The following is a 272,768-nucleotide window of genomic DNA, read 5'->3' as shown; positions in this document are numbered from 1 at the left end:
TGATACAACTACACTCATATAAAATATCTGTTTTTGCAGAATCGAAAGAAACGGGGCAATGACAAACGTTGATTAACTTTTTCTCAGAATGCGTAGCGAAAAACAAGAACGAAGAAACGTCGGATACCTTGACGTTTCTTTTGTTTTTAACGATATTTTAAACAAGTGTGATTAGATTGATGAAACAGAAATTTGAAACTTCTGTTTTTGTGTCGCTGAAAATGTTCTGGTCAAACAAAACTTGAAGTTCAAGTCGCCCACAGGCTTATTTTTATTTTTTATTTATTTATCACATAATTTAATTTTCATTGCGCAGTTAAGTTTTAAATCTAGATGGAAGCCAAGCTTACACAGTCGAGCAGATACCAATCGGTTAAACAGTGCACTTGGATAAGTTTTGTTTTGTTTGTTTTTGAATTTCGCGCAAAGCTACTCGAGGGCTATCAGCACTAGCCGTCCCTAATTTTGCTGTGTAAGACTAGAGAGAAGGCAGCTAGCCATCACCACCCACTGCCAACTCTTGGGCTACTCTTTTATCAAAGAATAGTGGGATTAACCGTCACATTATAACGCCTCCCCCGGCTGAAATGGCGAGCATGTTTGGTGCGACGGAGATGCAAACCCGTGACCCTCAGATTACGAGTTGCACGCCCTAACCCACCTGTCTATGCCGGGTCGTGTGAATAAGAACTACCTTTATCCCTTTCTCTCAATATGTGATCATATTTATTTAGTTTATTAGTCAATTTGTATAAAGGAGATTTTTAAGTTTAAAAATCAGGTTTTAAAAACAACAACAACATAATTAAAACTATTTTTTTTCCAGTGGTTTGACTATTAAGTTGCCCCCTCCCACGTGGTTAAGTTTCGATACCAGTAATAGGCACAGAAGAGATAGCCGATTGTATGTTTAGCTTTGCGCTTAACAAAAAACAAACAATAAGCTATTAAGCTGTCAACATTAATGGCATAAATTCCATTATTTTGTTTTGTTTTAAAGCCATATATAAGATATTATATAAGATATTAAGAGCTAAAGGCAGTGCGTTTTTCACAAACCAAAATACTGAATATTGTATGAGCTTTATCACAGAGTCTAGGCCTACCTACATTATTTTTAATTAATCCTGAAAATGATTATTGGCTCACAATAGCAAAACTGTTTACCACGTGGTACTTGTTCAATAATTAACAGTAATAACATAATTTATTGTATGTTTAACAGTAAACTGTCTGTAATATTTAAAATATTATATGTAATTTGAGAGGCTGTTTGGAGATAGTGTTAAATGTGTTGTACGTGTTAAATTATACACGCAATTTTATCCTGCAACATTACGTAACGATTAGGCTAGTTTTTGTTGTAGAATTTTCACGCAAAGGTAGGTATATGAGGTCCATTAATCTAGGACAGCCGTCTTCAACTCTGAGCTGTTAGACTAGAGTAGTAGTCGTGAAACGTTTCAAATTCGCATCCCGCTTTTTGTTTAATTTTTTTAAAATTACAAACCTAGGCCTAATTAGAAAAAAGAAAGACAAAAACCCAGTAACAAATATTCATATTTTAATTTTTATCTATTAATGCGTAGGGTGTGTTTTTTTGGCTTTTTATCTGGCACGATGAACACAGATACAAAATATGGCACCCCCGGGATGCCGAGGGGGTCCAAGAATGTAAAATCCCATTACAGATTCAGGTTTAGCGACCACGAAAACACACTCTTAGCCCCCCCCCCCTCATCATACCTTTGTGCATGTCCAGGTGCGTTTTAGTCCGTTATAGCATATATTCTGTAAGGAGGGTGTGCTATATGCTTAAAATATTTCCTTGGACTATTTCGAGTCCATATCTTAAGTTTGGACCAACTTAGTCCAGAACTTTTGGAAGAGTTATCTATAAAAATCCACAAAGTCACAGGTTGAATTAATATAGGATAAGAATATATCAACATGAAATAAGAGGGTCGCGGGACTGAATCCCCGTCATATCAAACTTGTCCTCCCTTACAGTCTGGGGGCATAATAATGTGACGGTCAATCGCACTATTCGTTGGTAAAAACGTAGCCTAAGAGTTGGCGGTTGGTGGTGATGACTAGTCCTTCCCTCTTGTTTCACGCTGCTAAATTAGGGACGGCTAACGCAGTTGGCCTCGTGTAGCTTTGCGCGAAAATTCAAAAACAAATAAACAGACCAACATTAAATTAGTTCAAATTTCGTTTCATTTGCATAATTTTGTGCAACTGTTTTTATAAAGAGCCCTGCCATGAATTAAAATAATAAGAGCCAACGTCCTAATTTTAGGACATAAGTTTAACCAATATAAATTTGAAACTTATGAGTGATTTATTTTTTAAAAAATCAGATTATGTTGATATTGTTTCTGTTAGATTTTCCTGATATTTGTGTTCAACTTTCCCGTTTAATGTTCTCAGCTTTAGAGGATTCCTACAAATCAAGAGACATTCTTTTTCAATCATATGGATGTTTATGTTTATTTAACGTTTCTAAAAATAAACACACTCTCACAAAGTAAAATCAAATGCTCAAAAATAGTTGTGGCCATTGATGGGTTAGGGTCAATGGATTAGTTTAGTAAACGGCACCATTTACAATAAGAACAAGGCTTTCAGTAGATTAGTTTAGTAAAAGGCACCATTTACAATACGAACAGGCTCATTGGTATGATTTAAATGACATCAATTTCAACCTGACTTCCACTTACATTAGGTTATTAGACTTCCAGTTTGTATTTTAAAAACTGTTTTCTATAACTCAATCTAATTGAGTTAAAAGACTTTCCCTGACTTTTTTCATCCATAATGTTTGGGCGAATATTATGAACTTTAAATATAAAAATAATGAGATTGTTACAACAAAGTCCTCCCGATGTGCCAGTGGTAACTTTACAGACTACTTTACGGGATTCGATCCTACGCAGTGTAAAAAAAGCGCAGATAACCTCTTGTGTAACTAAACATCAACAATAATTGTGACGAGACTAAGAAGGCTTATAAAAGATGAAAAGTTATTTAGTCTCCTTTTGAAGACTAATCGCGAGTTCAAATCCCCGTCGCAGTAAACATACACGCTCTTTCATCCATTGGGGACGTTATTACGTTATGTGCAATTCCATTATTCGTTAGTAAAAGAGTAGCTCAAGAGTTGGCGGTGAGTGGTGATGACTAGCTACCTTCCCTCTAGTCTTACACTGCAAAATTAGGGACGGCCAGCGCAGATAGCCCTCGTGTAGGTTTGCGCTAAATTCAAAGACAAACAAACAAACAAAGAGCAATAACAAAGTAAACCATGCTTTAGTAATGTTAGGAAGTGATACAAATGGAACGACTGATATAACTAACTTTTGTTTTTGTTAGTCCATAATTTAAATGTACGTTCTTTTGCAAAAGCATACAACAAATCGGCGGGAAGCAGAGCTGTGTGTTATTTTTTTCCGGTAGTTCAAGATTTGTATGTTTTTTTTTTATAGTAATGTGCAAAACAATAGGTGACAAACTGATGAATTAGGTCATAGCTGCTTTAAAGAAGGCAAAGCTTGCAACGCCACTCGTTTGAGGTGAGACATACGTTCATACGTCGTAGGTTTTCAGCGACATATCTGTTAGAAATCTTCACATGAAAATATTTTCTCGAACGGGTTTGTCATTCGTGCTCTTCAAGCAGTGAAGTTTTTATTTTTATTTTTTGGTACAGAGGGTGTTTGTGTGTTTTCTTTTAACAAAACCATATCGGGCTATCTGCTTAGCCCATCCAGGGGAATCGAGCCCCTAATTTTAGCGTTTTAAATCCGTAGACTTACCGCTGTACTAGAGAGGAGCATATATATATATAATATTATATATAATATAGAGAGACAGAGAAATGTCAGACTAATTACATTTAAAATACCACTTCTGAAGTCGATAAAGGTAGAACTTACAAAGACAACAATGTATTGTACAAACATATAATTATGGGTAGACGTGAGATAAGTAAAAAGTGGTCAGATTATCATTGTTGTGACTATGGTGGTGTCGGTTGTCATTTTCCTAAGATCGTGATGTTGAACCTACTTGTTAATTCGGTCTGGTTCATCATTTATATCATTTAAATTATTTGCTGTCATGTTATATACATAACTTGGATTCCATGTTGGGCGATATCATCTTTAACATAACTTGGATTCTTTGCTACCACGTTAACATGTTCATCATTTTGAGTCATTGCTGTAATTTTGGGCAAGTTTGTCATTCATAAGGTCCAGAACGGCCAGGTGGGTTAAGGTGGGTTTTTTTTTTTTTGTTATTTAGCACACTGCTGGACAGTACACTATCTGTGTTTCACCAACCGTGAGTATCAAAACCCAACATTTACCCATCAGATTTATCGTTAAGGTACTTGGGAGGACAGGCCCGGCACGGCCAAGCATCTTAAGGCGTACGACTCGTAATCTGAGGATCGCGGGTTCGCATCCCCATCGCGCCAAACATGCTCGCCCTTTCAGCCGTGGGGGCGTTATAAGTGATGGTCCATCCCACTATTCGTTGGTAAAAGAGTAGCCCAAGAGTTGGCGGTGGGTGGTGATGACTAGCTGCCTTCTCTCTGGTCTTACACTGCTAAATTAGGGACGGCGAGCACAGATAGCCCTCGAGTAGCTTTGTGCGAAATCCAAAAAACAACAACTTGGGAGGAGAGGGGCCATGAATTTCTAAAAATGTGCCAATTTAAAAACTATCCAATACAATCACGTCATTTAATTTAAACAGGCTTTTCGTATATGTGGTCGATCCTATTGTTCAAAGTAATAACTTACAATTACAATATATATGTGTTAATATATAGACACTTACACACACACACACACATATATATAATTATTTCAGGGTGCACTGTAGAAGGATTCAGTACAGAAGACGAAACGTCGTCTCGTTGTAGTTCAATAAAGTTCTTAAACCTAATATAATTATTAAAAGCATGTAACAAAACTGCCACAAGGAAACAAACAGGTTACAATATAACAATATGACATGTTCACAAAGAATAACATTTTAATATGTAGTGCGTAAAAGCGAGACAAGGAAAACTGTCCCTCGAAATCGTTAAAAATGTTGACAGAACGTTTTTCTTATTTCAGCAAATTATGCTTCGTGACTTCAGTCCATTGAATTGTTAGTAAAGAAAAAAGTAAGTTACGGCTACAAGACGAATCTGCGTAAATATCACGTTATTCACGTTAATTGCACGCGGAAGTGTTGCATACAGGGCTTCAATTTTAATAATTTGACCTGTGTTTCTTAATATAAACTCTATTTAATGTTAGCTAGTCTAAAAGAGGTTAGTAGAGCATGGATGGATGTCGTAGCCGAAATGAGTGATAAAAATAAGAAATGGTTAATTTTGTATTTAACTTTATGGTTAATATAAATCTAAGTACTTTCGGTTTTCAGAACTTCAAAATATTTCTAATTCCAAATATATAGATTTTTTTTTTTTATTAGCTCTCAGAGATGAAGTAGGATTCCTTGGGAAATGCTCTTCACGTTTCTTCTTCAAAGACAACTCACGTGTTTAAAGGGACCGCCATGGCCACGTGGTTAAGGCACTCGACTCGTAATTTTAAAATCGTGGGTTCTAATCCCCGTCATACCAAACATGCTCGCCCTTTCAGCCGTTATAATGTGACGGTCAATGCCACTACTCGTTGGTAGAAGAGTAGCCCAAGAGTTAGCGGTGGGTGCTGATGACTAGCTGCCTTCCCTCTAGTTTTACACTTCAAAATTAGGTACGGCTAGCGCAGATAGCTCTCGAGTAGTTTTGCGCGAAATTCAAAACAAACAAACACACATTACAGTGTAGCTTTGGATTTTTTTTCTGTTCATATTCTCTAAAATGCATCTGTTCAACACTAAAAATGGTATGTAACGTTAGTGTTTGAGGAAGCAGTACTAGTGGTTTATGTGATCATAAGCTATGTACCTGCGTTGGAAGTTCAACACTTGTTAGTAATAAAGTAATAGTGTGTAAAGATATATTGTACAAATCTTAATCTATAACAGCTTTAACACTCACTCCAAGTGACGCTACAAAGACAAATTTGGATAGTTTTGTTTTTTGAATTTTACGCAAAGCTACTCGAGGGCTATCTGCACTAGCTGTCCCTAATTTAGCAGTGTAAGACGAGAGGGAAGGCAGCTAGTCAACACCACCCACCGCCGACTCTTGGGCTACTCTTTTAACAACTAATAAGGGGATTGATCGTTACATTATAACGCCCCCACGACTGAAATGGCGAGCATGTCTGGTGCTACCGGGATTCGAATCCGTGACCCTCGAATTACGAGTCGAACGCCTTAACACACTAGGCCATGCCGGGTCAATTGGAATAGTATTAAAGCCTTTATTGACCGTAATATTTCTATGTAAACCATTTGATCTGAAACCGTCAGATATATGAGTGTTCGAACTTTTAATTTTAATAAATATTGGAGATCTACTTTACTTGGAATTCGTTTTATCGGGTCTCCAAGAGGTTTCTTGTTTAAGGTAACGATAATTACGTGAACACGTGGTCTTGCCTATCATACTAATATTTAAAATATGCTGTTGAATACTTGCTCTATTGCTCTGATTCAATGTTCACTTTATATTAGACTACGTTTTCCATCCAATTAAGTTTAAGTAAAATACATTATAAATGCCCTTGCTAGTCGTTAAGCTGGGTTTGTTTATGAATTTTGCTCAAAGCTACACGAGACTGTTTGCACTAGCCATCCCTAATTTAGCAGTGTAAGACTAGAGAGAAGGCAGCTAATTATCACTATCCACCGCCACCTCTTGGAACTATACTTTTACCAACAAACAGTGAGATTGACCGTCGCGTTACAATGCCCTCAAGGCTGAAAGGAGAACATAATGGGTGACACGGATTCGAATCCATGCCCATCAGATTTGAGGTAAGATGGATTTGTTTATATTATTTTGCTCAATTTGGATAGCTTATTTTATATGATATTAATTCACGAAAAGTATCATAAACCTCTGTGGGTTGGGTGTGAAACTGTTAAGATAATCATTTTAATTTACCCTAATCGAGATCTATAACAGATATCCACTGTTCGTAATTACATAATTTTTAACAACACACGTCATTGAAATCGGAAACTCTGCTTTTATGTATGTGTGTTTTTTTCTTATAGCAAAGCCATATTGAGCTATCTGCTGAGCCCACCGAGGATAATCGAACCCCTGATTTTAGCGTTGTAAATCCGTAGATTTACCTCTCTACTAGCGAGGGACTGGTTTATATGATCTCATATATTTTATTATTTAGCTTTTTTATTTTGTGGTCAAAACATAAAGAAACATAACAGGCTATCTATACTTTGTCCATGACGGGAATCCAAACCCAATTTTTAACATTATAAACATTTAGACTTACCGCGGAGTTTCTTTTTTTTTTTTTTAACAAAGTGATTTAAACTTTAAGCATGTAAATCGCTATCTTTTGCTTGATTTTCATTCAAACTAAAATATTTATAAACAAGTTTTCATGCAGTAGTTTTAAGGTGAAAGTTCGATAAATCATAGACAAGTTTTGTCCGATATTGATGGATTTATTTTTAACGTAGGAATGAATTCATAACTTAATTATCTTGAAGAGATATTTATTTTTAATTTTACCCTACTTGTTTAATGCGAAGCAGTAAGCGGTCCAACAAAGGTTTTCCAGACACCTAGAATCTTTCGGCTGACGACCCCAACATTGAAGCTGATGGACGACGCCAAATCTTATACTGAATGTCGAAGCTTCTAGTCACACGTCTTGTTTACACATACACGTTTTACTTGTTGAGTAGTCACTGGAATTTTCTTTTGCACTATAAATGTGCTTGTACTCAATACTCTTGGTACTAATCGGACTTGAGACACTGTATAAGTGAGCGAATTCAATCACTTGTTCGATTTTTATTTTAATTTGATGTTATTTTCAAAACAATAATATACCCTTTTTCTACGACCACTAACATTAAATATTTTGCTGTAGAAGGAAACATATCCTCAGTGGGAAAACGGTAGGCATGTGGACTTGCAACACTAAAATCCGGAATTCGATTCTCATTGGTGGACACAGAAAACAGCTCAATGTGGCTTTGCTATGAAACAAACATCTCCCCTTGTTAGGGCTTGGACTTTGTCTACCAGTTGGTGCAATCGGACTGTAAATTGGTGTATATTTCTCATAGCAAAGTTACATTGGACTATCCGCTGAGTACACAGAGGGGGAATCGACCCCATGATTTTAACGTCGTAAACCAGAGGACTTTTTATTGTTCCACGGGGGGAGTCAGTTTGAATTGAATGATGAGCAAATTATACTCTTCAGTTAGACTAGGGTAACTTAAAACTTGGTGTTTGGTGTTGTTCACCAGCTGCCTTTCTTAAATATGAAATTATTTTTATAAACTTATGGTAAACACTGCTTGCTGTTTGTTGGAAGGATAAACTTATAGTAAACACTGCGTGCCATCTGGTGGAACGATAAACTTACAGTAAACACTGCCTGCAAGTCCGTTGGAAGGATAAACTTCTAGTCTGCTGCTGTTAGAAGGATAAACTTGTCGTAAACACTGTCTGCTGCTGTTAGAAAGATAAACTTGTCGTAAACACACTGCCTGCCATCTGTTGAAAGGAATCTGAAGATTCTTACAAAGTTCCTGCCGGTGTTTGTTAAGAAAAAAGAACTTTCTTTACCAACAGAATACTTTGAAATACATACATATACTTGAACTTTGTTACGCGACCATACGATTAGGATATTTTTAACTGTAAACTGAACGTTTTGGAGATGTTCGAACACGCCAGACTTTCATGAGTCACTTTTTAAGTCTCTTGCTCAAATATTTCTTCCAACAATAGGGGTTTGTTTGTTTTTTATTTCGCGCAAAGCTACACGACGGTTGTCTGCGGTAGCCGATCTTAATTTAGCAGTGTAAGACTAGAGGGAAAACAGGTCACCACCACCCACTGCCAACTCTTGGGCTACTCTCTTAATAACGAATAGTGAAATTGGCCAAAACTTTATAACTCTCCTATGTCTTAAAGGGCGAACATGTTTGGTGTGAAGAGGATTCCAGCCCGCGACCCTCGGATTACGGGCCGAGTGCCTTCACCACCAGGCCATTCCGGGGTCAACAATAGGGGTGTTTAATACTAAGTTCTTTTATCTTTTATAAACAAGTTTCAACTTTTTCTCACGATATCACAAGTATAGCAACACAGGTAAAAACACGTGGCAACAACAGAACACTTTCTATCAGAGTTATAGAAATAGTTGTTTCTTTAAAATTCTAAGCGAGGGATTAACATTGAAAATGTGAATCTTCATAATTCGATCTCAACATAACAGACGAGATTACATCGAGGCATGTAATTTGCGACATAATGTATGTCAACTCATTTTTTTTCTTATTTTCACAATTGTTTGTTATTTGCTTCAGATATTCACGCAAAGCTACATGAGGAATAAATAAAGCAAAACAACTACAAATCTTCTCTAGATAGATTATTTTCCTTTTGACTCTGTTGTGTGAACTAACTTTATGGATCTGTTTGTAACTTGGTATTTGTACTCTTGCTATGTTTGTACTAAGTGTCGTTTTGTAACTTGGTATTTGTACTCTTGCTATGTTTGTACTAAGTGTCGTTTTGTAACTTGGTATTTGTACTCTTGTTATGTGTGTACCAAGTGTCGTTTTGTAACTTGGTATTTGTACTCTTGTTATGTGCGTACTAAGTGTCGTTTTGTAACTTGGTATTTGTACTCTTGTTATGTGTGTACTAAGTGTCGTTTTGTAACTTGGTATTTGTACTCTTGCTACGTGTGTACTAAGTGTCGTTTTGTAACTTTGTATTTGTACTCTTGTTATGTGTGTACTAAGTGTCGTTTTGTAACTTGGTATTTGTACTCTTGCTATGTGTGTACTAAGTGTCGTTTTGTAACTTGGTATTTGTACTCTTGCCATGTGTGTACTAAGTGTCGTTTTGTAACTTGGTATTTGTACTCTTGCTATGTATATACTAATGTCGTTTTGTAACTTGGTATTTGTACTCTTGCTATGTGTGTACTAAGTGTCGTTTTGTAACTTGGTATTTGTACTCTTGTTATGTGTGTACTAAGTGTCGTTTTGTAACTTGGTATTTGTACTCTTGCTACGTGTGCACTAAGTGTCGTTTTGTAACTTGGTATTTGTACTCTTGCTATATGTGTACTAAGTGTCGTTTTGTAACTTTGTATTTGTACTCTTGTTATGTGTGTACTAAGTGTCGTTTTGTAACTTGGTATTTGTACCTTGCTATGTGTGTACTAAGTGTCGTTTTGTAACTTGGTATTTGTACCTTGCTATGTGTGTACTAAGTGTCGTTTTGTAACCTTGTATTTGTACCTTGTTATGTGTGTACTAAGTGTCGTTTTGTAACTTGGTATTTGTACCTTGCTATGTGTGTACTAAGTGTCGTTTTGTAACTTGGTATTTGTACTCTTGTTATACTAAGTGTCGTTTTGTAACTTGGTAGTTGTACTCTTGTTATGTGTGTACTAAGTGTCGTTTTGTAACTTTGTATTTGTACTCTTGTTATGTGTGTACTAAGTGTCGTTTTGTAACTTGGTATTTGTACTCTTGTTATGTGTGTACTAAGTGTCGTTTTGTAACTTGGTAGTTGTGCTCTTGTTATGTGTGTACTAAGTGTCGTTTTGTAACTTGGTATTTGTACTCTTGTTATGTTTGTACTAAGTGTCGTTTTGTAACTTGGTATTTGTACTCTTACTATGTTTGTACTAAGTGTCGTTTTCTAACTTGGTATTTGTACTCTTGTTTTGTGTGTACTAAGTGTCGTTTTGTAATTTGATATTTGTACTCTTGTTATGTGTGTACTAAGTGTCGTTTTGTAACTTGGTAGTTGTGCTCTTGTTATGTGTGTACTAAGTGTCGTTTTGTAACTTGGTATTTGTACTCTTGCTATGTGTGTACTAAGTGTCGTTTTGTAACTTGGTATTTGTACTCTTGCTACGTGTGTACTAAGTGTCGTTTTGTAACTTGGTATTTGTACTCTTGCTATATGTGTACTAAGTGTCGTTTTGTAACTTTGTATTTGTACTCTTGTTATGTGTGTACTAAGTGTCGTTTTGTAACTTGGTATTTGTACTCTTGCTATGTGTGTACTAAGTGTCGTTTTGTAACTTGGTATTTGTACTCTTGCTATATGTGTACTAAGTGTCGTTTTGTAACTTTGTATCTGTACTCTTGTTATGTGTGTACTAAGTGTCGTTTCGTAACTTGGTATTTGTACTCTTGCTATGTGTGTACTAAGTGTCGTTTTGTAACTTGGTATTTGTACTCTTGCTATGTGTGTACTAAGTGTCGTTTTGTAACTTGGTATTTGTACTCTTGCCATGTGTGTACTAAGTGTCGTTTTGTAACTTGGTATTTGTACTCGTGCCATGTGTGTACTAAGTGTCGTTTTGTAACTTGGTATTTGTACTCTTGCTATGTGTGTACTAAGTGTCGTTTTGTAACTTGGTATTTGTACTCTTGTTATGTGTGTACTAAGTGTCGTTTTGTAACTTGGTATTTGTACTCTTGTTATGTGTGTACTAAGTGTCGTTTTGTAACTTTGTATTTGTACTCTTGCTATGTTTGTACTAAGTGTCGTTTTGTAACTTGGTATTTGTATTCTTACTATGTTTGTACTAAGTGTCGTTTTGTAACTTGGTATTTGTACTCTTGTTTTGTGTGTACTAAGTGTCGTTTTGTAACTTGGTATTTGTACTCTTGTTATGTGTGTACTAAGTGTCGTTTTGTAACTTGGTATTTGTACTCTTGCTATGTTTGTACTAAGTGTCGTTTTGTAACTTGGTATTTGTATTCTTACTATGTTTGTACTAAGTGTCGTTTTGTAACTTGGTATTTGTACTCTTGTTTTGTGTGTACTAAGTGTCGTTTTGTAATTTGATATTTGTACTCTTGTTATGTGTGTACTAAGTGTCGTTTTGTAACTTGGTATTTGTACTCTTGTTATGTTTGTACTAAGTGTCGTTTTGTAACTTGGTATTTGTACTCTTACTATGTTTGTACTAAGTGTCGTTTTCTAACTTGGTATTTGTACTCTTGTTTTGTGTGTACTAAGTGTCGTTTTGTAATTTGATATTTGTACTCTTGTTATGTGTGTACTAAGTGTCGTTTTGTAATTTGATATTTGTACTCTTGTTATGTGTGTACTAAGTGTCGTTTTGTAACTTGGTATTTGTACTCTTGTGTGTACTAAGTGTCGTTTTGTACCTTGCTATTTGTACTCTTGTGTGTACTAAGTGTCGTTCAGCATTACAATGTGTCTGCTTGTGGGACTCTATGGTGGGTGGAATCAGTGGTCACTCAATCTGTCTTCTTCCACTATGGATTCACCCAAAACCAAATAAACATAAATTAATAAAAAACAACAACAACAGATCACCAGTAAACGGCCATGTCTTGAAGACTCTGTACATCAGCCTTCACCTTCTTCTACACCTGTACCTCATTTTATTATATTACATTCTTTTTTATACAACACTTCAGGGTAAATGTTTCTCTTTTTTATTCAGTAAAAATTAAAGGGGCTTACTAGCTTTCCTAAGTCAGTCAAAAAGCTATATGGGCGATTCAAAGTCCGTGTGGGTTGGAAACTTTCCCATTCTTTTCCACAGGAACTTGAAGTCTTTCAGAGCTTTGTCTTGAATGTTACAATTTTCAGTATCAAAAGTAATACTATCACTACACGGCTTCCTCCTAGTTACAAATGGGCTCTATGTGAACAACTTCCACATCTCGTGTCGGTAGTCGAACATGAGAGTTATTGAGTAGCAGCTTTAAACTGCCTTTAATTATTTGTTGAAGTGGACCACAGCGAAAGGTTTTACCTGTTCTTTCTTCAAAGATGTTTGCATGCACTTTTACTTCCAACGAGGCATACACACTAATCCTGCTCTCCCTCCCGGTGATGGTCTTCTTCTCCTCGTCCCTGAGACAAAGTTCTTTGGGCTTAACTTTGTACATTAGCTGACTCTCATTCCTCACATCGAGCAACTAAGTGCCAAATGTAGGAGAGTACTGAACATCCTCTGTGTCTAGGATCTATCGTGTTCTCACTTACTTCAAACTGGACTTTGTGTCTCTGGTCTTTGGTTCTGCCAGGACCTCGGCCTTGAGGATGCTGGACCCCTTTTACCATCTGGGCTCTCTGCTCTTCACATGGGCTTTCCACACTTAACTATTCAGTAGTTTGTTTACTGAGTCCCACGAACCTCCTCTTCACCTCTACCATTTGCAACGCTCTTTGCAGTCTTCCATTATGCTCCGATTCTTACTACTGGATCACATCTGGGGTTGTGTCTTCTTTCCTCAGTGGGTTATGTTCTTTTGGAATAAACGATCTGCCATTCTTCCATATGACTTTTGTATCAAGGTGCAGATGTCTGAGTTCGATGTGTCATTGGATGACATTGTTATCTCCGCTGGTCCGTCCATCTCGTCATGGCTTATTATCATCCTCATCTGTGATTTTTCTTTGAGTTATCTGTGGAAGGCGGATACTCCCGAGTGGAAGAACTGTCTTCTTTTTTGCTGAATATCTTATGAACCACTCTTCCATCCCATTTATACAGATGGTTCAACATCAGGTTACTCTGTGGGATCTGTTAATGGTTTGTTGTGACTCAGTGATCGCTCACATGATCGTCTCTACAGTTTTTTGTTCACTGCCAAGTTCTATGCCATTTATCTTGCTTTGGATCATGTAGAAACTATGCAGTACAATTGTACAATTTACACTGACTCTCTTAGTTCTCTGCTGTTCCTGGAATCGCTTGTTGTCATTTCTCATTCCGTTCTCGTCGATGATCTAAAACAACTAGTCCATTTTTCTTTATCTTCTGTTTCTATTTGTTGTTTTTTTGGATACCTGATCACATCGGTATCTACGGGAACGAGCTCGCTGTCATTGTGGCTAAGTATGTTTGCTCTGGTGCCAATTCCGTATATGGACTACGATCATGTATTAGAAGCTCAGCTTCGCGCCAGTCAGCAGTCGACTTGGGGTGAGTAACATCGTTACAAGCTTTTCCAGATCAAACCTTCTGATCTTCTTTGGCCGTCTTGATCCCGTAAGGATCAGAAGGAGGATGTTGTCCTAATTAGGCTACACATTGATTTTAACTCATCGTTTTCTTTCATCTGGGACTGATGCATCAATGTGTGTCCTGTGTGACAGTCAAGTCAAACGGCCCACCTTTTACATTACGACACCATTTTAGACATGTTTTTCTACGGGTTTACCCCGGAGGTTGGACAGTGTCATTCGCAATGGTGACACTGTCCAATTTCCTTTTTTTAAACTTTTTATGGCCCATTGACCTTTTAAATTTTATTTAGATCTTTTATCCGATTTTTGGACGTTGTTTTGTTTTATCTTAATTTATTTGTTTTTTACCTTTTTTAACAGTTTTACTTTAACCTTTTTTATCGATTGTTTGGCGCAAATAGCCTAGTTGCTTTGCGCCAATAAACGTCAAGCAATCAAACAACCAAACACAACGAGTTGGCAATTTGAAAGAAAATGTGAAACCTTCTAAAGATGTGGTTGATAACAGAAAAAAACAAACAAACCAATAACCAGGTTCAAATAGTTTCTTGATTTAAAAGTCAAAAACTGGTGAAGCATCAGAAACCATAACGCGTAACGTTTGGGATACAAATAATATAACCGCAAATGTTCTTTTTTTCCGTATCTCCAATTTCTGTTAATTTCGAAAATAGTTATATATCATTATATAACAATTAATGTTTGCTGACTACAGTATTAATTATACAGAGAATAATACGCATTTCAATTTTAAATTTGCTTCAGATATGGAACTTTAAAGCAGGAAAGTCCTTTCCCAGAAACTTTGGGGTAGAAAACAAGGGGATCGAAGAAGAATACCCTGGCATGGATCCCCTTTTCAACGGGAGGTTCTGAACTACGGTGTAATTTGCGTATGAATGTTAACCCTGCTTGATGAAAAATGTTTTAGAAAAACTGACATTTGGGGCTTCCTTTCGAGCTTTAGAAGGTAGCTGCCCCACTCATCTCCACCCCCAAAAAAATTTGTACTTTTAAAAAAGACCATCTCTATAGAATATGAATAATTTTACTTACACTTTCTTTGCACTAAGGAAATGTTTGAAACAGTAAAGGATATATTTACATCTTCAAAAACAAATAGGCCCGGCATGGCTTGGTGGTTAAGGCACTCGACTCGTAATCCGAGGGTCGCGGGTTCTGATCCCTCATCACACAAACATGCTCGCCATTTCAGCCATGGGAACGTTATAATGTGACAGTCAATCCCACTATTTGTTGGTAAAAGAGTAGCCCAAGAGTTGGCAGTGGGTGGGGATGACTAGCTGCCTTCCCTCTAGTCTTACATTGCTAAATTAAGAACGGCTAGCGCAGATAGCCTTCAAACCAAAAACGAATGTGTGGGGCCTGGCATGGCCTAGCGCGTTAAGGCGTGCGCTTCGTAATCTGAGGGTCGCGGGTTCGCGCCCGAATCGCGCCAAACATGCTCGCCCTCCCAGCCGTGGGGGCGTTATAATGTAAGGTCAGTCCCACTTTTCGTTGGTAAAAGAGTAGCCCAAGAGTTGGCGGTAGGTGGTGACGACTAGCTGCCTTCCTTCTAGTCTTACACTGCTAAATTAGGGACGGCTAGCACAGATTGCCCTCGAGTAGCTTTGTGCGAAATTCCAAAACAAACAAACAAACAAACGAATGTGTGACGTATGTGTCAATATCTTTAACGTTATAAAGTACATTTTTCGGAAGTACTCAATTCTGATATCGGAACTACAAATATGTTTGTTAATTTTTCCTTACAGAGACTCATATAAATGTTTTTTGTTTTTTTTAATTATGTACACATTGCTTGAGTTTAAACGTCTTTCAATAGGTCGTTTCAAAGTTCGGAGAGGCCCAGGCCACATATGACACATGAAAACAAAATAAAACAATCTGTGGTCCCTAGAAATGTGAAAGAAAATATGAATATGTTTCATTTAATATATGTGCTTATTAATTTTGTTTAACATTTAATAAATAGTTTTCTAGCCTCTTTCTATGCGTAAAAACAAATCACGAAACTTAATAAATGCGCAAGAAATGTTTGTGTGTTTTTGAAGCCTTCTTTGAGCTTTAGATCTGGGAAAAATGGCTCTCCTGGCCTCCTCTCTCAGTTTTTCATGCATATAGGTCCTATTTCACCTAGGGTAATACAAGAAAATTGTAATAATTTAAAATAAATAGTTTTTTACCAACATACAGTCTTGGCTGGCTGTAAATATGTAAAGAAAATGTACATAACTTCAGGTAAATATAATATAAAGTAAAACTTTTCTTTCCAAGTGATTTGAACACGAGTAATATGTTACACCCAATATGCCGGAAAATTAGATTTATTAGTTTATTAAACTGCACACACAGCGCCACTTTTACATGGGTGGAAGGTTTCCGTGACTTCATAACAGATACGAAAACGTTGACCCCTTTATTGACCTTTCTTTGGTTCGTGAAACATTTTACGGGTAGAATAGCAGGCATTATAACAACGTTTCCAGTTTGTTTAAATGAAATAACACAGAGCAAGTGAACAATTTGCAATTATTTTCAAATACAGAAAAGTCCGTTATCCAGGAAGGTCACTACTTTCTTAATGCATTTTCATACACGTATTATTACGTTTAGCTTTCTAAACAACAATAACAGTACTAAAAAAATAAGGCGCTTAGAGTTTTGGCTATCTGCTGTGCTCATCCCGGGGAATATGACCCTAGTTCTAGTGTTATAATCTGGTGACGAGGAACCCACTTTTAAGAAATATGGCCCGGCACGGCCAGATTGGTTAATGCGTTCGACTCGAAATCTGAGGGTCGCGGGTTCGAATCCACTTCGTACCAAACATACTCGTCTTTTCAGCCGTGGGGGCGTTATAATGTTACGGTCGATCTCACTATTCGTTGGTAAAAGAATAGCTTAATAGTTGACGGTGGATGGTGATAACTAGCTGTCTTCTCTCTCGTCTTACGCTACTAAATTAGGGACGGATAGCGCAGACAGCTCTCGTGTAGCTTTGCGCGAAATTCAAAACAAAATACAAAACAAATTTAGAAATATAGCTTGGAGAGGCTTGGCTGGATTATTAATAAAAAACTTTATCGTAAATGTACAACGTTTCCACAACATTATATGAACCCCAGTCACACACTGTTTACAAACTTTCAGTCCATAAACTTACAACATTAACTAAACCCTAGTCACACACTGTTTACAAACTGTCAGTCCATAAACTTACAACATTAACTAAACCCTAGTCACACACTGTTTACAAACTTTCAGTCCATAAACTTACAACATTAACTAAACCCTAGTCACACACTGTTTACAAACTTTCAGTCCATAAAATTACAACATTAACTAAACCCTAGTCACACACTGTTTACAAACTTTCAGTCCATAAACTTACAACATTAACTAAACCCTAGTCACACACTGCTTACAAACTTTCAGTCCATAAACTTACAACATTAACTAAACCCTAGTCACACACTGTTTACAAACTTTCAGTCCATAAACTTACAACATTAACTAAACCCTAGTCACACACTGTTTACAAACTTTCAGTCCATAAACTTACAACATTAACTAAACCCTAGTCACACACTGCTTACAAACTTTCAGTCCATAAACTTACAACATTAACTAAACCCTACTCACACACTGTTTACAAACTTTCAGTCCATAAAATTACAACATTAACTAAACCCTAGTCACACACTGTTTACAAACTTTCAGTCCATAAACTTACAACATTAACTAAACCCTAGTCACACACTGCTTACAAACTTTCAGTCCATAAACTTACAACATTAACTAAACCCTAGTCACACACTGTTTACAAACTTTCAGTCCATAAACTTACAACATTAACTAAACCCTAGTCACACACTGTTTACAAACTTTCAGTCCATAAACTTACAACATTAACTAAACCCTAGTCACACACTGTTTACAAACTTTCAGTCCATAAACTTACAACATTAACTAAACCCTAGTCACACACTGCTTACAAACTTTCAGTCCATAAACATACAACATTAACTAAACCCTAGTCACACACTGTTTACAAACTTTCAGTCCATAAACTTACAACATTAACTAAACCCTAGTCACACACTGTTTACAAACTTTCAGTCCATAAACTTACAACATTAACTAAACCCTAGTCACACACTGCTTACAAACTTTCAGTCCATAAACTTACAACATTAACTAAACCCTAGTCACACACTGTTTACAAACTTTCAGTCCATAAACTTACAACATTAACTAAACCCTAGTCACACACTGTTTACAAACTTTCAGTCCATAAACTTACAACATTAACTAAACCCTAGTCACACACTGCTTACAAACTTTCAGTCCATAAACTTACAACATTAACTAAACCCTAGTCACACACTGTTTACAAACTTTCAGTCCATAAACTTACAACATTAACTAAACCCTAGTCACACACTGTTTACAAACTTTCAGTCCATAAACTTACAACATTAACTAAACCCTAGTCACACACTGCTTACAAACTTTCAGTCCATAAACTTACAACATTAACTAAACCCTAGTCACACACTGTTTACAAACTTTCAGTCCATAAACTTACAACATTAACTAAACCCTAGTCACACACTGTTTACAAACTTTCAGTCCATAAACTTACAACATTAACTAAACCCTAGTCACACACTGTTTACAAACTTTCAGTCCATAAACTTACAACATTAACTAAACCCTAGTCACACACTGCTTACAAACTTTCAGTCCATAAACTTACAACATTAACTAAACCCTAGTCACACACTGTTTACAAACTTTCAGTCCATAAACTTACAACGTTAACTAAACCCTAGTCACACACTGTTTACAAACTTTCAGTCCATAAACTTACAACGTTAACTAAACCCTAGTCACACACTGTTTACAAACTTTCAGTCCATAAACTTACAACATTAACTAAACCCTAGTCACACACTGTTTACAAACTTTCAGTCCATAAACTTACAACATTAACTAAACCCTAGTCACACACTGTTTACAAACTTTCAGTCCATAAACTTACAACATTAACTAAACCCTAGTCACACACTGTTTACAAACTTTCAGTCCATAAACTTACAACATTAACTAAACCCTAGTCACACACTGTTTACAAACTTTCAGTCCATAAACTTACAACATTAACTAAACCCTAGTCACACACTGTTTACAAACTTTCAGTCCATAAACTTACAACATTAACTAAACCCTAGTCACACACTGTTTACAAACTTTCAGTCCATAAACTTACAACATTAACTAAACCCTAGTCACACACTGTTTACAAACTTTCAGTCCATAAACTTACAACATTAACTAAACCCTAGTCACACACTGTTTACAAACTTTCAGTCCATAAACTTACAACATTAACTAAACCCTAGTCACACACTGTTTACAAACTTTCAGTCCATAAACTTACAACATTAACTAAACCCTAGTCACACACTGCTTACAAACTTTCAGTCCATAAACTTACAACATTAACTAAACCCTAGTCACACACTGTTTACAAACTTTCAGTCCATAAACTTACAACATTAACTAAACCCTAGTCACACACTGTTTACAAACTTTCAGTCCATAAACTTACAACATTAACTAAACCCTAGTCACACACTGTTTACAAACTTTCAGTCCATAAACTTACAACATTAACTAAACCCTAGTCACACACTGCTTACAAACTTTCAGTCCATAAACTTACAACATTAACTAAACCCTAGTCACACACTGTTTACAAACTTTCAGTCCATAAACTTACAACATTAACTAAACCCTAGTCACACACTGTTTACAAACTTTCAGTCCATAAACTTACAACATTAACTAAACCCTAGTCACACACTGCTTACAAACTTTCAGTCCATAAACTTACAACATTAACTAAACCCTAGTCACACACTGTTTACAAACTTTCAGCCCATAAACTTACAACGTTAACTAAACCCTAGTCACACACTGTTTACAAACTTTCAGTCCATAAACTTACAACGTTAACTAAACCCTAGTCACACACTGTTTACAAACTTTCAGTCCATAAACTTACAACATTAACTAAACCCTAGTCACACACTGTCACACACTTTACAAACTTTCAGTCCATAAACTTACAACATTAACTAAACCCTAGTCACACACTGTTTACAAACTTTCAGTCCATAAACTTACAACATTAACTAAACCCTAGTCACACACTGTTTACAAACTTTGTCCATAAACTTACAACATTTAAACCCTAGTCACACACTGTTTACAAACTTTCAGTCCATAAACTTACAACATTAACTAAACCCTAGTCACACACTGTTTACAAACTTTCAGTCCATAAACTTACAACATTAACTAAACCCTAGTCACACACTGTTTACACTGTTTACAAACTTTCAGTCCATAAACAAACTTTCAGTCCACACTGTTTACAAACTTTCAGTCCATAAACTTACAACATTAACTAAACCCTAGTCACACACTGTTTACAAACTTTCACCATAAACTTACAAACTTTAACTAAACCCTAGTCACACACTGTTTACAAACTTTCAGTCCATAAACTTACAACATTAACTAAACCCTAAACTGTTTACAAACACTTACAACATTAACTAAACCCTGTCACACACTTACAAACTTTCAGTCCATAAACTTACAACATTAACTAAACCCTAGTCACACACTGTTTACAAACTTTCAGTCCATAAACTTACAACATTAACTAAACCCTAGTCACACACTGTTTACAAACTTTCAGTCCATAAACTTACAACATTAACTAAACCCTAGTCACACACTGCTTACAAACTTTCAGTCCATAAACTTACAACATTAACTAAACCCTAGTCACACACTGTTTACAAACTTTCAGTCCATAAACTTACAACATTAACTAAACCCTAGTCACACACTGCTTACAAACTTTCAGTCCATAAACTTACAACGTTAACTAAACCCTAGTCACACACTGCTTACAAACTTTCAGTCCATAAACTTACAACGTTAACTAAACCCTAGTCACACACTGTTTACAAATTTTCAGTCCATAAACTTACAACATTAACTAAACCCTAGTCACACACTGTTTACAAACTTTCAGTCCATAAACTTACAACATTAACTAAACCCTAGTCACACACTGTTTACAAACTTTCAGTCCATAAACTTACAACATTAACTAAACCCTAGTCACACACTGTTTACAAACTTTCAGTCCATAAACTTACAACATTAACTAAACCCTAGTCATACACTGTTTACAAACTTTCAGTCCATAAACTTACAACATTAACTAAACCCTAGTCATACACTGTTTACAAACTTTCAGTCCATAAACTTACAACATTAACTAAACCCTAGTCACACACTGTTTACAAACTTTCAGTCCATAAACTTACAACATTAACTAAACCCTAGTCACACACTGCTTACAAACTTTCAGTCCATAAACTTACAACATTAACTAAACCCTAGTCACACACTGTTTACAAACTTTCAGTCCATAAACTTTCTACTTACTCTCCCACGAGGGTTTTTTTTCGATGAATAATATTATAGACTGAAGATTCTTTATTTGGCATTCAATAACAGTAATATCCTTTATTTCATTTAATGCTGGGCCTATTTATCAATCCAGCTTTCAATTAGATATATTTTCAAAGAAAAATAACTTGATTCTACTATTTTGTTTCGCTAGAAATGACGTACGAGGCTTAAAGAGATAAGAAATCCGAGTGCGTTGTTCTGTTATTGTTAAACGTTTGTTTGCTTTTGAATTTCGAGCAAAGCTACACGAGGGCTATCTGCGCTAGCCGTCCCTAATTTAGCGATGTAAGACTAGAGGGAAGGCAGCTAGTCATCACCACCCACCGCCAACTTTTGGGCTACTCTTTTACCAACAAATAGTGGTATAGCATGTTTGGTATGACGGGGATTCGAACCCGCGACCTTCAGATTACGACTGGCACGTCTTAACCTACTTGGCCATGCCGGGCCTCGTCTGGTGATACTAATTATCCCCTCACTCTCACTGATAGCTGTGTGGTAATAACACAAACAATACTGTTGATTGTCAGTGATGTCAAAACCCACTTGTAGAGCAACATATATATACAAACGGCTGGTATGAGTTGAGAAAATTTTTATGTAGAGAAGCGAAGAACGATTCGACCTTATTCGGTCATCGTCAGGTTCACAAAGAAAGAAAGAGGTAACTGACCGATAGCTGACCACGTTTGATAACTGCCACGACTTCTATATTGGAGAAACAAGTAGAAAAATGGAAACCAGATTCAAAGAACACAAAAAGTCACCTTCACACGTTTTCGAAAACTGCAAATGAAATAAACACAACATAACCATAGAAAACACCCAAATACTAAATAAAGAAACAAACATAAACGCAATATTAAAGAAGCCTTACTTATACAACAACTCAAGCCCAAAATAAACCTATACAAAGGAACACCTTTATACATCTAAGCACGCCTTCTACATTCCTATACTCAGTTACACAACCCCCTTCAAGCGTGTGGTCAGTTATCGGTCAGTAACCCTTTCTTTCTTTGTGAACCTGACGATGACCGAAGAAGGTTGAAACATTGTTCGCTCCTCTACATAAAAATTTTCTCAACCCAAACCAGCCGTTTTTACATATGTAATAGTCTTGATTCTCGCGATGGGCATAAGACAGGTATTCCGTTGCGCAACTTTGTGCATATCAGTAAACTTATATCCGTAAATTAAAAAATTACCTAAGCATCCACTTTCTTCTCTTGTTACATGTAAACCATGAACAAACTCTTTCTTTTGGTGTTTCAGTTGTGATCTGAGTATTAAAAGACACATGGTGTTGATATTTTTTGTGTGTTTGCGTTCTTTTTTATTAATCAGATTGTAAGTTAAGCTGCCTGCTATGCAGTCTGTGTTATGTTAAACACTGGTGTAACACGCCGTGTTAACTAAGAGAAATAAAATAACAAGTTAGCATGTCAACAGAACGCACACATACACGATCAATGAACTCTGTAGTTGAAGCAAGATTAATTAGTAATTTATTCACTGATTTTCTGTCATAAAAATAACACCAAGTAATATTTTTATTTTATTTAGTAAAATAAAAGAAACAATCCACTTAACAACACCGAGTTTCTAACATAAGACTTGGGTAGAATGTGCAAATATTTAATAAACGTCATCGTCTTCTCCAACAGATATTTTCATTACGTATTTTATGACTCATTTTTTTACAAAATTTTATTTAATTGGCACAAGCAAAGTAAGTTTACGTTGAATGTCCCAAACCTATGGTCGTGGGTTTGAATCCCATGCGCACCAAACATGCTCGCCCTTTCAGCCGTGGGGGCGTTATAATGTTCTGATAAATCCCACTATTCGTTGGTGAAAGAGTATCCCCAGAGTTGACGGTGGGTGGTGACAACTAGCTCCCTTCTCTCTAGTCTTACACTGCTAAATTAAGGAAGGCTAGAGCAGAGAGCCCTGGTGTAGTTTTGCGCGAAATTCAAAAACAAACCAAACTCGTATTATTGTTTTTGTAATCGAAACGTATGACGTTGACCTTATTGTCCTTGATTCGAGAGTAATCTCCTTATTACGTTTTGTTATTTTGGATGTACAACAACGCGCATGTTCTTGAACAGCGACACGTGGCTCTTCACTGAACTTTTATATTAAATTATGAGACAAATTTTTCATACATAAACATGTTGATTGAGTCAGACAAATATCATATCATTTTAGTTTTAAGAATAATTACTTTTAAATCATGTTTTGTATTTCCATATTCAAGATCTTCCAATCATATATGAGAATACAAAAACCTCGATACTGTTACTAAGTGCAAAAGTTAGAGTTACTGATAAAACAATATCGTTTCTGGTCATAACATAAACCAGACTCTAATAGTTAGAGATTAAAATAATAGTATTTAATGTAAGTTTAGTTTATACAAGCCTTATCTTAAAGTTTTTTATTACGTATTGAACTTCATATTAAATTTGAATAATACAATAGAATGACATTATTTGTTGCATGGTAAAGAGCATAAGGATACAGGAATTTTAGAATACCCTCTTAATGAGAATTGTATGTAGGTCAATAACATGATAACAAGTTTGTTGAACTTGTCCATTTTCTGTATGTCCAGATGTCCTATTGACGGCTGCTTGTAAAACAAGTATTTGAACTGTTTTATTTACGATGGTAACACATTGATAAAAGTTGCACGACTCAAACATCAAGAGATTAGATCTTTCTAGTAAACATACTTAACAAACAAAACCGAACCAAGTCAGCTGAATCATTACAGTTGAAATACAGAGGATACATATGAGGAACAGCAAAAGCAATGACTTTATTCTAAGATCTGTCCGCCTGGAACAAATATGAAAAACTAAAACAAATCTGTCGTCGGTACAGGCACGTGAAGACATAGACTGTAACACACGATATGTTTCAAGACTAAACAAGATAACATCTAGAACAACGCCGACGTATAAGAAAATAAAAAGAGGTTTAACCATGAGGTCCACGGATAATAAAGAAGTTAAATAGAATGTGGACTCTTGACTCTGATCATAACAATATCGTACAGATAAACACTTAGAACATGATATGTTTTGTAGAATCAGATTAGAGACCTTATAATTGGGATTTCTTTTTCTTTTTTTTTTTTTTGTCACGAAAGTTAATCTGAAGACTTTAATACCACGTCACGACAATGCCGACCCAGGCTTAACCTGATTCAAAGGGTAAGTAACCAGAGGACCAACAGTTGGAAAATAATGTTAGTGATAATTGTGATATAGAGGTAGACAAGAAACTTCGACACTAATCTTTTGCGTGTCATACTTACGAAATACTATGTACTTCTAACACTGACCTTATTTCGTATAAACTGTATTTATGAGAAATCAAATATATAAATTACCTTTTTAAGTATAAAAACTCGTTATTTTCACCATATTAAGAGACAACTTTACGTGTTGTGTGTGTGTGTGTGTGTGTGTGTGTGTGTGTGTGTATTTCGTACAGCAAAGCCACAAAGAGCGATCTGCTCAGCCCACCGAGGGGAATCGAACCGCTGATTGTAGCGTTGTAAGTCCGGAGACATACCGCTGTACTAGCAAGGGGCTTTTACGTGTTATAAATAATGTTTTTTGTAGTTGGTAGCATCCACAAGTTTTATCATAGGGACAAACAAATAAATCGCTCTGTGAGGGTATTAACATCTACAAGACGAACTATCACAGGGACAAACAAATGAGCCGCCCTCTGAGGATATTAACATATATAAGAAGATTTATTACAGAAACACAACAGATGATCCACTCTCTGAGGGTATTAACATCTACAAGAAGTTTTATTACAGGGACACAACAGATGAGCCACTCTCTGAGGGTATTAACATCTACAAGAAGATCTGTTACAGGGACAAACAAATAAGCTGCTCTCTGAGGATATTAATATTCTCAAGAAGATTTATTATTTGGAGAAGCAAATGAGCTGCTCTCTGAGGATATTAACATCCACAAGAAGGTATGTTACAGAAGTAACATTTGACTTACTCTCTAAGGATATTACTATTCAGAAAAACAACTACTACAGAAACAAACATTCGGACTTTTCTCTGAAGATATTAATACTACAGAATATCGTATGGGAATAAACACTTGGCTTTCTCTCTAAAGACGCCGAATTTCATAATAAGAATTATTTCTAGAACTAACATTTTTAGTGTTCTGTCAATGTAGGATTATATTGTTTGAAACAAGTTATCTCAATATAGCCACATTCTGGTATTTAGGACAATTTTGCGGGTTTGTTGAACTGTGCTGCTATTTATTAACAAAAAGTGGGGTTGAATGTCACATTATAACACCTCTAAGGCTAAAAGAATAAGCATGTTCGGTGATAGGAAGTTGTTAGAGTTATTATCGTTGTGGCATTATTATACTCAAGCATAAGGCAGGTTTTTTTCGTTAACCCACCAATAATAGTCTTTTAATTTTTAAGACATATTTTCTCATCAACCCAATACAGTGTTCAGATGTTTGGGACGTATTTTTTTTATCAACCAAGCAATAGTATTCAGATACTTAAGACAGGTTTTCTCATCAACCCAACACAGTGTCCTGATGCTTAACACAGGTTTTCTCATCAACCCAACACAGTGTTCTGATGCTTAACACAGGTTTTCTCATCAACCCAACACAGTGTTCTGATGCTTAGGACAAGTTTTCTCATTAACCCAACACAGTGTTTTGATCTTTAAGACAGGTTATCTCATTAACCCAATACAGTGTTCTAATGCTTAGGTCAGGTTTTCTCATTAACCCAATACAGTGTTCTAATGCTTAGGTCAGGTTTTCTCATTAACCCAATACAGTGTTCTAATGCTTAGGTCAGTTTTCTCATCAACCCAATACAGTGTTCTGATGCTTAGATCAGGTTTTCTCATCAACCCAACACAGTGTTCTGATGCTTAGGACAAGTTTTCTCATTAACCCAACACAGTGTTTTGATCTTTAAGACAGGTTATCTCATTAACCCAATACAGTGTTCTAATGCTTAGGTCAGGTTTTCTCATTAACCCAATACAGTGTTCTAATGCTTAGGTCAGGTTTTCTCATTAACCCAATACAGTGTTCTAATGCTTAGGTCAGTTTTCTCATCAACCCAATACAGTGTTCTGATGCTTAGATCAGGTTTTCTCATCAACCCAACATAGTGTTCTGATGCTTAACACAGGTTTTCTCATCAACCCAACACAGTGTTCTGATGCTTAGGACAAGTTTTCTCATTAACCCAACACAGTGTTTTGATCTTTAAGACAGGTTATCTCATTAACCCAATACAGTGTTCTAATGCTTAGGTCAGGTTTTCTCATTAACCCAATACAGTGTTCTAATGCTTAGGTCAGTTTTCTCATCAACCCAATACAGTGTTCTGATGCTTAGATCAGGTTTTCTCATCAACCCAACATAGTGTTCTGATGCATGAGACAGTTTTTCTCATAAAAATGAATTTTAGATACTTAAATAAATGAAAATATATCAATGTTTTAAATTACACTATGTAACAAAATTTTTACTTTTCCTTGTTCCTGGGCAGAAAGTGTTATTTCTTAATAGATTATGCCTAAAGTAATGGAAAAGACTTATTTTTCTCTTCAAACTTCGCTTTTGTGACCTGGGTAATGAAATTTTCAAACTTACCCATTTTCCAGATCATTCCAAGTAGATTCAGTGCTGAGTAACTGATAGAGAATTTTCTCGAACTTACAAGAATTTTCAAGAACTTTCTAGAATGTTGTAGAACTTACAAGAATTTTCAAGAACTTTCTAGAATGTTGTAGAACTTACAAGAATTTTCAAGAACTTTCTAGAATGTTGTAGAAGCCTTAAGCCTGTTCTGCTCCATAATGGAAATAAGTATCCATCTCTTCCTCTGGCTCGTTCAGTGCACCTCAAAGAGGAATACAACAGTGTCAAAACTTTACTAGAAGCCTTGAAGTATAATGAGTATGGCTTGGAGGTTATCGGAGACTTCAAAATGGTGGCATTCCTGATGAGTCTCCAAGGAGGTTTTACCAAGTTTCCCTGTTATCTTTGCCTTTGGGACAGCAGGAACACCGTAGCGCACTACAACAGGAAGCACTGGCCACAACGGACGGAGTTCTCTGTGAGGAGGCACAATGTCAAGGGTGAGCCACTAGTGGACTCGAGAAGGTGTTGTTCCCACCATTGCACATAAAATTGGGTTTTATGAAACAATTTGTCACAGCTCTTGATAAGGGGTCTGCAGCCTTCAAGTACCTTCGACACTTCTTCCCTAAGCTGTCTGAGGCACAGGTCAAAGCTGATGTCCTCGTTAGACCACAAATAAAAAAGATCCTGGAGTGCACAGAATTCCCCAAGAAGCTTATTAGGAAGGGAAAAAAAGCTTGGGGCAGCTTCGTCGCACTAGTGTGGGGCTTCTTGGGCAAGCACAAGGCTGAAAATTATGTGGAACTGGTTGAGGCTCTGGTGAAGAACTACGGTAAAATAGGCTGCAGGATGTCCCTGAAAGTCCATATCCTTGACGCCTATCTTGATAAATTCAAGGGGAACGTGGGAGCATACTCAGAGGAGCAAGGTGAGTGCTTCCACCAAGATATAGTGGACTTTGAACGTCGCTACCAAGAAGCGTATAAAGAAAACATGATGGGAGACTATATTTTGGGGGCTGATACGTTAAAATGATTAACATTACAGTCGAAAACCTCGAAAAATTACTCACTTCTAAACATTTTTGTATAATTTTAGTATAAATATACGTAAATCTTTGTGGACCTGACGATGACCGAAGAAGGTCGAAACGTTGTTCGCTCCTCTACGTAAAATATTTTCTCAACCCAAACGAGCCGATTTTACATATATATTGATTCATATGTTGTTTTATTCAGACCTTATGTAAATGAAAATGTGCAAATTTGTCCGTTTTTACATACAAAATAGGTTAATTTCGAAATTTCATTATCCAGGTCACAAAAGTAAAGTTTGAAGGGAATAATGGCCATTTTCTGTGTTTTTACAACATAAGTAATTAAGAAATAACACATACAATCCAGGAACAAAATTTGTGTTGCATAGTGTTATTAAAATAACGGTAATGTAAATTCTGTATCGAGACTCCCGAGTTCGTGTCGCTTATTGAATTATCATTGTGAATACAAACAGGATGGAAACTTGATAGTGATTGACCAGTATCCCAGAGGCTTTCACTGATGCATGCTTGGAAGACAAAATGAAAAAGTATTTCGTTATTTGAAATAGTACTCCAAGAGTTAAGAGTTAAGTACACCCTGAGGCCCGGTATGGCTTATTTATTATATATGTTGTCAACTAGTTGCAAAGGGGGGAGGGAAACATGTACCAAAGTTCCACTAATCTGTGTCTTTAAATCATTTCAAGTATATGTTAAATAGTCCAGTATAGTGATAAATTATAATCCTGATGCTAAAATTACAAAGATTTGTGGTGGTCACAAACCGCGATAGTGATCCATAATAAAGATAGACCAAATTTTGACAAAAATTTCTAAGAATGCGCACGACGAAAACCACATTAAGGAAAAAAAATTCGCTTCCATAAAAACATTCAGAATTCTCCTCCGTAATAGTAAAAGCTATATACATATAAAATATTTAAAAAATAACCATTCCGATACTTAGAAAAAATCTAAATTATGCAAAAAAAAATGCTCAATCGTTCAAATTATCACAAGATAAGTAAAAAATTGGGAATTTAAAAACTTCCAAATAAGGATTGAAAAACAACACCAAGGAAGCAAGGCTAGAGATATTGTAGAAGTTAATTACCAGAATATATTTTAACTCCACCAAATGTGATTCTAGGTAACAACACGGACAGAATTTTTTTTTTATTTATCTTGTTCTTTTATGCTCAACTATGGCCAAAGAAGTACTTGATACAATAGTTTACTTGATAATAAAAATAGTTATAATAATAACTTAATAAAAATAGTTATATTACAAAGTGTTATAATACTGTAAATCATAATAAAAACACTCATTAGATATAACTTCTTCAAGTTAAAAATGTAAATATATTTGAATATCAAACCCATTGAGAATGTTTAAAATTTAAATGGTGCACAACGAAAAACTCTTCAACTGTACTGTTTGTTTGTTTTTGAATCTCGCACAAAGCTACTCGAAGGTTATCTGCGCTAGTCGTCTCTAATTTAGCAGTGTAAGACTAGAGGGAAGGCAGCTAGTCATCACCCCCCACCGCCAACTCTTGGGCCACTCTTTTACCAACGAATAGTGGGATTGGCTGTCAATTATAACGCCTCCACAGCTGAAAGGGTGAGCATGTTTGGTGCGACGGGGATTCGAACCCGCGACCCTCAGATTACGAGTCAAACGCCTTAACCCACCTGGCCATGCCAGGCCTTCAACTGTACTAGCATATTTTGCATTTACGCATAGTTTTATACGTTATTCGATAAAATAAGAGTAATGAACAATTTCTAGAAAATGTGTATGTTGAAGTAACTGGAATGTTTAATTCACAATAATGTAGCCTAGTTTTTTGTGCGTTTTTTTATTTAAGAATCCTCCTGAAGAGGCTTCACAATCAAATATATTACAAACAAGACATGTACAAATATTAAATAAACTCTTTTGCGCAATTAATTGCACATCATACTGTCTGTAATAGTTCATAGCAAAGGACATACAATAATATAGCGTCCTGAACAGGGACGAAGAAGTCGAAAATGTAGCCTAGTGGTTTTAGTGCTGAACTATGGATATGTGACCTATGGTTATTGTTGTTTGTAATTAAGCACAGAGCTGCACAATGGGCTATCTGTGCTTTGCCCACCACGTGTATCGAAACTCGGTTTCTAGCATGGTGCTGTGCCACTAGGGGTGCGACATTTGGCCATGGGTGCGTTATAAGGGTAATGATCAAGTCCTATTATTCAGAGTAGCTTAAACGTTGGTGGTGGGTCCTGTTAACTGTCTGTTCCATCTAGTCTATTGATTTAAAATTAGGGGCAACTAGTACTTAAGACTAACAAGCAAGTGTTATAACTTTTATTTACTTACTTCTGAACCACCACGTTCCAACACGCTCACCTACTACTATGACTATCAAGTCTGTGTCCATGTCATACATTTACTTTCTTCGTCGAGAATTGTTGGAGAGATATGAGTGCCGTACAAGTTAGACATTGAGTACCTAAGCCGTGAGAATTGGAATGAACACAAACTTTAAAATAACGTAATTAAAAATACAGTCTAGTCCTTCCTGGATAAAAGACCCGGCATGGCCAGGTGGGTTAAGGCGTTCGTCTCGAAGTGTGAGTGTTGCAGGTTCGAATCAACCGTCGCACCAAACATGCTTGCCATTTCAGCCGTGGGGACGTTATAATGTTACGGTCAATCCCACTATTCGTTGGTAAAAGAGTAGCCCAAGAGTTGGCGGTTGGTGGTAATGACTAGTTGCCTTTCCTCTTGTCTTACACTGCTAAATTAGGGACGGCTAGCGCAAATAGCCCTCGTGTGGCTTTGCGCGAAGTTAAAAAAAACAAACATTAATTTATTTTTATCCGGCGTTTCGTCTGCTGATCTTCTGACTTCAGGGAAAAGGACTATTTCTATGGTGGTAGAGGCTGAGATATATTCATAGAGCATTTGACCTGCTATCTACACATCCAGGTTTTGCTGACTTCAATACTGAGTATATTACATCTTAGAAAGATTTAGAGCTCTACTCATTTTTCTTTCTTTTCGTGAGTGGTTCACATTCCATTGTTTCAACATGACTTACAATTTAATGTATGTCTTCTTTCCTATTGCAGATGGACCACTATTTAAAAACCTTGTATATATATATTATGTTCCTGAACCCCTAACTTTTTTTTTCCATTTTGCACCACATGTTTTAAACTGGATCTTTCGAAAGCGCTCTAGTTATAGGGTTTTTAACTTCTATCACGATTTCTTGAACTTGCGTGATTTTTTAACATCATGAATGTTTCAAATTGGAGTGGTGTATTAAGTGGTATGATGTGTACTATAGTATTGCTGTAGTTTTTAAACACAATTCTAAATGTATGCCGTTTACATTTCTTCTGCATATTTTCGGAGAAACTTCCGAGTTAGGACAACACAACTCTGTGTCTGTATGTTACTTCATGGTTACAACTCTGTGTCTGTATGTTACTTCATGGTTACGACTCTGTGTGTGTATGTTACTTCATGGTTACAACTCTGTGTCAGTATGTTACTTCATGGTTACAACTCTGTGTCTGTATGTTACTTCATGGTTACAACTCTGCTTCTGTATGTTACTTCATGGTTACAACTCTGTGTCAGTATGTTACTTCATAGTTACAACTCTGTGTCTGTATGTTAGTTCATGGTTACAACTCTGTGTTTCTATATTGCTTCATGGTTATTACTCTGTGTCGGTATGTTACTTCATGGTTACAACTCTGTGTCTGTATGTTACTTCATGGTTACAACTCTGTGTCTGTATGTTACTTCATGATTACAACTCTGTGTCTATATGTTACTTCATGGTTACAACTCTGTGTCTGTATGTTGCTTCATGGTTACAACTCTGTGTCTGTATGTTACTTCATGATTACAACTCTGTGTTTGTATGTTGCTTCATGGTTACAACTCTGTGTCTGTATGTTACTTCATGGTTACGACTCTGTGTGTGTATGTTACTTCATGGTTACAACTCTGTGTCAGTATGTTACTTCATGGTTACAACTCTGTGTCTGTATCTTACTTCATGGTTACAACTCTGTGTCTGTATGTTACTTCATGGTTACGACTCTGTGTGTGTATGTTACTTCATGGTTACAACTCTGTGTCAGTATGTTACTTCATGGTTACAACTCTGTGTCTGTATGTTACTTCATGGTTACAACTCTGCTTCTGTATGTTACTTCATGGTTACAACTCTGTGTCAGTATGTTACTTCATAGTTACAACTCTGTGTCTGTATGTTAGTTCATGGTTACAACTCTGTGTTTCTATATTGCTTCATGGTTATTACTCTGTGTCGGTATGTTACTTCATGGTTACAACTCTGTGTCTGTATGTTACTTCATGGTTACAACTCTGTGTCTGTATGTTACTTCATGATTACAACTCTGTGTCTATATGTTACTTCATGGTTACAACTCTGTGTCTGTATGTTGCTTCATGGTTACAACTCTGTGTCTGTATGTTACTTCATGATTACAACTCTGTGTTTGTATGTTGCTTCATGGTTACAACTCTGTGTCTGTATGTTACTTCATGGTTACAACTCTGTGTCTGTATGTTGCTTCGTGGTTACAACTCTGTGTCTGTATGTTACTTCATGGTTACAACTCTGTGTCAGTATGTTACTTCATGGTTATGACTCTGTGTCTGTATGTTACTTCATGGTTACAACTTTGTGTCTGTATGTTACTTCATAGTTACAACTCTGTGTCTGTATGTTACTTCATGGTTACAACTCTGTGTCTGTATGTTACTTCATGGTTATAACTCTGTGTTTGTATATTGCTTCATGGTTATAACTCTGTGTCAGTATGTTACTTCATGGTTACAACTCTGTGTCTGTATGTTACTTCATGGTTGCAACTCTGTGTCTGTATGTTACTTCATAGTTACAACTCTGTGTCTGTATGTTACTTCATGGTTACAACTCTGTTTCTGTATGTTACTTCATGGTTACAACTTTGTGTCTGTATCTTACTTCATGGTTACAACTCTGTGTCTGTATGTTACTTCATGGTTACAACTCTGTGTCTGTATGTTACTTCATGGTTGCGACTCTGTGTCTGTATCTTACTTCATGGTTACGATTCTGTGTCTGTATGTTACTTCATGGTTACAACTCTGTGTCTGTATGTTACTTTATTGTTACGACTCTGTGTGTGTATGTTACTTCATGGTTACAACTCTGTGTCAGTATGTTACTTCATGGTTACAACTCTGTGTCTGTATCTTACTTCATGGTTACAACTCTGTGTCTGTATGTTACTTCATAGTTACAACTCTGTGTCTGTATCTTACTTCATGGTTAAAACTCTGTGTCTGTATGTTACTTCATGGTTACAACTCTGTGTCTGTATGTTGCTTCGTGGTTACAACTCTGTATCTGTATGTTACTTCATGGTTACGACTCTGTGTCTGTATGTTACTTTATGGTTACAACTCTGTGTCAGTATGTTACTTCATGATTACGACTCTGTGTCTGTATGTTACTTCATGGTTGCAACTCTGTGTCTGTATGTTACTTCATAGTTACAACTCTGTGTCTGTATGTTACTTCATGGTTACAACTCTGTGTCAATATGTTACTTCATGGTTACGACTCTGTGTCTGTATGTTACTTCACGGTTACAACTCTGTGTCTGTATGTTACTTCATGGTTATAACTCTGTTTCTATATGTTACTTCATGGTTACAACTCTGTGTCTGTATGTTACTTCATGGTTACAACTTTGTGTCTGTATCTTACTTCATGGTTACAACTCTGTGTCTGTATGTTACTTCATGGTTACAACTCTGTGTCTGTATGTTACTTCATGGTTGCGACTCTGTGTCTGTATCTTACTTCATGGTTACGATTCTGTGTCTGTATGTTACTTCATGGTTACAACTCTGTGTCTGTATGTTACTTCATTGTTACGACTCTGTGTGTGTATGTTACTTCATGGTTACAACTCTGTGTCAGTATGTTACTTCATGGTTACAACTCTGTGTCTGTATCTTACTTCATGGTTACAACTCTGTGTCTGTATGTTACTTCATAGTTACAACTCTGTGTCTGTATCTTACTTCATGGTTAAAACTCTGTGTCTGTATGTTACTTCATGGTTACAACTCTGTGTCTGTATGTTGCTTCGTGGTTACAACTCTGTATCTGTATGTTACTTCATGGTTACGACTCTGTGTCTGTATGTTACTTTATGGTTACAACTCTGTGTCAGTATGTTACTTCATGATTACGACTCTGTGTCTGTATGTTACTTCATGGTTGCAACTCTGTGTCTGTATGTTACTTCATAGTTACAACTCTGTGTCTGTATGTTACTTCATGGTTACAACTCTGTGTCAATATGTTACTTCATGGTTACGACTCTGTGTCTGTATGTTACTTCACGGTTACAACTCTGTGTCTGTATGTTACTTCATGGTTATAACTCTGTTTCTATATGTTACTTCATGGTTACAACTCTGTGTCTGTATGTTACTTCATGGTTACAACTTTGTGTCTGTATCTTACTTCATGGTTACAACTCTGTGTCTGTATGTTACTTCATGGTTACAACTCTGTGTCTGTATGTTACTTCATGGTTGCGACTCTGTGTCTGTATCTTACTTCATGGTTACGACTCTGTGTCTGTATGTTACTTCATGGTTACAACTCTGTGTCTGTATCTTACTTCATGGTTACAACTCTGTGTCTGTATGTTACTTCATGGTTACGACTCTGTGTGTGTATGTTACTTCATGGTTACAACTCTGTGTCAGTATGTTACTTCATGGTTATGACTCTGTGTCTGTATGTTACTTCATGGTTACAACTCTGTGTCTGTATCTTACTTCATGGTTACAACTCTGTGTCTGTATGTTACTTCATAGTTACAACTCTGTGTCTGTATCTTACTTCATGGTTAAAACTCTGTGTCAGTATGTTACTTCATGGTTTCAACTCTGTGTCTGTATGTTACTTCATGGTTACAACTTTGTGTTTGTATGTTTCTTCATGGTTACAACTCTGTGTCTGTATGTTACTTCATGGTTACAACTCTGTTTCTGTATGTTACTTCATGGTTGCGACTCTGTGTCTGTATCTTACTTCATGGTTACGACTCTGTGTCTGTATGTTACTTCATGGTTACAACTCTGTGTCTGTATCTTACTTCATGGTTACAACTCTGTGTCTGTATGTTACTTCATGGTTACGACTCTGTGTGTGTATGTTACTTTATGGTTACAACTCTGTGTCAGTATGTTACTTCATGGTTACAACTCTGTGTCTGTATGTTACTTCATGGTTTCAACTCTGTGTCTGTATGTTACTTCATGGTTACAACTTTGTGTTTGTATGTTTCTTCATGGTTACAACTCTGTGTCTGTATGTTACTTCATGGTTACAACTCTGTTTCTGTATGTTACTTCATGGTTGCGACTCTGTGTCTGTATCTTACTTCATGGTTACGACTCTGTGTCTGTATGTTACTTCATGGTTACAACTCTGTGTCTGTATCTTACTTCATGGTTACAACTCTGTGTCTGTATGTTACTTCATGGTTACGACTCTGTGTGTGTATGTTACTTCATGGTTACAACTCTGTGTCAGTATGTTACTTCATGGTTACAACTCTGTGTCTGTATGTTACTTCATGGTTACAACTCTGTGTCTGTATCTTACTTCATGGTTACAACTCTGTGTCTGTATGTTACTTCATAGTTACAACTCTGTGTCTGTATCTTACTTCATGGTTACAACTCTGTGTCAGTATGTTACTTCATGGTTTCAACTCTGTGTCTGTATGTTACCTCATGGTTATCTTTAGTGTTTATCCTATTTCCCACCTTTTTTATCAAGTTTTTCTGTTCTCTGTTGTCAACGGCGATTTTTAGAATTTTCGGATTTACAAACCTTATTCGTTCTGGAAATTATACGGTGTTGTCATTGTTAGGATGAGTTGTTTTATAATCCAGATACTTCATCACACCTGTGGGTTTCCGGTTAACTCCTGTGTTAAGTGTTTAAGGAATAAGAATCTGTAGTCTTCTATTTCCATTGTGGAGTTTATCGTGAAGGTTGTTTGTTCAAATGGTTAATAAATTATTAAATATTGTTGTTATTCCAAACAAAGAAAATAGTTTTAAATTATTAATTAGGCTTAGGTAATCACATAGGCTACTAATCATGGGAGTGACTGAAAGGCAATTACCACAACCTTACCGTTAGATAGATATTCACTTACAAGGATACAAACGATATCTAACAGCTAACATCTTAGCACAGGAAACACGATCAGAACAAATTACATGATCTGGAGGACAGATGATATAATTTGGTTTCGTTCTAAACGGTACGTTCTCTTCTATCCTGCATTTAAGTATTACATCATTAAAGATTATTAACAAATTTGTTGATGATTTTGATTTTAAAAATAAACAGCAGTTTATATAATAAGAATTTGTAGAGAGTAAAAAATACAAAAACTTAATTATTCTTCAAAGGTTGAATTAACATACACAGAGAATTCCACTACATTCTTTTTTGGAAATGGTAACAAAATAATATAAAATATTTCTCATCTCATATTTAAGTTCTAGAATGTTTTATTTCCGAATACTTAATGTTACAAAAATTAATAATAATTCAAAGTGAAAAAAAGCATTTGACGAAAGTAGAAAGTTTTTAAAATGTTAAAAATAACTTCGACATTTAAAGAGTGAACAACGACGATAACGTTTTATTAATAACCTGTGAAAATGCAATTTAAACAATCGAAAGAAGATCAAATATTTTATATTTTAAACTTACAATTGAAAAAGTAACGGAACGTGACCCACTACTCCGCAGCCCGGTACGTTAACCAATAGACCACACGAGGCCCGCAAAGTGGTCACGTAATTCGTATAAACAAATATATAATAACGATAATTATATTTCAGAGCAAATAAAGTAATTGCAGTAATTAAATCGATATTTAAACACTTAAAGAACGATCAAAGAATGATTGAATATCTCATGTTGTTAGGCTATCACTATACATATTTGATTACCTAAACATACAGGCTTAGTGGTATGTGCGTCTGCTTAACAATAATAATCGCTATTAGTCATCCAAGATGGAATTTATTTGATGGGTTCTCATTTTAAATACATAATTTTATATTCAAAATTAAGGCCCGGCATGGCCAGGTGGGTTAAAGCGTTCGACTCCTAATCTGACAGTCGCGGGTTGGAATCCCCGTCACACTAAAACATGCTCGCCCTTTCAGCCGTGAGGTGGTTGTAAAGTTACGGTCAATCCCCCTATTCATTGGTAAAAGAATAGCCCAAGAGTTGGTGGTGATGACTAGCTGCCTTCCCTCTAGTCTTATACTGCTAAATTAGGGAAGGCTAGGCACAGATAGCCCTCGCATAGTTTTGCGCGAAATTCGAAAACAAACAAAATATTGAAATTTATATATATATTCGTATGTGTAATTGATAGCATTCTATCTTTAAATATAATTAAGCTCTGATCTAATTTTCACAGCAAAAACAAAATGCCAGAAATATTTATAGTTTCACACTTGGAACAAACTCTTGACCTTGAAAAAAATACGAGAAAGTATTTTCGAAGGGTTTTAATCCACGAAGCGAAACATTAGTTGCTGGAAGTACCACAGTGGTTTTGTTAAAATGATAAGGTCCTGTAATAAGCTTTTCATTCATTACATGATAATTTTTAAAACTTTATATCTCTCACACCTTTTCTGTGAGTATTCGCTCCACCCCTTTGATGATAATACTTTTGACTCTCTCTTCTAACCATGTACCCCCGCTGGTACAGCTGTAAGTTTCAGGATTTACAACGCTATAAGAAAAACACACACTCCAGGTGTTTACTAATTAATTGAAGGCCCCGGAAAAAATAATTAACATTCTAGGAGTAACAGCGTTAGATATAAATATTCATTATTAAAAACACATTGACTTAATAGAATATTTTGTTGATTTCACAAGAGAATTACATATATAACATGATGTTTTGGGACAATATGGGATGTGTTGGTTAATCTCGGCTGTTCTATTTTCTAAACTAAATTAAACTGATTAACTCAAAAACCAAAAAATCTTGCAGTCAGCCCTTGTTATTCATGTACTTACCAAGAGTTTTCTTAAACTCACTTAAAATTCCAGCCTCTATAAACTCCAAAGGCAAAGTATCCTGTTAGCAAAATGAAACTGTCTTAGCTGAAGATGACTCCTACCCTGCCAAATTCATACTTGTGTCTTCTAGTTCTACTGTTCCCACTGTTAAACATAAAAAAAGATGATGAATCACCACAATCGAATCCCTTTACAACCTTAAACACCTCAAATAGATCCCTCCTGACTTTTTTCATGAGAAAACAATTTGAGAGATTTCATCCTCTCATCGAATGACAACCAATCCATACCAGGGACTATTCTAGTAACCCTTCTCTGAACCCTTTACAATCAATTCAGTGTCTTTCCTAAGGTAATGGTCCCAAGACTGGACACGGCATTCCAAATTAATAACTGAAAACAAAGTATTAATTATGAACGACAAGCAAACTACCACAAACTTCTATGACAACTCTGACCTAGACAATCAGTCAGCAGCCCTCGCTGTTAGCTCTTAAATCCAAGAAGATCTGACTGAGTTGGGCCTGCTCAGCACAATTACTAATGAACGAAGCAGAATTGCCACAAATAACACTTTGTACTCGATGTCTATAATATTTGGAGAATGTTAAGTGAACATCCTTAGATCGAACAGTAGAAAAACAACTATAGCTCGTGAGCATAAGAAATATACATAAACACGTGTTTCGTTCACGTTGTTCTGCAATACAGAACGAATGTTATACTGGAGATTTTCATTTAGAAACGCTTGTGTTCATTGGAGCAGGTTTTTATTTGGTGTTTTGCTTTAATTAATTGACAAATAAATATTAGTTAAAGCAAAACATAGAATAAAAATCTGTTGGGAGTCAAATGCTGGCAAACTTTATAACAAGGTATTTTATTTTTTTAAATACGCTCCACATCTCAAATTTATTATGAAGCTTTGAATATTTGGATAATTTTTGTATACGTAAATAAATATATTTGTAATTTATAATAATATACGAAAAAGTATTTTTATGTGTCTCAGAAAAATAACACAATTACTGAATTCTGAATTAACACAACTATATTTTTATGTATCTCAGAAAAGTAACACAATTACTGAACTGTAAATGAGCACAACTATATTTTTATACGTCTCAGAGAAGAAACATAATTACTGAAATGTGAATGAGCACAATTATATTTTTATACGTCTCAGAGAAGAAACATAATTACTGAAATGTGAATGAGCACAACTATATTTTTATACGTCTCAGAGAAGAAACATAATTACTGAAATGTGAATGAGCACAACTATATTTTTATACGTCTCAGAGAAGAAACACAATTACTGAAATGAGAATGAGCACAACGGGAAAAGATCCTTTGATTAAAATTTACACACAAAAAATGTTTCAAAACATAGAATTGAAATCTACTCTATTTAGTACATACATTGATTAACTTCATGAGATTAATTACCACATAAAATTATAGTAATCATTTTATTTCTTTCAAAATAATAAAAACTTTTAACTTTAAAAAACACATTTTACAAAACAATAGAAAATTTGTGAAAAGACAAGTGAGTAAAGAATAAATAGGAACAATGCACTAAACCTACTATCTGCACTAGCCGTCCCTGATTTAGCAGTTTAAGACAAGAGGGAAGGCAGGTAGTCATCACCACCCGCCGCCAACTCTTGGGCTACTCTTTTATCAACGAATAGTGGAACTGACCGTCACATTATAACGCCCCCAAAGCTGAAAGGACGAGCATATTTGGTATGACGGAGATTCGAACCCGAGACCCTCACATTATTAGTCTAACGCCTAAACCCATCTGGCCATGTCGGTCACTAATAATACATAAATATTATCCAAGTCACAATTAGTTTGCGATAAGTTCTGGTTTAACATGTAGTCAAATTCCTATAACACATTTTAGTTTATTGGCGAAAACAATGGCAAAGCTATTTCTAAATCTTAATCGAAGAAGATTTTGATAATTAATGAAGTTCACTACATTGAAAATTAAGAAAATACCAAAACTTTTCATTTCGTACGAAACGAAAAAATAAAAAATAACGAGTATTAAAGAAAACATTTTAAACCAAATTAAATTATTTTTATTTTGAGTGATTTTGCACCTAAACCTAATTTTTAACTGAATTAAATTATTTTTTATTTCAGTGATTTTGTACCTAAACCTAATTTTAACTGAATTAAATTATTTTTTATTTCAGTGATTTTGTACCTAAACATAATTTGTAACTGAATTAAATTATTTTTATTTCAGTGATTTTGTACCTAAACCTAATTTTTAACTAAATTAAATTATTTTTTTATTTCAGTGATTTTGAACCTAAAAATAATTTTTAACTAAATTAAATTATTTTTTATTTCAGTGATTTTGTACCTAAACATAATTTTTAACTAAATTAAATTATTTTTTTATTTCAGTGATTTTGTACCTAAACATAATTTTTAACTAAATTAAATTATTTTTTATTTCAGTGATTTTGTACCTAAACATAATTTTTAACTAAATTAAATTATTTTTATTTCAGTGATTTATGTATCGCCTTATTGAACATAATGATCGATTTTAAAAAGGAACAAACTTTGACTTAATCTCAGCTTTAGTTTCTGAATAACATAAATTCTGGTAAGATAGTTCGAACTTATTAAAAATACATCCAAATCCTATTATTTTATCAACAATGAATTAATTCACAAGACGAAATAAATACGATATTATTACAACACTAACCAGTATCCAAAAATGACGATCACAGAGTGCATAATATTAGACGTAAAAGACATAACTTGATTTAAAGTGCAGTTAATCCAAATTTGTAAGAAACTAAAGACACTCACTGACACCTGGCAGGTCTTCTCTGACAAGAAGACACACAAGATGTTCACACTTATCTACCTTCTCGCCCACAGACGTAAAGTTATCATCATACTCTAATATTTCTATTAAGAGACTCGTATCACACGCTATGCTTCATGAAACAAAGAAATAACTACATATAATATTTATATTATATGTGATTTTTGTTGTCATAGGTAACAAAAGTATCGTACTGTTAATATATATGTATATGGTGAAACTGTTTAATTGTTTATAATTATCAAAATTTAAGATCTTTAAGAAAATTCAGAGAAAAACTGTGATGGTATTTTTCAGTTTTTAAACACACGATTCTGGCAACACAGTGTACAAAATGAAACAACAAAAATAAAACGAAAACATATTGATATCAGTCTATAAAAACAGATTATTTAGCTTTATAAAAGTTTAAAGTAATTAAACGATTATATGAAACCATACCACAAGACCTGAAGAGAAAGAAACCGAAACAAAACGCTGTGTAAATCTTCGTGGTCTTATTTAAGCTTGAATTTTGTTGAACCTTGTTTGGTGCTAGAGCCTTTTTATACCCAGTTACTCTTTTTGTCCAGATTGGAACCTGGTGCGAATTTAGTGTTTGAACACACCATATACAGTGAAAGTAATTAGTAGTTCTTGGCAGTAACAGAAATAATTATCGCGTGTAATTCTGAAATTATTCCATTTTCATAAACTCGAAAAACATGACGTAATGAATAACAAAATATTGTTGCCATGGAAACGGTTAATATATGGCTAATTTTATTCATTGCTATTACTCCCAATTTCCGTGTGGTGTTCGCATCCTTATGTGCAAATAGTAGTGATCCTGTGTTTACTAGAATAGTGAAATACAGAGGGTGGGTACATGATGTCAAAACGAATTTAATACCTCAGCACTTCGTTACAGTCCGTGTCGCCATGTTCAATCACACTGTATTTGACAATGATTTATCAGCATCCGTTTCAATTATGTCTAATCGTAAAGAAATCCATAACTAATGCGTCCGGCAATTTTCATACATCATGTACTACCAGTGCCATTCTGGTTAAGGTAAGTACAGTAAAGGGGAGATATGGCTGGAAGCCTCTTATCCTCTTGAGCACATACCCCGTTGGCTATGTTACGTACTGTTGCCTAGAGCACGTGGACAGATTTTGCTACTCATCTTTGTATTGGTGTATTCTCACTTGTTACAAGGCGTAGCTGGGATACGAGATGTTGCAGGTCTGTTTTCAGGTAGTCCTGATATCTCAAATTGATCCACATTCCCTTGTTTCCCAATGTACAATGTACAAGGGTATTCCTCTCTTTAAAATTGTATATCCTCATTCTTAAAAAACCTTATCTTCTGCCTGTATGAATTTTTGCGTCGGAACGAGCTTTTACGTATCCTTTCCAAATAGGACCAATTTAAAATGGTATCACTTTACATTTCCTTCCATCACAGCTGGTTGTGGTCCTTTCTTGTAGCTTTTCCACGGAAACATAAAACACGTTACTTCAGTATTATCGTAAAAATGTCGTTTAATTAATTGAAATTTTGGTTATGTTGACAAAATATTTTATTAATTAATGTAGCTTTCTTAATTGATATATACATGTATTATATTTATTACTGAATTATCTATACGTGGTTTTAAAGATTAGAAAGTGTTGAAATTAATGGTAGTTTTCACACAACTCAGATTTCTAGTGGTAATTGCCGTAACTCCAAACTGGCTGCGGACGGTGAGTGATAGGTTTAAGGACATTGAGAGTTATAGTACCCTAAACCTAGAAACTATACGATTTTCTTTGCTTTTTCACCTATATTTTTGGATTATTTTTGATACACTAGATATCCGTAAAGCTTTCAGTGGCTATTGTATTGCCACATATATTTTTCGTTAAGAGTTATTAAATCTTTTGAATTTTCGCGAATAAAATTTGTTTAAAATTTTCTTGTTGTTTATACGTGTTACCGGCGCGATAGTAAATTGATTTTATAAATACAATTTATTTGGATTTATTTTCTGCGAGAGACAATTTGTCTAGAACCTGATATTTAAGAATTAGGTTTTGCTTAATATATAAATATATAGATATACATATATAAAAGTGTTGGGGATATTCCTTATATTACGTATAGATGTGTATTTATTAGATTCTTTTAACAGTATTAATGCAATTTTGTTTCTCTCTCTTTTGACCCTTTCAGCAGTGAGGGCGTTAGAATGTGACGGTCAGTTCCACTGTCTTTTGACCCTTTCAGCCGTGGGGGCGTTAGAATGTGACGGTCAGTTCCACTGTTCGTTGGTAAAAGAGTAGCCCAAGAGTTGGCGGTGGGTAGTGATGACTAACTACCTTTCTTCTAGTCCTACACTGCTAAAAATTAGGAACAGCTAGCGTAGATAACCCTCGTGTTGCTTTACGCGAAATTCAAAAACAAACAAACTGTGTATTTTGTGTAGATATCGGAACATAATATTTTTTACCAATACATTCTCACATACGTACGTATATTATAAAACTTTGCCATTTAAATTTTCTAAATAAAATATTATAGGTGCATAATGCCGTTTTGATGCTGTAACCAGCACTCCTTGTTTGACCTTTTTAAACTAAAACGTTTCAATAGGTACAGATGATTTCACACATGAAACACCTTTTCTGTCGGATGACGGTAGTAAACAGCAGAATTAAACAGAAGGAGCAGTATATAAACAGTACAACGTAAAAAGTTTTAAACTAATTTTAAACAGATTTGGTTCAGAGGTTAAGCGCCCCCAAAGACCAGTTTGTCAATATTTGGTTAATGTAGCTCAAAGGTCAAGGTAACACTAAAAATTAACCACTTCTGTTATAAAGGTAGCAAGTTCCGAAGAGGACTTGTATAATGTATGTTTTCAATTGGTTAGAAGTTACATTTACCAAGTTCCTTTTTAGTTTCGGTTTGTTTGTTTTTTACCGTAGTAACGCAAATTAGTTTTTATTGTTTTCAAATAAATACCTTCTTAAAACTCTGTCATTTTTTAACATTTTCAGTTTGTAGTTTTCACTTAGTTTTTGTTTTTTTATGTATGAGATTTATTGTTGTTATAGCTTCGAAGCACATAAACCCACGAGTAGTATCCGCTTATGAAAATGTACGACATTGTAGTCAACACTATAAACATAACTGATGCTTTGAATATTCAGACAGAAACTGAAAACAAAAAACGTAAGATGCAGATCTTTCTTGCACTTGGAGTTTTAAAAGCAAAAATTACGTGAAAGTGAACATTGCTCTGGCTTTCAGTCTATTTATCATCTTATCAACCTTTTCTTTCTTATTTTGGTTTACGGGTCTTTTGTAATATAACAAATAGGACATAAAAAGGTATTATATTACCAAACATCCAATACAGATGCGTCCATTGTTCATATCGGTACAAATTATGGGCCTATTGTAATATAACAAATAGCAAAAAAAAAAAAAAAATATCAACCATCCAATATATGTTCATTCAATTCTCATACCAGTACAGATCCAGGAATTTTCTGTGTGATTTGAATGTGTGTGTTTTTTCTTATTGCAAAGCTACATTGAGCTATCTGCTGAGTCCACCGAAGGGAATTGAACCCCTGATTTTAACGTTGTAAATCCGTAGACTAACCGTTGTACCAGTAGGGGACTGATCTGTTGTTTGAATTGTTTTTGAATTTCGCGCAAAGCTACACGAGGGCTATCTGCGCTATCCGTCCCTAATTTAGCAGTGTAAGATTAGAGGGAAGGCAGCTAGTCATCATTACCCACCACCATCTATTGATCTACTCTTACCAACGAATAGTGGGATTGACAGTCACATTATAACGTCCCTACGGCTGAAAGGGGAGCATGTTTGATGCGATGGAGATTCGAACCCGTGACCCTCAGACTACAGGCCGAACGCTTTCACCCACCTGGCCATACCGGGCCCGGGACTGATCTGAATGACGCACATTTTTGTAGCATGATTTCCATAAACACACATACAAATATTAGAAGGACAAAACACAGAATTAATAATAATAATAATAAAACAAATAGGCAAATAGTTGTGTAAGAAGAAACTAGTTCCAGCTCAGCAGTGGTTCAACAGTAACTGTAAAGGCTTATAACTCGAAAACCGGGATTTGATACTCGTGGAGGACGCTGCACAGTTAGTTCATTGTGCAACTTTGCGCGTAACAACAAACAAACAAAAAACTAAGCTTCTTATGCGAATAGACATTGTTTAAAATATAGCGTTCGCCACTTGCCAGTAAAAGCTCTTAACTGGATCAGCATATGTTAATAAACTAATATATAAGACTATATGAATAAAAATATACTTACCTCAAAATATGTTTAATAATCTTCATATTTACATTAAAAATGGTGATTCAGACTTCCTATGCAAAGGATAAAAAGTCAGTACACTTTAATATGAATTTCGCGTAAAGCTACACGAGGGCTATCTGCGCTAGCCGTTCCTAATTTAGCAGTGTAAGACTAGAGGGAAGGCAGCTAGTCATCACCACCCACCGCCAACTCTTGGACTACTCTTTTATCAACAAATAGTGGGATTGACCGTCAAATTATAACGCCCCCACGGCTGAAAGGGCGAGCAAGTTTGGTGTGACAGGGATTCAAATTCGTACCTCTCGAATTATGAGTCGAATGCCTTAACCAGCTGACCATGCCAGCCCACTTGAATATGCAATAAATATATTCTGAACATGCGCTCAATAGGTACAGTTGAAAACTAAATATGACCTTTTAATGACTTGCAAACTGTTCAACTATCCACAAGTTTTACACTTGAGCTTTGTAGTAAAATAAAAGTGTCTCAAACGGCTAAAAAAAACCTATATAATTCTATTATTTTACGGGCTTTAGAAAATGTGTGTATTTAGAACATAGTTTTCACACACATACACAGGTACCTCTCTAAAAAAAGTCGAAGTGAACTGGGTAGAAAATATGGTAAAATAAAGTGCTTCTCAACTTTATTTAATAACCCCGCTGGAACAGCGGTAGGCCTACGAATTTACAACGCTAAGATCAGGAGTTCGATTCCCCTCGGTGGATTCAACAGATAGCCCAATGTGGCTTTACTATAAGAAAACACCTGCCCAGTGGCTCAGCAACAACTTTGCAAGATTACAACGCTAAATTAGGGTTTCGATACCCGTAATGGGCAGATTACAGACAGCCTATGGCATAGCATTGCGCTTAACAATACTAACTAGTCATTCAAAACACACACGAAAAAACATTTTAGGTTTTGTTTTCTGAGAATAATTGTTCAAGTCTATTTGCTACAAAACACAGTTAACATGTTGCGCCACGAAAAATAGAATTATTTACTTGTTATTTCAAACACAGTTCACCCAGGATTTATAAGACAGAATAACATAATAAATCAAATGTTTCAATGGTTTAACTTCGGATTTGGTTGAGATACAGCTTTCTTTTTACTTAGGTGTAATTAGTTTAATTGAGACATTTCGTGTGATCAAATATCATTAGATTTAAAGTTGTTTACAAGTAATAAGTATTCGAAATAAATAAATAACAGGACGTAAAAAACAGCAGTATTTCAAGTAAAACACGCGTTTCAGGTACATTCACAAACGTTTGCTTTAGAAGCAGTGTATCAATATTTTGGATAACTAAGTTATCTGTACTTTACCAAGTCACGGGTATCAAAACCCAATATGAATTAATTGTACCGCAAAAATCAGAGTAGGGTGATTATTTGTTGAATTTCACTCGTAGCTTCGCCCCGGCATGGCCAGGTGGTTGAGGCACTCGACTCGTAATCCGAGGGTCGCGGGCTGGATTTCTCCTCACACCAAACATGCTTGTTCTTTCATCCGTGAGGGCGATATATTTGTGATGGGCAATCCCACTGTTCGTTGGTAAAAGAGTATCCCAAGAGTAGGCGGTGGGTGGTGATAACTAGCTGCCTTCCCTCTAGTCTTACACTGCTAAATTAAGGACGGCTAGCGCAGGCAGCCCTCGTGTAGCTTTGCGCGAAATTAAAAAACAAAGAAACAAAACAAAAACTGTTTATTACAAAGTCCCGATATCCTGCGCCCTCCACGGAAGATAAAAATCTGGATTTTACCAATGCAATTCTATAAACTTACCACTGTCTCATCAGAGGATAGTTTGTAACGTTCCATAACATACCGGATGTAATTATTATTTAGTTTTCCCAAACGATAAATACTGCTTCAAGTATAGAAGAAATATTGACAATCTACAAATAATGTTACAACTTCAATCCTCACAGAATAACAATATTCACTTGCTTAAGCCTGACAAAGTACTTATTCGACAAACAGATTTAAAAGTAAAGGGAGACGAGATGCGGCGAACATGTCTCGTGTGAACTGCTACAGTTTGTTTGATTTTTGAATTTCGCGCAAAGCTACACGAGGGCTATCTGTGCTAGCCGTCCCTAATTTAGCAGTGTAAGACTAGAGGGAAGGCAGATAGTCATCACTACCCACCGCCAACTCTTGGGCTACTCTTTTATTAACGAATAGTGGGATTGACCGTAATATTATAACGCCTCCACGGCTGAAAGGGAGAGCATGTTTGGTGTGACGGGGATGCGAACTCGCGACCCTCCGATTAACCCACCTGGCTATGTCGGGCCCCTTACTCAGAATATACCATTGTCGAAATAAAAGTGTTAAAAGCGCAAAAAAATATTCAGTTTTGAAAGAAAGTGTAAATAAAAATCTTTTTCCTCCTTGTGCAGTCTATGATGACCAAAATTGTGATCACAAACATGTTAAGATTGATTTTTGTACATTATTGAATAAATTTACTATTTGAATGTTATACATTTAGATTTAGCTTCAGTTTTTCTGACGATCTGATTTTTCGTTGCTGAGCACAAACATACACAATAGGCTACCTGCGAATTTACTATTGTAAGTTTGCAAAGTTAACCCATCGGGAATCCTCACGATCAAAACTATTTACATATGACTTTAATGAAGGTATGACTTGTTGCAAAAAAAAAGGTGGACAGAGAATAGTGGCTCTCTACACATTTGTAAAATAAAACCGTAGTAGTAACTTTAAATTTGTAAAACTTTCAATCAAAGAAATAAAGCTCTTTCTCTTACGTTCAATGCTTTAGACTTTCTATCATTTCTACCAAATAATAAAAAACAACCCTTCCAGCAATAGAAACCATTAAAAGAGTACAAATATATTCTTAAGAAACGTACTAGCTTTATAGAAAAAATAATAAATTTTCAATTTTATAGAAAATATATTTGCCAGTAACGTGAAGGGTGTATACTACGCAGGATGTCAGTTTCAAGGAAAATACAGCTCTAAGAAATATGGAAACTTTATATTATACAAAAACTATTACATTAAACTTTTCCAAGAAGATCTAAGCAATGGAAGAATCTTTAAAAAGTACCATTTTGGAATTACTACATTTTCATAATTTTAATTCATTATGAACATACATCAATCTAAAGTGTAAAGTGATGATAAAAGATAGACCAAACGAATTTTACAAAATAAAAACACATGTTAGATGTTTGGAACACCGCCCTCTACATTCCGACACTCAGTTACACAACCCCTTCCAAATATGTGGTCAGCTTCCGGTCAGTTACCTCTTTCTTTCTTTGTGAACCTGACGATGACCGAAGAAGGTCGAAACGTTGTTCGCTCTTCTATGTAAAATATTTTCTCAACCCAAACGAGCCGTTTTTGCATATATTTTTTTTTCTGCAAGTGAGTTTTCTCGACATCACTGATAAATACGCCATGTCAGTATGGAAACAGCCAATGGGATTCAAGAGTAAGTATGAATTATCTATGTGTACATAGAACTAACCAATGGGATTCAAGAGTAAGTATAAATTATCTATGCGTACATAGAACTAACCAATGGGATTCAAAAGTAAGTATAAATTATCTATGTGTATATAGAACTAACCAATGAGATTCAAGAGTACGTATAAATTATCTCTGCGTACATAGAACTAACCAATGGGATTCAAGAGTAAGTATAAATTATCTATGTGTATATAGAACTAACCAATGGGATTCAAGAGTAAGTATAAATTATCTATGTGTATATAGAACTAACCAATGGGATTCAAGAGTAAGTATAAATTATCTATGTGTATATAGAACTAACCAATGGGATTCAAAAGTAAGTATAAATTATATATGTGTATATAGAACTAACCAATGTAGTTGAAGAGTAATAATGAACCATGCATGTGCACATGGATACACACGGTTATAGATATGTGTACATACATTTTAATACTTCTATCTAAATATGCATTTTAACGTGTATGTTTGAGTATGTATATACAATATTAATAACTTTGATCACCCCAAACAATGAAAAAACAATAAACAAGGATAAAGGATTTGTGATAAATTAGCCTGGGTAGTGTAAATAAAAAGGCCAGATCTTTATTTGTATTATTCTAGTATACATCTTAAACAAATGCAAAGTCACAGACGAAATATAATAAGAACACGTATCAGAGGACGGCTTATGTGGATATTAACACTTTTACCAACCGTTCTGAGATATACATTTAATTCAAGTGGGTTTCTCGTCATCCAGTATAACAACATATTGTTTTGTTTTAAAATATAAGCTGTCAGAGGAATATGTTAATATTTTTCTTTGTTATATTACACTGCTATATTTTTAAGGCACAACCTTACAAAGTATTTCTTTAGTCGAAGTGAGAGAGAGACAACATTTTGTTTTTTTTTTCTTTTTACCTGTCAAGAAGGTCTGACAATCAATCATAGAAAACATGGAGTACAGATAATGAATAAGGAATAGTAGAATCATGTGATTGAATGTGTAAACAAATATGCAAGGAACTGTAGATCAAATGTGCTTTAACTATAAATTGATAACATGTTTTCCTGAAGACGGATGATTGTAGTCAGTTGAAACATGTAGATTTTATTGATTTTAATACATTGTGCGTTTAACAATGTTATCGTGTTTTATTTCTTTTATAAAACATAAATTTTTCTGTTAGCATGTATACAGCTACGTTTTGTAAATTATCAGATGAAAAAACAAAACAAACTACAATCCAAGAGGAAAAATAGTTGAAACTAACTAGATTACACTTTGCCATTGTTACGTCAAGGGCGTTCCAACTAAAAACGTACATATATAACTCATGTCCCTGAATTATCAAAAGAGGTTTAGTTGGTTAAGAAGGTTATCGTTGAGGTTAACCCTTATTACGAAACCAAGCAGCAGCGCCTTACCGTTCCGCAAGTCAATCCTAAAAATAAAATAAAAAAACGCCGCCCCACGTGTTTGTGCCAGTAATTACTAATCGTAGTATTCATACCTCTTTCAAAAAAAAAAAAAAAAAAAGCCAAAGATGTAAACGTTTTCTAAAAATAATTTTTCTTGGGAGTAATGCACGGAGACAGTATTTTGAATTGTGCTGATATAAACCATAGTGTTTTTTAGATATTAAAAATGGTACCCTTTATTTAAAGAAATAAGTGTTTTATGAACTCCAGTTTCTCAGTATTGTATTTAAATACTACGTCAATAAAGATAAAATCAAACTCTCACGTACAATTCTAATGAAAGCCCTGTTCTTGTTGTAAGGAGAGTACTTTTATTTAAGCTTGTGTATTATGAGAAAGAAATGGTTATTGAACGTACCAAAGTTAGTTTTTAATTGACTGAATTTTGATACCCAAAGTTCGAATTTTGTATGGATTTTTATTTGTACTGTTATCCGCTAGATGGCATACCTTTATATTTATTATTTTGGTCATGGACAAATATATAAATGTACACACTCACATATATATATATATATATATTTACGTAATGGTTAAGCATATTGTTATAGGATTGCAAAATTTATTCATTCTTCATGAAATTTCGAAAATAGAAGAACATCTGTAAAATTGCGCCCGCATCGACAATTTATGATTTTTTTTTTCATCAAAAGCCAATTGAGGTCGGTTACATAAAGCATGAATCAAGGATGTTTTGGCAGTGAATTTTGTAGACTAAACGCTTTCCTTTTGTATATCGACTTTAAACGAGGGACAACTATGTACAAACAGTTCTTTGTATTATTTCATGCGAAATTACTAAACATACATGTTGGCAAAGCGATTTTTCGGATAAAACTGATTTTCGCACAACGACAAAGACGAAGCAGTTTTGATGATGAGAAACCAACTTGAAATAAATATGTATCTCAGAACGTCTGGTATGGGTGTTAACACTTTTATTAATAAGGAGAGAACAACGTTTCGACCTTCTTAGGTCACTTTCAGGTTAAGAAAAGACAAGGTCATGTCTTTTTTCTTTTCAATAAAGTGTTAACACCCATACAAGCCGTTCCGAGATACAAAGACGAGGCTTGGAGATTAACCTGGTGGCAGTAGTGAGAAATGTCAAGAGAAGTAATGTTTGCAATCTTTTCTCTATAAAAATTCTTGAAAACAATCTTTAGTCAAAAAATATGTGCTTCACGTGTAAAGTAATTACAAATAAAAAACATGCAAAATAAACTGTGTTTTGGAAGATTGAATAGTCGATGACTCACTCTCGTCTATCTACAATCTTCTAGTAGTTTAGCACGGTGGGTTGTATTAATATTTTAGTTTCTTTGTTTTCAAACAAGATCACGTTAGGCTATCTGCTGTGTCTACCGCGAGGAATCGAGCACGGGGTGTTAGCGTTGCTAGTCTGTAATCTTACTACTATCTCACTCGGGTACAATATATTTCACTTTGTTTCGTAATTAACCACAAAGCTAAACAATAGGCTATCTGTGCTTTTCTCACCATGGGTAACGAAACACTAATTGTAGAGCTGCTATTTAGTAGATATACCGCTGTAACACTGGTGAGCATATGTTAAAACCACTTACGAAAATAATATGAATCTTAACGGTGTTTTACTTATCTCTTAGTTGCGAATTTTGAATACACGTTCTGTACAATCGTAGAAAGTCGAGATTTCAGCACACTCGATACGTTCGTAAGTAGGCATGGCCGAGCGCGTTAGGCGTGCGACTCGTAATCCGCGGGTTGGCATCCCAGTCGCGCTAAACATACTCGCCCTTTCAGTCGTGGGGCGTTATAATGTTACGGTCAATCCCACTAATCGTTGGTAAAGAGTTGGCGGTGGGTGGTGATGACTAGCTGCCTTCCCTCTAGTCTTACACTGCAAAATTAGGGACGGCTCAGGTTTATCCTCCTGGTTGGGGGTTGTGCAGTGGGTTAACAATCTACTCACTTACAAAACCAGCCTATTAATGAATCCGCAAGCGATTGCGGCCCTATGTTCCTTCATGGAATCGAGAGGCATAAATGATAATAATAATCCCTACTAACAGTTCTTGGGTGAGTAATAATGATGGACGTGAGAGATCTGGTTCACATGGTGAAGTTTCATTTGCTGGAAGTAAACTGATTGCAGAGGAAGAAAAGAGTCCGCAGATCTCTTCGCTCTTTAAATGTGCTCCCAAAAAATGAACTAGAGAAAGCATCAAACAATTAATTTTTCAAAAAATGGTGTGCTCGTGAGAAAATAGAGACCACCAGATGTACCAGCTTCAAAGAACTGGGCTGTAGTTTATCAGGTCGTTGTTCCAAAAGCATATCGTTCTGACATATTGAAAGTTGCCCATGTACTTCCGATGGAAGATCTCCTAGGTTTCAACAAAATTATGAATTTTTTTTTGGCTACAAATTAAGCGAGATGCTCCTCATTTTTGTAAAATTTGTAATTCCAGTCAGTTGGTCGGAAAACCTAACTATAAAATTCCGGTTTCTTTTTTCAATTTGTAATTCCCGTCAGTTGGTCGGAAAACCTAACTATAAAATTCCGGTTTCTTTTTTCAATTTGTAATTCCCGTCAGTTGGTCGGAAAACCTAACTATAAAATTCCGGTTTCTTTTTTCAATTTGTAATTCCCGTCAGTTGGTCGGAAAACCTAACTATAAAATTCCGGTTTCTTCTTTCAAGCCTACCTCTCTTTCAAAAAAATCCCTCGGTTGTGTTATTGTTGAATCTTTACCAAAACGATAGCATTTGTACTGATGCACTTTCACGTGCTATGTAATTTTATGATAATAAAGTTATTTGTATTGATTGTGTTATACATTGTCACGATGTTTAAAGTGGTAGAACTCTTTGACAATAAATAACAGGGATGGCGAACCTTTTTTAGAGTGCGCTTCCAAATTAGGGATAATCTTCTAAAAATTACCTTGCCAGTTATGGTAATTTTTAACAGTAGATTATCATTTATTATTATTCTGAATTATTTTAAATAAAACACATTTAGGAGTTACATATTATTAATAACTATGGTAATTCACAAGAAATAAAGTTAATGAATCAGTAACAATAATACTTTTTTTTTCAAGGAAAATAAAGAAGTCCTCTTGCTTGTTTACGTTTATTCATTATTTTATTATTAATAGAAACCATTTTGTGAAATAAGCTTTAGTTCATATTATGTAACACACGTTGCCTTCAAATTGAGTTGTTCAGTAACTCAATCAGTTGCATCTCAAAATTATCTAAATAAATTTCACTATAACATTTTCAAATTCGGTTCGTCTAACGTTACACTGTCTGCAAACTTTATAAATTTTGCATTTTTTCAAATAACCTGAATTTATTTATTAAATCTTAAAGAAAATTGTTCACACGGTGAATTAATGATGCTTGAAAATTGTATTTGCTCCGAATGTAATTTTCTCATGAATTTCAAGATCTGTCGTGTGTTTTTCAGGTTTGCAAACTATTTAAAAGTGCCATTGTAAACATCACGTTTAAAATTTTCAATCTGATTTCAAAATCTTTCATGTTATCAAACATAACATCAAGTGTTTTGCCAGATCCCTGCAATTTGGTGTTTAAGTCACACTTAACAAATCGTTTAAGGACAGAACCTCTACTTAGCCAACGAAACATTGTCATACATAAGTGGTCCAGTGTACATCAAATTCACCTCTCTCAGTACATTCTGATTTTATTTTCAAAGCATGCACAGTAATAAAATTAACCACCTTGGTTACAATTTCCATCACTTTCTAAAGCTCCTTAAGGCCAGCTTCTGGACATAAAGCCGAATCGTGTGTACTACAGAGAAAGCCTACCAATGGATGTCCAACATATTTACAAAACCTGTTTCTTTACCAATCATTCTGGGTGCACCGTCAGTTGTCACGGAAACTATTTTTTAAAGGTTAACCTGTTGACTGGATAATTCGTTTACTTCTGCCTTACATAGTTCAGCCCCTGTGGTATGTTCAGATAATGTTATCAAGTTAACCAGTTTTGGGCAGATTTCATCACTCCTACAAAATCGAGCACTAATTGGCTAGCCTAGCTGATGACGTAACATCAGTGTTCTCATCAAGACAAATGGAAAAGAATTTACGTGAACCAATATCACTTGTTAGCTGTTCTGCTGTGTTTGTTTCCATCTTTAATATTCTACCTTTTATTGTGTTTTCACTCACTGGCAATTCCTTAATGCACTGAATAATGTTTTTGTTCTTTTTCTCGGAAACCATCAAAAAAGAAAGGACCACATTCTAGCCATGATTCTTTAACATGCTCCCCATCACCAAGTGGTTTTCCATGTTGAGCAATAATCTTTGGAATCTCAAAACTATCAGCAACTAAGTTAGAACTACTTGTAACAAATTTCATCAAAACATTTGACTGCATGTCGTTGTTGCTGACTTCTCGAGAAATGCGTTCTATTTGTTCTCGTTCACTCTTATCACAAAGCCCTTTATGAACAGTTTCATAATGCCACTTCTCAGAGGAAGTCCTGCACACCACTGTTTCAGAACATATATATAATGATTGATCGCCCTTTTTGACCATGTCAAATATTTCAGTTCTTGAAAATAGCTGCTGCTGCTCTTTCTATTTGGACGTTTTTGTTTCTTTGTTGGTTGAGCTGACATTTTGACAAACTGAAAAGGGTAAATTCAATTTAAAAATATCTCACCAATTAACTTAAATACCATAATTTAATTTACCATAAGATAACAGGTGTGAACTTGTCATTGATATAAACACAAATGTATAATTAACTATTTGATAAAAAATATACGCATGCCACTCCAAATAACATAATTTTAACAATTCAATTTATATATTTACTGCAAAAAATAAATGCATATTTACCGTTATTATCACTCACAAATAAAAGAAGAAAATATAAGCAGAGTGAAGCCAATACCAACAGTTTCCTTTTATTTTTATTCAAATACTGAGTCTGCGAAGAAGTTAAGAAGTGTCATCCGATCTCACATGTTTCCATTATTTGGCAACAATGATAATAATTATTTATATATTTATTTATTATGGGTTAACATTAGGGTTTAAAGAATCAAGAGGTGGTACTGCATGCCGTGTGCCAGCAAATGTTTTTCGCGTGTCACCTTAGATTCGACATCGCCGATGTATTGCATTTAATGTATTATTAATATATATATCTCAGATAAAAATTGTGTAGATCCATTGTTCAATTTTCCAAGGATGGAGATGTAATTTATTTTAATATCGATGTTTGTTTTAGTTATATATATAACTAGAGTTGTATATATATATATATATATATGATTATTCACAATCAAACCACTTTTAACTACTCCAAGTTAAGTGTTTATTCAAAATTCCCACCTATTCCCTAAATTTGTAGAAAATTCTCAAGTGCAAGAATTATTAATGTACTATGTATGTCTTAGCTGAATTTTCTAGAAAAGCACCTCTCAAGCTTATAAAAAGGTAACCAACACAACGCGGGGAAGCAGTTTTATATTATTAGTTTACTATAGTTAGTATACTAAATACTTTCCATAATACGTAAAATAATAAATTGGAGGCTTGTCTTAGATAAATTATACTGAGTAACAGTAAACACAGACAAGTCATCTTTTTCACTCCTTTTTACCATATTTTACTTTAACAAAAGGAGAGACAGGTCTATTATTAATAATAACATTACTCTTAAAACTTGCAACGTAAAATGTGTAATTCTTATTTAACAAAATATAGTTACAAGACTCAATGAATACAGTACTAGAAAACTTATGAAACAATTTCTGAGAAAATGAATATGCTGAATAATTAATTACCATTTCAAACACAAGTTTATAATGAAAACACAAAGTTATGGAGTGGTTTGTCAAAAATGTTTATAAACAACCTGAACTTTTATTTCTTTATGGAAAAAAACAAAGGGGGTAAAGAATGTACTTCATAATCCTTTCAAAAACTGTTCAGCTGCTCAAACACTAACAAATAGAAAAAGCTTTAGTTAGAGATAAGTAATTATTGTGCAGAAATAAAATTTTGCAAAAGTTAACGGTGGATAGAACAAGAAACAATAAAAGGAAAAGAAAAACAGTTGTATTTCTTGGGCACTAGTCTTTAGCTCCAAGTTAATAAAAGGAAAAGAAAAACAGTTGTATTTCTTGGGCACTAGTCTTTAGCTCCAAGTTAAAAAAAGGAAAAGAAAAACAGTTGTATTTCTTGGCCACTAGTCTTTGGGTCCAAGTTAATAAAAGGAAAAGAAAAACAGTTGTATTTCTTGGCCACTAGTCTTTGGGTCCAAGTTAATAAAAGGAAAAGAAAAACAGTTGTATTTCTTGGCCACTAGTCTTTAGGTCCAAGTTAATAAAAGGAAAAGAAAAACAGTTGTATTTCTTGGCCACTAGTCTTTAGCTCAAGTTAATAAAGGAAAAGAAAAACAGTTGTATTTCTTGGCCACTAGTCTTTAGCTCCAAGTTAATAAAAGGAAAAGAAAAACAGTTGTATTTCTTGGCCACTAGTCTTTAGGTCCAAGTTAATAAAAGGAAAAGAAAAACAGTTGTATTTCTTGGCCACTAGTCTTTAGCTCCAAGTTAATAAAAGGAAAAGAAAAACAGTTGTATTTCTTGGCCACTAGTCTTTAGCTCCAAGTTAATAAAAGGAAAAGAAAAACAGTTGTATTTCTTGGCCACTAGTCTTTAGCTCCAAGTTAATAAAAGGAAAAGAAAAACAGTTGTATTTCTTGGCCACTAGTCTTTGGGTCCAAGTTAATAAAAGGAAAAGAAAAACAGTTGTATTTCTTGGCCACTAGTCTTTAGCTCCAAGTTAATAAAAGGAAAAGAAAAACAGTTGTATTTCTTGGCCACTAGTCTTTAGCTCCAAGTTACAGTGGAGATAGAAAGACTGTGCTGTATTAAAGTATTCACAATCAAACCAAATACAACATTGACAAATCCATGAAAAATGAAATGTAGTTGCTGTCAAAGTATTTAAGAAACTATGAAAAATGAACCCGAAAAAGTTTTCCGTCCACTATGAGACTGAAAAAATAAATATTCAATTTTATTTATTAGTGAAAACAAAGGAGAATATCCAGAAAAAAATAAGGTTATCTCAACTCACATGTTGAGCTACTGACCAGAGGGAAGACAGCCTGTTCGCAGACCCCTACCATTCATAGCAATAAACTGACTACCAATCTTCTATTATAGCACAGCACACCTTAAAATGTATGGAATATTTTGTGGTATTGCACAAGTTAGAATCCGGTTTACTAGTTCCAAAATCCATAACTTTATCACTGAGTCAAACCACACCCTAAATTTAACTGTGTCAACTATGTATATATATGCACACAAATATACATGTAAAAACCGTGTGAACTTGCGAATACAAATTTCTATTTAATTGCTCTGATAAACTGACTTCAAATGCAACTATTTCAATAATAAATGTTTCATGCTGTTATAAGGTTTATTATTTTATATAACATTTCATACTGGGACACGAATAAAAGATAACAGTTAATTCCTATGTACAAGAATATTAATATGAAACAACAAACAAAATCAGTGTTTTTTACTGATAATAAAAGACTTATAAAATCACAGATGTTTTTAACAACATTTTTTTATATATCAGTACTTCATAAGAAAGAAATAAAGGTTTCATTATTTCTTACTTATTATATAATAACAGTTATATCATCAGTTTCTTTTATCCCTTTAATATTCAGGTTCTACTGGGTGCAAAGAAATTCTTGATAACAACAAATACTTTAAATGCAGAAAATGTTTAGAATTCACATGGTAGCAATTATTTCAAAAAATTTACTGCATCCACAATAAACAGCAGAGTTAATAACATTTATTATTTTATTGGTACCATGTGCATAAGGAATTTAATATTCATTGTATAATAAACTAATGCAAATTACCATAAGACTAAGTATATAAGTTGTAACAACAACAATGAAAACTTCTCATGGGATTTTTCTACTACATACGGGCCAGCGTACAAAATCAAAAACCATAACAATACGTTACAGTAAGAACATTTTATGTGACCACTGGTACACGAGTTCAAATGATCCTGGCCACAAAGACTTAAACACAGGTATGGCTAAGCATTTCAGAAAAAAGTCATGAATTTCAGTACTCTGTTCATGTACCGTTTCAATTCATGCTAATTAATATCTACTTCTGGTTGAATGAAAAACTGATGGTTTTGTGGTAAACAACAAACAAATCTCCAACAAGTACAAAATGTTACAATGCCCAATTATCAACAAATGATTCTACTTTTGGCCAATGGTTTAACACGAAAAAAATGTTATTTACCCATTAATAACACATAATGCAATATATAAATTAAAGCTAACATATTATTTACACTTTCTACAAACACACATGCTTAATATTGCAGTTAAGATATTATAATAAAATACTTTAAATTTACTTAATAAATGATTAAGCTAAATTATATTCAAATACATTTCATACAAAAATAAATTGGAACCTTTCTCTTTTAAAACGTCCAAATACACGAAGGACAAAAACACGTGCATTTTATTCGAAATCAGTGGAAAGTACTAATGCAAAAATCACAATAACAACTTTTGTTTAACAAACAAGTTAACCAAAGCATCACAACTTAAAGAAACTTTATAACGATCTCCCTGTATGGCCACAATTATTTACTCCAATCAAAACTTAGAAAGATCTTCAAAGAAAAACTTCAAGCTACATAAAGGCGTAAGGGTTATATCTTGGGTCTCTGTGGTTTCTATATTTCTGAGTGACCCAAATGGTGCACACCTGTAAAACAGGAAGAAATGGGTGTTACGTAAATTACATAACACACTTACCTATTACACATATAGCATTCTATTCAGAACTGTTTATACTGGAAATAAAAATTCTTAAATCAATGGGAATGGGGAGACCCTTCTAAAATACACAGAATTTGCTGTAATGGTCAATAGGTATATGTTTAACTTTTGTAGTGATGACGTGTTTGCATACAGTTCATCATAGGCGAGGTCTACTTGCTTCACACTTGCTAATTGTATTTTTACTTCAAGTACACAGAATTTACCAATAATATTGCACAAAATCACTTGTAAAATACATGGGAAACCCAGTAGTAATTAACAGTAATAATTATGATATTTGTTTTCTTCAGTTTCTCTCATTCGAATGTTATTAGAAACTCAACTATTAACAGTTATGGACTCATAAGCTATTTGGTGCAGAAATACTTCACAAAAACATGCTAAAAAAACTCATGGGGGAATTTACCTAAACCTTTAATTTTACAGTTGAGGTGTTATTAGGTAGTTAGTAACTTAGTTTTATATATGAACAATCAACCATAACAATCTGTGCAAAAAATGTTTACAATTAAAATTCTGTGATGTTTACAAATAGGTAACAAATACTTGTATGAAAAAGAATTATCTCTGTATACACTTTTTAACATATGCTGATCATTTTCATTATAATAAATTTTAGTTCTTAGTAAAACATGAACTCAGTGACACGTTAAGCACCTGAAACAGATTTCAAAGGCTTAACAGTATCTGAAAACTCAATGCAATTTCTTTCAAATGCAAAAAAAAAATATATTTTAAGGATGTTTAAGAAGCTACTTGTAGTGGAAATATTTTTTAAATCATAAAATTTACTTTTAATTTTAATAAGGTAATAAAAATTGATAATGACACATACTCAATGATATAAGTTAACATTTGAACATATTTTTTATTGTCCGTGTACAAACAAAGAGTCATAATGTCAGCCTTAGATATTCAAGTATTCCAGTCTGGTGTTTAACATTGTTTACCTAATATTCAGTTGAGATTATAGATTTAGTAGAATAGCTTGTCTGCTGTGTGCAATTAAGCCTTAGTTTTATTGTAAAGATTGGACAAATAAATAAAAATAGCACAAATAACACGATGTAACACAAATTCTGTTTCTGGATAGTATGCGTTATTTTTTAATTGCTTATGTTGTAAAAGTACAGAAAATGACCATTATTTCCTTCAAGCTTTGCTTTTGTGACCTGGATAATGAAATTTAGAAATTAACCTATTTTATATGTAAAAACAGGCAAATTTACACATTTTCATTTATATAAGGTCTGAATAAAACAACATATGAATCAAGATTTACATGTATTTATACTAAAGTCATACAAAAATGAACAAAAATGTTTAGAAGCGAGTAGTTTTTTGAGATTTGCGACTGTAATGTAAATCACTTTCACGTGTCAGTCCCCAAATAGTCTCCCATCATGTTTTCATTGTACGCTCCCAGGTCACAAAAGCAAAGTCTGAAGAGACAAATAGGTCTTTTCCATTTACTTTAGGCATAAGTAATTGGGAAATAACACTTTCTGTCCATAACACTTATTGAGATACTAATAATTAATGGTAATGTTCTTTTTAAGCAGGACAGTAAATCTATTTCTTAACTAAGTAAAACAGAAAACAACTTACAAGACAAAAGCTGAAGAACAAACCAACTCCACCTAGTAATCTAAGACCATAACTTACTGTATCCTTCAATATCTTCGAGCATGGTTGACAAGCACAAAAATCTTTATTCGGGCAACATTTTAATACCTGAAAAACATGATCAAATAAAATAACCAAAAACAGCAAAATAGTTTCAAAAACAAGTGTTTACAGAACCCCAACAGGGTCTTCTTATATTGACCTTCATAAGTTACAAGAGACACAGGTGTACACCAAGAATCAAGTACTGACCAGTAATTAAACCTTACCACAGTATGTTGTACATAAAAACCTAACATCTTCCTTACTTGAAAGTGTACTTTAGACATATACTCACTTCCCTACACTACAAATGATTATTATTTCACTTACACTAAACTGTAATTTCCTGTGCATGCCAAAAGAACAAATTTCCTGGGAACCCAACACCTGTCAGAGTATAGCACCTGCCTGTGATGTAACTATAGTCCCTCCCCTAAACCAATAAGAGGATGACATGTTCTTTATGTGCAGTAATCCCCAAAGACATACTGACAGGACAAGCTATACGAATCAAAAACTTGGGAGAAATGGTAGGCAAGGCAGAGGTGAACATCTATCAAAATACATTTTCTGGTAAGAAAAATGTTACCTCCTTACATCTTACATACAAGCTAAAATCCCACAGTGGAGGTGGTAGAGAGCCTGTGCAGAGAAATAAATTATGAAGATTATTTTCATTCTGAAAAGCAAAGTCCAAACTAGCAGGGGTGGGCTAGTGTGGGAGCAGTCAGTGGGATACTGCATCCATGTCAAGCAGGGAATATTCCCTGCCCCTTTTAGAGGTGGTAGAGCAAAGGATATTTTCAAATGAATCTTTTGGTGAGAACTAACATGTACATAAGACCAGCAGGATGTCAGAATAGTTGAGCTTTCTTTATCTCACATCTGAGCATGAGTATGTTGCATGGCCACAGCGACAACAAGGCAAGTTTCTTTATTATCTCATATGTAACCATCTGAGCAAAAGCATATAGCATGGCTAGGGCTATAAGTCAGGTTTTTGCATTTTGGAAAAATACTTTCCGAGGTACTCCATAATGATTAGGTGCAAGAGATTAGCATCCCAAAACAAATCCAAAACCCATTCAGTTGGACCTAGCCTCCAGGAATGGTTAGGTTCATAAAAGTGTGGGGAGTTCTGGACTACAGTACCACTAAATATATCATTCCTATTTTCCAAATGAGAGACGCATCCACTTGGTCTCAAACTAGTGGGATTGCACTACCCAATAATGAAGTTTTCATACGAACTTCTCCAGCAGTTTAAGACTGAGGAAACATGTTCTCCCATATTCCACTGAAAGAAACAGAGGAGGGGTTAAAGTGGGGTAGAGAACTTAAGAGGTGCTTAGACCTTATCATCAGGCACAAACATCTGGAATTAGGTCTCACACTGAAAGAAACAATGCAACAGATTACTGCAATTAAAGACAAACAGGTTTGAGGGTAAGCACACACCTTATATTGTTGGATTTTTCAAAGTGTAGGGCAAACTGGAATATAATATATACATGTATAGACACTGACAAAGTAATCTTACCAAAAGCCTCTTTTTCAACATTGGGCAATGAGCATAAGCAGATAAACTTAGCACTTTTTCTTACTTCCTTGCATGATGTAGATTTTGAGTATTTCCCATGAAGCAACATTGTTAAGGTATAAACACATACACTCAAAGACAGTGAGACCTTAAAATGAAAAAAAAAAGAAAAGAAACATGAGCAACTTACCACTAGGGAGTCACTGTGAAGAGTTGGGAATAGAGAGTGGAGGAAGTTGAAACCAAGGGTATGTGATATGAAACCTTCCTAAGGCAAAGAATGTGATAATAATGTGTTGAGTTTTGTTATTATTCCTACCAACAAACTTTCATACAGAGTTGATGAGAGCTAGAGGTAAGAGAAGCCACAAATGGAGAAACATGATGGCAGAATACATGAAAAATAAGAAAACAGTCATCACCATAAAAGAATAAACTAGCTGAATGAGGCACGTAACCAACCTGGGTAAGGTGGAAGAACGTAAGTAACTGGATGAAGAATTTCAGTGTAAGAAAAGGCACTTACAAGTGCTTAAAAACAGCCTTACAACAGAGATAACAATCAACACACTATACAAAACAAAGAAAACAACTTTGTTCTGAATGGTCATACAAAGAAAAAAAAAAGAAAAAGAAAAAACAGTGAAATTACTGAACTAACTTCACAAGCCATCCATATTTTGGTTAGCTATAGAAAAATATGAGCCTGTCCCTGTGGTAAATACTGGGGGAAGAAGCCAAGATGAAGGTAAGAGACAGCTCCAACAAAATAGGAAAGGAATAAATACACCCAAAGTGTACAAAAGGAAGCTGAACTACATCAAACATGGAGCATTTTCAACATTAGTTGTAGAGTCTGAGAGTTTAGTTGGAAAATTAGTGATGATAGATGCCCATAGTGGGAGCAAATCTACTGGCTGAAAACATTATAAGATGAAAAGAACAATCTATGGAAAGGGTCCAGGTCTAGATGAGATGGAAGATTTACAACTAGGACCTCAGCTCCTGAAACATTATAGACCAATAAATGAATTTGACAATTATTGGCCAAAAGAGAATGTTCAAAGTCAAGAGTGTGTGTATTTTTTTGTAGCAAAGCCACAATGGGTTATCTGTTGAATACACTGAGGGGAATGGAACCCCTGATTTTAGTGCTGTAAATCTGTAGATTTACTGCTATACCAGAGGGAGACCCAAAGACAAAAGAACATAGGTCCTGGAAGCAAGTTCCTCCTTGTTGGGAGATGGAAGAAACGATAAAGATGTCTGAATGATCAATTATCCATATCTACACCACACTCGAACATATGCAGTAAAAAGACATGGTTGGAGGATTGGTTGTTATCAAGTGTAAATTCAACACAACGTTTTAGCTATGCTATGTTTACTAGAGATATCAAAGCTCACAGACACACTATCTGAGCACTATATGACTTTAAATAGAAGCAAGTCCAGGAATGAGGGAGATTGTGCGAGATCAAGTATGGTTCACATCTGCAAGGATTGTGCAGGATCATGTGTTCCAATCAGCCATACAAAGTGAAGAAAACACAGTATATCTCTGGATATACTTACATTCATAGACTATAGACTACTGAAAGGGACACATATGGGTACATCTAAAGAAATGAGGGACTTAAGAACAGAGACACAGCCTCTTATGCAAGAAATAAAGATGGTTTAAGGCTTGGTGCAAAAAGATCCATGTTACAGAGACATGAAGAAGTAAGCTGATGCTGCACAGTAGATGAAATGAGTAAGGTCTCCAAGTGAATGATATACAGAGTTACAGTTGTGACTGAATTGGAGAGCCAAACCAGCTACCCTGAGTGTCATGATACTCAAAGAATAAAGGAGGTCACAACAGAGAAAGCCACAGAGTAATAGGAACAAACAAGCTGCCAAAATGTAATCTCCAAGTAAGACCCATTGGAAAAAAAAACAGGGCAATACTATCTCAAGGGAAGGACTGAGAACTGAAAGTTCAAATATTGAAGACAAACTGAAGGAAGCAAAGGCAGGCAGAAAAAAAACTCAGATGTGTAGAGTGTCTGACACTTTGAAACAAGATATTCAGTACTAGGGAGAGTATTCACCAAGGAGTGAGAAAATCGTCCATTAGGAACCAGGGAAGAGCCAAAGTTGTATCAAGAAAGATAGACGACCTTCCATCATTGTGGAAAAAGACAAAAGTAAAACTCAAAGTAGGTTTGAGAAATTGTCCAGTGGAAGTTTAAAATGAGGTGGAACATAGAAATACAATAAAAAAAACATTGAGAAAGCACCCAAGGAACTCAACAACCTGTGGCAAATGGAGACTACTAGTGTACAAAGTGGGAGAGCAAAGTTCCAACAGAACTGAAGTCAAGGAATGACTCCAGAAACAAATCACTCCAAAAATCTATGAAACCAACTATGAAAGGAGGAGGGACCATGCAGAGCAACAAGAGGAACAGCAGAGGAAGTGACTCCCACAAGATTGCATATTATGAAAAAACTGGTGGAGTTCCCTGGTACCAAAGGCAGGAAACCGAAGAGGAGATAACAGCTGGTGAGACGCATCAGCTCACAACTGGGTTGTATAATAACATACCATAATAAGATAATATTTAGGAACAACAAGGGAACTGATGGTCCATCTTGGCCATCCTATCCTCTTAGTCAAACTAAAAATATTAAATAAATAAATTAAAAGAATTTTAGTCATCTCTTGTCATTCATATATCTATCAAACTTCCTTTTAAACTTACTCAAATTTACTGCCTTAATAACATTCAAAGGCAACCCATTCCACAGGCCAACCATGCTATTTGAAATGGTCTTGGTTGAAGACAGCTCCACCTTGCCTAAATCCATATTTGTGCCCATTAGTTCTATAATTCTTGCTGTTAAGTATGAAAAATATTGATGCATCAGCATTATCAATTCCTTTTACAATCCTAAACACTTCAAACAGATCCCAACCAACTCTTCTTTTCTCAAGAGAAAATTTTAATATCTCCTCATACGACAGCCCCTCCATCCAAGATACCATTTCAGCAAACCTTCTCTTAACCCTTTAGAACAGTTACATACTTTTTTTAAGGTAAGGAACCCAAGACTGAATACAGTACTCCAACTGTGGCCTAACCAGTGACCTATACAATGAAATTATAAACTGTTAAGACTTGTATTAAGTATTTCTGTAGGTATAACATAAAATTATATTTGCTCTGCTACTAGCAACATCGTACCACTTGGATGGCTTAAGAGACTGATCAACCATTAGACCAAGATCCCTTTCCTTCATGTCACCATCAAGGTTATTCTCATCCAGATTATAGTTGTAAATCAAATTATGATAACCCACATGAAATATCTTACATTTATCATAATTAAAACCCATGTCATTTACTTTTATAGATACAATCTAAAATACTATTTGCCCAATGTATGGCACTTTTGCAGCCTAGATGCCCAGCCCACCTTTCACACTCTTCTTATTAACCAATTAACTTAAATAATCATTGTATTCATCCAACAACTCCTCCCACCTTCAGAACTTCCAGCCTATCAGCCAATTTTCCTATTGACTCCTCCTCTCTAACATTCTCAAAGCTTTCTGCTAAAAAGCTTGTACATTTATTTTGTACCTTTTCTTCCAACTATATTTTTAGAAGGATATAGAATAATGCAATGTAGTAATAAGCTGTCAGCTATCTTCTTTTCTTGAAAACTTTACTGGTTGACTGTTTCAGAATGAAGTAATGGTATCTGCACATATCAATTTATGTTCAATAATGAAGTGAAAAACCACAAAACAAAACAAAAACAACAATGGGTTGATTTAAAGAGAAAATAAATGGGACTTTCAACACTGATTAAAAATATAAAATGTATAAAACAAGAGAAACAAAAAGGTAACAAAAAGTCGTAAGGATAATTGAAGTTCAGGTTCTCCACATTCATATATTACCCAATAAAACAATAATCCAAAGAAATATAACCAACCATTTCTTAGAAAAACCATTCCTTAGATTTATGAACCTAACTAAAGTAATTTTATAAGCATATTAGCTAACAGTTTGCAATTATTAGGTTATAAAACAGGTATAAAGTAAATACTGAATGTGCTAATAGGAGAAACCAGAGAAATGCAAAAACCACCAAAAATCAATTAATCAAAAGCTAATCTAATTAACTACAAAACTTTGTCTTTTTTGAGTTAAAACATTATTAGCAAGGTATGGCCTGAAAAAAAATAATCCAGCAGATGAGGGAAATTCATGAAAATTAAGTTTCGTAAGATTCCAAAAGTCTTAAGTTTTGTAGCACATTATGTGTCTAAAAAAAAGTATATTACTAATAGAATTCTTGACATTAACTACATATTTAATTTGTTGAATAACTATTTAGAGTCCAAATTGCAATTTCATTATAACTTCAGTAATAAAGTATTTCTATTAACTGCAATATCATATCACATAAACTTTAAAAATAAACTCAATAGGTAGTTCTTTTTATTCAGATATATATTAAGCTTTCCTCTAAATTATCATACCTTTAAATTTATCATATCTACCACATCTGAAACATAAGAAACAAAGCCTTATGGTACGGCCACTGTTTCAATGAAAAGGGAATATAATTAATTAATAAAATTTAAGGAAAATATGATTACATAATTAAAACTTACCCCTTCGCATGCTGGGTGACCCATGGTGTCATTAGTACCTACATGCATGGTGGCATTATTAAAACCACAGCAATTAAAGTAACGCTGTGCTTTGTGCTTTGTATCACGGGTTGAGCTCATCCATCCTCTCCGTGCTAAATCATACTGTTGATTGTCAGTCATTGCTAAACAGACACAAGCAGTTACAAATTGCATAAAACATACCAAACCCATAATAATCATGTACTGTTATACAGTTAAGGATAAAGGCCAAGGGAATTATATTTATATAATTTATAAAGATTTTCTAGCCCTTAATCAGGATTTTCTGGTGGGAAGAGGGAGTGTAGCAAACTTAATAACTGGGCAAAAAGAGTCATTTTACTTAATAACCATGAGTGTTAATTAACTTTAATGATCTTAATTGAATTACAGGATTAATAAAGTGCAGTTCATTATTCTTTAGAAAAAAAGTATTTATGTTACATTAATATAATGATAAAGAAATAAATTATTGTATTACTGAGCTAGAAAAAAACAACACATTATCAGTGAATATAATAGCACAGGTAATACATTTAACATAATTCCGTATTCTCGTCTTACAAAGTAAATTTAACTTTGTATCATTTAAGAGTTGTATTATTAAACTAGAAGGATACAAAACACAGAAGAGCTTGGTGATGCTTAAAGGTTCCCAGAAGTCCTACAAATGAAAGAATAAATAAAAATATTCCACAGGAGAGGACTGCTCCAATAATACTTAGGTTGGAAATTATGCTTACTGCATGTCCATAAGTAGCTACACCAATTACTAGGAAGGAAACAACCTAGAAGTAAAATGTTATTAAAATTGGTTTAGTGAAAGTGTGGGTTATTTTTTAATACTTTTAATTAGTTTTATAAATCACTGAAGTAAAGATCTTACAACTTTCAGTATTGATTTTATGCAAATATTATGCATCTTTGATCAATTTAGCTAACTGATGCCAAACTATTATAAATGCACAACAGTTGGTATTTTGTACACCAATGTGCACTACAAAAACGATACAATGAACTGTGTAAACCTGATTATATCAAAAGATAAAACTATATATATGCATTTAATATGTGCCACCTACTTTGTAGGTTTGTTTTTTTTTTTTTTTTTTACAGTGTGATGAATTTAAAAGTTTAAGTCTGTATTGCTTATATCTTACTTTGGCTTTTATATTTTTTCCTAATATTATTTCAATGCACAGTGGCTAATAAAAGCATTACCATTAGTAATTAATTTAAAGAATATCATAGCTTCCACTTTATTAAGAAAGAAATTTAACCAGATCCATAAAAAAAACATTGCCTAGGTGATTAATATGCACTTGAATACTTGATAAAACATTAGAAACTTATTGTTTGGTTTATATATATTTTTTTAAAGAAGTTGGTAATTTTGAAATGTTTCTTTTAAATAATAAAGCAAGGTTGGACTGGAAAGATGTGACTTCACAGAGATTGGGAATAATGAGATTTTGGTTACAAATTAAAAAAACAACACAAACAAACAAAAAGACTACTTTACTATGAATTGAGGAACTGAGTTAAGTGAAGACACTGAACAAATATGGAAAAAGTTTGAAAGTAAATCTTTAGATGTTCAAAACAGATGTGTTGATTATTATTATAACATCAACATCCATTTCTACCTTCATGGATACAAAATAGTAAAATACTTTTAAAAAATGTAACAACTGAGATAAACAGTAAACTTATTAACAATCAGTATCAGTTATATCGAACTTCAAATCATTCTCAAAATTTTATAAATACAAGCAAAAATATGCTTTGTCTAACAATTGACCAAAAATACTATAATCGTATTAACCAAGTATAACTTTGTACATCTTACAAATAATGTAAACACGTGGTTTTAGTATTTTAAATTAAAACACCAAGTTCAAAATTTTTACCTTACACATTTACAACGTTGGCTTACATTATACAGTGTAACTTAGTCACTCAAATTTCCTATTTGCAATACTCTACAATTATCAACGAAAAACCAAAATAATTTCTTCAACAAGAGCAATATTTAATATTACGATTACTAATTTACATTAGAAATGTAGAATTTAACTTAAACAGCACTATAAACTCCTAGAGTAAAACTACATGTACAGTTACAACGACTACCTTCAGCCTTACTCATTCATGAAGTCTTGCTTTGTGTTTGTTTTACTATTTCAGCTTTAGAAATAAATACACGAAACTCACTATGTAAAATAAATTGAATATTGTGAGGATATTCTTCAACCAGTTATATCCTATGTCCATTACTTAATATACTAGATACCGGTAGCTATAAAAGATTAACAAATATTTCACTTTTCTGTTGTTGATTACGCTTTCCTCCCTTAAATGTCCAAAATATAGTAATATCTATTTATAGAGGGCATTACATTCGATTTTGAGGCAAACTAATCATTTAGCTGTCATTCCTGCATAAACGAAAAAATATATTTTTAAATTACGCGCTTGAAAACAGTTGGGTACAACTATTTTTAGTTTGAGAAGTAATGTAGATAAATTTACCAGTATAATGAGACACAAACTAATGAAATATATAATTTCTGCTGCAGTACTGCCTTCTAAATAATTCTTAAAGATTTTGTCAATACAAAACGCAAATGTAAAATGATCTCTGGACTGAAATTAATACTTCTATTTAATTGAAACAATTAAAATACTTCTCTGATAATACTCTATTAAATAAAAACAAGTTACCAATAACAGAAGAATGTCATATGTTCGTTTCTAGGTACGGGTCTGTCCCGTGATAGAATTATAAATTTCTGAATCAGCAAACAGGAATTAAATCTGAACAATACTTCAAAATATTCCCGAACATTAAGCTGTAGATGTATTATAAGAGTAGGAAAAGTATCTTATCCTAAAGATAAGGAGTACGTTGTTCCTGGCTGGTTTTCTTCTCTCTAATCAGTAGTTCATAATCAGGGACGGCATAAACAGCCGTCGTAGTTTTGCCATAAATATAAAATACATAAACAAATTCTTTTAGTTTTTTTCTTCTTAATAGATCAGTTGCACATTTAATTTTATATGTCGAACCTTGGATCTCGTAATGGGTAATATTATATTTCATTTTGCAAACATGAAACTGAGCTACTTCGATAACGTACGTCTGTAAGCTTTCTGGAATAAAGCGAGTTTGATACTGATACATTTGTTAGTCATTTAAATATAATTTGATTTAATTAATTTGCAAGGAATATCCATCTCTAATAGCCAATTAAAAAGTATATAGAAAAAAATCTTCTTGATTCCAGGTGAAATCGATGAAATTGATTCCCCAATTCTTGTTTTTTTCTGCTTTTTTTGTTTTGTTTTTGTTTACACAGAAAATTTTGCAAGCAATTGAGCCATTGGATCTCGAAGAAAAGGTCAGAATATCAGAAGTAATTCCAGCAAAATCACTCTAATAAAATTAGCATATCTCCATGTAAGGATAAGAATGTCTTATGGTAGCCACAAATGTGGGATTCATTTAATTTAATTATTTAAGAGTAAATAACTGTAAAATCGGTGCTTGGGAATAATCGCTTGAGACAATGTACTGATACTGTATAATTTATCCCTTTGAAATTACTGAACAATTTTGTAGGAATATGTCTAAAAGCAAAAGTATTATGTACTCATTATAGTTAAAATGGTTTAGACAATTAGGTTATCTGAATCAGTTGCTTTATTTTTCAGCCTACTATGCACAGTTAGAAGGTTAAGCTAAGGCTTTGGAGCTTCTATCAGTAAAGAATAGCTTCGGCTTGTTTATTTTTTTAGTTCTGCGCAAAGCTACCTACAAGCTATCTGCTTTTGCCGTCTCTCATCTAGAAGTGATAGATTACAGGGAAGACAATTAGTCAACATCACCCACTATCAACTCTTAAGCTACTCTTATACCAACGAATGGTTGACTTAACACTCACATAATAACGCCCCTACGGTTAAAAGGGCGATTATGGTGTTATTGGTATTCGAACCCACAACCCTCAAATTGTGAGTCGAGCACCCCTTACTACCAGGCCAAGTCAGGCTCCTCTATTACAAAACAATGTATTGATTCTTTATTGCTTTTAAAGATTCTGAAAATACTTAAAACATCATTCACATAAAATCACTTTGTTTTCTTTGAATAAGAGAAAAAATCCTGAAAAGGCAACTGCTGAAATATGGACTTGAGGAAAAGAAAAAGAATCTATTGTTACTTGAAACATCCATATTGTTCTTGATATAAATTAGTTTAATCTGAGACAAAATAGTTTTTTTTAACATTAGACCCTACAACTATTACCACAGCAAAATAATTATAGGATTGTTATTGTACAGTGGCGGCGCCAGGATATTTTCGATTGGGGGGGGGGGGGGGCTGAGGTAAACTGTGGAGGGGCTTCTCAAAATGCAAAATGATCTCACAGAGGACACAACATGGCTAAATGCATCATAGTTTTGACCTATATGGGACGCATGACACATACTTCCGTCTTAATGAAGACGTTGAGTTCTACAGATCTGTGTCTCTTTGATGTTAATTGTTAAGCAACAACGACGATTGTGTTTTCCATATTTTATGAATATATGTAGGTAACAATATTGGGGGGCTGAGAGGTTTCGGCTCATTTTTGGGAGCTCAAGCCCCCCCCCTGGCGCCACCATTGTTATTGCAACTACCTGATTTTAAGGTAAAGCAGCATTATTATAAAATGTTGGTTAAGAGTAAATGGATCTTGCCAGAATTGAATTTGGAAGTGGTTATATAAAAAGGTCGTATCTCTAAGAAAACCATCTCTGGGATTTTTGAAAGGATCAGTAACGTTTGTGTATAACATAATGTTCTATCTTTCTACGCAGGGGCCCGGCATGGCCAGGTGGGATAAGGCGTTTGATTCGTAATCTGAAGGTCGCGGATTCGAATCCCCGTTGCACCAAAAATATTTGCCCTTTCAGCCGTGGGAGCGTTATAAAGTTACAGTCAATCCCACTATTTCTTGGTTAAAGAATAGCCCAAGAGTTGGCGGTGGGTGGTGATGACTAGCTGCCTTTCCTATAGTCTTACACTGCTAAATTAGAGACGGCTAGCGCAGGTAGCCCTTGTGCAGCTTTGCGCGAAATTCCCAAACAAAAGTGTTACTGATGCCGAAACTTATTTGAGCTGCTTTGTTGTTTTTACATTTACAAGTAATTTTTTTCTTTCTCAATAGGCGCAGATAGCCTAGATGCTTTGCGCCATAAAACACCAAACCAACCAAATAATCTTTTTCAATAAGATGTCAACTTCACACGGCTGAGTACCTCTACATTTTTGTTGTTGGAGAATTTCATCCCTGTATCTACTTAAATTTTTAGCTTTGGTTGTTTTGAGTCTAACAGTACCGAATGTACGTTTTTAGGGTTAAAATAGCGTAAGAGTTAGCGGAGGATATTGTTGACTATCTTCTCTCAGTCTAGTTTTTTAATTCAAGATCAAGAACAGATAACCCTTGTGTAACTTTGCATGAACTTTCGAAACTAAGAAATAATCCATAAAGAAACTCAACATGTTCTGGTGTTTAGAGCACTCGACTCGTAATTTGAGGGTCGCTGGGTCGAATCTCTGTCACACCAAACATGCTCGTCTCCTTAGCCGTGGCGGTATTATAATGTGTCGATCGGTCCCACTATTCGTTGATAAAAGAGTAGCCCAAGAGTTAGTGGTGTGTGGTGATGATTAGCTGCTTTCCATCTAGTCTTACAGTGCTAAATTAGGGGCGGCTAGGTGTTATATGGAACAAAGCAGTTAAGCTATCTGGCAGGGACGACTATCGCAGACAGCTGTCGTGTAGCTTTGCACGAAATTCCAAAAACAAACTTGGTAAAAAGAGTAAATTACTTGTAGAATTCAGATTTTATTCGCATAGGTATTTCTTAATTTAATTGAAGATACAAATTCACATCATATACTCTTCAGTAAGCGTTCACCAGTTTTCTTTACCTCACATTTGTGTCAAAGCAGTTCTCCCAGAATTAGTAAGTTTCAAGACAGTTTTCTTGATATCAGAAACAAGTATTTTCCCCTGTTTATTATTATCGCAAATATAAAAACAAATTTCCAATTAATATAATATTTAGTTTTAGGCGCTGTAAAAAGAAAAATGTGCAAATTTTATGTCACAAGAACTATTTTCACTTATTCTTTCTTGTGTTTATAAAAAATTTTTTTTAACAAAGGGACAAAAGAATCACAATCGTTGGTTAAACTTCATTACCTACTCAAACATATGACTGTAATTTGTATAACATACACTTTAATAAGTTTATACCATGAGGATTCAAAGCTTTGCACAATATATAGTTGAGTTAGAACTTGCCATTGAGCAAAGAACAATCATAATACATTGGATAAAAAGATATTTAACGTAAGGTGAGCCCCCAGTAGCACAGCAGTATGTTTTCGGACTTAAAGTGCTAAAAACCGAGGTTTGACACCCAGGATGAACAGGGCACAGATAGACCATTGTGTAGCTTTGTGCTTAATTTCAAACACACACACACACTGAGACTGACAAGCAAATGGCTCCAAGTTCTTTTGAGTGTAAGCCTACACTATCATCATTCAATATCACCTTGATAGTTGTCTTGGTCTTATGTTCTCATCTACATGTGGTCTACATGGATTTTATTCGTTAATTGATGTTTGCTTCAACATACCTAAATTTAAGCAAGTGGTGGCAGGTTATCTAGGTTCATCCCACTAGAACATAATCATTGCAAGAAAGTTTAATGTAAGCTGTTATTCTAAATTATTATTGCAAGTCTAGTTCTGTGATACTGATGTACAATTGTTAGATTAAGCTTTAACTGAAGTTGCTTTAGCAAATTTTGTTGCCTGATATAAACTACCTCTATGTTTATTAAGAGATATGAATATGAAGTAATAACCATATTATTGTTAATCTCAAATGTTGCTGTGAAAATTATTTACTTTAAAAAACTTAGAGGAACACTCTTAAAATAGTCCTAAAACTTGCACCTAAATACAATTCACATGCTATATGCATATGTTACCCACCCTGATAAAGGAGAGCAAACTTGTTTTGGTACATTTCATATGATACCAACTCTGGAAAGGCAGGATCCATACTTCATATTTAGATTTAACCATAATTTTGTGTTTCTGTTCCAATTTAATTGTATAACAGTTACCGATGATGACAGAAGTTTTTTTATAGAATTGCACAGACTGTTAAAGGTATTCATATGTTTGAAATGAGACAGACAAATGGCAAAACATTTTGCTTTTGGTTTACAGTGGGGAAGGCAACTGACCTGTATACTTGACAACCTGGACAAAATTGTGGAAGTTACACTATGCAATGACCACTATTTTGCACAACTTGGCAGTTAATAATTTACAGTTTCTTGCTTATGGACTTTTAAGACTAGAATTGGAGGTACTGTTTGAACTGAAGTGATTCACAATGACCATTCGGGAGAAGTACATTAAACAACAGATATGCTTCAGCCTCAAGATATTTTAACAGCACTTAATGGCTCATTAAATTTCATGAAAATTACTAGAATTAACATAATGCTACTGGATGCTCATATTTTTCACAGAGTTAAGATTTCATGTCTGCATCAGTGATCAAAACAATTAAGTTTTGAGAGCCAGAAATGAATGATGTGTTTCGTGCAACATTGCTGAATGTGGTCTTTTCAGTGGCAATCCAAATATGTTGTAAGGATAGATCGGTGTTAATGAACTTACAGGTTTGTTTGTGTTTCTGAATGGTGGGTTTTGTGCCCAACAGTATGTTAATATGATATTGTATAATCTCTCACAAGAGTTAACTTTCTTTAGTATCATATTTAGGACTATTTCATGACTTCTGTAGTTTCCTAATAAGAAACTGTAGAAACCATGAAATAGCCAGCTAGATTTTCTGATACAAGTTCAATATAATAACCCTAAGACATCTTTAGACACTGCTAATGTGTACAATAGATCAAAATGAAAATGGGAAAAGATGCAGCAATCATTACAATTAAAGTAGGACCCAGACATGACATTTTTCTTTCTTGACAAATATCAGTTATTTCAGAAAAGTTAATTCAGTTGGATAGGAAGGTGTCCATATTTCATGGGTTGTAATAAGCAGTATATTGCCTATGATAATAAATTGTTAAGAATATTCAATGCTTTTAAAATATATTCAAATTTCAGCTCTACTCTTTCAATGTCAGCATGAACTTGCTTTTCTTCTAGAAAATTTTGATGGTTGAAATGTATATTGTGGCTTGTATGTCATAATTAACAGTGAAAAAAAAATTAAAGACTGTATTTGAACTTTTTAATTAAATTATTCCACGAGTACAAAGATTTCTGAAATCATGAGTAATGAAAAGAAAACAGTTTTACTGTACAAAATATTTTACAGTAAAAACATTACAAAACAAGAATTCACAAGATGTACTTCTTCATTTATCATTTAGTTAATTTTAGGTCACATAAAGACACAATACACCTACATATATATATAATTTCAGAGGTGACAAATCAACACATTAACCTCACCATACATCATTACTCTGAGGCAGTATGATTGCTTCATAAACTCAACAGGAATGTATATTAAAAAAAAAAAAAAAAAAAGACAAAAGCCCAATAATTCTAGCACATTATTTTGGGCTTAGGATACCCTGATTTTGTACAGCATCTGCTGTGTGTTGTAAGAACCTCATTTTTACAAGAAAGTTACATTAATTGGTGCATTTAATCCAAGATTTGTTCTCTATATAGATTAAAATACAACAAAAAATTTGTGATTCAGTGTAAAATATAAATAAAAACAGTTATTGTTTATATACATATATAGATATACACACACAATTATGTCAGTCATGTTATTTTTGGATTTGAAATTACAGCAGCTTTTACAAAAAACACCATTTTTTTCTTTATCACTTTGTTAGAAAGTAATTTGTATTACATTTAAAAACTACAGGGAGCTATTTTTTGCATGGAATATATATACATACTGTTTTAAATTCAGATAGAAATTTTGTTCAGTTTTTATAGGCCACAATTATTTTACGGTTGCAGAAACATAATGAAAGAGATTAGATTATTTAAAGAAATGTATTTTATTATGAAACATGCTAAAGTCATTATTATATTATTAGATCTTAAAATCTTACAGAAAATCTTTGTGATCTGTAGTAACTTCAGCAGCTACAGAGTGTATTGATTTTACTGTGACAAAGTTATATCACATGATAGTTAAAACCTGTGATAAAAACTGCGTGGTAAGAATACAAATTATACTCATATTTAATAATATTTGATCCATATCAAAATAAAGAGAATAAAGCGTTGGGTGCTTTGTTGTACTCCACGTGACCTGTATAATTCTTTGTTGTACTCCACAGGACCTGTATAATTCTTTGTTGTACTCTACAGGACCTGTATAATTCTTTGTTGTACTTCACAGGACCTGTATAATTCTTTGTTGTACTTCACAGGACCTGTATAATTCTTTGTTGTACTCCACAGGACCTGTAATATTCTTTGTTGTACTCCACAGGACCTGTATAATTCTTTGTTGTACTCCACAGGACCTGTATAATTCTTTCAGTTTTTAGCCACCCTTCAAAAATTATACTAGACCTCCATAAGTTAAGAGTTAAAGTTTCAGGCAATATTTATAATATTGGTACTCATGATTCTCTTCTTAGTTTTGAGATTGTATTCTGCAATTGTTAGAGAATATAATTCAGAGATTATACAATCTTGCAATTTCTAATCCTGAATTAAAAATGTGAACTGTTTTCTGTCAATTATTACATGTAGATACTGCAAGCAAAAAGTGTCTGGAAGGATAAAGCTGAAAGTGAATTATGGTTTTCAGAAATACACATATTGAATGCAGGTAGAAATTAAAGGGTTCAGAGCATTCTTTCCTAGAAAAGATTCACAATTAACATGGCCACATGTGCCTGTTTTAATTCACTGGGGCTAAGATATGCTAGAAAATATGGAATTAATTTGAAAATGAATAGTTTTAATGACCAATGCACATGACCTTTTATTTTTGCCTTGGTCTCTTACCTTTTTAATTCTTTACCCTGAGCTGTAGAATTAATCTCATAATTTATCTGTTTATAACAAAGCATTATTTTGGATAAAAACTCAATTTAGAATGGTAAAATTGTAAGTTGAAATTGGGGGTGGTGCATCTAAGAACTAAGATACAACACACAAGACTAATAAACTTGTTCTATCAGTGAAGTTTAGTTACATTGATTGAACAATAAAAACTGTTATTTGGAAAGATTATTATGATATTTATCATAGAAAAAAATGCACAAATATTAGTAACTGAAAACATTTCATAGCATAAACACTTTGAATAAGAAGTTACCTTTAGTTCTTATAATATACAATCATGACCTTGTTTTATAACTACTTTCTAGCCAGGTCTTATTGATATAAAGAGGTAGCCTAACATAAGACTAGTTCTCACAGTTATTTATGTGCCTGAGATAAAACATTATGAATAAGTATAGAGTTTTAAATGCTTTTTTAGGATCTTTAATAACTGACCATATCAATGGTTGAATTCAAATTACCAGAAAAACCAAATTGGATTTATTTAAAAAAAATAATATTGCAGTAGTGAGTTAAACAATATACAAACAAAGTGTAAGAATTTTTCTGTTTTACAACTTCATAAGTCATCAGTGTCACTATTAATTAAATAACTGAGACTTAATATCACAAATATATTAACTATTAATTAAATATCTGAGACTTGATATCACAAATCTATTAACTGTTATTCTGCCTTTTTCTTTTTAAAATAAGGTTTCATTCTTTCTTTACATCATGTATTAAACATTGCAAGAGTTTTATGGAGCATTTATTTTATGTCGGTGTTGTTTTCTTTGGCTCATATTTCGATGCTTCAAGCTGGTATTTTTACATATTTTAAAGTTTTCAGTTCTACCATCTTTCATGGCTTCAGACATTCTGTAAGTTACTTTTGTCTCATTGTTTTTCTTATGTCATGTACTTTCAAGGGTCAAACTTCCTGTGAATCAAATTCTATCATTCTTCAATCTCATCATCTTCTATTTTTTTATTTTCCACAAAATTTCTGCAAGATACTTTGTTTTATTTCTCAAGGATTTCTTTCTATTTTTTTCCACTGTTCAATCACTTTTACTTGTCAGTGATTTCATCATAAGACACAAAGGTCCTTTTCATACTGATCCATAATTAATGTGGTGAGAATCCTTTGTGACTCTTTATCTCTCTTATATGTTACAAGATCTAATTTTTTCTCTGTATTGTATGTGCCACTTTGTAAGTTATACTGATGGTTGCTTTATAAGTCTCAAAACTAATAAATTATGTTCCTCGGAATCTGAAGACTCTTTGGCAATTCATTAATATACAAATACAACTGCAACAACACGTACACTGTACGGAATATTCAGTATTACTTTCACATACACACCTTTTTGACTTAAAGGAATAAATACAAAGGTGAGTGAAGTATTTTTTAATTGAAGCATTATGGGAAATGTTGCGAGATGTTCCTTTATAATCAGTGTTTCTTTCTGAAGTTAGTAATCTTCACACAAGTAAGATTCAGGTTCTGGAAAATAAGGGTTGTGAAGCATTTCTTAATTATTCAATCACTTAGTACATAAAGATGGTAATAAACACCTGCTTCTCTTATTGATATGTTCAGAAGATAACTTCCAAATACAGTACACATACTTTGTTATTTCCTCTTATCCAAATACTATAGTGACTTTATCTACATAAAAATTACAAATAAAGCTTTTTTTCATCCAAACATAGACAAATGGAAACTAGCATTATAATAATTCATCAGGTAAAGTGGTAACTAACTATAGCAGGTTCCCTCATTAGTAGAAACTGTATGGTAACTTATAATGAAATGGTAACTACAGGAAGTATGTTTTACTGATTCAAATCATGTTGCAACTGTCAGTTGTAACATCTATTTGGTCATTAGAACAGGTTTCTCTTTTTAATATAAACTGCAAAGTAACTGTGAATGAAACATAACTGCAACAGAATTCTATTATTAATACAAACTGCATGGCAGCAAGATCAGGTTTCTCTTATGCTTATGGGTACAAATTAGTTGGTTACTTTCACCACAGAATGGCAATGAAAATATGTTTTGTTTTAGTAAATGAACATAAGAGAAAAAAACCTAGTACAGCAGACTTCTTCTGATGGCCCAGTCATTAGAGCAAATCTACAGAGAAAATGATAGGTGTTCTCATAACAATAACAGGTGCTATCTTAGTGATCCAAAAACTACGATTACTTTTTGTACAGAATGACCACAAAAGCAGAAAATGTTAGCACTATTATAACTTGTTTCTGACAATAATAACTAAACAAAGCTTTCCTCTTGATTCAAATAATATTGTAACTTGTTACTGACAATAATAAATAAACAAAGCTTTGCTCTTGATTCAAATAATATTGTAACTTGTTTTTGATAATAATAACTAAACAAAGCTTTCCTCTTGATTCAAACAATATTGTAACTTGTTTCTTACAATAATAACTAAACAAAGCTATCCTTTTGATTCAAACACTGTTATAACTTGTTGCTGACCATAATAGCTAAACCAGGTCCTACTCTTTATTCAAATAGTGGTTTTCACAGAAACTGATAGCTACATCAAATTTCTCATAATAGAAATACTATTTTTATATTTCGAACAACATTTATTTCCCAGATTTTAGTAAATCAAAATATTATGATAATATTTCAAAAGATATTTACTTCCTAGTTTTTAGTGTATTTTAAACACTGTCATTCTAACAAAGAAAATGGCATATTTATGTTACTTCTATATTTTAATTAAAAATCATAACTGCTTTATTCAAAATATATTTGTCATTTGTTTTTAATATTAAGCCACTGCCATCTTAATCCTACAAAATTAAAATAAAATATGGGTCTACAGTGATTAAATTTACTAGTCAAGTTAACCCTATCCTTAAGATAGCAAATGAAAACCATTTTTGTTGGTTCAAGAAGATATATCTGAAAAGCAAAAAGAGATTGCAGTATCAGCACTCTGGGACTTCAGTATCACTCTTCTATCTTGCATGTTTGGCAACATTTTCTGGTTAATATCAAAATTGATTTAATGCCATAGTAAATTAAATAACTTTGAGCTGGATTTCTCATTGAATATAAACAATGAGACTTTACAAAGAAGACTATTAGTAAAGTCCTCGAAAAAAAAGTTCCAAGAATGCACAAATACGTACACAGCTCATCACAGTTACAAGATAGACACTGTACAAGACCCTGTAGCTGCTAGCACAGTTCATGTAACATCTAGATCTAAACACTACCAATAAAAACAATAAAGTCTTTCTTCATAGAGATGGAGTTCTTTGATAGGTAACGTCATTTGGATGTGACCTTTGACATTTCTGGAAAATAACAATAAATAACTTGAATTACATCTATCATTGTATAAATAACTCTTATAATTTATTCACAAATTCATACTTTGACAATGGTACACAGTAAGTAACAAAGGTCAGAATAATGAAAAAACTCGTTTTTAAGGTATTTTAACAGTACTGCTGCTATCAAACTCCAATGAGTTAAGAACCTTGGTAAAATCTACGAGAGTTGAGCTTGTAGAGAACATTAATTTGGAATTAAACGTGCATGAGTGTGGTTCAGACTGCCCATGCCATAACCTTTTACAGAGTGCTATTTAACATGATATTGTGTATTTAATGTCAACATTATCAAATATTCAATCTACCCGAGACTCTTGATTTCGTGGCCATAGAGGAGAGTAAACCTCAGAGCCAACGTAAAACGATCCTGAGACAAATGTTGGTTTGGAGGTTCCAAAGGTTGAGCAAATGCATTATGCAAGTAAGATAAAGGTATTTATATTTTTCACACGAATACCACCATGTACTCTCACCTGTCAATCTATGTAAGACTGATGTTCTTAATTTATGGACACGAGTTCAAATACTTTTGCAAAACATCTGCTATTTTGTGTGCAACAGGCCTGTACATTTAAGTAAAAGCTTGTAAAAATTTGTAAAAATACATGCAGTAAATTTGGAATTATAATTACCTTGTATATATTTCGTTAATAGTTAAAAAGCAATCCTGGGTCTTAGATTCTTCAAAAAAAAATAAATACACACAGTTTGACAAATTAATGTTTTATTGATGAAGCTTCCAGCAATAGCATTTCATCTAATTTTTAGAGTTGTTTTTATGTGGATAAATAGTTTGCAAGTTTCTCAATTTCATTAAGTTGATATAATTGAAAGATATTCATGATATCTTCCACTAGTTCTTATTTTCTCTTTGTTTGGTCTCAATTAATATTGTGTGAGCACCATTAAATACGGTGAAGTAAAACATGCATCACTTGAAAGTAATCCTGTATCCCCTTCTCTTTAAATATATATATGTCTTCAAATAAAATAATAAACAAATACAGGAAATAAAAGACACATAATTTGTTGAATTAGTGTATTATACAAAATGTTTTGAGTAATACACTTCATCTGGTTATGAGGTGTAATAGAACAAATATAAAGTGGAAAAATATTTTGCAACTGCCTTAAACTGACTAAGTTTATTTAATTGACAGATACTAGATCTAAAAACTTATGTTAAATATTTCAGCCAATTAAGTTTGTATTTAAATCTATGCACCATAATTTTCCTGTTAATTCATATATATTTGTTGGCAGGGGCATAGATCCTGGGGGGATGGAGGGTATACATCTCCCCTTTCATTTTAGGTAAGGGGTATGGTGCATACAATTATCCCCCACCTACAGTTTGGTCTGTTGAATTGTTTTATTGCATCACAGGCCTACAAATAATTGTTTGTTTGTTTTTGTGATTCTTGTGTTTTTACCAATCGAATTACATAATCAGGTCTAGATGTAGGCTTTTTTAGTAGCTGAAATGTACATCTTTAATGTAGGCGTGCTTCTAAGCTTTTTGATCTAAGCAATAGTTTGTATCAGTCAGTAGGCCTAAGTATACATGCAAGTATCGTGGCAACAAGATTACTCTGTGACTGCATGTTTACAGCTTTTAGGTTCACGTAATCAGAGATTACCAATTTGCAAATTGAACAGTCCACATAAGTGGTTGAAAAAATCATCCCCCCATCGGGTGTAAAAAATCAATGCCCCTATTTGTTGGTATTTTATTGGTTAAATAACACATGGATGTTGAAGACAGCTTTATTTCTCTAACAGAGTGGTTGGACTTTCAGATGTTGTGGAAGCAGTAAATTTATGTGATTTTAAAAGACAACTTGTTAAGTATATGAATAATAAAAGCTGGTTTTAAATTTTCATTTATTTATTAATATTTTATTTTTTAATTTATTTATTAACAGGTTTAGTTTAGATAATGGAGCAGCTGAGATTGACCCAAACATTATGTTAATTGATCTAGCACCATAATAATTAATAAAATAAGTAAAAAATTAATTTTATATATTCATATAAATAACAAATTTTAAGTAATTACTCAACAAATTTGCATATTAAATCAATAAAATCATCAGGGAATGATTAGAGATATAATCATGTATATACATCAACATGAATGCTTACAGCTTGTTTGTTCTGCCATGTTTTCATAGCCATTTTGTATTTTTCAAATTCATGACACCAGTCTGAGTATATTTTCTTGTAATCATTTTCTGATGGGGCACTGCAAGTCTCTGTTAAAATACAGTAGATAGATATATTATTCATTTGCACTTCTGTTTAGTAAATATAAGAACTTGGATGCTGGGAGAATATGATGAATTAGGCTAGCTTAGTAAGATTTTCATGTGTCAACTTATAATTCCAATAACTCTAAAAACAATTGATTAAAAGTTTATTTAATTAATCTTCACTCACTTATTAAGTAATTTATCTATAATGAACAATATGTTTAAAATAATGAAAATCTATTGATTTAAATTGATTTGTTTTGAATTTTGCGCAAAGCTATACGAGGGCTATCTGCACTAGCTGTCCCTAATTTAGCAGTGTAAGACTAGAGGGAAGGCCACTAGTGATCACCACCCACCGCCAACTCTTTTATCAACAAATAGTGTGATTGACCATCACATTATAATGCCCCCACAGTTGAAAGGGCGAGCATGTTTGGTGTGGTGGGGATTTGAACCAGTGACCCTAGGATTATGAGTTGAGTGCCTTAACCACCCAGCCATGCTGGGCCCTAATTTAAAGAAAACTTTGTTTCCATGATTACTAAAACACACTTTTATAACATGGTAATTAATGAGCATGTAAAACGTGCTTTACTTTTATATTTATACAGCTATAACAAATTTTAAAAACAGCACTTACTGGAATCAACTGTCACATTGTAATTACACAAAATGTTATTCTTCAGTTTGCACTCATAGTGTCCACTATCATGACCAGTCACTGACATAATTACCAGTCCATGGTCTGAAGTTAAAAGATATTTATTTCGATGAGGTTTGATCAGACGAGTGCCTTTCTCATGACTATAATGAATCCACTGAAGTTTTCCAATACTTAATTTATCCATCTCGTGAGAGTGGATTGTACAACCAAGATGTACACTCTGTCCCCAGTACACATGAAGAATCTTTTTTTTCTCACCTGCATGTTAAACAAAAAAAAAGATGGGTGTATTTTATTTATAGGACATATGTGTTCCTGACATTATGTTTTCTGTCATTGCATACATTTACGTACAACAATAAATTCACTAAATGAATTGTAATCAAATAGTGAACTGTTGACATAAAGACACACTGATTTAAACTTGATTTCTGCTTGTTTTTTTATAAATATTGGTTACAATAAATGCAGAACAAAATTACTTTGGCCATGAACATAAAACATTGATGTAATGCATGTTGTACTGCTAAAGTTATTAAATGTTGACAGATTTGCAGTGGCCTATTGTTGAAATAAATTATAACCAGTTTATGAAGATTTGAACAAAATTTCTATGAAATATTATGAAAAACACAACTTTCTCATGCTGCATTTAAAAACAATATATAAAATACACTGCAGGAAGCTGTAGAAAAAACCTGTACTTAGTATATTAGCGTTTATATAGAAAGTAATTTTCCTTTGTGTCTACCAAGAGGTCTGAGCAGTTATACACAGTGTATTTTTGATAAACAAATAATATCACTGCCTTCATACTGCTACCAGAAACTGGTAAGTAATTAATGTTATGTAAAAATATTGCTCTTTGTGTTAAAAACTGAATAAGGAATTCAAATAAAATTAAAGCTTCTTCAAAAAACCTTATTATCCTATAATTATTAGAAAGGTTCTTTATTATTACCAACAGAGGAAGAAATATTTAACTTCTTAGTGACATGTTGGATGAGTGATGTTTACTCAATATGTTCTTGTCAGTTAAGTTTCTCAGTCAGAAAATAATATGGTGAGTTTAGTATTTATTAATTAGAAATAAGTAAGTTTGAAAATGTAAAAATCAACTAGTAATAGGTCCCACTTACAATTTTCACAAATCTGAGGAGTGGCATTGGTGACATCTTGTAGGAGTCTAAAGAGGAGAAAAAGGGTGTTATTTAACTGAAATAAAATTTTACTATGATAATCTATGAATATATATGGCTTATAGAAATAAACTATGTAGTTTGTCTCCTGTGATATCACATACCTGATGAAACAATTAGATTTGGAAATGTGATAAAATAGTCAGTGGTTTGGTTTGAATTTCGTGTAAAACTACAAGAGGGCTATCTGTGCTAACCATCCCTAATTTAGCAGTGTAAGACTAGAGTGAAGGCAGGTAGTCATCACCACCTACCACCAACTCTTGGGTTATTCTTTTATCAACAGTTAGTGGGATTGACTGTGACATTATAATGCCCCCACAGCTGAAAGGGAGAGCATGTTTGGTGTGATGGGGATTCAAACTTGGAACCCTCGGATTATGAATCGAGTGCCTTATCCACTTGGCCATGCCAGGCCCAAGTAGTCAGTGTAATACAAATATGTGTGTGTATGTGTATACATATATTCTCAGTCCGAGTTGTCACCTTAAAATCACAGTCAGTAATGTCTGTGGTAATAGCTCTCAAACATGTTGATTTAATTTATGCCTTAGAAATTATAAGAACATTTAAAGGTAACACAGTTTAAAACTGCCTGATGAAGGGCTTTTGCCTGAAACATTGAAAACTGATATTAAGTTTTTGTCACAGACATGTATTTTTAGTTATTTTGAATACTTTTTTCGTTATTTCATGTTAAGGTATTAACTCCCACTCTAACAAAGCACTCAAAGTTTAAAGTGTTGGAAGTACTTGGTGACATCATGCAGATTTGAACTTGGGTCTGAAATCTAGAACTTTGTCACAGGACCATCCCATATCCTAAGAGTTTCATATCAGAGAGCTAAGTTAATTAAAGTCATAAGTAAAAGCACACTAGACATATAAACACCTACAAAGTATTTAATCAAGGATGAAGTATGGATATGTCCGAGCACTCACCCTCTCACATAGGATCGACATTCATTGCGTTCCTTGTCCCAGCCACAGTATGGGTCTTGAGCACATTGTAAACAGTTTTCATAGCGACCCCTGCACATTATTAAGTCAAACTGCCGAACAACACTATCTGATGTTACATATAAAGAGTTGTGCTAGAATAAATATATTATAGCAATCAGAAGGAAAGACACCAACAAAAAAAAAATAAACATATAGAACTAAAGAATTATTCTGGATAAACAACACTTTTTCGTTCAACAGAAATTTATATTTTTCTAGCATTTCTAAATTTGCATTGCAACCTTGTATTTATTATTTTCCTGAAAAAAAATCCCTTATATAAGCTATGAAGCTTATATATATATATATATATAAACTTATTATAATAAAGAGTAATATATTGAATGATCATGATATTACTGTCTTCATGGAAAACTTGTTATATCCTCAGTTATGTTTCTCATATTTATAAAGTATTAATTATAAGAATTTTCTGTTGCTTAACTTGAATTACAGATCTATCAGGATACATACAGTACTGTGCAAAAGTGTTAGGACAAAATAAAAAATCATAGGTGAAATATCAAATTGTTATTAATATTCCTATTTATTACAACAGAAACTCAGTGAAAGTGCTTGAGTTCAGCAAACAGTTAATATTTTGTGTGTATTCCTTTTGCTTTAATAACTGCAAACAGTCTTTGTTGCAAGATACTTAATCAAAGTATCCTTCAGAATTTTACTCCAAATGTCTCTAATACACTCTATAAAGTTTCTTTGAAAGTGAATTTTGATTCATCAAGTTTTGGACCTACCAACTCTCTGATCTCCTCAATTGGGTTTAGATCAGGACTCTGTGGGAGCCATTACATTATTTGAATGACTCCAGCAGCTTTTTTCTTAGCTAAATAATTTTTGTATAGGTTGGACGAGTGTTTGGGGTCATTATCTTCTTAGTAGTAGAATCCTTTACCAATAATATGCAAACCACTAGGTATACTGTGGTAGATCAGTATCTGATGGTACTTGAGCTGTCTTGGTCCACTGTTCCATCTATTTCACAAATGTCTCCTCTTACCTCAACAGAAAAACAACTTCAAACTATCATGCCACCTCCCATATGCTTCATGGTAGGTGCTATATATTGTGGTTTCTTTCTTCTGCAGGATGTAAAATCTTCATTTTAAACCAGATATTTCAAACATGGATTCATCCATCCATAACAACCTTTTCCAATCATGAACAGTCTAATTTTTTACTTTTTAGCAAATTTCAATCCCTTGACATTATCTGGAGGTCAAAGTAAAAGCTTTATTTTTTAGCTGCTTCATGTCCAAATATTCCATTCTTGTTGAGACTTCTTGATAGTGTAAATCTGGAAACTTTTCCCTCATTTGGTACACAGTTGTTTATCTCATGCTTGAGATCAGTGGCAGTCTTCCTCCTCTCCTGAAGGCTGCATAAATAAAGATACTTAACACCAGTATCATTGACTTTAGGTGTTCTGCTTCTTCCTTTCCTATTTTCAAATTTACCTGACTCAGTCTCACAATCTAGGGTGTACTTGACAGTGTCTGGGGAACATTTCAAGTTTGTAGCAATTTGTTGAAGAGTCCAATTAGCATTATGTAAAGCTTTTATATGAACCCTATACTCTATTGACCATGTTTTGTTTAGCATGACAACAAAATTCATTATATAGTGTTAAACTGTTTTTATTCAAGTTTATTTGTGGAATGCTAATAAATTGATTTCTTTTAGCATATACCAATACCACATGCTTGCAACTTGCTAGCTTCTTTCTAAATAGTTAAGACACTGCATGGGGGAAGGGGTTATCAGGGCAATTACTTCAGATCCTAAACTTCATCATTATGTTCATTCAAGCAGAACTCTCATGAGTATATGAGAATTCTACAGAATTATAAGTATTCTCATCCTGGTTCATTCAGTTGCCAACAGGTATCATTGAAGCATTACCATAGTGTTGAAATATACATTCTGTAATGGTATGGAAGAATTAGCCTCATAAAGTGGAAGGAATGACAATATACTGTTTTGTCCCAACACTTTTGCACAATATTGTAAATATCATTATTTTAAAGCAAGTGTTAGGAATAACAGAGGGTACTTATTTAATAGGTCATAGTAATTACCTTCTGGAAGAACAAGGTGCAGAATATTTAATATGCCATAATTTGTTTGTATCAAAACAAAAAATATTCAATTTTTTTAAATATATACCAGATGTCCCATACGTTTTTTTTTTTGGTTATTATTAATCTTAAAATTAAGCCTGTCAAGGTTTAAAGGAGAAACATAGTTCAAATATTAAAAGTACCTTAGCATTTACATTAGCATGTTCAAGACTGTGACATAGAATTCCACATCAAAAGAAACTGTAGTGTTTTGTTTACACCAGGAAAATACAGTTATAATACATTTATATAATGCAGTAATGAATTTCTTTTTAGAATTTTTGTTCATATGATTTATACATAAACACACCTTGCTAGATACTTCCATGGCTCTTACTGGTTCTGGCACTGTTGCTTCAAATACATCAATCAAATTTGAGTGTGCTTCTCCAATTCTATCATACCACTCCACTAGCTTGTAAACCAAGCCTTTGGCTGCAAATTTAAACAAAACAAATCATTCAAATAAACTGTGGTTACACTTATTTAATATAACCACTGAAACTTTAAAATAGCAAACATTTTAATTCAATAAAACACAGAATATAGTGTATTATAAAAACTTTGGTGACATATACTCTGATATTCAGTCATTTTTCAAGAAACAACTTACAAGTGAAAATGCTCTGATTAAATCACAAAAATGTTTCTAAATTTTTCATAAATTGCTTTTCAAAATAGTTCATTTCATGTAGATTTCTCAAATGGCATTTTCTTCATGCTTTTATAATATGTCATATAACAAAAGGAGACCTACGAGAAATGTGATATACTTAAACACATTTATGACTTTCATACATCCTTAGATTAAGGAGATTAGGTTCCACATATTCACCACCTGTATTCCAGCCTATGATCCTAAGGAATATATATACAATGCTAAAGTATCAGCCCATAGTTTCAAACTGCGTTTACTATAAACATATAATAATTTCTGCCAATAACTAACAGGAATAGTTTCAGATATGCACATACATTTGTATGGTGTCCATTTGTAGTGAAAAGCTTTATTGAACCAATCCACAGATGTATTAGAAGTTTCAATGAACTGTATGTGATATCTTGATATAGATGTATTTTTAATCTTAACTATCAGTGGATAACCTGCAGTTTAAGCTAGTAGTTAACAGTTTTAATATACAATAATATATAACTTTAACTGGTATTTAACTTAAGCGTGGAACATAATAAAAATCTTTTAACTGTTTCACTTTAATAAGAGAGCTGGAAAATATATCAAGCATTGAATTATATCTCTAGCTTTCAGTTTTTCTCTTAATTCATGCTTGAGAAATATTGAGAAATATATTAAAGTAATATCCAAAAGTATTATGTGAACAAACAAACAGCACATTTTTCCTTTCAAATAATGGAATACCAGAATGAAATATGACATTTTAATGACTGCATGGTTCAGTATTTCATGATAAAATATACTACATTCATGATACATAAAACTCAAAGAGTCGACTGTTCACTAAAGCCGGAGCAGTGAAACAAAGTTCAAAGTCATTAAGTTAATTGCCACTAAAGCTTGCATAAAACACAATGTAATTAAACAAATGAACAATTTCACTGCTCTATATAGGCAGTACAATAAACACCTGAAGTCAATTATAGCAGCAGAAGATCTATTTTAAACAGAACATGGAAGTCAGTTACTCAGTAATCAACACAGAAAATCTACTTTAAACACAACATGAAAGTCAGTTACTCAGTAATCAAAAGCAAATGTATAAACCCAATGTAAATGGTGTTGTAAGTCAACTGTTTCATAGATTCACTGAAAATCATGATAGAAGTATAACTCAAGTGACTTACTAGATACCCTACATGAAGATGATGTAACAGCTGCACCCCTCTATTGAGCTAACTATTTGACTCTCATTAAAAAACATTGTAATATCTCTGGGCATCAAATGCTTAATAGATACAATATAGAAAAATAATAATGGGTGGATCTTCAAATCAACTATTTAGTACATTCAATAGGAGTGCAGTTAACTTCTTGCTAGACTGAGACCCAAATGATACAACAACATCTTTACTTACTACAGCCAGCATAATAGATAAAATATGGAACTCCATCCACTTCTATCTTGTTTACCACTATGCTTGTCAAAATAATATCACGCTTATAAAAAACTGGTCTTCCATTATCATGAGGAACAGCAGAATCCATGAGTGGATGGCCTTGTATGAAAGTCAGTACAGAGTCAGGAAGGGTCTGGGTGTCATTAACACACAGTCCAGGGCGGGGTTCTGGTACTTTACTAGTCAATACAGACAGCCAAGCAGAAGAGGATGTGGCTTGTTCTTTGAACTTTCCATTGAAGACTTCCTGAATAGCCTCCAGACTGAAGGTACAAATGGCTGATCCTATTAGTCCATTCCTGGAATAAGTTGTTATACTGAAGTTTTAATTATTTGAATATCCTGATATCTTATAAGCAGGATAGATTAGGTGTATAAAAAATGGATAGGATACCACAGATTACCTTAAAAAGTTGTATTTTTAAAAGCTAACATTACTTTTTTGTATTTTTATAACACCAGGAATTTCTATACACATACAAATTATTTTACATAAATGAAACTTCAGTTTCAAAAAAGATTTTGAGTTAAATATATTTGAACCTGTACTTTTAACTAAACAGTAATACACCCTTAATTTATTGCAATAAAGAAATTACAAGTGCAAAGAAACGTTTACAAAAACAAATAGACCAAATTTGTCTTAAGGCTCTTAATGTAAGTAATTAATTTGACAAAAAAGTGCTTAAAGTACGAGGTTGAAACATAAGTAATCTCATAAGTGGAGAATAACAAAAATTTAAATTATACAGACATAAACTATGGTAGTGGAGCCAAGATTATTGGCAAGGCTGGGGATTATTATTCCACCAGATAATGAAATCTTTTGAAAAAAAATCTTTCTTATTAAGTCTGTGGATACTTTTTGTAATCCATCAGAAAAAGGGGTAAAGTGTGAAATAAATGGTGCAGTAAATAAAAGGAAGTGAAAAGGAAAAAAAAGAAATGCACTTTTTTATCTATGTGGTTTCTTTTCTTTAACAGACATATACATGGAAGTGTTATGTCCTTCAAAGTTGTGTACAAAATACCACAGGGTTGGGTTCTTTAGTGGTAAAGAAGTGTATTGTTACAAGCTGTGATAAAAACACTCTGTAAACATTTAGAATAAAAATTTACAAAAATAGAAACATATGTTCTGAGTAAAATAAATATAATTTGAGTTTTTGGAGTTGCCGCTGTTTGTAAATAAACACAATGGGTTATTTGTGCTCTTCCCACCATGGTTATTGAAACCTGAATTCTGACATCTTAAGTCCACAAGCATATTGCTTTGATATTGGGGGTCATCTTTTGAGTATCCAATAAAATGTATTTTCTGACTGCAGCTCTTCATGAAAATTAAAAGTAAAATTAAACAAAGCTAGAAATAGGTTTAATAAATTTATCTTTGTCAAACTTACATAGATGTTGTGAAGACAGCATAGAATCTACTGTCATCATCTGGTACTTTGTAAATCCCTTCTGCAAGAAAATCCAGTTTATTAATCAAAATAACAACAGTTGACAACTGATAAGCATTAGCAATATAAAAAACACACTAAAATGACATTTAAATAGTAAAGTTAATTACCAATGGATCTATTATTCAGCATAATTTTATTTTCAATTCACACTGCTAATTCTTGTTTGTTTTTCGTTTTAGAATTTCACACAAAGCTACTCGAGGGCTATCTCCACTAGCCGTCCCTAATTTAGCAGTGTAAGACTACAGGGAAGGCAGCTAGTCTTCACCACCCATAGTCGACTCTTGGACTACTCTTCTACCAACGAATAGTGGGACTGACCGTCACATTATAATGACCCCACGGCTGAAAGGGCGAGCATGTTTGGTGCGAGGGGCTTTCAAACCTGCAACCCTCACATTACGAGTCAAACGCTTTAACCCACCTGGTCATGGCGGACCGACACTGCTAAGTCAAATTTTTGTTATGAAAATTTTTAGGATACTTGAGTGGTCATTGGACCCCCTGGCTGTACCCTAAATAGTGTCATGTAAATCTAGCAACTATTGACTGTCCTGTTTAATAATTAAATTTACATAATTCAATAAATGAGTTTTGTAAGCTTCTTACAACCTGTCTTTAGATAGCTTATTAAACAAGACTGATAACTTATTTAATGCACTTTTGAAACCTATACAAATTAACATACTTACGTATTTCATTGAAGTAAAAAGGAAATTCTCCTGGTATTGAACAGTTCAAACGAGCTTTCAGAAATGATGCCCAATTATTATTCAGAATGTTTTTCCCACCAGTATCTCGCTGAAAGGAATAACAATGAAATGTATGAAAGGTAATGAATTATATACATAAGAATACTTTCTTCCAACAGTTGAGTCACAGCTTATGTTTGTTTTTGAATTTTGCACTAAGCTACTTGAGGGCTATCTGGGCTAGCCATCCCTAATTTAGCAGTGTAAGACTAGAGGGATGGCAGCTAGTCATCACCACCTACCGCCAACTCTTGGGCTACTCTTTTACCAATGAATAGTGGGATTGACTGTCACATTATAATGCCCCCATGGCTGAAAAGGCGAGCATATTTGGTGTGACGAGGATTCAAACCCACGACCCTCAGATTACGAGTCGAACGTCTTGACCCACCTGACCGTGCCGGGCCTCACAGCTTATGAAAATTTTGTATATAACGTTTTCTACCTCATATCCATTTGCATATATTCATCTATGAACATTTAAAAACTGAGCTTAGTGTGAGAAGACAAGTTATTGTAAAGTCACTATGCTTGAATTTCTCCAGTTCAAACTTAATTAATTTGTTAACACACTGGACAGAATTCTGCAATTTCTTGTTTTAATACTATCATGAACCGCAAACAGCCACGACATTTGAGAAATTTTATCTGTGAATGCAGACAGATGCTAATAACTTCATAATAGGAGCTGAAAACACAACAAAGTCAAGAGGAAATGTACAATTCAGCTCAAAATTTGAGATATGTAGAAAAATAGTATTTCTCATCTATTTTTTATCTCCTTCAAGTGAATAGCAAATAAACTTTTCATTCAGTAGCAGAACTTGACAGTTAAACTCAATGAAGAGACAAAACAATTATATAAAAAGAACTATTTACATATGGATCATAATATTTTGGAAGTTACAGTTTAAATGCTGAAAGCCAGCAAAGTATTGGAAAACTAATAAGCCTAAAAATGTTACAAAAAATAAGTTCACTGTAAATATTTAAGTCTGCAATATGTAATACTGGATTTCAGCTTTACTTTTTTATTGAATAATAAAGAAGTTAGGTAATATAATTAAGATAACTATCTTTCAGAAAAAAAAAAATTTAAACAATGTAGCAAGAAATGTCTCTCTCTCTTGGGACTACATGAACTAAAAATATAATTTTATTTCAGTTATGTGAATAAAAATATTTATACACTAAAACAAAGTAAACAAATGGCTAAATAGAGATTTTCACAAGAATTTCACATATGTACTACTTCACATGTATGTAAAGATACCAAAAGTGAGGTCATCTTTAAAGGTATATACATTAACAGTACAATTAGTTTTGGAGTATTTCTATATATATAATCAACCCTTCTATTAATTTTCCTGAAAATGAAACATCTCTAATGAAAAAAATAAATAAATTCAAATAGGTACTTTGATCTGTTAATGCAACCTATATCCATTACTCACTCTTAGCATACCACATAATATGTTTATGTTTAGAATTACAATGCAAGTACATTAATAAATACATTTATTTGCAGTATTTAAAATCCTACAAAAGGTTTAAGATGAGTAATAAGGATGATGTGGTAGGGAAAATAATCTTCTGTCTTCACAAATCACACTCAGTGCTTTCCTTATGTAGAAATTAATTGGCCATAAAGGATAAATAATTCTTTAATTGAAAATTACAACATTTCTCATTTTTCTTACTAAAAAAAATATTCTAATTATTCTTTCCAATGGTAGGATCCTGTTTCCTGAATGTGTGTGAATGCTATAAATTAAATTTCTTAGATAGATTTAGTATCTTTAAAGGACTATCTAACTATCATTAAGTGAATTTAGATTTAAAGTACCAGCAGACAGAACGTTTGAAAGAGGGATTAAAATGTGTGAGGTCAAAAGCCAACACATATTGTGCAAAACACAAACAGAATGCAAAGCATAGTAATGCTATGGAATTCTGAGAGCACGAGACTATTTGAGCCAAGAAATGCTAATGATTCATCAGAAGAATGTAGATTATGTAGGAAATGGTAAGTACGATAAGCAGCTGCACAATAACTATATCAACATAAGTTTTTTACATCACAAAAATAGAGAGTTTGGTATGAAGGTAAAGGTAAAAGTGAAGGTTTACCACATGGCTAGAAAAGTTTTCATCTGGTTTCAACTAAATTTGCCACAAAAATCGAGTGTCCCCCAAGAACTATTTGATTTAACTTTGAGTAAGTGCATGTCAAAGGTCAAGTTCACACTGAATGTCAACTATTTTCATTACTATAATAGAAAATTGAATTTTTGAAACTAGCCAAACACACAAACAAATTGGGATAGAAAGAGGACCTCAGCACTTAGACCTATATTTTTGAAAGTGAGAAATTCATTGATGCATAATTTAAAATGGTTGTTGCAAATGTCAAAGAAAAAATTGTGGAGTCAAGGTTGCATTTTTTGAGTATTTTTATAGTTAACAGTAGAAATAGTTGTTACTCTCTCTAGATATATCTTGTATGTAGTAAATAGTTGGATAATTATTATGTTTCTTGTATGTTTACAAAGATCTTGTGAATTTCAACATCAAGTAGAAAAGTTTAAGAGGACTTACCTTGCACACTCTTGCAACACGTGAAAAAATGTTCTTCCCACAATTGATGTATTCAATAGCATTTTCTCGGAAGAAGAAATAAACATAGTCTCCTATGTCATACGAGCCAACAAACTGTGGTTCTAAAAATACCAAACACAAAACTTTAGCTACTCAAAAGACCAGAATAAAAGTATTAATTATTAATTAATTATTTTTGTAACTAGAACTAAACTAAACAATGTCATGCAGAAACATCTTAATTATTTAATAGGAACTCATTTCATTTGCTTATACTCAGAGTTTAATTACACATATGTACTTTGCTATGTGAGTGAAAATATAATTATTCATAGTGATAAATTCTCAAAGCACACATCCAAATTCTGTAAGAAAAGCACATATACCAAATTAAGAAAAAATAATGTAACAGAAAAGGCACCAGGTAAACTTAAAAAAAGAGAGAGAAAATTATTAAACGTGTTGTTGTTGTTTTTGGAATTTTGCTAAAAGCTACATGAGGGTGATCTGCGCTAGCCATCCCTAATTTAGCAGTGTAAGACTAGAGGGAAGGCAGCTAGTCATCACCATCCACCACCAACTCTTGGGCTACTCTTTTACCAACGAATAGTGGGATTGACCATCACATTATAATGCCCCCATGGCTAAGAGGGAGAGCACGTTTGGTGTGATTGGGATTTGAATCCACAACCCTTGGATTAAGAGTCGAGTGCCTTAACCACCTGGCCACGCTGGGCCATTAAACGTGTTAGAACTCAATAAAAAACCTTACATCTTTCACCAATAAGGCTTTCTTTAAGAAAAATCAAAAACGTCTTTTCCCAAACACAAAGACAACAAAAATACAAAATAAACCAATCACTGATGAATCTTTTAGTGATGATTGATAAAAATATTATTATATTTAACTCACCAAAAGCAGTGTTCATAACACAAGCTGATATCTATTGTTTAGGGATTGTACTTTAGATATACTTACTGTCAAGCCATTTGGAATCATATTTGATAGTTCTCTTGTAACGATGAACCTTTCTGCCTGTTACTAAATCATAAAGATCAGTTCGGAAAATAACAGTGTCAGCTCTACTAAATTCAGCTACAGTACCACTGTAAAGTCCAGGGAAGCTTCCTGGGTTTCCTTGTTCTATTCAAACAAATAAATATATTCCAATACTTCTGGCAGATTCTTAAAAATCAAGGACCTTAATTAACTTTTAGCTTTTAATTTTCCCCTCATGATCAAAAAGTTCCATTCAATTTAAAACTACAAACCTCATTTGTTAAATAATATAAAAAAACAGGTCCACGCATTCAGTGTACTACACCTTAAAGGCATGTTGGCAAATATATGTAATTATATATATGTTTCAAGTGTACAATGAATGAATAATAAGTAATATGGAAAACTTACACTGAACATAAATAAATGGTGCATTAAATATGAGCTAATAATCTAAAAATTAATGCACAGCATTAAATATTCTTCAAGTAAAATAAATTTTTAATCATCACAAGTACATAAGATTTTGACAATCTTAGGCTTGGTACTCCTTAAATGACAAAATAATTTTTAATGTATTCTTTCTTTGAATATTAATCTTAAATCACAGGAATACATCTACAACTAAAACATTTACTTTTGGATAAATTATTATTATAAGTAAAAAGTACAGTTGTATAACACAAGTAGCTTATGTGTTAATCCATTCTCTTAGAATCATAAAGATAAAATACTAACCAACATCATTAGAATAAAAAGAACGTTTTAATCCAAAGTTAAAAAAAAACAGGGTTTAATTTTCTCTTACCAAAGTACTTTAAATGAGATATATATTCAAGGCTAATATATATGAACTATGTAATTGTCTTTGTTTTGTTTTGTTTTTAAATTTCTAGATTAAACTAATCTATCAAATATAACATCATAAAAAGTGCATATATTAATGCACAACACTAAAAACTCAGAATTTCAAAATAATCTATGACTAGAAACATAACCAAGAAATTAACACATTTTACTTACCAACCCAAACAGCAGTTGCGTTGTCATTTGGATCAAAAGGACATTTTGCAATTCCATTTCCAATACCTGGGAAAACCTGATGATTCCACAGATGAGTAAGATTTGTCTGGAACAAAGTGAAACGTGCTCAGAGTAATTTTTTGTATAGAATACAAATAATAAATGTTACAAAAAACATCCTTTTATATATATTTACATTTTATGCATTTTAACTACATCTAGGTAAAACTTAAAATCACCTAATGTAGTTTAAGTGCTACAATTAGTAAAAGTGTTTGAGAATGTAAAGAACCACTGAAAGAGATTTACTAAGTTTCCATTAAGACAACAGTACAAAGTGTGAAAACGATGTTGTTTGTGTTTTTTTACCATAATAAAAACTAAACTTAAGCATTAATACTTTAGTAAACAAGTAACCAAAACTGGAATATGTGTGACAAAGTACAAAATTAAGGTGATGGATTAAAATTCACTTTACAAACTTTTTCTTTATATATGCAAAAACGGCTCGTTTGGGTTGACAAAATATTTTACATAGAAGAGCGAAAAACGTTTCGACCTTCTTCGGTCATCGTCAGGTTCTGACGATTAAATTCTGAAATTTAATGAATTTCATTGGTCAAAAAGAATGTTGGGGAGTGCTGGAGAAAATTCAGACATGTTATACTGGTGTTTCACTTTTCAAACAAAATCGATTCTACAACATTAGCTGGAGCAAACAGTTAAGAGTTTTGTGCTCTTTAAGTACAGTATAGGAGTAACATAAATCATCCAAGCTGGCTGAACTTCGTGAGATATTAGGAGGACTAAGGCTTAAAATATTGTTAATGGGAGTGTATTCAGTATATGAAAATTTTAATCTATATATTCAGTTAGGTATATTGAGTTGTCAGGTAGATGTTTAGTTTTACTTTAAGTACATAACAAGCTTTTCTGGGTAGATGTTAATACCAATTCCCCCAAAAAGTATAATCATCTTAAATATGGGGTTTTTCTGTTCATGATGGTATGCTAATGAGTATGGTTTAATAATTTTATTTTAAATATTAAGAGTAATCCAATATCATTATTGTTTTTCAACTCAGCCTGTAATTTTAAATGTTATAAAGACAGAACTCTCTTTCTGGGTAACAAAATGTTAATAATTCAGTAATTTCCTATTACTTTAATACAATATATGACTTAACAAATCATATATATGCAGATAATTCTATCCGATACCTTTTATATCAGATGTAAGAAAAATTAATAAAAATTATTGATCAAAACTATGCAAGAATCTTTACTAAATATATATGAGCAACAGGAAAAAAATTATAATATAGTAAAATTTCAACAACATTAGTGTCAAAATTCGTCGTTAATGTCTGAGAAGTCTTCTGTACTAATATATTCATAGAAATATCAAGATTTATTTCCTTTTCACATTTTTTAATTTGTGCAAGAATCAGTATCTATGTTAAGAAAATAATATACTGTTTAGGGTAAGTTTATATTAAGTAACGACCTACAATATGAAGCATCTACTGAAAAAACGTGTCAAAAAAAAATCTTACATGGACAACCCAGTCCATAGGGTTGTGAGCATTTGTTCCACATATATACAGCTTGCCTCCTTCAACAGGTTGGATCACTCTAACATGATTTCTACAGTCGTAATACTGGAACAACAATTTTTATTATGAAATATAAAATAGCTCAAAATATTTAATTTCCATATTTCTTCAAATTATGATAGAAATTTGATATTTCTAATGTCTTGTGATATTATGATTATCTGTGTGAAAAACAAATAATGATACAAAATAAACAAAGGAAATAGATTAATATTTGACAAGCAAGGTGAATGAATAGTGTATTTTACTCATTAGAAGCTGGCACTTTTTTAAGGGAAGCAGAATTTTGATCAGTAGAGAATTAGCTACAAAATATTTAATCATTATTGAATATATCTTCAAGAAATGTTTTAACTTAAGAGAGTTTACAACAAATATCAGATTAATATATAAGAAAAAACATATGGAAATAAACATATTTTGCAATATATCTAAAACCCTAAGAGACACCAAGAAACTACTTATTAACCAAGTTTATTAATAGTGTTTTAAATATTAGCTTTGTTTGTTTTTTGTATTTTGTGCAAAGCTGCATGAGGGTCATCTGCACTAGTCAAACCTAATTTAGTAGTGAAAGACAAGAGAGAAGGCAGCTAGTCATCACCATCCACTTCCAATTCTTGGGCTACTCTTTGACAAACAAGTACTGGGATTAACTGTCACATTATAATGCCCATAAGGCTGAAAGGGTGAGCGTTTTTCGAACTCGAGGCCCTCAGACTGCAAATCAGTTGCCCTAACCACATGGTCATGCCATGCAAAACATTAACATTTGTAAAGTTGGTTAAAAATACAATTTTCTCTTTTCTTTTTATTAAATGTTTCTGATAATTCTTAAAGCTCTTCAGATTTACTTGATTATTAAAATTCCTCTTTTTAAGTATTCACTTTTTCTTTTTACATCTTCCTTTATCTACTGGTTCTGCATCATTAGTTTTCCATTTAAAGTGATAACTATTATTTACAAGTCCGTATAACTTTGGTCTCTAGGTTCTGAAATACATTTTATTGATGTAAAATAAGCCATAGCCTATGAGCTGATCTTGCTTTGAAACCATTAGTCAAAGCATTTAAAGAAAGTCTGTTTTGTTAACTATGTATGATATGAATCAACTGTTTAATGTATGCCAGTGTACTGTTACAAACAGTAGTATCATAATGATAGTTCTCCACTCTACTTGCTTTGACTGCCAATTATTATCCATCCTTCTGCTGTATGCTGGTAAACCATTTATGAATCTGGAAGAATGAGACCCAGCTAGGAGTTAAGAATCAGTAACTCCTGAAGCAAAAGCATTTTCCCCAAACTTAATCTATAAGATTGAAACATCAGAATCTGAAAGCTATATGAATTCCATTAGTTTGAGAACACAGTTCCATTTACTACACACGTCAGCATTACAGTGCATTCATTACACTCTAAATTGATAGAAGAATTCCTAATAGTAACTCAGAGTTTAGGAGGAATGCTAATAATACATAAAACAATTAATGTTAATCTTCATTTGTCAGTTAAGAACTGTTGTTCAATGTGAACTGTCTGGATCAAAGATCATCCACTCTATTAGCTTCTACAGATTTAAAAAATATTCCTTGATGACATATTAATGTTATTCTAGCAAACGTACTGTTCTATGCTGATAAAAGTAAATTACAAATAATTTCAAAACACTGATTAAATTAGAAAACCATAATTATTAAATATTAGTTTATTAATAAAACAAACGAAAGCAAAAGTTCTTGGAATGAAGAAATAAATAAAGAATTTTAATATTTTTGAAAAGCATTCAATATTTCCAGTTTGTCAAAAAATTTAGTTAATGTTATTCTGTCAAGAAAAGGTCATAATTTTCAAAAGACTATACAATTATGAGAAGAAAAAAAAAAGATTTAAGATATTGGAAAATTATGTTTATATATAGATTGTAATTATGGAATAATTAAAAGATATCTTAGAAATAAGATGATGTTATGGAATGGTCAAGTCAATCACCTGATATCAAACCAATTGAAAATCTATAGCCTTAGTTAAACTGATTAATGAAAGATTGCAAGCCAAACATGGAAAATAAACTTTTTTGAAGTGCTCAATGAAGAATGGCAGTCAATCACTCAGGAGTGTCAACACAAACTCATTAAAAGCATTCCATGCTGATATGAAGTAGTACTGAAATTCAAGGGAATGTGGACTAAACATTAATTTGTGAAACTGGTTCATGTTATTTTGAGTTAAATTTTTTACATTTGATTATTGCAGACAATCTTTGAAGGATAATTGGAACAAGAAGATATAAGAACCTACAGCAGGTTCACAATTCTTTTTATAAGAAAATGTAACTAAAATGTTAAAACATTCAGGTATTTGTGGAAGCCAATGTTAAAATTAAGATTTGAGATAATATTTGAACAGATTTCATCCAGTGCATTCTAAAAAAAATATAGTTTTACATATTTTTCTGTTATATAATAAAAGATATAACAAATTAACATTTTCAAGGGAACTTTTTCTTCACCCCCTGTATACGTAATAACACTGGAAACTGAGCAGATGAGTGGACAGCATGAGGAATAAGACAAACATTGATAATCAAAAATAAAACAAAGATAAGAAAAGAAAATATAACAGATACGTTTTACACAATAAAATAGAAATTACTGTATAAATGGTGTGAAATAAAAAAAAAAGAGAAAAACAAATATAACCTAGAAATAATACCAGTATGAACTTGACAACTGAAATGCAAAGACGAAAATAAAAAGATTGAAGTTACCAAACACATAGCATGCATGTAAAGAAATACAAGGTCTATATTTTTGAAATGGCTTCTTTTATGAAAGGCAAGTAAAAGTTGTGTATACAAAGAGTGCTGGGAAACAAATAAATTTAGTTTGAATACAAATAACTTTGACAACTAACTGAAGACTATAATACATACTTTAATAACTTCCTTCTTATAACTAGAAGTGTTCTGAAATGTAACAATAAGTTAATGTATCAGATGGCTTAATTAACTTAATTTCATTCTAGGCAATTCAATAAATTATATGCTCTTTGAATTTAGGCTATACATAAGAGTAAAGAGACAGACATATCATGTTCCAAACTGCTTAAAGAACGTATCTCTTATTATGTAGTGATTTGTGTTACAAAAAGTAATTCAGAAGAATATATCCAGTTACTCTTATCACACACTATATATATATATATATACTAGCTGAAGTATCTGTATTAGTCACGTGAAATAAAACTTGTTTGTAACAAAGGAGTGCTTCATTTTTTTCTTAAACATTAAAAGTGCAATAAAAATCCATGGAGATACCACTACTGAAAAGAAAGACCCACTGTTTCTAAAAATTATAACAATAATGGTTAGTGTGGTTTCTTTTCAATTTTGCACAAAGCTACATGAGGGCTATCTGAACTATCCATCCCTAATTTAGCAGAGAAAGACTAGAGGGAAAGGAACAAGTCATCAACATCCACCAATAAACTCTTGGGCTGGTCTTTTGCCAACAAATAGTGGGGATAACTGTACAATTATAACATTCCCACGGCTGAAAGGGTAAGAATGTTTGGTCGGATGGGGATTTTAACCTACCACCCTCAGATTGTGAGTAGACTAACCTAGTTACTCAACCATTCCGAATAATAATAGTGGTTACATACAAATTAAATGAGGATGGCAGGGTCCCACGACCTTTCTGATATCATCCTGTATCACTGTTTCAAGTTTGGTGCTGATTGATCAAGAGATACGGAAACGTGTAAGGAACAGAAACATTTTCACACACATATACTTATAGACGTTTATTTACATAGATTTGCACACATGTATGCATCTTATAAGAACGATTAGTGACGCCCCCTCATGTTCACTAACGTAATTTTAAACACATTTCAGACTGATTCTAAACACTAAAAATTATACTGACTGATATATCTGAAATCATTAAAGTTATTTAAACATGAATTTCGAAGTCACTGAATTCCATTAATCAATAAAACTGCAATTAATGAAGTTTAGAGAAGGCTTAAATGGGTAACGAAGAAAACTTTATTACACGTTTGACACAGTAACATGGAAAATGTAATTTTTTCTACCATTCTACCCCTTCTTCGAAACTCCATTTCACCCCACCCACTTCCAAACACACATGCACAATATGCCACTCTAAGTAATTATCCAGGTGGCCTATCTATAAAGCTGACTCCTGTCAGACTGGAATAAAAAAGAACAATACAAGATACAGAGACATTGATATATGAATAATTAAAACAGGAAGAAAATAGTAAAGAACAAGACTAGAACTTTGTACAGTTATCAACAATTAACCTTGGATTTGATGAATATTTCTGTACTAACCGCTCCTATTAACTTTTAATACTTTTTAAGATTATTACTTGTTGAATAAAGATCTGCAAGAGAACGCTGTCATCATACCACTATATAAGGTTTTCTTTATGGTATGAAATCAATTCTTCGAAGCAGTGCTGATGAGCCGTGAAATCGTTGAAATTAGTCTGTTGTAATGTGCATAATGAACTAAACAATAGATTAAGCCTACAGTTCGTTTTTTTTTTCACTTAAATTCATACGTAAACAGTTAAACCTTACTCACAAAGTATATATGTAAAATCGGCTCGTTTGGGTTGAGAAAATATTTTACGTAGAAGAGCAAACAACGTTTCGACCTTCTTCGGTCATCGTCAGGTTCACAAAGAAAGAAAGAGGTAACTCAAACGAGCCGATTTTACATAAATATTTCTCTACAAGTGGGTTTTCTCGAATCCCTTACTGACAAAGGTTTGTGTTAAACAAGGGTTATTGGTGCCGTCCATTCCTAATATTAAACTCACAGACTAGAGCGAACACATTGCCAACAGAACCTACAGCCCACTGTCAACGAACAATGGTAGTTGACAATAACTCTTATAATGCACCTTTGGTACAGAACTCGCTTTTTGTGTCTGCGGTAAAACAGGACACGATTGATAGATTGACAGTTCTTCAAGATACCGTAGCCAGGTTCACACTTTCAAAACAAAAAATACGCGAAAACAGAAATAAAATAGAAAGATTGATTTTTAATCTCTTTTTTTTATTTTAAGTACAAAGCTACATCACTGACTATATCAAAACCTTTTTTTTAGCGTTATAACCTCTCGGACTTACAGTCGAGTCACTGGAAGCGCGTTTGTTTTTAAAAGGATTTAATAATACGTGGCTTGATCCCAAGGGATCAAACTGGAGACAGAAATATTGATTTTAAAGACGCTGGGAAATGAGAAAGATTAAGACAAAGTTCCAACTAATATCTTGTATAAACTCTAAAAGACGTAATGAAAAAATACTTAAAATTAACACTATCGGTTTCCTCATCAACGAACTCTGACATCAAGCTATAAAAAGGAATAGCAATATTTGAATATCAAACCGTCTTAAAAACATAATAACTTACGTGCAGTCATTTCAATTCCTTCCTAGAAAAGGAGAAATTAGTTTTGTTCGCTTTGCTTCTCGTTGTGGGTATCTGGGTATGTTGGAAATTTTAGACACCTAGGAGAGTCAGGCGCAAAATACCTCTTCCTCCAAGTGACCTCTTCTCCAGATTAGTTTTGTTCGTGGTGTGAAAACTTGGTCTGGATTTCGCGCCAAGCTACACGAGGGCTATCTGCTATATTTTGCAATATATCTAAAACCCCAAGAGATATCAAGAGACTACCTATTAACCAAGTTTATTAATAGTGTTTTAAATATTAGCTTTGTTTCTTTTTTTGTATTTTGTGTAAAGCTGCATGAGGGCTATCTGCACTAGCCAACCATAATTTAGTAGTGTAAGACTAGAGAGAAGGCAGCTAGTAATCATCACCCATCGCCAACGCTTGGGCTACTCTTATTATCAACGAATAATAAGATTGACCATCACATTATAATGCTCCCATGGCTGAAAGGGTGAGTATGTTTAGTGTGACGGAGATTCGAACCCGCGACCCTCGAAGTACCAGTCGAGTACCTTAACCATGCCGGGCCTGTGAAAACTTATTTGTAACTTTCCTAAACACAATAATAATTTCTAATTTTTAAAACACGCCTACATTTATTATGGTAATAAGTACAGTAGAAATAGCAGGCAAGGAGAAATAATTCCTTGCTCCTATTTATTTCTATTACAACCAGAATAAATAACGTGATGACTTAAATTTTTTTATGAAAGTTTAATTTCATTTTTTTGATGGGAGGTGCAAAGCTACTCAACGTCTCCGATCGCCAGTCTTGGGCTTCTCTCTACCAACTAATACTGGGATTTACCGTCACATTATAATGCCTCCATGACTGAAAGGGTGACATTTTCTTTCCTGAACGTTTATTTTGTTTGTTTGTTGTTTAAGCACAAAGCTACACAATGAAATATCTGTGATCTGTTCAACACGGGTATTGAAACTCAGTTTCATGCGTTGTAAGCCCGCAGATATGCTGATGTGCCACTGGGAGTGGGAGAGGGCATTTCCTGAACGAGATAGCATCGCAATAATGTTCAAAAAGTGAAAGCAGTTTAAAATGTTTCTGTTTAGTATCGAACTGACGTGCTTATATTTCTGTTGAGACTCTGTTTTTTCGATGTATCTGTTGTCAACTTGCGTAACGTATTACTAAGGAATTATTTTGACTTTTCACTATTAAAACGCATTTTGGGAAGCTGGTGACCAAGTACTGCGATTAATTTGAGAAAGAAAAAAAATCACATTGACTGAATCATTCTCTATCTGCTTCGTTGGAAAACTTGTTATAAAGCCAGTGCGAAAAAACAGAAGCAATAACTGTATGCCTAATACAATGTATTTCCTTTAAAGATTGTATAGAAAAACGCACACAAGTACACGGATGCACATTTTCTCATCCGATTGCGAGAGAGCGAAGTCTCAAATGTGCATACAAACATGTTAGACTCTTCTGAAGGATACTCGAATAATTTAAAAACTTTCAACCGGTGTTAACTTACATAAAAGAGTGAGTAAACTGTGCAGAGTTGACCATTTCAGAAATCAAATAGCCAACTTCAAAACTTAGAAAAGTACTATTCGAGAAAGATAACAGACCAGATATAAAGAATAAAGACTGGCGTGTCCTCGAGTCTGGCACTGGTTTAAATTGAATTTTATCTTCAGAAAAGATTATTTTATGTGAACCATAGATTACAAAGGATTCTTGAATGATCCAGATGGAAGTATTCGAAACTGAATGTATAAGAAAAAAGCCCTAGAAATATGAAATGTTTAGTAAACGGTGAAATATAACGGAATATTTACAGTTCACGTGTTTTGAAAAGCAAATATTAGATAATATGAAAGTAATGAAATAAACAGTTCAGTGTGAAATAGAATTAGGGTAACGTTTATTTATTAAGTTACAATTACTGTTTCTTTTAGGAAACATAAAATATTGATGCTTTAGAAGATATTTATTTATTGTAAATCACAAAACATGAAAGATACAAGTAAACTGAAAGTAAATAAAAGGAATATGGCCTTGAAACTTATTCATTCAATGTAACCGTTTATTATATATGTTTGAAAGGTTTTGTGTATGTAAAACACAGACTGGAATGTCTGTGTAACGGATGCTGTAAGTAAAACATAGATTAGAATGTTCGAAAAACGATTGATGTATGTAAAACAGATTAGAATGTATGTAGAACGGGTGTTGTAGATAAATCACAGATTAGAATGTATGTAGAACAGATGCTGTATCTAAAACACGGATTAGAATGTTTATAAAATGGGTGCTGCATGTAAAACACAGATTAGAATGTATGTAGAACAGATGCTGTATGTAAAACACAGATTTGAATGTTCATAAAATGGGTGCTGTATCTAAAACACAAATTAAAATTTATGTAGAACAGATGATGTAGAGAAACTTACATTGTAATCTGTGTTTTACACATAGAATGTGACTTATGTTAAATGGACTTCAGCAACTAAAACAGAAAACAGTCTCTAAAACAATTCGCCCAACGTAGCCACATAATTTAAAATAAAGTTTATGAAAATAATCGTTCACCATTAAATCAAACTCTTTATAATCCACGATATGATTCACACAAACCAAAAAACAAAAGAAATAAGTAAAAATGATTCACTCACTTCAGACTTGCCTTTCGAAACACAACTGGCGACGTTGGATGGTTCTAAAGTCAATGCGTCCTCCTAAAAAAATATATTAAATATTGAATGGTCATTTATACCTTTGTTTTATCTTAGTTATCCTAAAAAGGCTTAGCATGTAGGCTACGAACACTAGTTCGTGTACAGACAGAATAAAATCCAAATAATGTTGTTTTTTTTAATGAACATTTATTTACCTTAATATACCTTGTGCAATACTGTGCCATATGAATAAAATACCTTTGATATGCCTACACATAATAACCAAACGTCACAGCTAAACAGTGTCAAGTTTGGGCGACTGATTAGTGTTAGCTGTTAATAATAAAATTCACGGTTCATGCCTTGTTGTCACAAAAACAAGTTCCGTACCTTGGGGTCGCTGGTGTGCTTTAAAATGGTGATCAAATTTCTGTATTCGATTTGAGTAGCTGAAGAGCTGAGAGTTCGCAGCGTTACGACTAATTGCGTTCCATCTAGTTTATCAATTCAAATTTAGTGACAACTAGTGCAGATAGCTATCGTGTAGCTTTGTACAAACTTATGATGTAAACAAACATAGCTAAAAACTTTGTATGAATTTCATCCTCTAACATGCACGAAAGTTAATACTGATTGAGAAGATTGACAAAAAAAAAAACAAACAAACAAACACTCTACAGATCTTCACAAACACGCAAAGAAATTATCCCATAAAAGTTACATTACTTTACATTTATATGCATGTCCCGTTTTAATTTATGGTGCACTACAAATGTTGATATTTAGTGTTTTTTGTTGTTTTTTGTTTTAATTTCGCACAAAGCTACTCGAGGGCTATCTGCACTAGCCGTCCCTAATTTAGCAGTGCAAGACTACAGGGAAGGCAGGTAGTCATCATCATTCACCGCCAACCCTTGGGCTGCTCTTTTACTAACGAATAGTGGGATTCATCGTCACATTATAACGCTCCCACGGCTGAAAGAGCGAGCATGTTTGGTGCGACCGGAATTCGAACCGCGGCCCTAAGATTACGAATCGAACGCATTAACACATCTGGCCATGCCGGGGCTCTGACATTTGGTAAATGTAGTATATTATACTTTTTGTTACTGGTGTATGTGCACGCATGTTAATGGGCGAAGACGTCAAGTGCCACACACAAAAGGAAATTGGGTTTGCATAAAATGTACGATTGCTTGTTTTTTGTTTTAATTTCGCACAAAGCTACTTGAGGGCTATCTGCACTAGCCGTCCCTAATTTAGCAGTGCAAGACTACAGGGAAGGCAGGTAGTCATCATCATTCACCGCCAATTCTTGGGCTACTATTTTACCAACGAATAGTGGGATTGACCGTTAGGTTATAACGCCCTCACGGCTGAAAGGGCGAGCATGTTTGGTGCGACGGGGATTCGAACTCACGACCTTCGAATTACGAGTCGAACGCTTTAACACACCTGGCCATGCCGGGCCAAAGCGTTCGAGAACCACTGACCTGTTCACGTTTCTAATGTTGTTTCGTTGAGAAATGTTTCTAGATATAGGCCTGTATTTTGAAAATCAATTGATACCGGCAGCTGGATTTGGCATGCCCTGATGGTTAAGGCGCTGGTATCACAATTTGAGAGGCGTAGGTTCGAATCTCCGAAACTGAAAATGCTCGTGGTGGTTTTATAACTTGATAGTCAATTTCACTATTCGTTGACAAAAGAGTAGCCCAAAGTTGGCGGTGGGTGGTATTGATTAACTGCCTTCCCTCTTGTGTATTACTGCTAAATTATGAACGGCTAACACAAATAGTCCTCGAGTAGCTTTGGGCGAAATTTAAGATAAGTCAAGCGTTGGCAGCAATTAACACAGAAGTGTTAACCATGGATGCGCATGCGCGTGAGATATTTGCTTAAATAACTGAGAAATATACAAAGGAGAGGGTCTTGTATGTGATCAGAACTCAAGTCACGATTAACAAAACGTGGTTGGTCCATTAACGAACGCCTCATTAGTATCAAACTCCACTTTATTAGTGCATACATATTAATTTGGACAACAGGAATACAAGGCCAGTGGGAAATCTCTACACTGTTTTATACAAAGTAGCTTCAAGCAACAATTCTAGAAGGTTTTATCAAACTGAGCTACAAGTGTTTCACTTCCAATCATTGTTTACATCTGTATTTAGAGCTAATGATATAATTAAAGCTGGCTTTAAACTTCCATTTTATTCAACTTTCAATATTGATATAATTAAAGCAGTTCGAGGTCTTGGAGAAGGAAATGCATTCAAAATCAATTGCAGAGCGCAATTTAAAGGCTTTGATTTGTTTTTGAATTTCGGGCAAAGTTGCCCGCTGCTGAAACAGCGATAAGTCTACGAATTTACAACGCTAAAATCAGGGATTCGATTCCTCTCGGTGGGTTCAGCAGATAGCCCGATGTGTTTTTGCTATGAGAAAACACACACACAAGCAAAGCTACATGAGAGTTATCTGCGCTAGTCATCCCTAATTTAGCAGTGTAAGACTAGAGGGAAGGCAGCTAGTCATCACCACCCACGGCCAGCTCTTGGGCTACTCTTTTACCAACGAATAATGGGATAGACTGCCACATTATAACGCCCCCACGGCTGAAAGAGCAAGCACGTTTGGTGTGACGGAGATTCGAACCCGTGACCCTCGGGTGCCTTAAGGACTTGGCCATGCCAGGCTGAAGGTTTTGAAGCTATAAGCATAGAAACTTCTGGTTTCAATTATCTTTATACTCCTGATAACATGAAACAAGTCTGCTTGTAATTCAGCACAAAGCTACACAATGGGCTATCTGTGCTCTGGCCACAACTGGTATCGAAATCCGGTTGCTATCGTTGCAAACCTGCACACTTACCGCTGTGCCACAAGAGGACTAAGTGAATAGAATAGTTTTATTAACAGCTAACTGTGGTAGCCGTCCCTAATTTAGCAGTGTAAGGCCAGAGGGAAGGCAGCTTGTCATCGCCACCCACCGCCAACTCTTGGGCTACTCTTTTACCAACGAATAGTGGGATTGACCGTCACATTATAACGCCTCCATGGCTGAAAGGGCGAACATGTTTGGCGCGACCGGGTATGCGAACCCGCGACCCTCAGATTACGAGTCGCACACCTTAACAGGCTTGGCCATGCCGGGCCAAGGATATCGAAACCCGGTTTATAGCGATGTGAGTCTGCAGACATACCGCTATGCCACTTGGTCAAAAGTGGTGTTAGGGAGAATTGGGGAAACGTCAGGCAAGCTTAGCGATTAAGGCTTGGCATGGCCAAGTGGTTAGGGCACGTGACTCGCAAACGTGCCCACCCTTTCAGCCCTTGGGGGCGTTATAACGTGACGATCAGTCGTAGTGTTCGTTGGTAAAACAGTAGCTCAAGAGTTGGTGGTGATGACTAGCTGCCTTCCCTCTAGTCGCTAGCCATCATGTAAGTTTGTGCGAATTTTAAAACAAATTAAGTTATATTTTTAACAGAAATTTACTTGCACAACAGTGGCTTAAACAGACGGCGAGCGTTTGTACGTACCTTTTTCCTAATTTCACTTGCAGAATCGATTATAAAATGTATTTTTTTACATCGAATGACACTTTATTCTTTGTTATAAAAGTTTTAATATACATTTTATGTTGCACAGTTAACTTAATATATATGTATTTAGGAGTAACTAGATCTGGTCTCGTGAAATACTAATGGGATTACAGCCGAAAATGCTATAATCAGCAAGTATATTCAACTGATGAATCATGCATGCAATGCTTTATAAGTAATAATTACGAACCGCATATTTAACTAGCTCTACTTGTTGCTTGGTTGATTTTAGTTTCTCTCAAAGTGGGTAGCTTTTTCTGATACCAAGCTAAGACTAATCGTTAATGTGATTTATTTTCACTTTTCATTATTCCTAAACTGTTTCATTTCTACTTCATTCTCATTCTCTGTGGCCATGATATATTCACTGTTTCTGATTCTACATATATTAAAATATCCACCACGAATAGTACATTTTTAAAAGTGTTGAATGTCAGTTATTTGTTGAATCGTATCTAGATGTAATGTATAAAACACCTTATCTGTTTGTTAAGCTTTAAAATAAACCATTAGGAACCCAAACACGTTTTCTGAGTGAAGAGTTATCTTTGTTGTGGTGCTAACCGTGGCCAAATAACACATAGCTAACTTAACACTTTAATATTTAACACTTATCTTGTGAGGAGATTCTTAGTGAAGAGGACTTAACACCTACGAGAAGTCACCAGAGAATCAAAGTTAAAACAAAGCACGATTTGTTGTTATGGCAACTTATATATATAAGTAAAAAATTATTGGCTGATTCAAGCTGAGTAACGACTGGGAAAATGAACAAAATATTACATATTGTACTAAACACAAACAACACTACACTATTTTGACAACAGTAACAATGAATTTCGTCCGAAATATTAACACATATTATATAATTCATCATGATATTAACACATAATTCATCATGATATCCATCCAATACAGACGAGATTCTACATAACTTTATGACGTCAGTTTAGTGATTTGTGGCATGAGACAAAATGATTTTTTTTTAATTTCGCGCAAAGCTACACGAGGACTGTCTGTGCTAGCCGTCCGTAATTTAGCAGTATAAGACCAGAGGGAAGGCAGCTAGTCATCACCACCCACCGCCAACTCTTGGGCTACTCTTTTACCAACGAATAGTGGGATTGATCGTCACATTATAACGCCACCACGGCTGAAAGGGCGAGCATGTTTGGTGTGACGGGGATTCAAACCCGCGACCCTCGGGTTACGAGTCGAACGTCTTAACCAACCTGGCCATGCCGGGCCCACAAACAAAGGAAGAATCAGTTAGAACATTTTTCGACCCTGTTTAGCCAAATAAAACTTACTTTGTATTAAAGACGCGACTTTTCACTTAATTATCTATTGAAATGAAAACAAGTTAGAGGCAAAGAGGGTTTGTTTTTTTAATTATTTCAGCAAATCCACATTGAGCTATTTGTCGTATCCGCCAAGGGCGAATCGAACCCCAAATTTTCTCGTTATAAGCCTATAGACTCATTTTGTCCAATCGGGCAGTTACTCTGAGCGAAACGAAAGCTGAGAGACTATAGTGTCCTATATGTTTAACTAAATCAACCCTTTTTTATATTAGAAAGAAGAAACACACACACAGACAAAACGTTGGGCAAAGTTTTACTTTTGTTTTTGTGACTTCTTTGCCAAACGAAGCAAAGTTAAATGTTAAACCGCCTGAAGCAGCGGATTCGTTGCTCACAAGCGTGTATATAGTTAAGGACGTTTCACGCTTCAGTAATCACACACTTGGAATTCTTACTTATTCCTTCAGGGTCGTAAAAATGGCAATTCTTATACAGAAAATCCGTGTCTTTGCAAACTTATTCTTTATTTAAAATTAAAAAGAAATAATGACAAATTACAGAAAATATAGTCCAGTAAATGAAATAAAAAACAACAAACAAGTGAATAATATAGACTGTAACAATATATACATGTATTATTTTTAGAGTGCATCCTTATACTGGAATCTCTTCCTTTTGGTGTCTTCTAGGTAAATATTATTATTTGTTGGTATATCTTCCGTTAAAAACGAGAGATATTTGTTATATTACAATTTGTAAGTCACTTAATATTACTTTTCTATCTCTTGGATAATGCAAAATAACTGTCAGATCGTATCACTTTTGGAATTTATGAAATAGGTGTCGTAGGTCGTCTTTTTACACTGCTGCATTACAGACAGCTTACACCATTTTATTATGGGTCGACTTTATTACGATTATGCTATACTCGCACGTCGATTTTGACTCAGTTTTCTTAAAGTTTTACTTATTTCTATTAGGAATTGTCCCACGTCAAATTTAACTTTAACAACTTTCTGTTTATTATTTATATATCAATAACACACGAGAAAATTAGGTTTAAAAATTAGGTTTAGAACTAGTTCTGACCACCCTTAGTGACAGTGTATTTTTTCCGGTCAGTCTTTTCTTTCTGATCGCTTTGACTTTTACGTATCATTACACAAACCACGATAACCATGCCTGTTTTTCTTATTCGAAATTTATTAGTCGTTTAGAATCTGAAAAAAAACAAACAAACAACAAAAACAAACAGGCAGCTTTCTCACGTCTCTGAAGTCCAATCTATTTTTACACCGAAGTTCGTAACAGTACGTGGATGGATGGTTGAACAACGATTGTAACATTGCTGAGGTAATAAACACGAATTTAGTTTGAAATGCACTGGAAAGAACTCTTGGTTTAATTGGACGTTAATTTATTATATAAATGGTTGATTGTTGTTTTATTATTTATTTCAATGTCCGAATTTCGTCTCTCAGAGAATTTCTTATTTAAAAAGGATATCTTGTACATCCAAACACACTGTTTTCCTCTCTATTGTATATATATATATAATATAAAGTGTTTCAACTTTAAACTAACTAAGAAACATGTAAAAGTGACAATACTACGATACAGAGTTCTGTATTTAACCTAAATACTTCTCATTTCTTATATCTTTTCCCTGTATTTAACCTAAATACTTTTCATTTCTCATATCTACTCCCTGTATTTAACCTAAATACTTGTCATTTCTTATATCTACTCCCTGTATTTAACCTAAATACTTGTCATTTCTTATATCTTCTCCCTGTATTTAACCTAAATACTTCTCATTTCTCATATCTTCTCCCTGTATTTAACCTAAATACTTGTCATTTCTTATATCTACTCCCTGTATTTAACCTAAATACTTCTCATTTCTCATATCTTCTCCCTGTATTTAACCTAAATACTTGTCATTTCTTATATCTACTCCCTGTATTTAACCTAAATACTTCTCATTTCTTATATCTACTCCCTGTATTTAACCTAAATACTTCTCATTTCTTATATCTTCTCCCTGTATTTAACCTAAATACTACTCGTTTTCATATCTTCTCCTGTATTTAACCTAAACACTTCTCATTTCTATATCTTTCTCCTGTATTTAACCTAAATACTTGTCATTTCTTATATCTACTCCCTGTATTTAACCTAAACTTCGTTTTCTATTTCTCATATCTTCTCTCCTGTATTTAACCTAAATACTTTCGTTTTTCATATCTTTTCCCTGTATTTAACCTAAATACTTGTGTTTTCTTATATCTTCTCCCTGTATTTAACCTAAATACTTGTCATTTCATATATCTACTCCTGTATTTAACCTAAATAGCTTCATTTCTTATATCTACTCCTGTATTTAACCTAAATACTTTCATTTTTATATCTACTCCCTGTATTTAACCTAAATACTTGTTATTTCTTATATCTACTCCCTGTATTTAACCTAAATTCTTATATCTACTCTTATTTTTTTATTTCTTATATCTCCCTGTATTTAACCTAAATACTTCTTATTTCTTATATCTACTCCTGTATTTAACCTAAATACTTCTTATTTTTTATATCTACTCCCTGTATTTAACCTAAATACTTTATTTCTATATCTTCTCTCCTGTATTTAACCTAAATTATATTTCTTATATCTACTCCCTGTATTTCACCTAAATACTTTATTTCTCATATCTGCTCTGTTTTCTTTATCTATCTACTCCTTGTATTTCACCTAAATACTTCTCATTTTTTTATATCTACTCCCTGTATTTCACCTAAATACTTATTTCTTTATATCTACTCCCTGTATTTCACCTAAATAGCTTTATTTTATATCTTCTCTCCTGTATTTCACCTAAATATTTCTATTTCTTATATCTTCTCCCTGTATTTCACCTAAATACTTTCTATTTTTTATATCTTCTCCTGTATTTCACCTAAATACTTTCTATTTCTTATATCTTCTCCTGTATTTCACCTAAATACTTCTATTTCTTATATCTTCTCCCTGTATTTAACCTAAATACTCTTTATTTCTTATATCTTCTCCCTGTATTTAACCTAAATACTTCTCGTTTTTATATCTTCTCCTGTATTTAACCTAAATACTTTTTATTTCTTATATCTTCTCCTGTATTTAACCTAAATACTTCTATTTTATATCTTTCTCCCTGTATTTAACCTAAATACTTTATTTTTCTTATATCTTCTCCCTGTATTTAACCTAAATACTTCATTTCTATTTCTCTATATCTTCTCCCTGTATTTAACCTAAATACTTTATTTTTTCATATCTTTCTCCCTGTATTTAACCTAAATAAATATCTTCTCCCTGTATTTTAAATATTTCATATCTTCTCCCTGTATTTAACCTAATATAGCTTTTCGTTTTATATCTTCTCCTGTATTTAACCTAAATATCTTCTATTTCTTATATCTTCTCCTGTATTTCACCTAAATACTTCTCGTTTTATATCTTCTCCCTGTATTTAACCTAATATATTTTTTCTTATATCTTCTCCTGTATTTAACCTAAATACTTCTATTTCTTATATCTTCTCCTGTATTTAACCTAAATACTTATATACTTTCTCATATCTTCTCCTGTATTTACCTAACTACTACTTTATTTTTATATCTTCTCCCTGTATTTAACCTAAATTAGCTTCGTTTTTTATATCTTCTCCCTGTATTTAACCTAAATACTTTATTTCTTATATCTTCTCCCTGTATTTAACCTAAATACTTTCATTTTATATATCTTCTCCCTGTATTTAACCTAAATACTTATTTCATACTCCCTGTATATCTTTATTTTCATATCCTGTATTTAACCTAAATACTTTTATTTCTATATCTTCTCCTGTATTTAACCTAAATACTTTATTTTATATATCTTCTCCCTGTATTTCACCTAAATACTTTCATTTTTATATCTTTCTCCCTGTATTTAACCTAAATACTTTCATTTTATATCTTCTCCCTGTATTTAACCTAAATACTTTATTTTTATATCTTCTCCCTGTATTTAACCTAAATACTTCTATTTTCTTATATCTACTCCCTGTATTTAACCTAAATACTTCTCAATATCTACTCCTGTATTTAACCTAAATACTTTTTATTTCTCATATCTACTCCTGTATTTAACCTAAATACTTTATTTCTTATATCTTCTCCCTGTATTTAACCTAAATACTTCTATTTCTTATATCTTCTCCCCTGTATTTAACCTAAATACTTCTATTTCTTATATCTTCTCCTGTATTTAATATTTCTTATATCTTCCCTGTATTTCACCTAAATACTTCTCATTTCTTATATCTTCTCCCTGTATTTAACCTAAATACTTCTCATTTCTCATATCTTCTCCCTGTATTTAACCTAAATACTTCTCATTTCTTATATCTTCTCCCTGTATTTAACCTAAATACTTTATTTCTTATATCTTCTCCTGTATTTAACCTAAATACTGTATTTCTTATATCTTCTCCCTGTATTTAACCTATACTTCTTTATTTATATCTTCTCCTGTATTTAACCTAAATACTTTTATTTCTTATATCTTCTCCTGTATTTAACCTAAATAGCTTCATATTTCTTATATCTACTCCCTGTATTTAACCTAAATACTTGTCATTTTCATATCTACTCCCTGTATTTAACCTAAATACTTCTCGTTTTTCATATTATATCTCTCCTGTATTTAACCTAAATACTTTATTTCTTATATCTTCTTTCTTGTATTTCACCTAAATACTTTTATTTCTTATATCTACTCCTGTATTTAACCTAAATACTTCTCATTTCTTATATCTTCTTCTTGTATTTCACCTAAATACTTCTCATTTCTTATATCTACTCCCTGTATTTAACCTAAATACTTCTCATTTCTTATATCTACTCCCTGTATTTAACCTAAATACTTGTCATTTCTTATATCTACTCCCTGTATTTAACCTAAATACTTCTCATTTCTTATATCTACTCCCTGTATTTAACCTAAATACTTGTCATTTCTTATATCTACTCCCTGTATTTCACCTAAATACTTCTCATTTCTTATATCTACTCCCTGTATTTCACCTAAATACTTCTCATTTCTCATATCTACTCCCTGTATTTAACCCAAATACTTCTCATTTCTCATATCTTCTTCTTGTATTTCACCTAAATACTTCTCATTTCTTATATCTACTCCCTGTATTTAACCTAAATACTTCTCATTTCTCATATCTTCTTCTTGTATTTCACCTAAATACTTCTCATTTCTATTTATATCTTCTTCTTGTATTTAACCTAAATACTTGTCATTTCTTATATCTACTCCCTGTATTTAACCTAAATACTTGTCATTTCTTATATCTACTCCCTGTATTTAACCTAAATACTTCTCATTTCTCATATCTACTCCCTGTATTTAACCTAAATACTTGTCATTTCTTATATCTACTCCCTGTATTTAACCTAAATACTTGTCATTTCTTATATCTACTCCCTGTATTTAACCTAAATACTTGTCATTTCTCATATCTACTCCCTGTCTTTAACCTAAATACTTGTTATTTCTTATATCTACTCCTGTATTTAACCTAAATACTTCTCGTTTTCATATATCTTCTCCTGTATTTCACCTAAATACTTTCATTTTCATATCTACTCCCTGTATTTAACCTAAATACTTGTCATTTCTCATATCTACTCCCTGTATTTAACCTAAATACTTGTCATTTCTCATATCTACTCCCTGTATTTAACCTAAATACTTGTCATTTCTCATATCTACTCCCTGTATTTAACCTAAATACTTCTCATTTCTCATATCTACTCCCTGTATTTAACCTAAATACTTCTCATTTCTTATATCTACTCCCTGTATTTAACCTAAATACTTCTTATTTCTTATATCTACTCCCTGTATTTAACCTAAATACTTGTCATTTCTTATATCTACTCCCTGTATTTAACCTAAATACTTCTCATTTCTCATATCTTCTTCTTGTATTTCACCTAAATACTTCTCATTTCTTATATCTACTCCCTGTATTTAACCTAAATACTTCTCATTTCTTATATCTACTCCCTGTATTTAACCTAAATACTTGTCATTTCTTATATCTACTCCCTGTATTTAACCTAAATACTTCTCATTTCTTATATCTACTCCCTGTATTTAACCTAAATACTTCTCATTTCTCATATCTACTCCCTGTATTTAACCTAAATACTTGTCATTTCTTATATCTACTCCCTGTATTTAACCTAAATACTTGTCATTTCTTATATCTACTCCCTGTATTTAACCTAAATACTTGTCATTTTCATATCTACTCCTGTATTTAACCTAAATATATTTCATATCTTCTTCTTGTATTTCACCTAAATACTTCTCATTTCTTATATCTACTCCCTGTATTTAACCTAAATACTTCTCATTTCTTATATCTACTCCCTGTATTTAACCTAAATACTTCTCATTTCTTATATCTACTCCCTGTATTTAACCTAAATACTTGTCATTTCTTATATCTACTCCCTGTATTTAACCTAAATACTTCTCATTTCTCATATCTTCTTCTTGTATTTCACCTAAATACTTCTCATTTCTCATATCTACTCCCTGTATTTAACCTAAATACTTCTCATTTCTTATATCTACTCCCTGTATTTAACCTAAATACTTGTCATTTCTCATATCTACTCCCTGTATTTAACCTAAATACTTCTCATTTCTTATATCTACTCCCTGTATTTAACCTAAATACTTGTCATTTCTTATATCTACTCCCTGTATTTAACCTAAATATTCTTTTTTTCATATCTACTCCCTGTATTTAACCGAAATACTTCTCATTTCTCATATCTTCTTCTTGTGTTTCACCTAAATACTTCTCATTTCTTATATCTACTCCCTGTATTTAACCTAAATACTTCTCATTTCTCATATCTTCTTCTTGTATTTCACCTAAATACTTCTCATTTCTCATATCTACTCCCTGTATTTAACCTAAATACTTCTCATTTCTCATATCTTCTCCCTGTATTTAACCTAAATACTTCTCATTTCTTATATCTACTCCCTGTATTTAACCTAAATACTTCTCATTTCTTATATCTTCTCCCTGTATTTAACCTAAATACTTCTCATTTCTCATATCTTCTCCCTGTATTTAACCTAAATACTTCTCATTTCTTATATCTACTCCCTGTATTTAACCTAAATACTTCTCATTTTTCATATCTTCTCCCTGTATTTAACCTAAGTACTTTTCATCTCTCATATCTTATCTCTATATTGAATCTAAATACTTTGATATCTCATATCTTCTCCCTACATTTAACATAAGTACTTTCACCTCCCATACTAAAACTACGTGTTCGTACTTTAACGTATCTGTCCTTCATCTCCCATGTCCACCCTAGCGGTTATCATAAATATTATTCATCTACCGTTGGTAGCCACGCATCTAACGTTAAACACATTCTCCATTTCCACTGTTCGCCCCCAATATCGAACGTGTATATAGGTGACCCTCTATGTCTTAAGGGTAAATTGGGAAATAATATGCATTATTTTTCCTAAAAAGCGAAGTGTGAATCCTCTTCCAGCATACAATACGTCTTCACTACAAGTTATTGACAATATTTGTTTGTGAAGAAATTAATAAAAACTAGTGATGAGAGAGAAAAACACACAGCGTTATCAGATTATTCGTTATATACAAGTAAACGGCAAGTCCTTAACGTAGATACAACAGAGAAATGGCTAATGAGATTTCAGACGCATGTGTTATATTAATCCTTTCGGGAAAACTTTGTACAGTTTCTGCTCTCTGATATACATAGCTCATTCAGCGATAACCCTGTAAATAAATTATGATTGATTAACAGAAATTATGTCACTGCACTAAAACAGATGTCGAGCAAATAGCTACTAACTCCAGTAGCTTTGAACTGCAATTAATGTCTTTCAACGCAAAGATGTTGCTAAGGCAGTTAAGCATGCTTTGAGAGTAAATATTCGTTACAAGTGAACAGAATAAATTCATACATGCATATGAACACAATTATACAGCGAGTGCTCTTTCAATGTATATAGAGAGAATAAATTATTTGTTTAAAAGACAGAAAATGTTCCATTGAAAGAATTAATGAATCGTTTGTTTTTGTTTTTCGCACAAAGCTACTCGAGGGCTGTCTGTGCTAGCCGTCCCTAATTTAGCAGTGTAAGACTAGAGGAAAGGCAGCTAGTCATCACTACCCACCGCCAACTCTTGGGCTACTCTTTACCAACGAATAGTGGAATTGACCGTTACATTATAACGCCCCACGGCTGAAAGAGCGAGCATATTTGGCGCGCCTGGGATGCGAACCCGCGACCCTCAGGATTACGAGTCGCACGCCTTAACACGCTTGGCCATACCGGGCCAAGAATTAATGAAAAGCTACACAAAGGCTATCTTGCATAGCTAGCCCTAATCTTGAACTGAAAGATAGATTAGAGGGACGGTAGCTGGTCAACAGTACCCACCGCCAACTGTTGTCTGATCGAACAGTGAGATTTAACGTTTACTGTTGTAGCGCATCCACAGTTAAAAAGTGCAAACGCTAAATATACGTTTAACGGTTCACATGCTGGGCTTGTTAACACTAGGCCACGCCTGGTCTCTAGAAGACAGAAATACAAATCTGCTTTCAACCCTCCAATTAGTAAGAAAGAAACAACAAGGTCTTGTTACCGTTACCTCTCCAAACACTGGCCTGAACAAAAATGTTATTTTACTTAACTTAAAGAAATTTATCATGTATGCACAATAGATGGCACTACAAGCAACAAATGTTTTCATTCTGGATAACATTCCTTCCTTATACAGTCACTTTATATGTTCACTTTTGTATTTTACGTTTCGCCAACTCTGTTCTTCACATGAACACTATTAGTTCTACCTTTTACAGGATTCTTTTCTAGTTTAATACATTTGTAAAAGTTACTGCCTTTTAAAAACCGTAGCAGTCGAAATATTTCAAGTTTCTGTCAAAACTGAATTTGTAGTAGGAATAGTGATGAAAGAATTAGTAGTCATTTAGTTGTTGTTTTCTATAACAAAACCATATTGGGCTATCTGTTAACAAAACCATATTGGGCTATCTGTTAACAAAACCATATTGGGCTATATGTTAACAAAACCATATTGGACTATCTGTTGTGTATACCATGAAAAATTAAATCCTGGATATTAGCGTTGTAACTCTGTAGATGTCTGGGTTTGCATCAAATATATATTAGAATTTTTGTTTGTTGAACTGTGTTCAGTTCAACATGTACAAGGCGTAACAATTTGCGACCTCAAATCGGCTTAATGAATGCAAGAAACGTTAAAAATCACATAAAACGTTATTGTATGAAAAGTTTGAAAAGTCGTGAGACATATAGATGTGCTAATATGTTTATCAGCTTGCTTTTAAGATATCTGGTGCTTTAGATGTAAGTTATTACAGCGTTTCCTCATGTTTAACACTTTAAATCCTAAACAAATTATTGCTGATAAACAGAGCTTTCGTTTTAAAACGGTTTCGTCACTGGTATCGAATCTTCAGTTAACCGTAATCTTTTGAAATATTTAATACTAGAACAGTATTTTAAAATTCGGATCGAACCCATCTTAAGTCACGTAACACTTTTTAAAATATTCTTGTTAGAACTGCTCGGATTTCTGATTTAGCAGTGCCTGAATGGTATTTTAGCTTAATAGCGTTTTATAAACCACGAAGTAAAGGTTAGAATATGTCGGGGTGTGTTGTGCATATAACTGAAACAATATTTTGAAAGGGGGATTTAAGAGCCATATGAGTTCCCTAGCGGGAAAAATGACCAACAAATATTTGAACTGCTGAGGTTCGACAAGAAAGTGGCTGTTTCTTCTATTCGACTTTTTTTTTCAGCAGTAGAAGGAAATATAAAACGTCTAGTACAAAGAAACAGAATTTAGTTGTAAATAACGCTAGTTGAGTGGAGCGTTTTATTTTATTTTAACATGTCTAAAACATAAGCGGTAACTTACATTAATTTAACACAAATATTCTAAGTAGGCGAAGTATTATCACGTTTAGTGAAAGCTATGTTCAGTTCAAACACTATGATAACAATAAATATTTAGTATTTCTAAAAATTTAGGAGTGAGAGTAAAGAAAAATGTATAACGTTATGCCAGCTACACTGTATTTGGTGCCAACGAGGCCTTTCGGCCAGTACCAGAAATTATCTGGTCGGTTGTAATACGATAAACACAATAATAGTTGAGAAGCTAATTATACTATCAAATTGTACGAATAACAAAACAACTGTTACGATATTAATTGTAACAGTTGGTGGAATGTAAGTTTGATCTATTTTATGAACCATTTACTTATCAGAATCAGGAGAAAAAAACTTAAAACAATATTATTTAAGTGTTTATTTAAATACCAATTATTGCCTTCAAGTGGCACAGTGGTGTGTCTGAAACCGGTTCTCGATACCAGTGGTGGGCAAAGCACATATAGCCTATACTTTTGTGCTTAACTTCAGAACATCAAACATCAATTATTTGTTACTTATTTTTACTTGAATCAACTTCACTTCATCAGATGAAGTGACGAACCAGAAAGCTCTCCTTAGTATAATTTCCGGAGTAGGTCAGTCAACTACATCATCAAAGGAAGAAGACAACATCAGCCTGTGAATCTTCAATAACCTCAATTCGAAACTGGAAGACGTCCGTTGAGTAACCTAGCTATTCCTACCATAGTTTTTCATCTCTATCTTCCCTTTTATCATACAATGCCAAAGAAAGATGAATAATGAAACGAATACGTCCCTGCCATTGCAATGTCGTAGTTACTTAGTGCCAGGAAATACCATTGTTTGTAAGTAGATTATGGATAATAAAGTTCGGATAACTCTTTATATTGCTAATGGTGTTTACGTTGCGTGGAGAAAAATGCACTAATGCATTTTTTAGTCAAGTACATCTAAGTTGGATTTACTTATAAGGAATATACTTCTTTAAAAGCCAATGACAAAAATCATATTTATTTGACACAAAGTCAATGAAACCGTTTCCTTGGTTTCTACTGTGTTGGCCCTGCATGGCGCTGACTCGTAATCTGAGGGTCGCGGATTCGAATCCCCGTCACAACAAACATACTCGCCTTTTCATCCGTGGGGGCGTTATAATGTGACTGTCAATCCCATTATTCGTTAGTAAAAAAGTAGCCCAAGAGTTGGCGGTTGGTGGTGATGACTAGCTCTAGTCTCAGACTGCAAAATTAGGGACGGCTAACGTAGATAGCCTTCATGTAGCTTTGTGCAAAATTCAAAACAAAACAAACCTGCACATTGATGCGCAGCTTCTGAGAAATGTATTTAGAAATGCTACATGAGTGACAGAGTAAACCTCGCTTACTCTGGCCACATTCAGAACAATGTCCATGTGTTGTTTACAGATACAATCGTGTAGAGATATTACTTCTCATAATCAGTTCTATAATATCTTACATTTTCAAAAGTTATAGGCTTAAATTAAGAATATGTGCACAAATGCCCTACAATGTTTTTAATTAAGTCTGTAACTATTGTGTGGTTTTTGTCTAGTAATTATATGGCTTGTTTTCGTTTCTTATATAGTTCCTCGCTGGTACAACGGTAAGTCTACGGAAATACAACCCTAAAATCATGGTGATTCCACTCGGTAGAGTCAGTGGATAGCCCGATGTGGCTTTGCTGTAAGAAAAAACAAACAAACAAATAAACATATTCTATTTAATTGGGGTTGTATACTTGTAGCCGCTACTGATGGTGTGGGGGCGCTTCTCCGGACTGCTATATCATCAGTAAAGTGTGACGAGTATTCATGATTTGGATTGTTCAGAAGTGTATTGTTAACAAACATGATGAAGAGAATAGTACTAACCAGCTGTCGCTTCTGGAGTAAATAACTCTGAGAGGGCTCCCTCTACATTTTCTGTTTTCCAAAAAGTTTGAGAACCAGCGAATAATTTCATGTGGTGGTTATATTTGTTATTCGGAATCTGAGACTGCTGTTCCATACAGTGTCAAAGCCTTTTCAATTTTAAGAAAGCATGCAACAGTGCATTCTTTTTATGAAAGCTGTCTACTGTTGTTTCAGTTAGTCTAACTGAGTGGTCAGTTGTTTGTCTAAATGTTCTGAATCCATCTTATTCTTCAGGTAATTCTGATGTTATCTCCAGGAATGTGGAGAATCTATTACTGATTATAGGTTCAAGAATTTTGCCTACACAGCTGGTCAGGCTGATTGGTCGGTAACTGTTTGGTTTATTTACTGGCTTTTCTGCTTTGAGGAACATGAATACGTTTGCATGCTTCCAAGAAGCTGGGATATATCCAGAGTTTAATGATAGGTTGAACAGGTTTCGGTTTGGTTTGAATTCGTCGCAAATCAACACGAGGGCTATCTGAAAAAGCCGTCCCTAATTTAGCAAAGCAATCAAAGACTAGAGAGAAGGCAGCTAATCATCACCACCCACCGCCTTCATCTCTTGGGCTACTCTTTTACCAACGAATATTATAACGCCCCCACGGCTGAAAGGGCAAGCATGTTTTGTGGAACGGGGATTCGAAACCACGACCCTTAGGGCCCGAGTAGGTTTTCTGTCGAGACTTTAGTCATGAACATCGGTGTACTTTGAACTTTTTCCCGCCACAGTTAGCATATAGATGCTTGAGGCCTATTTAATGAAGGAAGAAGTCTTCACTGTTCTTCATACGAGTAGTTAGGAAAATCCGATTTGAAAACGTGCAGTCAATACATGCGAGTAAAGGATGTCTATGGATAAATGCACGGAGAAGTGGTCCTTTTCAAACGGCCTGACATGGCCAGGTGGGTTAGTACATTCGACTAGTAATCTGAGGGTCGCGGGGTCGAATCTCGGTCGCACCCCACATGCTTGCCCTTTCAGCCTTGGGGCGTTATAATGTGACGTTCAATCCCACTATTCGTTGGTGAAAGAGTAGCCCAAGAGTTGGCGGTGGATGGTGATGACTAGCCACCTTTCCTCTGGTCTTACACTGCAAAATTAGGGACGCCTAGCGCAGATAGCCCTCATGTAGCTTTGCGCGAAATTCAAAAACAAACAAACAAAACAATCATCTTCAAATCATGTCCATAAATGGGGGAAAAAAATGGAAATGAATTTTCCCTTTTTATTAAGAACTATATCACTGATCACTCAAGCAGTCCCATAGTTGTATATACCGGAAATTGTGTTTCTACATAAGCGACCTTTTAAAATAAAAATGATAATATATCTAGCTTCCGGTTTGGTTCGTGTTAGGTGGTCGTTGACTGCAGGTGCTTAGATCTCTGTGTTAGTCAAGTATTATAAAGTTTTCTAGCGTACTTAGTAATTCTTTTCTGTTTAAACTTTTTTTTTTGAAATAATATAATGATTTATACAGTTGTCTATGTGAAAGTATGGGAATGTTTACGTAATTTTATAAAACTTTTGACATTTTACTTCTTAGAAATCATCGTGCTTTAGTGATGATTGAATTTCGAATTCTCTGTAGTTTTGTTTACAAGATTTTGTTACAATTAATTGTGACGGAGAAAGATACTTTACTATTAGTTCGCATGTAAGATTTGTAAATGTTAAGAATATTTCCTGTTATTGCGAGTCAGACGCTGTGTGTAGTTGGATGTTTGCCAAATTTAAGTTCTAACGTTATTTACGTTCTTTATCCAATTGAGTTTGCACTCGTAAATTAGGCTCAGGAATTTTACTGAAGTGGCTACCTGGAGAAAAGATCCATTGAAGAAATTTGGGTGATTTTCTGATTGTTTTATTTGAGTTCGTGGTTTTGGAATATTAACCTTTACTTTGCATCTGTTACAAAAATATTCTTTTTGGTTTAGTCGTGGTTCTAGACTCATTGTAGCTATGGTCGTAGTGTTTGAACCATTCCATGTAGTCACATCATCTGCGAACTGGAAACAAAAACACCTTCCTCTGTGATAAAACACCCTGAGAAGGGATCCGATTTATTAATCCTTACTATTAGGTTTTCTAGACAGTTGGAAAAACAACAAATAATACATCGCGGTAGCTTCACCAGAGAAATTTGAAATCCCAACCCGTTGTGCCAGACATCGTCCAAAGCTTTCTTGGTTTGGTTTCTTTTGAATTTCGCGCAATAGCACGAGGGCTATCTGCATTAACTGTCCCTAATTTAGCAATGTAAGCCTAAAGAAAAGGCAGCTAGTCATCATCACCCACCGTCAACTCTTGGGCTACTCTTTTACCAAGAAATAGTAGGACTGACCGTCACAATATAACGCCCCCACGGCTGAAAGGGCGAACATGTTTGGTGTGACGAGGATTCGAACCCACGACCTTCAAATATCAAATCAAGCGTTTTAAGCATCTGCCCATGCCGGGCCCAAAAGCTTTGTTAAGTCGATAAAGCAAGCGACAGTACATTTATTCTGATAACTGCTATTTATAATAGTTTCTATAAGTTGTTCTAAATTACCCGTCGTTTATCTTGATTTTTGGCAACCGTACTGTATTTCAGGAAATTTCGATCCAGTTTTTATACATGCCACTAATCTTAAACTAATGATTTTTTTTCTCGAGGAGTTTTCCAGTGCAGCTTGGTTAGGCTGATTATTCTTTTGCTTTCTGGTTTATTCGCTGGTTTTCTTCCTTACAGAAACATTAAAACATCTGCTAACTTCCAAGCGACTTTTATGTAGCCTGATACAGAGGTGTATGTAGTACTAAATAAAGAAATGCCGGAGCCTGTGCAAAGTGGGATTCGTTCGATATAATGGCGTTTAGGCTTAACAACAACAACAAAGTACAAGTACGCCGTTCCCACGCGTTCCTACCTTCACCCCATCTCTGATCTCTGGTCTGATTTAAATGACTGATTGAAAATTGCCGTTAGATGTCAGTACAGTCGAAGATGATTTTTTTTTTATTAGTGTATACTTTAATAATCTCGACATGGGGCCTCGTTTATTGTCTTTATTACAATGTCTTTTATTTCTATAATGATTATTGCTTTGATGAACAGTTGTGTTGTGATATCCTGTTCGCTTGTATTTTCTGTGGTATAGGTGTAAACGCCACACTTTTCATGTGTCTGTAGTTATTAATTTTATTGTATAAGCTCTCGTGTGTTTGTGTGTTTACGTGTAGCAAAGCCACATCGGGCTATCTGCTGTGCCCAACGAGGGGAATCGAGTCCCTGACTTTAGCGTTGTAAATCCGTAGACATACCGCTGAACGAGTGGAGGGCTAAGTTCTCGTTAATTGTGGGCTTGTTTGGTGTAGCTTTAGGTTTTTTTTTTATTCCGTGCAAAACTACCCCAAGACCACCCACGCTAGCTACCACTAATTTATTGGGTTGAGGAATAATTCGTGAGCGTTTTTTCAAGTTAAACAAATATATTCATAAATGAAACGCTTTCGCAAAATATTTCATGTCATTTGGTAGATAATTTTTTGCTCTAATAGATAGTGTGTTTGATTTTCATATGTCTTTAATTTTTGCTTTCATTTTCAGCTCATTAAATGGAATGTCAAGTGGACAAAATCGAGCATTTTCGACACCATCTGCTTTTCGCATTTAATTTCTTGCAATTTCGTTTAAAACAATGCATACTATATACCTAGGTATTACATGAAATAAAGTATCATAATAAATGTTTTGGGTGTAATGTGTTCATGCATTGAAGTATTGTATAGTCTTGGATGTAATGCTTGAATGAAATTATTTAAAAACGCTCACGAATTATCCCTCAACCTGATACAACTGATAGCCTAGAGGGAATGTAGTTTGTCGTCACCACCAACAGCCAACTTTTGGGCTACACTTTTTCAAACTTGACTGTCACATTTTAACACCCCCTTCGGCTGAAAAGGCAAACATGTCCGGTGACAAGATTCAGTTTTGCGACTTGCATGTCGAGCTCCTAACCATCAGCCACAAACTTTGGTTTATAGACACAACTGAAGCAAATTTCCAGTGATATAAACCAAGCTTCATTTTCTTAACTGTTTTAATATTTGTGGCCAAGAGGTTTTTTTTTAATCAATGCATATTAATTTTCAGACAGAATTCAATGTTAAAGGTGACATACTTTTACTTTATTAAATTAAATAAATCGACACCTATTTAATTTTACTTGATTTATAGAAGAAAATCAGCAAGATTTTGAATGCGATGGAAAGTACTTTGCAAATGTTCCTCAACAAATACCATTTGCAAGCATTGTAAGGAACAAAGGCAATCAAATCTTCAAGTGGAGTATTACATATGGAACCAGTATCATTGACAAAACACTACAGTTGAATCTTTTAATATTCCTCCGCAAGTTACAATAGTCATCTAAACCAGAACAGACGATAAGTTTGTTCATTTTTTTGAATTTTACATAAAGCAACACGAGGGCTATCTGCACTATACCTTCCCAATTTTGCAATGAAAAAAAAATAACTAAAGAGAAGGCAGCTAATCATTAGAATCCATTGTCAGATATTGGGCTACTCTTTTACCAACGAACAATTGGATTGATCGTAACATATAACGCCCCCACGGCTAAAAGGGCGAATTCGTTTAGTGAAATGTGGATTCAAGCCCGTGGCCTTCAGATTGGGAGTCAAGCGCCCCTAACCATTGGGCTAAGGTTATGTTTGAAGATTTCTTTGATAACCAGAAATACGAAGATAATTCTGATAATTCGTAGGTTCGTCAGCAGCATTCATGTATTATCAGGTTTTACTGTTTTGTCAATATGTATTTAGTATTCTCACATTGTATAGCGCTTCGCACAGAAAATTCGATTTTTTAGTGTGTATAATTCTTATCTCTTGAACAGAAGACGTTGTGATAAAACACACACACACACAAACCACAACCTGCGCTGACACAATATACGTAGCAAACTCCTTTTGTGCACTGGTTTGTTTGTTTTTTGAATTTCACACAAAGTTACACGAGGGCTATCTGCGCTAGACCTCCCTGATTTTGCAGTGTAAGACTAAAGGGAAAGCAGCTAGTAATCACCACCCATCGCTAACGTCTGGACTATTCTTTTACCAACGAACTGTCGGATTGACGATCACGTTATAACGTCCCACGAATGAAAGGGCGGACATATTTGGTGTGACGGGGATTCAAACCCGCGACCCTCAGATTACGAGTCGATCGCCCTAACCACCTGGCCATATCGGATCTTTCGTACATTGGAGCAAAAAGTTATGATGGAACACATAGGGGCAAGTTTGGCAGCTGGATCGCTTCAATAAAGTCTACCGAATACTCAGGATATGAAAATTTTTAATTCAATTTATGAACAATGTGACTACTACTACTAATAATAATAACGTTCTCTTATAACAAACTTTGTGTTACAGTTGAAAGCCCGTATTTGTTTTTAATCGAACTCTCAGTGTTACTCTTTTCTGTTTTTTTATTATTACGTTTACTAAATATGATAAATTAATCGTCTGTCACTGTTAATCTGCTTAAAACAACGAATATAAAATAAAGATGTTTCACTGAAGTCGGCTACAGCTTTTTTAACTGACCACTAGAGGGTATTGTTACAATGCTTTGCTTGTTTGTTTGAATTTATGAACAGAGCTACACAATGGATTATCTATGCTCTGTCCGTCACGTGTATAAAAACTAAGGTTTTAATCGTTGTAAGTCCGCAGACATCCCGCTGTGCCACTAGGGGAGTGTTTGCAATACAAAGTTACTTTAGTAGCTATAAGAGTAATTAAAGGTAATTAAATATTATGCCTTTTTTAAAAAAGTTAAAATATAAGTGGATAAGTGTAAAATAAAAGGGTTTCGAATCAAACTAGTAGTTATTGTGACGTCACCATATTAGGATATCTAACATTCCAAACTCCCGAATGTAAATATATAAACCCTTCGTTATAATCCTGCCAAGTTTATTAGGGCGAAGTTATTATCAGCAATAAATATAACAAATATGGAATCGATGACACATTCTTCAGAAAGCAGGAGAGAGTTTTCGTAGTATAACCACAAGAGAAATGATAAAAATAAACTATAGAGAATGATGTATATATATTACATAAAAGCAGATGTGATACGTAATCATATTGTTCGTCTAATCGGTTCATTTTTCAGGAAGAAAAAAAACACAGGCGGATACGCGAAAGTTAAAAAAATGAGATGAATTTTTGCAACCGTTTCATATTTCTAGCATAAAATTAACTCAAGATTAATAGTATTTATATTTTTGACATATTTAAATTATGTTTTGTTAGTGTTACAGGACATTTTTATCGATCTGTAAAAAATATAAAGACAGATTCCTATATAAATGGAAGTGCAAACGTCCAAAGCATACTATAATTTAATTAATAATTCCACGGAAGATGGATAATTAGTCCGCTTTCCACACGTGTATAAACAAAAGGATTATTTGTTTTAATAAAATAAGAAGAAAATAGTTCTTGTAAATAAGTAATTTCTTGCCTGCTGAATTTTGCTTAAAGAGGAAAATTTTGAAATGGTGGAATGAGGGAAAGGAGCCTCTCTTTGTCAGCTTTTGGGATTCTCTTTCAGACTAAATAGTGAAGTTTGGCTGTCGTTCTTATAACGCACCTCCGTTCCAAAATGTATAACGTACTAGTATTATACTGCACCTCTAAGGACAAAACGGAATGTCTAGGAATTGCAGCTTTGGAAATCGGGTTTCGATACCCATGGTGGGCAGAGCACAGATAGCAAATTGTGTATCTTTGTGCATAAATTCAAACAAACAAAGCATTGTGCCCCTCAGTGGCACAATGGGATGTCTGCCGACGAACAACGAGAGAAACTGGTTTGGGATACCCGTGGTGGGCAGAGCACAGATAGCACACTGTGTGACTTTGTGCGTAATTGTAAACAAAGAAACGTACATATCCTAATGTCGCGCGACAATAACGTTGTAACTAAGTTTTGTCTATGCTCTTTTGGTTTGTCTGTTTGTTTGTTTTTTAAATTTCGCGCAAAGCTACACAAAAGCTATCTGCGCTAGCCGTCTCTAATTTAGCAGGGAAGGCAACTAGTCATCACCACCCCCGCAAACTTTTGGGCTACTCTTTCACCAACGAATAATGGGACTGACCGTTACATTATAATGACCCCACGGCTGAAAGGGCGAACGTGTTTGGTATGACGAGAATTCGAACCTGCGATCCTCAGATTACGATCCGAGTGCTTTAACCACCTTTAACCACCATGCTTTTTCCCCACTCGTGTTTTCAGATTGCAAGTTAATGGATATTTTGTTTATGTTTAAACGTTAAATACTTAAATAGCTGCTCGTATTTATAATTTCTTTGAAGCATTTGGAAAACATTCTTCTTAAAGTAATATTGTTTTCGCGCTAAGCGCCCCTTTGTAACGAGTTAAAAATATTTTAAACAAAATATCGTAGTCAGATGAAACTGTACAGATCAGATTAAAGAACCTGCTTCAGTCTATTATATATTAGAGCAGTTTCTCTGCTGAGAGCGAGATCAGACATAGGATACTCATTAGCGCGCGTGCCCTAAATGTAAGTCTGAGGATCCATGGTTCTCATCACATTGCCGAAAAACACTTTTTGTACTTTGGCACATGAGATGTTCTATAACAGTGACAGCCAAATCTCAATATTCGACCAAAGAGTTGGCTATGGAAGTTGGTAGTTAGCTGGCTACAATACTTCTACTATATCAATTCAAAATTAGGGACGGCTATTCTCAATTAGGCCTTGTTTAGCTTTGGGAGGAATTCGGAGACATACTATTGAAAATGATATTGAACTAACCAGTACAAAAAATTACAGAAATCGCATAAAGTTTTGAATTAACTTAAATAATTATTTGTTTAATCCCTGTGTAAATTACATATTATACAATAGCATTTTTAACAATTAATTACTGTCCAAATATTTCAGTAGCAATTGAAAAAACAACAGTGAGCCAGCTTGACCACTAGGTTTTGTGTGGAATTTCGCGCAAAGCCACACGAGGGCTATTTGTGCTAGTCGTCCCTAATTTAGCAGTCAGTGTAAGACTAGAGGGAAGGCAGCTAGTTATCACCACCCACCGCCAACTCTTAAGCTACTCTTTTACCAACGAAGAGTGGGATTGAACGTAACATTATAACGCCCCCACGGCTGAAAGGGTGAGCAAGTTTAGTGCGAGGGGGATTTGAACCCGCAACCCTCGGATTAGGAGTCTACAAATGTAGACGACAATGTTTCGAAAGTCTTCCTACACTCGTGTCTCCACAACAGGCAGTTGCCGTCCATTCTACAAAGTTTCATACTGAATACTCTGCCTAAACAATCTATCAAATAACAGGTTTCAGTAATTGAATATCGTGGAGAGTTTTACAATGTAAATATAATACGAAAGTAACTTCCTGTCATGAGTTGAAACACTTGCGGTTTTAGATACTTAAAAGAAACATTTATATTGTAAAGATTTCACGACAATAAATCCAGTCATCAGGATCCTCATGTCTATTAACATAGATTCTAGTTAGTCAAGTGACAAAATACAAAAATGTTACGTGTTATACTAAATGTTAGATAGAATTTTAACAAATAACCACAGTGCTTAAATCTTACATAAAATGTGTTAAAATGCTGCTACATTATGATGCTTTAACGATTTAAAGGTCGTGCACTTGTTTATGTTTATAATGTTACAATTAGAAATATAAATTAACCATGTGTAGTAAAGTAAATGGGCGAAGCACAAAGTATCAGTTTGTTTCTTTTGTTTTGTTGAATTTCGCGCAAAGTTACTCAAGGGCTATCTGCGCTAGCCGTCCTTAATTTAGCAGTGTAAGGCAGCTAGTCATCATCACCCACAGTCAACTCTTGGGCTACTCTTTCACGAAGGAATGGCGGGATTGATCATCACATTATAACGTCCCTATGGATGAAAGGGCAAGCATATTTGGTGCGATGGAGATTCGAACCCGTGACCCTCAGATTGTAAGTCAAACACCTTAACCCACATGGTCATGCTTGGCCAGCATCAATCTACAATCAGAAATGCTCATTTATATCTTTTATCTTACTATAAATACGATCTGTTATATTTGTGTTTGTTTTAAAATCCATCGATTACCGTAAATTTTGAATGTAATTGGAAAATATTTGACAGTGTACATTAACTATTTTCTTCCAATGCTGTCTCCTTGGTAACGAAAGATAGAAACATCCTGAAATAGAACACGTTTCCATCTTTTTAAAGACTGTAGGCTTTGAATTTAAATAAACAAATACTTAATAACTTAAACCAGTCAATTATTAACTTCTAAAAAAGTAGAGCTTACAATTAGCGTTTAACAAAGTCATTAGGGATTTAATATCATGAGAAAGATGGAAGGGAACATTGTCTAACGTTGTTCTTTATATAATTTTTGCTTCTTTAACAAGTACCTTCAGTTAGTATATATATATACACTGCCGAAGTCAAAGTCTGTGTTTGCTTTTTAAAGCAGCCTACAAAACCGTATCTTGAAGACTAGACACATGGAAAGTTGAATGAAGGAGCCCGACACGGCTCGTTAAACACCAGTGAATAGCGACGAGACATTTAAGAGGGGGGGATTAATTTCTGTCAACTCTAGACAGGAAGAGTTAGGATGTGATGAGCCAGCCAAGAAGTGGACTGTTAAATACGCGAACAATGTAAAACGACTTCAGAATGGTATATTCTGAAATGGCTTCCAATGTAAACAGATTTTCATCATCCATTAAGCTAGGCTACACAATTTTTTCGAGTTAGTTACATCAAGTCCAGTGGATCTGGCTCTCGGCTATACTTTCTGCTGTCGAAACATCAGTCAAGAGAGCGGTGGACAGATTCACATAGAAGTGGCTTCATTATCAATGATTCTTTAAAAATAATTTAACAGTACATTGTCAAACAAAGTTTATATTCAAGGATTGTTTGTTTGTTTGTTTTGAATTTCGCGCAAAGCTACTCGAGGTCTACCTGCGCTAGCCGTTTCTAATTTAGCAGTGTAAGACTAGAGGGAAGGCAGCTAGTCATCGCCACACACCGCCAACTCTTGAGTTACTCTTTTACCAACAAATAGTGGGATTGACCGTCACATTATAACGCCCCCACGGTTGAAAGGGCGAGCATGTTTGGCGCGACCGGGATTCGAACCCGCGACCCTCGGATTACGATTCGAACATATATTGAAGGAAGACGTGATAGGAGAAATATGGAGCTTTAGTGATCTTGAAAAATTCATGTCTTCAAATGTTAAGAGGATACAGCTTAAATGTTAAAAGAGTCAAGTGATCTTCAAAATGTGGGCTAATCATCGACATCACGTTTTATACGAGTCCTCAAAATAAGAAAATTAATGATGAAGAGAGACTCGAATGAATATTTGGATTTTGGATTGTCTGTTTAACACTTCCGTACCAAGCTATAGAAATACCTGACATAGTAATGACTGTCTGTTTAACACTTCCGTACCAAGCTATAGAAAGACCTCACATAGTAATGATTGTCTGTTTAACACTTCCGTACCAAGCTATAGAAATACCTCACATAGTAATGATTGTCTATTTAACACTTCCGTACCAAGCTATAGAAATACCTCACATAGTAATGATTGTCTGTTTAACACTTCCTCACCAAGCTATAGAAAGACTTCACATGGTAATGATTGTCTGTTTAACACTTCATCACCAAGCTATAGAAAGACCTCACATAGCAATGATTGTCTGTTTAACACTTCATCACCAAGCTATAGAAAGACCTCACATAGTAATGACTGTCTGTTTAACACTTCCGTACCAAGCTATAGAAAGACCTCACATAGTAATGATTGTCTGTTTAACACTTCATCACCAAGCTATAGAAATACCTCACATAGTAATGATTGTCTATTTAACACTTCCGTACCAAGCTATAGAAATACCTCACATAGTAATGATTGTCTGTTTAACACTTCCTCACCAAGCTATAGAAAGACCTCACATAGTAATGATTGTCTGTTTAACACTTCATCACCAAGCTATAGAAAGACCTCACATAGCAATGATTGTCTGTTTAACACTTCATCACCAAGCTATAGAAAGACCTCACATAGTAATGATCGTCTGTTTAACACTTCCGTACCAAGCTATAGAAAGAACTCACACAGTAATGATTGTCTGTTTAACACTTCCTCACCCACCTATAGAAAGACCTCACATAGTAATGATTGTCTGTTTAACACTTCCGTACCAAGCTATAGAAAGACCTCACATGGTAATGATTGTCTGTTTAACACTTCCGTACCAAGCTATAGAAATACCTCACATAGTAATGATTGTCTGTTTAACACTTCCGTACCAAGCTATAGAAATACCTCACATAGTAATGATTGTCTATTTAACACTTCCGTACCAAGCTACAGAAATACCTCACATAGTAATGATTGTCTGTTTAACACTTCCACACCAAGCTATAGAAATACCTGACATAGTAATGACTGTCTGTTTAACACTTCCGTACCAAGCTATAGAAAGACCTCACATAGTAATGATTGTCTGTTTAACACTTCCGTACCAAGCTATAGAAATACCTGACATAGTAATGATTGTCTGTTTAACACTTCCGTACCAAGCTATAGAAATACCTGACATAGTAATGACTGTCTGTTTAACACTTCCGTACCAAGCTATAGAAAGACCTCACATAGTAATGATTGTCTGTTTAACACTTCCGTACCAAGCTATAGAAATACCTCACATAGTAATGATTGTCTATTTAACACTTCCGTACCAAGCTATAGAAATACCTCACATAGTAATGATTGTCTGTTTAACACTTCCGTACCAAGCTATAGAAATACCTCACATAGTAATGATTGTCTGTTTAACACTTCATCACCAAGCTATAGAAATACTTCACATAGTAATGATTGTCTGTTTAACACTTCCGTACCAAGCTATAGAAATACCTCAGATAGTAATGATTGTCTATTTAACACTTCCGTACCAAGCTATAGAAATACCTCACATAGTAATGATTGTCTGTTTAACACTTCCACACCAAGCTATAGAAAGACTTCACATAGTAATGATTGTCTGTTTAACACTTCCGTACCAAGCTATAGAAATACCTCACATAGTAATGATTGTCTGTTTAATACTTCTTCACCAAGCTACAGAAATACCTCACATAGTAATGATTGTCTGTTTAACACTTCCTCACCAAGCTATAGAAAGACCTCACATAGTAATGATTGTCTGTTTAACACTTCATCACCAAGCTATAGAAAGACCTCACATAGTAATGATTGTCTGTTTAATACTTCCTCACCAAGCTGCAGAAATATCTCACATAGAAATGAACGGTCTTGAACCGTTGCTCTCATGCTCAAATTGTGAAACGTTTGAAGACATTCTCGTTGTTCTTGATCGATTAGTTTTACCTGGTTCTGTCATGTTTACGTTTACGTTCCTAATACACTAGAGGGAAGGTAGCTAATCAACACCAACCGTTCCTGGTGCACGAGAGGGAAAGCAGCTGGTTAACACCAGTCGTTCCTGATGCACTAGAAGGGATGTAGCTAATCAACACAAGCTGTTCCTAATACACTAGAAGGGATGTAGCTAATCAACACAAGCTGTTCCTAATACACTAGAGGGAAGGTAGCTAATCAATACTAGCTGTTCCTAATACACTAGAAGGAAGGTAGCTAATCAACACAAGCTGTTCCTAATACACTAGAGGGAAGGTAGCTAATCAACACAAGCTGTTCCTAATATACTAGAAGGAAGGTAGCTAATCAACACAAGCTGTTCCTAATACACTAGAAGGAAGGTAGCTAATCAACACAAGCTGTTCCTAATACACTAGAGGGAAGGTACTTAATCAACACAAGCTGTTCCTAATACACTAGAAGGAAGGTAGCTAATCAATACTAGCTGTTCCTAATACACTAGAAGGAAGGTAGCTAATCAACACAAGCTGTTCCTAATACACTAGAGGGAAGGTAGCTAATCAACACAAGCTGTTCCTAATACACTAGAAGGAAGGTAGCTAATCAATACTAGCTGTTCCTAATACACTAGAAGGAAGGTAGCTAATCAACACAAGCTGTTCCTAATACACTAGAAGGAAGGTAGCTAATCAACACAAGCTGTTCCTAATACACTAGAAGGAAGGTAGCTAATCAACACAAGCTGTTCCTAATACACTAGAAGGGATGTAGCTAATCAATACTAGCTGTTCCTAATACACTAGAAGGAAGGTAGCTAATCAACACAAGATGTTCCTAATACACTAGAAGGAAGGTAGCTAATCAACGCAAGCTGTTCCTAATACACTAGAAGGGATGTAGCTAATCAACACAAGCTGTTCCTAATACACTAGAAGGGATGTAGCTAATCAACACAAGCTGTTCCTAATACACTAGAGGGAAGGTAGCTAATCAATACTAGCTGTTCCTAATACACTAGAAGGAAGGTAGCTAATCAACACAAGCTGTTCCTAATACACTAGAGGGAAGGTAGCTAATCAACACAAGCTGTTCCTAATATACTAGAAGGAAGGTAGCTAATCAACACAAGCTGTTCCTAATACACTAGAAGGAAGGTAGCTAATCAACACAAGCTGTTCCTAATACACTAGAGGGAAGGTACTTAATCAACACAAGCCGTTCTTTTTAGACTAGAGGGAAGGCAGCTAATCATTACCAGCCGTTCCTAATAACTAGAGGGAAGGTAGCTAATCAACACAAGCTGTTTTTAATACACTAGAGGGAAGGTAGTTAATCAACACAAGCCGTTCTTTTTACACTAGAGGGAAGGCAGCTAATCATTACCAGCCGTTCCTAATAACTAGAGGGAAGGTAGTTAATCAATACTAGCTGTTCCTAATAACTAGAGGGAAGGTAGTTAATCAATACTAGCTGTTCCTAATACACTAAAGGGAAGGTAGCTGATCAATACTAGCTGTTCCTAATACACTAGAGGGAAGGCAGCTAATCATTACCAGCCGTTCCTAATACACTAGAGGGAAGGTAGTTAATCAACACAAGCCGTTCCTTATACACTAGAGGGAAGGCAGCTAATCATTACCAGCCGTTCCTTATATACTAGAGGGAAGGTAGTTAATCAACACAAGCCGTTCCTTATACACTAGAGGAAAGACAGCTAATCATTACCAGCCGTTCCTAATACACTAGAGGGAAGGTAGCTGATCAACACCAGCTGTTCCTTATACACGAGAGGGAAGACACTTGTTAACAGTACTCATGTTGAGCTGATCCAGAAATACTTGACTGTCACTCTTATACAGAATCTACTCCAGCAAAGCATGTTTCTCAAGCAACACGACACGAACCACGTAATCTTTGCATTCTACTCTTGAGTCACTGAGCCACACCTGGTGTGAAATGCATGAACATCTCTTTTCATTGGCGTTGTAATTTTTTAAATACTGCTTTTAGCATCGAAAGAATAAAAAATGGCGAACACACAAACACACTCGTACGATGAGTACCGATGTTTTAATGTTAACTTAAACCTTAATCAATTTCTATTATACCGTTTACTACAATAACAAAAGCGATTTATTTGATAAATCTAAAAATTATGTTTCTACACCATATTTTTCCGGAAAGCAGATAAGATTCTAAGTAATAAAATTACGTATAACAAGAGTATTTCTTTCTCAAGTCCTAACTTTCCAATTAGAATTTCAAAATAATAACCTGGGAGCAGACAATATGCTTCATACACAAGGCAACTGAACAGTAGAATATTAATGCAAAAGAACATAGGTCAGTGTCAACGCTTAACGAATGTGGAATCTATGTCACATTAACGGATTTAATTTAAAACAACAATAACAACTTGGAATACACATCTACAGCAGAGCGGCTGGAAGCTGTCACTGTCAGAATTCCTCATTTAGAAAAACTAAACAGAAGCGGTGGTAAGTATCGAGTTAGCGAGATACGAGGCTTAATCTTCTTTTACGTGGCTACCCACGTTGTACTAATTCCATAAGACTCGTGCATTTTACCTCCAATAATTACGAGCACTTTTAAACTTCTTGGCATTGTAATATTGACATCCCTTGATTTATCACGTGCTCTTACTGCTACACGCCTCTCTCCTTAAAGTACGTTTTAAGATTTGCTCATGCGTGTCATGGATAGTTTGTTTTCCAACCCCCCACGTTAGTTGAACGTCGGAATAAACTTTCACTAATGTTCAACTGGAACGTTGCTTCTGTATTAAGTAAAAGCCAGTATTGAGTTTCATTATTTTTGCACTAGTGCAGTGCTTAGCAATTCAATTTGAACAGTGAATGAAGGAAAAGTATTAATTTGCGGAAAACTTAATATTAATTAATTAATTAATATTAATGTTCTGCATATTATGTTTCCACACCTGTTTAAAGTGAATTCCACTAAATGTTGAAATAAATATTCTAATACTAATGACATCAAACAGCAACAACTGGTGACATAAAATACTAAAGTTATAACAAAATATTACAATCTGATTTTAGGAATGATTTCAACGATTATTTATAACATTCATGATCCGGTATGACATAGCATTATCCCAGTTACTCATGACATTCATGATCCGGTATGACATAGTATTATCCCAGTTACTCATGACATTCATGATCCGGTTTGATATAGTATTATCCCAGTTACTCATGACATTCATGATCCGGTTTGATATAGTATTCCCCCAACTACTCATAACATTCATAATCCGGTTTGATATAGTATTCTCCCAACTGCTCATACTTATAACATTCATGATCCGGTTTGACATAGTGTTCTCCTAACTACTCATACTTATAACATTCATGATCCGGTTTGATATAGTATTCTCCCAACTACTCATACTTATAACATTCATGATCCGGTTTGATATAGTATTCTCCCAACTACTCGTACTTATAACATTCATGATCCGGTTTGATATAGTATTCTCCCAACTACTCGTACTTATAACATTCATGATCCGGTTTGATATAGTGTTCTCCTAACTACTCATACTTATAACATTCATGATCCGGTTTGATATAGTATTTTCTCAACTACTCGTACTTATAACATTCATGATCCGGTTTGATATAGTATTCTCCCAACTACTCATACTTATAACATTCATGATCCGGTTTGATATAGTATTTTCTCAACTACTCGTACTTATAACATTCATGATCCGGTTTGATGTAGTATTCTCCCAATTAATCATACTTAAAACATTCACGATTCGGTTCGGTGTTGTGTCCTCCTAATTATTCGTAATACTAAATTAAGAAAGGGTAACACAGATAGTCCTCCCGTAGCTTTGAGCGAAATTCAAACCAAACAAACTTTGCTTAATATTGATTTTGATAAGAATTAATTCAAAACATAAAATATTTTAAATATAAACTTGACCAATAGTTATTCCGCATAAACAATTAACTGCTGTAGCGATTTGATTCGTTTATTGGTTGATTGTTAATTAGAATTTTCGCGCAAAGCTCCACAACACCTATTCATGTAATAACGGTCCCTAATTTTAACTGGTGAACCAGGGGTAAGTCAGCTAGGATTTGACAATCACTTTAATAATGCACCTACCGCTACAAGATATGCAAGTGCGTTTTTTTGTGGCAACGAAACTCGGGCCATGAACTTTCCGATTTAAAGTCTGAAAATTTCGTTAAACAATACTTATTAAATGAACGTACTAACGACAAACGGTTATTTTAAATGTTCACATGGTTTCCGTATTATGAAGTGTATCGTTTTCATTTAATCTTCATTCATATACTGAAAATTCTTTTCCATAACACTTATTTAGGCTTTGGCTGAAAAGACTGTCGTCCATCATGCGTGTTTAGAAAAAAAAAAGTTTAATAATCACAACGTGCCCATTACCTCTTAATTATTTCAACCAAGGATGATGGATAAGTAGACAATTCATACGTGAACAAGCTGTGGGAACACAATATATCCATAGAGAAAACTACAACGGTCTCTGTTCTACTCTTAAAGCCAAATCTGTACTTTCCAATTACGACTTTTGTCTTAACAAAGACTTCAAGACCCCCGAATAATTCAGGTCGCCACCCTGAAAACCAGAATGAGTGGAGCCTTTCCTCGATACGCTAGACGATACAGCGGAAGTTCATGTAAGAAACAGGAAAGCTTACATGGTGAAAAACCATTAATTCGAGAAGTGCACAATACCCCAGGTGTACGCATGCGCATAAATCAGCCAGTCCGTCTGATTACTCGAGCTGAGTTTATGGACGTGGTGACAGTATGAATAAAACATGTACCTCTGAGGCATGATGGGACAAAAGACCCTTTACCGTACCATCTTGGTAGGTTCCATTAGTCCTAACAACGTGACAAACCATCCATTGTACACTGCCTCTGCCTTTGTTGTGAAAAATGCAATATAAAACAGCAGAAGCAAGAGAAAATGCACCATGTTATGAAAATGGATACGTTTTAAAACTTTTAATGTCAATGGTAAAGTCAATAGAAACACTGCTTTGCTATATATGCTGGCTTGTAGGTTAACTTTCTCCGTTAAAAATGTTCTTACTAAAGAACATTCTACCCCACCCACGCCATTTGGCAAGCTATATTTTTTCTTCAGTATATAATGGATGTTGGCGGCTTTTTTTACTTATTACAGTATTGTTTCATCACACCTTCACTGTTTACATTATTGTTTCATCTCATCTTCACTGTTTACATTATTACAGTGTTGTTTTATCTCACTTTCAGGGTTTACATGATTACAGTATTGTTTCATCACACCTTCACTGTTTACATTATTGTTTTATCTCATCTTCACTGTTTACATGATTACAGTATTGTTTTATCTCACCTTCACTGTTTACATTATTACAGTATTGTTTCATCACACCTTCACTGTTTACATTATTGTTTCATCTCATCTTCACTGTTTACATTATTACAGTATTGTTTTATCTCACTTTCAGGGTTTACATGATTACAGTATTGTTTTATCTCACCTTCACTGTTTACATTATTGTTTCATCTCATCTTCACTGTTTACATTATTACAGTATTGTTTTATCTCACTTTCACTGTTTACATTATTACAGTATTGTTTCATCACACCTTCACTGTTTACATTATTGTTTCATCTCATCTTCACTGTTTACATTATTACAGTATTGTTTTATCTCACTTTCAGGGTTTACATGATTACAGTATTGTTTTATCTCACCTTCACTGTTTACATTATTGTTTCATCTCATCTTCACTGTTTACATTATTGTTTCATCTCATCTTCACTGTTTACATTATTACAGTATTGTTTTATCTCACTTTCACTGTTTACATTATTACAGTATTGTTTCATCACACCTTCACTGTTTACATTATTGTTTCATCTCATCTTCACTGTTTACATTATTACAGTATTGTTTTATCTCACTTTCAGGGTTTACATGATTACAGTATTGTTTCATCTCATCCTCACTGTTTACATTATTACAGTATTGTTTTATCACACCTTCACTGTTTACATTATTGTTTCATCTCATCTTCACTGTTTACATTATTACAGTATTGTTTTATCACACCTTCACTGTTTACATTATTGTTTTATCTCATCTTCACTGTTTACATTATTGTTTTATCTCACCTTCACTGTTTACATTATTACAGTATTGTTTTATCTCACCTTCACTGTTTACATGATTACAGTATTGTTTCATCACACCTTCACTGTTTACATTATTGTTTCATCTCATCTTCACTGTTTACATTATTACAGTATTGTTTTATCTCACCTTCAGGGTTTACATGATTACAGTATTGTTTTATCTCACCTTCACTGTTTACATTATTACAGTATTGTTGTATCTCACCTTCACTGTTTACATTATTACAGTATTGTTTTATCTCACCTTCACTGTTTACATGATTACAGTATTGTTTCATCACACCTTCACTGTTTTCATTATTACAGTATTGTTTTATCTCACCTTCACTGTTTACATTATTACAGTATTGTTTTATCTCACCTTCACTGTTTACATTATTACAGTATTGTTTTATCTCACCTTCACTGTTTACATGATTACAGTATTGTTTTATCTTACCTTCACTGTTTACATGATTACAGTATTGTTTTATCTCACCTTCACTGTTTACATGATTACAGTATTGTTTCATCACATCTTCACTGTTTACATTATTGTTTCATCTCATCTTCACTGTTTACATATTACAGTATTGTTTTATCTCACCTTCACTGTTTACATTATTATTGTATTGTTTTATCTCACCTTCAGTGTTTACATTTTATTACAGTATTGTTTTTCTCACCTTCACTGCTTACATTGTTACAGTATTGTTTTGTCTCATCTTCACTGTTTACAGTATTGTTTTGTCTCACCATCACTGTTTACAGTATTGTTTTATTATTTGTTATGTTATCGCATGTTTACAGTATTTATTTATTTTTCTTTCGTGTTAACACTTTTCGCTTTTCTGTAATAATTGTTAGCTTAACAGTTTTCTAATAATTCTTTCAGTCACCTTCAATAACAGTTTTGCAGTAACGCATTCGATCACTTTCAGTATTTGTTAGGTGAACAGTTTTTTACAGTAATGTTTTAGCTCATCTTTACATTTATTAAACTACCAATTTTTCGTGTTTTTGACTAACGGGGTCAATATACAGTGTAATTCGGTAATTTATTATTTCCATACCATTGCCGGACACCAAAACTATAATTTATATTTAGTGCAGTTTGAAATTAGCAGCTGAAGCTACACCGTCACCACGTTACACACGAACTACAGTTTTGACATCGCCACGTGATATTCTGATTTCATTTTTAGCATTAATTAAAGATATCATTTGTGTCTCGTTGTTCCTATCTTCTTATTTCATATTTGAAAGTGAAATATATTGGGTTTACTTGGCAGTAAAATGAAATCTTATGTGAGTATACCGAATCAATATGAATCCCCTAAAACATAACTTGAATAGCAACTACACGTATATAAAACATCATAAAATTCAAAAGTAAAAAGAAATAATTAGAAGAAACGAAAAACACATTTTGTATTTAGTTAAACACAAAGCAACACGCTGGGCCGTGTTCTGCCCACCACGGGTATCGAAATCCGGTTTCTAGCAATACAAGTCTAGAGACATACCGCTGTGCCACTGGAGGGCAAGATAAGTGGTTTCCGCTTCAGTTAACGACCTTTATTAAACAAAGAGCATTTCACCGATACTTATTAGACCATGTAATTTTTTATCTATAAAATAATGTAAACCATAGTTTGTAATTTTTATACATTACTTTCTAGAAAACAATAATTACAGTAATTGTGATATTACAAAATATCGTAATGCAGACGTAAGTAAAAAATTACAAAATATCGTAATGCAAACGTAAGTAAAAAAGTTACAAAATATCGTAATGCAGACGTAAGTAAAAAATTACAAAATATCGTAATGCAGACGTAAGTAAAAAATTACAAAATATCGTAATGCAGACGTAAGTAAAAAATTACAAAATATCGTAATGCAGACGTAAGTAAAAAAAATACAAAATATTGTAATGCAAACGTAAGTAAAAAATTACAAAATATCGTAATGCAGACGTAAGTAAAAAAATTACAAAATATCGTAATGCAGACGTAAGTAAAAAAATACAAAATATCGTAATGCAGACGTAAGTAAAAAAATACAAAATATCGTAATGCAGACGTAAGTAAAAAAAATTACAAAATATTGTAATGCAGACGTAAGTAAAAACATTGCAGAAAATTAACCTGTCACTTGTGGATTATATATATACGTATGTGTCTCTGTGTCCTCATAATACTTCTCTTTTCTCGTGGGAACGAATTTCTTTTTGAGTGCATGATAGAAATATGGTGAAGAAGATGGCAAAGAGAAGAATTATTTTGTAGTTCGTAACTCCGATCCATCTTTGAAATAATCGTTTTTTCCTAAGGGATTAACGGTTCGAACGTAAAGTTAGAAATTACTCGCTACTTTGTCAATTAGCTGCAATTAGATGTCTCACTGGGGGGGGGGAGAAAAGATAACTCAATTTCTGCTCGTTCTTCACAGCGAGTACAGCCCGCCTTATCGAGAAAACTTCCACCTTCACCTAAATATCTTACAGTGCCAGTAATAATTTTTTCTTTGAAGGTAAAGCGAGAGATAAATTATAATTCATGTAGCTTCGTTTTCAGTGCCGCAAACATTCCAACAAAGCTTTTCTATTCACCTCACGAATTTATGTACGTAACGTTTCACTGTCAATTTCATTTCCATGTTTATCATGTGAAAAAAAAATGGCCCGGCATGGCCAAGCGTGTTAAGGCGTGCGACTCGTAATCTAAGGGTCGCGTGTTCGCATCCCGGTCGCGCCAAACATGCTCGCCCTTTCAGCCGTGGGGGCGTTATAATGTGACGGTCAATTCCACTATTCGTTGGTAAAAGAGTAGCCCAAGAGTTGGCAGTGGATGGTGATGACTAGCTGCCTTCCCTCTAGTCTTACACTGCTAAATTAGGGACGGCGAGCACAGATAGCCCTCGAGTAGCTTTGTGCGAAATTCCAAAACAAAAAACAATCATGTGAAAAAAAAAATTAATCAGAGATCAAATAATAGGAGTTACAATAGTATAGAGATGTTACCATATTCTTGTAATTATGAAAACAACAAACCGAACTTTTGAGTGGCTGGTTTCTAGCTAACCTACAAAAACATAAAAGATAGTCTTGAATACTACGAGGTCTGTTCAAAAAATACGCGGACTGACGTCATAAAACAAAAGGTACTTTATTTAAAAGTTACAGGTCTGTGACTCCTTCAAAGTACTCTCCTCCCCAACGCACACACTTATCCCAACGGTGTTTCCACTTGTTGAAACAGTCCTGGTACGCTTCTTTTGTAATGTCCTCCAGCTTCTTCGTCGCATTTGCCTTAATCTCGGGAATCGTCTCAAATCTTCTTCATTTCAAGGGTCTTTTGAGTTTGGGGAAGAAGAAAAAATCGCAAGGAGCAAGGTCAGGTGAGTAGGGGGGGGGGTGAAGAACAGTGATCGAGTGTTTGGCCAAAAACTCACGAGTTCTGAGGGCTGAATTTCGCAGCAACGAGGTGCATCTTCAATTTTTCGGTCAAAATCTCGTAACAAGATCCAACTGATATCCCACACTCTTCAACAAGCTCCCTGACAGTCAGACGTCGATTTGCCCGCACCAGGGTGTTGATTTTGTCGACGTATAGGTCGTCAGTTGACGTGAAAGGACTTCCAGGACGCTCATCATCTTCAATGGACTGTCGACCATCCTTAAAACGCTCATGCCACTTGAAATATGCCGTACGCTTCATAGCAACATTACCGTAAGCCGTGTAAGCATAATAAAAGTTTCAGTCGCAGATTTTCCAAGTTTAACACAAAATTTCTGAGCAAGTCGTTGCTCCTTCAGGTCATTCATTGTGAAATCCGCCAAACGAAAAAATCGCATTTCACTTAAAACCGCGTAGCTAATACACAAATGAAGATATTTGCAATCGGGAAATGGCGTCGTAATCAGCTGATTTGTGCAAACCTAGCGACATCAAGCGGATTCCCCTGGAACCAACTGGAGCTGCACAATTCAAACAGTCCGTGTATTTTTTGAACAGCCCTCGTAGAGTGTGAACCTAAAGCATAAATGCAAAGCTCAGACAATTATAATATGTTTTGTTTAACTTTAACTCCAAATTTTAGCGTTTTAAGCCCACTTACCACTCATCCATCGTTAAGGAAAGAAGGACAGTGAATTTAAAATAATACTAAACTTTGTAACGTACACGAATATCCAATTTGTTTTTCCATCACGGTATAGCATCTTCTACAAAGACTCTGAGTTCTTTTGTTATTGTTTTCAAAGTACAAATTTCAGCTCATATCTTCGTCTTATCTTGAACGACTTCAGATATTATCACGCCAAAGATCTCACAGGTCAATATACTTTATTCCTGCCCAAAAGAATTTCAACTGCCGCGGATGCTGAGAATTCCCTCTTGCTTTTAATTATAAATCTCATGTGGTTTTTAGTTAAAAACGGTAATTAACTCTCAAATCGTTCAAGAGATGACGGAGCTATGAGCTAAAAAATTGTACTTGATAAAAAAAAATTAAGAGTCGTTCTATGAGCCATTATGCCGTGGCTAAAAAATACTAAAATATGCATCGTGCACAAATATCTGACTTATTTTTCATATGTATACATGAATAATATGAATAGTGAAATATCGCAAGTTTACCTATATATTGTTATGTGATATTAAGCACAAAACTACACAAAGGGCTCTCTGTGCTCTGCCTACCACGGGTATCGAAACTCGGTTTTTGGCAGAACAAGTCCGCAGATGGCCCGGCACGGCCAGGTGGGTTAAGGCGTGTGACTCGTAATCCGAGGCCCGGCATGGCCATGCGCGTTAAGGCGTTCGACTCATAATCCGAGGGTCGCGGGTTCGAATCTCGGCCGCACCAAATATACTCGCCCTTTCAACAGTGGGGGCGTTATTGTGTGACGATCAATCCCACTATTCGTTGGTAAAAGAGTAGCCCAAGAGTTGGCGGTGAGTGGTGATGACTAGCTGCCTTCCCTCTAGTCTTACACTGCTAAATTAGGGACGGCTAGCGCAGATAGCCCTCGAGTAGCGTTGTGCGAAGTTCAAAAACAAACAAACAAAACATAAAACTTTTTTTCCCCTAGCAGCAAGTATTATGTTTTGTTTTGTTTTCATTTCCAGTTTTCGCTTGCTAATACGCAAATCAACGGACCATCACTTATGGAATGAATTATTACGGTTATTCAGTTAATAATCACACTAAATAAAGGTTTTACAATAAGGTGTGCAGTTTTACAAATGTGTAGAAATACGTTAAAACCAAAGTGTCAGTTAAGTGATGTACCAGTTTTAAACTAAAACAGAACAAATAACTTACCTTGCAATGAGTACGGTTGATGTTCTTTAAATTCATGCGGAAGACTTTATCCCTGGAAAACATGTATTTATTATTAGCATAGTTAATAAAGTAATTATCACGGGAAAAACATTATCTCTGAGAAAAAAAGTTCCATTATTCTAAATACTTCAAATAAATTTATATGGTCAAGTTTAAGTTTATTTGCTTGTTTTAAATTTCGCGCAAAGCTACACTACTACACTAGGGCTATCTGCACTAGCCGTCCCTAATTTAGAAGTGTAAGACTAGACTCGCTATAGGGAAGGCAGCTAGTCATCACCACCCACCGCCAACTTTTGAGCTACCCTTTTACCAAGGAATAGTCGGACTAACCGCACATTATAATGCCCCCACGGCTGAAAGGGCTAACATGTTTGGTGCGACAGGGATTCGAACCCACGACCCTCAGATTACGAGTAGAACGCCTCAACCCACTTGGTCTTGCCGGGCCTACAGGTTTGTACTTGGAAAAAAACAACAACTCAGAGCCACTTCATGAGCCGTTATGTCGCGGCTAAAAAGAAGAACAATAATTCCCAAAATGCCCCTCATTCTTCAAATCTATAACCAAAATTTCATGACTCTGTTGATAATAGTTTTGTTTTGACCTGCATCTTCCATATTTGTATAAACGTACATATGGTACCATGTTGCCAAGTGCGTTTGAGTATTTATAAGCACAAAGCTACATAGAAATTTAACGTAGATTTATCCTAAACTTTTACGTTATGAGTCACACAGTAGGGTGCAGATTATAAGTCTCTAGCATTCACAATTTTTATAGAACTAGAACTGATAAACAAAAAATATGGACAATATAATTATGTTTCTTCGTTTTTCTGTGAACGTAAAGTTTGGATTTAGTTTTACGAACAGACTCTGCTGTTTCGCCAGCGAAGCGAGTGTTTCCATTGACGTTTCTCGTTCTGAAATTTTACCTGCCCATCTGTTTTTTGTTCTTGTTTTTTTTTTTTTAATTGACCGCATAAGTCTACAATGACCTCAGATCACACGTTTCCTAATGTTCTATCATCATATTCTTAGGGGCCAGGACCCAGGCTCGTTGGGATAAGAGCTCTACAGAAGGCGTGGCCCTTCCAAGATTATAGAATTTTTTTTCCAGAAGTCCTAAAAAACTTTATTTTTTAAATATCCATACATCTTTGACGAAATGAAAAAAAATGCGATGTTCCATGCTATCAACAACAGTTTTCTCCAGTTTTGAAAATTTCTTCATTCTGATAAGCCATTTGATTAGATTTAAGTCGAATGGAGATTCAAATCTCTTATACCAAAAGAACTAACTAAACACGATGTGAAGATTTTATTGTTTTTGCGGATGCAGAGAAGAAGTAAGTCGGCCACCAGGAAAGACCTCACGTGTGGCAGACCGCCAAATAACTCGAGGTGTGTCTAGAGAATGTTAAATAGATGCGACTGTTGACTTCGGATTCTAATCAGTGTAACACGCGCAGTCAAATATGGCCGCAGAACAGTTGGATGGGAACTAAAATTAAAATGAAGGTTACTTGGTAATTTTCTGAGTAAAAAGAGAGAGAAGTACCTTGCGACGTAACTTGCAGTTCTCTTGATCTCAGAAGCGATAGCGTGATGTTGAATAAACAGCACTAGGCCTAAGCTGCACAAAACAAGCGAAAACTAAGTGTTAAGATGAGACAGCGATCAGCGTGTAATGTGAGAGGAAAGCAAAATTAATAGTTCCGTTTCGCATAATAGTTTTTATTTTATATTCGCTACAGTTGTATAAAACGTTTTATTTGCCATTAAGATGTGCTTTCATTCTGAAGAGAGAGAGACAAAAAACATTAACTGTTGAGCTAAAAATTTAAAACTGTCTTTCACTTGACAATTTTGTCGTAAAAAGCAAAACAAAGGAAGTTAATGGTGATAATATGTGTGTTACAGGAAAGCCACATCGGGTTATCTACTGAGCCCACTCAGGGGAATCGAACCATTGATTTTAATGTTGTAAATCTGTAGAGTTACCGCTATATTGGAGGGGGGGGAGGAGGGGCTGGTGATAATATAGGATTAAGTGATAAACATAATAATTACCATTATTTCAAACCAAAAACGCTGTACGTAATAGCTAACATTATCTCATAATAATATACCAAAAGACATATAGAGTGGGATAGACGGGATTTTTTTTTTTTTTCATGTAATCACCAGAGTACAACCAATAAGTTAACGTCGTTGATAACGTGGAAAACCAGAAAGATACTCTCAACATACTACCCATTTATCATTCATTCCCTGCATGGTTCCTTGAATTTCATTATACTAGTCTGGTCAAATGTAATGTGTTATGTTACAACTCCATTTGTACACAGTCGCTTTAAACTCATTACTTGTCTGGAAATGCTGTCCATAAAGACAGTTCTCGAGCCCACAAATACGGATTGGTCATCATTCACATGCGTTAATCGTTGGTGTATGTTCACGTGCTTCCCCCCTTCCCCTTGCTTTGTTCGGTATATGATTACTGTGAGTTATTCAGAACCTGTGTTCCTGGCACTTGTCATGTGGCAATTATGTTGTACATCATCTATCGCGGAAATACGTGGCATATGAGGCCGCTAGCATCGGTCGGATAATGACCCATCAGGACATTAGTTATTGAGGGCCAAGTTAAAAAACAGAATTAAGATCGAATTGTTTTCATGGATAAAGCACAGATCATAAGGGAGGCTACTCTAATTTTTGAAAAACAACAACAACCATTAAGTTATATTTGATTGCAAACAATTACGTTGAGATGCACGTAAAAACTATTTACACTTATTAGACACACGGTTCATCATTCAAGATTTGGTTTGCTTGGATTGAAAGTTTTGTACAATGCTCTGAGCTAGTGTTGTTGTTGTTCATTGTGCTAATGACATTTTTATAATAAAACAAAAGTTATAAGATTTCTAAAGAGACAGGCTTTATAAAACATATTGAATGAAGTATTGAATATGAAAGTGTTTTTCCAAGCTGAAGTTATAATATATATTATTTGTTGTAGGTTCGTAATTTTATTTCGTTCAGTTTGATAAAGATATGTATAATCCAGAGCCGAATATATTAAGGGGTGAGACCGCTTTTTTATATATACCTAACGACCCACATGACCCCCTCTCTCTCTCTTAAAGGCCCGGTATGGCCAAGCGCGTTAAGGCGTGCGACTCGTAATCCGAGGGTCGCGGGTTCGCATCCCCGTCGCGCCAAACATGCTCGCCCTTTCAGTCATGGGGGCGTTATAATGTAACGGCCAATCCCACTATTCGTTGGTAAAAGAATAGCTCAAGAGTTGGTGGTAGGTAGTGATGACTAGCTGTCTTCCCTCTAGTCTTACACTGCAAAATTAGGGACGGCTACCACAGATAGCCCTCGAGTAGCTTTGTGCGAAATTCAAAAAAACAAACAAACTCTCTCTTAAATGTGTGAAATTAAGTTTTGGTGTGTGTGTATTTCTTATAGCAGAGCCACATCGAGCTTTCTGCTGAGTCCACCAGAGGGGAATCAAACTTCTGATTTTAGCGTTGTAAATCCGTAGACTTACAGCTGTACCAGCGGGGGACCCTTGAGTATGGTTAACAACCTTAGGAGTTTGTACACCGAACACTCGGATACTCACTCGTATAAATATTAACGGGCAGGAGTAGCCTAGTACTTAATATTCCAGAACTGTGAATCTCATGATTCTTGATTCGTGACCCGTTGCCGCAAAAATGCGCTCCGCACTTTGGAGCAGTGCAAGTACTGTGAGAATGATGATACAATCCTTCTTCCCAATCAGACAATAGTATCCCAGAATTTGGCAGTGGGTGCTGCTTACTAGCAACTATTACACTACTATATTAGTTCATAATTAGGGACTGCTACACGTACGAAGCAATTATGTGCGAAATTTGAAACAAGGATGTGAGTGTGTGTTGTTATAGTAAAGCCATTTTGGACTATTTGCTGCGTCCCCCGAAGGAAAACGAACTTCTGATTTTAACGTTGTAAATCCGAAGATTTACCGCTGTTCCTTTGAAGATCTTTTGAAATAAAGAAATTAAAACTAACAGTCATATTAAACATTTATACTTGGATTGTTTAAAGTCTGATTTCAAGTTAAGAAAAAAAAAAAACAGACGTTGATAGAGTCCAAATGTTTATAAAACTGTACAAACGTAACGCGAGTACAGTCAAAGTAAATTATACGCTTTTTTTGCATATGCAGTGTCCTTATTTTAATAAAAAGATTACAAGTTATTAGCAACTTTGGGAAATTATGTTCCTTGCCATTAAGCACAAAGCTGCACAGTGGTTTATCTATACTGTTCTAACCACATAGATCGAACTACAAACTTCAGCGTTATAAGCCGTCAAGATTAGTACCACTGAGCCACCATGGGAAATGATTATTTTTAGTTAATTTTAAAAACTTACAAGAAGAACGAGTAAAAATATGTCAACCATACTATATCTGCCATGTCCAGGACAAAACAGGCTAGCTAGAATACGAAATGTCCAGAAATAATCGAGACGCTGTTGATATTACATTTATTTTCCCAGGATATCTGTTTCAAGAGTAAATAAACCTAAAGTTAAGATCAACAAATATTTATATTTTTTTGATTTTCAGCTTCGCATGTCTTGCTGTGTTGTAGTTCACAGAATGCATAATTATTCTCGTGATTCATGGAATGCGCACACTCTGCTGATGTCAGGACAAATTGCAATGTTAAGCACTTCTTATGTGATGTCATTTTAGTATCTACTAATTAACCAACAGACAACAGTCTAGAGTATTACTTTGCAATTTCGGCGAAATTATTAAATTATACAAACAACGATTGTTACGGTGTGAATTACATTAAACTGGCAAAATATAGTTTTTATTTACAATGTGTTATTTACAAATCTAAATAAGGGTAAGTTTATTAACAAAATAATATTAATCTGTGTTGGGATCAAATGTTATTACTTATTTTCAGTTGAAGAACTAGAGAGCCAACAAGCTGGTCTTATTATTTCTGGATCGGGCCAGACAACCACAGCTTCAACGGGTGAGAAATATAACAGTAATTCCAAGAACATATAAATTAATGTAATGAAATAGTGTACATTACTACCATTGATTTCCTATGAACGGCATACATGTATTAAAGCTAAACAAGTCTATTATAGAAACTCCACTATCATTATATCACATAACAAGTAAGTAAGTAAATAATAATAAATAAATAATCAAACAGTAATAAGTAAGTAATCAAATAACAATGAGTTATTAAGAACAAAGCTACACAACCCTAACGGTGATCTGTCCATTACGGCTATCAAAACCCTATTTGTAGCAGTGGGAGTCCACAGACATACTACTGTGCCATTGGGGTGGTACAACAACGACTAAATAATCAAATAACAATAAGTTTTTGTTGTTGTTTTTTAATTTTGCGCAAAGCTACACGAGGGCTATCTGCGCTAGCCGTCCATAATTTAACAGTGTAAGCCAGTCATCACCACCCACTGTCATCTTCTGGGCTACTCTTTTACCAATAAATAGTGAGATTGACCGTGATATTATAACGCCCCAACGGCTAAAATGACGAGCATGTTTGGAGGGATTTGAATTTGCGACCTTAATATTACGAATCGAGTGTCCTAACCACCTGGCCATGCCGGAGCCTTTCTAATGTACTTATGAAAAGTAAATAATCAAACAATAATAAGTAAGTAATCCAACAATAATAAGTAAATAATTAAACAATAATAAGTAAGTAATCAAACAGTAATAAGTAAGCAATCAAACAATAAGTAAGTAATCTAACAATAATAAGTAAATAATTAAACAATAATAAATAAATAATTAAACAACAATAAGTAAATAATCAAACAATAATAAGTAAGTAATCAAACAATAATAAGTAAATAATCAAACAATAATAAGTAAGTAATCTAACAATTATAAGTAAATAATTAAACAATAATAAATAAATAATTAAACAACAATAAGTAAATAATCAAACAATAATAAGTAAATAATCATACAATAATAAGTAAATAATTAAACAATAATAAGTAAGTAATCAAACAATAATAAGTAAATAATCAAACAATATTAAGTAAGTAATCAAACATTAATAAGTAAATAATCAAACAATAATAAGTAAGTAATCTAACAATTATAAGTAAATAATTAAACAATAATAAATAAATAATTAAACAACAATAAGTAAATAATCAAACAATAATAAGTAAATAATCAAACAATAATAAGTAAATAATTAAACAATAATAAGTAAGTAATCAAACAGTAATAAGTAAATAATCAAACAATAAGTAAATAATTAAACAATTATAAGTAAATAATTAAACAATAATAAATAAATAATTAAACAACAATAAGTAAATAATCAAACAATAATAAGTAAGTAATTAAACAATAATAAGTAAGTAATTAAACAATAATAAGTAAATAATTAAACAATTATAAGTAAATAATTAAACAATAATAAATAAATAATTAAACAACAATAAGTAAATAATTAAACAATAATAAATAAATAATTAAACAACAATAAGTAAATAATCAAACAATAATAAGTAAATAATCATACAATAATAAATAAATAATTAAACAACAATAAGTAAATAATCAAACAATAATAAGTAAGTAATCAAACAATAATAAGTAAATAATCAAACAATAATAATTAAGTAATCCAACGATAATAAGTAAATAATCAAATAATAAAGAGTAAGTAATCAAACAATAATAAGTAAATAATCAAATAATAATAAGTAAGTAATCACATAATGGGCCTGGCATGGCCAAGCGCGTAAGGCGTGCGACTCGTAATCCGAGGATCGCGGGTTCGTGCTCGCGTCGCGCCAAACATGCTTGCCCTCCCAGCCGTGGGGGCGTTATAATGTGACCGTCAATCCCACTATTCGTTGGTAAAAGAGTAGCCCAAGAGTTGGTGGTGATGACTAGCTGCCTTCCCTCTAGTCTTACACTGCTAAATTAGGGACGGCTCGGTGCAGTGGGCTAACAACCTACTCAAATACTTGTTGAAGAATCCGCAAGCGATTGCGGCCCTCTGTGCCTAGATGGAATCTAATGGTGATACCTAACTAACTGCCTAATCAGATAATAAGTAAGCACTCCTGTAAAATTTGCAATACTGATTGTAAATAACTCTGAAAATATTCGCAATAGTAATAGTAAAAAATCCTGAAAATTTCCTAATCAAATAATACGTAGTTCCCCCGACTGAATAGCAATAAGTTTATGGGCTTACGACGCTAAAATGTAGGATTCGATTGGTTGCTGTGAACACAATAGACGGTACAAAGTGACTTTGCTCTAACACAAACAAATAAAGATAATATCTAATTTCGAAAAAGTATACTTAAGCCTTTTTGGAGATCAAGCAACAGTTGTGTTGTTGTTGGAAAAGAGAAAATAAGCGGTAACGAACACGAACAAAGAGAGAAACCTGCTCCTCATGAATATGAAGTTTTAAAAGAGTTTGGTTACGTGCATGTATTGACATTCCAGAACATTGACTTGTTATTAGGCCTACGTAACACTGTTAGATGTAGAGGTCTGTTTGAGTTCAACAGTTAGGAAATTCTTTAAGCAAATTGAGTAATATATATAAAAGGAATTTACACGAAAATGAAGTTGTAGATCGTTAATTGGAATAAATTATTAATCACGAGATTAGAGATAGGGAAACCGAATGTTCACAAACCCATTCACAAGTTGAAGTAGTGACAAATGAAGTCGTGGTGAAAAGCTTATCACTTCAACTACGGTTGACATCATATGATGCAAACCTTTTGCGTGCAATATTCTGAATGACTCGCCACAAAGTTTCGCGAATCTTTACGCATATGGTGGTAGACAGATTTACACGAACCACAAAGAGAAGGTTAATATATACATATTAGTCAACAGTTCATTCAATACGGTATTTGAAATAACAGGTCGTCCTTCTATCATCTAACTAATGAATTATCCACAGAAATCTTTTGTTTGTTTTTGAATTTTGCACAAAGCTACTCGAGGGCTATCTGTGCTAGCTGTCCCTAAGTTAGCAGTGTAAGACTAGAGGGAAGGCAGTTAGTCATCACCACCCACCGCCAACATTTGGGCTACTCTTTTACCAACGAATAGTGGGATTGACTGTCACATTATAATGCCCCCAGGGCTGAAATGGCGAGCATGTTTAGTGGGACCGGGATTCGAACCCTCGACCCTCGGATTACGAGTCGGACGCCTTACGCGCTTGGCCATGCCGGGCCCACCACAGAAATCACCATCATACAAACAATAATATGTGTTATTTCTCTCGTATGTAGTTATTGATAACTGGTTAAAATGTAATGTGGTATCTCAGAACGGCTGGTATGGATTTAACACTTTTATTGATAAGCAGAGAACAACGTTTCGACCTTCCTAGGTCTTCTTAAGGTTAACGAAGAGAGAGTTTCCAACTGACCGTTGCCAGTCATATGTCTTAAGTAGGGTTTTGTTTGTTTGTTTTGGAATTTCGCACAAAGCTACTCGAGGGCTATCTGTGCTAGCCGTCCCTAATTTAGCAGTGTAAGACTAGAGGGAAGGCAGCTAGTCATCACCACCCCGCCAACTCTTGGGCTACTCTTTACCAACGAATAGTGGGATTGACCGTCACATTATAACGCCCTCACGGCTGAAAGAGCGAACATGTTTGGTGCGACCGGGATTCGAACCCGCGACCCTCGGATTACGAGTCGCACGCCTTACGCGCTCGGCCATGCCAGGCCGGCTTAAGTAGGGAAACAAATATAAACAAACGCAAAATCAAAGAAGCATTGCTTATACAACAAGAAAATCAAAAATTAAACCAACATAAAGGAACATCTTTATACCTATACTAATTAATAACCTAACATTCAACTGCAACGCCCCCTACAATCCCGTACCCCTTTATACTCTAGTCCCTCAAACATGTGAGTGGCAACGATCAGTTGCAAACTATCTCTTTGTTAACCTGAAGATGTTTGTTTGTTTTGAATTTCGCGCAAAGTTTGACGAGGGCTATCTGCGCTAGCCGTCCCTAATTTAGCAGTGTAAGACAAGAGAGAAGGCAGCTAGTCTTCACCACCCACCGCCAATTCTTGAGCTACTCTTTACCAACGAATAGTGGGATTGACTGTCACATTATAACGGCTGAAAGGGCTAGCATGTTTGGTGTGACCGGTATTCGAACCTGCGATCCTCAAATTACGAGTCGAACGCCTTAACCCACCTGGCCATGCCCGACCTAACTAAAGATGACCTAGGAAGGACGAAACGTTGTTCTCTCCTTATCAATAAAAGTGTTAAATCCATACCAGCCGTTCTGAGATACATTTTTATTTCAAGTGGGTTTCTCGTCATCAAGAAAAACTAATTTTGCTAAAGAACCGCATTTGCAGACAGAGGTCGATTGAAGGTCATTGGTTTCAAAAACCAAAACAACCAGATAGTGTAATTGAAACAAAAATTACAGAAGAGTAAATAATAACAATGGTGTGACGCAAGAAAATTACCTGGATAGTCTTCAGTTACTACAGTGATGCCCCCTAGTGGCACAGTGGTGATTCTCTAGAAACCGAGTTTCGATACTCGTGGTGGACAGAACATAAATGCCTTTTGTGTAGCTTTGTACTTAACACCAAACAAACAAACAAATGAAATACTGCAGTGACTAGAATGCAGGTAGAAAACAATGCATACTGGTAATGAATCTAACGAGTTTAGATCAAACTCGCTTTCAGCCGATCAGTATCACATCCTCCATTTGTTTGTTTGTTTCTTGTTGTTGTGCTTTTGCTGCGTTTTGAATTTTTGTTTCAACAACGTCAAAATATTACAAAGGCACCTCAGCAGGTTCTGTCGATTTCATTATTACAGTCGTACGCAACACTACTTACTTCCTGATAGTTTTAGTTGAACCTTTATTAACAGGTGCGAAGTAAAGGTAAGACACTTTATTAACAGCTGGACTATCAACTGATGATCCAATGTAACCTAATTATTGGAAGTTTAATCTCGGGGTTTATTACATCAAGTATTTCTCGTTAGTTAATTAATTTGCATGTTGTCCTTTTTTTGTTTCAATTAGTTCAGTTCTGGTTTAGGTACTTAGCTTCCTTTTCATTAGAAGTTCTCAATAGTTGTGTAAACGAAAGCAGATACGTCCGTTAAACAAGGTGACTTCGCAGCTGAATCTTAACTGTGTAACATTTCTATTGTGAAGAATAACCCGACGAGAACTCGAGCGTGATAGATATCACATCACGTACCCGTGGAACGCGCTGTTTTGATACACAGAGAACGGTTTGAGACGACCACTGGACTCATAATGCGAACAACCAGCTGACAAAACTTTTTCTGATTGTTTCGAAACTTGAGTCACTTCCTATGCTGTTCAGAGTGTCATGTATCGTGTATGCTGGTTAGTAGATTAACGAAGTAGCTCTGAAATACCCGTGATGAGTAGGCTGTTTCTTTTTAACACATGAAACCGTGTGAAAGATTAGTATACGGACAGTAGTTTTACAATACTAAAATATTGCAACCCAACGTTCATCGAATACAAACTTACGACAAAAAGGCTTTCCTTGCATTCTAAGGTAACTCAAGATGCATTAGATTTTAATAAGTTGATGTTCATAACACGTAATCATGGGATATAGTGAGCTAATGTTAATTAAACTCCAATTTGGATACATAGGGATTGATGGTAACAAGGTGTACATTAGATTTTGGTTACCTGATGTTTATAACACGTAAACCAGGGATATAGTGAGCTAATGTTAATTAAACTCCAATTTGGATACATAAGGATTGATGGTAACAAGGTGTACATTAGATTTTGGTTACCTGATGTTTATAACACGTAAACCAGGGATATAGTGAGCTAATGTTCATTAAACTCCAATTTGAATACATATGGATTGATGGTAACAAGGTGTACATTAGATTTTGGTTACCTGATGTTCATAACACGTAAACCAGGGATGTAGTGAGCTAATGTTCATTAAACTTTAATCTCGAATACTTAGTTAACCATCGCTCATTAGACTTAAACCCGCATTATTGTTCATTACACTTGTTTGTTTGTTTGTTTTTGGAATTTCGCACAAAGCTACTCGAGGGCTATCTGTGCTAGCCGTCCCTAATTTTGCAGTGTAAGACTAGAGGGAAGGCAGCTAGTCATCACCACCCACCGCCAACTCTTGGGCTACTCTTTTACCAACGAATAGTGGGATTGACCGTCACATTATACGCCCCCACGGCTGGGAGGGCGAGCATGTTTAGCGCGACGCGGGCGCGAACCCGCGACCCTCGGATTACGAGTCGCACGCCTTACGCGCTTGGCCATGCCAGGCCCTCATTACATTTGAGTCTAGAGTATTGTGACCCAGTGCTCATTAGATCTGAACCCACATCTGTGACCCATTGTTCATTAGATCTGAACCCATATCTGTGACCCAGTGTTCATTAGATCTGAACCCACATCTGTGACACAGTGTTCATTAGATCTGAACCAACATCTGTGACCCAATGCTCATTAAACGCGAATTTTAATTATCGTGAACCAATGTTTACTAGATTTGATCTCATATTATTGTGGCACAACGCCCTTCAGTTTTTATTATGCTATAGATACCTTATGTTCGTTAGTTTAGAACCTGAAATACAATGGCCCAGTTATCATCAGATTTCAAGCCGGATTTTAGTGACTTATCCTTCAAGGAATTTGATGCTAGAGTTTAGAGATCCACCTTTAATCAGCGTTGAACTTTAGGTAAAATGACCCAATCTAACTTCATCACATTCGAACCTAGAATATTGTTTGTTGTTCAGTAAACTCGGTCTTGTTATATAACGGTTTAAATCCGGATTGTGGATAAGGCCCACTAGAGTTAGAATTCAGTTTCACGAAAGCGTGTAGTCTCGTGGAACATACAGACTTCAATTTAAATGATAATCGAGAAAAAATAAAATTCCTCAAGGTAAAACATCAAAAAGGGGGGATGCGAAGTGGGAAAATTAATACGAATGAGTTGCAGAAGGACAGAATTAAAGTTCACTGATGTAGGAGTTGAACATTAAAACAAATGTAGAAAGTATAAAAAAAAACTGTTGAAGAAACTGGGTATCAAAATGGAAAAATAATGAAGATATATGAGACTTGTAATGTAGTTTTGAAAGCTGATATAGGAGGAGTAACAGAGAAAAAAACGAAACTTTTAGTTTTATATCAATATTCATTTCATCTCTCAAAAATCACCAGGACAACTGTGAGTACAACTCATCTCAATTAAACTTTACCAGAACGTAAGCATAATAAATAAGAAAAGCAGCAGTAAGTACGATTAATACACAAGATGAGTTCATTTTAAGATCTGTATGTCAGAGCGAAACGCCATTCTACTTAGTTAATGTCAAAACATACAAGGTTTCTTCTCATTTCTTCGCATTTCAATTATTAATATTCTGCTGTATTAATAATTTATCAATTTTTTTTATTTCTTAACATTAAATAGCATTAAAATTCTCCAAGATCGTCGAGAACGTGAGTTTTTATTTTAGTAGACGAAAAACACTATCACTTGAAGGTACCAATAGTGAATGTACCTAAACTTATCTCTATGGCATATTTAAAAAAATATCATAGGGCATAATTGCTTAGAGCATTCGACTCTCGGTTTGACAGTCGTGGGTTCAACTTCCGTTCTCAACCGTGCTCACCTCTTTCAGCCATGGGGGCTCATAATGTAACAGTCAATCCCACTATTCGTTGTCTTCCCTCTCATATACCAGTTCAAAGTTAGACCTTGAGTAGTAACTTCGCAGAAATATATGAAAATAAACAAATTAACGTATCACCACCATTTTGTTGTCTCGATCATTTTAAAAAAAATGCCCTTGAATGGTCAGGTGGTTAGAGCGCTTGACTCTCAATCTAAGGGTCGCGGGTTTGAATCCCTGTAACAACAAATATGCTCGCCTTTTTAGCCGTAGGGATGTTGTAATGTGATTATCAATCTCACTATTCGTTGGCAAAAGAGCGACCCAAGAGTTGTCGGTTGGTGGTGATGACTAGCCTGCCTTCCCTCTAGTCTTACTCTGCTAAATTATGGACGGCTAATGTATCACTATAGCATGTTTAGGAAAAATAATAGAGCATCAGTGGTAACGATATTCAACTCTCGATCTGAGGGTTGCGAAGTTGACTCCCGTCCTTACCCTTTTCAGCCATGGTGCGTCATAATGTAACGGTTAATCCCACTAGTCATTAGTAGAGAATAGCCTAATAGTTGGCGGTGGGTGGTGTTAAACTGGTTTCAAACTTAGGGACAGCTAGCACAGATAATACTGAAGTAGATTCAGGCAATATTCAAAAACAATTAAATGAACTAAATAACATTACACCTTGTTAATAATGTCTCATTTTGTGTGAGCATTCTTCTGATAGAAACATCAATGTTTAATGACATCTGTTCGCTATGGTAACTAACCAGTTACTAACAGAACAAACCATGTTACCAAAATAATTCATTACCACTAAACACAATTAATATGATATGACTGGAAGGTTTATTGCAACAGCACTTCTTTGAATACAGGATTTCTGGGATAATACAAAAGAATTCTAATCACAGACATCAAAATCTCTAAGCCCACTTGTTTTAGGCCTAACATTAGTTAAAGCTATTATCGATACAGAGATGACATTGTAACGTTTGTACGTTTTCTGCTTTAGTTTAGTTAGGGTTAAACATTATACTACTTAATACCATCAATAAATAAACTTTTTTTTTTTTCTACGACCTAACTTTAGTGCTTTTTGAAAACGTTGATAAGTTTTCAATATGTTGTACAAAATGTCTACTGAAATATATTTATACCAGTTGAATGGAAGTGTGCGTGTGCATGCATTTCAGGGCAGACAAAACTGAGTTTGGCTGTGATATGATGATATCGGCGCTTGATACAACCTAAGATATCCAGAACGAATCAGAATCAACCCACTTGGTTTCTAAAAATGTCCATACTCAAAAACACCTGAGTTTGTTTCTCTGTCTTAATGTACTTTGTTTGTTGTTAAGCCTAAAGTTGCACAAGGTACTGGGTTTAGTTGTTTAATTCTACACTTGTATGCTTTAAGCGGTCAACTTTATCGCTGAGTTACCTAGAAGCTTTTATAGGACAGTTGTATTGATAATACATTTATTCTTAACATACAAATGTTTTTATAGACTTTATCTTTCTAAATTTATGCCACTTCAAGTTTGTCAGCTTTGAAATAAAAGTCATCTGACAGTTCATCCCTCCCCATCAAAATAATAATAAGAAAAAGTTGTCATTTACAAAAGAATAGGATACAATTCACTATGAACAAAACCATTGAGTTTCCACATCAGTCAGATTTTGATACGTTAACAGATAATCCGTCAGGAAGCATATATGTCCAAAACTAGACTTTTTCATTCATTTATTGAATTACTAATTACTAATGTGTGACCTTTCATGGCCATTCTCTCTTTACAAATAACTTGTATATCAAGTTAAAGTAGTGAGACTCCAGCTCCATCTTTTGTTTTGTGACGTATTCAGTACTCTTTCTTTACACCTGTCCTCCCCGTTAGTACACCGGTATGTCTCCGGATTCACAACGCTAAAATCAGGGGTTCGATTCCCCTCGGTGGGCTCAGCAGATAGCCCGATGTGGCTTTGCTATAAGAAAACACACACATTCTTTACACCTAACGTGTACGTCAAGTTAAAATTAGACGTCAAATCTATCCTTTGTTTTGTAACGTATTCAGTATTCTCTGTTAACATCTAATTTGCACATCAAGTTAAAAGTATTAGGCATCACATCCGATTTCCTGTTCTGCAACTTGTTCAACACTATCTGAAGTACCCGTCCCCTGAACGGGAGTTATGTACATTTATGGTCAGTAAACAGTTATGTTAACACATAGAAAGTTGCTTCCCTTATATGAACTTGTAAAAAAATACGCGTAATTATTCATAAAATGCAAACCTGAAAATCTGTATTACCCCTCATGGACCCAATGAACCCCATACTGATTTTGGTGACGATCTTCCACACTCTGGGAAGTGGTTGCCTGAACATACAGCAAACGGTACTATTATTTTTAAACAGATTATCTGTTTACGTGTAAGCTGTACATCAAGTTAAAGTTATTAGAGATCAGATGTGACTTTCCGTTTTGTAACGTGTTCATGTGTACACACTCACTCTGAATGTGAACGTACCGTACAACAACAACTCGCTACTGTATAAATAAATGTATGAAATTACAAAAAAAGAAAACTTACACAAACCAAAACAAACAGGTGTACATAACATGTAACGCATTAAAAGAGTCATTAATACATAATACACTAATTACCCCATGTTTTTGCACCCAAGAAAGATGGGGTGGGGAAATCTTATGCAACGAGTTAACAGGTAAAGTGTCTCATGCGACTATATATAAATTACTTCTGGAATATTACAAACTATGAGAGTGCCTCGTGTATAATAAATAGTTCAGGAACTGAAATATAAATAAAATAGGGGGCGCTTTCGAGTTTATATTTCATACAAATATATTTAAAATTCCGAAATAAGGAAGATGCGGTACAATATTACATTATTAAAGTTTTGACACTAGAAAAACACATGGTTATATATACATATATATAATAGCTGTGCATTTCAGAGTGCATAATAGTTTCTGGTTATAGTCTTTCTATGACACTTCATCCCGCTTGTTTAACTTCATTCCGTTTATAAGTTCATTGCTTAGACGTATAGTTTACGGGTAAAAAAAAGTGTAAGAAACAATACAAATCACAGAACAATATGAATACTACACAATGCGATAAGAAACTCACCGATTTTTATGAGCTTTATAACTCCAAAAGAACCACAATACTTTGTTGTTTGAGCTATTCGATACTCATACGGGATTGTGCTATATTTTATTGAGAGCTACACTAAACCTCGCGGGATATAAGACATTGTAAGAAATGTACGTTATCGCAAAACCACAATAACGTTTTTTATAAGCTACACGATACTTCAGGAAATGAAACCATCACAATATTTTTGTACTGACAACACACCACTACGAAGACTACGAAACTGTTTACGAACAACAGGTCAACAGAAGGATTATCAGATATCGTAAGGACTACTGACACCACAAGGATTACAAGACATAGTAAGGACCACTTTACACCACAATGATTCAAAGACACCATGAGAACTGTAATACTTTTTTGTAAAGACACGCCACAAAGAGGACCGATAATTTGAATAAATAACATGACACTAGAGGGCCCTACAATTCACCATATGGAATAAAGGACCGCAACAATAATATACTACGAGGGATTCTAACGAATTATTTGAAATTTCAGCATTACCCCAAATATCAACCTACCACAATTGTTCTTTTTTGTAAATGTATATAGCAAAAGACAGTGGATTGCAAACGATTTTAAGGACTACACGCCACAGTGCGGGTGTAAAACTATATAACAACATAAATTATCTATTACATTTTAAAAATTAAAAACTGCAAAAACAAAATATTAGTTTATAACACACAGCATTATGTAGAACATACATTATAAATGTCGTATAATAATTATGAATAGTACATTTTATACAGGTCATAGAATAATTAATTAGATCAATTATAAAGAGTACAGCTCATAGAGAATACAACACGTATATGGATTTTGGTTATCAACATTATACTCTACTTATTGGTATCCTAACATAACTTTAGAAAACCATTAGCTGATGAAATAGTTTCACAAGATACACGTGTGTTGCTTACTGGCACCGTTTATTCTGATTTATTGGATAACCTGGTTATATAAGTTCCACTAAAAACAAACAGCAATCAATATTTATGACGAAAATCACAGCTCGAAAACGTAAACAAAATATAAGGTTTGTACCGTAATAGTGTGTATGTGAGCAAAGCTTTTACTTGATTTGGGCTAATAAAGAAATTCTGTAACATAGAACCTCTGGATATATATATATATGTACCTATATATACAAATTTAAAGAAGCGTTACATATTATAGAATAGTTTATACAGTGCGCACGTTTCAAAAAGCTTTTTACTTATCTAAGAGCGTGAATTTAAATGACAAACGAGTGTGTTTTATATCACTTCCAATAAAACCACATAATAATACACCAACTTTCTTGAAATGTAGACATTTTTACAATACATAACACTTTGCTACAGCAGTGATAATAATGGTTTTAGCGATATAATTTCTAAGCTTAAAAAAAAAAAAACCAATAACAGTGAAACAAACTTATAATTCCACTACCACTATGAGCAGAAATACGATTCCATATTGTGGAAAGTGTCCCCAGTTCGCATCCAATGCAACAAATGCACTATTTAGTATATCATAAATCAGACTCGTTTCACTTATCATATAAGAAGTTGCTAGCTTTATCTTTCTGTATGCTATATTTATTCGTAATAAAACAAGAAATGGTTGAAGAAAGTCTGTTTTCACTGTTTTTCAAGATACGTCACTCGTTTCAAATGTTTTATTCTCAAAGACATTTGACCTTTACATCACCCTTTATCTCTACCCAGAAGCAGAACGCAGGTAAATAAAAACTTTCTTGGCTTCTTTGTCTCGAGGACGCTGTTATTATAAATTTTATACAATAAGGTTTTGTTGTTGTTTTTTTTTTAATTTCGCGCAAAGCAACAAGAGGGATATCTGCGCTAACCAACCCTAATTTAGCGGTGTAAGATTAGAGGAAAGACAGCTAGTCATCACCACCAACCGCCAATTCTTTGGCTACTCTTTTAACAACGAATAGTGGGATAGACCATCACGTTATAACGCCCTCACGAGTAAAAGGGGGAGCATTTTTGGTGTGATAGGGATTCAAACTCGCATATCTCAGATTACGAGTTGAGTGTCCCCTAACTAAGGTTTATTAAGTGTTTTGAAATGAAGAGCAGAAGAGAAAGAATTGTCTTCTGGCTAAGTATTGCATAATGTCCTCCTAATGAGGCGAATAAAACAACGACACAATAAAAAGGGCTAAAAACGGTACATGTGATAAGGATTTTCAATTTATAGAATTTTACCTAAACTAATTAAATACTGAGATTATTTACTGGTAAAAATGTATCTCAAGACGGCTGATATGAATGTTAAAACTTTTATGAAAATAAAGTAGAAAACAATGTTCCGACCTTCTTAGGTCATCTTGGAATGAATATTACGATTCACTTTTAAGTTATGTCTCAGCATGGCCAGGTGATTAGGGAGTGCTCGACTTGTAGTCTGAGGGTTGCAGGTTCGAATCCTTGTCACATTAAACGTTCTCATTCTTTCAGCCTCGGGGGCGTTGTAACGTAACGGTTAATTCTACTATTAGTAAGTAAAAGAATAGCCTAAGAATTGGCGGTGGGTGGTGCCTTTCCTCTAGTTTTTCATTGCTAAATTAGGGACGGCTAGCACAGATAGTTCTCGTGTAGCTTTGCCCGAAATTCAAGAAACAAAGATACAAGCAATGAACGGTATTGGCTAGCTGACCTACCTTTAATTTCTCGCTTAACAATATAGCACTCAAGTAGCTTTGCCCGATATTCAAAAAAACAAACTAAAACTACACAAAACACAAATCATATCAATCACAAAATAAAGACAAACAGTTCCGAAACTATACACTTCACGGAAATGTTCCCCACGTAGCTACATCAGCCAAATACCTGGGTTTAACCCACAATTCTAAACTAAATTGGACTGAGATGGAGACGAAATTAGAAACAAAATATTTTAAGTTAGACACTCAAAACTTTTCTTTCCACCATTGTATGTATATACGTAGTCCTCAGCAGAAAGCAGGTTTATTTTAAATTCATGAGCTTCTATTCTATCAATCTCTTTGTCTGTCTTTACCATAGTTCTTTATCAGCAAGACAAGAAAATTTGAAACTGATAACAGAACAGATTAGAATATCGAAGTCCTATATATCTATAGATAAACATAACGTGTTTTATTCAAGCGTTGAGACTTAAGTCGATGAAGCAAACGAACATTACACGTAGTACATTGCGACAGATCACTAGAATATAACATGCAATACGTTTCGATGAATCTCTAAATTAAGTTGTTGTCCCTGTTGAAATTACGTTAAAGGTTTCGAGAATACACTTTAAAATGAGTTTAACACTTTCAATCTAAACTCTTGTAAAGAAACATTTTTCCTCCTATTTGATAACTTTTCAGGTTGTTATTTACAGTCGATCCCCCACCACCACTAGTACAGCGGTATGTTTCCGGATTTACAACGCTAAAATCAGGGGTTCGATTCCCCTCGGTGGGCTCAGCAGATAGCCCGATGTGGCTTTGCTATAAGAAAACACATTACAGTCTACATGTAACTGAATAACTTGGATCAACTATTTGAGGGGTGGTATCTCCGGATTTACAACGCTAAAATCAGGGGTTCGATTCCCCTCGGTGGGCTCAGCAGATAGCCCGATGTGGCTTTGCTATAAGAAAACACATTACAGTCTACATGTAACTGAATAACTTGGATCAATTGAGGGGTGGTATCTCCGGATTTACAACGCTAAAATCAGGGGTTCGATTCCCCTCGGTGGGCTCAGCAGATAGCCCGATGTGGCTTTGCTATAAAAAAACACATTACAGTCTACATGTAACTGAATAACTTGGATCAACTATTTGAGGGGTGGTATTAATATGGGGCTCCATATAATATGTTAATCAGTAAGAGAGAAGTTTATCTGCAGTCCCATAAATAAGTTAATTATCGAATTCCGCTGGCTTTCTTCCGCACCCATAACAAACGTTTTGGTCACATTTTCACACATCTCTAACCAAACAAGAAACGTTCTACAGATAAATATTAACTAACATCATTGAATCTCAGAGCTCCTAGAAGTCCAATGTTTTTAGCTAATCACCAATGTGTTTTTTTCAGTATAAAGAAAATGCATTATCTGACTTGCACATCAGTAGTTTTTATCAAGTGAAACACAAACACTTTGGTAAGTCCAGTGAACGACGAAACTAACAAATGAATACAAGAAGCGATTATATTATTCTTATAATCACTGAGGAAAAAAACGCCTTAATCACATTGTTTTAATGCAGACTAACAAACTGACGTATGTAAATTATTATACTATAAGACACAAGTCAGGATATAACATCAAAACACTGTGATCAGACAACGATACCAACAATGCTCTATACCCAATAATATTCTATTCGCTATAATACTCAGGGCCCGGCATGGTCAGGTGGTTAAGGCACTCGACTCGTAATCTGAGTGTCACGAGTTTGAATCCTTGCCCCAAACAAACATGTTCGCCCATTCACCCGTAGAAGCGTTATAATGAGACGGTCAATCCAACTATTCGTTGGTAAAAGAGTAGTCTAAGAGTTGGTGGTGGATGGTGATGACTAGCTGCCTTCCCTCTAGTCTTACACTGACTGCTAAATTAGGGATGACTAGCGCAGATAGCCCTCGTGTAGCTTTGCGCCAAATTAAAACAAACAAACAAACAATATTACTCAAAGTTTATACCATCAAATTAAAAAAATAATTTACCCAAAGCACAAGAGACAAAATTTTGTAAATTTACAGACACTTTTTGGTATTAAACTTACAAATAAACATAAACTTATTGTAAGTGAAAAAAGTACAACAGTCTATGAGATAAATACTTACATAGCACCGACGTACATAACGTCCTTTCTTGGATCAAGGAATAAAGTCCGATAATGGAGGCGGCCACAGCTAAAGTCATGGACGCGATCTAAAAAACAAAACACAAACAGATGAAATAACTTAGTGGTAACTTACGTATCAACAAGATCTGTATCAGTAGTAACTTACGTATCAGAAGAACTTATATTAGTGGTCATTTACGTGTTACCAAGATTTATATTAGTGGTTATTTACGCATCAGTGGGACTTATATTAGTGATAATTGACGTATCGACAAGATCTGTATCAGTGGTCATTTACGTATCAGCAAAACTTATATTAGTGGCCATTTACGTATCAGCAAGACTTATATAAGTGGTAATTTACTTATCAGCTAGAATATTTACTGTTATATATACCTTAATCAAATGCCCTTGTTTAATAAGCAGCCAGCCCAAACCTGTTAAACAAACACAATATGGGAATAAATCATTGTTTTGTTTGTTTTTGACTTTCACGCGAAGCTACACCAGGGCTATCTGCACTAGCCGTCCCTAATATAGCAGTATAAGAATAGAGGAAAGTCAGCTATTCATCACCACCAACCACCAATTTTTGGGCTACTATTTTAACAAAGAACAGTGGAATTGACTGTAGCATTATAACGCCCCCTAGCATGTTTGGTGTGACAGGGATTCGAACACGCAACTCTCAGCTTGCTGGTTGAGCGCCCTAACCACCTGGCCATGCATGAACTTGTACATAGAGCAAGGTAGTTTTTCTTTGTTTCTGGAATTCGCAAAATGTAATCGTAGTCCTTGAGTGCTTTGTATGATACTGACCATTATTCTTTAAAGGTACGCACCCACCGCCTCATTGACCCTCGTACTTAGTATCCTGTACGCTATTTAGAAATGTGGAGAATTAGATACATATATAATACACTTATTTTTCTCTTATCTATTACACTGTGCTAATTACTACGTATGAAAGAATTGTATTGTCTATATCTTATGCCAAACTTTTAATAACAAGTTATACTTTAAATAAAATATACCTCACACGCGGAAAACATGTTCACAGAAGTTTGCTTTTATGTTTCGGTTGCTTTTACTTGCTTGAAATATATTCTTCGTATCTCAAATGGTTCCAGTTACTTCCACGCACATTTTAACTATTACTCGAGTAACATGCTCAAGAGTCGCTTTACCTAATTAAGTAGTACTTGTATGTTGGTCATAAACAGTGTAAGAGACACGTAAATAAGTTACTGTAAGGCTTAACCCTTTGATTCCTGCCTTTGTTCTACTGTCAGGCTTTTACATGAGTCATTGTATAATAACTAGCGGGATGAGAAGTGAAAAAGACCTTAGCCTGTTCAAAGTCAAACGAAGAAACGTTGGAATAGTTCCAGATGCACCCAGAGCGCTCCATGCCCGGAGCATTAATCGACAATTCCTACGTCACTAACTGTTCTAACGATAAAAGCAGACAGTGGAGAGAAATGAAGTTTAGCCAGAAAGAACAGACAAAAAATATGCAAGCTTTAAAAAGACGTTTATCTCTTAAATAAAAAAACTTCTTTCCAAATGCAATATTTATGAGATATAAATCAAGGTTACTTTTTTAAAAACTAAAATCCCAATTATCTTTAGCTGAGATGTACAGATGTTAAATTACGCCCTAAATGAAAGTAAAATAATTTTCCATTAATTTCTATAATGTATTCTTTATATTATTGTCATCTTGTCTTTAAACCCTAAACAATGTTGAATTTGAGTTTCTTCTGAAAAAAACAGGCAGTTATTAAGTACATATAAAAAATTAGGCATGTCTCACTCTTTTTGGTGTTGGTGTGGGTGGTGTAGACAGAGGTTCTGTGACCAAGTAACTACAAAACAATTGTTTGTTATTAAGAAAGCTACACAAAGGGCTATTTGTGTTCTGCTCATCACGGGTATTGAAACCTAGTTTCCAGCGGTATAAGTAGACAGAGATACCGCCTGGGGGGGACAAATACAATGTGAGAAAATAAATCAAAAGTAGTAAGATCGCTGATGAACACGGACTGTTTTTAAAGATAGAGAAGAAATGTTCTTTATTAAATTAAAATGACAAAGTAGCGTACTGTGAAAGCTGATGATAACAGGTTTTGTTTTAAACACTTTATATAAGCAAACAAAACACAGCACTTTATATAATTAAACAAAATACAGCACTTAAAAAAAGTTCACAATGAAACCGTGGAGACTCTTGTATCTATGATGCCAGGATAAATGTAAAAATAGCAGTTTTTTATATCGAAAGCAAACCCTTGGTTGTGCTTTGAAGTGGACAAAACAACGTAGAAGTTCGGTTTTGTTTTGAATTTCGCGCAAAGCTACATGCAAAGGATGAGCAAGTTTGGTGTGACGAGGATTCGAAACCGCGACCCTCGGATTACGAGTCGAGTGCCTTAACCACCTGGCCATGCTGAGGCTGGTGAATAAAAGCTATAACAAAATGGGGGTTTGCTTGGAGGATTACTTTCACAAAAATATCAGAACCAGGAAGTAGATGAATATTCTTATGGTGTTAGAATCGTCCAAAACACAATAGACAAGTAATTATTGTAAAATTCATAATGTTGACTGAATAGACAACTGTTTACTAAGGTACAAGAGCAAATTATTGTTCCAATACTAAATCTATGGTTTCTGTGCGCTGAAATGGAAAGAGAAAAAAAACCAACAACAAAACATTTATCTCGGAGGTTACAACCTCGCAATTGCTCGCGCCTAACAATCGAAAAATTAACTTTTCATGCCCTAACTTAAATGAACACGTTCTTAGACAACATTATTTCTTATGATAACAACGCTTTATACGATAAACGACTGTGTAAAAAAAAAAATGTTCTTCGAATGTGTAAAAAGTTGCACAATGGCTATCTGTGCTTTGCCAACCACAAACATCGAAACCTGATTTCTAGCGTCATGGGATCCCTCGAATTTTTCCACTGAGCCACCGTGGTTAAATAACTTTCTAAACTGCGAAGACAACATTTGGAATTACGTCTTTTTACTTTAGGCCTTGTATTATTATTGTTAAACAATCCTTAAGCCTAAATAAGTGGATCAGAGTAGTACATGTTCGAAATTCAAAATTATAACATGATTTAAAATTTATATTTTTCGCACACACTCAAATATACAAAATTATATATTATCTCTCTCTCTTTCCACCTAAACCCACGGGAGATAAAACACAAAACAATATGGATGGTTAATTTAGTGGATCCCTGCTTTTCAAGATAATAACGAGCATTTAGTACTTAAGCCTAATAGTGTTAAAGCCAAAAATATTTTTTTGATTTATTTTTTTCAAAACCGATTACAGGGCCGCTGAAAAATAATGCCATTATCTCCAGAGCATTATTTCTTTCGTAAGAACACAACTTTAGAAAACCTACATAAAGAATGAAGCAACGAGCAGTTCAAAGGAATTTATGCATTTATTCTGAACAATAAAACTGTGAGTTACAATAAACTGAATTACAATATACAGCATTTTAAAACACGTTATTTCAACATTTTCGGTATATTTAATGTGTGGGTGTTTTTTTTATTTACACAAAAGCAAGTCTTCAATTAAGCGATCACATTTTTATCGCTTAAAAGCAATAGATACAGTAATTTAATATTTATCTATCGAAGATTATTTAAATTTTTACTATGGGTGAAACGAAAATGTTCTTTTAAGCATTTGATAAGGCTTACTTATGAACATTGTTTATTGTAAAATAAAACACGCTGCACTTGGCCTCGTGAAAAATAAAATATAAAATGGAGGAGCATCGTTATCCTGACTTGTGATATAAATTACGTTTCTGTAGTATTTCAATACATCATCTACCATACAATATTTCGTGTGCATGAACATGTGTTCTTATGAAGAACAAAGATCAACTTACACTCTTCCTGATTAACTCAAACCCTCCCTATCCTTATAAAGGACAATGATCAACTTACGCTCTACCTGATCAACTTAAACCCTCCCTATCCTTATAAAGGACAATGATCAACTTACGCTCTACCTGATCAACTTAAACCCTCCCTATCCTTATAAAGGACAATGATCAACTTACGCTCTACCTGATCAACTTAAACCTTCTCTATCGTTATGAAGGTGAATGATCAACTAGCATCCTACCTGTCATTATGAAGGACAATAAGTAAAGACACTGTATCAAAATAAAATATCCAAATCTAACTACTTCAGATCAAAAAAGGAAAAAAAAAAAAACTCGTTTGCTCGTGAACGTGATCCACAAGCGTCATAATAATATAAAACACCGCAGGATGTTTTTTTATGCCTCAATAGGGCGGCAAAACTTAATATCGATGGGGGGGGGTATAGAATTTTACGCACGTGACAAGTTGCTCTTGGGAATTACAAAAGAATAAACAGAGAAAAGTTTTACGGATAGTGATTTTGTGAAACATATATATATAAATATATTATTTAAGCAACTCATGTAGGTCCATTAAATTAATGAAGTAAGACGACTGTCTCTTCTCGTTACATCTTAAGAGCAAATCCATGTTTCGTTAACGATGGTATATATGATGTCATCCCAGCAAGGCAAGCGAACAAAGGAAACTCAATCTATGGTGTAGTTTTGCGAATAGGAAATCTAATCAAATTCACGAACGGTTGGATTGCGGTTCTTATCTTGTGGATGTGAAGAACTCTATATATTAACAAAACAACTGCAAGTAATTAAGACGTCTATTGTACTGACAGTGAAAGAGATTTATTTATGAAACTCGTTTGCGAATAGCAGTCGAGGTACACCTTGTTCTTTACTTTCGAGATTTGATCCTAAAGAGTTATCACTTAATCTCGTTTAGGGTCATAAGGATAAAACAGATGCCAACTCTTTCTACGAGTAGAGTGCTGAAAGTGTTCGTACATAGTGTTTTAAACGATGTTTGTTTATTGTTATACAAAGCTATATAAAGATTTTCTGCGTCTTTAATTTTGAACTGATATACTAGAGAAAAGACAGCTATAGACAAGTTTTGGAGTACCACGCTAATACAGCGGTAAGCCTACGAATTTACAACGCTAGAATCAGGGGTTCGATTACCCTCTGTGGACGGACTCAGCAGATAGCCCGATGTGACTTTGCTATAAGAAAACACACGAATACACACAAGTTTTGGGTTACAATTGTGTGGAACGTAGTAGAATTTAACTGTAACTCTTACAGCACTCACACGGTCTCATAATTTACAGCACGTTTTTGAGCAACCTTAAACCCCTGGATTCACGGGTTTGGTTTGGCTTGGTTTGAAATTCTCGCAAAGCTACACAAGGGCTATCTGAGTCAATAGTTTCTAATTTAGAAGTGAAAGCCTAGAGGAAAAGTAGCTAGTCATCACCACCCGCCGCCAACTTTTGGGCTACTCTTTTACGAATTAATAGTGGGATTGACCGTAACGTTATAGCGCCCCTATGGCTGAAAGGGCAAGCGTGTTTGGTGGGACGGAGATTCGAACCAGCAAATTTCAGGTTGCGAATCAAGCGCCCTAACCACCTGGCCATACAGGCCTTGAGTTCTCTGTTGATCCTCGCCCAATCCGTTTTAAGTAATAAAAAGAAATTGCTGTGCAAACTATGTTTCATCACTGCCACGTGTGATTATAAAGTCTTATATAATAATAATAAAACAGAATAAAGAATAATCCGTTGAGTTTCATTGTTCCGTAAACCAAATGTAACCTAACCATTCGAAACACTACTTATCTCTAAAACGTCGTAAAATCAGAACAGTTGAGGAATGGAACAAGAAATCCTTTCTTCTGGATTAACAAACAGCAGCTGTCAACTAGAACTGGCTGATGCTATCATGCGTGACATCTTACTGAAAATCAATTGTAGTGTCAAATTTGATTAATATTTGTAGGTTCGTTAACTTAATGAAACGAAATTTTCCCACGTAATCAACATCTCATCGGTTACATCGCTAAAATTCAGGGCTCGATCTCCGCCACAACACAACCAACCCATTGTGTAACTTTGCGCATGACAGTCAACAAACGCACATTCACACTTAACTGTGTTCCTACTGGCATTCTGACTTCATTTGCTTCGAAAGATTTAAAATACATCCAATTCCAGGAAAGTTGTTGTTTGTTTTGTTTTTGTGTCCCTAATTTATCAGTGTAAGACAAGAGGGAAGGCAACTAGTCATCACCACCCACCGCCAACTCTTGGGCTACTCTTTTACCAGCGAGTAGTGGGATTGACCGTAACATTATAACGCCCCCACGACTGAAAGGGCAAGCATATTTTGTGCGACCGGGATCCGAATCCGCGATCCTCGGATTACCAGTCCAACGACTTAACCACGTGGCCAAGCCGGGTCTTCAGAAAAGAGAAATTTAACAAGTTATTTTTGAAAATGTTTAACGCTATCATTGTACATCTTATAATTTTCGTATCTGTCTAATGATGTTAATAAATAAACGCATATATATATATATACACGCACGCGTCTCAGGATTATCTGAAATATTGATTGAAACTCTTGGTACGTTTGTAACATAAGCTGAAAATCGCTGTGTGTTAAACATTTTCTTAATAAAAGCTTTATCATGGACCTATGTAGATTATACAGCTCTCGAAAATCTTTAAATAACTAACATGAAAATAAATGGGTGTTGCGTGCCAAGTTAAAACAGGGCCATCCATAGGACCACCTTATCGCTGAATGAAATAGAACAAATGGCTTTGTTTGAAAGCACTAAAAATTTTATATGAGTTTAAACTTTCTGCTGGGTTCTGTTGCTTTACCGACACGCAAGACCAGCACGTGACAGCACAAATATTAAAGACGCCTCTTTTTGCTACTTTAGAAATGAATCAAAACTGTACCCGATATCAAAAGACATAAACTCTCCTGAAGAACGAATCCACGGTTTGCTCTGTTTTGGTCCTGAGGCAGTTTGCCAATGAAACTGAAGACAGATAGTCATTAATTTTTTTCTTTCTAACTTAATACGATAAGACATAGAGAAGATCCGAACAATAACTAAGAAATCTCCCGTTTGGGGGAGAACAAGGAGATAAAATTAGAAATTAAAATATTAAAAAAAAAGTAATATTATACATTTAAGTAAATTATTTTATAAAAATACACCAGTCTGTACTTATTTTGATAAACTACTACAATTGTCGTAATAATTATATAACTCTGTAGCACATTGTGATAAATAATTATTCATCAAAAATATGGGAATATGTTAGAAAACCTTTACGGCAAACAAAGAACTTTATTAGCCTATTAGAAAGCCGTTTCTTTTTACGGATGTTATTTCCATTTCTCTCATTGGAAGTTAATGTAAATATAAAAAAATTAAATTTGAAATAAATCAAGGTGGTACATATCGACTAGAAAGAACTTAAATTACACGGTTTGGTTTGTTTTGAACTTCGCGCAAAGCTACACGAGGGCTATCTGCGCTCGCCGTCCCTAATTTTGCAGTGCAAGACAAGAAAGAAGGCAGCTAGTCATCACCAGCCACCGCCAACTCTGGGCTACTCTTTTACCCACAAATAGTGGGATTGACCGTCACATTATAACACCCCTACAGGCGAGCATGTTTGGTGTGACAGTGATTCGAAACCGCGACTCTCTGATTGCGAGTGGAGTGCCACGCTGGCTTATAATCTATTACAATTAAAATATATAGGTCTCTCAATATGAAATTTGACTGTTATTTTTTCATGTAAACGAACTAAATACATGCCACCCGCTAGTACAGCGGTAAATTTACGGATTTACAACGCTAAAATCAGGGGTTCGATTCACCTCGTTGGGCTCAGCAGATAGTCCGATGCGGCTTTGCTATAAAAAAACACACACGCTAAATACATATTTTCGAGGCTTATATATTCAGAGAAAAAGCACTGGAATAGTCAAGTGGTTAGGGCACTCGACTACTAATCTGAAGGTGACTGGTTTGAATCCCTGTCACAGCAAATATGCTCGTCCTTTTAGTTCTAGGGGCGTTATAAAATTACGGTCAATCCTACTATTCGTTGGTCAAAGAGAAGCCCGAGAGTTGGCTGTGGGTGGTGATGACTAGCTGCCTTCTCTCTAGTCTTGCATTGCTAAATTAGGAACAGCTAGGGCAGGTGATCCTCGTGTAGCTTTGTGCAAAATTCAAAAGAAACAGAGTAAAAAAAATACTAGGCTACGTTTTTTTTAATGTTTCAAAAATACAAAACTGCTCTGATTTGAACTTAATGTTCCTTCAAACCTGTCATATATCTCAATTAACTTCAGGTACATAGTTCATAAACGTCTAACTTAAACAGACGGATTGCAATATAAATCGATTCTTCTCTACTATCCTGTTCGTATTTTCATGAACTTGTCAATGCCAATTTCCTTAATATATCATATCAGTTACTGCCTGGAACTTACAAGTAGGACTAACTATACTTACCAACTTAGCTGATATAACTTTAGGTAATATGCATATGCGTCTTGACTTTTATGCTAATCTCACAATATTTGGGTTCAGTTGCAGCTATCCTTTAGTAGTTCGAGAATCTCCCCCCCTTAAAAAAAACCACTTCAGACAAAAACACCGAAGAGGAATGGTGAACCTTTTTCTCGGCTTTTGGAAGAGCATTCAGTTGATTATAAGAATTTGATGTTAGTACACGTGAATCTATACGATGAACCTTGTTCGTGTTTTGTTAATTAACATAAACTTACGAACATTTGATACAGATGTTTCCTCAACTCTTTCCTGATAATATTTGAAGAACTACAAAATGATAATATAAGATAGCGCAAACTCTATTGCTGTCCATGATGATGATTAGATAGGCTTTGTCAGTAAGATAAAAACAGATTAAAAATATTACACATGTAACTTTAAGACAAGATATTGTAATACGTCTGTGTTTTCTCACCATAGGGACAATGGAAGCCTTTATCAAATATTATTTTGTGTAAAATCATTATAATCTTCCCAGCCAGTCGTAACATTGTCATGCTAACAAAGGATGCTACGTGCTGTTCAGCCAAAGCCTGTACCTAGCCTTCTTTACAGAATCAAACAAGCTGTGATAACTAGTTGTATGGCAGTGTATTTTAATTATATTAACTGCAGCAATTGGGTTTCCCCATCAAGAAGACGGGTTCGTATCAGAAGCCCTTCTGTCTCTTTTCTCAGATCGCGGACCTCTTACAGAGCTACTTCCGTGTTTGGCTAAAAGTGTTGACACGCACTTTGATAAATGTGTTTCATTAGTGACAAGGATTAGCTTTTTAGTGAGGAAGCTCTAACATAATAAGGAGCGTGATGATTGGTTGCTCGAAATCCGAATTATGCATGAATCACAATTTCCGTTCTGGCCTAGCACAGCTGCTTCATATAAATTGCAGTGTTAAGACTAATAACTATGTTATCACGTGAAAACCAAAGTTATTCCAAACAACAAGATATTAATAGTCGAATATAAATGTAGTAAAAAATAAGAAAACGTTTTATACGAGGGCTGTTCAAAAAATACGCGGACTGTTTGAATTGCGCGGCTCCAGTTGGTTCCAGGAGAATCCGCTTGGTGTCGCTAGGTTCGCACAGATCAGCTGATTACGACGCCATTTCCCGATTGCAGATATCTTTATTTGTGTATTAGCTACGCGGTTTTAAGTGAAGTGCGATTTTTTCGTTTGGCGGATTTCAGAATGAATGACCTGAAGGAGCAACGACTTGCTGTGAAATTTTGTGTTAAACTTGGAAAATCTGCGACTGAAACTTTTATTATGCTTAACACGGCTTACGGTGATGTTGCTATAAAGCGTACGGCATGTTTCAAGTGGCATGAACGTTTTAATGATGTTCGACAGTCCATTGAAGATGATGAGCGTCCTCGACGACCTTCCACGTCAACTGACGACCCACACGTCGACAAAATCAACACCCTGGTGCGGGCAAATCGACGTCTGACTGTCAGGGGAGCTTGCTGAAGAGTGTGGGATATCAGTTGGATCTTGTTACGAGATTTTGACTGAAAAATTGAAGATGCACCGCGTTGCTGCGAAATTCATCCCTCAGAACTCGTGAGTTTTTGGCCAAACACTCAATCACTGTTCTTCCCCAACCCCCCTACTCATCTGACCTTGCTCCTTGCGATTTTTTCTTGTTCCCTAACTCAAAAGACCCTTGAAAGGAAGAAGATTCGAGACAATTCCCGAGATTAAGGCAAATGCAACGAAGGAGCTGGAGGACATTACAAAAGAAGCGTACCAGGACTGTTTCAACAAGTGGAAACACCGTTGGGATAAGTGTGTGCGTTGGGGAGGAGAGTACTTTGAAGGGGTCCCAGATCTGTAACTTCTAAATAAAGTACATTTTGTTTTATGACGTCAGTCCGCGTATTTTTTGAACAGACCTCGTATGTATACATAATAAAACTAACAGAAAATAACTTCGTATTTTGTTACTATTAAAGTAAGATTAATCTATACAAAGAAGACATGCGTTGAGTGATGAAATGTTAAAAAAATAACTTATATTAGTCACTTTTTTAAAATCTAATCTCGTTCTCAGTACTCATACCTAGAAATAAGCACTATGATTAGAAATTTTGTTTTTCTTTTCGAAAATAAGTCAGATAATAAGCCAGCTTAAAATAATACATTTTTCAGTTGTGTTATAAAATATCTCTGGTCTATAAATATTAATGTTTTTTTTCGAAAACTATATAAAAAAAATTACAAAGGAACCTTTATTACTAATGGTAGCAATAAAAGAGGTCGTAATCACATTCAAGTTCAAACAGTTATAACTTCACATAGAAGATGAAAGAGCATTAGCAAAGATTCGAAATACGTGAAGTCCGAGGAAAACTACAAATACTTACAATTTCCAACGTACACTATAAATATTTTCAAGCTATATATATAGAGAGAATTTTGGTGAATCTTGTTTCTCATGATATAGTTTGATCAGGAAGTTACGAGGAATACAAAACAGTTTAATAACGTTTTTAAAGGAAGATTATTTTCTGTTTCCACCGAATAGCACAAACTAAACTATATTTGGAGATAAATACGGTAATATTAGATGGTAGACAGTCTCCGAATATAAAAAACTTTGTTGTCCCTTATTTGATACGAGTTTCATTATCAAACGTTGTTTAAAACCAATGTCGCTTACAGCTACTATTTTAAGGTTTTCTTGGAAGCCACCACTTAAGAATATACAGCCCTCAAACTGAAATATCTCAGGACGAAATGCAAAGTAGAACAAACGTTTGGGGCCGGGCATGGCCAAGCGTGTTAAGGCGTTCGACTCGTAATCCGAGGGTCGCGGGTTCGAATCCCGGTCGCATAAAACATGCTCACCCTTTCAGCCGTGGGGTCGTTATAATTTGACGATCAATCCCACCATTCGTTGGTAAAAGAGTAGCCCAAGAGTTGGCGGTGGGTGGTGATGACTAGCTGCCTTCTTTCTAGTGTTACACTGCTAAATTAGGGACGGCTAGTGCAGATAGCCCTCGAGTAGCTTTGCGCGAAATTCAAAACAAACAAACAAAAGAAAAGTTTGCTCTCACTTTAAACGCAAATTTTATTTCAAGACATGTTAAGTGTTTTGAATGGAGACATTGAAAGCGTTAACACTGAAATATGAAAATCGTATGAAGTTAATGTCTTATTTTATATTCATGTCCAGACAGACTTGTCTCTTCGCATCATCTAAATGTTAAAATAAATATCGATATTTGAAACGTTGCTGTTAGTTTTAAGATGTTTCAACAGTGATTTTGCTATTCATTTATCTTAAATTGAGACACTGAGAATTTATAACGGATCTTGGAAGTTTAAGCCTAGTTTATCACTTGTTAGGGTTCTTGTCACTTTTCCATGGAAACTCGATTTTCTGGATGGATGATGAGCAGAAGAAAAAAAAATACACTTTCTTTCCGCATCTTGTCAGTTGAATAATTCGAAGATATAACTCAGTCATATCAATGTTAAAAATTTCAAGTACTTACACAAATATAACTCAATTATGGTAAAGTAATTAAAGGAAAACTTATATAAAACTACCTGTAATTAAACAAGTGAATTATGAACAACGGCTAACACTAGAAATTATATTATGTCTAGTTTTTCACATGTACGAATGAACAAAGTCCAGAAAGATGTGAACATGTTTCAAACGTTGATGTTTGGATAATTTATTATAGAATGTTGTTGCCATGGCGATATTTGTATAGTTCATAAAACTTGCCGAAATAAAAATGTTGTAGACGTATATTTAATGACATTCCATATATTTAAAATAAAAGTTATTTACGTTATCTGTAAATCAATTATTTTTTAATATTGTACAAAACACTGGTAGCTAGAATCAAAACACAATTTTGTCTTCTGTTGAGACGGTCACACGAAACAAAACTCGCATCAATTCAAAGAGTAAAGATCTACATATATTCAGTGCCTTATATTTAGTTGTAGATGTTTACTTCTAAAACGTGTTTTGGAGTTGAGACACTTCTATTTATTAGTAGTGTATCACGTTTTTATTATGGAAATTATGTGATGTCGCTAACAGAGAATAAATATTAATTTATTAACACAATAACACGTAGGATATAATTGCTCACATCTAGGGTAGGGGAACGTTTTTTGTCTGTTTGTTGTAATCGCAAAGTTACACAATGTTCTTTGCGGGGAATCGAACCCGGCATTTTAGTGTTATAAGTTCTCGAGCTTACCACTGAGACACTGGCGGACTGTATAGAAAAGTATCTCGGTTTTTTTCTTTCCAAAACTCTTCGTATACAAAGAATGCTGTTACTTTTAGATCCTAGATAAACAGACACGAAGACATGTCGTATACAAAGAAAGTTGTTATCCGTAGATTCCAGAAAATCAACAACAAATACAATCCGTATACAAGAGGGGAAAGAAAAAAAACTGTTGCCCGTGGATCCTAGAAAAACAAAAATATCTCAAGTACTACTACGCCAAATCTCGTTCATACAGAACAGAAGCTCTTTCTGCTATCACGAATATCGTGTATTCCTAATTTTGTTGTAAGCCAAATTCCAATAAAGCACAACAATAGAATCTCTATACAAGAGAAGGACCTGGAGAAGATTATAATTCATATGATGATAATTAACATCCGTGTCGTTTGGCTCCAGAAACTCAAGAGAGCGTGCTTGTCCTAAAATTAAATTCCACTAATAAATTACACAGTCGTATCTTCTTCAAAATAGTCAATAACGGAACTTCGACAGTATTATTGCCCTCAAAAAAGTAGTGCAAAAAAATAACCACCATAATTGTAATACCTCACACCTTTATTTAAAACATTGCATCCAGTTTCGAAGTTACTTCAGACAAAAATTGTTTTTTGTTTTTGTTTTACATCGTGTTGCTGATACTAGAACATCGACAATCAAGAAATGTCATTTTACATTCATTATAATTATATTCAGATTCGCCTTGGATTCAATATACTTTCATTTGCTGTTTTATTAATATTCTCACATCCAAGTCCACTTTGATCGACTAATAATATAAAACTGAAATCAAACACGTGCACAGATGACAACATGATTGCAAACAAAGCGGGTTGATAGAAGACGAAGACGTGTTTTTTTTTTCTTTACAAGTGATTGTGGGCAATTCTATAAAAGTACATCTGTTTGTTCAATTTTGCGTGAAGCTATTCGAGAGCTATCTGCGCTAGCCGTCCATAATTTAGCGGTGTAAGACTAGAGAGAAGGCAACTAGTCATCACCACCCACAGCCAACTCTTGGGCTACTCTTTTACCGAAGAATAGTGGAATTCATCGTAACATTATAACTTCTCCACGGTTGAAAGTGCCAGCATGTTTGGTGAGACAGGGATTCGAACCCACGCCCCTCGGACTACGAGTCGAGTTCTTTAACCACATGGCCATACCGCCCTCAGTACCTCTGTAGTTATAGGAGCTCTTCGTATTCGTATGAACACAAACACACGTATGAATCCTGTTTTCATTACATTTTATGCACAACTGATTCTAAGAAACGAGTGATTTAGATCTTAACTCCAAAGGGCAATTCTACTGATACCATACTATATTCAAATACCGTGTCAAAAACGGTCATTAAAATGTGTTGGCACATACGGCATAAAGCAGCTCATTAATAACTTATTACCGTGCCAAAACTGGTCACTTAAAAATGTGTGAATATATACAACATAAAGCAGCTCAGTAATAACTTATTACCGTGCCAAAAATGGTCATTAAAAGTGTGTTAATATATACAACATAAAGCAGCTCATTAATAACTTATTACCGTGCCAAAACTGGTCATTAAAAATGTGTTAATATATACAACATAAAGCAGTTAATTAATAACTTATTACCGTGCCAAAACTGGTCACTAAAAATGTGTGAACATATACAACATAAAGCAGTTCTTTAATAACTTATCACCGTGCTAAAAAATGGTCCTTAAAAATACGAATCTTCCTAAGATTCAAATTACGGACACGACTCAAGTCCTCATTTCTATAGGATTCCAATATAAAAACAACAGAGCAAGTACGAGACTTTAAGTACAAAACAACTAGACAAAGAACAATGTGGCGAATTATCAGAGAAATATTAGTTACGTACGTGTAATGTTTCACTAATTCTATACCGATAATTGCTGCTATTGGTTCTTGTTAGTGGTAACATATGAAGTATATTCATAACAAAAAATTCAATTCGTCTAAATAGATGCTATTAAACACAGGGTGATAGCTAGATTTACAGAAGTAAAATAAGTAGTCACGTGCCTGATGATACGTACACGGTTACAAAATGCAGTCACGAGCCCAACGGTATTTACAAAGTTAAAGTTTGCAGTCATCGTGACAAACAAAACTTGCAAATTCAAAATAAGAAGTTAGCCACATCTAATAGTATTTACTTTAAACAAGTGGTTGTCTTGTCTAGCGGCGTTTGAACAATTAAAACAACAGCATATCCATAAATTTAGAACAGACTGTTACTATGTTTACTTATATTTAATTAAAAGAAACACATGAAAGCTTAGACAATCATATTCAAGCTTATTTATTTTTACAATAAACGAAAGTTGTTAGTTTTGGTATCTCTTAACGTATTCATTATTTTAACAGTGAATAACAGTTGTTAGTTTAAGTATCTCTTAATGTATTCCCAGTTTAACAATAAATAACAGTTGTTAATGTTGGTATCTCTTAACGTATTCACTATTTTAACAGTAAATATAAGTTGTTAGTTTAGATACCTATTAACGTATTCCATATTTAAATTATAAATGAAAGTTGTTAGTTTTGGTATCTCAGTAGGTATTCACTATTTTAACAGCAAATGAAAGTTGTTAGTTTTGGTATCTCAGTAGGTATTCACTATTTTAACAGCAAATGAAAGTTGTTAGTTTTGGTATCTCAGTAGGTATTCACTATTTTAAAAGTAAATAAAAGTTGTTAGTTTTAGTATCTCAGTACTTATTCACTATTTTAACAGCAAATGAAAGTTGTTAGTTTTGGTATCTCAGTAGGTATTCACTATTTTAACAGCAAATGAAAGTTGTTAGTTTTGGTATCTCAGTAGGTATTCACTATTTTAACAGCAAATGAAAGTTGTTAGTTTTGGTATCTTATTACGTATCAACTATTTTAACAATAAATAAAAGTTGTTAGTTTTGGTATCTTATTACGTATCAACTATTTTAACAGAAATAAAAGTTGTTAGTTTAGGCATCTCTTAACGTATTCCCTATTTTAATTATGAATAAAAGTTGTAAGTTTTGGTATATTCATAACGTATATACTATTTTTACAACAAAGTTTTTAGGTTACTTATAACATATTCTCTATTTTCTGATATAAAATTTACTGATTTAGATATATCATAAAGTATTGAGTGTTCTTACAATAAACAAATTACTAGTTTAGATATCTCATACCATATTCAAACTGTCAACCTTAAGTAATGCATTACATTTATTACAAACTGGTCCTTGTAATATACTATCTTATAGTAATGGCTTAATAGATATTTTTTTTTCCAGTTGAAGCTACCCTGCAATTATCTTGCCCTTTGCCCCCTACCTTTGTGGTGCCGTAAATGGCTGCAGCAGCCTCCATGGACTTCCGATCCCTTGGACCGCCAACTCCGATGTCGGTGGGGACGCCCACAATACGCCAGTTGAAGAACAAGGCTAACAGTGAGAAGGTTAAACACAAGAGAGGTCATGGTCATTCAGTTGGTCATGGTAAGTTCAGACATCCGTGAGAACAGTCCACACTTTTTTTAAGAAGTCTAATATTCCTATCTAAACTTTGTCCATTGATCTTTATAGTAACAAAATGATTGTAACGCGGGACACTTTGGAGGCAGTAATACCAATGTTCCCTAAATACCACCCTTCCCAATACGTGATCTCACTAATACGATCAGCACAATGTAAACGCCAAACCTTAGATCACAGAAACCGCGTAGAAATACTATACTTGTTACCGCAATTATGTAATTTGCCAATACGATCAGAACATAATATCAACACCTAGCCTTAGATCACAGAAACCGCGCAAAGATATTATACTTGTTGACCCAATTATCATCTGATTCTTCTAACACTATAACAAAATAACCTGCAACCAGGAAATAAAGAAAAAGACTAGCTCAGACTCCAGCTTTCATTGATTATATGCACGACTTACACTCAGTAAAAACAAAGTAGTTATAAACAGAGCTACCAAATATTGTAGTACCCTTCTACACGTTTATGGCCAACACGTTCAGGATCACGGAAAGTTGTGCGTGAATACGGTGTTTATTGTACGCAACTCTCCAACGAATGCTCTTTCTCTCTCTCCGTCTTTCTTTCTTACATCTGCCAATCGTAAAGCAGCTTCGCGTGACGTCGATGATCAATGTTGGCCCTGGTGAAGAACAGTTAGCAGTACAGAAAACAGCGGTGGACAGATGGGCAAAACTAGCTTCACTTTCCAAGTATGATTTCACCAATAGCTCAACAGTCAATCAGCGAGCAGGTGGCCAGGGAATACCGGGGAACAACAATCGAACAGAATAACAGACCATGAGATTATTCTCGTATCACGCTGGGCATGGTTTCTTTACAGGTCTAGTACTAACATTTTCACATGTCTGAGTCTCTAAGCGACAAACTTTATTGAAGTAAAATCGCAGCCCATAGCTCTAAAATAAGCTACAAAGCACAAAGATAGTTAAGATAACCTGAACGTTCTTAACAATTACCAATATCAAACCTCTAATTGAATAACTTTCTGGAGAGTGTGTGAGTTTTCTTACGGGCAAAACTGCTCACGAGTTATCTGTTTTCTACATTAACTCTTCGTGGTGCTTGTTACACGTTTCTCTGATGCATTTCTTACATGCCCCATGTAAGTCTGTACTAATTCTAGCGGACGTTTGCTTTATATGACTTCTGCAAAAGTCCATATTAACTCTCACAGATGTCCGTATTTGCTTTCTGTAAGTCCATAACAACTTTCAAAGACGTTTGTTGCATCTCTTCTACAAAGATCTATATTAACTCTATCACACGTTTGCTACATACGTCTTCAGTAAAAGTCTATATTAATTACATCACACGTTTGCTATATTTGTCTTTAGGAACCGTCTTTCACAGGTGTTATTGAATATACCTCTAAGTACAGTCTATATTAATTCCCTCAAACATAGGCTACATATTTCTCATTTAAGAGAGTCTATATTATTTCTCGCACCCGTTTGTTATATATGTTTCAAGCTCTCCAAGAAATATGCCATATACGTTTCCAGTAAGGGTCTATCGATACCCACAGAAATATGCTATACACTTCTCTAGTGAGAGTATATTAACTCTTACAGAAATATATCATATACGTCTCCAGTAAGTCCATTAACTGTTACAGAAGTATACTATACACGTCTTCAGTAAGAGTCTATTAACTCCCACAAAAGTATTCTATACACATGTCCAGTAAGAGACTATGACAATCCTCTCAAACATTTGTTATATATATTTACCGTTACAATTCGCATTACCTTCTCAGGCATATGTTACTTACATTTACAGTAAAAGTATACATTAACCCTCTCAGTAAGAATCTATACTGACTCTGACATACATTTGTTACGTATGTCTCCTGTAATAACCTAGAAAGGTTATTATTTTGCTTACATACGGATTTTCTTTTCTTTACTTCTTCTTGCATAAACTGTTACATCTGTGTATCGTATTACGTATTATAATTCATCTCGGACAAGCCTCCAATTTTTTTATTACGTATTACGATTTCAAATAGTCTAAAACTGAGTTAAACTGTGATTTAGATTAAGACATTATGTATTAACTTTATGATATTTGTCAACGAGATTGATATGAACAATTTACGTTCTTGATATCTTATCGAGGGTTCACCACGAGCGAATTAATTCTGAATTGATATAGGTACAATTTACTTAATAGGAGCCAGCTGGCTCTTCGCTGGCCACACGTGAGTTTTTCACCGCTGAAGTTATATAATGACTTCGTAAAAATACTAACGTCCGGTGTTAATCGGCCGAAATTAAATGATTTGTAACGTTCGAGTTCTACAAAAGTTCTTGGTCAAATACCTGTAGTTTCTCGATTAATATGCGTTAATCACAGTTCTAGCTTCCGAGGTTCATAAGTCTACCAGCTGTAGAAAACCAATAATATATACTATCTCTTGAGGAGTTGTGTTGGTTAATTTTATAAGCGTTAGAGGCAAATTTCTATAAATTTCAGCTGGCCCAACAATACTGGCAATAACTAGTATTTACATGCACACATATACTGTTAATTCTTATATTCGAGAATCTTCTACAACTTTAGTGAATAGGAGGGAATTTCTCAACACATTAACAGTAGAAGTTATATGCATTTCTAAATATATTTTTTAACTGAAACAAACATTCATATTAAAACAAATATATCATAGTAAATCCGCCACAATTGTTCAAACGACGAGAAACTACGAACAATTCTTATTTACCTTGGTTTGTGATTTATTTGTTATTCTACCCGCCCCCCTCCAGACAACAACAACAAAAAATAAAGAACTGTTGAAAATTTGATATCCAAGTGAGGTTAACAGTTAGAAGTAGTTACATATTGGAGATATCGAACAGTAGTTGAAAGTGTTTTAAAGACTCAAACCATGTTAGAAGCAAAAAATGTGACTTATAAGACCAAGAATGCTACCAAAAATTTGAAAGTCTTGAAAAATACATCAGGTGAGCTGAAGAAGGTTAGATAGAAATTATCACAACGAAAGCAGCAGTTTGTTCATAAACAACAGGAAGCTGAGATAAAATATTTTTACTGCTGTGGCAACTGTTATCTAAAAACTACACAACCTGCTGTTCTTGAAATAAAGAACATTAAGTTTATAGTAGTTCAAACTACGGATGGTTAGTTTGAAAAGTCAACACTGCTTTGTAAGATTTCGTAATAAGGCCCTGAGAAACATGGCAGTCTAATTACAATATCTGTTTGAAATTAAGCACAAGGCTACACAATGGGTTATCTGTGCTCTGCCCACCACGGGTATCGAAACCTCGTTTCTAGCGTTGTAAGTTTTCGCATTGACAATCAGACTACCGGACCTTTAGCCATGTGGCATCTACGAAGTTCAATTAAGAAATATTTCAGCCACTCTTACAACAGAATTGTAGCAACAACGGACAACATGCGTACTGTACAGGTAAGGGTAATATATGTGAATACACCGAACAGTAGTTAAGAAAACTGAATCTTCTCGCCGGAGCAGAATGTCGTGGGAAGACCGTCTACCTCAACTAGTTGGACAAGCTCTAACGACAATGAGTAACTATCCCCTCCCCCCTAAAAAAGCTAAAACAATTGCTTGTTAATAATGGCAATCGTTCCATCTTGTTTTCGAATAGATTATCGCACAAAAGTATAATGAACCGAGTTCAAGATTAGTAAAAAACCAACAAATAAAACTTTCGTACGAAGTTTGTTTTTCTTAGACAAAGAACCCGTACTTGCTTAGCTGTAATACCTATAGATAGATGTACCTTACAACTTTTATACGTATGGACAGATGTATCTCACAGCTGTTATGCCTATAGACAAATGTACCTCACATCTGTCATACCTACAGACAGATGTACCTCACATCTGTCATACTTGTAGACAAATGTACCTCACATCTGTCATACCTACAGACAGATGTACCTCACAGCTGTCATACCTGTAGACAGATGTACCTCACATCTGTCATACCTGTAGACACATGTACCTCACACCTGTCATACCTACAGACAGATGTACCTCACAGCTGTCATACCTACAGACAGATGTACCTCACATCTGTCATACCTGTAGACAGATGTACCTCACATCTGTCATACCTGTAGACACATGTACCTCACATCTGTCATACCTACAGACAGATGTACCTCACATCTGTCATACCTGTAGACAAATGTACTCACAGCTGTTATGTCTGCAGACAAATGTACCTCACATCTGTCATACCTACAGACAGATGTACCTCACAGCTGTCATACCTATAGACAGATGTTCCTCAAGTAACATGAGACAATAATTTTTATGCCTTTCCAAATAACAAAATATGTGGACCATACTAAAACACATGCTGCCGTTTCATTTCATGTTTGGCCTTAGGAGACCGAAATATATATATATAACCTAATGAGAGATAGACTAAACAATTTACAGTAGGCGCAGGTTGACTTGTAAGTTTTATAAGGTGTGAAAATTTAATTTCTGAAAGAAGCAAACTTCGCTTAACGTGTACCGTAACACTTATGGGTTTTCTGCGCTCTGCTCATCGCGGGTATCGAAATTAGATCTTTAGTGCTATAAGCCCACAGACTTACCATTGAATCATCTAGTGTATGCACGCCTATGGATTAACGTTAAGATATGAATTTATTTATGGACGTCTTGCAAATGGTCTGCTAAAGCTTAACAGGCTATTAACAGGATAAGTTACATTAATATAATTTTACGATCATCATGCAATGTTATAAACATAATTGAAGTTTATTTGTTTTGTTTTTTTACTCAGGTTAAGTTTACACTTGTACAAAATGTCTTTCCAAAGATTGAATAATTAATAATAGATAATTATATATTTGGTCTGAAATCGCTTTTCTCAGGAAGATCGTTAATATCAGACACAGCTCTTGCTATCAGAACTTCGCATTTACAGTGAAAAGGAATACAACGCTAAATTCAATACGCAGTAAACAGTTCTTAATACAGGGGACTTTCCATGAAAATACTACATACAGGTGTTCTGTGGGGAATATATGATCTGCCCACTGCGAGAATCGAAACCAGATTGTTAGCGTGAAATACCGCTGAGCCGTCATGGGGTGTTACACTGAGAAACGTACTGTACCCCACAGTCGGTAAATATATGTTGATATGTATCATTTCATGAAAGCAACCGCAAACAAGCTGACTAACCCTAACTTGTATTCTTGTTTTTGTCATCTCAAATACGTTCGGTATTTATTTTCAATAAAAAACAACAACATATGTACTGAAGTTTTGTGAGAGAGGTATTTCCTTTAAAAGGTTTAAAGAAAAATCCAGCCAATAGGTTGTCATTCAAGTTCCCTTCTACAATCTTGGAGTGGGTAGTTTCCATTTTGATAAACTACTGAGAAAATTGGACTCTCAAAGGAAAACTAGCCAACTTAGCTTTAGGAATTTTATCTTATATGTATATACCCAAATATAGTCAATAATACTTCACGTCGTTGGTTGCTCAATCTTTATAAAATTAAGTATAATAGCCAAAAAAAAACAGCAAAAAAACTCACTAATATATACATAGAGAGATCTATTGCAGAATATTGAAGTACAGGTGACTACTAGTCGAAAGAGCTCTCTTTATGTGCTCTTACATCTCTTATTAAAAATAATATTAGAAAAAAATATTTGTTTTCTTATTAGTAAGAAAAAAAACCACTTTTAAAGCTTTGAATAAAAACATAACTTACTTATCAGCATTGCCAGGACACGGCAATTAGTATACTTTATACATACGTATGTACACTGTCCACTTTATATGTCCGTTGTCCACCAGTATACTTTATATGTACGTGTGTTGTCCACTAGTATACTTTATACGTATTTGTTCACGAAGTAATATTAATTATCTTTACATGGTAGTTATAATTTATTTTTAAGAATTCAACATTATTTTATAACCTCAAAAACAGAGACAATGAGGCTAAAGGCAACTTTAACCACTGAACACGTTGTTTCTGAGTTCCAGCAGAATGATTTGTTTGTTTGTTTTTGAAATTAGCACAAAGCTACTCGAGAGCTATCTGTGCTAGCCGTCCCTAATTTAGCAGTGTAAGACTAGAGGGAAGACAGCTAGTCATCACCCCACCGCCAACTCTTGGGCTACTCTTTTACCAACGAATAGTGAGACTGACCGTCACATTATAACGCCCCCACGGCTGAAAGGGCGAGCATGTTTGGCGCGACGGGGATGCGAACCCGCGACCCTCAGATTACGAGTCGCACGCCTTAACACGCTTGGCCATGCCGGGCCTTCAGCAGAATGATATGCCGCGTGCCATTTAACATAGTGTCTGACCCTGCTACAAACTCTCCAGTTTGTTACGCCTGATTTTATTCATTTGAATTATTTAAAGAAATTCACTTAAAATCAAGTTCGTGTTGTCATTTTAATTTTGAAATTTGTGTCATGACTAATAGAATGCGATAATAATGTTTAACTTTATGATGGAAATTACACAAAAACAAGGGATCGGAACCATTTTAGTTATAACAACTTAGATTTCTATTGTCATAGAGTATATCGCGTAGTTTAGTGTCCTGAAAATTTTCTTTAACTTTATATCTAAGTTACCAATGATGTTCAGTTCATTTTTGAACCGTATTTGTCATGTAATCCTGCTCAATGAAGTCAGTGTAGCTTTAAGTTAAAAACACTGCGGTTAAAAACATTTATTGTAAGATATTTACCGGATGTTGGGAATTAGGCTAACATATTTTATTAAGTTTATTCATTAACAACTAGTGATTAAAAGAACGAATAACTAATGAATCAGCTGGTACACTGTCTCGTCTTGTTAGTACACCACTATAATCACCGTAAGATACTGAGCTGAGACTGTTTCAGGCCACTTCAGTCAGTCAGCTTTCAATAACCTAATACGAACCCAGCCTAATCACGTATTGTCCAATGAAAAGACAGCAATAGCATAAGAGTTATGTTCAATGCCAATGAATTCATTGAGCTGAAATCATTAGAAGATCAAAATCTATTGCACTTGTAAATGTCTTGCATAATTGCTTCGAACTCAAAAACGTCGTGATTATGGCGGAAAAGAAAATGAATTATATCAGTCAATCATCTATAGCTATCACAACTACAAAGCCTTTAAGAAACATCGATTTTTTTTACTTGAGAGAAAAATGTCGGAGAATATCCAGCGTTACCAAAAATACTACTTACTGAGTCCTGTAATATAAACGGTCTCTCAATCAGTTTTCTAGTCTGTCCAGATGATTAATGGTATTGAATGATCATTTCTACATATTTAGTCATTAAGAGTTAATTATAAAATTGAGAAACTACAACAGCATTTTGTACAAATTAAAATTAACTTGGTATTAGAACTTTCAGTAACCCCCCCCCCAAAAAAAAAAAACAACAACAACAAAAAAGCCAGACTACGTGATTAAACGAATCAATGGTAGATGTTTCCGCTCGTGAATCAAAGAACAATATTGCTTAAGGTTGGGTTGTATCTTCAATTTAATCAGCAAAACTTCGTTAACGATAATGAACTACAAAAAGCAAATAAAAGGAGTTTGGATAATAGGAAAGCATTTGGGATTTACATTAGGTTGATCTATAATGTTTCGGAGCGAGATGTATTCTTTATTATTATTTTTATCACTCAGTTTTTATCTCTCTAGAACGCAACACTGCTCATAAACTATGACACATTACTTTGAAATTAAATTACACGAGTCACTTATAGTGCACAGTATAAATTTGCAGCTTTTCACATGTTCATCGTGAAATATATGTTATTATTTTTTCTTTATAGCTACTAAAAATAACGCTTGGAATACTCTCTTCTCCATACTAAACGAATTTAACAATTATTGTATGACATAGGAGTCGTTTCAGTATAAACAGACCTAAACTTTACTTAACTACTGACTGTAAGTACATACATGAGACTAAATAACTTTCCTTCCACCCCCTCTATTTTAAGAGACCCAGCACGGCCAGGTGGTTAGGGATCTCCACTAGTAGTCTAAGGGGCGCTGATTCGAATCCCGGTCGCACCAAACATGCTCGCCCGTTCAGCCGTGGGGGCGTTATAATGTGACGGTCAATCCCACTATTCGTTGGTAAAAGAGTAGCCCAAGAGATGGCGGTGGGTGGTGATGACTAGCTGCCTTCCCTCTAGCCTTACACTGCTAGATTAGGGTTGGCTAGCGCAGATAGCCCTCGTGTAGCTTTGCGCGAAATTCAAAACAAATTTTTATTATATAATTTTTACGTGCAGACAAAGAAAACTATCAAACATTTCTAATACATATAGTTTGACAAATACTTGGAAATAACTGAAGTTATGCTTAAATGGATCAAAACTAAGAGATAATACATGCATAAAAGAGCTGAACGACATTCTTATGCGTCATGACATCCCTAAAATAAATGTGTCACATTTCGTTATAAAAGTTCTAAGTTAAGTCACTGTATTAATTCTCTGCAGTCTTAGATCATAACTCTCTGAATTGCGGGTGTTAACGACTGTACAATCTGTTGAACAAAGTAATTAATATTCTAGAAAATTCTTCTGAATTATTTTTATTATTCTTTCAAAACGAAAAGTCATTAGAGTTTAAAACAAAACGTTTTCCTTAAAGGTAAAGCTGACGAAAGACAAGGACTGACGTGGCCCAGTGGCTAACGTGTTCTGACTGAAAATCTGAGGAGTTACGATCCATGGATCGAGGGTTCAAAACAAGACTGAAAATCTGAGGAGTTACGATCCATGGATCGAGGGTTCAAAACAAAAAGCTCTCACTATTTTGGGACCATAAGTGCGTTATAAGAGCAACGGTCAGATTCTACTATTTAATAGTCCAACAGTTGTGGGTGGGTGCTGTTGGTCATCTGGCTTTTTTTTAGTCTATCAGTTTTACGAATAAGAAACGACTATGTGCAGAGCCTTTTGAGTGGTCTTGAGTGAAAAAAAAAAACTCTCAAAATTATTCTATTTTTCTGCAAGGGCTCCACAGTAATTAATAGACGTCGTTGAACAGTGTATTGAAACACAAGATGATATGGATAGTATCGGAAATATGCATTGAAACACAAACCTAATTTCCGTAGTACTAACGGTTGTAACTAGAGCTATCATGCTTGAACCGATTAACTGGTTTGACTTAAAGTTTGTGAAGTTTAGGAATTGTCGATGTGGCGTTATGGAACTGACACGCATCATAGAATTAATCAAACCTGTATTTCACTTTGTGTTGATGTTTGTTTATTCGTCTTGTTTATGTATTTCCTTGTGTGAAGTTCGAAACTTTCGTATTCAGCAAAGGTTAGAGGTTATTTATAACAATAAAAAGCATTATTCGAGCATCGTAAAAAAGTCCTTATTTTTTTGGGTGGGTGGAAGACAGTATAGAAAACTATGGGAATTCTCAATAAGGTCAGAAAGGCAGAGGCCTGAGCCTTCCTCGTGCGCATCACTGTCCGTATACAATATTTATTGCATATAGTATGGTCGAACGACTAGACATCGAGTAAATTCGAATTTCGACGTATGACATGTCTAGTGAAATAAATAAAAACTGGTATAAAACCAAACAAGGAACTGTGATTTCAAATGGAGATCAGGAAAAGTTTAGACTGGTTAAGGCCTAGAATAGAGCCGTAACAAATTATCAATGTGTTCCTACTTGTAAGTAACACAATAGTTGGAAGTTCATCTGATAGTATTATAGGTGTTTTTGAAAAGCTTATCCAGAACACAAGGTGTGTATGGGAAAGATTTGCTGTGGGACAAGCTAAATGTCGTTCACACATCTAATGAGTGAAAAAACTAACCCATATTATAGTTCTATATGAAAGAATCATTGAAACGTTAGCTTGAACTGCTGGGTTATCGTGTTTGTGACACCAGCCAACTTGTAAAATTCCTTGGAAATAATTGTTATGTTTACTGACACACATACCTGACTTGGATAATAAATTCCAAGAATGAATACTTGTAGTACTGAATACAAAAGGCTAATAACAGATAGTTCACGTAAGGAATACTAAAGGCTAAAAACAAATAGTTCACGTAAGGAATACTAAAGGCTAATAACAAATAGTTCAATTACTGAATACTAAAGGCTAAAAACAAACAGTTCAATTACTGAATACTAAAGGCTAAAAACAAATAGTTCAATTACTGAATACTAGAGGCTAAAAACAAATAGTTCAATTACTGAATACTAAAGGCTAGAAACAAATAGTTCAATTACTGAATACTAAAGGCTAAAAACAAACAGTTCAATTACTGAATACTAAAGGCTAAAAACAAACAGTTCAATTACTGAATACTAAAGGCTAAAAACAAATAGTTCAATTACTGAATACTAAAGGCTAATAACAAACAGTTTCTCAATATTAACATGTTTAAGATAAAGATTTTGAATCTATAGATTTCTACTTCTTCTTTTTATTTGAGATCTCGATATTTATTTTGTATGTTTGTATATTTCGTATATTTGTAGCTTTAAACCATTTTTAATGACCATTTCCAAAATATTACAATGAGCTAGCTATTTGTGCTCCCCACAGGGATCAAAACCGGAATCTGCTTAGAGGTATAAGCCATCAAAGCTTTCCGCTGAGCCACGGTAAACATTTACACATACATAACAACCCACCTTTTCTGAAAGATGGTCCTCCAGTAGCTCAATAGTTTTCGATACCGGTGGTGGACAGAGCACAGATAGGTCATTGTGTAGCGTTACGCTTAACAAAAAAAGAACAACAAAAAACCGGAAATGATGACAGCATATATTGCAGTGTACATGTGGCGCCATCTTTCGGTGAAAGTATTTTATTTCAAGAAGCTCTCTGTCAGTTTAAACTACTCCATTTTAGAAAGGAGAGCAGAAAATATAAACTATATATTAACGGAATTATGAACAAATATTTCATTTCCGAAAGCTTCAAATCCTCTAGTTTGTAAATTCAAATATAGAAGTTGATGAATTTTTGCGTACACACGTTTTATTTACTTATTTTTCGACTGGCGTGCTTTTTACGTGTATCCCAATTACTGAGTTATTTAAATATTGCCCAAAAATACACGTACGGAGTTTACAGGACAGATCTCTATTCAATAACATTAACTACAGGAAGTCATGATATTATAATAATCTTTCACAAAACCATACTTTGAACAAAGTTTCAGAAAAATAGAGTACTAACTTTGTTTTGCCTTATCTTAGAACGTACTGGCGTCTTGCCTTACTAAAACGCCTGCTATATAAGGCCGAGCGTGGCCCAAATGGTTAGCGTACTGGACTATAGATCTGAGAATGCGGTGGTTCCCGTCCTGCTACTCAAAAAAAAAAAAAAAAAAAAAAAAATCTAGTTGCGTTCTGCACTTTGGGTACTTTGTAATAATGGCGATCAGTTCCCATTATTGAGTCATACACGAACTGGCCGTGGATGATGTTGACTAGGTTTGGCGGTCTTTCATTTAGTCCAGCATTTCGAAAGCAGTGACAGGTTAGCGCTAGGTAACCTTTATGTAAATAGGCGCGAAATTCAACAAACAAACGTGTTACAGAACTTATTTAAATTTGTACAATTTTCACAGGAAAATTTTATTCACACACACTGGGGAAAAAAAAAAAACTTTCTTAAAAACAACACAATTTATGCCCTAGCGACCAAAGATCCAAGTTAAAAACAAAACATTTATTGTGGACCAACAAACAAGATATAAATATATTGACTGCTGCACAATTTTTGTACTGAGTTTTACACATTCTGTAGGGCCCCGGCATGGCCAGGTGAGTTAAGGCGTTCGACTCGTAATCTGAGAGTCGCGGTTTCGAAGTCCCGTCACATCAAACATGCTCGCCCTTTCAGCCATGGGGGCGTCATAATGTGATGGTCAATCCCCCTACTAGTTGTTAAAAGAGTAGCCCAACAGTTGACGGTGGGTGGTGATGACTAGCTGCCTTCCCTCTAGTCGTACACTGCTAAATTAGGGACGGCGAGCGCATATAACCCTCCTGTAGCTTTGCACGAAATTTAAAAAACAAACAAACAAACAAACGAAACACATAAAATTGGTATGTTTGCATTGCTACGAGATTCATTCGTATTCTAAACCACACAAGTTTATAGGAAGCAATATGTGTGAACTAGCACAATGACTGTGTTAGTTTGTAACATTTTGTTTTTAAATATTGAATATACGCAATCAGAAATACTGACTGTTTTTGGTGTTCATAGACAGCATAGACGAGGACCGCATTCATGACTCGAAGATAGTGTGGTAAACATAACCGGAACTTACTTGATCATAACATCGTATACTTAAAAATGTTTTCACCTTTCAGTCCAATGATAAGTTGCAAAGATTTACGGGATTTACATATTCATGTACACATTGGGAACGTGCACACACACACACACAAAGACACAAGATAGCAAGCAAGGATTTTGTTTGTTTCTACTTAAGCACAAGGCTACCCAATGGGCTATCTGTGCTGTGTGCATCACGAGTATCTAAACCCGGTGTTTAGCGTTATAAGTCCACATATATACTGCTGAGCCACTAGGGAGACTGGCAAACAAGGAAAGGTTGGTTTATTTGGCTCATGAATAAAAATCATTGAATTACGTTTTATAGCTGCACATTTACAGGGTCTTAGCTGCATCAGTTATCAATAAATAATATAATTTTCGTCTTAGCTGCATCAACTTTCCTTTATCACTGTCAAACGTAAACCAGACTAACTTAGATAATACCACATATACCAGGAACACGTTCTTTAACACTCCTACGAAAAGTGGGGCCTAATAGGCCCCTGAGCAACTTGAAAGGTTATTAATATTAGGCTAATAATTTTGTATTTAAATAAAATTGCCATTTAAATCCATTAATGAATGGATTAACGAGATCCCCACTGTCCCTATCTACTATCTAGCGAAACCACAGCCAGGGGAACGGGCTTGGAGAAATCAGGACTAGAAACGTCTTTTCGTAGGAGTGTTAACTAAGTATTTGAAGCTCAGTGTCCAAAACGACTGGTATAACAGTTTTAAGCTATGTGTGTTGACATGGACTCTCTGCCTCTCAGTTTTGTTTTTCTTTTTCACATTACCACCATGACATTTATCATTATTAATGTCGACCACCAGAGCACTGCCATCCAATTTCTAGGAGATTAAAAAGCACTAACCATACGACTTACAATCGTGCATTTCCTCTGACTTATCAAATTTTATGGGCAATTTATTTGACATAAGACCCATAAAAGTGCAGAGCTTATATACGGTAGGTTCCGGTCTTCTCACACTATATCGTTCTAAGCATTCTTCCGAGATAATGAGATTAGTTGACGTATGGTTCGTAAATTAAGCTTGTGTTCCTCCAATATAGAGCTAATGATCGTACAAAAACGTACAACGCCTGAGAACAACATACAAACCACAAGTCAAATGACCATACACACTTAAGGTATTTGTACTTTCTCGGGTTGAGGATATACTTATGATGTTTAGTACCACACTCCTGCAGTATTATACGCACAAACACTCACTGAGGTGTAAAACAAATGGTTTGATAAAGCAGAAAAGTATTTATACAGAAGACAAACACTTGTTTTCTCCTCGTATGTGTTTTATACACATACATATATATATATATGGTTGAGCAGAAATGGCTTAACCTCGACTTCTGAGTTCCCTCTTCTCAGAATAATTGTTTCTGTGTGTTAACGTGTTTGCAAAGATGTTTATTTTTTTATACAAACGTTAAAGTGAAGTTAAAACTAATCGCATGATATTTTCACTAAGAGTAAGTTTTATGTTAGCTACAACTTGTAGAAAGTGTTTCACATATATATAATTTGTAACTACTTCCACAATAACTTTCCTTTTTCCTGTTTCGGAATTTCGCGCAAAGCTACACAAGGGCTATCTGCGATAGCCGTCCTTACTTTAGCAGTGTAAGACTAGACTAGACCACCAACTCTCGGGCTACTCTTTTACCAACGAATAGGGGATTGACCGTCACTTTATAATGCTCCCACGGCTGAAAGGGCGAGCTTGTTTGGTATGACATGATTCGAACCCGCGGCCCTCGATTACGAGTTGAGTGCTTTAACCATCTGGCCATGACGGGCCTTAGGTAATGCTAAAAGTAACACACAGTTAATAACAAAACAAACAAACAGAAATCTATAACATTAAATGCGAATGTAGAACAACTTATATTAAACAGACCTACCGTAGTTTTAAATATAGTGTGATGGCATACAAAAGATACGTAAGAAATAAAAAAAAACACCAAAAAACTTACCCATAGCAAAACATGTACATGAAACACAACATACAATATTCTGGCAAAAGAAAATCATAATACTAGCTAAACAAAACGTATTATAGTCAATAGCGTTCGAGAATCCTTCGAAATAACTGAATGAAAAATATATGTTATGAAATATAGATGAAGATCCGGGTAATAATTATGCAAAAATGTGGGCTGACCTTCTGTAAAATGTAAATAGGTCACGTGATCTATTTAACGACAACAGAAAAATATATAAATAAGATAATATTATGTTTTGTAACTGATTCCTGAAGATCACGTTGCAAACGTCGAAACATGTAAACTCTTTACTGGTCATATAATGACCTTAATTAAGATGTTTTTAATTGCACGCCTATGTCGTTGTGAATCGTTTACTATTTTAACATTATACACAAGTACCAGGAAATAGTAACACTATTTAGACCCAATGTTCGCAGGTTGTCATTAATGTCGTCAAAGTTTGGCAGAGATGTTATAGGAACTAATTACGGAAATAGTGAGGAAAAGGAAGTGGCTTTCCGAGGATGCTACACACGAAAATTATAACAATAATTTCCGTTTCAGTAACAGCTGTATGTGAAACTCTGAAGAAAGTGCGTGATACTGACACAAGGTACAGGTATTTACAAAGACTTTAACGTAAATACGTGCGTAAATATTAACTTAAGAGTATTAAGTAATTATACCTTATAACGAAACGACCTTAAATAACGTGTGGTGCTGAAAAACCTCGATATTGACTTATTCATACAATCAAATCAGTGGACAGTTGTTTGTCAGCTGAAAGGCAAGCAGTATCACAATCAATACACATCTCATTTGTGGGAAATCAGTTAAAAGTTGAAAGTGGACCTCAGCCAATAGTGATGGTGAAAAACAACAAAAAGTGGTGGCACCTTGACTGCTGACAGGTGCATTAAAATTTTGATCTGTCATGTCATTCTCGCAGAAATGCATTTCATCTGACATTCGCACATTTTCAAAACAGCGATCCCGAGCATATTGCGAATGTAATGAAACGATACCTTGACGGTAGAAGCTTATGAAACACTCATAACCATACACTGACCTGAACAAAGTTGTGATATGAATATCCTTTAAGATGGATGGACTTATGCAACAACCGAGAAGATCAACCAACACTCTTAAGTGGGAGGAGCAATATAAAGCATTAAAAAAAATTCCAGTCGTATTATAATCACAGACTGTATGGCAACATGAACAAAGTGTAATATCTGATGTCAAACAAAATGTTGACTACAGAATACTAGTGACGTGTAGAAAGTTTTCGTTTTTCTTTTTGATATGGTATTATTTTGTGCCATTAATAAATTTACCATCTATTTGCCACTGTTCGTTGTTTGTGTGTGTTTCACTTATATCAAAGTCACATCGAGCTATCTACTGCGTGATAAACCCGAAGACTTACCGTTGCTCCAACGGGGAACACGTTGTTTGTAACAACTGTATATCTGTATCACTTGTGTATTTTCGTACCTCCAATTATTAACATTATGTTTTGAGATATGTAGATGAGTTTAAGTTACAGAAGAGAAACTAAAGTGAATAAGAAGAAATATATATGCAAAAACGGCTCGTTTGGGTTGAGAAAATATTTTACGTAGAAGAGCGAACAACGTTTCGACCTTGTTCGGTCATCATCAGGTTCACAAAGAAAGAAAGAGGTAACTGACAGGAAGCTGACTACATGTTTGGAAGGGGTTGTGTAACTGAGTGTCGGAATGTAGAGGGCGGTGTTAGATGTTTGAATATATAATCCACCGAAAAATCACCCATACTGGACTATACATTCCTTGGGACTCAGCACATGAAACAAAACAAAAACTCAACATACTAAGAAACCAAATAAACACAGCCATAAAACTATGCTCACCAGATAAAATTAACGATGAATTAGACAAAATAAAACAATACTTCATCAATATCAATAAGTTTCCTCCACAAACCGTAGAAAACATTATACGCACACACCTAGACAGAAAGCAAAATCAACCAACAAAAGTAAATATATCTTACGAATCAAAAAATCACGAAATCATATACTGCTGCATACCATATATTCCCAACATCAGCAGAAAAATAACCAACATTTGGCAAAAACTAGTAACAAAATATGACAGTTAATACCAAATTTATTTAAAAACCAGGCACAAAACTGAGGTCTATACTATGTAAAAACTACATGACAAACACCACACCAACATTATTTATAAAATACAATGTGATAACTGCCACGACTTTTATATTGGAGAAACAAGTAGAAAAATGGAAACCAGATTCAAAGAACATAAAAAGTCACCTTCACACGTTTTTGAACACTGCAAGTCAAATAAACACAACATAACCATAGAAAACACTCAAATACTAAATAAAGAAACAAACATAAACAAACGCAAAACTAAAGAAGCCTTACTTATACAACAACTTAAACCCAAAATAAACCAATATAAAGGAACGCCTTTATACCTATATTAAATATAATAATATAAAATTATATATTCAAACATCTAACACCGCCCTCTACACTCCGACACTCAGTTACACAACCCCTTCCAAACAGGTGGTCAGCTTCCTGTCAGTTACCTCTTTCTTTCTTTGTGAACCTGATGATGACCGAACAAGGTCGAAACGTTGTTCACTCTTCTACGTAAAATATTTTCTCAACCCAAACGAGCCGTTTTTGCATATATATTTCTCTACAAGTGGGTTTTATCGACATCACTGAATAAGAAGAAAATCGTTACTTTACGTTTCTGTTTGTTTGTTTGTTTGTTTTAATTGCGTGAAAAAGTACTCAAGGAGTTGCTGTGCTAGCCGTTACTAATTTAGAAGTGATATACTAGAAGGAAGGCAGTTAATCAACACTGCTCGCCCATAACTGACTCTTGGGCTACTCTTTTGACTGTCACATTATAACACCCTTAAAGTTGAAAGGGCAAGCAGTTTTTTGGTGAATTGATTCGAACTCGCGGCCCATAGATTGCGAGTCGAGCGCCGTGACCTCTAGGCCAGGCCAGGTCCCGCTACTTTGCGTCAGTATAAATGGCGTGTGGATTAAGGAACATAATTTATATTTAAATCATTAAATTAATCTGATTAAATTTGATCTAACCTCATTTTTTTTCTATCAGTTTGCAATCAGTATTAGAATATTTTCTGAGGCAATGTGACACTTGAGTGTTAAGGCCAGACGAGATTCGTCAACCTATAAAACAAACAACGTGACTCATCTGTCATACCTTAAATAACCTTTCATCACTAAATAAAGTTGGTTTAATTATGTTCATTCTTAAATTATACTTATAAATCTACCACTTTAGGTAGAGTTAGTTGCATCTATTAGTTTAACTTTAGTTACAGTAACGTATATTTATTACGTTAACATGAGTTATACTTTTAACTAAATATAACTTTAGCTATAGCTATAACGAAATATAATTTTAGTTAATATTACAGTTAATTAAATATAAATTTAGTTATTATTACTGTTTGTGAGTACCTCGCTCATACAACTGTAAGTATACGGATTTACACCGCTAAAATCAGGGGTTCGATTCCCCTCAGTGGACTCAGCGGATAGTCCACTGTGGCTTTGCTAAAGAGAACACGAACACACTGTTTGTGAAACGGACACACTGTTTGTGAAATATTATTTTACTTATTGTTACACTTACCTGTATATAATCTTAGCTATTATTACAGTGCAAGAAATATAATTTTAGTTGTTATTATAGTTAAATAAATATAATTTTAATCACTATTACAGTCAACTAAATATAGCTTCAGTTATTATTACAGTTAATTGAATATAACTACTTAATAAACTATATCATCAGTTATTATTACAGCTAATTAAGTATAATTTTGGTTATTGTTGTGATGACCTCGAAACCTGTTATTATAAAATTAACTCAGATAATATATATCACTATTAACCCCTTCACAGTGTTTTCCTCAGGTTAGCTAGCCACAATAATGCACATATTACATATGCTAACCAAGTCCCACTGTACCTTTCACACATTTATACACCAGTCACATAGATTACGTATGCTAACCCAGTCCCACTGTACCTTTCACACATATACACCAGTCACATAGATTATGTATGCTAACCCAGTCCCACTGTACCTTTCACACATATACACCAGTCACATAGATTATGTATGCTAACCCGGTCCCACTGTATCTTTCACACATTTATACACCAGTCACATAGATTACGTATGCTAACCCAGTCCTACTGTATCTTTCACACATTTATACACCAGTCACATAGATAATGTATGCTAACAAAATCCCACTGCACCTTTCAGGCATATACACTAGTCACATAGATCATGTAGGCAAGCCAAGTCCCACTGTACCTTTCGCACATTTATACACCAGTCACATAGATAATGTATGCTAACCAAGTCCCACTGTACCTTTTGCAGATTTATACATCAGTCACATAGATAATGTATGCTAACCAAGTCCCACTGTACCTTTTGCAGATTTATACATCAGTCACATAGATAATGTATGCTAACAAAATCCCACTGTACCTTTCAGGCATATACACTAGTCACATAGATCATGTAGGCAAGCCAAGTCCCACTGTACCTTTCGCACATTTATACACCAGTCACATAGATAATGTATGCTAACCAAGTCCCACTGTACCTTTCACACACATACACCAGTCACACAGATTACGTATACTAACAAAGTAGCCTCTTTATTTCACCTTGGTGTTTACTAAAATAGTTTTGATACCTAGTGAATAAAGCATACACAAGGGCAGTGAATATAAGAGAGTTGGGAAGGCTTAACCTCCCCTTACAAATTCTCTCTCTCAGAGCACTATAACCACCAACTTAGCCATATTGTGGCGAGACAGTGGCAGACCAAGATTTGTTTTCCTATTCTGAATTTCGCGCAAAGCTACACGAGGGCTATCTGCGTTAGCAGTCCCTAATTTAGCAGTGTAAGACAAGAGGGAAGGAAGCTAGTCATCATCGCCCACCACCAACTCTGGGACTACTCTGTTACCAACAAATAGTAGGATTGAGCGTCACATTATAACACCCCACTAATGAAAGGGCGACCATTTTTGGTGTGATGGGGATTCGAACCCGCGACCCCAGATTACGAGTCAAGCGTCTCAACCACCTGGCCATGCCAGCCTGATAGAGAAAGCAAACAGTGCACATGTGAGTCACTGAAGAATATTTAGTCATTTAGTGACGCGAACTAATTCTTCCCGTTCTCCAGTCCCACTTCTTCCCACGTGACCTTATAGTCTACACAGACAAAAGACTGACGCGCCGCCTACGAGCATTAATTTATTTTGTCTGTACGATAGAAAATGTGCCTAACAAACATGTATTTTTATTTATTCCTATCAAGACATCTTGAACTTACGTATTTTTCGAACATCATGAAGGTTTCTTCAAAATATATTTTTAAAAAATTAGTCAGAGCATTTTGAGAAAACAGAAAACACATTTAAAAACACTCTAAACTTAGATTTTTTTTCTCTAATAAGTAAACAACAGAATAACGTTGTCGTTTCAAATAAATCTTTCATTATGCTAATTTATCAGTCTCTATAGGCAGGTTAAATGTTTATTCAACAGTCTCTATAGGCAGGTTAAATGTTTATTTAGCAGTTCCTGCAGACAGTTTGAATGTTTATTTAACAGTTCCTGTAAACAGTTTAAATGTTTATTTAACAGTTCCTGTGGACAGTTTGAATGTTTATTTAACAGTTTCTGTGGACAGTTTGAATGTTTATTTAACAGTTTCTGTGGACAGTTTGAATGTTTAACAGTTCCTGTGGACTGTTTAAATGTTTATTTAACAGTTCCTGTGGACAGTTTGAATGTTTATTTAACAGTTCCTGTGGACAGTTTGAATGTTTATTGAACAGTTCCTGTTGACTGTTTAAATGTTTATTTAACAGTTCCTGTGGACAGTTTGAATGTTTAACAGTTCCTGTGGACAGTTTGAATGTTTATTGAACAGTTCCTGTGGACAGTTTGAATGTTTATTTAACAGTTCCTGTGGACTGTTTAAATGTTTATTGAACAGTTCCTGTGGACAGTTTGAATGTTTATTTAACAGTTCCTGTGGACAGTTTGAATGTTTATTTAACAGTTTCTGTGGACGGTTTGAATGTTTAACAGTTTCTGTGGACTGTTTAAATGTTTATTTAACAGTTCCTGTGGACAGTTTGAATGTTTATTTAACAGTTTCTGTGGACGGTTTGAATGTTTAACAGTTTCTGTGGACTGTGTAAATGTTTAACAGTTCCTGTGGACAGTTTGAATGTTTATTGAACGGTCTCTATAGACAGATTAAATAATAAGTTTTGATTTTAAAAATGTTTCACAAGTTTTGAAATAAAGAAACTTATTAAGGTGTACGTTTTCTATAGGCTCGTTTGAACATGTGATAATAAAGGCTATGATATAGCGCGAGTTTTCTCTGATTAACTTGGAATTAATTGGATAACTTTAATATGTAGTGTGACGCTGATTCTGTCACGTTTGGATCTTTCTTTTAACACTTCACAAATGGACAATATTTTCTCCATGTAGGCTTAAGACGTAATTACAGCAACTAGATTTTCAGCTATACCTATTATTTTAGGGTAATACTGTTTGGAATTACACCAAAATTAAAAAAATTATCAATCTCTAGATTAACTCGATCATTTGTATCGGTGTTCAAATCGGTGGAGACTGGTCAACTATGTATAAACAGGAAGAAATGTACTCAACCCAAAATTATACTTGATACAAGTTGTGGGCTCCCTCTAGTGGTTGTAATGATTATGACAATGATAATACTAATGGAATTTAAACGGAATGTAAATTCCATAGCGAAAGAATTGTATTTATTCTCTTTTGTTTAATAGTATTTTTAGCTATTATTAAGGAATATGACTCTTTTAAAGGTATTTCTAGCATACTTACATTAATATTTCTATTATATTTATATTGATATTTCTATTATACTTATATTTAATCTAAAAATGCATTGAATCTCATGTTCAACTGAATTCACCAGTTTTTAACGGTCCGTTTTCATTATGGCTGGATAATGATTTATTTATGGCCCAGCATGGCCAGGTGGTTAGGGTGCTTGACTTATAATCTGAGGGTCGCGGGTTCGAATAACCGTCACATCAAACATGCTAGCCCTTTCAGCCGTGGGAGCGTTATACTTCTACGATCAATCCCACTATTCGTTGGTAAAAGAGTAGCTCAAGAGTTGGCGGTGGATGGTGATGACTAGCTGCCTTTCCTCTAGTCTTACACTGCTAAATTAGTGACGGCTAGCACAGATAACTCTCGTATAGCTTTACGCGAAATTCAAAAATAAACCAAAGAATGATTTATTCCCATATTGTGTTTGTTTAATAGGTTTGGGCTAGCTGCTTATTAAACAAGGACATTTGATTATAGTACATATAACAGTAAATATTCTAGTAAAATTTCATCAGAGGATTAAAAAATAAGAACCAAGAAACATAGATTTAATCATCTTAAGAACAATGAATTCATTGTTTTATCACGGACAATGACCGAACGGCGTTGTTATTTTTGTTTATTCTTGAACATAAATGGCAAACCACTACCAATGTTAATATATACACACGCACATATTTAAATAACAGGGTGTTTAGATCCATCTATGATCTATTAATATTTGTGTGTGGTACGTAATTTAGAGTGACCAAACATGTAAAGGGAATTGGAACGAGCATATCGTACTATTCGTTTCCATTTGTAATCAATAATGGAGTTTCTATGTGCCTAAAAGCACTCAAGATTTTCAGACGATAAGGAATTATATGCAGAATTACGTATGTTTGGTGAAGGTAATCTTTAGTACTCCCTTTATAGTTTCGTTTAGTTAATGTTTCTCGTATCACAAGAGGCTAAAAAACGTCACTAGTAAGTAATACAGTTAAAATAAATTCCTATAAAGATAACAAAGTATTTACGAAAAGGAAAAATTAAAAGTTTTTGGACCACACTCTATTATTACAAAGAACTTTACAAAGCTCAAAACCGAACACAAACATTGCCCCTTTTTTCTTTCAACTTCTCGAGCGAATACTTTCTCATTTTAAACTCGCGTCACGTGCTGTTAGATTCACTATTCAAGCTCAGATATTCTAATTCCAGTACCATCAAGATAAAATGGCTGAATGTTCAGAACGAGTAGCTGGTAGAGGATCAAATTACACAACCCGTACTCTAATGATGCTTTCGGATATCTGGGTAAAATTATATTAGGTTTTCTTCTTCATTTTTTAATGTATGAGTTAGGCCTACATTTCCTCGCGCAGTTTTACAAGTTTTGTTTTTCGTTTTTCATTGTCAGCTAAGGACGGTTGATAGGTTAGTCCGCTCACATCTGTCTTCATCCACTGCTTCACCCACGTCACCTGACTGACAACGAATTACAGTTAATGCTGTACTGTCGAACGTTTTTCGCGCGTCGGAAAGATAAATCCATGTTGCAATTTGTTGTTGTTTTTCTTTCTTTTTTCTTATCACGATATTAAGAAAACTGAATAAAATACATTGTGTTTTTTTTTTTCTTTTTCAATTTCTGTTTTGTTCTGATAAATTTGGGAATTACCTTTTTTTTAATTATTATTATAAATAACTTGTTGAAACATGGCTAAGCAAAGCAAATTTTCTCTCTCTCGGGTATCATATGTACACTGGAGGGTCAGGTGCTCTTTGACCGCTTCCTTCAAAACAAATTCGTTTTGGTTGGTTTGTTTTGAATTTCTCATAAAACTAAACGAGGGCTATCTGCGCTAGCCGTCCCTAATTTAGCAGTGTAAAATGGAGGGAAGGCAGCTACTCATCACCACCCACCGCCAACTCTTGGGCTACTCTTTTACCAACGAATAGTGGGATTGACCGTTACATTATAACGCCCACACAGCTGAAAGAGCAAGCACGTTTAGTGTGACGGGAATTAGAACCCGCGATCCTCTGATTACCAGTCGAGTGCCTTAACACGCTTGGCCATGCCGGGTCAAACGGTAAGCTTTTAGAACGCTAAAATATGAGGTTTGATTCTCCACCATGGACACAAAGCAGTATATTGTGTAACATTGCACTAAAACCAACAACTTCTTCGGTTAAAAAGTCTGAATATAATTTGTCCCCAACCCCGAGGGTCAACGGCAATTTTTACACGGTAAAATCTGGGACTCAATTCCCTGTAATGTAGCTTTGGTCTAAAAAAACAAACAAATTAAGATAGTTATAATCGTCAAAAAGAGCCCTCTAGCAGTAAACCTATAACTAACAAAATGTGGGAGCGATGCACAAAAGTTTTAAATATACAATTAAAATTTTTCCAATGACAGTAATGTGTGAATACAATAATTAATTAAATGTGTTGACTTAACATTTTGTGTTCAAAGTATAAAAAAAAAGAAATCCTCAATATCCGCGGCACTTGAAATTATTTTAGGATTAAAGTAGATTAATCAAGAGATTTTTTCTCGTTTTTATAAACTATATTTTAGTGCGACAACAATACGAAGCATGTCGCATGCGTTTACCCGATCCAGTTTTATTTCTCATCAGGATCTTTACCAGCCTACCCTCAAATTGAAATTACTTTAAGTAGGATTAGAGTAAATCAATGTATGTGGTTGCATTTTATTATAGCAAAGCCACATCGGGCTATCTGCTGAGTCCACCGAGGGTAATCAAACCCTTGGTTTTAGTGATGCAAATCCGTAGACTTACTGCTGTACCAGCGGGGGGGCAGGTTTGATTTAATCTATTAAATCCAAAACTGTAATTAGATCAACCTCAGAGCCATTCTGTGAGCCGCTGTTCCGTAACTGAAAACTAATTCCACAGATGTGTAAACACACTCCTTTAGACGTTACTGTTTAAAACATAGTTTAATGTCCGAAATCGCTGTATTGGCCTTTATTATCAATGATGGAACGACAAAAAGCAAATACGGAGTAGAAAAAAACAATGGCATTATGTTAGTTTTACAGGATATTCGAATCATTGACGAAAGTTTTTAGGGACTTTCGAAACGTTCAGGTAACATTTATTAACATTCATAAAGCTTCACGACCACGGTTTATTCATATTCTACTTAGGCTTACGACGGTGATGCTTCTTGCAAATCTAAAGTATCACTTAAACCAGTACCTAAAACTGGGTCACGTTTCACAAACCCATCAGTATCGTAATTCCTACAGCATGACACAACATACAGCCTCAGAGACCTCCAACGCTGGCTACTTTACAGGGAACGTTATTACTCCCAATAGGAGGTTGTTAACACACGTCTATTTAGATTTTGTAGACGTATATTTATGTACCTTTATGTACCTGTCACATTAAAGGTGATAGATGGAACAATCATTCTCCGAGCTTCAACAGTGACGTACTCTCCTGACCCTTCCAGTCACTTTATGCACCTAAGATAAAGATGGAGAACAGCTGAGAGGATATAAATCATTTAAAAATGGCAACAAACTGTATTCATAAGTTCAGTGTTTTTACAGAAGATAGAAGATACTACGATTCACAAGTTCTTTTAAGATTCGGAAGTGTTATGGGATCGACACCTCTAGAAATACTATCCATATGACGTATTCTCTCTCAACTTCCTCCTAGTGGCACAGCAGCATATCCGCGGACTCGCCTCGCAATAAACCGAGTTTCGATACCCGTGGTGGGCATAGCACAGATGGCCCATTGTATAGCTTTATGTTTAATTCCAAACAATGTGGGTGTATTTTCTTATAGCAAAGCCACATTGGGCTATCTGCTGAGCTCACCGAGGGGAATCGAACCCCTGTTTTTAGCGTTGTAAATCCGGAGACATACCGTTGTACAAGCGGGGGCAATTCCAAACAAACAAAACAAACTCTTCTAACCAAAAAATATTAGTGTGGAGTAAGATTATGCAGAACAGATAGCCCTCGTGTAGCTTTGCGCGAAAATGAAAAACAAAAATATTAGTGTGGAGTAAGATTATGCAGAACAGATAGTCCTCGTGTGGCTTTGCGCGAAAATGAAAAACAAAAATATTAGTGTGGAGTAAGATTATGCAGAACAGATAGTCCTCGTGTAGCTTTGCGCGAAAATGAAAAACAAAAATATTAGTGTGGAGTAAGATTATGCAGAACAGATAGCCCTCATGTAGCTTTGCGCGAAAATGAAAAACAAAAATATTAGTGTGGAGTAAGATTATGCAGAACAGACAGCCCTCGTGTAGCTTTGCGCGAAAATGAAAAACAAACAAACAAACAAGATTATACGGCTTATATATACATATATACTTCGTTTTCTTTTAACGCTATCTAGTGGTATAAAATTATTAGTATTTTATGGTAACACTGTTCGTGTGAAAAATTGTTAGGTATTTATGGGAAGTTAGATACGAAATTCTGTCACATTCAAGTAAAATTATCGTAATCACTCCACAAATATTCCTTTTCACCAGTACCAGTGTATGGCAGGATAATTTTTGTTCGTCTTCACTTGATTGGTCTTTATGCTAACTAATTTCCCAAGTGATAAAATATTTCTTGTTAAAGAACCAGCCCAAACTAACAACTTGGATTAAATGGAAGTCCTCGGTTGGTGACTGGAAGGAACATGTAAAACTGGTAAAACACAGGTCACACTAACTTCTTTCCCAGATCCCTAATGTTCTATGACAGTTGTTTTTTTGTTTTTTTTCTTTTTCCACTTACTATACTTTATATTACAGATGGCACGCTAATCAGCAAAATGTATTATAAATGTTTATTACTTGAAGAAATCTGTTTTATTTACATACTAGATGGAGTGCCCATCACTCTGAACGGAGTTATTTAAATTTGTAATTAATCGTAGGACATCAAAAGTTACTTCCCTAAAACCTAGCTGTGAATTTAAAAACAAAATGTAAAAACGTCCATAAGAACTGTAAAACACAAATTTGCGGTTCCCCTGCTGGGACAGCGGTAAAACAAAGTAAAATTATGTAATAATATTTCCATGTACTATATCCAGTACCGTCGAGCCCTTTCGTTAAGTTCCAAGACGTGTCATGACGGACGGAATTTGACAGACACACACTAATGGTTCATACGCTAACTAATACCATTACGTCTTGAACAACATCTGTTCTGGTGCGAACCGAATTAAGTACGTGAAGTGTTGTTATTTTAAGTTTTATTTATGTTATTTACAAATCAGAATTAGGGTAAGGATTAATAATATAACGTTATTTATTTATATTTAACACCAATAGCACTGCACAACACAGTTTTTACTTCTTGAATACTGTTGGGTGTTCTTTATAGATTTTTGGCTGCTGATCACGAAAATCACATCGAAATTTGCCCATCACGTACCGTTTCATCGAAATATTCAGTTTTCACCAGGACATTGCTACAACGGAAAAACGATATCAGAACAACTGGAATCCCTCAATGTTTGCTGACTACTATTGCACACTGCAACATGACGCAACGGACATTGAATACAAACAGAAATCAGGAGCAAAACACTTTTAATTATGTTGAACTTAATAGCGTATTAGAAACATAAACGCAATTAAATACGTTATTGCCGGTAAACAGTTAACTGTCTATTTCTCCTACGTGATGAAGCAAAACCAAAACTATATTTGTGCATACCCACCAGGTACCTGTCACAATCAGCAAATTCTTTTCAGGAAGCAAAACTTTTCAAAAAAAATTGTTGTGCAGTGTTATTGTTCATTTGTACTTGAATTACAATGAAAAAAACCTGACATGGCCAGGCCGCTAAGACACTCGGCTCGTAATAAGAAGGTCGAAGGTTCCAATCCCCGTCACACCAAACATGCTCACCCTTTCAACCGTGAGGTGGCGTTATTACATATTGGTTAATCCCACTATTCGTTTCTAAAAAGAGTAGCCCAAGAGTTGGCGGTGGGTGGTGATAACTAGCTGCCTTCCCTCTAATCTTACACTGCTAAATTAGGGACGGCTAGCGCAGATAGCTCTTGAGTAGCTTTGCGCGAAATTCAAAACAAACCAAACCAAACTCACTATTCGTTGATAAAAGTAGTCCTAGAGTTAGCGGTGGGTGGTGATGACTAGCTGCCTTCCCTCTAATCTTACACTGCTAAATTAGAGACGGCTAGCGCAGATAGCTCTTGAGTAGCTTTGCGCGAAATTCAAAACAAACCAAACCAAACTCACTATTCGTTGATAAAAGAGTAGTCCTAGAGTTAGCGGTGGGTGGTGATGACTAGCTGCCTTCCCTCTAATCTTACACTGCTAAATTAGGGACGGCTAGCGCAGATAGCTCTTGAGTAGCTTTGCGCGAAATTCAAACCAAACCAAACTCACTATTCGTTGATAAAAGAGTAGTCCTAGAGTTAGCGGTGGGTGGTGATGACTAGCTGCCTTCCCTCTAGTCTTACACTGTTAAATTAGTGACGGCTAGTGCAAATAACCCTGGAATGGCTTTGCGCGAAATTCAAAACAACAAAACAAAAATCTTAGAGGGCGTTGCAAGAGAGGCTTACAAAACTGAAAGGGGTATTTAAAAAATAGATTAGTTATAGGCAGAGTTAACATGAGAAGTAGGGTAAAGAAAAGAAAAACTTACCACGTGGAACGATTTTACTGGATTCTGACGCTACAGGTTTCCACAGTCCTAACAAAAGTAAGCCTAACGTAAGAATGCAATCTCTATTTACAGAACTCGTTACAGAAACCATTGTAAACGTTCTGCTGATCCGAGCTGCTCGTAAACTGCTGTCAGATGCGGTACACCACTTCACTGTTCACTGTGCCCACAGAATTCAGTTTAAAGCAGAATGACAAGTTTTGGAAAGTCAACGTTTTAGTAGGGTACGACACCCTGACAGAACTATATTTCAGGCAGAAAACAAGAACACTTGCACGAACCGTCGTGGCAATTTCAATAAAACTGTCTTTTACAAACTGTCGGTATAACAATGCTTAAAACCTTCAGTTTCTTTTGGCAACAGTTATAATATGACCTTCTGTGAAAATCTATTCGATTAACTTTCCAACAATAACAAAGAAATACAATATTTACATATTGTTGGTTTGATTGGTCTTCGTTCAGTTGTATTGTTGGTAATCTTTACAATGTTGTGATGACGAGAAAGAACGCTTGAAACCGTTGTCACACAGTTGCACAGAAAGAACGTGTAATAGAAACTTCGGGATTACTCCAATGTCCACGAGGTGATACCTTGTGTCATTAAACGGTACTGGGAAGAAAGGCTTCCTCTGAAAAAAGAAAATAAGAACAGTAAATATTCGGTCGTTGCTCGATGAATTCATCCTGCCCGTATCGAGTTAAAAATGGTTAATTTCTTTATCTGTTTAGATTTTATACTGTTTTATCTTTCTGCCCATAAGAACGATTCAATGAAACTACATCGTAACCAGTAAATCGACCCGGTCAAGCGTGTTAAATCACTCGACTCGTAATCCGAGGGTCGCGGGTTCGAGTCCCGGTTGCGCCAAACATGCTCGCCCTTTCAGCCATGGGGACATTATAATGTTACGGTCAATCCTACTATTCGTTGGTAAAAGAGTAGCCAAAGAGTTGGCGGTGGGTGGTGATGACTAGCTCTAATCATACACTGCTAAATTAGGGGCGGCTAGCGCAGATAGACCTCGAGTAGTTTTGCGCGAAATTCAAAACAAACAAACAAACTAGTAAATTAGGACAATGCTTAGTTTTTCTTAGATATCAAATTTCATAGACAGTCCAAGTTAATATTTAAAAAATATATATATTTTTCTCATTTTTCCATTAAAATATCTGCAGTATTGCTACACGTGCTTTCTTTGTTTAAATAAATAAGAAAATAATTATTTTTATGCATACGCGTTTGGTAATAAACAATTAATTAAAGTTATTCACAAGGTGATAAAAAAGTTGAAGCTTTACCTGTTGAAGGTTGAAACGTTGCGACAAAATGCCCTGAAAATAAAATTAAAGGAGAAACGAAATTAATAATGTTTTTAAGTTCAAATTACCGTCGGGTTCGAATCCCGGTCGCACCAAACATGCTCGCCCTTTCAGCCGTGGGGGCGTTATAATGTGACGGTCAATCCCACTATTCGTTGGTTAAAAGAGTAGCCAAAGAGTTGGCGGTGGGTGGTGATGACTAGCTGCCTTCCGTCTAGTTTTACACTGCTAAATTAGGGACGGCTAGCGCAGATAGCTCTCGTGTAGCTTTGCGCGAAATTTAAAAACAATCAAACAAATTACCGTCACAATAACTTTCATCTGAGTCCAGCATGTGTTAGATTTATTAAATATGCACACATTTAGCTCAACGTATTTGCAAAGCGTTCTTTCAGTGACATCATAAGTCTTACAAGCTTACACTTTTCAGTTTTCGATAACGTAAGTGTAAAAAGAATACGTCACGTTATTTATCATTACCTGTTCTACGCGGGTCACTGTCATTGAAGTAACTGGTGCGGTTGGACTTGCAGTGTTCGCTGTGCAGAATCCCTATTACTTTGACATGGTTACAGAAACCATGATTTAAACTTATTCGTTCTTGTTTCTTGCACATAAATATGCTTTTGAGTCTCAGAGTTTGTAGATAAGAGCGTCAAACTTCAAGCTCAGTGATGTTGTTTGTCAGTAAGTAAACAATCAAAGCCATATGATTTGTTTGTTTCATTAGAATGTAACACAAAGCTACACAATAGACTATCTGTGCTCTGCCCACCACGGGTATCGAAACCCTGTTTTTAGCAATGTGAGTCCGCAGATACACCGCTGTGCCATTTGGGAGTCAAAGCTACATGTTCGATAGAATTTTTCATCGAACGTTCACTAATGTTTTCGATATTACGATAACCACGTGGAACAACATTCAGCTTGTATGGTTTTCCAAACGGTTCAGCACAAGCTTAATGATGTGGCCTTTTTAAGAACTAAGGTCACAGATATAATGGTTTGTGGTTCACAGAGTAAACCTGACCCCACTTTTAACCCTTAGTTTCTTTCTGCACATTTCACTTTCCGAAAAAAATCCAGTTTCATGACAGTTATAACACTATGTAACAAAATTTTTACTTTTTCTTGTTCCTGGGCAGAAAATGTTATTTCCCAATTGCTTATGCCTAAAGTAAATGGAAAAGACCTATTTTTATAGCTACGCAGATAGCTCTTGTGTGTAGCTTTGCGCGAATTTCAAAACACGTATATATAGCTCCGTTACCTTCACTTCGTATGGCTACTGTTAAATCTTAACCAACCAAAGATATCCAGAAGAAATCTGCTTTGTGTTTAGTTCCGTTTTGTGTATTATCCATGGTGATTACTTCATCACCAGTAGCAAAATTGCTTCCAGACCACGTAGATTAAAATAACAGTTCTCTGTTAAAAACATGTTAACATGAAGTATGTGGTTAACTCAACATGAAACAGCTACATGACACCTTTTCTAATGAAGGAGATAAATCAACATGAGATTATTATAATGTCAATTTATTTTACCCTTTAAATAACGAGGCGATAAACACAATAGTAAATAATTATAAACATCTCGAATCAAAAATAGCTGGCAAAAAACGAAACGAAAACGGGTTTCGTGATGGGCACAGCGCAGATACCCTGTTTTGTAGCTTTGTGCGTAATAGTAAAGTACACTAAAACCACATGTTAAAAATCACGATTGTTCACAAGTTTCCTCCATAAGAAAACAAAATTGGGGTTTAAAACACCTCAAACTAGTTGTTTTCATAAAAGGTGTGCAATTTGATTTTGAAAAAAACATACATATGTATTATATATAAAACTGCAGCACCAAAAGATAGATTGAAGAAATGAGCAGATGGAGAGATTTCATCCAACTCGTCTACTAAATCCTACTTCATAATAAAAAATTACTTTTGTGTAAACAATTTTTCAAGGAATTCTTCACATATATATATTTTTTATGCTTACCTCAACTTCTGAATTCAGCCAAGGTTTTCTCACACTTTTGTCCAGTTTTTTATTTAGATGCTACGAGTATCGTTTGAACCAGTAAAAGGGGTTTTCGTTTTCATTTTGTTGGTTTGTGTTTTAAATTTCGCGCAAAGCTACGCGAGAGCTATCGGCGCTAGCCGTCCCTAAATTAGCAGTGTAAGACTAGACTAGAGGAAAAGCAGCTATTCGTCACCGCCCACCGCCAACTCTTTGGCTACTCTTTTACCAACGAGTGGTGGGATTGACCGTAACAGTATAACGCCCCACGGCTGAAAGGGCGAGCACGTTTGATGCGACGGGGATTCGAACCCGTGATCCTCAGATTGCGAGTCGAACGCCTTAACCCACCTGGCCATGCCGGGCATATGGTTCTTGAAAGGTGGGTCACAATTCAAACAATTTTTAGCATTGCGCTATAAATTGAGTAGGTCATGAATTTTAACTCAGTTTGTCGCGACTCAAAGAATTGAGTTAAGAAGCAAATGAATGAACATTTATCAGCCAATCTGTGATATGTAGACTTGGAAACTCACTCGCTATGTTAGAGAGACTGAATGGAAATCAGTCCAGGGTCGCGAACGTTTAAAAAAAAAAAATGTATCACTTGTTTCAGTAGCCGTGACAGTCGAGCATGTTTCAGTGGATAGCATACTGGAACTATGAATCAGAGGATTCGTTGCTCGCGTCCCGCACTCTGAGATCATGTATACGCTGTGGGAGTGAAGGTGAAATCCCACTATTTTGCCAGATAAGAATAACATTAAGAATCTCCATTAAACAATGTTATTTAGCTGCTTCCTTTATGTATTTATCCCCCAGTGGCTCAGCTGTATGTCTGCCGACTTACAACGCTAAAAACCGGGTTTCGATACCCGTGGTGGGCAGAGCACAGATAGCCCATTGTGTAGCTTTGTGCTTAATTCTAAACAACAACCTTTATGTATTACTTTAACATTAGGAAGAGTTATGTGCTGAAGGTCCTCACATAGCCTTGCGCACAAATTCTAAAACAAACAGCCATAAAAAAATGGAATTTTAAAACATTTTGCGCAGTGCAGACAATCTCGACGCGTAAGTTGTTGTTAATTAAAATTACTTTTATCTCTCAATAAATGTGCAACTCTTGCGTAATTCGTAATGCATGATTAGAATTCCTAAAAACCGAGTAAACAGGAGCACCTGCGGACATGTTTATGTGTTGAATAATAGAAGGATGACAGACTTATTGTTTTATTGAAGATTTATGGTAAGTGAAATGTTTTTAAAACGGTCAACGAGAAACCGTAAAATATTGTGTACAATGATATCTTCAGGCTATTACATGCTTATCCATTGAATTCCTGTATAAATATATAATTAAGTAAGCTATCTATCAGTGAATAAACAAAGAAATGGCATTGCTTTATCATAGCAAAAGCGCTCGCCGAGATTCCTTAAAAAGCACACACACATAAAAGGTAATCTCCGGTGATGGAAGAAATGTGAATCATACTATAATTTTTTGTTTGTTTATTTTCTTATAGCTGTAGCAAAAGATTGGTCCAGCTTCTATCCAAATAGTGTTTCTTATCGAATGATTACATGTGTAAGTCAATTGTGTTTATAAAAGCAAATCATTAGGTAAGAGTTGTCGGACGTAAAAAAAAACATTTTTAGAACAACTATAGATACGATAAGTCATTACTGTTGTTTTCGAATAATACAGCGATCATCAGGCGTAAATATATCGTTTCGTGAGTGAAAAATAAAAGTTCAGTGATGATCGATAATTACGACTAAGACTTCTTTGGGACTTGAAAAGGCGCAATTTTTTTAAAAGTTACATTCTTACGTTGTAACTTAAGACGTTTCGTGAAGACACAGACAAATGTTGAAAATAAGAAGAAATACACTTCGTATTTTTGAATGCCCGAGATTAATTCTGACGTCATATCCTCCCAATATAGAAATGTTATAATTTTAAAAACTATAACCTTTATCTAGTCTCTTAGAGATTTTCCAGAATTATAAGGATGTACAGTAATAATATTCGAGCCATACTATATTCGTCATACACACTGCCGACGACGCGTTTTGCTCAATCCAGAGCTCATCAGACAGGCTGGGACACAAGAAACACAGCAGTGGTCGGAACACTATTTATGCATTCCATTTGTTATAACATAGACGCAATTTTAGCCTTTTCACTGTTTTGAATATCATACATGATATTTAAAGCCGATATATTAAAATTGGATTTTATTAAACCAAGCGCACCATTTAAACCATTTGTTACTAGTGGTCTAAGAAGAGTATAATTTTCCCTTCAAACTATTATATAGACCGGTATCGTGCAAGTGACAACGATGATGAAATACTCTAGAATATTGAGCAATCAATGATACTAAAAACGTAGCAAGTGTAAAAGTACCTCTATACGCTTGAGTATTACATGTAATACTCAGGTTTTGTAAACGTTACAGTTATGAACAAACTCTAAAAAATAAATTCCAAAAAATTTTAGTCCAAAGTATGTAATTCAAATAAAGTTTTAATACCCATGCCAGTCGTCTCGAGATACATTTTTACTTTAAGTGGGTTTCTCGTCATCACGAAGTTGCGTCCAACAGCGAAAGGGTTAAATAACACTATGTAACACAATTTTTTACTTTTTCTTGTTCCTGGGCAGAAAGTGTTATTTCCCAATTAATTATACCTGAAGTAAATGGAAAAGACCTATTTTTCTCTTAAACTTTGCTTTTGTGACCTGGAAACGTATAACGAAAACATGATAGGAGACTATATTTGGGGGTTGATACGTGAAAGTGATTTACATTACAGTCGTAAATCTCGAAAAACAACTCACTTCTAAACATTTTTGTTCATTTTTGTATAACTTTAAGTATAAACACATGTAAATCTTGATTCATATGTTGTTTTATACAGACCTTATGTGAATGAAAATGTCAAAATTTGCCCGTTTTTACACAGAAAATAGGTTAATTTCTAAATTTCATTATCCAGGTCACAAAAGCAAAGTTGGAAGGGAATAATGACCATTTTCTGTACTTTTACAACATAAGCAATTAAGAAATAACACATACTATCCAGGAACAAAGTTTGTGTTACATAGTGTAATTAGAAGAATGTATTTCGCAATGATGAGAAACTCACTTAAAGAAATAATGTATCTCAAGACGACTGGTATAGGTATTAAAACTTTTATTAAAATAAAGTAGAGAACAACGCTTCGACCTTCACAGGTGATCTTCGCCTTCTTGTTAACCTGAAAATGGCCTAAGAAGGTCGAAACGTTGTTATCTGTTTTATTTTGGTCAAAGTGTTAATATCCATAGCAGCCGTCCTGAGATACACAGAACAACGTATTGTTTGTCTGCTTATAGTTAATCACAAAGGGCTATCTGTGCTCTGCCCACCATGAGTATCGAAACCCGTTTTCTAGCGTTGTAAGTCGGCAGCCATACCTCTTGAAGAATGTATAATGATAGTACTTTCCAACTACAATATATTCGTTATATGCATTACCTATGACCCGTTAGGCTCAATCCAGATAATATAGAATGCTAAATGTTGGTTTTACACTTTTATCAAAACGACCAGGAAACCATCTAAGGAATTTAACGAGCTCGGCAAAATATGTTCAAATTACTTTACATAAATTAAATTGAAACAAAAATGTTCCTCAATAGAAAAAGAAAAATCTCAAGTGATAAAGAACAAACAAGGTTTGCGATAAATATACACTAATATAACGGAGTAATAAGTTAGAAATTAGCCATATATTGTTTACGTGAGATATGCAAACAATGTCACTCATATTTCATCCTAGGTCGTTTTCTTCTTGTTTCATGACCTCACCAAATGGTCAAAATTTAGTTGAACACCCGCCTCTCTCTTTTTTGTAAATTGGTTTTTCGTCTCTTCACAGGTTGATTGGAAAAAACACATGTGCCAAAATAATTGGTAAAAAAACAAAAGCCAATTACATCAGTGAAAAATAACCTCTAAAAACACACACACAACGATCTATAATAACATTTTAAGTCATCAGGTATCACGTGCAGTACACGTGAACCACCTTTCCCTTACATCCAATCAAATTAAACATTATCTAGAAATGAAGCAGACAACTAAGTTATCGCAGCCAAGAGGACCTCGGGCAAACAGATCTTTAAATAACACAAACACACAATCAGCCTAACATCCACAAAAATGTCCAATTCTTGTTCAACAAAAAACAAAAACATATTATCATTGCTTGCATGGTTCATGCCTTTACGTTTAATGATCGACTGACAGTAATGTCCTCACACTCATCTACGGCTTCACGTGGAAGAACTTTTTTCAACCATTTCCTTTGTGTGAATTTATTTTACCAGCCACGAGCTTTCCTAGAGATCGTCTACAAGCTCTCTGTAACCAGCCGTGAATCTTAAGCTGAGTGTCACATTTTGCTTCTAACTCTGCAGAAAGGGTAAAACAAACCACTTTCCAGTGTGATACAGAAATTCTAATTTGCATAAAAGGTCCTAAAAGTATCCAGATTATTTGAAGACATTTCTTGATTTTGAAATGTAAAAAAATAAAAATAAAACGGCATGTACCGATAAGTTAAAAAAATCTTTTATTTTCCCAGAAAAGAGGTCGACTTAGCCATTTGCTTTGTTTGTTTGTTTGTTTTGAGTTTCGCGCAAAGCTACACGAGGGCTATCTGCGCGAGCCATCCATAATTTAACAGTGTACGACTAGAGGGAAGGCAGCTAGTCATCACCACATCACTTTTGGGCTACTTTTTTACCAACGAATAGTGGGATTGATCGTCACATTATAACGCCCACACGGCTGAAAGGGCGAGCATGTTTGGTGCAATGGGGATTCGAACCTGCCACCCTCAGATTACGAGTCGAACGCCTCAACACACCTGGCCATGCGGGGCCTAACCATTTGCACTACTACAAAATATTGTGTTGTCTGTCAGTCAGCCAGTAAATACCCAAATGACGTCGTATAAGAAACGCTTAACGTTGCAGGTTGTACTGTCGTGACGTCAGCAAAAAGTACGTATGCCAAGAATCAGGAAATGAATTACGAGCTCTGTAGGCTACAAAACGTAAAAAGCCAGAAAAATAACTATGTTTAATTTCAACTTTGGTTTTATTGTGTTACGTCCGCTGTTTAAATCAAGCCTCGAATTTTAGCACAGCGAGCCTTCAGACTTAACAATCTGCTTAAGTTATCAAGTTATACTAACGTACAACTCATGATTCTTCAATATGCTAGTTTAATTCTACTAGGAAGCCAATACTTTTCAAGTTATGAGGTTTTTATAATAAGCAGTTAAGATCATTCAATTTTCCACGCGTCTTCTCATGGATAGTTAGAGGTATTCAATTAAGTGTGGTTTGAATTTCACGTAAATCTGCACGAGGACGATCAGCACCAGCTGTCCCTAATTTAACAGCAAAGGACTAGAAGTAAGACTGCTACTCATCACTCTCCAATGCCACATCTTGAGCTAACGTTTCAATAACAGGGATTGATAGAAACATTATAACGCCCCCACGGCTGAAAGGGTGATGATGTATAGTGAGACGAGAACTTGAAACTGCGACTCTCAGAGTGCAGATGAAGTGCCCTAACAACCTGGTCATGCCAGGCCCAGAAGTCTTCAAATAACTCCTCTTTCTCTCTCACGTGAATATGAATTTGGTGTCCCCCCAAACACCAGGTGAGTTATAAAAGCCGGTCAGTGTCGTCCAACTTACCACGCTATTTCTCAGATGCAGTTACAATACTGTTCCATCTTACCTACTTATTTGTATAAGCCACTTATGATCATTTTTATTTCTAAGCTCTCTAGCAACTAGTCAAAGCTCAACAAATTAACAAAGTAACTCTTTGCTATTTATGAGCAGATTGTTTTAGTTTGTCAACTTAATTAAAGGAATCACAGTTCGCTACCTTCGATAGAACCTATATTGGCTCATTCGCATCTCTACAAAGTACCAGGTTGCTCCTGTTAGGCAACCAAAAGAGTTTTCAACTTGTCCACAATTTTTCATGAGAACTGTATTTGATAAATTTAAAGGTAGAGCAAGACGCACGTGCACTTCATGATTCGATTACAAATTTGCGCACGAGCTTAAAGAAACAATAGGTAGGAAAATATCCGTACTGAGATCAAAAAGTCAAGTTTTAATATTTAATTAAATAAGTAGTAATGTACTATTCAGTGCAAAGTTCACTGGTTTTTGTTGCTATTTTTGGACATCTATTCGTCTTACAATTTTGTGCAAAGCTACTCAAGGGCTATCTGTCGTCCATAATTTGAAGTGATACACGAGAGGTGTGGTAACTATAGTTACCACCATCCATCGTCAACTCTCGAGCTAATATTTTACCGACGAAAAGTGGGACTGACCGTCACATCATAACACCCACACGAGGACAAGGATGTTTGGTGACGGGGATCAAATCCGAGACTAGATAGCTTTAATTACTTATTTTTTAATTTTCTTTTAATGTAAAAATATAAATATTATTGTTTGCTGTCACGTTTCTTTGCACACGTCACGATATTTTTTTTTCAAAAATGCTTTGAAGTCGAGGTCAAATCTTTCTTCACGCAACGTTATCGATACAACGTAAGACAATTAACATTCTTTCTTACAGCGCCACGTTTCTTGTTGTAAAATAATAAAAAATAAGTGTCGCAAATCTATTATGAAATATTACTGATGCATGTGATTAAAAAACATATAAAAAATAGAAAGAACGTGCAGAATAATTAGCTTCAGTAGCGGAACGTACGTCCCAATGAAATGACCCGGCATGACCAGGTTGTTAAGGCACTCGACTCGTAATCCGAGAGTCGCGGGTTCGATTCCCCGTCACACCAAACATGCTCGTCCTTTCAGCCGTGGGAGCGTTATAATGTTACGATTAATCCCACTATTTGTTGGCAAAACGTAGTGGTGATAACTAGCTGCCTTTCCTCTAGTCTTACAACGTTAAATTAGGGACAGCTAGCGCAGATAGCCCTGGAGTTGCTTTGCGCGAAATTCAAACCAAATCCCAGGAAATGATTTATAATTTTTTGTGTTGATTGTATGAAATATTTAATTTGTTTTTTATCTATATACCGAGAGTAGAGCAAATATGAAGAAGGAATTTTACACTACAAGAGACTGTCTATATAAATATATATCTGTGTGTGTGTGCCTTAAACTTGAGAGGTCAGTATCATGGGTTCATTTTATCATAACGCACACTGCATGTTTAAAATTACTATTCTAAATTAACCCCCAAATTTGTCGGCTTATAATGCTAAAATTCGGATATTGTTACCCATGGTGGGCACAGCATAGATAGCCCATTGCATAACTTTACGGTAAACAGCAAACAAACCCTTGTAACCCTTACTGCTCACACAATAAAAAAAAAATCGCACAAAACTAATTAAAGCGGGAATATCACCTAGCTAATTTTAATTTTTTTAAATACTTAAAACAAAACTTAGTTTCGCTTAGAAAAACAACGTTTCATCATAAAATATCAACGACTGGACCGCGCCCAGTCCATAAAAATAACTTACAGAGGAAAAAGTAATAACTGATAAAAATATTAAGAAAAACGCCAGAAATTTTTTTATGCTATACGTGTATTAAGAAATCTAATTATTGATCAATAAAATAAACTTGGTCAAGTAGTTAGTTTGGTTTGTTTTGAATTTCGTGCAGAGCTACACGAGGGCTATCTGTACTATCTGTCCATAATTTAGCAGGCTAAGACTAGAGGGAAGGCAGCTTGTCATCACCGCCCACCGGCAACTCTTGGGCTACTCTTTGTTGAACGTTCATTCCAAAACCGTGGACATTGATGTGGAGTTGATTCCACCCATTTGCTGCTATAACAGCCTCCACTCTTCTGGGAAGTCGTTTCACTAGAATTTGGAACATGGCTTCTCCTATTCAGCTACAAGAGCAATAGTGAGGTCAGATACTGATTTTGGGCAAGAAGGCCTGGCTTGCAGTTAGCGTTCCAGTTCATTCCAAAGGTGTTTGATGGGTTTGAGGTCAAGGCCATGTGCAAACCAGTCAAGTTCTTCCACACCAATCTCGGCAAACCATGTCTTTATGGACGTCGCTTTGTGCACGGGAGCATTATGTTGTTGAAACAAAAAAGGGCCTTCCCCAAACAGTTGCCACAAAGTTGGAAGAACACAATTCTCTATAATGTCATTGCATGTTGTAGCATTAAGATTTCCCTTCACTGGAACTAAAGAGCCTAACCAAAACCATGAAAAAGAGCCCCAGACCACTATTCCTCCTCCACAAAACTTTACAGTTGGCACTATTCATTCAGGCAGGTAGCGTTTTTTTGGCATCCGCCAAACCTAGATTCGTCCACCAGACTGCCAGATGGTGAAGAATGATTCATCACTCCAGATAACGCATTTCCACTGCTCCGGAGTCCAATGGCGGTGTGCTTTACGCCACTCTAGCCGACACTTTGTATTGCGCATGGTGATCTTAGGCTTGTGTGCGGCTGCTCCGCTATAAAAACCCATTTCATGAAGCTCCTGACCAACAGTTCACGTGCTGCATTGCTTCAGAGGCAGTTTGAAACTAGTTTGTTAGTGTTGCAACTGTGGACAGACGATTTTTACGCGCTACGCGCTTCAGCACTTTGCGGTCTCGTTCTGTGAACTTGTGTGGCCTACCGCTTCGTGGCTGAGCTGTTATTGCTTTTAAACGTTTCAATTTTACAATAACAGCACTTACAGTTGACCGGGTCAGCTCTAACAGAGCAGAAATTGGACGAACTGACTTGTTGGAAAGGTGGCATCCTTTAACAGCGCCATGTTGAAAGTTATTGAGTTTTTCAGTGCGACCCATTCTACTGCCAATGTTTGTCTCTGGAGATTGCATGGTTGTATACTTGATTTTATGCATCTGTTAGCAATGGGTGTGGCTGAAATAGTCTAAACCACTAATTAGAAGGGATGTCCACATAACTTTGGTCATGTGGTGTAAATTAGAATCTGTAATACACAATTGACTGACGTGTTGCTGTATTTAGATCATAACAAAAACGACTGACCGGTAAAAACCGTTTGTGTTGTTGTTAAGTGGAAAGTCACACAATGGGCTATTTTAGCGTTATAATCCCTCGAGATCACTTGATATAAAACAACCGACCTAACGATTTTTGTTTCTTTTCGAATTTCGCACAAAGCTACTCGAGGGCTATCTGTGCTAGCCGTCCCTAATTTAGCAGGGTAAGACTAGAGGGAAGGCAGCTAGTCACCACCACCCACCGCCAGCTCTTTGGCTACTCTTTTACCAACGAATATTAGGATTGATCGAACATTATAACGCCCCCACGGCTGAAAGGGCGAGCATGTTTTGCGCGATGGGGATGCGAACCCGCGACCCTCAGATTACGAGTCGCACGCCTTAACACGCTTGGCCATGCCGGGCCCAACCTAACGATGTTAGCATAGTGTTTCTAAAGCGAATAACACTTCGCTCAACAGCAATCAGATCAGAGACTACAGAGCTCAGGCATAGCCGTTTCTAGAATTTTTAATCGGAACAGATGGACTACAACCAGTCAGCAGCACTCGCCGACTATACGGTTACTTTTAATCGAATAGCGAAACTGACTGTTACTCTTATAATGCGCCCACAAGCAAGAGTGTGAAGCGTGTACAACACCAGGTCATGAAGTTGAATCATTGACCATGTGACACGCACTAACCAATAGAAACTCCTGGCCTTACACGTGCTGTATACCTATTTGGTTATACTGTATAGAACTTAAAGGCTCATAAACAACTATGAGATATGCATTTATTTATAAACGTGTACATGTACATCTTCTAGTCCTTTCGCATGCACGTGGTTGTCTAACGTCGATAAAATAACTTACTAGGTAGTGGTTGACATACGGTATGTAAATTCTCCAACATAGCTTGATATGCGAATAGAGAAACAGCACACCTGATGTATTCTGCATACAAAAAGCTCCCCTTGAGTGTGTCACGAAACTGTTTTTATCAATCGATAAAAGCCACACAGTGAAAGCGAAAAAACTTTGAATATTCTCTTAAACGAGTTAACTACTTTTTATTAACGCGGTTTGCATTTCATATCTTCAATACCTTTGTATACTTACACCGGGAAATGACTCATTCACTAGTCTTTAATATTACATCTTAAATGACTCATTCACTAGTCTTTTATATTACATCTTAAATGACTCATTCACTAGTCTTTGATATTACATCTTAAATGACTCATTCACTAGTCTTTGATATTACATCTTAAATGACTCATTCACTAGTCTTTGATATTACATCTTAAATGGTTTTAGTTGCCCTGGTAAAATCTGAGGCTCGATACCTGCGGTAGACACAACCCAAATAGTCTATTTTGTAGCTTCGTACTTAAGTGAAAGAAGAATCCAAAGAAAGTGCACTCACTAATTGCATGTGTAAGAGCCAGTTTGCACATGTTTCATTGTCTGAAATTAGAAATTATTTAACACATTTTTCGACTAGACGAGCAAGCGAATTTTGTGTGTGTGTGCTAAAACTGTATTCTAATTTCCAATCAAACGAATTATTTCAGGTATATTTTACACGATATGATAATAATATCTGTGTTCAAATTCAGTTTTGCACAAGGTGTTCTTCATACATGTGGTCAGCTATCGGTCAGTTACCTCTTTCTTTCTTTGTGAACCTGACGATGACCGAAGAAAGTCAAAACGTTGTTCGCTTCTCTACATAAAATTTTGCTCAACCTAAACCAGCCGTTTTTACGAAAATATCTTTCTCTACAAGTGGGTTTTCTCGTCATCACTGATTAAGGTGTTATTCATGTACACTCAAGACTGTTAGTACGGGTATTAAAACCGTAATTAAAATGAAGTACAGAACAACGTTTCTACCCTCTCTTTGTTAACCTGAAGATGACCTAAGAAGGTCGAAACGTTGTTTTGTACTTTATTTTAATTAAAGTTTTATTACCCATACCAGTCGTCTTGAGAATACGTTTTTACTTCAAGTGGGTTCCTCTTCATCAAGAAGGTGTTATTCTGTAAGCTTTATCACGTTTCAGTAATACTTAAAACACTTGCTTGTAGGCAGTAATACAACACATAATACCTGTAAAATACTTTATTTATTAGCTTGTTTTTTGCTAAGCAATCAGATACTCAGTGGACTATTTGTGCTCTGCTTACCGTGGGTATCGAAACGAGATATTTAATGTTGAAAACACTCAGATTGTCGTTAAGCCAATGTGGGGAATAAAACTATGTGCATGAACCATGCCTTGCTTTCATATCACGTGCCATAATGAGGGTCGTTCTTTTAAGTCACGGGTGGCTTACTAACTAGGTTGTTCAAGCTTCAAATATATGGATTCAGAGTTCGCGGCTCCTTGCAACAAAAACGCTTTTGCACTTTGGGTGCGTTATAAGAGTGAGATTCAAATGCCACGAGAAGGTCAGTAAACAATGGACCAAATCTGGCGATGTCCCCACTTTACTACATGTTGTCCCTCTAGCCTATTATTCAGAATTTAGTAACAGACAAACAAAATTACCTTTGTATAGATCTTCGTGAAAAATATAATAATTACATACGAATGACATACATATTTAAATGACATATAAACACTTTTGCAAATTGTAACTACTTTATAACCACGCGATATTTCATATGTCATAACTCATATATCTGTACAAATATAAAAGGACTGTCTGTTGTATATCCATGTAACTACTTTACAGAGTATCAACGGATCTTCGTCAAAACAACTATTAAGGTTCATACATACAAACTGTCGCTTGTGCACTTTCCGTTTTGGGCTTTTCATGGACGTTTCCTTACCAGTAACTCATCTTCCCTTGTTGGATCCTCACCAATTTACATTTGTAGATTTGTTGGGTCCATGCAGAGATACATGCAAGTTTGCGATTCCATATTACCAACGAATAGTGTATTGACTGTCACATTATAACATCCCCACGGTTTAAAGAGCGAACATGTTTGGTGGGACAGGGATTTGAACTCGTGACCCTCAGAGGGCGCGTCGAGCGTCCTAACCACTCTTCTATGTAGGACCCCTACCGTCACAAAACCTACGGCAGGCTCTTTCAATAACAAAATTAATCGTAAATATGTATATAACTCACTCACAGTTGAGTATGCGGATTGTATTTAGCAATATCTTGTCTTGAGCCTCAGACCCTTCGATACACATCCTGATTTACATTTTAGCCAATGTTTTTGTTAAATATATTCGATTCATGCGTGTCTTAACTTTTATTTTTATCTATCTACTGATTTTTTTTTGAATTTCGCGCAAAGCTACTCAAGGGCTATTTGCACTAGCCGCCCCTAATTTAGCAGTGTTAGACTAAAGGGAAGGCAACTAGTCATTGCCACCCACCGTCAACTCTTGGGCTACTCTTTTACCAATGAATAATGGGATTGACTGTCACTTTGTAATGCTCCCACAGCTGAAAGGGCGAGCACGTTTGGTGTAACGGGAATTCGAACCTGCGACCCTCAGATTACGAGTCGAACGCATTAACCACCTGACCATGCCGGGCCTCTACTGATAATGACAGTAGTAATTTGTGATATGATAGTGATTTATGATATAAACTAATCACTCTGCCAATAATATATATCTTGTTTTACGTTATACTTTAATATATATATATATATATATATATATTTTCATAATGTATTAATAGACACATCAAACTCCTCAATGTAAAACAAACAAAGCAAGGGTAAGAACCATGCACATCTTATAGTAATTTTAATATTTCTATTTACTGTAGCGCCATCTATCATTTTTTAGAAATACTACAAGATATTAAGAGGTGTAAAAACACAGAAGAAATAAATAGGCGTAAAACTACAAGAAATCAATAGCTTTTTGCACATGAATCATGAAGCGAAATTAATATTGTATAACGTATTTACATACATAATTGAAAAACGTAATAATTTACATATACACTATTGTGAACACTTTCAGACGCACAGTACGAGCCCGGCATGGCCATGTGGTTACGGCACTAAACTCGTAATCTGAGGATCTCGGGTTCGAATCCCCATCACACCAAACATGCTCGACCTTTCTATAGAATATGAACTTTGTTTATTTCTTTCAGAATTTCCTGTAAAGTTGCACAAGAAGTTATTGCACATTACCGTCCATAATTTTGAACTGAGAAACTAGAGGGAAAACAGTTAACCAACAACAACCGTTTTCAACCCTTGTATAACCAACTGGCGTGGAGTCAAATGTGTTTTTGCAACACCAAACGTAAACCAGTGAGCCGTGCTCGGCCCGGAAAGTAAAGTGTCTCATACAATAGTGTTGCATTATGAGGGATCAGTTATAAAAGAAAGAATTTATGCCAGTAGCTTATGCTGACAGAAATGATACTGATTTTGTTACTTCTTAAATGCCCTCCTGTGGGACAGTGGTAAGTTTGTTTGGAGTTAGACACAAAGAAACACGGTTTTGGAATTTCGCACAAAGCTACTCGAGGGCTATCTGTGCTAGCCGTCCCTAATTTAGCAGTGTAAGACTAGAGGGAAGGCAGCTAGTCATCACCACCCACCGCCAACTCACGAGTAGTGGGATTGACCGTCACATTATACGCCCCCACGGCTGGGAGGGCGAGCATGTTTAGCTCGAAGCGGGCGCGAACCCGCGACCCTCGGATTACGAGTCGCACGTCTTACGCGCTTGGCCATGCCAGGCCGCACAAAGAAACACAATGGGTTATATGTTGTGCTCTGTTACCCACGAGCATCGAAACTCTGTTTCTAGTGTTGTAAATCCGTAGACATAACGCTGTACCACTGGAGGGGACAACAACAGTAATCTACGGATTCACAAAGCTAAAGTCTGGGGTTTGATTCCCGTCGGTGGACACAGCAGATGTCGCTTTGCTATAAAGTACACACAGATATAATTCTTAAAAAAAAACATAAAACATTATTTGGTATTACACAAAAAAAAGCACATATTTTCTAATTAACCACAAAAAGATACATTTTGTTTCAGTCAGAAACAAACACGTATTGGCCGCAAAAACAATAACAAAATCAATGTATTATAACATATAACAGTGCTGATTATACAACAGCTTAAAGGCGCTTATTTGTTAAGATTATACTGCTTAAAAGCATTTTAATATATAAATTATTCAATGTTCGTAAGCAATTTCTTTTTCCATTATCCTTCCTGTTGTATTGTCCAGTGTATTCAATACACAGTTAAAAAGTTTTATTAGACTGTAACAGATAAAACTGCACTTTGTTGCCATTTTATAACTGGAACGCTGAAATACTTTAATTTCCCCTATATTTGTTACCTTGTGCACAAAAAAGGGGCCGTTGTAAAAATTTAGTGTTATACGCTTCGATAGCAAATCAAAGACCATAAAAGTCACTTTTATATTCGCCTACTTTCTTTAATAACCTATGCAGAAAGCAATAATTCTGTCAGTCATCCTTCCAATTAGTTCTGTGGTAAATGAACGTAATGTTAAATACATGTTTATAGTCTTTATACGATGCATTTAACTAAGACTCAAATGCTAGAAACATTGAAAGGTCATTTATTGTTTAAAAAATGACCTTAGATCTAATGTAAACATCATGTTCGATTTTATAGCATTATTGGAAACTCGACTGCCAAAGCACTAAAATGAACAAAAAACTACGAGCCATGCCAGTAACTAACTTAAAAGAAATCTGAGGACAAATTCAAATACGATACGAAGACCTGAAGTGCTTCAATCGAGGGAAATAAACAAAGGCACATTTCAACTGAAACGTGCTAGAAATTATTAATTAGTAACCTCAAAACTCGTAGGAAAACTCTATTTAATAGACCTAGAACATAAGTAAATTTCTTGATGACGAGAAAATTGCTTATTTAAAAACGGCTGGTATGGATAGAGAAAGCACTATGCAGAAGAGCGAACAACGTTTCGACCTTCTTCGGCCATCGTCAGGTTCACAAAGAAAGAAAGGGTTACTGACCGATAGCTGACCACATGTTTGAAGGGGGTTCTGTAATTGAGTGTAGGAACGTAAATTTCAACCTGTAATTATTTTATGTTCTATAGAAATATAAAATTTTCGTTGTTATTTTGGTTATTCTTGTGCTGGAAGATCTTTAGAGATATTTTTTTTCTCATAATTTTACTCAATGAAGCAACGTTGGATTGTAAATCAGAGGTTCGATGCCACTCGGTGAACTCAACAGAGATCCCGATTTAGCTTTGCTCTGAGAAAACACACATACTAATCTGACTAAAGAATTAAATAAAAACTTAAGAATATACTTTATCTGAATAACGTTATAAAAATCTGTAAATTTATGATGAACTATAAAATGTTGCACTTTTTTTTCAATACTTCACCTAACCTATCATCAGATATGATGAATCAGAGAATTATCATTTGATAAAGTAATAAATAGTGACTAAGCAAAACTATGTCAATGATATAAACAGTTATATGGGAGGGCGAGCAAGATGACCCTCAGATTACGCAGCCTTAATCTGAATGTCAATGATCCACGCAACTATAAAGGCGCAGAATCAAAATTTTGCTAGAATGTATTTACCCATTTCTTTACTTATTGCCCGGCTTTTCCAATTTTGTCTAGTTTCGTGGCAAACCTAGTGTATAAAAAATCAAAACATGTATATTGTTTATCTATAAACAATGAGGTTCGGCATGGCCAGGTGGTTAAAATGCTCGAGTAGTAAGCTGAAGCGGGTTCGAATCCCCGTCACACTAAACATGCTCGCCCCTTTCAGCCGTGGGGACGTTATTATGTTACGGTGAATTCCACTATTCGTTAGTAAAAGAGAGGGTGGTGATGACTAGCTGCCTTCCCTCTAGTCTTACAGTGCTAAATTAGGGACGGCTAGCGCAGATAGCCCTCGTGTAGCTTTACGCGAAATTCAAACAGACATAAACATGTCTTATTTCCTTAAATATTTCGTTTTGTTTTGTGTTCTCACATTTAACTTGCCCTCTCACATCCTCTTGATCAAAAGTATTCAAGTTCAAACGTGTGAGCCCGGCATGGCCAGTTGGTTAAGGCACTCGACTCGTAACCCGAGGGTCGCGGGTTCACATCCCCGTCACACCAAACATGCTCGCCCTTTCAGCCATGGGAACGTTATAATGTTACAGTCAATCCCACTATTCGTTGGTAAAAGAGTAGCCCAAGAGTTGGCGGTGGGTGGTGATGACTAGTTGCCTTCCCTCTAGTCTCACACTACTAAATTAGGGACGGTTAGCGCAGATAGCCCTCGAGTAGCTTTGCGCGACATTAAAAAACAAACAATTTATACCTGCACTAATTAATAACCTAACATCCAACTGCAACGCCCTCTACAATCTCGTAGTCGTTTGTGCTCTCGTCTCTAAGATATGTGCAGGGCAACTATCAGTTGGAAATTCTTTGTTAACCTGAAGATGAATTAGGAAGGTCGAAGCATTGTTCACTGATTATTAATAAATGTTTTTATACCCATACCAGCCGTTGTGAGATACATTTATATTATCAGGAGATATTAGCACAAAAACTACCTAAACTTTATTGACTCTATGGTACAATATTTTCACTACTGAAAATCATATACTTTTAACATTCATATAAAAGTTTGTTGTTATATTTTTGCGAAATTTAACACTCCTACAAAAAGACGTTTCTAGTCCTGATTTCACCAAACCCGTCCCCCTGGCTGTGGTTTCGCTAGATAGTAGATAGAGACAGTGGGAATCTCGTTAATCCATTCATTAATGGATTTAAATGGCAATTTCATTTCAATACAAAATTATTAGCCTAATATTAATAACCTTTCAAGTTGCTCTGGGGCCTATTAGGCCCCACTTTTCGTAGGAGTGTTAAATTCCCATTATTGACCATTCAGCCTCAAGTTTGTGTTTTTAACTGCCTTTTTTCCCTCATGGTTAAATGTTAAGTTTACGTATTGAGAACCCTAAAATCAGGGGTTAAAATTCCCTGAAATGGACAGAGCCCAGAAAGTTTGTTGTGTGGCTTTGCAATAGTCACAAGCATACCAACTAACAGCCTTGTAGTAAAAAAAAAAAAAAAATTATAGGTTTAGAACCAACGATACTTACAGTCGGGTATAATGCTAACAAACATGCTATTTTTAAAAATGTTCCTTAGCGGCAAGTCCGAAGGCGTATAACGCTAAAAATTGGATTTCGATATCGTTGGTGGGCAAATCACAAACAGCCCATTATGTAACTTTGTGCTTAACTGTGTGCTTTTCTTATTGCAAAACCACATCGAGCTATCTGCTATGTCCATAGAGAGGAACTGAACCTCTGATTTTAGCGTTGTAAATCCGAATACTTACCGTTGTCCCGCTTAACTACAAACAAAAAGTGCTTTGTTCTTAATAGTCAAAAATACATATATTTTTCAAATAAAGCCAGTCACGGAACATGTGCTCCTGATGAATAAATACGTAAAACGGAAACTTTATACAAATAAAACAACAGTAATATTCTCTGTAGTTCACGGTAGTTTACCTTATCTGTAATTATGTATACTGGTTTCCAGGCAGCTTTACGTAATTAAAAAAAAAAAAATTAGTTCTATACAAATGTTGAGACATTGGTGATCACGTGCTACGAAAAAACAGCTGACCCTCATTCCGTATCTTATTAAGAAATATTTTTATTATCCAATAAATTATGAAAAAATGTCGGCTATTATAGATCTGACATTCTGAAATATAATATTACATATACGCATGCATATATAGTTAGGTATCTGATTGTAAATTACCTTGTCGGATTGCTTTATGGAAGGTTTCTCACAAAGACAGGTTAACGTTATTATAAAGTTGAACAGATTTGGGGATTATACTTCCCTGGCCAGGTGGTTAAGGTATGCGACTCGTAAGGCGAGGGTCGCGTGTTCGAATCCCCGTTACCCCAAACATTCTCGCTCTTTCAGTCGTTATAATGTGAGGGTCAATCCCTCTATTCGTTGGTAAAAGAGTAGCCCAAGAGTTGACGGTGGGTGGTGATGACTAGCTGCCTTATCTCTAGTTTTTCACTGCTAAGTTAGGGACAGCTAATGCAGATAATCCTCGTGTTTCTTTGCGCGAAATTCAAACAAACACAATTCACTTACAAAAAAATGCTTATTTCGTCTGTATGGAGAGCACGTGCTTCGTAAACGAATCACGTTTCAGTGTAAAATGTTTCTGGTTTGTTTCATACGACTGTTTAACTCGTTTGTCACCTACATTAAATAATAAACTCGTTACTCTAATTATCTAACACTGGATGAAATGGTAGATACGTTTGTTTTATTGTGCATTTTTAATATAAACTACATATAAACTCTGCATGATTATCCGGGAAATCAATCCACACTGTATTTGGGATTGAGAATATTTACGTAATCACCTGACAGTAGTTAAGCCCAACCCTGTGACATACAAGCCTAAAAACTGGGTTTCGATACTCGTGGTGTGTAGCTTTGGGCATAATTTCAAACAAACCAAACCACTATCTACGTGTCATTACTTGATAAGTTAGGAATATTTTGGTAATCCATGCTGTTCAGCTTCAGATTTCAGCCAAGCTATGCAACTTATTTGTCACTAAATTCACGTGGAAAATTAATTATATGTTTTTTTTCAAGGATATTCAAAAATGTCTACAAGGTTAATTTATCTATCTGTTGGACACGCACGCTACAACACGTGATACTGAATCAACTACAATCTTTAAAAGAGCTGTAAAATTCTCGAGTTGTAATAATAAAATTCTGAGTAATTTACCGTGATTAATTACTGCGCCTTCTCTCTGTCTTAAGCCAGACATTTCGTTGTAACGCCTCCTGGAAAGGGCGTTGTTTCTCGTTCATTAGTGGGTACCTTTCACGGTGCATTGATAATCGAAAATATAATGGCCACTGTGCAAGTCAATAAAATAATAGATGTTGACTGAATTATGATAAAAAAGATCTCAACGTAAAACTTGGTTTCCTGCGTAGATGTGGGTAAAACCAAACTAGTTTATCACTTTCCAAACGTAAAATTGGAACCACGCAATGTTTCTGTACCTAGGAAACACGAACATTACGAATTTTGATTAATCTTGAAAGTGTAACTGTTCCGTCAGTAGCGAAGTCGTTTAAGTCAGGTTCAAACATAACTGAGACAATCAGTCGACCATTACAAGGTGCCGCCTCATGCCAACCCAAATTTCGTATTATCAAGCAGATTTCCCAGAGGGCGCGAGAAACGAGGTTTTTTTAGTCCTTTTCACTCTTTCCTAATTATAAAGAACATGTAACTATAAAGGCAAAACAAAACACAGTGCTTGTTACCAGTTACATTATCCTTATTGTTTGACTTTGAGAAATCTTAATGGTACATAATGATGGTTGATTATAAATTTAGTAAGCCTTTAAGTACACGTAATTCCACTCGTTTACAAATATCCTTTGAGGTTCTTGTTTCCTCATTGTCGATTACCATTTCCACCACATGCCTTTTTTTTGATCTATCAACTACAGACTATATCCCAATCATGAATGTGTTTCTTATAGCAAAGCTACATCAGGCGATCTGCTGAGTCCACCGAGTGGAATAGAGCCCCAGACTTTAGCGTTGTAAATCCGTAGAGCTACCGTTGTACGAGCCGCGGACCCCAGCGAAATGTTTCACACATAAAAAAAAAAATCTGAAAACGCAATTTTAATTCTGTTTACAATTAACAAGATTTTGTCTGTCAAATACTGAGTGAATATAATAAAGTTCGAAAATGAATATACCGAAATAAAGTTGAATAACAACAAAAATTGAATGTAAATACAAGTAGTAGGTTTGTAAGTTTCAGGTTTAATAATTAATGGACTTCTATGTGGTCCATCATTCGCTATAATTAATTTAAATTCTGATTAAACATCTTCCAACACAACAGTATGGATGGATAAGATAGCATCACGAATCCAATGTTTGAGTTCTTCATGGTCTTTGTTTACAAAAAGTCCCATATATGAAAACCTAAAGAGGTTGAATCGAGAGAACGAGTGGGTAATTTGATAGGTTCTCCACTATCAATCCAACGCTCTGGAAAAGTTTGGTTTAAAAAATATTTTAACAATTCGAGAAACGTGAGGTGGTGCTCCATCCTGTTGGCAAATAGCTCTTTGTAACAAACCAGAAGTTTCTGGAAGTTGTGGAATAAAGATTGTTTGTTTTAAATTTCGCGTAAAGCTACACGAGGGCTATCTGCGTTAGCCGTCCCTAATTTAGCAGTGTAATACTAGAGGGAAGGCAGCTCTTTGGGCTACTTTTTTTACCAACGAATAGTGGGATTGTCCGTCACATTATAACGCCTCCACGGCTGAAAGGGCGAGAATGTTTGGTGTGACGGGGATTCGAACCTTCGACCCCTGGATTACGAGTCGAGTATCTTAACTACCTGGCCGAGCAATAAAGAACTCTTGTAGTGTGTGTAGATACAAATTTCCAGTAAGTGTTTTTTCGTCAGAGAAACAAGAACAAGTCTTATTACAACAAAACATAAACTTACAAACCGACTACACGTTTCGTCTTTTGTTGTTATCTATAATAGCAATAAAGTTACTGAACACTATTTTTACTTTATTAATTTTTGGACACCCAGTACAATGAATGAAATAAAACACTAATCCGTAAATAAACCTAATTATTTTTTAGCATCCAATTACTCGTCTCATGTATTCTAAGCTTTAAAACAAATATTTTGTTTTGATATATATAATTATAGAGACGCCCACCAGGTGGCTCGACGGCAAATTTGTGGGATGGTTTGTGCTAAAAATCAGGTTTCGATACTCGTAATGAGCAGAGCAAAAATAGCCCATTGTGTTATTTTGAGCTTATAAGTATTAATAATTTCTGAGAATATTAGAAAGAAAGAAATATGCGCCTTATCATCACCAAATATTCTTTCTTCCCTTATATACATAAAGATATAGTGTTCCCGGGTGATGTTTTCCGTAATGAGCAATTTATAGAAATCAGATATTCCACTTTATGGTTGCAAACGTCTTCCATAATTTTTTTTAATTATATAGAAAAGCATTTTGAAGTAAAGTTATCATTTGTAAAAAAAAAAAAAAACACCACTTCCAGATCAGATTTAACATGGATTATCATGCATGCTGAAAACTAGCAAATTTTACGTCCTGGAAACACGCTATACTTGATCAAGGTAAAATATGCCTAAACCTGTCGTATTAATAACAACTACAAATGCGAATATTTTATCATTTTTTAAGCTCCATGCAACACATAAAATTGATATTATCAAAATGAAAAGAGAGTTTTTGTTTTATTTGTTTTTTTGGTATCGAACCACGAATTTTAGCTCTGTAATTTCCTATGCTCACCACTGTTCCATCGATGGATATGAAAAGACAGATAACGTATTGGTAATTTTTTTGTCTTGCATTATTAGTTCGTTTTTTCAGGGACTTACGGCCAAACACAAAAACAAAGAAAATGAATTAACTTGGGAAAATAAATGTAACATTAATACAATATATATAATATTGTAAATTATAATATATATATATATATTTAACAACTCTTTTTTTTCTGGCTGAGTCAGCAGTAATTTTAAAGACCTATGACGCTAAAGTCTGGGGTTCTATTTCTCGCGGTGGACAAAACGCAGAGAATCCATTGCATGGTTTCGAACTAAAACGAAAAAAACAACAAAAAAAACCACTAAGAAATCAAATTTAGCTTTCTGTAGATATTGTAGTTCACGAGTAGATTACAAGTTTTTCCTTTCACGATTGTACTTACTCTCTTTCAACTTGAAAAGTTATTTAAAAATACATAAGATAGTTAATCGGTTTGTCAGCCCTTAAGTTCTACTTTAATACCAATACACATCTATTATTTGTTTTTTGAAACTTCAAAAAGTGTGTTTGAAGTTAAGTACAAAAGTACACAATATGCTATTTGTACTCTGCCCACCACAAGTATCAAAACCCGATTTCTAGCGGTGTAAGTCTGCAGACATTCTGCTGTGTCACTGGGGATGAGAGTACTAGAAATAAAAAATGCACATTGTTTAATATATAACAGTGACGGTAAATGTTACGCAAGACATATATTATTTAATATATAGCAGTAACAGTAAATGTTACATAAGATATATATACATACATTATACCTCTTAGAACAAAGAAATCAGATTATCTATCATCAAACTACCATGTACTGACAATGACCGCAAGACAGTCAAGGTCGTCAATTGCCAGAATTTGTTGTTTTTAATCTTTATTATTGAGTATTAATGACAATGTCCAAAGAAATTGAAAACATTGACCGGAACAAAACAAAATACAAAAACTCTTGTCTGGTATTTAGTTTTTAAAATAAAGATCTTACAGTTTCCTAAACTGGGATTGTTTTAAATCCAATGGAACACAGTTACTTCACTCGTTAGCCGGCCATTGAAGGTATTGCCCGGAGTGCTTTGGGCAATGACGTCATTTTCCAGCCGATGCAGTTAATTCATACTTCTGTGTATGATTGGCTGGTAAACTCAACTGCTTTTGTTATAAGCTGAGCATTGTTCTTAATGTATATACGTAAACACGTGCTTCATAACTCAACCTGATTTAATGATATGTTTTAGGCTTGATACGAATAAAATAACGAAAGCTAAAAAACGTTTTGGTCACTTATCCAAGAACGAGTGTGAACACGCAATCACACACACACACGTGCATGGATGTATATAAAACCGTACAAAGAAATTGGTAAAAGTTAAATGTCCCACGTTAAAATAAACACGTGCAGTATTAGCACAATGGCGTTAGCTCTTTATTATCCTGATTTAGAAATCATGTTCGAACATTTCATACGTCGTCAACAACAGACACCCAACCTACCTTACGTTATCAAGGTATAATTTTAAATCACTTATACTATCTTATGTTAATTAACAATTTTATCAACAATAGAATGTCTAGACGAAGGTACAATTCATTACCGAATGCGCTATCTCCAGCTTTGATAGTTTATTATCAGTACAAAAAAAAACAAAAAAAACATTTATTAATGTTAACGACATAGATGTACTAATATAATTAATTTTACGATATCTTTGGTGTCTGTTACATATCTACTAACGTAAAACTGGAAGACGGTCAAAAGAAAACACAGGACAACTACATCATTTCTTTGCTTTAAAAAAAAGGTTATTTTTATTTAAAAAACAATATGTAAAACACTCAAGAAAGTGAAATTAAACCTATCGAAAGATTACTTCTCTACTGTAGAGAATTGAAAAAAAATTCAGTTCCCATTTTCGAAAAAAACGTCATATTAAATTTACTATCTGGTCAGCCGGGCACACAACAGTCGATATCTCCTTTGCGAAAAGTCGTTTTGAGTACTTTTGCAAACAAATTTACAGCTGTTTGAAGAAATACACGTGAAGCTTGTTTATATAATTACGGTACGTAGTTGTCTGGATTTTGTTTTTACAGTGCTTTAGAAAGAAAACATATTTCGCAAAAACTGGAATATTTGAAATATTAAATTAACGCGTTCTAGTACTTACTCGCAGAGATCAAATTCACAAATCTATTACAATATAAAATTGTTATCCCACAATGATTTATAAACGACAGGAAAGATCAAAACGTCCCCCACATGACATGCAATAACGTTGTATTATTTTTCTTCTCGATAGGTGGCGAATGATGGTTATAGACAACATTTAAAGAAAAAAACAATTTGAAAAGATAAATTTTAACTTGGCACTTTCAATAAAATATCTAGCCTAAAACTAACATTTAGGGACAGCGTTTATAACTTCTTTTTTCCACAGTGAATGATTTCAGGATTGTATAGGTTTATTTCAGTCATTCTTGCCTGAAAAGTAAACGTGTTCACGTTTCGTTCCTACATGTTCACGAACTATTTCAGTAAACACACATCTTAACACTTGCTACTTTTTCTAAACAGTTTATGTGTTAATAAGTTATATTTACTTTCTTTCAATAATAAAAACTTAATCGAGATATGTCACGATACACAATATTATCACATAGTTGCGTATAAAAACGAATATCTTACAAAAACTGAAATATATATATATTTTTTGTGAGGTGGAAAGTTAATCCAAAGTCTAATTAGAAAAAAATATGATCATCGGTTCTCGGCTCTTCTTTCCAGGAAGCAATGGCGAATAGATATTGACAACAACAATATACTCAACGATACCAACCTCTGTAATATGTTTGTCGATGGGAAACCACCCTTCAATCCTAGTTCGTACAACATTCACACATCAGAGGAAACGTTCTTCCTTAAGACATGTCTAACTTTAAGATCCAGAAATCTGATGAAGCCACATGCTGGGCACTGAACTCGTAGTTCGCAGTTAACACTACTTTGTTTCTCCTAACAATGTCACAGAGTTCCTGTCAGACCTTGGCGCTAAACGACTACACATACAGGGCTTGGCTGCGATCGATCTGTGCTAACTGCTGCCTTTCAATTGGTGACCGTCCGTCTCTACACAAAAGTCCCTTTCTGATTCAGGAGTGTGTTCCTGAAAACAGGCTATTATCCATATGTGTACATATATAGACTATTGGAACTGTACAGTAGACGCTTATACGCTCTTTCTAATATATAAAGAAATAATATCAAAACATGTCATTACACACTGTCATGTTACTTCTGCTTTAGAAGTTTGAATCGTAAGCATTATGCAATCAATTACAAGTCGATAATTCTAGGTATTTTAAATATAAATCCAACCGCAAAACTACATCTAATGGTGATTTTATCGAGTTAACACCAAACCTTGTCCTTTAGAAAAGTGGTACTTTTACTGGTAAACTTCCTAAGGTATATGTAGTAACATTAATCAACTGATACGTATTTAACCTTCTAACGTAAGTTCTTACGCTGACTGTACATTATCTTCCTCTCTTTCCACTGTGTACAGCTACTAAAACAATTCATCAATTATTTGACGTAACACAACAGAATTTTAGTTTTCACAGAGGATCACTGTAAGTACACGATCAGTTTAACCTAAGTTAACAGAATAACCTAAGTTCATCCCTATAATCACTAGTATACAAGTGAATAATTTTATGAAAATATGTATTTTGTAAGCCTCGTACATTAAACTTGTAAACATAAAACACGTACACACACTGAGCTTTTATCAAGTTCATACAATGCACATCAATGGTGTCATTCACAACTCTTTATATGGGGAGGTAAACCAAAGTAAGAGGAACGCCCTTCCTCCCACCTCAAATGACGATCCTGATGTAAGTGATAACCAATTAGTTGTAATATAGATGCCGTTCAACGTATATTGATACTGTCTTAAGTCTTTCAAGCATATACTGCCTTGCCAAGAAAAAACCAGACAGGCAAGTCACACATAGAGTGGGGGGGACAGCTTTGATTGCTTTACTGTTGCTACTCTACGAAGCATGTCCTTCTTTAATTCTTTATTAATACTCCTAAAGCTTGGTCAGTTGATGCAACTATAGGCAAAATCCCATCATGCACGTCTTTCCCAGCAAATTCAGAGAAATCGCAACCGCTTCGTCTTCTCGGTTCTTTCCACACTCTTGTCCGAGTCGTAATTTTGAAATGTAACACATGTGAAATATCTCTCATCAATCCACAAAAATCGTAAACAGTCATCAATGCTGACAGGTTTTCACAGAAAGTAAAGTAGTGCTCAATATTCGTGAGTTTGATATATGTTTCTATCCGAGGTACCAACATGCTTCGCAGGTTACATTAGATGGAATAAAGTCATCACGAATTCGTGGCAAATGATTTCAAACACCGAGCTTTTCTTTGCGTATTTTCTAAACTTCTAGCGGGCTAAGTTACAGTTCCTTCCCGTAAAGTTGCTACTGTTTTACCATTTTAAACAGCCTTCAGAACTAATAATGTCTCGGTTCTCTACTGTTGAATTTCGTAAAGTTAAATTCTCTTGTAAAAGAATGTGAGGCAACACACGTTTTCGTGTAGTTATCTAACACTTCTGATAATAGTTTTATATTTAGTTTTAAACCTTTTTCTCAGCTTCAAAGTACAAGCTGGTGCAAAAACAACACGAAATTATAGTAGTTTACAAGTGTTCAGTTTATAATTTATGTTAAGTTACTATCTGTTTGTTTCTTAAAAGTATGCGATCAATACGCACCAGTTTTGATGACAATTCTGATCTGCTTTTGAGTATGAAAAACACATTTTCAAACAAACAGCAGCGAATGACATCCTTTTAACACGATAGGATGACATTAAGTCGGTAACCTTTTCTGTTAACCACAAAGTTGCTAAACAGATTATCTTCTGGAGTGTTACGGCAGGATCAAACCTGGAATTTAAGTGTCGCGAATTGAAGACAACTGTGCGAGCAATATAACTAAAGTTTCATCCATGATGAGTGGTTATATTTACTACGTGTTACAATTATCACCGACTACCTTTAGCTGCAAAAATATATTCTAGTGGTAATGACATATGCTTCGTTCTTTCGTTTTCTAACGTACTCGAAAAAGCGAATTGCACGCAACGTTTTTACACATCATCAACTTAACAAAGCAATCCATAACAACCTTGTGGTATAAGTTTGATAACTCTATTAAAAGTTTGTTTGTTTTTCCAATCTCGCAGCAGACAGTACAAATAATTCTCATCTTACTTACAGGTACTTACGATACATTAATTATGACAGTTATAATATTCATGAACTATTTATTTTAATCACGCAACTGGCAATAAACTTAACATAAAACACTATCATCAGTGAATTAATGCAACAATCATTACAATACACTAATTGTTTAGGGATTGTGACCACAATCATTACAGTACACTCATTGTTTAGGGATCGTGACAACAATCATTACAGTACATTCATTGTTTAGGGATCATAGCAACAATCATTACAGTACACTCATTGTTTAGAGATCATAGCAACAATCATTACAGTACACCCATTGTTTGGGGATCATAGCAACAGTAATTACAGTACACCCATTGTTTAGGGATCGTGACAACAATCATTACAGTACATTCATTGTTTAGGGATCGTGACAACAATCATTACAGTACACTCATTGTTTAGGGATCATAGCAACAGTCAGTACAGTACACCCATTGTTTAGGGATCATAGAAGCAGTCATTATAGCACACAGATTATTTAAGAAGCCTGACAACAGTCATTACAGTACATTCATTGTTTAGGGATCGTGACAACAATCATTACAGTACACTCATTGTTTGGGGATCATAGCAACAGTAATTACAGTACACCCATTGTTTAGGGATCGTGACAACAATCATTACAGTACATTCATTGTTTAGGGATCGTGACAACAATTATTACAGTACACTCATTGTTTAGGGATCGTGACAACAGTCATTACAGTACATTCATTGTTTAGGGATCATAGCAACAATCATTACAGTACAGTCATTGTTTAGAGATCATAGCAACAATCATTACAGTACACTCATTGTTTGGGGATCATAGCAACAGTAATTACAGTACACCCATTGTTTAGGGATCGTGACAACAATCATTACAGTACATTCATTCTTTAAGGATCATAGCAACAATCATTACAGTACACTCATTGTTTAGAGATCATAGCAACAATCATTACAGCACACCCATTGTTTAGGGATCATAGAAGCAGTCATTATAGCACACAGATTATTTAAGAGGCCTGACAACACTAATAAAAGTAACTTATTGTTCAGGAGGTCTGGCACAGAGTCATTACGGTACACTCATTGTTTAGGGATCATGACAACAGTCATTATGGTAGACTCATGTTCAGGAGGTCTGGCGGTCAGGGTGCTCGACTCAAATCTGTGGGTTGCGGATTCTTATTCTCATCACCGAACATGCTCGCCCTTTCAACTGTGGGAGCGTTTTAATGTGACGGTCAATTGCTCTAACCGTTTGATAAAAGCGTAGCCTAAGAGTTGGCGGTGTTAACTAGCTACCTACCCTCTAGTCTTTCACTGTTAAATTAGGGGCGGCTAGCGCAGACAGACCACATGTAGCTTTGCGCGAATTCACAACAACCAAATCATTATTAGGGGTCTTGGCTGCTTCTATAATAAAAAAAATTGAATGACAGTAATAAACAAGTAAAACTGGATTTTATTTTGTACTTTCTTCTGTCATCATAATTTTTATCTCGGATGATCATACCACTGTTGTGTAAAGAGTTTATAATGTTTATGCTTTGCTTTCTTGTTTTATTGTATAGCATTATACGTGTACATAAAGTAGTCTCTTGGTGAGCCAGCCCTAAATTTTCGGACTTACAATGCTAAAGCTTTGGATCCAACTCCTATTGTGGAGCTTTGCACTAAATACCACCTTCATCATCTTTTGCCACTGCGCTAAGATCCGAGGTTCTACTTCGCATGGTTGACATAGCGCAGATAGCCCTTGTAGCTTTGTGCGAAATTCAAACCAAACCAGTCATCATTAAAAGTTTTTAAAAATATTTTAATGTTTACTTTATGTTGTCGTTTAGCGCAAAGCTACACAATGGCAGTGTAAGATTGAAGGGAAGGCAGCTAGTCATCACCACCCACCGCCAACTCTTGGGTCACTCTTTTTCCAACGCATAGTAGAACTGACTGTCACATTATAACGCCCCTACGGCTGAAAGGGCAAGCATGTTTGGTACGACGAGGATTTAAACCCGCAACCCTCGGATTACGAATCGAGTGCCTTAACCATCTGGCCATGCCGGACCATTTAATGATGAAAACTTTGAATTTTACAAAACGTAAAAGGTAAGAAATAAATACAAAGTGAGTGAAACCAAAATTGATCAAACCTATCAAGTGAAAAAAGCTGTTCAAAACGCTGCACAGCGGCAGTGGGTGTGTCTCAACTAATAGCATAAATGTATCTACTTATGGAACTTTTTTTTTTGTTTTTGTTTTGGAATTTTGCACAAAGCTACTCGAGGGCTATCTGTGCTAGCCGTCCCTAATTTAGCAGTGTAAGACTAGAGGGAAGGCAGCTAGTCATCACCACCCACCGCCAACTCTTGTACCAACGAATAGTGGGATTGACCGTAACATTATAACGCCCCCACGGCTGGGAGGGCGAGCATGTTTGGCGCGACCGGGATGCGAACTCGCAACCCTGAGATTACGAATCGCACGCCTTAACACTCTTGGCCATGCCGGGCCCACTTATGGAACTATAATACAGGTGTGAAGGGCCTTTTGACAGCTGTCCTTTTTCATTCCTTGACCTGACAGTATATTTGCACATTATGATAGTAGAGATCCTGGTGTCGGTGAAAAAAGTTTATGGCTATAGAAATATTTTTGTCTCGAGGGCTACTTGCACTAACCGTCCCTAATTTAGAAAAATGAAATTGTATCCAGTAAACACCACCAATCACCAACGCTTGGACTCCTCTAACTCATGGTTTAAAAAGTGAATATATTCGATTACCGAACTCTAATATTGCGAGTCGTGCGTCCTAACCATCAGACCCTCTAAATAAGCAATAATTGAACTCAACTTGTCTGAAGATAGCTCGTATCTATGGCGCCCACCCCAAGAAAAGCCAAAATTGACAATGAATTTTTAATACTTTTTTTTTTTTACTTTTACGGGGACAGGAGCATGAAATACAAAGTTCGCATGGGTCAATTCTACAACTTCTCTAGGCTTGCCACTACATTAGCAGACCAATGACTTCTCTCCTGCTGCAACCAGCTCATTACAACTCGGTGTGATTAAAATATTTGTATCTGGTTTATGAAGTGCTCATATGGTTTGCTCTTGCTTTTTATAGTGCCACTCATTTGCTTATACTACAAACCCATGACGTGGTATCACACCCAAGGAAAATGTAAATGAAGACAAACTTGCTACTTATAAAGGAGCTAAGCTCCTGTCCTTTATTGAAAGACCATATTCATAGCTATCAAAAACAAGGATCGTATTTCTATATTTCCGTCTGACGTTGTTAACATAGGACCTCAAACATTATGATACGCAAACACGGAATACAATGCAAGAAGGAATCACCATCTATAACATACTATAACTCATCACTTGGAATTAATACTTGACTTCTACGGTCTGGTAAATGTTTTTTTTTTAAATTTCGCGCAAAGCTACACAAAGGCTATCTGCGCTAGACGTCCCTAATTTAGCAGTGTAAGGCTAGAGAGAAGGAAGCTAGTCATCACCACCCACTGCCAAATTTTGGGCTACTATTTTACCAACGAATAGTGGAAATGACCGTCACATAATAACGCCCCCACGGCTGAAAAGGCAAGCATCTTCAGTATGACGGGGATTCGAACTCGCAACTCTCAGGTTGCAGGTCGAGCACCCTAAACACCTGGCCAACCCGGGCATCTGGTAGAAACCCAGATTTTATCAGCAACTAGTTTTATTTGCTTTTTCACAACATAGGGTACTTCACATCAAAGAGTGCAGGTAATTAACTCCAAATTTAATTTGTAGATAAGAATGAAATGTCCTCACTTACTGCCATCAGGCACTGAGCACCTGAGCTTCATCAGTGATCTTGATGCAAGATTTGGGTTTATTTTGTTGTTTGCTATTGCACTAATCATTTCGTCAAGAACCCGAGTTGTAACGTCTTTAGTCCTATCAATACTGACTGTACTATCTGCTATGCTGTGAGGGTGACTTTATATCACTAGAGTAAATACGTAGCTACAAGCGTATCAAAAACGCTTAAATAACATGACCCTCCACAAGGGGTTTGGTTTACTTTTTACTTATTACGAACCTATATTTCAAGAATATTATAAACGAACAATTACAACTATACATACACCTTTATTTGACGTTAACACACCCATGTAGATTGCCTGTTCTATAAATCTTGTTCAACAAGAAATCCGACATATTTCTACTAAAAGCAAACATTTTATGTCATCTGTTAAGTTTTCATTGAAAGGTTGTACCATCAGGTTGCTTTTATTATTCATTTTAATACGTTCGCATTGTTTGTGAGACAGTTGTTACCTGTTACTTCAGTTTTGTGGATATCGAACTTAGGTTTTAACGAAGTACCGCACTTTCTAGAAAGGATTGTACAAGAGAACTAGGGAAAATAGTGAGTGAAAACGTTGTTTGCGTCTTTTCTTTATCATTACATGAGAAGAACATTGCATTTTTCTCTTCAACGAATAATTCCCTCATTTTTGTCTCCTCAATAGAAAACACAATTACAAACCAACTTTACAATCATACTATAATGAAATTTCGCTTATATGATACAGAAAGAAAGTTTTTGTTACGCGACGTGCAACCCCACCTTCGCGAAATTTTTGTCCTGTATGCATGTATATTTGCAATAGGGGTCACGATTTTCCCGTTTCGCCTCTATTTACCTTCAGAGAAAACTTTATTTTTTCTCAATTCTCAGGGTGCAGATATGACGTCATGAATATGTCATACGCAGATATAATGCACCGGTGCCATCTGTATAAATACACCAGTACTATCTATTATATGTTCATGCAAATACTTCGCAGGATGTAGATGGAATTTCACTAAAATTATTATGGAGATTAATGGGAAAATGCACAAAAATTTTCAATTCTGCAGTATTTTATGAATTTTCTTGCGGTTTATAAATAGATCTTCAGCAAATGTTATATGAAAATTTGTTGGACCTATGAGGAGATACATGGAAGTTTACAGTTTCACATTTTATTTTGCTGTTTTTATGGGCGTTTAGAATTGTTGCTGTTTTTTAACTATATATAAAGGAAACAATTTTTCCTGTCCTAGGATAACCTTTCATTAATCATAAATTTACATAACTTCCGTCCAGGGTACGAGTACCCCAGTTATCTCTTTTTAAGGCACATTTTACTAGTGTATTGAGAACAACAATAGTTCTGATGATGGTGAAATGTTTATAGAAACTAGATGGCTGTAAATTATGATATACAATTATACTTTTTATTGTGCCAAAAACCAATGTTTTACTTTCAAATAATGCTTTATTAAATAGTTTCGTATTTCGTTTTCTTTTGCGCAAAGCTACACAGTACGCTGTTGTCTGTTCATTATGAGAAATCCAACCCCTGATCTCAACACTGTAAGTCCGAAAACTTACTGCTGACCCTTGGGTCGGGGGGGGGGGATGGCAGGTGTTTTTATATAATTACTTCTTTAATTTTGATAGGTCAAATATAACCATCAAGGGTTTCACAGAAGTAAAACGTGTACCATCCATATACACTGTCAGTAGTATTTAGCTAATTAAGTCACAAAACATAACCATCTTCTCTAAAAGAGAGAACTATATTTTAATGTTTTCCTATTCTATTTCAATTCCTACTTAAGTTCAGGATATTTCCCTGTGTTTTGCTTTATTTATAAAACCCCACATTTTTACGTTGGTGTTTTTCGCTTGGTGCATTTACCCTGAACAAATAACGTTTTATTTTCATCATTAATCTTTATACAATTACTCTAAAATTGTTTGGATATTGCTTCTTACATTTAATATATTGAAAGGTTTTATTTTCTTTCACTTATGAGTTTCTTCAATTCTTATTTTAAAAGTTTGCTAGATGTTATTAAAAGACACATACATGACAGCCACAGAGATAAAACAAAGTTTAGAATTTTACTGGATAGTCAACATTGTTTCACTAAAAACCTTGTCTTAAATATTTTTCCACATTCTTCGAAAAGATTACTGCTTATGTAGTTAAGAGTGAGGGTGTAGATTTGGTGTTATTGGATTTTCAGAAAGCATTTGATAAAATGTCACATAAAAGGCTTTCAAAAACAAATCTCTACAGCTGTAGAGGTGAAGTTAGCAAATTGGACAGGAGAGCAGCTAGATGGAAGAAAACAGAGGGTTGCTAGGTATGGAGTTCAGCCAAACTGGATTTATGTCGCAAGTGGGATAATGTCAGAGTTCAGTCTTAGACCTTTGCTCTTTCTGATGAAGGAATGGTCAATAACAAACTAACATACAGAGATATTAAGGTCTTGAGTTAAAAAGGATGCCTCTGTATAAAAAATGATTTAGATCATTTAATGAGTTGAGCAAATAAATGGCAGATGGGTGTTAATTATAATAAATACAAGATGATGTATGTGGGTTATCATAATTTTAAACATAAGTATAATTTGGATGTGAATAATCTTAACAGTGTTATGAAGGAAAATATATTGATGTAATGGTTGATCAGTCTCTTAAGTCATCCAAGCAGTTTGTTATTGCTAGTGGTACAGCAAATAGGGTTTTACGTTGTATCTACAGATATTTAATACCAGTCTAAAGAGGTGATAATTTCACTGTACAGGTCACTGGTTAGGCCACATTTGAAATATTGCATTCAGTTGGGCTCCAACCTTAGGAAATGCATTGAACTATTGGAAAAGGTTCAGAGAAAGGTTATTAGAATGGTTCCATGGATGGAGAAGTTGTCATACAAGGAAGGGCTGAAATCTTTCAAATTGTTTTCTCATGAAAAAACGAATTAGAGGAACCTGAGTGAGGTGTTTAAAATTGTTAATGGAATTGATTGTGTTAATCCATCAACTTTTTTTATATTTAAAAGTGAGAATAGTAGGACTACAGGACACAAATACAAATTTTGGCAAGATAAGAATCATCTTAAGCTAAGGTGATTTTATTTTTCTAACAGGATGGTTGGCCTTTAAAATGGTTTGCCTTTTGATGTTATTGATGCAGTAAGTTAAAAAAACAACAACATAATAAGTATGTGAATTATAAAGGCTGGCTTTAAGATTTTTAATTTTTTAAATTATTTTAATTCAGTTTAAAGGATGGAACATCTGAGATGGACCAATATGTCCTATGTTACTCTTAAAATACCATGTAACAGAAAATAATCATACAAGATCTGATTCAAGTAAGATTTGCTGCTGATTGAATAACTTTTCTAATAAGGATTTTCACTGCTTAGATTGTGGTCCCCAACCCTTCCAAAGTTATGGATCAGTTAAGTAATACATAATAAAATATACACAAGACATCTCTTCCCTAGAAAAATTTGTAAAGTAATATTTCTAGTCTCTTATTTAAAAAAAAAATATTTTAATAAACATAAGTGTACAAGATGAGAAGAAATAGAGTGATAAGAAACAAGAGCTGTAGAGTAATAAAAACTGAAAATGTGATTCTTTAAAAAATAATTAATTTTTTAATGATTGTCAAAGTTGGAACAAAGAATAAAACAACCTGTATTATGAAACATAAATATTACCTTCAATTATGTTCACTTGCTTTGTGAGGTTACCTTTGAATTTTTTTTTTTCGTAGTTAGTATGAGCATTAAAGAAAAACCTTGAAGTCAAATTTGACAATTTAAAAAAGCACATTTTCATAATTCTTTACAGCTGTAACATAAATCTATTCGACTCATTTTTATTCCACCTAGGCCCCTGGACAGCATAATCTAATTTGTTTCTCCATAATTATACTGAAAACTATTTTGTCCACATGTCATGTCAAGGAACCATCTATAACTATGACCTCCTCATCATCCTATGACCTTCTTGTTTTCCTTCTCTCCAACAATTCCTCATCTGCCCAAACAAATGGTGAAATCCATTGCTCAACAGAATAGCACCTTTACAACTAAATTTACTACTTTTAGTTCTAATAGTACTGTTTCTAACTTCCTGAAAGTCATTGTTTGCTCACGTATTTCTTGCATGTAAACCGCCTTTAACGCCTCCTAAAATCCTGTTATCATTTCCTGAAGTTTACCATTGTCTTTATTTATTGGCTCTACTTTAATTAAGATAACCTCTAATCTACAAACTGTACATACAAATTACACATCTTCACTTGTAGTACTAGCTTCTTTAAAAGAACATGCCAGTCAAGAGCTTCTAAATAAATCTCAAAATAAATTAAAAGAAAAATTTGGATGGGGATAACCTTAACAGTGTCATGAAAGAAAGGGATCTTGGTGTAATGGTTGACCATTCTCTTAAGCCATCCAAGTAGTGTGTCATTACTAGTGGTAGGGATCTTGGTGTAATGGTTGATCATTCTCTTAAGCCATCCAAGTAGTGTGTCATTACTAGTGGTAGGGATCTTGGTGTAATGGTTGATCATTCTCTTAAGCCATCCAAGTAGTGTGTCATTACTAGTGGTAGGGATCTTGGTGTAATGGTTGATCATTCTCTTAAGCCATCCAAGTAGTGTGTCATTACTAGTGGTAGGAATCTTGGTGTAATGGTTGATCATTCTCTTAAGCCATCCAAGTAGTGTGTCGTTACTAGTGGTAGGGATCTTGGTGTAATGGTTGATCATTCTCTTAAGCCATCCAAGTAGTGTGTCATTACTAGTGGTAGGGATCTTGGTGTAATGGTTGATCATTCTCTTAAGCCATCCAAGTAGTGTGTCGTTACTAGTGGTAGGGATCTTGGTGTAATGGTTGATCATTCTCTTAAGCCATCCAAGTAGTGTGTCGTTACTAGTGGTAGGGATCTTGGTGTAATGGTTGATCATTCTCTTAAGCCATCCAAGTAGTGTGTCGTTACTAGTGGTAGGGATCTTGGTGTAATGGTTGATCATTCTCTTAAGCCATCCAAGTAGTGTGTCGTTACTAGTGGTAGGGATCTTGGTGTAATGGTTGATCATTCTCTTAAGCCATCCAAGTAGTGTGTCGTTACTAGTGGTAGGGATCTTGGTGTAATGGTTGATCATTCTCTTAAGCCATCCAAGTAGTGTGTCGTTACTAGTGGTAGGGATCTTGGTGTAATGGTTGATCATTCTCTTAAGCCATCCAAGTAGTGTGTTGTTACTAGTGGTAGGGATCTTGGTGTAATGGTTGATCATTCTCTTAAGCCATCCAAGTAGTGTGTTGTTACTAGTGGTAGGGATCTTGGTGTAATGGTTGATCATTCTCTTGCCATCCAAGTAGTGTGTCGTTACTAGTGGTAGGGATCTTGGTGTAATGGTTGATCATTCTCTTAAGCCATCCAAGTAGTGTGTCGTTACTAGTGGTAGGGATCTTGGTGTAATGGTTGATCATTCTCTTAAGCCATCCAAGTAGTGTGTCGTTACTAGTGGTAGGGATCTTGGTGTAATGGTTGATCATTCTCTTAAGCCATCCAAGTAGTGTGTCGTTACTAGTGGTAGGGATCTTGGTGTAATGGTTGATCATTCTCTTAAGCCATCCAAGTAGTGTGTCGTTACTAGTGGTAGGGATCTTGGTGTAATGGTTGATCATTCTCTTAAGCTATCCAAGTAGTGTGTCGTTACTAGTGGTAGGGATCTTGGTGTAATGGTTGATCATTCTCTTAAGCCATCCAAGTAGTGTGTCGTTACTAGTGGTAGGGATCTTGGTGTAATGGTTGATCATTCTCTTAAGCCATCCAAGTAGTGTGTCGTTACTAGTGGTAGGGATCTTGGTGTAATGGTTGATCATTCTCTTAAGCCATCCAAGTAGTGTGTCGTTACTAGTGGTAGGGATCTTGGTGTAATGGTTGATCATTCTCTTAAGCCATCCAAGTAGTGTGTCGCTACTAGTGGTAGGGATCTTGGTGTAATGGTTGATCATTCTCTTAAGCCATCCAAGTAGTGTGTTGTTACTAGTGGTAGGGATCTTGGTGTAATGGTTGATCATTCTCTTAAGCCATCCAAGTAGTGTGTCGTTACTAGTGGTAGGGATCTTGGTGTAATGGTTGATCATTCTCTTAAGCCATCCAAGTAGTGTGTCGTTACTAGTGGTAGGGATCTTGGTGTAATGGTTGATCATTCTCTTAAGCCATCCAAGTAGTGTGTTGTTACTAGTGGTAGGGATCTTGGTGTAATGGTTGATCATTCTCTTAAGCCATCCAAGTAGTGTGTTGTTACTAGTGGTAGGGATCTTGGTGTAATGGTTGATCATTCTCTTAAGCCATCCAAGTAGTGTGTCGTTACTAGTGGTAGGGATCTTGGTGTAATGGTTGATCATTCTCTTAAGCTATCCAAACAGTTTGCTGTTGTTAGTGTTGGGGTAAATAAAGTTTTAGGCTGTATCTGCAGATATACTGAATACAAGTCTAAAGAGATTGTCATTTCATTGTACAGGTCATTGGTTAGGCCACATTTGGAATACTGTGTTCATTCTTGGGCTCCTTACCTTCATGAGGTTGTTAAATTCTTGGAACTGGTTCAGAGAAGGGTTATAAGAATGGTGCTTGGAATGGAGAAGTTATCATATGAGGAGATATTAAGATCTTTGAAAGTTTCTCCTCAAAAAAGAAGAGTTAGAAGAGATCTGAATGAGGTACCTGTAAACAGAATATATAGTGTTGATACATATTTCTTCATACTTAACAGTAAGAACAGTAGGACTAGGGGAGACATTTATAAATTTTTGAAAAGGAGGAGATACCTTCAGTTAAGACAGTTTTATTTTTTAAACAGGTTGTTTGGCCTATGGAATGGGTCATCTTCATATGTTGTGGAGGCAGCAAATTTAGGTAATATTAAGAGAAAGCTTAAGAAGTACATGAATTATAAGCACTACCTTAGAAATCATTAATTTATTATTTGATAGGTTTTAGTTTATTTTAGAAGAGGGAACAGCGGAGATAAACTAATAGGTCCCTTGTTGTCCCCGTTAAACCCTAGAATTCACCATACTGTTACTAAATGTTGCAACCCTGAAAGTTCAGATTTTTCATTAACAAATATTTACTTTACTTATTCATTTATAATAGGGTTTTAGTTATAATGCAGAAACTTAATTGAACTCACAATATATCACTCAAGTTCTATTAACAGTCTTTTGATTTAAACTAACTAATTAACCATTCTCATAGCACAGACATCGTGGAGTTACCGATACCAAGGACATGATTTTGTTACACCTACAATTGGTGTAAGTAATAAGTTTACGTAACAGTTTTCATATTCTGAATGAGAAAACAATCCCACCCAACCCTGAAAAATCTTTCAATCTTGTAAGAAGACAAAAAATACAGATTTGTATTTAATAATTACATAGTATAAAAAGTTGTTAAACTAATTCATGTTTCCTTCTTCACTTTCACTCATTCCTATAAATGATTAGTGTATGTTTAGTTTTTACATAGAGTTATCTCTTAGTTTTATGGCAAACAAGTTTATTTAACTCTTAAAAGTGTGTCACCTTGCACATCTGTGTAAATGATACTTCATTACATATTTCCATTACTTTTAAGTAAAATTCAGAGAAACACACAAGGTTCCTTTCATATTTAATTTTTTTTCACTTGTATTACTTTCACCATTGTAGGTATGTGACTTAGTAAAGGAACTTATGTGTAGGTGCAGCCGATTCCCCTTCACTCGTCCCTTATCTGATGTACGTCACACTTGCTTTACTGTTGTGCACAGGACTGGTATAACCCCTATAAAAAGCATAACAAGTCATACATTGTAATGTTGTTTGAAATGAAATAATTTTATTATCTAGTTTACCACATTTAATAAATACAGTGGTAGTAGTGTATAAACAGTTAAAAATGGGTTTAAAAGGAACAAGGCACCACAATATGTTTTCTCACCACCAATGTGGCAACATCAGGTACATTAAAATTATCTGAATAAACTTACTTGTGATATCATGAAGATCATTTTGAGCTTAAGAGTAAACATAAACCTAAGCCTTTTATTTTACTTTTGAAAGCTTTTTCTGGCATATTACAATAGCTCCTTCAATTATATGCTTGCTGACATTAAATTCGTAACAAATAATTTTTATATTTTATTTTCACCATGATGTTTTGCACCTTTAAACTGTCGATGGATGTGAGATGTTTCTCTATTATTCAACTTAAGTTCTGTTCAGTATCACCTGTGTTGCAACTATTACAATCTGAACATTCTACACACCCTTTTAATACCTTAATTTCAGACATAAAACTATGGGAGTCACTTGTAAACCAAAACTTATCAAATCTGAGCTTCTAATATCTTTTTATTTCTGATTAACAAAATCTGCAATCTAATCTGTGAAAAATTATTACACGTAATGCAAATTAATATTAATCATGGCTACAACCAGTGGCTCTTGGATTCTACACAATATAAGTATGTGAAAAGCTATTCCTACCTTGTTTACATGATGCTATATTTTTTATATGCAGGTAAATATGAAATAAGACAATGCAGTAAATTAAGTTATTTGAACACATTTGTTTGTTATATGTTTTTATAACATTTGTTTTATATGTTTTATGTTTTAATGTTACATGTTTTTAGTCATTAAACATATTATTCAACAATATTAATGGAAATGTTACTATTTTCATCAATGTGCTATTACTGTTTTCATCAATGTGCTCTTCAAATAATTTATTTCTTCACATAAATTTTCACATGAAAATAAAAACCTTTTATAATTCCTGCTTTTTTTTAAACTTATGATGAACTTCAATTCAAATAAACATAAATCAGTTTTGTTTTCCTAAATACATTGTTCACAGTAACATTATTCACCACATTGTTCACAGTAACATTATTCACCACATTGTTCACAGTAACATTATTCACCACATTGTTCACAGTAACATTGTTCACTACATTGTTCACAGTAGCATTATTCACTACATTGTTTACAGTAGCATTATTCACTACATTGTTTACAGTAACATTATTCACCACATTGTTCACAGTAACATTATTCACCACATTGTTCACAGTAACATTATTCACCACACTGTTCACAGTAGCATTATTCACTACATTGTTTACAGTAGCATTATTCACTACATTGTTTACAGTAAAATTATTAACTACATTGTTTACAGTAACATTATTCACCACATTGTTCACAGTAACATTATTCACTACATTGTTTACAGTAGCATTATTCACCACATTGTTCACAGTAACATTGTTCACTACATTGTTCACAGTAGCATTATTCACTACATTGTTTACAGTAGCATTATTCACTACATTGTTTACAGTAGCATTATTCACTACATTGTTTACAGTAACATTATTCACTACATTGTTTACAGTAGCATTATTCACCTTTTTAATTATAATGTTAAGATAAGATACCTCTCACCATTCTTATTGTCCTTAGTAAACTGAATGTTGGGTGTTAACTTGTAATGAATTTAGAAATGTTCAAGCATCTGTCTACATTCAAAGCTAAGAATGGTACTATTGACATGTCTAATGTAAAAACAAAATCCAAAACTAGTCAAGCTCTTGACTTTCAAATTAAGCATGGTCAAAGAAATATTAGACAGCAAGAGTGCCGAAGGACTATCAATATAAATTTCCTTAATATGATTATAAAAACATAAATTAAAGTTTGTGTAGATTCAAAAATAAACACTTGTATTTCAATAGAAAGCAGTGTTTATGGGTATTTGTCCTTTTGTAGGTTTGAAAGAGCATGTTCGATGGGTTTATTAAACTGACACTAGTGTGAACAGACAAAGGTCATCAAACTAACCAAATATTTTGAAGGTTAATTAATTCTAGAAAGTTTTTTTTTTTTCCAAAACACTATCTCCTTATGAAGCCTGGTCCAAATACCTAGGCTAAGAATTTAGCAAAGATATAACTGAAAATCTGTCTTGTTAAGAAAATAGATCTAAGATATATGTCTTATTCTTACGTATCTTTGGAACCACATATTTATAGTGACTTAGAATAATTTTACCTTAAAAATATTAAAATGTATGATTTATTGATTTCTGTTACTTTAAGTCCAATAAGAAATGATTCACTTTCTTTCCTTACCTAGAGCAAAGTTGTAACATCATACTTACAATAAAATACGAAGTATTTACTGTGAATGTAATGATATATGTAAAAGATGTATTATCTAGTTGTAATAAAACAAAAAGCCTTCAACAAACAAAATGAAAAAAGTAAATTATAGATAAGGTCTATATACTGGCTTATATAAATATGTACTGTTGTGTGGCCCACTTTAGCTTAGTGGCTTTGTGCTTTTGGACTTGTAGTTGGGTAGTTGAGATTTTAAGGCTGGCTCACGCCCTTCAGCAAGACGCTTTATCAATTATTTCAGTCTATCCAGCTACATGATGGGTATCAGCTGTTAACTGTGGGGTAAACTGCAATGGATGTGCATCATATCCAGCTAAAGTTCAGCATTGGAACCTAAATGCAGTCTGCAATCTTGGCACGAGAAGAATTTGACCTTGACTGTTGTGTAATGTAACAATACTGATGATAAAACATTGTATTGTGGCATGTTCTTTTTTCACTCCCATTTTTGGTTGTTTATACCAGTTTTAACTTTTCAAGTATATAAAATACCTGTTTTATAGAAAACAGCGATGAAACTATATGATTACTGGAATTTGCTAAACATTTAACTGTTTGGTTATATAACTGATTATGTTAAAGTAAACAATTATCCACATGCCAAGTGATAGTTGATCTTTTTCACAAAAATTAATAACTTTAATCATAATTCAATTAACTATTTCTGAAACTAATCAATGTAACTGATGCTCATAATCAATCAATTATATTAATTATCTAATTCTATTACCAGTTTAAATGTGGGTTAATTTATTTACGGACTGACTTTGCCTCAGAAAGTAGAAATAAAAAACATACAAATATATCAACTTAACAAACTTAAATTTTGTATTAACATATAATGAATGAATCTGATTAAAAAAAAAACACAGTAAACTTCTCAAAATTGTTTACACAAATAAAAAATACAAATCAAAGTAAATGTTATATTACAATAATAAGAATACTGTACACAACACTTTAAATGCATTCTAGTATTAAACTAGGATTTCAAAGTTTAGTCTTATAATCTAATGTTCCAGTTCCCACTTTTAAACTTTTAATCCAACCACTTACAGAAACTTGAATCATTATTTTACATGCCAAAAAAACCAGTAGTAGTTACAGAACCTTGAAGCATTATTATTTACATGTCAAAAACAAACTAGTAGTAGTTACAGAACCTTGAATCATTACTATTTTACATGCCAAAACAAACTAGTAGTAGTTACAGAACCACTTACAGAACCTTGAACCAGTAGTATTATTTAAGCATCTCATTATCTGTCAATCCTTGTACCACTTTTCATCCTTGTAACTCTTCTGTAACTTCATCTTACAGTGTCAGGCAAGCTTATGAAGAAGGCCCTGGTGAGAATATATTTTGGCCATCTATCTTACAATCCAATGTCAATAATAATGAATTTGTAACATAATATGCCAAGTTATAATGTATATAAAAGCTTTTTTTGTGATAATGAAACACTATGGCAAGGAGAAATGGAACTTCTAACAGTACATGCAAGTTGGGGACATAATATCATTAGATGTGCCCCCCCCCCATTAAAAAAAAGCATAATTTAACATACCTCACAATTAACATTCTATAAATTTGGACCGAGCTGAGTAAATTAGGCCCCTCTGGCAGCTGCCCCACCTTTATGTAGGAGACTGTATTTATACAACAAAAGGACCAAACCAAACTACACACTCTATCTTGGATAAAATTTTATCAGTACTGTATAATATTGCAATAATACCACTCTTAAGTTCAAAATTTGAATAAACATATCCCCTGATTTAACTGACTTTTTCAACATACCTAAACATAAGCAAAAGACTTAAGTACAATTAATCATTTTCTTCCAACAGTACCAATTCTCAGGCATCCTACAGTATGTTACATTTCTTACAATTGGTATTATTTTATATGCCTAGAGAACAGAGAGCCTGCACTGAATAATTTTGTCCGATTCACCTCTGAAATAATTTCTGTTATTTAATGTAAAGTCTTACATGTTATTACTAGTTTTAACATATACAATCAGTAAATATGTTTGATACTATGCTCCTTTCGTTTTTGGTTTTTTTTTCAAGCAGACAATTGGTGTTTCAAGCAGACTTTAGCCTAACTCTTACAGTAGCTTAGTGTCTATACATATGCAGTCCTCAAAAATAATCTACAAGCCACGTATATATATACCATTCTGTGTATTAAAAATTTTATATTTTAATTTAAAAAGTATGATAAAGTTATTATTTCATTTCATATTTATATCATAGTTTTTTCTCTTGAAAAATACGCTAATATAACATGTCACAGCCATTTCCTTAAACTTATCTTACAAGTTAGTTGTACTGCAAAATGTATTGTAACATAATTCTGATAGACTTCTAAACAACACAATACATATTGTATTGATTTGAAAGCTTTAAACATGAAAAATATAATTACCCGTCATTGGATAGTATGGCATCCCGAGACACAGTCAGAGAACGCCTAACATCAGATTTATTTTTCGGTCTTTTGATGTTAAACATAAAGCTACAAATTGGGCTATCTGTTATGCGCCCATTAGGAATGTCGAAACCCAATTTTAGAGTTTTAAGTTTTCATACTTGCCGCTGGTAGACCTATTTCGAGCTTCATAATTTTAATTAATGCAAAACCCTCGGTTGGCTCAGCAGATAGCCCGATGTGGCTTTGCTATAAAAAAACACAAACACAGTTAATGCAAAATAGGCTAAGATACAAGTTAAGAGCTTCTAAAAAGAGAAAGTTTAATGATAAACAATTACTACATAAATCAAATTGCATCAATAATAAAACAAACCGGGAAAACAATTTTATAAAGCCTATGTTAAAAAGATAAACACGCTGTTTACTTATCCGTTTTTTTTTTTAATTGGGTAAAACCGGTACCGTTCTTCCTCAGAGTACATTATTACGAATTCATTTTAATATTTACAGTATTCTTTTTAAATCTTTACTTGTTTCCTCCCAGTAACACAGCAATATTCGAACTTACAACGCTAGAAACCGGGTTTAAATAACCTTAGTGAGCAGAGCACAGATAAAACCATTGTGTAGCTTTGTACTTAACATCAGAAAATAAACAAACTTTTTTTTACTTGTGAAAATTTTTATCGGTAATTTACGTATATTATTTTATGTGCTCTATCTTTGATTAGTTTTTCTTTATTGTTGTTGTTATTTTGTAAAAATACTGCAATGTCCAGTCCACCTAACGATAACAAATTAATTTATTTCAGTTACGTTTGCTACAGGTTATAATCGCTTGTAGGTCTAACTTCACAAACAACATTTAGAACTTAGTTCGAAGACTAAGGCCTGGCATGGCCGAGCGCGTAAGGCGTGCGACTCGTAATCCGAGGGTCGCGGGTTCGCGCCTGCGTCGCGCTAAACATGCTCGCCCTCCCAGCCGTGGGGACGTTATAATGTTAAGGTCAATCCCACTATTCGTTGGCACAAGAGTTGGCGGTGGGTGGTGATGACTAGCTGCCTTCCCTCTAGTCTTACACTGCTAAATTAGGGACGGCTAGCACAGATAGCCCTCGAGTAGCTTTGTGCGAAATTCAAAACAAACAAAACATCGAAGACTAATGATTTGACTAACTTACTCAAAAATAAACTAACCTGAACAATCCTTCATTAATTGATCGACAGTAAATACATTAATTAACTCGCTTTTCAGCTTATCACGGAAATGAACAACTTACTGCATAGTAACGACCAAATTCAGTCATTGACCCACTATATACTTGATCGGTTTTACCCTTTCTTTCCACATACTACATGAATTTTTGTAGCTACAGAGGCTTTAACTTTCATATTTCAAGTTATGCGTCGTTTGGCAAACACAAGTCTAAATTAATACATTGTAAATATGCTGTACAACGATATATTTCATCTTCTCTAGTCCTTCACTGCAGTATGTTTGTTTGTTTTTCAAGACTGTTATACTGTAATAATATTTTTATTTCACGAGATGAGAACACATTTTGAATATGCTCAAACTAGCTGACAAGTATTCAAATCCGACCTCTTACACAAAATTACTTAATATTCATGGCAGGATTTCAATGAACATGTTTCTGTTATTTTTAGCTGCATATTAATAAAGATCATATAGCATTATTTTCGGGGGCATGTAAATAAGTTGTACGTGGAAATCTTTAGAAGATAGATATCTATAATCTAGTGAACACAGTTTAATGTCAAACCCTACATATATCAAATGTGTGTCACACATCCGGCTTTATGACATTTAATATATGCTCCATTTCATGAGACATAATAATAAGTTATGAATGTTAACACTCCTACGAAAAGACGTTTCTAGTCCTAAATTCTCCAAGCCTGTTCCCCTGGCTGTGGTTTCAGTAGATAGTAGATAGGGTCAGTGGGAATCTCGTTAATCCATTCATTAATGGATTTAAATGGCAATTTCATTTAAATACAAAATTATTAGCCTGATATTAATAACCTTTCAAGTTGCTCTGGGGCCTATTAGGCCCCACTTTTCGTAGGAGTGTTAAGTTATAGCAACGAAAAAAGAATCGTGAGCGTATGTACAATAAATAATACAGTGGAGCGCCATTAAGCCGCGGACCAGTAAACCGCGAAATCGCTTAAGCCGCTGTAGTAAGTCTTGTGAGCGAGGATTATCGCGGCTCACCGCTAATTTAAGAACGTGTAAAAACGCGGCTTACGAATTTAATCCTGGCTTTATAACTTCAAGGGGATATTTAAAAAGGATTTGCTTTAATTTGGGAAATAAATAAAATATATTAGAATAGAAATCGACCGTTAATCTACCTTATCCGCTCTCTGTCAGCTTTATGGAGGTCGCCATTGTTACCGAATCACACCTCTGCATACATTAAAGTTAATCCGCGGTAAATCCGTGAAAAAAGTGATCAATAATTAAAGTATTATTTTTAATTCGTTAATCCGATATAATGATCACGCAATGGCTCGGATGAGGCTCCTCGGCGGAGCTGTTGGCGACTTCGGCTTTTCAGTCACAAAGGTTTAAGCCGCGGACCACTTAAGCCGCGGTTAAGCAGGTTAACCCCCCAAATACCGCGGCTTAACGGCTCTCCACTGTATCTGTCCACCATAATAATACTGTCTGTTGTATGTTCGTGTAACTACTTCGCAGTGTGATGAAGGAACTTCACCAAACTTAATACGGAGGTTCATTACGTCTGCGGTGTGGTATATACAAATTTTTCAGTTTTACGTTTTGCAATTTGTGGTTTTTGTGTGTGTTTTCTATCACTACTTCATCTCCCGTAAATGGCTTTTCACCAAATATGGTATGAAAGTTCATTACGACGACAGAGAGATACAAACAAATATTCAGTTACGCAGTTTGCGTTGGGCAGTTTTCCTACGTTTGTTACCACTACTACGCCCCCTGTACACTGATCTTCACTAAATGTAGTATGGAGGTTCAGCTAACATATGGAAAAGTACATACAAATTTTTTGTTTTGTACTTTGCGTTTTGTGGTCTTCATTGGCATTTTTACCTATCATTCTGATGGATCTCCATCATGTTTCACCTGAAGGTTTCTTGGGTTAATGTGGAGATATAAACAAATTCAAGGTTTCACATTTTGTGTTTTGCAACTTTTATGCCGTTTTGCCCTTATATAACTTATAAAGAAAGCAACTTTTCATATTCTTTCACTAACCATGAATTAAAATAACATTCGTCAGGACACGAGTACTTCAGCTAATAGTTTAATAATATTTATATTTTCGATTTCAGTAACTTCAGAAAAACAACCAACAAAAAGAGAGAGAAATATGTGTTTGAGCTATCAATGAGAAACTGTTATTTTATCCTAATCGTGTATTAAATTCTATGTTTTCAAATGCATGTATAAAAAGAGAACAAAAAGATGGTGTTTCTATATTTGATTTGTACAAACTTTGTTTGTCTCTCACGGAAGCAGGAACATCTATGTATTTACTGTTAACTACTTCGTTTCCCTACTATAGTCTACGGATTTACAATGCTAAAATCAGGGGTTTGATTCCCCTCGGTGGACTCAGCAGATAGCTCAATGTGGCTTTACTATAAGAAAAAACACACATACCCAATGCTATAGTAAACATCCATTGCGAGATAGTTTTTGAGCTTGAACTTTGTGATGTTTAAATTTCAAAAAGTAAAATTTAACTGTAGTGATGGAGAACAGAATACGGGATATGAGCAACTAAAATCGCAGGGAAATATAAAAGTCCATGATAAAGTATACCATGTACCAAATTGATTCAAGTAGTACAACTAATTTATTGTAAGAAAAACACAAGTGTTAACAACGCCTATAAAAGTCATACAGTCTAATTTAATGCAATCTATCTTTTCTAGAATTTTCACTTACAATATTATCTCGCAGGTTTGAATCCCCGTCGCACCAAACATGCTCGCCCTTTCAGCCGTGGGGGCGTTATAATGTGAAGGTCAATCTCACTATTCGTTGGTAAAAGAGTAGCCCAAGAGTTGGCGGTGGGTGGTGATGACTAGCTGCCTTCCCTCTAGTCTTACACTGGTAAATTAGGGACGGCTAGCGCAGATAGCCCTCATGTAGCTTTTCGTGAAATTCAAAAAGCAAACAAAAACAAACATTATTATCTCATTGTGACATAACTTGATGAATGGCATTTTTCCAGCTATATTCATTAATCTAATGTACATTTTAAAAGGTAAATTTACAAATAATTAAACTACGAAACAGTATAACTTTAAAAGTTGTAATTATCAGTTCTACTCTAAAGTGTAAAACTGTGTGAACCTCGACCTGATATCTGCCATTGTGTGGAGAAGACCACTTTCAATAAAAAATGTTTTGCTATTAATTATTTGGTCATTCATGATAAAAGAGAAAGCGATGCACACTCGTTTGGTTTGAATTTCGCGCAAAGCAACACGAGGGCTATCTGCGCTAGGCGTCCCTAACTTAGCAGTGTAAGACTAGAGGGAACGCAGCTAGTCATCACTACCCACTGCCAACTCTTGGGCTACTCTTTTACCAACGAATAGTAGGATTGACTGTCACATTATGATGCTCCAACGGCTGAAAGTACGAGCATGTTCGGTGAGAGTGTTTCAAACCAGCGACCCTCAGAGTCGAACGCCCTCACCACCTGGCCGAAGAAGAAAATGTTGAATTGAAGATACAGAGTGACTTATTCGTTTATAACACCACAACAAAGCTGGTTGATCTCTGAAAGGAAAATAAACCAACTACGTTCAAAAATTAAATCAAATATTTGACAATATAAATAACACTATGTAACACAATTTTTACTTTTTCTTGTTTCTGGGCAGAAAGTGTTATTTCACAATTGCTTATACCTAAAGCAAATGGAAAAGACCTATTTTTCTCATCAAATTTTGCTTTTGTGACCTGTGAGCGTATAACGAAAACATGATGGGAGACTGTATCTGGGAGCTGATACGTGAAAGTGATTTACATTACAGTCGCAAATCTCGAAAAACTTCTCACTTCTAAACATTTTTGTTCATTTTTGTATAACTTTAGTATAAATACATGTAAATCTTGATTCATATGTTGTTCTATTCAGACCTTATATAAATGAAAATGTACAAGTTTGCCCGTTTTTACATAGAAAATAGGTTAATTTCTAAATTTCATTATCCAGGTCACAAAAGCAAAGTTTGATGGGAATAATGGCCATTTTCTGTACTTTTACAACATAAGCAATTAAGAAATAACACATACTATCCAGGAACAAAATTTGTGTTACATAGTGTAATTTATTATTGTAAAAATATATGACATGATATCTCGTTTAAAACTAACAAAATCAATACTTCGAGTGTATTTAGTTTCACGTTGTCATTTTACACTGCTTAAAACCAAACCATTATGTGTACTGATGAATAAAATGTACATACGTATAAATGCACCGATATCCAAATTGCTGTGTGCTCATGTATATTTTGTTTTTGTTTACTTTTTGGCTACAAAGCACTTAAGAATATTGAATCCATATGAAAAGTGTTTTTAAGAGAAAGACCTTCAATCAAATTACTATGGCCTTCCAGTGGCTCAACGGTATATCTGCGAAATTACAACGCTAAAAACTGGGTTTCGATACCCGTGGTGGGCAGAGCACAGATAGCCCATTATGTAGCTTTGTGCTTAATTCAAAACAACAACAAACTACAATGCTACTGGGGCCCTCTGTGTATTCACTCAGAAAATGCGGTATTTCACCAAACCCGGTTGTTTTGGTCATGTTTTATAACAGGCAAAAGAATGAAATTGCTTGATATCATGCAATATGTGGTTGGACCCCACTAGCATTAAACAAGCCAGTAATTTTTTAGGGTTAAATGCGTAGAATCATTATTCAGACACTCTCACTATTATCGATATTATTGGCTATAATTCTAATAATACGTAGCTTAGGAGGCTAGAACATTTACAAACATGTCTAATTACAAGGATAATAATTTTAATAGTAATGCTATTCCGCACATTACACCTATTTTTATTTCTTTCTGTATTTAACGAGACATTCTTCAAAACAAATAAAGTTCTTTGCGCAAGCGATTAATTATATGAAAATCCTTGAAAATACAATACAGTTGATGTGTACGTCCATATTAGAGACCAGTTTCGATTAGTTCACATCGGACCAAATGAAACTGTTTTCGGCCGTTTCGGTTCAAATCGGTGCTAACTGGCCCATACTAGATCAAACCGATACCAATCGGGGCAAACTAGTTTAAAACGATTTCAACTGGTTAAACACGGTTTGATCTGGACTAATCAAAACCGGTCTTGACCTATGGTAAGTAGCGTGCGAGTCTCTTCATGACATAAACAGTTATTATCGAGTTCATAAATTTCGTCGTTTCAAGTAAAGTACCAAGCTTTGATTTTATCAGAAAAATTTCTCTACAGTTTTCGTAACACGTATGGAAAGTCGCTTGGTATGATAAATGCAACACAAGTTACAACATAGGATTACCGACAAGAAGCGATGTTGCAAGCGTTAAGTCTGAATTGGTTTGTTTTGAATTTCGCCCAAAGCTATACGAGGGCTATCTGCGCTAGCCGTCCCTAATTTAAGAGTGTAAGATTAGAGGGAAGGCAGCTAGTCATTATCACCCACCGCCAACTCTTAGGCTACTATTTACCAACGAGTAGTGGGATTAATCGTCACATTGTAACACACTGTAAAGGGCGAGCATGTTTGGTGCGATGGGGATTCGAACCTGCGACCCTCGGATTACGAGTCGAGAGCCTTAACCATCTGGCCATGAAACACGGTATAGACTGTTCAGGATACAATAATAACAATTCATAAAGGTATTGTATAATAATGTTATATCAAAAATAAGTTTGTTGTACCTCTAACCCCTAGATGTAATTCTGAGGAGTTATAACGCTAAAATATGGTTTCTATACCAGCAATGGACAGAGCCCAGATAGCCCATTGTGTAGTTTTGTGCCTAAAAGAACAAACAAGCAAACAAATACAGTATATTGTATTCACTCTGTCTAATGTCTACAACTTCCCATAATATTTCTCTATAAAGACGAAATAACTTTAAGAGCTGTATGGTGTTGACTGAGAATGACTCTTCGTGTTAAGACCTCAATGCATAATATTCATTACAATTATACATAGGCCTATGATGGTTTTATTGTCTTGAAATTTCCACATTTTCTACAATACCTCTTGTACGCCAAGTCCAAAAATCATATCAAATTTTCTCCATCACGTACAGATTTCGAATGAAACGTCGTATGTACTTTTACATAAATGAATCATTTTCATCGAAATCGATTCACATTTTGTCTTATTTAAAATATTGACTACCGCTAGCTGTAGATTTCTCTAGACCAAACTGGACGTGAGAGTTTTATCAATCGTTCTAGAACGCAAACATAACAAACCTGTATAACAATTATTTTTCTTCGCAATTTGTAAACAATCCTTACGTGATAGAAAAAATAAAAATAATATTATTTTCGAAGTATGCGTAGCTGAATTATGGACAATCCATTATTAAAACAACTTTTATAAAGTTTAACTTCTCAGGCTTTTTTATTTAAGCTAAGGAGCTGTTTTATTTAGTCAGTAAATAAGACATTTACAGACTGATCAGTTAGTGTACTCGCTAATCTGTTACTAGTGTCAACGAGTTAAAATGTACAAGTCCTGTATAAGATCACATTGAACTGAAAATAATGCACTATTTGATAGTTACTGCCTATTCCAGTGTTCTCATCACGAAAAAGATGTAACATATTTTGTCATTGGGTGGATACTTTTAGCATATTTGGTGAAAATAATACGAATCAAAATTTTCAGTTAGGTTTCGTACAGGCTATGTTCGCTGCAGGCCTAATTTCACAAACAGTGTTTCAACAGAAATATTTAAACCAATATACATCTTACTTGATAAGACTCATTTGCGGAATTTTTTTGCTACTCAGATCAAATCACTTACAAAATGAATCACAAATGCACTTGATTCCACTATCTGAACTAATTAACTGAAATAATTTAACCAGTTTGATATTTATGTATAAACTAGTTTTTCCTACACTACAAATAGTTCCAGATTGAAAAACTGTTTAACCGCTAATTAGATTTCTAGATGTTTAGATGTTTCGTCATCACCATGTCATCGTAAGCTCCCTCTAGCAGACAAACATCAAAACTAAAATATTGAAAATATAGCTTAAAAACAATGTTAAGTTCAAAGGGAAAGCAGCTTCTAAAATCCCAAAGTACAAATAAGCATGCGCAAAACTGCAAAATTTATTTTTGTGAAAAAAAAAAAAATAATTAAAAGAAATATGGTGGGTTGTATTGACTTGTCACATTCCAAATGTCATTGCGATTTCTCTTGCCCCAGACATCTCTCTGGTCATGCTAAATAACAAACAATAATTCTCGTTAGAGCATATTAATTTACAATGTATAGCTTTTAATGTCAAGCAATTTTTGCAAGGCATATTTGTGATGTAATGGGAAAAATGTCAGAAGACATCAAATACAAGGGCTATTGAAAATAACAATAAAAAAGTTCAGTTATTAATGAATGATTTGGAGCAAATATTGCGAAAAGACATAATGATATTGAATTGTCAAAAGTGATCAATATCCTTTTGTGCTGCTAATAACACCACCACCAACTTCAATAACTATCAGTAATCCACATTGGGAACGTAAATAACTATCAGTAATCCACATTGGGAACGTAAATAACTATCAGTGGTCCATATTGGAAAAATGACTAAACTTTTTCGTCTGTTAACTTAACCAGTGCTAATAGTAAAGACTCATCTTCATCACTTCCACTAAGTCTACCTTCCAAAATATTACTTTGAGGAAGAGCAGCAGAATACATAAATTTTAATCCGTAACCAAAAAGCTTCCTTGGTCCTAAGTCGAGCCATGGACCGCAGCCATGATGGGTGCGCCTTAGGACCAGGGCAGCTTTTTGATTCCGGATTAAAATATATGTATTCTGACTGCCCTTCCTGAGAGTAATTTTTTGGAAGGTAGACTCAGTGGAAGTGATGAAGATAAGTCTTTACCATTAGCACCAGCTGTTAAAAGTTTTGGAGTAGAAGGTATAAGATTCATTCTGGGATTGCTACAGTGAACTATCGAGAAACATCAAATTTAAAAATGTTGATCAAACAGGTGACGATGAAGAGTTGCTTGTTGTCACTGGTGTTATTGATGCATGTGTGTTTATACAATTTTATAGCGATAACCTAATTTGTCTTTGTGATGGTAAATGAGCAAAGATAACATTACAATACTATCACAATAATCACGAAAACGGTGTGTATAGTGAACGTCTGTTATCACAAGGTGGCAACACTTATTAGGCAAAAAGAAACTGATTGATTCTACAAAATGTAGAACGATTACTGTTATAATTACATCATAACCTCAACATCTTTAAGAATTTTTTGTGTGTTTTCTTATAGCAAAGCCACATATGGCTATCTGCTGAGCCCACCGAGGAGAATCGAACTCCTGATTTTAAGCGTTGTAAATACGTAGACTTACCGCTGTACTAGCGGGGGGCTGCTTGAGAATAGAGCCCGGCATGGCCAAGTAGTTAAAGCACTCGATCCATAATCCGAGGGTCGCGGGTTCAAATCCCAGTTACACCAAACATGCTCATCCTTTCAGCCGTGTGGGCGTTATAATGTGACGGTAAATCTCACTATGTGTTGGTAAAAGAGTAGCCCAAGAGTTGGCGTTGAGTAGTGGTGACTAGCTACCTTCCCTCTAGTCTTACAGTGCTAAATTAGGAATGGCTAGCGCAGATAGCTCTCGTGTAATTTTGCGCAAAATTCAAACCAAACCTTAAGAATAACTACCAAAAAAGGATACCTGATTGCTAAATTCTATGATAAAATGAAGATAGTAGTGTGCCTTTGATGTGATATAGTAGAATGAAATCAAATCAGTTGGAAATGGGAAAATTAGAGGTTTCCGGAGAAATGGCAAACTAATGCGCAATTTGGGCCTATTTTGGTGCAGTTGAAGCCAAGATATGATTAAATTGAGAAATAAAAGGGTAAAATATTAATAAAAATTAAGGATTTAATGATCAACTCATATGAACTCTATCTTTATTTCTACATTTTATCTTTAATACTCTTCGTCCTATTCTATGTGCAGTGGGTCACTGTTTTAAACCAAAATCTCAACTCTGGTTGAGGGAATCATATAGTGATACATAGAACATTATGGAGAAGACTCTTGAATGGATAATAGCTCGTGTATTGGATATGAGAAGCTTCGCCCACTCTTGCTTACATTTGTGTTGTTAGGAAAATACGGGACTGATTTGAAACCGGTCTTCTTGGACAAATCACACCATCATCTGATCTGAAACATAAACTCGACAACTACTACCTGGTGCTAAAACTAAAATATCCAGTAATTACTCATTTCAATATTTTTTTTCTAAGTTCTTATTTAGGTTTTACATGAAGTAGTCACGTCTGTTGTAACGGAATTTCACTGGGTCTTAAACACGGGCTAATCCTTTTACACAGGATAAAGCTACTTAATACATTCGTTTTGACCGGATTTCGTAAGGTTTTAAACAGGTGTTATATATAATCCTTTTACATAGGCTAAAGCTTCTTAACCGCGTTCGTTTTACAGTATTTCGAAAGGTCTTAAGCAGATGCTAATCCTTTCACACAAGTAAAGGTTGCATAATGAAACCTGTGTTTTTAACCCTCAAGTTACTGTGTAAAAGTTTCTTCCTGGACTTCTGACAAGATAACTCACTGAAATAGGTAGTGCATAAATCTATACAATCTGGTTTGGAATGGCTTATAATTATATGCAAACTATTTGTTGAGTTCTTTGTTTGTTTGTTCTAAAGCAAAAGACTTCCCAATGAGCTATATGCAATATGCCTACCGAAGGTATTGAAGCCCGATTTTGAGCGTTATGGATTCATTAATTTACCCCCTTAGTTACCGTGAGACATTATTTATTGAAATATATAACTTAAAGACTTGTGGATTATTTCCATGAATTACCGCTGAGTTATTGTGGGGCATTACTTGTTGAAATATGTAACTTAAGGACTTGTGGGTTATCTCCATGATTATTTCTCTTGTCTTTGTGTGCTTTTGATTTTGGTCTCTTGTTAGCTTTATTGTTACCACCCTCTACCACAACAACAAAAGCCCAGCAATCTGAGGGTCGCAGGTTTTAATCCCCGTCTCACCAAACGTACTCCCTCTTTTATCCATGGGACATTATAATGTGACAATCAATCCCTCTATTTGATGGTAAAAAAGAATAACCCAAGATTGGCAGTTGGTGGTGATGACTATCTGTTTTCCCTTCAGTCTCTATCTTCTAAACTAGGGATAGCTGGCGCAGGTAGACCTCCTATAGCTCTACACGAAATTCAAAACAACTAAACTCCAACAATCAAGACACAAATTATAGCAGTCTGGCCAGTTTTATAAGTGTGCTATGCGTAGAGGACCTTGTGTTTACAAGCTGATTTGCTCTCACTGGTTCTCAGTTGCAATCGTTTTGAGGACACTTTACACTTTCTAGTTGGCTATCAGAGTACTTGGACATCACAAAAGCATTCGAGACTGAAACATACCTTCACAAATAAACCGTTGTCATAACATTTCTGAAAACTGCTTAAAGGAGACTAAAATATAATGTCGAATTTGGGTCACTGAAATTTCTCAATTTGTCTTAATGAACGTAAATACTATAACTATTTGTTTGTAACCTCAGACACTTGAAATATGTTTAGGAAATAAAACAAGCTATAAACTCTCCTTGAACTTATAAAAAGCCAGTAAAAAATAACAGTTAAGATATCAACGTAAAGTGAAATATTTTGTAGCTCTATGACAACGTGATCACCACATTGGGTGATTGGCATTGGGTAATTCCTGAATTTAGCTCATTTATTTATTAAGAGATGGAGCCACACGCAAATATAACCTTGCACATCAGATACGTTTTTTGGTACGAACTGCGAAGACAAACAGCTTTAAACGTTGATACATCTGATAAGTTACCAGCAAATAGTACTATTTTTTTTAATGTACCCCAAAGAAGATGTCGCACAAGATAAGAATAAGGTTGAGTTTTTTTAACGTTTATTACAGACCTCATATTTACGTTAATGCTTGGGAAGGAAAAACTACCCACGAATTCTTATCGAACCTACAGCTGGTACATATTTTTGACATACGGAACCGTCTTGGAATTAATGTGGTACACGCTGTGCCCTTGAAAATATTCATGCACGTATCAGATGGTACAATCTTACATAATCTCTCTACACGTACTAAAAGTCTATTCTAATTCAAAACGGCCAAGCATGGCCAGGTGGTTAAGGCATTCGACTCGTAATCTAAGGGTCGCGGGTTCGAATCCCCATCACACCAACCATGCTCGCATTTTCAGCAGTGGGAGCGTTATAATGTGAGACTCAATCCCACTATTCGTTGGAAAAAGAGTAGCTCAAGTGTTGGCGGTGGGTGGTGATGACTAGCTGGTTTCCCTCTAGTCTTACATTACTAAATTAGGGACGGCTAGCGCATGTATC

The 272,768-nt window shown here is 34.8% G+C and overlaps 2 protein-coding genes and 1 long non-coding RNA gene across 10 annotated transcripts; all 3 read right to left on the bottom strand.

The window, feature by feature from the left end:
- Nucleotides 1–58,298: 58,298 nt before the first annotated feature.
- LOC143231918 (tetraspanin-13-like) lies at nucleotides 58,299–70,038 on the bottom strand. Of its 3 annotated transcripts, XM_076466752.1 has the most exons (5): nucleotides 69,871–70,038; nucleotides 68,277–68,444; nucleotides 67,636–67,860; nucleotides 61,361–61,486; nucleotides 58,299–59,675 (listed from the first exon to the last, which is right to left on the bottom strand). In XM_076466752.1, the coding sequence occupies exons 1-5, from the start codon at nucleotides 69,928–69,930 to the stop codon at nucleotides 59,601–59,603; spliced, it is 654 nt and encodes a 217-aa protein (XP_076322867.1). In that variant the 5' UTR covers nucleotides 69,931–70,038; the 3' UTR covers nucleotides 58,299–59,600. The 3 variants fall into 3 exon arrangements, with proteins under 3 accessions (XP_076322867.1, XP_076322868.1, XP_076322869.1); XM_076466753.1 differs by lacking the exon at nucleotides 68,277–68,444 and having other exon boundaries at nucleotides 67,636–67,799; nucleotides 69,790–70,029; XM_076466754.1 differs by lacking the exon at nucleotides 68,277–68,444 and having other exon boundaries at nucleotides 67,636–67,799; nucleotides 69,802–70,029.
- Nucleotides 70,039–75,984: 5,946 nt separating this feature from the next.
- LOC143231916 (semaphorin-2A-like) lies at nucleotides 75,985–241,332 on the bottom strand. Of its 5 annotated transcripts, XM_076466747.1 has the most exons (18): nucleotides 241,056–241,332; nucleotides 213,332–213,984; nucleotides 168,963–169,050; nucleotides 148,125–148,176; nucleotides 107,141–107,203; nucleotides 98,935–99,039; nucleotides 97,379–97,484; nucleotides 96,335–96,499; nucleotides 95,356–95,477; nucleotides 92,698–92,806; nucleotides 91,943–92,003; nucleotides 90,498–90,838; nucleotides 88,756–88,880; nucleotides 86,248–86,399; nucleotides 85,246–85,292; nucleotides 84,083–84,364; nucleotides 83,333–83,442; nucleotides 75,985–81,148 (listed from the first exon to the last, which is right to left on the bottom strand). In XM_076466747.1, exons 2-18 carry the CDS (start codon nucleotides 213,441–213,443, stop codon nucleotides 81,092–81,094), a joined length of 2,097 nt encoding a protein of 698 aa, XP_076322862.1. In that variant the 5' UTR covers nucleotides 213,444–213,984; nucleotides 241,056–241,332; the 3' UTR covers nucleotides 75,985–81,091. The 5 variants fall into 5 exon arrangements, with proteins under 5 accessions (XP_076322862.1, XP_076322863.1, XP_076322861.1 ...); XM_076466748.1 differs by lacking the exons at nucleotides 213,332–213,984; nucleotides 241,056–241,332 and adding an exon at nucleotides 199,656–199,748; XM_076466746.1 differs by lacking the exons at nucleotides 213,332–213,984; nucleotides 241,056–241,332 and adding an exon at nucleotides 185,099–185,919.
- A 13,615-nt stretch (nucleotides 241,333–254,947) lies between these two features.
- LOC143231915 (uncharacterized) lies at nucleotides 254,948–260,661 on the bottom strand. Of its 2 annotated transcripts, XR_013017287.1 has the most exons (4): nucleotides 260,644–260,661; nucleotides 260,070–260,321; nucleotides 258,859–258,982; nucleotides 254,948–255,231 (listed from the first exon to the last, which is right to left on the bottom strand). It is a non-coding gene; the product is annotated as an uncharacterized LOC143231915 (long non-coding RNA). The 2 variants fall into 2 exon arrangements; XR_013017286.1 differs by lacking the exon at nucleotides 260,644–260,661 and having other exon boundaries at nucleotides 260,070–260,556.
- Nucleotides 260,662–272,768: the final 12,107 nt, after the last annotated feature.

Source organism: Tachypleus tridentatus, chromosome 11 (genome assembly GCF_004210375.1).
Source record: "Tachypleus tridentatus isolate NWPU-2018 chromosome 11, ASM421037v1, whole genome shotgun sequence".
Taxonomy (NCBI): Eukaryota; Metazoa; Arthropoda; class Merostomata; order Xiphosura; family Limulidae; genus Tachypleus; species Tachypleus tridentatus.
Note: the sequence above shows the minus strand (reverse complement) of the source record. Positions and strands in the feature narration are given on the sequence as shown.

Coding starts and splice junctions, on each gene's coding strand:
- LOC143231918 (XM_076466752.1), bottom strand. CDS start 69,930: ATGGACATAGGATATAACTGGTTGAAGAATATCCTCACAATATTCAAT. Junction 68,445..69,870: donor TATTCAATTTATTTTACATA/GTGAGTTTCGTG, acceptor TTTTACTTCTAG/GTTGTTTCCTTCCTAGTAAT. Junction 59,676..61,360: donor TGTTCTTCAGCTTTTGTCTT/GTAAGTTGTTTT, acceptor CCTGTTTTACAG/GTGTGCACCATTTGGGTCAC.
- LOC143231916 (XM_076466746.1), bottom strand. CDS start 185,249: ATGACCATGACCTCTCTTGTGTTTAACCTTCTCACTGTTAGCCTTGTT. Junction 90,839..91,942: donor GCTGTCTTCACAACATCTAT/GTAAGTTTGACA, acceptor AACTTATTCCAG/GAATGGACTAATAGGATCAG. Junction 88,881..90,497: donor TATCTATTATGCTGGCTGTA/GTAAGTAAAGAT, acceptor TTAAATTTGCAG/CCAAAGGCTTGGTTTACAAG.